This window comes from Pteropus vampyrus, unplaced genomic scaffold, assembly GCF_000151845.1.
Source record: "Pteropus vampyrus isolate Shadow unplaced genomic scaffold, Pvam_2.0 Scaffold101, whole genome shotgun sequence".
In the NCBI taxonomy this organism is placed as follows: domain Eukaryota; kingdom Metazoa; phylum Chordata; class Mammalia; order Chiroptera; family Pteropodidae; genus Pteropus; species Pteropus vampyrus.
In genome coordinates, this window is record NW_011888882.1 from 4,664,226 (window position 1) to 4,952,583 (window position 288,358).

Consider the following 288,358-nt stretch of genomic DNA (forward strand, 5'->3'; position numbering starts at 1 on the left):
AGCTTTGGCTCTGTCCTCATCTACCTTGGCTTCTGTATAGCATCTGACACTATGAAGATCATCTGACACTGTGTAGATCATCTGACACCTCTGTCAAAATTCTCCCTCCTTGGTGTCATTCTGCCCAACTTCAAATTATACTACAAAGTGACAGTAATCAAAACGGCATGATATTGGCAGAAAAACAGACACACAGACCAGTGGAACAGAATCGAAAGTCCAGAAGTAAACCCAAAAAATTTCAACAAAAAAGCCAAAAACATACAGTAGAGAAAGGAAAGCCTCTTCAATAAATTGTGCTGGGAAAACTGGAAAGCCACCTACAAAAGAATGAAACTAGACTGTTGTCTATCACCACACACCAAAATTAACTCAAAATGGGTTAAGGACCTGAATGTAAGACCTGAAACAATAAAATGTATAGAAGAAAACATAGGAACTAAATTTAAGGATCTTGGACTTAAAGAGGATTTTATGAATTTGACCTCAAAGGCGAGGGAAGTAAAAGCTAAAATAAATGAATGGGACCACATGAAACTAAAAAGCTTCTGCTCAGCAAAAGAAACCATCAACAAGGTAAAGAGACAACTATCCGAATGGGAAAATATATTTGCAAGCAACACCTCTGATAAGAGCCTAATATCCAAAATATACAAAGAACTCATATGACTCAACAAAACAAAAAAACAAACGATCAATCAAAAAATGGGCAGAAGACCTGAACTGACACTTCTCCCTAAAAGACATACAAATGGCCAACAAATATTTGAAAAGATGCTCAACATCGCTAGCTATTAGGGAAATGCAAATCAAAACAGCAATGAGATACCATCTCATACCTGTTAGAATAGCTATAATCAACAGGACAAGTAATAACAAATGCTGGAGAGGATGCAGAGAAAAAGGAACCCTCATACACTGCTGGTGGGACTGCAAATTGGTACAGCCACTATGGAAAACAGTATGGAGGGTCCTCAAAAAAACTAAGAATTGACCTACCATATGATCCAGCAGTTCCTCTACTGGGTATTTACTCCAAAGACCTGAAAACCCATATCCAAAGATATATGCACACAGATGTTCATAGCAGCATTATTCACAATGGCCAGGACATGGAAGCAACCTAATGTCCTACGATAGATTAGATAAAGAAGCTGTGGTAAATATATACAATGGAATATTATTCAGCCATAAGAAGAGATAAAATACTGCCATTTGCGACAATAAGGATGGACCTTGAGATAATCATGCTAAGCGAAATAAGCTAGACAGAAAAAGTTGAAAATCACATATCACTTATATGCCAGACAGAAAAAGTTGAAAATCACATATCACTTATATGCAACAAATGAACAGGACAAACAAACAGATTCATGGACATGGACTATAGACTAGTGGTTACCAGAGGGTAAGAGGTGGGAGGAGCAGGCAGGTAGATGGGGTAAAGGGGGTTAAATATGTGGTGATAGAAAAATCTAACTATGGGAGGTAAACACACAGTGTAAACACATATGCCTCATTGTTAAAATATATAGCTGAAACTTATTGGATTTCGTTAACCAATGCCACCATAAAAAAAAAAAAAAAAATTTTCCCTCCATAACTGTACTGCACTCATTTCAATTTGTTCATCTACTTCAGGGGCTCACCTTATTCCACCCTCCTGGGAGTTTATTCATTCCTCCAATAGCAATTATACATTTGATACACATCTTTATCTCCACCCCCAACCTCCCTTCTAAGCTTCTAATTCAGTTGGTTCTCAAACTATAGTGTGCATTAGAATCACCCAGAGAACTTACTAATATTCAGCTTACTAAGGCCCCACTCCTCAAGTTTCATATTCAGTAAATTTGGGGTGGGGCCCAAGAATTTACAATTCTAACGAGTTCTCAGGTGATGCTGATGCTGATTGTAGTTCTTACACCACTATCTTAGTTTCATATTTCCAACTATCTGTCTCTTCCTACTTATGTACAGGTGCCTCAAACATCACATACAGTATTTTTGTTTTGTTTTTATTGTAAGCCTTAGGAACTAATTTGGGCTAACTAAGGCAAAAACAAGAATTTATGAAGGAGGATCAACATGCGGGCTGGCGAACTAGGCTCCAAGTAAGAAAGGAACCAAAAAGAGACTACTTGAGAGTAGAAGCATTACTTCTAAGTCTGAAGATATAAACAGCGTTTCTTGTGTTCTTGAGTCCCTCTGTTCAAGATTCAATTCCAAATGAGAGTCCCCTACCCATACCTTAGTTGCGCCAGATAGAAGTGATAGAAGGGATTATGGTGGATGTAGCCACCAAGGACTCTTCCTTCATGCTCTTCTAGTTCAGGCCCTCATAATCAAGTGGGTAGATTACAACAATAACCTCTTAGCTGGTTTTCTTGCCCCTAATCAAACTTCCAATTCATTCTCCACATCATCTTCAGTTATCTCTTTAAAACACATGTCATTTTCTTCTTTGCCTTGTCTGGTGTAGTGTTCCTGTCTTATCTTGTTTTAAGGAATAAATTGCTTTTCTTTATGTACAAGTGGTTGAGATATTTTTGCCTTAGCAGACTCATAAAATGGAAAAGTAGTTTTAGAAGGTAGGGAACACATCCCAATGTTAAACGAAGACCTAGTTCCTGAGTAACCAGGCAAGGGTTAGAAGTGGTCCCAAAATTTTACATGGAGACTCCTCTAGGAGCCTTAAATAGATCAATGTCTCACTAGACTGAAAATTCCCTCTAGACAAGGACCTAGTCTTCATTTTATCACCAGCACTCAGCTCACAAAAGACACTTAATAAAATGAATAGTTTCACCTCCAGGCCTTCCCTACTTTAGATTACAGGCATACCTCAGAGATACTGCAGGTTCGGTTCCCTACCACTACGATAGAGTATCACAATAAAGCAAGTTTTAATCTTTTTGCTAGTTGAGGGTCCTGCCTTCAATTTGTGAAAAAACACAACATCAATGAAGCATAATAAAGTGAATCACAATAAAACAAGGTATGCCTGTACTCTATTAGTCTCTGGATTTCCTGGTCTGCAGTCTCTGCCTAACTCCTACTATCAAATCCTTCCTGTATACCACTGCTAAATCATTTCCTGCTCAAAACCTTCTGAGTCCCCCATACATGCTTGCCAACTCTAAACTCCTCAGGCTTCAAAGCCTTCCATAGCCTGATTCCAACCAATTTTCCTAGACTTTCTTCTACTCCCTACTTATACTGTCAGACTTATTTTTTCTGCTCTTGTTGGTTTGGTTCCACATTTTGGAATTTCTTTCTACTATGGTGTCTATTCTAGCCTAAATTCAAAGTCTTGTTAACACCTATCAATGTTCTCAATCTTAAATCTATGACCCACCATCCCAGGTTCTTATTGGTGATTTTCCCTTGTACCCTATAATCCTTAACTCCCTGGTTAAGAATCTTTCTATTTGAAGCTTTTGTTAATTAATGTCTTTATAAGAGTTAAATATATACCATCTTAAATTATCATTATATACTTGTATTATTTGTTCTACTAGATTTTAAGAGCTTTTAGGAAATTTCTATCATGAATTAATCTTCTCTATTCCCCAGAAGATTAGTGCCTTACCCAGAGTAATGAGTAAAATCTGATGAACAGATGAATAAATGGACATTTATCATGTGGGGTGTGTTTAGGGCTAGTCTCCCTGAGGTAGCAGCCAGTGACTGTGCCAGGAATTCCTGAACTGCTACGATCAAGGGGTATAAGTCTTGGCAGCTTGGAAGGTGGGTCTAACCAAAGATGATTGGGTTGAGCAGAAAGCCAAGTGCTAGGGAGCTAAACACAAGCACTGAGTAAAAAGACCCCAAAGTTGAACCTGAGATGAAGTGTAGAGCAAAGGGTATGGAATCAGGCAGACACAAGAGAAACGACAGTAGTTTAATAATAGGTTGATAGGGACCTGGGATGGTAGACTTCTTTAGGGCTTCTGTATAGCATTTACCAAATCAAAAGAAATGGTTTGTTGGTAAAATGCAGTTGCCGAAGAATCAGAAGTTGGGTTGGCAGCCATTTATCATTTCTAGCAAAGAAACACATACATGGAAATAATTTTGTAATAGCAAATATAGTGAAATATAAATAGACCTGCTTTGAGAGATAGATTTAATCTGAGCTCCATTTTCTTTTTTCTGCCCTGTCACCTTAATTTGTTTCATACATTTGCATAAGTTCACATTCAAGTTCTAATATATTTTTGTATTCCTCTATGGATAAAGAAAAAATATTTTAAGAGCTATGATATCATATTACCTAATACCAAATACAAAACTCAGAAATTTTTTTTGCTCTATTTTTTAGACTTTTAATCTACCCATCAGTAAAGCTATAAGAATACTAACGCTGTACCTAATAACCTCTGATTATTCTACATTAATTGTCCTTAGACTGGAAAAATTCCAAGAATATTTTACAAAGGTTTAAAAAAAAAAAACTTAAAAAAGTAAAACAAAAATCTTAATTATAAGAAATGCATATTTTATTATTGAGGGTTCTAAGTTTAATTTCTAAAGCTGCCTTGCCCTAAAAATCATTTGTTTGCCTGTCAATCTGTGAGGTTGGGTTGAGTAAGCTCTCTGCCATACAGTGTTTCCTTGTACTAATTAGCAGCAAGCATTGTGGCAAAGACTAATGTCTACATGAAAAGCACAGCAAAATTCACTTTAAATCCTAATGTAAATGTGCAATAGTCTTCTGAATGAATTATAAAATAAACTTTGTTATTCTGGATTAAATGTTGAATCATGTACACTTTTAAAGCCTGTATTATTCTTCCTGATATTACCAAGAGAAGGATAAACTATCACTAAAATTTAAAAATTAATATATTTGGCAAGCAACATAGAAAAACAGGAAGATCACTTAGCAAAGAGCTAAGCGACCAGGATCCCACTTACTCTGTGGGGTCTTAGGCAAGTCATTTATTCTAAGTCTCAATTTCCTCAGGAAGATTGTAAAATCTAAAGACATAAAATTTCAGAGACTCTTGCAAGGAAGACTGCATTGGAATTGCCTGTGGACACTGTGACTTGGTAGATGTGAGAAGGGAGGGCCTGGGTGACTATAGCTTTATTACACTTCATAAGTGATTCTGATGCATATATTGGTTAAGAACCAATGGTCTAAATAATTTCTTGGGTGTTTTGCAATTCTAAAAGTCTATTTTTTATATCCAATCAATGGAATTTTAATAGCTCCTAGCTTTCATTATTACTCTCTTCTTGTTCATAAATAAATATATTTTAGGAAATAGAGAAGCTGCCTCTAAATTATGAATAATAGCTTACAGTGACTGAGTGCTTACCAGTTCTAAGGTATTAACTCATTAAATATATGTAATTCAATCCTCACAATACTGTGAGATAGGTACCAATATTATCATCTGTATATTACAGATGAGGCACAGAAAATAATTTGCCCAAAGACACAGGGAGATAAGTAGGGAAACTGGACAGTAGAGCCTAAACTCTTAACCAGTATGTTATATTGCCATTCAATAAATGACCTATATATACAAACGGTACCCACCACTGTTCCCTACCCAAGCAGTACTGCTTTCCTTGCTACTTTAGGGGGGAAAAGGATGTGTTTTTAGAAAATTTGCGGGATCGGAAATGATGAAAGGTGGAAGCCCTGGGAAAAGCAAGAATGAAATGACTCAAGGATGCTGAGCCTGAGGCCCTGACACTGTTTTACAACAACTAGAGACTACTTAGATTCACAAAAGCCTGTCTGAAAAGAGTAAATATCCCTAGGAGTGATTTTCCTTCAGTTATCATTTCATTCCATGACGTTTGAGATGTGTTCTTTTTGACCGATAAATATTAATTTAAAAAACATTGGAAATTTATCTTATTGGATAAACTGGACCCAAAACTATAAAGTACATAATAAGATAAATAAGCACCAAAGCTAAGTTAGAGAGTCAGAGAGAAGTAGTGATAATTGAAATGATTCAGCCTATTATTAATTTAGGGTATACAAAGCAGAATTTGTAATACTCTACCTGGCATTTGGAGTATGAGGTTCAAATGGTAGAGACTAATTAATACATTATAAGGATAATCTTCTTTTCTTGGCAGTATGAACAGTGATCTAGATGAAGTTTGTGGTCCTGAATGTACAGTGTTAAATGCCAATCTACATAGCAGTGGTACTTTTTTCTATATGGGTGCACGCAGCAACCTGGGCAAAGGCACTTAGTTAAAGCTTGTGTTTTACCAGGTGAGTGATAGGAAGTCAACAAAGGCAAAGCAGATGCCGGTAATTTAAAATAGAATGCAACGGGAGATCAAAGGAAGTGAAGGCAAGAGAAGACTGATAAGGAGAAAAAAGCGAAGTCTGTGGATTGGAGGTCCCAACACAGAGAAATCCGAGAACAGTAAGAGGCCAAAGTAGAGTGGGGAAGAGCACTAGGAATGAGATGTCAGTAAACTGCGGACAGTTGTACTGGGAGTAAGAGTGAGAGAACTAGGATGAAAGTTCTGGTCAGAGAACATGAAGTCTGCATTTACGAGGTTAGAGGTGAAACAGATTGAGTGTATGACAAGTTCGGAGTGTGGCATTAGAAGCAAGTGGCTGAAGATCACCAGAGATGAGCATGTCAAGGAACTTTGAGGCTGGTGCTAAGTAGGCTGTCTACTTGGGTGATGAATTCACTCAGGATGAGGGCCTGAGTTAATAGGTAAAGAGGAAGACTGTAAGCCATATGTCACAGTCTTTAATACATTTAGTTTTGAAAGACTTTGAATATGCTTAGTAAAGGGAACTGAATATTTCAGAAATGGGATGCTTCCCCCTTACCTATGAGCTTTTCGTGTAAAAACAGTTCATACTAATGCAAAAATAAGCAGCTGTTTAAGAAAAATAGTAACGTTGCCCTTAATTCTTAAGACTAATCTTTGCTCCACTTTTCGGACTTGTCAAGAACCTCAGTTTCACATTTTCATCCTAAGGCTAGGTCTTCTCTGCTAAAGTTGAGTGGAGAATGAAACTACCTGCTAATTCAGGCAAGGAAAACCTCAGTTCCCCACTCTCATAAATTTGTGGAAATAAATGTTTTCAAAATACATTACAACTCAATTGCCCCAGTTCTGATTTAAAAACATCTAGTGAGACCACTGGGTACAGTTCCCCAATACTCTTAAACATACACACACACACACACACACACACACACGAAGGTTTTTTATAATCTTGAAAGAATGGGGTAGCAGGCTACTTACTGACAGGCTGACCTTCACACAAAGAACTTCTACCTTCAACAAGCTGAAATTGCTATTACTGATACCTTTGAAATGTTATTGTCTGCCTCAGAAAGCAGCATATTTTGTCCAAGTCATATAGAAGTGGCTTGGACATCATTTGGTCATGAAATGGTGCAATGCAGAGGGCAGCAGGAACTATTTCTGCAGTACCAATCATATATCTGATACTGTGCAAGAAGAAAAGGAAATGTCAAATATGATTCCCAATTTCAAGAAGCTTACAACTTGTTGGTCAATTACATAACACTAGAGTCCAGAGCTATATCTTACTTTTTTTTTTTGAATTCCCCACAATCTCTAACATAGGGGTTTATAGGTATCAACAAGAAGTTTAAAAAAGTTTAAACAATACAAAAAGTTTAGAATTAAGTAATAAAATACACAATATAGGTGACTGAGAGAAGAGATAACAGTTGACCTGGTATCACTGTAATCTATGAAAAATCTCACTCCTATTATAACTTTACATTTTTATTTTGAGAATATACTGACATAGGAAGGTCCCTATTCCTACTCATTATCATTAGGGAAGAAAAGAACCAGGTCAGCTTTCCTAGACGTAAGAGTTAGAGGTCAGGCATATCCTGTGCTAGGGCATCAATAGTGGCTGAATCCTTACTTGCATCCTTTCCCATATAGCCAAGGAAACTAGCCTTAATCAATAGCTCTTTTAAGCATACAAAACTATTGACCAACTTGTTATTGAAACCCTTTGCCTCTTAGATGCTTTGATCTTATATTGTGTTATCCTTCTATTTATTTATCAAAAAATTATTGAGCACCTACTGTATACCATGTATACTATTTAGTAGCAAAGTATTCCTATTATTTCCTTTACTACGTCTTCATTCTCTACCCTACCACTCCCCTTCACCCTGTGCTTAGCCCTCAGCTCTATTCATTCTCTACCCTACCACTCCCCTTCACCCTGTGCTTAGCCCTCAGCTCTATGTATACATATATACATATCTTATCGTTCAGAAAGTCTATCAGTTCTCTGAAGTTCCTAAAGCCTTTACGATAATACCTCCCAACCTATATATCCTACACATCCAGGTGGAAGAGTCATCTAGAGTGTTTGTAAAGTCTTAAACTTCCTGCTAGTGCTACACTTCACTAAGTTTCTTTCTCAGTCTTTTGCTGTTGGCATCTCTTCCTCTAGGGAAGTATTTATTAGATTCTGAAAATGTTTCAGTACTGAGTCTGTCTTTTCACTATATATCCTCACACAATTTCATCTCATACTCCATATCAGTCGCCAGCTTAAGAATGAATTTCTATTCTTGCTCTTTAAATGCTTTAGGTCTTCAATGAGCCTGTTGCCCCTACTTTTATAACTCCCTTCTTTCTTAAATTTTAAAGTCATGTTCTTTAAGGAAGCCTTCATTCCTCTCCCTAGACTAGGTTACACAGCTCTGCCTCAATGCACTCTGTCCTTTACTTTTGAAGTACGCATCAAAAGAATACTGTTTAATGGCTATCTTGTTCCCCAGACTTGGGGACAGTAAATAATAGTCCATGGGTCAAATCCAACCCCTGTGCCTGCTTTTTAAATAAAGTTTTATTAGAACTCGGACACACTCTTTCATATGGATTGTTGATGATTGCTTTTGTGTATCATCAGAAAAGATGTGTGGTTGTGAGAGACCATATGGCCTGAAAAGCCAAAAATATTTATCTGTTCCTTTACAGAAAAAGTGTGCCAAAAGACTATGGGTACCATAAAGGTTAAATCATGCCTGTTGTTTTCATTTCTACATTCCCAGCACTTAGCCTAATGCCTGGCACATAAATATTTTTGGACTCACTGTAGTTCAATCTCAAGCTTTAACCCATCTTATCAATGATATGAATGAGATCATATTAATTGGCCTTAAAATACATTATAAGCAGTCTTACAATTACTGCTTATCCAGATAATGATTGTAGTATTCTAGTCCAAGGGGGGACACAGAAATTAATCAAATAATACACAAACGAATGGAATACTATAGCCAGACACAAGTGCTATGGAAAAAAAGAAACACAGTATAATTAAAGTATGTAACAGAGAATCATAATCAAATATAGTTTAGGAAAGCTTCCCTGAGGAAAGTGTCCTTTGACCTGAAATTTAAAGAGTGAATTAACTGTGCTTAAAGAAGTAGATCAAGGATGTGCAAACCAGGCAGAAAGAATATCACATGTAATTCTTCTTTGGAGAGAAGAAACATGGGATATACCTGTAACTGATATTGTCAAGTAATGACCTACAAAGTAAGTTCCTTGAAAGGTAAAGGTAGGATCCAAAATGGAGCAAATGCTCAATGGGATATTTATAATAATGTAAAATATGAAACATTCTGTTGTTAACTAACAGGAGAGAAACAGTAAACTATCACATGTCCACAGCACAGCATATTCTGCATCCATTAAAATAATGTATATGAAGAATTTTAATTTTCATAAGAAATATTTCTGCTATAATGTAAAGTTTTTTAAAAAGGCATTCTTTCCACCTTGTAATATATTTCTAGAAAAATTTTCTAGAAGAAAATGGACTAAAATGTTAATCATGACTTCCTCTGGGTGGGATTGAGTATCCCATATTTTCTTTAAAGTTTTCCATATTTTATATGCTATGCATTTAAAACCTTTAAGATTGAAAAAATACATTTTATTGAGAAAGTAAGGAAATGTAAGTGTTGCTCTGTATCTACACATCTGAGACTAGTCTTTCTTGGCCCCTGGAATGAGGATGTAAAATGAGGATATAAACCCAGGAGAGCTCACTGTCAAAAACAAAGATTAGTGGAAGTTTTCCTGGGATGTGATTTATGCTGTGAATATAAGAGTACAGTGGGGACTTTGGAGCCAGAGAAAACTATCCTGAGATATGATCCTCTACATATACACCTTGTTTCTGAGATTTTATATGTCGATTAAATTGGGAACTTAATCTAACCTTACTCTATGTGTGTTTGGTCTCTTCCTTCCTAGCCGTAACCCACTGGAAATGCTCCAATATCAATTCTGGATATGTAATTTAAATGAGGGTCCTGGAGAGCTCAAGCATCAGTTCTAATATTGCTCCACTCTGAAAGCTTCTTTCATTTTTTGTTCCTCAAATGTCATCTTTAATTTATAGGCTCATTGGTCTCTCCCTTAAAATTATTACTGCTAATTTATGTAAGTGGGAGAGCTGAGTTGTTTTTAAAAAGTTTTGCTTCTCCCTGTAACTGAAAAGATTAATTGGTTAAAAAGATAAGAACAGAGAGAAATTCAGCTCTCATGATGATTAATTTGACTTCCCTTTAGTTTAAAAGAGAGAAATAAAACCTCATTCTTGTAGCCAGAAAATATCTTATTAATCATTCAGGCAATACATATTTATTGCCTATCTTATACCCAAGCAGGTGCTATGCATAAGTTGGGGAAACCTGCATGAAGTCTTTTCAGAGTGGCTAGAGTTGATGATAGCAATTACCTCTAGACTTTGCCATACCTACTTAGGGCTTCCAGTCACTTATAGGAGGGAATGAGTTCCTTTTCCATCATGGATTCATAGAGGTAAGACAATGGATGAAGGGCTGGGTAAAAACTTCCTTTACACTAGGTCAGGGTTTTTTAACCTCAGTGCTATTGACACTTTGGACCAGATAATGCTTTCTGTTGAGGGGGCTATCCAATGCATTATAAGATGTTTAGCTGCATCCCTGGACTCTTATCTACTAGATACCAGTAGCACTCCTTCAGATGTGATAATCACAAATCTCTCCAGATATTTTCCCTAATGTCCCCAGGGGCCATAACTGCCCTGGTTCAGACCAATGGAGTAAATGCGTCGGACATTCAACCCTACGGTAGTTAAGACAACTGAGTTCTACAAAGCTAAAGGAATGGGATAAGGAATAATTTACCTTGAATTTCACTAAATTTACTAGAAAACAAATAATTGAATATGGAAGAACATATGAATCTCGCCAAATCACTATGCCCTTCTGACCATTCCCTAGACTGGAGATGAATGAAAGACACTGACAAAACAGGCTGTTTCTACAACAAATATGACTAGTATATAGAAACTATTCATAAGATTCTTTACAACATAGAAGTAAAAGTGATAGGTCTAGAATTAGAAGGCATGGGCTCTCACTAAATCGCTTCATCTCTGTAGGTCCTCGGCTTCCTGATCCGTAAATTGGAGGAGTGGTGAGAAGGCAATAGAGTGGATTGTAAATAGATCTTCTAATTTTTTAATGCAATAAATGTTAAAGACATAACCCAGGCACTATACTTGGAGCAAGTATAAGATGAAGAGACATGGTCCCTTCCTTCAAGATTATAATCTATTAGAATGACAAACTAACAAACTACTACAATCTAAGAGTTACAACAGAAGCATGTACAAAAAGCAGTGAAAGCCTAGAAAGTCACCTAAATCTGCTTAGGGAAATCAGGGAAACTCTTACAAGGGAAGCGGCATTTTAGCCAACACCTGAAGATAACTAAGAATTTTGATACGAGACATGAAGGGGAAGATATTTCAGTTAGAAAGGCCAAGGCATAGAGATCTGATGCTTTTTCCAAAAGAATGATATATTTAAGGAAATATAAGTACTTCAGTGGTGCTAGAGGATAAATGGGAAGAAAGTGAAATGAGATATTACACTGTTGAGGATAATTTAAATTTTATGTGGTAGACAGATTACCCTTGTAGTGTGTGTTAAATAAGGCTGGAGGGGAATGAACCAAGAGACCAATCAAGTGACGATTGCAATGCCCACCTAAAGGTAGTTAAGCCTACAGAAGGACAGTAATTATGTGGACAGGAATGAGAATATTCAGGAGAGAGAATGAGCAAAACTTGAAGTCAGAATGTTGGGGGGATTATGGCTAAGATTTGTTGAGTATTTTGCCAAGCACTTTTTTTTTTTGCAATAAATCATTTAATATTTATAATATGCCAAATAGGGATGGAAAATAGTCAACTTTGCTAAAAGCTAATTTGCCAAAGAATCAGTTATATTTTATCAAATACTGTTTTAGGGAATATTCGTTTTGAATTTAACAAATGTATTCTTTGGTAAAAATTACTTTTAATGAATTGGCTTTTAGTGAAATGACTTAGAACTTAAGATAACATACTATTATCCCCATTTTATTGAGGAGAAATCTGAGGTTCACAGAAAGTGAGGTTCACAGTCAGCAAAAGCAAGGCCAGGTCTACAGAGCTAGAGCTTTTAATCTCTACATGGCTATTAGTATAGTGATAAAGGAAACAAAATCATCTGTGATATATTGTTTCAGCTCTAAAATCTATGATGTTAATATTCTTAAATCCAGAACTAAAACTTAAAAAAGAAAAAAAAGAAAAAGAAAAAGGAAAAAAAGAGAGACAAAATGAAAATAAGCTCAAAATCTAACATTAAGAGTACCATAGTTTTTTGTGACAACTTCTTTAATTTTTCTTTTGGGGCTTTTTGCCCCCTTCAGCCAACTGATATTGATAATGAAAGTAAGATGATTTCTCTGCTTTTCTGTGGTTCTTTGCTCTTTTACTTAACTATCAGAAATTCCTATCTATCTGGAGTAAACTACCACTTATATGCATGTGACATATAAAACCCACTGGTCACCTTTAAACTTTCATCCCAAATAGCTGTTTCATCACCAATGTAGGTGGTACCATTCTTCTGAGAATGGGGGAAAAGTCATCATAATTCTACTCTCCGGGGTATGAGAATTTTGAAATCTTTTAAAATCAACTATATTTTGTTCTGCCTGAGAATCACTAGCAAAAACTGTGCAGAGCCTTTCTTGGATCTGTAATGGTCATGGTTCCTAGCTGGAGACAGTGGAGTCCACTCTAGGAGTTCAGTGGAGAGCAGTAACCCCTCTTTGGGGGCACTTAGAAATGTTGGGGGACATTTCAGTCACATGAAGTGCCCAGGGGCCAGGGATGTTAAATATTCTGCACAATAAAGAACTGTTTCAACATGGATAGACCTCAAGATAATCATGCCAAGGGAAATAAACCAGACAGAAAAAGTTGAAAACCATATGATATCACTTATATGTGGGATATAAACCTTAAAGCAAAAACGAACAGGACATACAGAGACTCATGGGCATGGACCATAGACTAGTGGTTACCAGAGGGTAGGGGAGAAGAGGGAGAAGGAGGTAGATGGGGTAAAAGGAGTCAATTATGTGGTGACAGAAAGAAATCTAACTATGGGAGGTGGATACACAATGCAATATGTATATGCCTTACTGTTAAATTGTACACCTGAAACACTGGAATTCGTTAATCAGTGTCATCATAAAAAAAAATAATAATTAAAAAAATACAAAGAAAAGGAATGTTTCACCCAAAATACCAGGAGAAGCCCCCTTGAGAAACACAAAGCTCAGAGTCAACTGCATGGGCATGCAAACTGCATGGGTCACACAGGGCCCAGTACATGGCTTAATGCTCTCCAGTCACCATTTTCAAAATCTTAATACTTTTATGTTTGAACATCTGTTTTAGAAATGAAGTCCAGTGATTCAATGCATCATATACAAAAGCAAAGGAGGCATTGTGTGTGTCCTTTCTTCCCTGCCACTCCATTTGCATACAGTCGACATGATGCCTCATAAGCACAGGATTCTGGTGATCTATGATATATAGGAACTCAGGGAGTCACAAAGTGAGTACAAGGCAGGCATGTCACATCTGTGACTGATTTAGTAGAGGTGCTGACAGCTCCGAGAAGCTATGCTTTCCATCTCAACCAGAACTTGCTTCAAGCACAGAAAGAAGGCAATAGCATCCTAAGAAATACAAGTGACCAAAGAACCCTATTGCATCATTTCTTTCTTGTATGCGTTACTTCCCTGAACTACCATTTACCCTAAAAACGATATCATAAGAAAGAAGGGGAAAGGTAGGGCAATTCATAATCCCTTTTCTTTTCAGTCCTTCCTTACTCAGGTTGGTAGGCTGTGTGCATATCAAGAAGGGAAATAAAAACAGTTGAGCTGGTTTTGTGCAGCATTTACACTGTTCTGATAAGCATGAAATACATATGCATGCACACACTATGAAATATGAATTGTGTAATTTTGGTGATTCCACGTATGAGTTAAATGCTCATATTTGCATTTATAAATGGCATTGCATGATATAAAGATGAATGGTAAAATTCTAATAATTTAAAATTCTAACTTTACTTAGAATGACATTAAAAAGCAGACTAAAAAATCATGACAAGTCAAAGGAGAGATGACAGAAGACGGAAAAAGCTTTATATTTTAGTACATATAATGGCAATTTTTTTCTTGCTTTTTGAACAAAGAGCCTTCCCTTTTTTATTTTACTCTGAACCTTACAAATTATTATGTAGCTGGCTATAACTGAACTAGTTTAAGTAAAAAGGATTCAATGGTAGTATTTAGCTTACAGATATCTGAGAGGACAGAAAACAGGCTTAGATAGTACATAGCTAGAAGCAATATCTAGGAAAAACCAAACTAGGAAGAACACTCATCTCACACCACAGGGCTATTCTAGCAGAAACCCATCCCGGCACTGACCTTCCAGTCAGCACCTATGACTCTAAAAATGAATGCCAGAACTCCTCTCCAGCTACCCAGAACCAGACACCTCCACCATGTTCTCCAGGAAATCCCATCCCCCTGAGTGCAGCTGAGGTATCATGTTGCTCCCTTTCACACCCACGTCTTGAATAGATACATCCGACTGCTGGAAACTAAGTTATATGTAGTAATATGCTGAAAACGGCCTGTGATTGTTTGCAACTCCTCCAACTAACTTCACTTTCCATGAAATCACTTTGGTAGTTTAGGAGTATTCATACCATGAAAACTGGCCAGTGCTACAAATCAAGGTCTTTCCCTTATCTTCGCCATTGTTAAACATTCACCAGCACACCACTCATCTCATGCCAGCACTCTTGCTGCAAGGGAGTCTGTGAAACTGTAGTTTTTAATTTTCTAGCTTCTAAAGTACAGAAAAGCAAGCTAGAAAGGGGTTGGATGAGTTTTGAGTAAGCCATCTTATGAAAACTGCCAAAAAATTATGGTAGCCATTGCCTTCTGTTCTAGGTTATAAATCGCTAACCGGCAGAAGCTAACAGACACTTAACAGTACTGGTAGAGAAGGCTAGGCAAGCTTTTACTAAAGATATGACATGATGAGTATAGGTTAGTGAACTAGAAGATATGATAAAATGCCAATTGATATGTCTAAAATACATTTCTAAGATGCTAGACTATAAGTCCTATAAGGGCAGGGACCATGTCTGCTTTGCTTCTCACTATATCTCAAATCACCTGGCAAAGAGAAGCCCCTCAACAATAACAGAAAAAAGAGATGCTTTAAAGATATTAAGTATAGAGTTCAATTTTGGCATTTCTCATATTGTGTGTAGATAAGCCAATTCCAAGTGATATTACTGTTTTCAGATGAGTTAAACTTCTGGATGACAACAGTTATGATTCTTTCACATACATTACCTCATTTGAGCCTTATAAAATCCCTAAGTTGAAACAGGAATTACTATCTATTTCATAGATAAAGAAACAAATTCCAAAAAAGTAAAGTGACCTGTTCAAACTCAATTTGACCGTGATTAGGGGAGTATTGTCAGATTTTCAATTGAGCATCAACTTAAACTCAAATACATGCAATGGACATATTATCCTAATTTCATGATGCAAGTGTTTTTCTTCAAGAGTGAACATTCTTTTCTTGGTGTTCTAGAAGGACTTAAACTGTGGTTGCAACTGCCTTTTCTTAAAGTTAATGATATTGATTCAAGAAGTCGGAGGAAAGAAACTCTTTTCTAGAAATAGCTCATCTGTGAATTCAACGCTTTTACCTTTTTCTAGTTAGGAATAGTATAATTTAAACATTCTGGATGTACTTGATTATACTATAATACAGAGATTCTCAATTTCCTACTACTTAAGAACCATGAGAGTGGTGGGTGGGGTTGCTAACAATATAGATTTCTAGGCCCCATCCAAAAAAAATGTGATTCAGTAAGGGTCAAAACATTAAAGAATGTTCTAGTGCCAAAGAATGCTGCGAGAACCACTGGTATTGTGCCTCTAACATTCAGCTTGTGCATAATACTTATTTTGCTAGAAAACGCATTTTAGCATGGTAGTCCTATTTTTAATCATTTCCATAGCCTTCTTAAATCAATTTAAAACGTAAAACAATTTAAAAGATTTTGCCTCTTAGAAACATTAGGCAATTTCCTATATATTAGTAGAAATCTTGCCACCTATGTTTATAATTGTGCTCTGAGGTTGAAAACTGTAGGCTCACTTACTGTAGTAATCAGTCTCAAATCCCTTGGAGCATAAATTCTTATTAGCATTATATGTTATGGAATTTCTAGACAGCTTCTTTCTTACCAGTGATCTGTCCCTTTGAGCCTTTTTTCTATTTGAAGAACCACAATAATTCCAAATGAGGATCTCTCATACCACTTCAAATGGCAACCTACCAACCATTAAAATACACCTGTATAACACGTGTGAAAAAATAATTTCTAATTTGGGTAGATTGAAAATGACTGTCAAAAGTCCTAATACAGTGGCAGGTTTCGAATTTGAAACCATGGTTTTTGCCTCCTACCGCTTAATTCCTTTTGTTAAGGAAAAAACCCTTATACATTAAGTGAGACTCGTTTCACAGATGAGGAAACCAAATTATTTGTTCAAGGTCACGCCCAATATTAGTGACCACGTCAGACAAAAACCCATCGGTTCCAATATAATGGCCAACCCAGCTGCATCTATTACTACCCTTTTTTTATTTCACAACTGCATCCCTACTTCCGCCCCCCCACACACACACCCCGCTTTTAAATAAAGTCGTTTTGTCTAACGGTCCTTCCCCACCCCCTTTTGCTTTCATGCATGCAGAGTAAAACCTAGCACAACCTCTTAAAGAATAATAGTGGGAGTCCACGTTTGTCGCGGGGACTCCCGCCCGCCCTTTTCTTTGGCCGAAAATTCAAAGGCTCTTAATCCTACATTCCTCCGGGGGAGTAAAAGGAGGGAAGTCACCCGGAGCTGACAAGTCTCTACAAGTACACGCGCGCGCTCGGGACCCCGTCTACGGGCCCGAGGTGAGAATGAAGGCTCCACTAGGGCGAGAGGAAGAAAGGGCGGGAGGAAAACACCGTGGTGGGAAATCCTGCGCACTGGATCTGCCAACCCTGGACAAAGCTGAGCAGAAGCGAGCGTGAATAAATCTCACTAAATAGGTGGCTGCAGACACTGCAGCACCGCGTCGAACAAGAGAAAGCCACGAAGTACGCGGCACGTACCGGGAGCAGCGCTGGGGCAGCCCTTTTATAGGCCGAGGCCCGCGTTCGCGCGCCCCCGCCCCTCGCACCGCCCCTAGGCCACGCGCGGAGCCGCGGCGTTCCCTAAGAGGGGCCGGCAGCGTCCGCGTCCGGCCCCGCCCGTTCCGCCGCCTGCCCTCCCGCGAGGCCGCGGCGGCACGAGATCTGCGCCTCTGCTCCCTCCTCCCGCGGGCGGATTTCCTTACCTTGTAAAAAAGCCGTCTCCGCGGTACCCCCGCCTTCTCTGCGGGTTGTGAAATGGCGGTCGGGGCGGTGAGCGCGAGCACCGCAGCTCCGGCCAATCCCGCCTAGACGCCCAAACGACCCTGGCGTTTCCCCCTCCCGCAAGCCCCTCCGAGCCCATCCATGACATCGGCGCTCCGCCGCCCCCTCCGCGGCCCCTCGCCCAGGTGGCCGTGCCCACTGGCCGAGCCATCGTTTCCCCGCGCCGGGCGCGAACCCAGCTTTCCGCTTGCCTCCTCCCTCGCTGCGTGCCCGGGGGCGGGGGAGAAAACATCTCGGCCTGGGTGTCCCACTCGGACGCCCGCCCCGCTCCTTCCCTTTCCCGCCGCGTCCCCTCCCCCAGCTACTCACAGCCCTCCCTGCGCCACACACACAACCCCCTCCCCCAGTGGTTGCGTCCGTGACATCATCATCATGGCAACAAGAGCTGCAGCCTGGAACCGCGGAGCCCGTGTGATTCCCGGCGGCGGCGGCGGCAGTGGCGGCAGCACCAACACCACCGCCGACGAAAGCGCGAGGGCTTCTCTCCTGTTGCCCCTCGCCGGGTGCTCCTGAGAAGGCTGCGGCAGCAGTGCCAACACTGCCCCGCCCGCCGCCGGGGCTCACGGTGTCTGTGTTTAAGAGGAGGGGGACAAACTGAGGGGAGGGGGCGCCGCCGCCACCGTGGGGCCACCGCTGCGGTAGGAGCCGCCGCGGCTGCTGTTGCTACTGCCGCTGCCAGGTCGCTAGTGGAGAGGAGGCGGTGGCGGCCAACATGTTTTCAGTGAGGATAGTGACTGCCGACTACTACATGGCCAGCCCGCTGCAGGGGCTGGATATCTGCCAATCCCCCCTCACCCAGGCCCCTGTCAAGAAGGTGCCGGTGGTGCGAGTCTTCGGAGCGACACCGGCAGGTAAGCGGGCGCTGGGCGCGGGCGGGAGCCGGCGGGACGCCCGGGCTGCCTTCCCCGCCGCGCACACGCGCGCACGCCGCCGGCCCTCGGTGAATCGCTGCCGCGTCTCCCTCCCCTCTGCCTTCCTCGTCTTTCCTCCTGTGCGTGACAAGAGGCGCAAAAATGTGGGTCTGTGCTAGCGCTGCGCCCTCCAAGCGGGGAGGCGGCGGGCGCCGAGTGTTTACACTGCATGAGGCGGCCGAGCGCGGGATCCGCACTCTCGGGTGGCGGGCACGGGGAACGAGCGTCCGCGAGCACCGCTTTCTCCCCGGAGGCTGGGCCAGGTGGCCGCGCCATGTCCTGCGTGAACGGGTTCGCAGGGCCTCGCTCTGAGGTCGGTCGCTAGTGGGACCACGGACACCCCCTGCGTCTCACAAGTGCCCCTTTCTGAAAATGGCTTTACGAGGAGTGGGGAAGTGTCAGTTGTGTTGTCAGTCGCTCCTCCTCGCCTCTTACCAGCGCTCTCCTCTGCCCCTTCCGGGGATGCAGTAGGCTTAAGCGTGGCGCCTGGGGCCCGATAATCTTTCTCATTGAAGTGACCGTGTGGTTCTGCTTGCTGTGAGTGCAGGTCATGAATCCTTCGAGTTTACAGCCTCGGAGTCTGGGGCCGGGGCAGCATCCTCAGGTGCAATGTTTTCAGGGAAATGTGTGTCTGTGCAAGTCGGAAACGCGTGTTTATGGTTCCCACTTAATAGCGTAAATTTCTTAAGGACCACAGCTAAACTAAGCAATACAAACATTTTTACATCTCCCTATGCTGGGTTGTGTAGAGTTGCGTTTCAAATACACGTATATTTAAAACAAACCAAAAAAAAAAAAACTATTTTGAAGAACGAGGTGGGGGAGACAGCAGTGATAAGCTACGTTCTCAAAAGCTCTTGGGAATTTATAATATAAATAGGATAGTGGCCAAATTTTTCTAGTTTGCTTTTCTTCAAGCTTCGAACTGTCTACGTGAAATAATGGAGCTATCTCCAGAAACGGATGCTTTTACCTCTAGCAATGTATTGTCCTGTGGGATTTTAGATAGCATTTCCCACTTGATGCTCCTTACCCTAATCACCATTCATCTTACTACTACAGTCAGTTTCTGTGGACTACCACGGTAATAGTGCTACTTTCCCAAACACAAGCACTCATTCCAAGCAGTTATATTTTAATGTGAATTCTCTTTGTTAAAAATTTCAACGTTGTTAGATTTGGTAGCGTTTCTTTTTAAAATAGTGAAAAAGATTTTTTATATGGACCTTGGAAGATGGGGAATTTGAGTGCTATCAACAATTTATTTAGAGTGTAACATTTAAAAATTTGGAGGCTGGAAAATAGAGGCAATAAAGTATTCTGGAAGATAGATTTTCTGTCCTTTTAAATATAGTGCTGCTGTCTTTGTTTTTAATTGGAATTTCAGTGTAATATACTGTTTGTTCTCACTTCAGGTACAAAGAAAGAATAAGATAGTGATGTTGATGTAGCTCTGTTCCGCCAGATTTCCAAATTGTAAATCGACATGTACATAGGATATAACTGTCATTTCTATGTATTACAGTTTGTATGATTTGAGTTACTTTTCTACAAATAGTTTTTTTTCCTCTACAGAAGTCATTAAATATGTATCCTTGAATGATTTTCAAACTCTGTTTTATGTAAAGGAAAGTTTTGTTTGTGGAAATATGAATTTCACTGTGAGCTAGCAATAATTCTATTATGTGAGAAAGTAGTCTTTAAAAAAGATAAAGACTGTGGTGTACTTTTGTGTTTCTCAATATTAAAAAAAAAAGACAAGTGAAATATTCGTATGAAAGAAATGTTTCTTTTCTCCTGGACATCTTATAATAGATTACCAGCCCCTGCCACCCTTCCGCCCTCACCCCAAGCCACTGTTTTTCAGCATACCTGAAATGTATAATGTAAATGAATATAAAAGTAAGACTTTTTGTACCTACGTTGAGAATATGAAACTTGCTACAGAGAAACCCAAACTTCACGTTAAGGATTATCTTATTGAGTTTGCTATAAGTATAGTTCATAGTTTCAAACATAAAAAAATTTGTTTTCTCAACAGGTGAAAAAAGTCACTGGCATACATTTAGAATTTACAGCTTTCAGAAATCAAACCAACATTTTTAGCATGTCAGAAACTCCCAGTAAAATTAGCATTAATTAAACATAAACAAAACCTGTACAATTATGTGCTTCTGAATTCTCTCCCCAAAGAAAACTACTCCAGTTCATGCAATAAAATAAAACTTGAAAATAATGTAAATGAAAGGCCAGTCGGGCTTAGTAAAAATTTGAATGCTAGAATTTTTAATGAAGACAGACTTACTATTTGAAAGTACAAATTGTTTATAGATTTACTAGTTAGTAATATAATGAAAAATTATAACATGATAAACCTATGTTAATAAAGTACCATATCTTAAGTTTTACATATATAGTAATTAATTTTGGAAGTCCTTAATTCTTTGTCTTGGTTTGGAGAAAAGATGTTTTAAAATTCTTTGCTTTACAAATGAGATCTTGAAAAATAGCAGCAGAAGAAATTTTCTCCCCCAAAAATGGTAATTTCAGATTTACATTATAAATTCTGAACTGATTGGTTTATTACATTTTTACTAGTTCAGTTTCTTTGTTTTTCTTATCTTTCTGCTTTAGAAAACAGTCCAGTTGACTTCTGATTGTCATGTGCTTTCAGGGCATATCTTGAGTAATTTAAGAAATAAATCAAAAGTTTTAGTTTTAAAAGCTCTCATATCTTAAGTTGGTGAAATTTTAAAAAGTATTTTAAAAAGTGGCATATTCAAATTTGGTAAATCCTGACTGATTTAATCCCTTGTTAACTGAGGATATTGATTCCTGAGAGAATCAGTTAAATTTTCTTCATGTGAGTGATGGAATTATTAAAAAAAAAAAAAAAAAAACCCTCTTTTTCTTTCACTCGTTTTTAAAACGTCTTGTTTTGACAAAACAATGTATTGAGTGTTGTAACAGCATTTTTGTAACTTGTTTTAATGGAGGGAAGTAATGTAATAACTAGAAGACTGTTTTTCACTTAAATTTGAATATAGATATGAATGCTCTGATAAAATGTTAATGCTTTATTGTGAGAATCTGATTCAGGTGGACCTGTCCAGTTTCCATATCCCAACTCAAGCTTAGTTGCTGGTTGTAACGCACTTCATGTTGAGATTTGATGGTTTCTCAGCGCCAGGTTAAACAGAATTACTCTTTTAAAAAGCTTCCCTGCTGAGATGCAGAGTAGGAGTAAATAGAAGAGTGTGAATGAGATAGATGTTCACAAAGCAAGTAATAAAACAAAGTAGGCCAAACAGACTATAGAGGGAGCTGCTTGTCTTTAAGATTACTGTAAGAACTCTGCCAATCTAAGTCTTTCTCCAGCTAGTGAAAATTTTAGTAGACTGTTCTAGATGCTTACTGTAAAACATGAAATCAAGTGTTTCAACATAAGAAACAGATAATTCAGAAATACTAGATAAATTTATGTAATTGCTTAATAACCTTTTGTTGGTAAATTTGTAGATTATCAAATATATTTGAAATGAGTACAATTTTGAAAACTAGCATTTATCAACAACAGATTACAAATAATTTCTCTAATAAAAATCTTGTTCGTTCGTAGCCTTTTTTTGCTAAATCACTTTAAAATATTTTAAGATTACATAATACCTATTTGATAAAATTATTAAAGAGAAAGATTTTTTAGCACTACTGAGATTTAGCGATGTACCACAAACAAAATTCGTCACTTTCTTTAGTGGGTATTTGAAGTCTCAAGTAGCAAATTTTACTAGCTTTCTGTATTGTATTTGATTTAAAATAACAGTAAATCAGTCTTAAGCAGGAGCCCTCTTAAATCTGTAGACACAGTAGAATCTGGTAATATGTGATTCTGTTCACTCAGTGGACACTTGAAAACCTACTATGTAAAATTGAGCTGTTTTTCAGGTACCGTCGTTATGAACAACTTTTACTTGCCAGAAGCTCACAGAATGGTAGAAATGATAGACATGTAAACATAAGTTAAACAGTTTGTTTGGAGTATAATAGCAATGTTTGTATAAGAGCCATGCCTCAAAGAAGGACACGTTCAGTGACCCACATAGGTGGCAAAAAGGGGAGTCAGGGAAGGCTTCATGAAGGAAGTATGGATTGTCATTTTTAAAGGAACTTAAAATGAATTTTAAAATATAAATTTCTCGATAGAGGAACAGATACAAGGTAATTCACAAATGAAGAGAAAACTGCTCTCGGCAGGGCAGCTTGGCAATGCATATCAGAATCCTTGAAATGTTCTTTTTTGACCCAGTAATTCCAGTTTTAGGGATTTAATCTATGAATATAAATCTTTTGGCAAAATCTGATTTATCTTTTGAATCCATCTACTTCTTTTCATTATCCATCACCACCCTAGTGTAAACTACTAGCATTTTTGTATGCGTTTGCAACAATAGCCTCAAAATCTTGGCCTACCCCAGTCCACTCTGTTCCCTTCTACTCTGTTTCTACACCGTAATGAGAGGGATCTTTTCAAAATACAAACGTGATTTTATCACCCTACCACTTGATATGCTTCCGTAGCTTTCCATTGCATTTAGGATAAGGACAAAGCTACATGTCTTATGTGGTGGCATCTACATGTCTTACAAAGTCTTGTATAGTCTAGCCCCTACCTTTCTATTCAGTCATGGCTTGAGCCATGTTCTTCTTAACCTTGCTCTGTGTTCCAGCCATATTGGCCTTATTTCAGTCCCTTATTCTTGCCATGCTCCCTCCCACAGTGAGGCCTTTGTACCTGCTGTTCCTTCTGCCTAAAATGTTTTTCCATTTCTTTCACCTAAACTTTGATTTATCTTTCCTCAGGGAAGCCTTCCCTATCATAGACTCTCAAAACTCCATAAACTCTCCTTCATAGCACTTGCTGTAGTTCTAATTTTATATATGTTGGAGATTAACCTCTGTTTTTCCCAATAACCTCCATGAATGTTAGTTATGTGTTCTTTTTTGCTTACCATTATATAGTCAGTGCTTATTACAGTGCTTAATTCTCAAGCATTTGCTCAAAGAATTAATCAACAGATCACAATCATCACAGAGAACAACCCCAAATGTCCAACAGTTGGAAAATGGTTACATCATTTGGACATATTCATATAGTAGAATTTATGTCATTAAAATCATGTTTTAGAAGACTACAAAAATATGGGAAAATGCTGTCAATATATTATGTGAAAAAATCAGTTTACAAAATAGTCATTTATTAAGTAAACAGAAAAAATACACCAAAATATAAAGGTTGTTGTCTCTGAGAGGTGTGTTTTGTAGTTCAGATTTTCCACAGAGAACATGCATTGATTTTTATAACTTAAAACAAAAACAAAAACAAAAACCTCTATACAAAAATTAAAGAAAAACTGGCTTTTTAGATATGGTTCAGAAATATAGTAAAAAAAGATTTGAGGTTCATATTGAGCTCCAAAATAAGTATCAACCAAAATGTATAATTGCAGCTTAGGAACTACAAAATAATTCTTATATTAAAGCAAGCCCATAATTTCTAGTTTTATTATACCCATTTATGTGTGAACGGATTTTAATTTTTAAACGTTTTGAAAAGTGTGGTTTTGGCACATGACAGTAACGAAACAGAACAGAGACCAGAATTTGACTCAAATATACATTAGAACTTAGTATATGATAATGGATGCTACCATTACCAATCATTAGGGAAAAGAAAAATGATTTAATAAAGTGTTGAGATAGTCATCAGGAAATATAAAAAGTTGGCTTCCAGATGAATCAAAGATTTAAATATGAAAACAAGCAAAATATGTAAGAGAATTATTTTAAATAAAATCTAGAAACGGTGAAGGCCTTTCAAAGTATGAAACAGAACTGAAACCAGATTGCTGAATTTTACGACACAAAAATAAAATTCTGTATAGAGAAAAATAAAGTTAAATGAGAAACAGATTAGTAAATCTTATTTGTACACTTTTCACAAAGGACTAATTTCCTCTTAATATACAAAGAGCTCCTAGAAAATAAGCCAGTAGAAAAAGTGAGCAAAGAGAATTCATATGAAAAGATGTGCAATTTTATTTATAATGAAGATGTAAATTAAAGCGACAACATATCATTTATTACTATCAAATTAGGAAAGATTGGTTATGTAGTATAACTTGGGGAGGGTGAGAAGAAGGGGAAATGGGCATTCTCATACATTGCTGGTGGGAATATAAAGTATTCTGTGGAAAGCAATTTGGAAATCATTTTCAAAATTAAAAATGCACATACGTTTTGAACTAGCAATTTCATTCAAGAATTTTATCCTCTAAAAGATTTTATATATGTGTCAAATCAACATATAAGAATATTTATGGCAGCATTATTTGTCATTGCAAAAGACTGGACACAACCTAAACAAATCAGTAGTGGAGTGGGTAAGTAAATGATGATATATCTACTCATTGGAATTCTAGGCAGCATTCCTTAAAAATGAGGCAACACTATATGTACTGCTGTGATGCGATATCTAAGATATATTAAGAGAAAAAAAAGCAAGACGCAAGACTCCATGTATAGTATGCTGCCGTTTGTGTGGTTTTAAAATGTATGTATATAGTATATGTTTACATGTAAATATATATATACACATATATATGTGTGTATATATACACACATATATATGTGTACACACACACACACACACACACACACACACACACACACACACACACACATTTCCGGAAGGCTACATAAGAGTTTGGTAATAGGGGACAAAGATGGAAAACTAAATTTTTTTTAGTATACTGTTTGGTAATTTTTAAATATGTTTTACCACATGCATGTAATACCTATTCAAAGTAAATTTTTTAACTTATGTTGTGATTGTAAGAATTGGTAATGAAGAAGAAAATAAAAGGCATAGTAGTTGAAAACAGCTGTCAAATGATTACAGCAATACTGTTTAATTTTAGGTTTTGCTAGAGGTCTTCTAATTCATAGCTTCCAGTTGATGCCATGTGGTTTACTGGAGGGTGGCTCTGGTGGAGTGGGGTCTGAAGGAAGGCTTTGGGGTTCTTGTAAGCCGAGTTCACGATTACCAACAACAAGCAGTTATCTTACTGTTCCTTTTAATATTTTAAGTGCATTAAAGGAGGTGCTTTACTTCTTGGAATCTACTTCAGCCAGCCACAGAGTATATAGCTGCTTCTTGTGGAGAAGGGATCTTGGAGCTATTATTGGAGTTTGTATTCCGGGTGCCTGAGGAGCATGTCATCCAGCGCAAGGTGCAGCCCACTGATGATGAGAGGGCACAGTAGCAGGGATGTTGCCCAGGGAAGCCCAGCTCTTGGCCTGAATCTCTATATTTGCCTGGTTTGGATCCCCCTAGCAATGTGCAGCCCATGTGTCATTTAGCTTGCTGCAAAGTTACTGCCTAATAGTACATGTGTGTTCTGCAAAAATGAAACATCATTGTTATTTTGAAATATTGTTCCTGATGTAGAAAAGGTTGGATTTGAAGTTCATATTATTATAAACCTTATTAAGATTTTTTCTTTTATAATTATATAAAGAAAATGTAATAAACATTTTTCACCAAGCACTGTCGGTGCCACCAAATGCCCTCCTGTTGGCCACTGTGCTGAATAAATATTATTTACAATGTGAAAGAGGTTGGGAAACACTGTTCTGGTCAAATCCTCTCATTTTATGTAAAGAAAACTGAAATCTAGATAGGTAAGCTCAAGGATTTGTCCAGTGTCCTGTAGTTGGTTGGTGTGGGGCTGGGTCTGAAAACAGAATCTTAACTCAGCTTTCACTGCTTCACATTGGCCCCCAAACCTGAGGGAAAATTGTAGGAACACATTGATGATAGTTGAAAGATGAACATATAGAACTTCAGTAGAATTATTAAAAGAATTACATGTACACAGCTTAGAAATCTTTGAGGGCCTGCAGTGTCCAGTAGTGCTTAAAATCCTCCTATAGAACTGGTTATACTAGGATTCGTTTTATGATAATGGTATCTATCTCCTTTAAAAAATAATAATAAAGGTTAGATTATAGCAAGAGGAATTTAAGAGAGATATAAATAAAAGTTGATACTGGAATTATATGTATAAATTTTTTCAAAGAAAAGGACTGTATCGGGAGACCTTTCAAGTTCCTCTGGTGTTATAATTACATTTTCTCTTGTCTTTTGATTGGATTAGAATTTATTCAATTAAAAATATGAAGGAAAAATGATTCTTATTTATGTAGGTTGGGATTAAATAGGCTTCAAAAGATGTTTCCATTAGCCCTAGACATTTTAAATACTTAGAAACTTATTAAAATATAGGGGATATGGTATGGTGTATGTCACTTTGGTACCTGGCTGTCATTTTAACACTAGTAAATAAGAGAAGGAATAATGGAAGTTAAAGTACAGTAAAATTTGGGTAAAATTGTGTTAACCTATAGTTTTCAAATAAGATACAGATAAAGCAGGAGTGGATGTCTTAGGTGATTTTAAAAAACTCCACTGCCCAAACATAAAATAGATGCATTTTTGAGACAAAAACAAATGATAAGTAAAATCCTTTTAATAACAGTCTATTTAACCTTTTGGTGTGTGGGCAGTGTTTTGTTTCGGAGAGAGTCGTTTTAAATTTTCCAGATCTTCTGTGTTTCTTGTTCTCTAGAGTTTTAAATATTTCGTTTTTTTAATGGAAAATATTTTGTTGCTTAATTAGTACTGGCAAACTGGACTGTTTTCTGCAGCAGAAATTGAATCTATGCCTAGGAAAGTAAATTCTGAGAAAAAAGGGTCATAAATTGTCATTGGAAAACTTAGAGGGTTTTTTTTGTCCAATTCTATTTTCTTTTTCATGATAGTTGTAGGAAATACTAGGAATTCGAGGTCAATTTCCTCAGGGGAAGTTTTTATATTTTCTTTGGGTTGAGAGAGCATTTATTATATAAATGATTCAAAAAATAAAAGAAAGCGTGTTACCTCAAAAATGCTTGTGTAGTATATGACAGTATAACAAGAGTTTTCTATTTTTTTCCATTTATTACATTTACCAAGGAAATATAACAAGAATTAAAAGAAATATCTTATTTTGCATATATATTTACACTTTAAAGTAATTTCTATATTAAATTAGGTTTTATTTGAGATGATGAAATGAAAGACTTTGTAAATAAGAATACATGTTGATATGTGAAAAAATGTGAAGTTAAAACATGTTGGCATACTCCTAGTTTCTCAGAACAAGAAAATGACTAATCTAAATTTCATTTCAGAATAAAAACCAAGACAAGCCACATAAAAGCAACCTAAAAATTAAACTGTCATCATATTATTTGTTTTAAAACTATGGAATAATATATCTGAGGAAGATTTCTCTCAAAATTGTTTTTCTCAATTTCAAGTAAGTAATTTATTTTGGTTAATATATTGGGGATGAGGGGGGTGGGGGTGAGCCTTGGCATTGAAGTTAATAAATCCTACTCATCCTTAAAGTGACAATTCAAATATCAACCTCTTTAAGCCTTCTGTGACTCCTTTGCCCATTCCTAAAAGATTATCTCTTTGGTTTCCCATAGTCCTAGCCCTCTTTTGCATTGCTGATAAAGAACTTACTGCACTGAGTATTGTGTTTGTCTGTAGGAATAAATCATATGGCACTATCTTCATGTGCTTCCTTGCACCCCCGCCCCATACTCTTCACACCACTGTCTATTGCTGAGTGACACTGGGCAAATTATTTTACTTCTGTGGGCCTTAATTTCCTCCTCTGTAAAATGAGTTAATAATCTCTACCTCATTGGATTATTATGATTAACTACAATTACCAGCAAATGTCTGATATATATAGTAACATAAGTGTTACTTTACTCTTGTAACCTACCACAGAATGTGCCAGAATCTACCACATTACTTCTGTATATACTAAGCACTTTTTTAAATGTTTGACTCAAATGAAAGATTAAATTTTTGTAGCGTTTATTCATTCCTCACAGTAGGATGAACTAAAATACCTGCACATTGTGGTGTGAGACTTTTTACAGTTGGTCACTGACTCACATGCCTACCTACTTAAAACACGTTTTAAAAATTTGATAATTTTTTTTGTAAATACCCCCACCCCAGGCCTGATTTTTCTTTTTTAACTGTCAATGTGTGTTTATATAGACAGAAAAGTGTCCAGGCCAGATCTTGCCTTGAAAAAGGGCAGTTTGAAACCATTGGTCAAGGAGTAACTACAGTTTTCCAATGCTGCAGATTAGGTTAAGTGTAATCTCTTGTGAAAGAGCCTTATTTTCCAAAGCCATCAGTAGTGCCTTTATTATTATCTTTTTTACACGATGGTAAAACATGTTAAAAGTGTGTGCCAGAAGTCATAGTAAAGGTGACAATAGGATTTATTGCTCTCTTTTTGGTTTTGCCTTTTGTGAATTTCTAACACATACACACAAATTTAAGCCAGTGGCTTTTAAACCTATTTAGGATTGTGGAATGTGGACCATATTAATTCATTATTGCCTGGAGTTTCAGTTCTCTTCACCATATTTTTTTTTACAAATATTCCCAGGTTTTATTTTGTTTTGTTTTTTAGTAACATTTTTTTATTAAGTCATTAGATTAATTAATTTTGATGGATTATACCTTGGTTGATGATGCTTAGTGATTTTAAAATAGAAGCAAGGTTAGTCAAAAGCTTAATTTAACGCCATTTTACTAACAGAGCTGATAAACCATTTATTGAGCCCTTACTATGTGCCCCGTTCTAAATGATTTATCTTCAAAACAGCTCTATAAAATAGGTAATATTATCCCCATTTAATAAATTAATATTAATGCTGAATAACTTTAGGCAAAAGTTAATTAACCTCTAATTAACATGGAGAGGTTAATTAACTTATGCCTAAAGTTATTCAGCATATCTTTATTTCTTAGCATGTGAGAATTAAAATGAGGGAACATGTATTAGACCTAAGCACAAGAAGCAGAGAAGCAAAATATGAGCTATATGTCTTCTAACACTTCCAGAAGCTGATAATAGAATTATTGAGACATGACAATGATCATGAATATAGTCTTACTACTTTTTTTCATCATAATATACCATGGTATTCTGTACTGACCCATTTTCTCCTGAGCAGTATTAATGTCTCCTCTCAAATTCATGTTTCCATTTGGACTGCATTATTTTGTTTAATGTATATGTGTTTATAAGATGATAGTAGGACTTTAATATCAATCTAATATAAAATATTTTTATAAGATTAATTTATACAAGTAGTATATGAATATATTCTCATTGTGAAATTTAAAAAACAGAAACAGGTAAAGCAGAAATTTTCCTTGATTACCAGTCCTATCTCCCTCCCCACTTATTATCAGTTTTTGCATAACAAACCTTCCTAAAACTTAGTGGTGTAAAACAATAGACGTTTTGTTAGCCATGATTCTAGTCTTGGCTCAGTTTAGCTTTGCTCCTGGCTGAGTTGGCTTACCTGGCTGCAGTCGGCTGGAAGCTAATTGGTCTGTGATGGCTCTACTCTTGTGTCTGGATGTTGGTGCTAGCTATTGGCTGGGGTGGTGGAGGCCATGTGTCTCCAGCAAGCTCTCCTTCATCTGGAGTCAGTCAGTAGGGTTTACAGGAGCAGCAAGTGAAGGCAAGCCCCATGTGCTTTTTGTTGGACTACAAGCCAAAGTAAATCACATGGCCAAGCCCAGAGTCAATGTGGGAGGCATTTCCTAAGAGTGTGTGACTGACTCTTGAAGAGTTAGTACTGCAGTAATCTGCTATGCCACTTTTGCTGGCTGCCTCATTTTCAGGAAACATTTGCCAGTGTAACAGTGCCCTGATCGTGAAAAATTATAGTGTTTATGTAAGCAATTTATTCAACAATTCAGATAACCTTAGTTAATTCGTTGTTCTTGTTTTATTCCATTCTTATCATCCTTTGGCATCATTCCTGGTCCTATTCACTTATCAAATATCTACTAAACACCTACTGAGTGCACAATAAGGTACCACGAGGTGAGCAGCAGATGGCGCAAGACTGCTGTGTTCATTGTCCAAGTTTCTTAAACTTGTCTACCTATCTTGCTTTATTATATGAACAGAATTCTATAAAAGCAGACAATTATAAGTTTTTTTAAAAAATGATCAACAGCCCATACTAGGCTGAGTATCTTTTATGTACTACATTTTTAAAATGTCTTACAAGGATTTTGTCAAGTGAGAAAAGCTGTAATACTGAGTTATTTCAATCTGTACTCCCACCAGCAATGAGGCTTTTTTCATGTCTTTTAAGATTATGTTCTCTAAGATTATGTTCACTAAGATTATATTCTCAAATCTTTTAACCCTTGCCAATTTAATAGATAAAAACATGGATCTCATGGATTTTTTAAAATTTGTATTTCTTTTATTATAAGTGAGAGTGAGTGTCTTTTCATATGCTTGAAAGCCATTTGTATTTCCTTTTCAGTTTACTACTTATCTTTCACCCATTTTCCTGTTGCCAGTCTTGGTCTTCTGCTTTTTAATTCCAAGAAGCTCTTCGTATATTAGAAGAATTAGTCTCTCTGTGAATTTGGTTGCAAATATTTTTCCCGTTCTGTTTATTCTTATAATAAATACCTTTTATTTAAATAGCATATTTTTATAAAGAGGTTTTGTATCTTAAATGAGAATTTTAGATAACATTTAGTTGAAGTTAGATGTAAATATTAGGCAAGAGAATGGGAGAAAAAGACCCTGAGTTTATCACATCTTTAGAGAAGCTGCCTTTTAAAACTGCGACTTAAAATTAACAGTTTGGGAAAGATCCTATCTTTGGTTTACGTTTTTCTCTTCTAGGTTTGATTCTATCATGAGACCACTTTTTTTGACAAAAAGTCCAGAAGTAAGATCATCCTTTGGAGGGCTACATTTAGATGATTAGACTATGTGACAAAGGTGGAAAATACTTTGTCACTTAGAATAAGTTGTAATAATGTTGCTTTGAGTCTTACAACACATATAGTGGAAGTGGTATAAGCAGTGCTCTAACTCTATGTAACCCTTGACCTGTTCAGCCAGCAATTACCTAATCAACCATGTAGCTATATTAGGATGGCTACGGTAGGCTAGCCTTTTACCTAGTGGGCCCCATAGAAGAGAAAAACTGTAACTTTTTTTGAGAAAGAAATGATGCTACCCACCACTCAAATAACCTATGTTTTTAAAAAGATTGTAGAGAGCTACAAAGAGGGTTAGCAGAGGCATCTGTGACCAATGCAGTACTTGCCATAAAAGGAGATCGGAAAACGGTGAGGCTGGACAGCATGTTTTGAGTCACTTAATGTATTTTTCTAGACTTTAAAGTTGGCAGACTCCTTCTTCATATGTAATTTTACCCATCAGCATCAAAAGAAGCAAAACAAACGAATCCTTAAGTGATTTATAGTGGGGAATGATTGAAAACCAGTTTTTGCCATACTATACATAGTTTTTAATTTTTCAAAGTAAGGTGTTCTTTAGGGTCTGTTATATCATCAACATATTTATAAATGTTTCCTTGATAATTAAGAAATTTCCATTTATTTGATATCAGATTGTTGACATACCAATATTTCCTTGGTTAATCCTTTTTAAAAAACTTAACATTTCCAAGGTTGTAATACATCTCACAATGTGTACATTTAATACAGTAATTTTCCCTCCTGAAAAGCTGATATTAAACTGATGGGGCATTTTATAATAATAGATGACTTCCGAAAGAAAATACTGCAGTTGCTAATTTGTTTTCATCTTCTGTAGACTTTTTTGTTAATCTATCTGTCGTGGAATGAGATTGTCTCCTACTTCCATTTTGTGTTCATTTTTGTATTCCATGTCTTAATTGTTTTAAATTTGTATATTTTGATGTTGTGTTATTGGGCACATAAAGCTTCATAACTGATATGTCTTTTAAGCAGTGCTTTTCAAACTATTTGTGGTAAAGAATCAAATTTTTTTGATACTTTAAAATATATTAAAAGTAATTACTAGAAAAATGAAATGAGAAAAACCAATAAGGAAAATACAAGCTCCCTTTTTTTATTATATTAAAAAAGTATAGAATTCTATCAGATTACTATGAGTTTCTAAATACTTTCAAGTTTTATACTTGTCTTTGTTGCAGACCAATAACAGCTAGTTCATCTACTGAATTTGAATAGCACTGTAGATATCTTTTATCAATCTAGAGACCCTTTAATTCTTTTCTTCTTGAATCCCACTTGTCCCATGTCAAAATTATTATTCCTGTTTCTTTTTAGTTTAACTGTTTCCGTGACACATCATTGCCTGTCACTTTTTAATCCTTTTTATGTCACTTTTTAAACCTCATCTGAGCATCTTTCCAATAGGAAGGTTTTAAACAATAAAAATTTGTTATAATTGATGTGTTTGATTTTTACGTTTATAATTTTATAGTTTTTAATTATTTTACTCTTCCTTTCCGTTTTTGCAGTATAGACTATTTTGTTTTATTTTTTAAAACATAGAAACAAATCATTTTGGAAAGCATATACATCGAAATGTAATTGTAATTATAGAATTCAAGAACAAAGTATTATTTTCTTTTATGTGTAATATAAGGAATTTAGCTTATTTTGACTTTTTAACACTCCGCTTCCCAAGTTAATTTTTAAGACTAACTTATGAACGTCAAATGTTTTAAACTGTATTTTCTTTAAAAAACTTTTTAGTTTAGGTACTAAATTTCAATAACAATTTGGACTCAACTTTCATGTATTAATTTGATAGGGAGCATCGCCACTAATCTATTTGTACACCATTTATAATCATTCTTGAGTCCAATTTTATTTTTTCTGTTGCCTCAAATATATTTTCAGGTACTATTTTTCAGGAGATATACATGCAGGTTACTTTTCTGAATCCTTGAATATCTGAAAATGACTTTTTATTGCACGTATGTATTAATGACAGCTTGGCTCAATATGATATTCTTGTGTCCCAGGCTTTTTCCTTTAAAATTCTCTATACTTTATTCTGATATTTTTAAATTTTGACTGAGACAAGAAAATCCTTTCAATATAGAGATTCTGGTGCTTTTTATTTTGGAATTGTTCTGTTATGCCTTTGGTTATTCCTTCTATTCCATTTGTTATACTTTCTTTTTTTTAAAGAAATAACTGTATATTTCTGGAATGGATCACATTGCTTTTATATCTGTCTTCCCTCTTATTTTTAACTTTGTCCTTTCATATTCATGGTGAACATTTTTGTTTTTATCTTCTCCATTACTGATGTTTTTCTGCAGTATTGATTGTTCTTTCTCATCTTGAGAGTGGGTTTTGTTTTTGTTTATATATTTTTTTATCTATTAGAGTTCCATTTATATCTTAATCTGCATATGTCTGTTGCATTTTTATTCTTTCTTGATCGTTTTAACTGATCATCTTTCCTTATGAAAGATGTTTCACAGAACAGTTTTTTCTTGTATCTTTCTGAGAATACACAGCAGGTACTTTATACATTTTTTCCATTTCCCAATGTAAACTATCACAGATTGTTTTCTTTAACATTTTAAGATGTTTTATTTTTGCTGCTGAGCGTTTGTTTGTATAGGTCCCATGCTTATCTATCTATGAATAAGAGGCTGTTTACCCAGTTCTGGTGTTTTGCCAGTAGGCAAAGTATGGAAAGGCCATTTGTCGTCTTCATTTTCTACTCATAACTGATAGAATTGCCCTTCCAGATATATGAAGCTAATAATTGTGCACAACTCACTTAGATAAAAACATTCATCTATTGTGCCTCTACTGGACTCAGGTTTAAGAGTTTTCCCCCTGTTCTCACTGCACAGTCTACAGTCTCTGTCTTACAGGAGAGAACTTATTCCTGGATAACCTGAGACACTGTGCGGGTGGGTGGGTGTGTGTGTCCAAGAGCATTATGTGAAAATCTCCAGGTTGTAAAGGCCCTTAGGACTTCTGGTGATATCATTAGTGATGGAAGCTAATTTCACATCCAGGATGGAGAGAGCTAAGCTTCATCAGTTATGTTAAAACTGGGAGTTGTTTGTTTGTTTGTTTGTTTTTTAAGAATAGATGAAGAAAGACAGGTATTGAGAGAATACAACCTTAAACATCTTAGAAAGTTTTTAGTGGGCAGCTGATTTATATTGGAGCAGACTATTTCTCCAAAGTAGAGAATAGGGTTGTATATCTTAAATATTTTACTGAAAAATTAGGAGGATTATTCTGTATTTCATAGATGCTAAAAAGTATATTTCCCTCTCATTTTTGTATCTCAGTAATTAGGACATGTCTTACAATCTAGCAGCATTTTTTTCTCAGTATTGCAAAATTAATGATGTCCTATAATCATTGGCATCTTAGGTTCAATATAGTATATTAATAGATGCTTAGCTAAAGCCATTCTAAATTGAATCTCCCTGTTTGTTGTGAGTAGAGTTAATAATAGTTTTTCTTTTCTCTGACAATTTAGGCCTTGGGTTAACTTCCTAGTTTTATTTACCTGGAAACCTGATAAAGATAGAATGTCAGTTGTGTAACCTAACACCATTGTCTTTGGTAAAAATGACTTATAATTAGTAAATTACATAATGGACCAGGAGGACTGCAAATAAACCATGAATACTGATGGGATTCTACAGCTTTGGGCTTCCCTGGGTGTGATCACTCTTGTAATTGAGCAAGTCCTGTTGCGAGGCTTAGGAAGCTGTGTGTCTATGCGACTGGAAATATTGGTTGCTATTTGGTACTTCTAAGCTAGGGTAGCTACTATACCAGTCCTTGTGATCTCATTCACATACACTTGACCTGCCACCTTGGGGTGCCAAAGAGAATATCCTTTGAATTGCTGTGAAGACTCCTGGTGAAGAGTACCAGACACAACTTTCCTGGCATGTTGTTTCATATTTTATATCCTGCTAAATATAACCAATGTCTAGTGCAGCCTATTTAGGTTTGTGAGTCTCAGTGTCTTCTTGGACCTAACAGGAGGTATTGTACCTATATTTTGTGATATTATTTTTAACTTTTTGGTTTGTAATATTTGCTGAGTGAATCTATATTTATTGTTCTTCATAAGAATTTTAAACTAGAGATGTATAATATGAGAATATCTATATTATGTATAGATTAAGGAACAATATAACAAACATCTGTCTACTACCCAGGATAAGAAATGGAACATTACAAATATCTTTGAAGTGCCTGATTGCCTCCTCCTCTCCTAATTTTGGTTCCTAATTTCAGTTAATCATTTGCTTGCTTTTCTTTATAGTTTTATATGTATAGATTCCTAAACAATATATTGTTTAGTTTTATCGTTTTGAGGTTATTTATGTGTGTGTGTTCTTCTACGATTTTTTTCCCCTTTAACATGTTTTTGGGAGTCGTCCGTGTTGAATTACATAGCTACAATTCATTTTCACTAACACATAGTACGGCATCATATGACTATACCACAATTAATTTATTCATTCTCTTATTTATGAACATTTGAGTTGTTTCCTATTTTTTACCCCCAATTACAGACAGTGCTGTTGTGGAAACTTGTACATGCCTGCTGCTGCACTTGTGCACAATTGCATCATGGTTATGCTGGGGTGGAATCACTGATTAAGGTGTGTTCCAGAATAGTTCTACCAAGCTGTACTCTCCCCAGCAGTGTATGAGAGTTCTGATATTCCACATCGTCACTAACATTTAGAATTGTCAGTTCTTAAGTCTTAAATTAATTCTCGTAAATGCTATCTCATTGTGAGTTTGTAGATTTGCTCTTACTAGTATGGTTATGTTTTTCCATATGCTTATCATCTGCTCGTTCTATCAGATATTCAGAGGAGTGTTGAAGTCCCCAACTTGTGGATTTGTTTATTTATCTTTCAGTTCTGTCACTTTTTGCTTCATGTATTTTGAAATTTTGTTAGGTTCATACCTATTTAGGATTATTGTCTTCTTGGCGAAATGGCCTCTGTATTCCTGGTAATATTTCTTGTTTTGAAGTCTTCCTTGTATATTAATATAGCCTCTCCAGATTCCTTTTGATTAGTGTTTACACGGTATATCATGGAAAAAATTTGAGTATATTTTGCCTTAAATTACCAAAAGTGATAAATGAGATTTAGCTAGTTTGTTTTTTTAATTATATGTAGATGAATAAAAAGGAATGTTATCTCGAAAGGAAAGCAAGATATGCTTCCATTTTTTTTTTCGTTTACATTAATTGAGGTGTGTCAGATTTACTAAATAAAGAATATTTGGATATATCTGATTTAAGTGTCTAAAAGTTTAATCACAAAAAATTCTTAACATTTGAAAGCTGAAGCTTAGTACTGTGAAATGGCTATTAGTATCTTTTAAAAAGTTTTTTGGGGGTAACTAGTTTATTGTAAGCATTTTTATGTGATCTCAGCTTCACCTAGTAAGATTCTTTGTTATGATACATTATACTTTTTCACATAGAGAAAAAGTGTTTTGTGTGACCCATGTTTCAGGAGCTGGCAGATTTCGAAATGGGGACATCTCCAAGCTGATATTAGAGAATAGCCACATAAAAGGACAGGAGCATTTGTGGTTTTCTGTTTTTGTTTTCGTTTGTTTGTTTTTGTTTTTGCTTTTAGCAGAAAGCCTCAGTATATACAGATTCTTTTTAAAATTTGAAGTAAACCTGATCTATGGCAGTTTCTTGTTTATTATGTTAAATTCCTGCTACAGCCCCAGCATACACCCAAGAACAGAGGGTCAAACTTCTTTTGACAACTATGACTTTTTCTGGTTCTTCTTTTGCTTTTGTAGAACCAGAACAAGGAATTGTTTTCCCTCTGGTAAAAAGGAAGACTCTAAATTACTTAAATACAGTTGGAACCCTGATCCTACACATACATATACACGCACACACAGAAAAGTGAGAAGGCATAGTGTTCTTTTACCTTAATGTTTTTCTCTATAATTATACTCTGATACATCGAAGGGCTTTGGTAAGTATTGAAGAAAAGAATTATTTATTTGCATGTAATCTTAAACAGTTGAAAAATTCTTACATGTATATTGTGGACATTCAAATCCGTTCTCTATTTTCATTGTTAGTACTTTAATTAAGATCTCATTATTTTTGCTTGTACTGTCATAATAGCCTCTCAATTTATCTCTAACTTCATCTGTTTTCAAATTCAGCCCTGAGAATATCACTAGATCGATCTTTCTAAAACCCACATCTCATTCAATGTTGACATACTGGCAGTGGTACAGGAAAATAAGTGAAAAATTGCTTATAACCTAAAGGTTCAAAAATGAGAGGTAGTCACATCTATATGGTACATATGATCTGCAATGCAGTCATAAAATTCTTACTAAGAAAGAATAAAAGGGAGAAATGTTCACTTGCATGACTAAGTGAGGAAAATAGACTTCAAAATAATTTGTAGAGTATGATTCTTCTATTTAAAAATGTATATAATGTAAACAGATAAAAGTAAAATATGTCAGAATGAGAAGTGTTTAGGTGGTAGATTTGAGTAATGTTTTTTCTTCATTGTGCTCTTTTGTATCTTTGAAATAAAAGCATGTATTACTTTATTATTGGGGAAAAAAATTAATACACCAAAACATATAATCTGTTCACATTATTCTCTTATGCGAAGCCATCATTAGCTTTCCATATTCTACACAGGTTTTTCCTAAAAATAGTCCATTGATATAACTGCTTTAGAATCACCTGGTATATTAAATGGCAAATTTTATGTTATGTATATTTTACATAATTTAAAAAAAATTTAATGAAAGTAAAGACCTTGGCCTAGTCCATTTTTTTCTGTACAATTCCTGACATTGTTTCGATTTGTTGTTAAATTGTATTTTTGTTTTTTGTTGTTTTGCTTTAGTAGTACTTGATTTTGAGGTGTTTGAAATTAAGTTAAATGTACAGAGAAAGCCCATAGGAAATTCTATAACAAACCAACAGAATTTATAAAGGAGAAACAGCATATATCTTAAAAATTACATACTTAAATATTATTGTGATATTACAAATAGTAATTAAAATTGAAGTGGCTATCATATGCTACTAACTACTATATAGTGGTGAATAGAAGCAATATGGCATCATGGAACTTCAGATTTGTTAAGGTCAAAGAGTCTATTTTTCTCTGCTTAGATTTATCCTCCTACTCAAGTTCAGGACGACTGGCAAACAATACAACATTGAGTACCTCGGCACTATCCTGAGTAATTTTTGTAGATGATCTCATTTGAGCCCCATACATCTTCATGAAGTAGTAATGATTCTGTGGCCTGCAAGGAAGGCTTATGTGCTGTTGATTACTCTTGACCTGGAGCCATTGCAAACCCAGTTGATGTATGTGTGTGTTCACCCACATGTGTACATTCCTTTCAATGCAGTGTTCTCTCAGTTCGCAAGATAATTTCTTTGCGAGCAATATAAAAGGTAGATTTTGAGACTTTTCACCTAGAATGTCTGATGGAGAAGGTCTGGGGTGCCTCTGACTTAGATAGTCCTTAGAACATAATATAAGAAATACTGTTTTGATGAAACATTTTGGATTGGTCAAGGTCTCTTTTAGAAACAGATTATTCTCATTATTGGAATGGTTAAAATCTAATAAAACAGCATATTATTTCTCTCCCTATGACTGCATCATTCCTATCAGCTCCCTGTTCTTTTTTGACAGTGATCTCCACATCTGTACTTTCTACCTACTGCCATTTTTCTGTCAAGGGTTAATAAACCCTGGTGAGTGACAGGTAAGTGAAGGGAAAATATATTCATTTCTCTGTTCTTCAGTCAGTTTTATTAAGGTATAATTTCCATACAACAAAATTGACCAATTTTAAGTATACAATTACAGTTGACCCTTGAACAACAAAGGTGTTAAGGGCACCAGCCACTTCCCACGCAGTCAAAAATCTGCACATAACTTTTGACTCCCAAAAAACTTAAGTCATCCCTCCGTGTCAACGGAATTGGTTCCAGGACCCCCTGCAGATACCCAAATCCTCAGGTGTTCAAGTCCCTATAAAATGGCATAGAACTATCCATATGTACATGAGTTTGGACAAATGTCCATAGCCAATTAATCATCACCACAGCCGTGATACCTAGAAGATTTCTATCACTCTAAAAGCGTTTCTTTGTTCCCCTTTTGATCAAACCTCCCTCCCCACCAGCAGCGACCACTGATCTGCTTTGTCACTATAACTAGTATAGTCTTGACTTTCCTAGAATTTCACATAAATGGAATCATACAGTATGTAGTCACTTGTGTCTTCATTCACATCATGTATCAGTAGTGTGTTCCTTTATACTGTAGAGTCATGTTCCATTAGATGGATGTACCATTCACTAGGAGATACACATTTGGATTGTTTCCACTTTGGGCTATTATGAATAAAGTTGTCATGAGCACTCATATGTAAGTGTTTGTGTGAATATATATTTTTTATTTCTCTTATAAATACTTAGGAGTGAGGTTGCTGGGTCATATAGCAAATTTACTTCATAAGAAACTACCAAACTCTTTTCCAAAGTGGCTGTACCATTTTGCATTATCTATAGCAGTGTATGAGAGGTCCAGTTTCTCCATTCTCATCAACATTTGGTTCAGTGGGAGTATAATGATATTTTAATTTTCATTTCTAAGAACTAAGGATACTGAACATCTTTGCATGTGCTTAGTTGCCAGTTACATATCTTCTTTGGGGAAGTGTCTGTTCAAATCTTTTGCTCACTGAAAAAATTAAGTCACTTTCCTTCTTATTGAATTGAAAGAGTTCTTTATCTATTTGAACATAAGTCCTTTATCAGATATATGTTTTGCAGATATTTTCAAAAATCTGCACATAACTTTCGACTCCCAAAAAACTTAAGTCATCCCTCCGTGTCAACGGAATTGGTTCCAGGACCCCCTGCAGATACCAAAATCTACAGCTTGCTTTTTGTTGTCCTAATAGTATCTTTTGAAGAATAAGTGTTTCTAATTGTGATAAAGTTTGATTTATTATTTTTTATAATTCATGCTTTTTGTGACCTAAGAAATCTTTAACATAAAGTCTCGAATAGTTTGTTTTCTTGTAAAATTTTATGCCTTGGTTTTAGTAGGTTGTAGTATAAAATATTAAAAATTCTTAACGATTATTAGGTACCTCTTTTTAAAAGCAAGATTATTTTGGTAAGGATCTTTCTGGCTGTGAAGTCCTTATAAAACTTTCCTCTTGACATTTTTAAGCTTGAATTTCATCAGAATTTTGGCGTAAGTACAGGTAGAGTATTAGAGCCACTTTTTTGCCCTACAATTTTAATTTCTAGGTAATAGTTGGTATCTATCTGCTCAGGGATAACTGCTGTTATGGTAATACACTTCTCACATTTAAGCCAGTCTGTCACATGTGTATCTAAAAGTTCTTTCTCTGTCATTTTTTGAGTTACTAGTGTGAACACAGGTCTTGTGTAAATCAGACCTAAGGAGATTGTGAATGAGATAGAATGCCCTTTTGTTAGGAATTTACAATCTAGAAGTTGCAGAATGACAAATTTGCATAAATATAAGTGATAAAACCAGTTAAAATGTTCAACTTTGCAATATACTGGACTATATAAAAACTTGCAAGGTATTCAGAACTGGACACGACTCTACCCTGCCCACCCCTACCTGCCCTTCCTGGTTCTGTTTCTTGGCCTTCTCTCTTTTCTTCCTTTGGAGACACATGGCAGACTCCCAGCTGAGGCCCAGGGCATTTCCTTACTCTTCATGAAAAAATGTGAATCTATACTATTTTATATGGGAATTTTTTATGATTCCCTCTCCTTTCTAGAGTTCTTGTAACACATGTGGGATAAATTTAATAAACAAATAGCTTCTCTGGCTCTCTCTTTTGTGAGCCGATTAGGATAGTCTATAGATAATACTTCATTTCAGTCTTAAGATTTACAGTATGAATACTGTCCTATCCCCCTTTTTATACTTAGTCATTCCACTGAGGAAGTGCTGTCTCAGGTTTCTTGGGTGTATTAGCTTCTCCGTGACCCAGTTTGGTTGCTTGTCTTTCCCAGCCAAAACAATATAAGCAACAGATTGAGCAGAAGCAGACATGAGAACCCAGTTTTCCTTTATTAAGCCAGACATTAGAGAGAGATTTACAAAAATATAAAACAATTTCTGTCTTCACACTAATTTTTCTTTTGGAAAACAAAATATATTTGTTATCATATAATAGGTTTATTATTCTTAATGAATGAAAATCTCCAACATTTATTTTTTATCTCTTATGAGATGAAAATTTTGATTTGCATTCTTATATTGTCCATGTTCCTGCTTAAGCATCCCTCTACTTTCTTCAACATACAGATTATAGTTATAATTATCTGATATCTTTGCTAACTAATTCTAATATCTATCATTTCTTGGCCTGTTTCTATTGCTACTTTTCCCTCTCATTATGGGTCATATTTTCCTGTATCTTTTCATGCCTGATACTTTCTTATTGAATGCCAGACATTGAATTTTACCTTGTTCTGTTCTGCATATTTTTGTATTTCTGGAAATATTTCTAAGTTTTATTCTGAGACACTGTTATTTGGAAATTGTTTGACACTTTTAGTGCTTATTTTTATTCTTGGTAAGGTGGGAACAGACCAAATTTTATTTAGGGCTAATTTTGCTCCACTGCTGAGGCAATAACCTTATAATCTTTCTGATATCTTCTAAAGTATGAGGTTTTTTTCCTTTCTGAATGAAACATTATTCCTGCCACTCTCTGAACCCCTGGGATTGTTCTCTGTTCCATTCAGTTCATTCTTTTCCTACGTTGGGTAGATTCTTCGCAAGCACGTACTGATACTGCTCCCCCTTTGAGGAGGATCCTCTGCAGATCTACACGTGTTCGCTCTCTACAGTTCTCTTCTCTCTGCTGCTCTATCAAGCAAATTCTAGCAAGCCTGACCTCCCAGTTTCCTCAGTCCGGGACATTGCTGGTTTCCATCTGGGTTCCTTCTCCCGCTGTTCTCTGGAAACGCTAAGCTGGGAGCTGTTGGAGGGTGGCTCACTTTGTGTAGGAGAATAATTCCCTTCTCTTGGGGATTGATTATTCTCCTATACCAGCCATTGTCCAATGTCTGAAAACCATTGTTTCATATATTTCTGGGTTTTTTTTTTTCTTTTTAGTCATTTCACACGGAGGGTAAATGTGTTCTCTGTTACTCCATCTAGACTGGGAGCCCTGTCTATTCATTTTTTAAAGATTCAGCTCAAGTATTAACTCCTCTCCAAAATGTTTCATAATCCATTTTCTAGTCAGGAATCATTTAGTTGCAAAAAACAGAAGCTCTTTCAGAGAAGCTCTAATAAAAAGGAGATTTATTATTATAATGCAGAGAAATCTCTCAGATCTTCATTGCATGGTATAAACAAATCTGGCTTCTCTTCTCTCCTGCACACCTTGGCAGAGTTCTTTCCACTTGCCAAGGTATTAACTCTGACCTTAACATGACATTTCAGCTCCACTCCTTACTATGTTATCAGGTTACCTATTTACATGAATGGCTCCAAGGAGCCAGAAAAATTAATATTAATCTTGGGTAAGCAGAGTTCAATAGTGGCATGACCATGATTAATATAATTAATTTTTTTTAATTAACAAATTTTCTAAATAAGTGTTTTATGTGAGAAATACCATCCTGTAAATTCTAAGTAGGAAGTTAAAGTCTCAGATCATACTCAGAAAACACAATGTTTATGTCAGAGTAGCTCATACATTTTGCTTATTTTTTAATTATTAAATAATATTCATCTATAAACATTTACAGGTCATATATTAGGTACCAGACACTGTCCAACATACTAGTGGTACAAAGGAGCTTATACTCTAGAAAAGGGCTTGACAGACTATAGCCCTGAGAGCCAAATCCAGCTCTGCCACCTGTTTTTGTAACAAAGGTTTTATTGGATCACAGCCCCTCTCATTCATTTATGTATTATCTATAGCTGTTTTCATGCTTCAACAGGATATAAGTAGTTCCAACAAAGACTCTGGCCTACAAAGTCTAAAAATTTACTCTTTGTCCTATTACAGAAAAACTTTGCTAATCCTTGGCATAGGGTGATTTTATATATTTTTTAATATAAAAAGTTTGAGTTCTTTTTACAGTGTTAAGACTTTAATTAGGTCTTAGACTTTGACCAAAATTAATATTTAGAAAGAGATTAAATTACTCTTCTAAAGTTCTCATATTAAAAGTTCTTGGTTTCATTCATTAAGACCATAGGATTGTTTTGTTTCTTAATTCTGTTTGGGTTTGAAATATCTCACGAGGGTAACTGGGTTTACTAGTGATTCAGATATACGTGATGTGGTATTTCGCAAGAGGCTAAAGGCCAACTGTTGCAACTACCCACATAACAATGTTTCGTAAACCATTAAGTGTTTTCTGTAATTTTAGGAATAAAAACATTTTTTTTTCACTGTAGCATGTTAAAACAGAAAGTAATGTGCTTTGAGATGGTAGGAATAGTTGAAAATTCACTTGTTTTCAAATGTAAAAATTAAACACAAAAGCTTAGGAAATACCATCTGAGTCTAAAGGTGCTTCTGAGGTCAGTAATCAGTATATAGTTGCAGTGTTCATGACTGTCATTAGTTAAGGCAAAGAAGTCTTATACAGATTTGCATGAAGATATTCACCCTCCAGGTCTCTACTACTATGAAAAGAATAGATCTGTTATTTATTTTTAGTATGTACCTATCTCTTTTAAATGTCATTACCACTAATCTGAATATCGAATGCTAGATTCTCCTACAGTTCCACAGTAGGAGATTCCCACCAAAGAGAATCTAAGGAAGAAAAAGCAGAGCCCCTGTGACTAAGGGAGTTGTATTTTTTTTTTATAACTAAGATAACCATTCCAGTGCTAGCATAATTATTAATAGTGTCCTTCATTCTCAAAAATCCTAATTTGGATGACATATTATATGGTCACCCTATTTATCTGTAATCATGTTGACCATTGAGTAGCTGAATCTGCTTTAAAATTTAGCATTTAAGCAACTTCAGCATTTATTCTGATTTAAAATCTCATAGAGTGAGTGGTGGAATGATGGCTGCAAGAGAGCACATTTGTTAAAGTGAAATTTAACTCGTACACAGACTCATCTGATATTAAGAACCTAGATCATGTGTGTCTTTATGGCTCAAAATCCTTTGAATCCCCACTGCTAACAATTAACTTTTTGTCTGATGTTCAGGGACTTTCCTCAGCCTCTGTCCAATCTTCTAGGCTCTCCTTTTCCCATTTTTCTCTTTACATGAGCCCTATATTTCAACCCCACTTTTATACTTGGATTTTTCTGAATGTATTCTTATATTTTCTCTAATACCATACCTTTCTTATATTGTTACCTCCATTTTTTCCCTTCTCTATCATTTTTAGTCTGGTTTTCCTATCTTTGCTTCTAAAATTCCTACCCATTCTTTAAAGTCCAGTGCATATATCATTTCCATTAAGCTTTTTTTTTTTTTTTTTTGCCATATAAAAAATTTCTAATTTCTCTTCTGTCTGGGCTCCCTAAGCATTTTGTTTCCATCTCTGTTTTATCTAATAATGTAACTTAATGCCCCAACCTCATTCCCAGGCCTGTAAAGGCAGAAGAAGACTTTATGTAATTCATTTTAACGTCCACATTACCTTTACAAAGCCTTTTATTTACTAGGTGTTTAGTAAAAATGTATGGGCAATTTTTGGCATATTCCCTTAATTTAGAACTAGGCAAGAAAATATTTTAGAAAGAGATTTTCTTTGTATGCTTTGTAAGGGTAACTTTAATATGTCGATTTTCTAAATTTATTTAATCCCTTTAATGTTCTTTTCTTTGTTTTATCTGTGCTCTTGTTAACACTTTTTTCTTCAGATAGAAGAATATTCTCATTGGCATTTTAACTAGAACCAAAAGTTTCTATTTTTTCTTTTTTCCAAGGCAGTTTGCCATGTTCCAAAAGCTTCTTAACATTCTTTTGCCATTGCCATCTTATTCAGTTAATTCCTGAAGATGAGATGATCTGTTTCTTGACAATCTAAGTTAGTTCTCTGGGTTAGTCATTGCCTTCCATAAATCTCCCTCACTTTAGCCACACTATGTTTCTAAGGAAGAAGTAGGAAGAAAAGTATTAAGTTCTCTTTCCAAGTTGAGGAAAGTATACTTTAAACAAATTAACCTACTTCATAAAATTTTTCTAGAGACAAAAAGGAAAAGTAAGCAGATGACATTATAGCCCTGGCATTTTTTTTTTCTTTTAAGTAAGTCTAATTTCACTAGACTTGGATTAGGGGAAGCCTGCAGCTAGCTCCTTAGGCATGTTATCTTAGCTATGTCAAAATTCCTTGTTTGGGGTGAAAGCAGATGTTCACAGGAATTTTCAGAACCTAAGACCAAAATGTGAAGCCAATCTAAACAACTGTCTTTGCCATAGCTGTTAATCATCAAACTATCACTTGTCCTTGATTTGGTGACTGGCATTTGGGAAATTCTGTTATAGAATTCTATTCAGTGCTTTGATCACATCTTAAACTCTTATTATTCTTCACTCAAAATAATGATTGGCATTTTATTTCACATAAATTATGAGCTAAGGATGTGGCTTGTAAATGGAATAGGATAAATCAGTTGGTCTCATACACCTCATTTGTATTACAGACTTAAGTTTGTGGGTCATCATGCATGTGATTAAGTCTAAAGTTAATCTGTTCTCATTTTCGGAGATTTAAGATTATAACACCAAGTCTATACCACTCCCACCCCTGATTTATTATGGGAACATTTGAAATTGATATAGAATCCTCAGGTGCTCAGCAAGTACACGTTATGTTTCGCTATGTTCTTACAAGATAAATTTCATTTTGGAATATCCGAGAGCTCTGGAAATCTATTAGAGAGGAACCTTACAGTGGGACTTATATCAAATATAATAAACCCATAGATTGGTTCATAGCCTCTGAGAAAGAGATATCAAATTCTCCCAGTTACTTCAACTTCAGGTAATTCATCTAAATTTGGCCAAGAGGCTGGTTACATATGTTTGGGATGGTGGCAGGACAATCCAACCAAATGGCAATCTCACTCTTGGTGTTTCTCTACTTTTGGCCCTTCAGTCTATGGTAATGACTTAGAGTCACCTTGAATGGTGCCACCATAGACCTTCATCAAGGGAGGAAAGTAGTAATATTTGATAGTATAGAAAACTTCTCATCCTTAGATCAGGCTAAATTACAGTCTAACAGTGAACTTAAAGGTCATGGGTTGAAGAAGAACTGCCTTTCATGTTTTAAGGAGAGATAGGTTGCTAGACTTTCTAAATAGGAGATTAGAAATGGGTGATTTGGCAGACTTAAGAAGAGCCTCAGAAGCCTTAAAGTGGTCTCGAAATGCTGAAAATAGGAGAGTACTCCTTAGCGGTTTATAAGATTGAACAGGAGAAATTGGGGAACATATGAATTATTTTCATTTAAGACAGAATATAGGGTAAATGTTTAGGAGATATTTGAGAAACCCAAGCAAATTTGGAATCAGCATGGGCAGAAGCAAAGATTAGGAAGGAGTATGGATAATGAAAGAAATGTCAATGTTAACTGTACAGATGTTCTTAGTGATTTTTAAATGTTTGCATTTGATTTGACGACCTTTTAATTTTGGATTTTTTTCTATTAAGAAGTCATTGGAAAGTATCATAGTGATGAGTTTTTAAAATCTGTGATTATAAATAGGTACTTTCTTAAAAATCACTAACTTAATTTGATAAAAAAGATATCCCTGGAAGGTTTTGTTTGTGTGTGTGTTTGTTCATTTAGCTTTTTTGAAGTGGTACTTTGGTAGAATGAAAAGAACACCAGACTAAGAATTGAGAGCTTAGAGTGCTTCTGGTTCTGAGGTCCTTGGAATTCTTCTCATTCATTTGACTGTGATTTTAGGTACTCTGAATCTTTTCTCTTATATGTAAAATGGGTAAGCAAACTATAATATATCCATACAAGGAGTTACTATGGATCAATAAAAAGGAATGAACTACAGTGCATGTGATGTATGGGTAAACATTAATATATCACTGTGCTAGGGAAAAGAATTCAGGCGCAAGAGAATATGTACAGCGTGATTCCATTTTTATGAAGTGCTAGACAAAACTATCATGACAAATCAGGATGATGATTGCCCTGGAAGAGGTGGAGATTGACTGAAAAGCAGTACAAGGGATTTTTATGTTTCTCAGCTCTGTGTGCTTAGAAGTTCTAGAAGTAATGACACCTCTATAATGACACCCCACTTTGTGTCCAGATCTTGATTTCTAAATAACTTTCTCGACTAAAAGAACCAAGACTTCCTTCAGAGATAGCTGATACTATGGCAGGGGCAGAGAAAGTACAAGATGAGCCTGGAATATCTTATCGTTCTAAAAATAAGAAAATGTTCAAAGAATAATGGGAACATAACAAAAGGACACAGGAGTTCTTGTTTCTACTCAGACATGAAAAAAATTGGAAGTTCTCATTCATAATAAGAACAAAGTTGAATAAACTAAAAATCAATAACTCTTCTTGGATCCATCAGAGAATTGAGGTCACAGAGTAAACCATTGTCCCTAAACCTGAGGGATAGGTGTATACAGAGAATCACAGTTTACAGGAGCAGAAGCTGGTGGAGCTAGCAGTTGGTAGGAAAACTTAAACTGTAACTGAACTCCTCCTAGAAGCTGAGTGTGGATTAGCATGAGAGTTAAAACTTCCAGAATTCCAGTCTTCGGAGGGGCTCTCACACTTTCGTGAGTTTCTCCTCCATAACCTCTACCAAATTCTCACTGTGACGATTGCTGGGGAGCGGACGGGGATCTTCTCCTGCTTCCAGTAGAGAGAGAGGAATAGTAACCATTTTGAAATGTGCTTAGAACATTCTATTCTCTGCCTGCCCACAGGAGAAACTACCAGAGCCTAACTAACTTAGGGAAAGGGAATATCCAGCTCTAGCGCCCTCTAGCCTAGCTGTCTCATCTAAGGGGCAGGGATGAGAGGATACTGAGAGGCACTTGTGAAGACCAGAACCCAGGGATACAGGCCCATTGAGAGCTCCAGACCTAATCATAAGATTATAGAACTTTCTACCGCGCCCCACCCCCAACAATTTACCACCACATTAGTAAGGCTCCTGTATAATAATAGGATTACAGACCAAAGAACTTCAGGGCTTGACCTCTAAATTTAAGAAGTCTCTAGAGAAACCCAAAGATATCAGGAAAGACAAAAATAAGAATATTAGAGGAAATTTTAGCCCCTGACACCTATAGCTTCAGTAAATACAGCCTAACTCCTGGTCAGATATGGCAGAGATTTTGGAATTGTCAGACCCATGAATTTAAAATAACTGATTAATATGCCGAGGGCTCTAATAGAAAAAGCAGATAACATGCAAGAACAGATGTAAGCAGAAAGATTGAAATTCTAAGAAAATATTAAAAGGAAATATTAGAAATCAGAAGTACTATAACATGAAGAATGCCTTGGGCTTATCAGAAGAAGAAAAGGAACAAAAGAAATATTTAAATAATAATATCTAAAAATTTTCCCGAATCAGTGGCAGATACCAAACTACTGATCCAGGAAGCTCAGAGGACACTAAATAAAATAAATACCAAACCTACATCTCTGGGCATATCATATTCAATACAGAAAACTAAAGACAAAGAGAAATTCTTGAAAGAAGCCAGAGGGTTAAAAAAATAATCCTTACCTATACAGGAAGAAGGTTAAGGATTACATTGGACTTCTTTTTATAAACCATGCAAACAAGAAGAAAGTGGAGTAAAATGTTTTACATTGCTAGAAAAAGAATCACCAACCTCAAATTCTGTATACTTTGAATTTATCCTTCAAAAGAGAAAGAAAAATAAAAACTTTCTCAGATAAATAAAAATTGAAATCTGTTGCTAGTAAGAAATGTTATGTCACCAGAAGTTCTTCAGAGAAAAGGAAAATGGATATTAGTCAGAAACTGAGATCTGCATAAAGAGAGGAAGAAAGGATCTACATTAGAGAAAGAATGGCTTAAAGGTAAAATAAAACCTTTTGTTTTCTTGTAGTTAATTGCTGTAATAATTTAAGTAATAATGGAAACTGGATGGTTATAATTTATGGATAAGTGAAATGAATAATAGTGATATTATAAAGGACAAGAGGGAAGAATTTGGAATTATAAGGTACCTGTACTGCCCGTAAAGTGCAGCATAGTGTTATTTGACAGTGGACATAGATTAGACATAAATGTAGACTGCAGACTCTAGAGCAACCACTGAAAGATTTCGATCCACTGACTTGTGGTTTGCGTTGTTTTTGATGGGTTTGGCAATATGTTTCTGCCCAAAACTTTGTACATAATTTTAATTTTCATGATTTATCACTGCCCTATTCAGGCCCCCATGTAACCAGTTGTATGCTTAGTGGAACTACTGGCCATATCAGTCTGGTACTCTAAGTGATTAAACATAGTCCTAAAAAAACTTTAATTCATATATAAAAATTGTAGGCTTTTTGTAAGGGAAGGGGTGGAGAGCCAGGAGTCTGTGCTGCTTCTACCTTTTGGCAGGGCAGATATTAAATACAGTTTAGTAATTTAGGTTTATTGTCATTAGCTTTTATTGTCTGAAGAAACCTTTTTACATTAACAGTTTCTTAATCTTTAATATCTTTATCTCTTTCGATAATGATTACTGTAAAGCATCTTGTAATTTGACAAAGTATCTTAATGTGACTCAGAGTTTAAAATACTATACTTAGTGCATCATTAAATGGAAATAAAAATATATAAGTGGTTTTAGTGGCTACTGTTTATGTTTCTCTATTAATACATAATTTATTTCTATTATACAAATCCAGTAATTTATTTTAATGAATACATTGACTCTACTGGTATATTCAAAATTAGATGTTCTCATTAGAGACCTCCAAAGGAAACAGTATAGATAGGTTAACAAATTATATAACAGCTTTATTGAGACATAGTTCACATACCATACAGTTTGTGTATTTATATATGTAAAGTGTGCAATTCCGTGATTTTTAGTATATTTATAGAGTTGTGCAACCACCACCACAGTCAATCTTAGAACATTTTTAGCACTCTAAAAAGAAATGCCATATCCAGTAGCAGTTACTGCCCATTCCACCCAACACCATTAGCTCTTAAAACCACTAATAACCTTTGTGTCCCTATAAACTTACTTATTTTGGACATTTCACATAAACAGAATCATTTAATGTGTGATCTTTTGTGACAGGTTTCTTTAACTTAGTATTATGTTTCCAAGGTTCATGCATGTTGTAGCATGTATCAGCACTTCATTCCTTTTTATGGCAGAATAAATATTCCTTTGTATGGATGTTCCATGTTATATTTATCCATTCATCAGTTGATGGACATTTGGGTAAATACCATCTTTTGTTTGTTATGAATGATGCTGCTTTGAACATTCATGTATAGGTTTTTGTGGGAAAATATATTTTCATTTGTTTTGGGCATGTATCTAGGAATAGAATTGTTGCTCATACGATACTCTTTTTAGCCCTTTGAGAAACTGCCAGACTGTTTTACAAAGCACGTATACCATTTAACATTCTCACCAGCAATGTACGAGGTTTCTAGTTTCTCTACAATACTTGTCATTGTCTGATTTTTTTCATCATAGCCATTCTTGTGGGTGTGAAGTGGTATTTCATTATGGTTTTTAATTGTATTTCACTGATAGCTACTGATATTAAGCATTTTTCATATACTTACTGGCCATTTGTATATATTCTTGGAGAAATGTCTATTTAAATTCCTTCCTGTTTTAAAATTGGGTATTTGTCTTTTTATTATTGTGAAAATAATAAAAAGTTGTAAGAGTTGCTTATTCTAGATACAAGTCCCTTATCAAATATGATTTCTAAATAGTTTCTCTTATTCTGTGGGTTGTCTTTTTACCTTCTTGTGGATAGGTAAAATTTTAGTGTTCAACTACCAGAAAGTATGGTTGAACAATTTACTAGATTTGCATAATCTAATTACCTATATAACATTTTATATGTGTGTTTTTGAAAAAAAATTCAAGCATTTATGTACAAATTTGGACAGAAAATTTATCTTGATTAGCTATTACTTGTATTGCTTTAAATCATCTGAGGTGAATTTTCACATTGTAATCAGGTTATTAATTTTACTTCGAGACCTTGGATTACTTGAAATACCACAAAGATTAATATGTTAGACCATTTCTGGCTAAAACATCTGAAACTAAATAATATTTGTTTTAAAAAATGGAAGAAATTTTTTTTTAGCTAAGGTTAATAAACACTACTATTTTTATGACATTTAGTCTGAAAGGTGTATTTTTTTTTTTAATATTCTGGCTTGAAACCACTGTTAGCAGTTTAATTTTTTAAGGCTAGGCTTTTTAGAAAAATATGTATACCATGGTGTGTGGGCCTTTAAGCGGTACCCAACTGAGGTTCAGAGTCACTGGGAAAGTCAAGGTAATTACTGATTTCCTTTCTATAATAATAATTGCAAACTAAATTACATAGGAACTTTGGATACATCATTTCATCAGATTCTTGACATATTCATCATAAAAGAATTTTCATGTTATATTTTGCTGTTTATTTTACTGTTGTTTAATATGGAAAGTTGGTGCTTAATTCAGTCCTGTTAGTCTCCTTGCAAATAGGAGAAGATATGAAGGTATTAATTATAAATATCTCATTAGCATTTGTAAAAATATTGTTAGGAGAAAGTAAAATAAAAGCAGTCAGATTTTTTACTAGACTCAGTTGAAAGCCCTCTTAGTTACTCAGTATGAAAAAGGCATCTCGTATCAGTTTTCCAACAATAAATTCTTAATTCCTTGATAATCAACAATGAGCATTTTACAATTTAATTCAGTTATGACAGTAACTACTCAAAGTTAGTGCAGACCCCACAGGGTAAGGGATCAGTCCCACAAGACTACCTTCGCTTCAGATGCCAGCTGCATGGGGTCCCCAGGGTACCTGCACTTCTGTCCCACCAAATATAAATGTAGGAATTCCTACAACCCTTCTCCCTCACCAGGTTTTATAAATTGCTAAAACATAGAACTCAAGAAAGTGCTATAGGTTTATTAAAAAGGATACAAATGAACAGTCAGATAAAGAGACATGTAGGTTCAGAAGGGTCCTGAGCCCAGATGTCTCTTCCTGTGGAGTCATGATGCACCATCTTCTTGATACATCATTATGTGCACCAACCAGGAATTTTCCCAAATCCTCACTGTTAAAGAGTTTTTATTGAAGTTTCATTACAGTGGCATTATTATTATTAAATAATTGGCCGTTAGTGATTGAACTAAATCATAAGACCCTCTTCCTTCCCTGGAGGTGAGGTTGGAGGCAATGGAATTGAAAGTTCCACCCCCTAATCATATGGTTGATTCCTCTGGCAACCAGCCCCCATTCCAAAGCTGCCTAAAGGTCCCACCAAGAGTCACTGTAAATTCAGGTATGGTCGAAAGGGGTTTGTTATAAATAATGAAAAATACTCCTCTGAGAATATTCCAAGGGTTTTAGGAGCTCTGTGCCAGGAACTGGGAACAAAGACCAAATAAATATTTTTATTATATATTTGTGTGTGTTGGAAAATATATGTATATATTTCTTTTTTATTATATTACATGTGTTTATCCAACATGTATCAAACACCCACTCTATTCCAGGCTCTCTGCTAGGCATTGAGAATAGGAAGAATAAGAAGACATGATATATGTGTTCAAGCTCACATTGCGGGTGTGAAGTCTAAGACAGTAAGTTGCAACTTACATGGGGGTTAGGTTCTGAAGTGAAGGTATGAAGTTAAAACCTCATTGGCAGAATTTCCCTTGATAGTATCTTAAATTGCACAGTGTCTTTCAATAAGTCTAACAGGTTAGTTTTCCTCAGGTGCAGACATAACCACTGTTTCCTCAGTGGAGCTCTAGTTGAAATAGTTGGCGCACAGTCAGGGCCATATTTTATGAAAACTATGAACTGTATCTTTTAAAGTGTAGGATCACACTTAGTTCCCTCCCTCAGTAGGAGACACTTTCACTGTTAGAGGCACAAAGAAGCTGGGACTAACTAAAGAACAACAGATTTATAAACCCTACCTCATAACACTAGAGCATAAATTTATTAACTGGACACACTGGCACCATTTAATTGTGTTCTCATTCATTCATTCTTTCTTTGTCTCTCTTCCTGTGTCTCTTCCCATTCCCATCAGTCCCTTCCTACCCAGTAAATAAAATGCACATATGATGTGATTCTACTGTGTATAAACATATATATAGTATAACATAATGTGATAAGTACCATAATAGATTTATACAGGTGCTGTGAAGACATAAATGAGGAAACGAGTTTTAAACTTACTTCTGTAGATTAAAGAAGATGTATATAGTTGAATTAACAAGTGAGCTGGTCCTTTAAGAATGAGATGCAGTTACAGTGTTTTCCATTTAAATACGAATTATGTCTTTTCTTCAAAAAATTCTCTTACATCAATCTTTTTTCTATTTCCTCATTGATGATTCTTCTGGTTATAGAGTATATTAATTAATTCAGCGAAGTCTGTTGAACACATCTGAGGCAATGCGCTGAGGCAAAGGAGTCTAATCCCCAGAATTTTTTTTGGCTTGTGATGTTTCTGTAAATTCTCATTTGTATAGTACCCGCAATTGTACTGGTGAATGTGAAAATGGGAAAATTGATTTTCCTCATTCAATATAGAGCTTTAGGCTAAGACATAAAGTGTCCGTCAGCCCCCTATACAGTTCTATATAGTTTTACATCCGCCATTTTGCTATTTGTTATCTGTATGTCTTATACTTTTTTGTTGCTCTAGTCTTTCACTACAACTTTCTTTTATACTAAATAGATTTTTAGTATATCATTTTAATTCTATTGTCTCATATAATTTTTTAGTTATTTGCAGTTGCTCTGTAGATTACACTTAACATTTTAATTTAAAACAGTATAGTTTGTATTAATAACAATTTAATTTTAATAGCATATAAAAACTTTGCTCCAATATAAACCCATCTTTATTTTAAGCCTATGAACACACTTAAAACTTTTATGCACTTGTCCTATAAATGACATAGGAGAAGAAAGAGTTAAAAACAAAAATACATTTCTTTTATCTTTTGTATTTACTTATGTATTTTCCTTTATTGGTGCTTTTTTATTGCTTAGTGTAGATTTGAGTTACTGTCTATTGTCTTTTCATTTGAGCCTGGAATTAAATACCCTTTAGTATTTCTTGTAGAACAGGTCTGCTAGTGACAAATTTTCTCAATTTTATTTATCTGGGAATGTCTTCCTTCTTCCCACCTCATCCAGCTCTCTTTTGTTTTTGAAGGACAGGTTTGCTAGGTATGAAATTCTTGCTTGACAGTCTTTTTCTCTCATCGCTTTAAGTATATATTCCCACTGTCTTCTGGCCTAATGAGAAGTCAGCTATTTAATTTATTGAGAAAACTTTGCTCACCATGAATTACTTTTGCAATTCAAGATTTTCTCTTTGTCTTTTGATAGTTTAGCTGTGGTTTGTATAGGTGTGATACTCTTCAAGTTTTATCTACTTGGAAATTGTTAAACTGCTTACATATGCAGATTAATGTTTTTCGTCAAATTTGGGAAGTTTTTGGCCATTTTAAAAAGTATTCTTTCTACTCCTTTTGCTCTGCTTCCGTCTGAGACTCACATTATGTATATGTTGTTATGCTTGATGGACTCCCACAGATCTCTGAGGCTCTGTTAATTTTTCTTTATTCTTATGGTTCCTCAGATTGGAGAATCTCAACTTATCTGTCATCATATTCAGATTCTGTCTTCTGCCAGTTCAAATTGGGTGTTGACTCTCTCTAATAAAATTTTCGTTTTAGTTATTGAGCTTTTTAATTCCAGAATTTCTATTTGATTCTTTTTATTAAAAATCTCTTCATTTATATTTTTTATTAGGTAAGGCATGATTCTCAGACTTTCCTTTAATTCTTTAGACATGATTTCCTTTAGTTCCTTAAAATATTTATAATACATGTTTAAGATCTTTGTCTAGTAAGACAAATGTCTGGACTTCTTCTTGGACAGTTTCTGTTGACTTTTTTTCTATGTATGGACCATGCTTCCCTGTATGTCTTAGAATTTTTTTGTTGGACACTAGATATTTTATTTTATTTTTTTAAATTTTTAATTAAGTTTATTGGGGTAACATTGGTTAATACGATTATATAATTTTCAGGTGTACATTATCATTTGACATCTGTATATTCTATTGTGTGTTTACCACCCAAAGTCCAATTTCCTTCAGCTACTATATATTTGATCCTCTTTACCCACTTCGCCCTCCCCCTAAACCCTATATTTGACCCCCTTTACTCCATCTTCCTCCCTCCTCCTCCCCCACCCTAGCAGTAACCACTAGTCTGTAGTCCTCTGGTAACCACTAGCCTATAGTCCATGTCCATTAGTCTCTGTTGGACATTAGATATTTTAAATAATGTGACAGGAAAACCATATTCCTCCCTACCCCCAGGATTTGTTTTTGCTCTGTCGATATTGCTGTTTGTTGCTTTAGTGTCTTATCTAGGCTAATTCTGTACAGTCTGTATTCTTTGAAGTCTCTGCTTAGTTGTCAGTTAATGATTGGCCAGAGATTTCTTTAAATGCCTTAACCAATAGATCTCCTTCCAGCTCTTGCTGAAAGACTCTGTGTTTGTGTTAGAGTTGAGCCTCAAGGTCAGCTAGAAGTGAAAGATTAGGACCTTCTCAGGTCTTCCTGAGCATGCATACAGCTCCAAACATGTATATAGCCTTCTAAATTCTCAGGACTATGTCAGAACTTTGCAAAGCCCCTTATGGACATTTCATTCTTCAGTTTTTCCTTTTAAGTTTTTTGGTCAGCCCTTTGTTAGCCACTACTGGTAAAACTCCTCAGGCAACTGTGATGTTAAACAATGGCTGCTATCTGTTTTCACAAATGCTGTGGATAGGACTGTACACATAGAATGAGCTCTGAGTCTGATCTAATAAAGACAAGCCCTGAGAAGAGTTTTTCGGCGAGCTGCCAGGCAGGTTAAAGTGACAGTTTTCTGAGGATGGGGATTTTGGAGAATGCCAAATCTATTTTGGCCTCTCCAACGCCTGCTTGGCTATTGGTTTTTACTGCTACTTGTTACAAGGCTTTGGTTTTCAAGGCTTCCCTGGAGCTGAGGAGTGGGGAAGGTTGGACTGTGGAAAGTTAAAACACCACAAAGCTTGCTCTTCTTGCTAAGAGTCAACTAGTTTTTTCGAATAAACACTAAGATTGTCACAAGCCTTTAGTTAATTCCTAGAGTGCTGAAAAAGTTGATTTTCACAGTATTTGCCAGTGTTCTTGTTGCTTTTATGGAGGAGCGGATTTATACTTTTATCTGTGTCCTGCTTCCAGTCTCTGATCCAGCCCCTTATTACTTGCTTTTTTTCTCTTACTCATTTCTACTGAACCCTTGAAATTCTGGTTCCATGACTGACATACTTATATGCTCAATTATTCACTTGACTATTACTTCCCTTTCCTGTCTGGCAGCCCTCTCAGGGGCTCATTCTCTCACATCCCATATAAATAACAATCCTCTATTCCTCCCCTAGATATTAGTATTTCTCGTTTCTAGCCTAGGCCCCTTCTCTTGTCTACCTTTTCTCCCTGAGCAGTCTTACTCAGTCGTTGCTCATACCTTCAGTCTTTCTAGCCTAGATCTCACTCATTAGCTCCACCTCTGTGTACCTAATTGTGCTTCATAAATATCCATTTGGAAATTCTATAGATGTAAAATTGAAAACAGTTCAAAACAAATCAACCAACTCTTCTTTCTCTGTTTTCTTTGAATGTCGTTCCCACTCATCCAGTTACCTAACCGAAAATTTGGGCCATCTTTAATTTTTTTCTCCTTTATCCCCACATTCCAATTAGTTGCCTCTCTATTCTGTGCCCTAAATACTCAATATTTTCTCTATCTACTGACATCTCACCTGAATTACTCCAGCAGCCTCCTAAACAGGTCTTCCTGTTGTAGTTCTGTCCCCAGCTTCTCCACAGTGTGTCCACAAGGGAACTTTATAAAATGCAAATCCAGATAGGTCACAGACTTTACCCCCCCCCCCCACACACACACACAGAGCCTTTTTCTCCATTGCACATCTTGCTCTATGCTAACTACATTTTTCCTGTTCAGAAACATGTTCTCTTTCGCTTTCAGGTTTCTGTGTATACTGCAGCATTCTTTCTCACTTTGCCCTTTTGTTGCTACTTCTGGGAAGCCTTCCTGTATTCTCACAAATCTTAATAGGATACTTCCAGATACAGAATTCCCTATTTGTTCATCTTTATCTGAGTAGAAAGTAAAGTCCATGAGAACAGGGACTATGCTTATGAGCAGCCTGTGGTCTAGCACCTAATAATGAGCTCCTACAAATTATTCAAGGAATTGAGAATTTGCCTACATTTATAAATGAAGGAACCAACCATCTTCAGCCCTGGAAATACAAAAATATATTAGACAAATGTATGAATAAAATAGATTGTTGAAACCTCTGGTGTTTGAAGAATATATTTCTGGTAGTGTGGAATTAGTTAAAGCCAATGATTCTAAATAAAATCCTGTTTACTTTAGTTGAAGGAATAAAATGGCATGAATAAATGACATTCCGAAGAATTATTTACAAATTAGAAAAATGAAGATATAGCCATATGCCCTTTGTATAGTTAGTGATTGTTCTTAGTTCTTGTCTTCAAATCTCTAGGTCATTTAGAAGTAGGTAATTTCTTCCTTCCTGCCTTTCTCTTATACAAATTGTGTAATATTTAGGAAATTTTATATGCAGAAAAGAAAGAAATCACCCGTTATCTGGTTTAATGTATTATAGTTTTATAACTGAAATAAACATGAATGTCACCTGAAATAAATATATCATAAACACCCCTTCATGCTAGGAAAATACCTCAATACCACCTATTGCTTAGATTGGCAAACTTTTTCTGTAAAGAGCCACATACTATACATTTTAGGCTTTCAAGGCTATAAGGTCTCAGTTTCATCTATTCAACTCTGCCTGTAGCAGAAGCATCCACAAGACCATTCCAAATGGGCATGGTGCATTCTAATAAAACTTTATTTACAAAAACAGGCAGCAAGTAGGATTTGGTGTGAGAGCCATAAATCTATTCTATGGTACTGATACTGTAGCTAATCCTCTATTTTTGGAAATTTATATTGTCTTCAATTTTTTCACCACTTAGTAATACTATCTTGGTATCTTAATATCTCAGTCTTCATGTATATTCTTAATTTTTTGTTTAGAATAAATTCTGAAAGTGTAATTTCTAGGGCTAAGAGTACATCTTTAAGGCTTTCTTTTTTTTAAAATAGGTGATATAATATTTGCTTTCTATTTGTGGCTATGAGGAGTTTTGTTTGGTTCAAAGTAATATAAAACTTAAGATATTCTAGAAAGAAGAAAATATGAAAAATTCCATAAATACAAAATTTCCTGATTGTATTCCAAGTTTTTTGTTTAATAACTCTGTAGAGTTTTATTTAAAATCTTGTATAGATTGAGTTTGAGATTTGGGGGAGGGGTTCGCAAATTATAAAATAAGCATGTCTTATTCAGTCTCCTAACATACTCTTAGGCCATATGATTTTGATTGCAGGTACCAATCAGCTTGTTTTAAAAAAGAAAAAAGAAGAAGACATTAAATTCTTAAAGTCTGGAAGATAAATCTAATCAATTAGAGCTAGAATTGGCAAACTGCTGTGGACCAAATCCCTCCCATTGTCTGTTTTTGTAAATGAAATTTTTTTTAGAACACAGTCATGCCCATTTCACTTAAGTACTGCTTTGGTTGCTTTCAGGCTACAACAGCAGTTTAGTTGTATCAGAGACAGTGTGGCCCATAAAGACTAAAATATTTGCTACCTGCCACTTTACAGAAAAATATTTGCAGACCCCAGAATTAAAGTAATGGTATGTGTTAGTTAGTCTATCTGTTTATTGAAAATGGATCTGCAAAAATACAGGTTAATTTTGCTACAAAGAAACTAATAATATTTTAAGTGCATATTTTAATTAAGAGACCAAATCCAGGCACTTAAAATATAGAGAAAATGTAGGAAAATGACATAAGAAATGTTGGAATACAGAGGACTTAATGTTTAATGTAATTCTAAGTTCTATGAAAGATTAGATTGGTAGTACCCAAATACTGGCTGTTACAGAGGCACCTGCCCTAGTTATAGAAGCCCTACTTAAACACAGTTGGAAAGTAGCCAACTCCACAAAGTTTTGTCATGGTATCTTTAAAAACCAGCAGTTAGGCTGTGACAAGTTTCCATGGAGCTTTCCTGAAACAATTTTTGTTGCAGTTTCTGAATTAGGCAACATCAGTTAAATTGGAAAATTCAAACTCTAAAAACTTTTTGGAACCTATATATATACGTTTAGTCTCCCAAAGACAATTTTATTCCTACTGGACTTGTTGCCTTAATTCAGTTTGACATGACAATAAGGGGGGATATTCAGAAAGTAATGATGTTTTCTTTCTTTGGATCTACATGTCACCTAGAAATAGTTAATATTCTAAATCCTTTAACAATCATAAGTCATCTAGAAATGTTTCAAAATGGCATAGCTTTCGCTAATTTTATAAAAACATTCTTTAAAAACCCTGAATGTTGAACTCCTTGGAGTATTGAGGAAAAGCCTCTGGACTCAAGTCACAAGTTCGTCTTAAATAGGCCACTAAACCTGAGTCCCTAATACTAATTACCCACCTCTGGACTTATTTTATGCAAGAGAAGCCACTAATTTAATACTAAGCCACTGATTTTAAGGCATTTTCTCAGAGCTGAACCGAATTCTAACTGATGGATAGTTGAGGTAGACTGTTTTATCTCCATGGGATTACACAGCTGCATCCCTCTGTTTTCAGATTTTTTTTGTAGCTGTTCAAAGGCTTTCACGCCATTCTTTGCCCTTAAGTAATTACTCTGTTTTGCTGAGGGTTCGTTCATTCATTTAATAAATATTTATTTAACACATACTATGTGTGCTGGGTCCTTGGAATTATTATGATGATTTCAACACAGCACCAGCTCCCAAAGAATTTGCAATCAAATAGGAAAGTCAGATAAACAGGTATTTACAGTACAAAATAAGAATTAAAGATTAAGGAATCCATTATTAACTTTTAAAAATTGAACCAGTATGGTTAAATAGAAAGCATTAGTTTTAGATTTTGTTAACAGTTTTCAAATCCTGATTCATTACTTAATAGTTAGCTTTGGGAAAGTTAAACTCTGTAATACTTGCGAGGTTATTCTAAGTTTTAGAAATATATGTATGTAAGGCACTTAGTTTAAATCATTTCCGATTTTTTCCTAAGTCATATACCATAAATTATTGCAGTTCCAAAGCTTATAAGTGGATAATTTTTCTGGCCCCTACTTCAGAGGAGATGTGAAAAATGGATATTTAAAAACTTTTATGAACTTTGTAAACATCCTCTCTATAAACTATTAGTAAAACTCAAATTTTATGATTGAGTCTTATGAAAATTTACCCAAATTTCCATTATTAATATATATGGACTGTAAAATTAATATTTTAGGAACTTATAATACTTCTTATAAATGTTGCTATACTAATAATTCTGTAATTACTGATATTAGATTTATCAACCTAAAAGGAAATACTTCTCTGTCTCCCCAACTCCCTTACCCCATGGTTTAGCATGCCAGTTGCTTTTAACCAAATTGTGGTTTATGTACAGAAGGGAAATGGTTATAACCTTTTTTCCTGAGATGTTTAAAAGTATTCAAGTAGATCATTAGTAAACTAATTATATTTTCTTAAGACTCGCTCACCACTATGATTTGAATTTTTTCTATTTGAAGAATTAAACTGTGTTTAGGAAATAGTACCATGTATTTAGAAATGAAACTAAATAGCCAAGAATTTTCTTTTAACCGAAAGTGTTTTTTCATTCCTTTGATATTAAGTAGCATAACTGCTGCTAAAAATAGAAACTGAAATTGGTCTGATAGCAACACAATTGCTAATTCTTCAAGTGTGAAAGTTGATAGTTCACATCAGAATATTGCACTTATGAGGGTGCAAATTTTATTCTATTGTGTTACAGGTCTTTCCAATTTTGCTTATTTATGAAAAACTCTTGGCAAATTTGTTAACTCTGTTATAACGGTACCTTCAGAGTAAGACAGGGTGATTTTAGTCATTATAAAAAGTGTAAACACAAGTTACCACAGGAGCATAGAACTATTTTCAATACATTTTATATAAATCATTCTAAATTATAAATGGGAAATAGTAACCAAGCAAATAGTTCCTTTCCTACCAAAAGAAAAAGCCAAGTGAAATAGAGTAGGATAAGGGGTGGAGAAGAAGCCTGAGGATTGTGTTGGCAGGAGAGTACAGTAATAGTGAGTGACAGGATGAGAAAAATAGATGTGTTCTTCCATCACTGCTGCTCTCCTCTGTGTTTGAAATAGACAAATGGCATAGACCCAAGGGGAACTAGGGACAATGCTCAGAGGACAGGACTGTCCTGCCAGATTCATGAGAGTAATGGTGTTGTTACTTAACCTTGTCATGGATACATTACTGTTTCTGTGGCACTTCTTTTGTGGGTTCTTGCTCATAGAAGTTTCTTTATCATGGCTGTGCTGGATTGTGTGTTGGCAAGTCAGCACCATTTACCCCATCTGCACCTTGCCTGATATAATGGTTTCCTGGGAAGTGTGCATGCTGGTTTTTTCCCCTCTTGTGCCTCCGTGTCCCACTCCACCAAATGTGCAATTTAGATATCCAGAAGTCCATTACAGACAATTGATCTGTAGAGATTTTCTTTTGATTTGTGTTGGTGTTTTTTTTTCTAATAACAAAATTTCATTTTTACCCTTCCCACCCCAATAGCAAAATTGCACACACTGAAACTGCTTTTACTTTCTCCTTTCACCCAGAGCTGTCTCTGTTTTAGGGAACTCTCTTGTTTGAAAACTTTTATGCCAGGACAGACATTCACTGATTTATTTAGTAAACTTTCAGTGAATTTTTGTAAGCTTCCTAACACTGTGCTAAGTGAAATTATAGGGCAGTTCAGTGAAGTTCATAAAAGTTATAGATTGTAAGGGTGAAATATTCAAACAGATTTTCTCCAAAAGTTTTTAAACCATACTATAATGCATATGTTTATAAAATGCTCCTAAATGTTATGAAATTTAGTTAATACAAGTGGCTTTAATAACTATGGGTTAATTTTCTTCAACCCTTACCTTAGATAAGCTGTTTAGCCGTTAGAACATTTAAATGACTTGCATTCTGAGCTTTGTAATGTTAAAATTTTTAAATGCATCTCAAGACTAAACTTTGTAATGTATTACATTTTAGGTCAGAAGACATGTCTTCATCTACATGGCATCTTTCCTTACCTCTATGTGCCATATGATGGTTATGGACAGCATCCAGAAAGCTATCTTTCTCAGATGGCATTCAGTATCGACAGAGCACTGAATGTGGCTTTAGGCAGTCCATCTTCCACTGCTCAGCACGTGTTCAAAGTGTCATTAGTATCAGGAATGTAAGTATATATCATCTTTTTAAATTTCTATTTGTATTTCCATTGCCGTTCTAATTAAAAGAAAACATTAGGGTCAAATATACTCTTCATTTTTCTTTTGCGTCTTGTCTGATAGAACTTTTTAAAGTTAATTTTTATTGCAGTGAAAGATAGATGGTTAATGGTGCTTTTTGTTTTAACCTTTCCCATTTCTTTGCTTTCATGACTGTAGAAATTCATGTAATTCATTCAACAAATATTTATTGAGCACCTTTTGTGTGCCAGGCAGTGTTCTAGGCATTTGGGATATATTGGTGAAAAAAACAAAGATCCTTGCCCTCATGGAAGTTATATTCTAATAACGGGAAATGGAAAATAACAAGTAGATACAACATGAAATAAATTTATGACGAGATCGGGCGCATTCAGGGTGTTATGGCTGTAGAATGAAATTTATTTATTCATTGCATGATAATTAGTGCTATAGAACAAAAGATGTACAGCAGTATGAGAAGGATCAGTAAGTAGTGTGATGTGGAGAAATAGATTGGTAGCACTATTTTATAGGATAATCAGGGAAGGTCTCATTGACAAGCAATTTGACATTTGAGCAGACTTAAAGGTGAGGGAGTAGAAACAGTATAGTGACAAGTGGCTGGAATGGAGGGAGTAAAGGCAAGTAAGATAAAATGAGGTTAGAGAGATATGAGAGGATGGAGATCATTTTGGCCAGTGGTTCTCAAAGTATGATTTCTGTACTTTGGTTTCCAGGATCACCAACATCAGCTTTACCTGCTTTAATAGCCATGAGAATGTACTTCTCAGATCTCCAAAAACAGGAGCATGATTGAACAACAGCCCTAGCTACTACGCTAAAATTCGTCTATCCCATAGCAGCTAAAGCTGCTTTCCGTAGACTACTCCCAGCCTATGACTAAGCATGGCACGGATACTAAGGCAGGCCTATTCCTGGAACATACTTGAGGACTCATAAATTTCTTGCATATTTTGGCATCTCCTTCTTAGAGGACTTGGACTTATACACCTAGGAACTTAGAGTAAATTCTTGGGTCCCAGAACTTTGGTGGAAGGGCTCAGCAGTATGTGTTATTAAAACCTTTCTGATGATTCTGTTGCATGCTAAAGTTTGAGAACCACTGCTGTAGGCTGTTCTTATGGACTTTGGCTTTCACTGTAAGCTATTGCACGATTTTAAACAGCCATGATCTAGTTTAAAAGAATTACTTTAGCAACAGTGTTAAGAATAGGTCATAGGGAAAGCATTAGAACTGTTTCATTTTTCTGGGTGAGAAAATACAGTGGCTTGCACTAGGGTAACATAGTGAGAAGTGGTCAGCTTCTGGGTGTATTTTGAGGGTTGAGTCAACAAGATTTGCTGTCTCATTGGATGAGGGTTATGAGAGAAGTTAAGGATGACTACAAAAGTTTGAGTCTGTGCTGCTAAAAGAATGGAAAGTGCAGGTAGAACAGGCTGGCAGGAAAGATTTGGAGCTCATACTTGAGCATATTGAATCGATATGTCTGTATGAAATCCAGCGGAAATCTTAAATCTATATACGTTTTTCCACCTTAATCTAGGTTTTCCTCTGGACTACATGGTATCCTTTTAATTCAGTTCCCTTCTTCTATCCTTGTCTCACTCCAGAGTTGCAAAAGTACTCTTATAATGTAAAATGGATCCTTTTAAAATCTTTTAATAGCCTTGAGTGACTTCATATTGTTCCTAGAAAAAAATTCTAACCACAGCCTATGTGATCTGACCCCTGCTACTTCTGTAACTTTGTCACTATGTTCCATGCAGAAATACTGGTCTTTCAGTTTCTCTGATGTGCTAAGCTCTTTCCCAACTTTGTAATAGAATGTCTTTTCCTTGAGTGCTCTATCCTTCTCCAGTCCTTCAAATCTTTCACATCACCAGAGGTGTTTTCTCTGACTTTCATACTTAAAATAGGTTGTTGTTATTATTCTGTATTTCAGCCCATTCTTTGTTTCCTTTAAGAGTACTTAATATAGTTTAATAATTATTTTAATATTTTGTTTATTTACTTAGTTGTTATGTGTTTCTTCCACCAGCAGGTAAGCGTCATTAGAAAAAGGACCATGCTTGTCTAGTTCGTCATTATATGTCTAGCATCTTATACAGTGTTGGGAACTTAGTAGATAGGGCTCAATAACTATTTGGTTAAATCAATGAATGAAGTAAAGTTCATACCCTTCCTATAACAGCAACCATTATGTTAAAAGAATCATCAGCTTTATATTCTAACTTTTTTATGTTTAATGTTTTTAAAAACTTTCCTATACATATTCTCATTTCAAAGTTGAATCTCTAGACAGCCTAGTGAAATGATTAGTCACTAGTCTTTCTATATTTTTGATGGGTAATTGTTAAAGACATTGCCATGTTTTTGAGTTATGAATCTGGATACCTGGGGCAAAGATGAGCTGTTCAATCTAATTTATGGCTGTTATTCTCCTTTTTCTCTTATTCCAGTATTTTTGGGGGTTTTTTCTTACCTAGATCCCCTTTCCCCTTACCATACATTCTAGCTTCTGTGATTTCTTTATTCCTTCAATATTCCCTACGTCTTTAAGATAGACAAGGTTGTATCTAGCTATCAAATTATACTTTGTACACAGTTTGATTCCAGTCTTCCTAGACTATGCATTATCCTGAGGCTGGCTTAAGAGATAAGACCATGTCATGACCTTAGGCTAATTTCTGGGATTCCTTGCCACTTGTGTGTTAGGAGCTATTGAGTTGGCTTGGACTCCTGGAGACCCTGTGAATGAGTGATGTCCACAATGTCCTGTCCTCAATACCCCTGCTCAGCTCCTATAGACTCAAGCCTATGGTTTCTTTTATGGAGTCAGTCCATCTCATATTTGGTCTTCCTCTTTTCCTGTTAACTTATATTTTTCCCAGTATTATTGTCTTTTCCAAAGAACTCTGCCTTCTTATGATGTCCATGAAGTAGGATAGGCTTCAGTTTTGATACTTAGCTGCCATTATAGGATTCTAGAAAATATCCTATGAAGAGATTTTAAGTTAATCTAAGTTAATTAACTGAGATTTTTTCCTGTTTGTGCTCATTTTCCTTCTCATTGTTATGTTAACTTACTCTAATTATCTGAGTAAGTTCTAATCATTTTTTAAGCATAAAAACATCTGCCCTCAAACTCTGCTCTATTCTACTTTCTTTTGCTCCAAAGTGTCTTTGAGATTTTTGGCAAAATCAACTACAGACACTTTCTTGGCCACAAGAAGCAGAAAGCTGAATTTATAGAGTTCAAGCTATATTTTGTGGCAGTAGCTAAGAAAACAGAATCCTAGGTTTACAAAGAATTTTTAGAGTTTTGATAGTCAACATATTCAGTTTTTGAATTTATGTAAAAACCTAAAGATTATTAACAAAACCAAACAAAGCAAAGATAACATGGACCACAGCAATGAAGATTTAATTCTTTTTCCCCCATTTATCTGGCTAAAGATAACTCATGTCTCCAGATAGAGAGCTACATTTATTTATAGGAAAAATACCATAGCAGGAGGAATTAAGAGTTGAATTTGCCAGTGAGATAATTCATGTAATGTGTCTTTCTTTCACGGCAACAAAAATGGTGTGAATAGGAAGTGGTAAATGTTATTTTAAAAAAAAATGTAAATAAGAGTGATGAGTAAGGAATAGGGAGTGATGGTCTGAGAAGGCTTTTCTTAGGAGGTCTGTTTAAGCAGAGACCCGAAGAGACCTGAAACTTACTGAATTTTGTTAATGTCATCATAATAAATATATGTTTTTATACACGCGCACGCACACACACACAAAAGAGATTGCAAGCAGGTCATGCAAAGGTTCAGGACAGAGCTTTCCAGGCAGAGGAAATAGCAAGTTACTTCAGAGTAGATCAAGTTAGAGGGGCTGAAATGTTAGAATGGCTGGAGGGAAAAAGGAAGAGTGGTATGAGATTGGAGTGAGTGACAAGGATGACATAAAGAGCCTTTTAGACCTTGGTAAATAGTTGGATTTTTTTGAAAGAGAAATTGCTTTTTAGTAGTCATACAGATGGTTCTAATCTAACAGCTCAAAACAGCTAAAAAAATTGTTTAAATATACCCAAAATAATGATGCCACTCTCAAATTACTCTGTATTTGATGTCTGCTACACTGTCAGACATGACAGAGAGAGATGGTGCCCTAGTAAGTTCAATCTAGTGTCAGTCATGGGAGGACAATATTTTAAAAATGAAAGGTTTTATCCACCTAAAGATTTAATCATCCCCTTATTTATAGAGAAATTCTAAGCAAATATAAAACTTTTTATTTCATCTCCAAATTCATACCTGTTCACATATTCTTTCTAATTACATCATCTTTGAAAATGGTGGTCTAAATATCAGATGTACTGGTATAGTTTCGGATCCTCCTGAAATGATATGACATGATAGCCCAACTTATTTCATCTCGAATTGAGAACTTGTTTCTCTCTCTATCATGTAGATTTTTGTTTCTCCCTTTCCCCACTCCAGCTGATGCCCCAAGAAAAACCCAGCCTCAACATAATTAGGGTTCTTAAGTAAGTCCATGTTTTTTTCAGTCTCTTAAGTTCATGTCTACATAGTTTTCATAGGATTCATTTGATTTGGATGTGCAATATACACACACATAAACATACATGTATGTATACGTATATATAATAAATTGTCTCTGCCTAATGAACTGGCAAAATTAATAATAAACAGATGATTAAGGAAAGTGATATAAATGCTATTAACTAAAGGACTTTTTTGATGAAGAACTTTAGTTTTTGACCGAAAAAATGGGAAATGGGAGAAGGTATTTGAAAGGTCTTTGTTTTTTTCATACATGGTCAGAGTTAAAGAAAAAAGCCACTTTTTAATACTCATGATGATTGAAATTAATGTGTGAATAGTATGCTGCTTCTTTTTGTCTCTTGTGTTTTTTAAGTGATATTTTTAAACTTTTTAAAAGAAATTACCAGATTTCAATATTTTATATGTTAACTTGTGGTAGGTTCAATTAGAAAGGAGTTATTGTTTGATTTTTGGAGTGTAAGATTGAATTAGCCCAGCTGAATCAAATTAAGACAATAAATTATATTGTTACATATTTGAATGATGAAAATAATTCAATATATTTTTTCTTTTATTTCAGGCCTTTTTATGGTTATCATGAGAAGGAAAGACACTTTATGAAGATCTATCTTTACAATCCTGCAATGGTGAAAAGGTACAAGGATAAATGAAATAAAAATATGAATAACTATCACTTAAGTATTTTAATAATAAAAAGAGAAATCTAGAAGAAAGCCTTGTTTATAGCATTATTAAAGAAAGACACCATAATATGTACATATATGCATAAAGAAAGAGACCCATGGCTTAGAAGGATATTTTAAGTGTGAAGGTACCTTGGTTTATAGCCCCAAATTGCTTCCTTTCTATCTTAGATTTAGAGTTTGTGGAAGTAGATAAGGAGACATGATCATGGCTGTCATGTATGATCTTAGTGCCCCATTGGCTAGATCAGATGTTCAATACCTAGAAAAATTATTTATTTTTCTTTTTTCCCCTTCTCTCATTAAGTCTCTCTTCCTATAGCTTCTTCCCTCAATCATCCTGGAGCCCAAGTTATTGCAGGCAGGAAGGGGACATATGGAGAAGACTTCACTCATCCTCTAGGGTTCAAAACAAGTGTGTTCACTCTGTGTGTCATGACAACTGAGGGTAAAAGTAGCCTTGAAGAAGTGCTGAGTGTTGTTTTTTTCAAAAGATCCTCTCTGCCAATAGGCACTAGGTTCCAAATGGTAATCTTTTAGTAAGATATAAATTAGATACTTCCCCAGAGTGAATTTAGGCACCAAGAGAGGCACAGCCACTAAGGAGATGAGGTTTACTGTAAATTAGGCCATTGAGAACTTCACGGAATCTCAGTGGATATTCATTTCTCTAAGTAACCACTGAAAACTAATTTTCCCTATAACCTGCCCCCAACCTTACCCCAAACAGTTTGTTTTTACATAGGGTACCAAAACAATTTTCTAGAATAGATACTTAAAGACAGTGATGTTTCTTATACCAACTCCTGTGGATTCTTACCTTCTTTTGTGTGCAAGTGGTAAGAGTAAACCTCAGTCGTTTTTTTCTTTCTTTTTCATCTCTAAATGTGCTAAGTGCAAACCATGAAATTGCATAAGTCTTTTACAAGTAACCTGTAAACTGTAGTTCTATTTGAAGTGTAAATATAATGTTTTTCTTGTGACTATAGCAATCAAATATTTATTAAAAACTATTTCTAATAAATTTGCTTTAAATTATATAACTTTTATCACAGTGTCTATCTGAAATTGTCTGATTTATTGAGAGATTCATTAATTTATCCATTTTTAATAAATACTTATAAAACGCTTACATTATTTGATGCACTATGGAATTTGCTGGGTAAACATTGGTGAACAAAGTTTACATGGTTTCTGCCCTAGACAAACAGTAAACTAGTAACCTGAATGTCTAGCCAAAAATTGTAATACATACTATGAAGGAAAAGAACAGGGTCCTGTGAAAAAAAAAATATTTTGTTGTTATTATTTTTTATAATACTTTTATACATGAATCATTTGTTATAGTATCTGCCTAATACATAATGTAGTAGTTAAGAGCCCAGACTCTCAAACCAGATTGCCTGCATTCACATTATGGTTCTGCTACTTACTAGCTGGATGACTTTAGGCAAGTTATTGAATCTTTCTGTGCCTTAGCTTTCTCATCTGTAAATAGTGTTGATGTTGGTACACATTGTTCTGATGATCAGATATGTTAGTTAATATCTATACATCACTCAGAACAGTGCCTGGCACATTATAAGTACTATGTAAATATGGGCTGTAATATAGATGTAAAATGTTAAAGTGCATATTTTGGACTTTACACTCACTCTTAACTCTCTTCCCTAGAGGCAATCACTTTTAAGAGTTTGGTGTAGGCCTTTTTATTTTTCATATGTATATATGTACATATATGCACATATTCTCTTTTAAATGTCCATATAAAATTGGTATCCTACTAGAATGTAAGTCACGAGGGGCAAAGATTTTTTCTGCTATTTGCTGCTGAATCCCCAGTTTTTAGAATAGTATAGTATCTGGCACTTAATAGTAACTATTGGCGGAATGAATGATTGAACACTATACATATCATTTGGGAACTGGCCTCTTAATTCTCCTACTCGTTCATCTCCTGTGATCTTTATTTCCATTCTTCTTAAGCTACCTGCTCTCTTAACCACACCCTAGAGCTTGTGTTACTGCTGAAATTTTATTTTTTTGTTATTATTTTTTAATCTTGGAATTTTATTTTTATTTTTTTTAAATTAAGTTTATTGAGGTAACATTGGTTAATACAATTATATAATTTTCAGGTGTACATTATAATTTGACATCTGTATATTCTATTGTGTGTTTACCACCCCAAGTCCAGTTCTACCTCTGAAATTTTAAATGTAAACATCTTGGTTTCTAAACACATTTTTGAGATAAAATTTACATGCCACAAAATTCACACATTTTTATGTATACACAATTTAATGATTTTTAGGAAATTTACTAAGTTGTGCACCTACCACTGTAATTCAGTATTAGAACCTTTTCATGGTCCCAGTAAGATTTTTTGTTTTTTCTATTCTTTTAACTCTGTCTCTGAGTTACTAAAACTCTATTTTCAGGCTTCAGGTTCCTTGGCACCACTACTACTACCCCGTTCTGTAGCCTCCTCCTGCAACTAATTTCTGTCCTTTCCATCTTAGCATCTATTCTTTACCTTCTCAACTCCTTTTCCTGCAGGATAAAACCATCAATTTTGGATTAATCCATTTATTTACTTTCTTTGTGCTAAATTCTGGTTTCTCATTACTGCAGGATACCAAAAAATCACAACGGATTGGTGCCTTTGTTAAATTCATGCTCTTCAGCTTTGCCTAGGCCCTTCCTTGACCTGTCTTACTTGTATTTTTCTCTAATTCTCTCCTTATATTCTCTACCCTCTTTACTCAAATGTTAAATCCCTCCTGAAGCTTTGCCTCCCACTTCATTATAGAAAATAGAACTCATCAGTCTAGAATAGTGATTGTCAAAGTGCAGACTGGGGATTTCTGAGACCCTTTCATGGGATCTGCATTGTCGAAATTATTTTCATGATAATTCTAAGATGTGATTTGTCTTTTTCACTGTGTTCACTGGTGGTGGGTAAAACACTGGCACTGGGGCCCAAATCAGGGTAATGGCATCAAACTACAGTAGTCACACCTTATCCATGGGGGCACATTCCTAGACCCCAGTGGATGCCTGAAACTGCAGATAGTCCCGAACTATATATATATATTACATTTTTTTTGTGCTATACATACATACATATACATATACACTTTATAGCTTCTCTTTGGCATAGCCAAATTGCCAGCATCACGACTCTTGCACTTTGGGGCCATTATTAAGTAAAATAAGGATTACTTGAACACAAGCACTGCGATACCGTGGTAGTTGATCTGATAACTGAGACAGCTACTAAGTGACTAACAGGCAGGTAGCATGTACAAGCATGGATACACTGGACAAAGAAGTGATATATATATACTGGTTGGGACGGAGCAGGACGATGAGAGATTGCATCATGCTACTAAGAGTGGCATGCAATTTAAAACTTAAGAAATTTTTATTTCTAGAATTTTCCACTTAATATTTTTAGACCAAGATTAACCTCAGGTAACTGAAACTTCAGAAAGTGAAACTGGTTAAGGGAGGATGGTCGTTGTAGTTTCTACTACTAAACACTCACAGATGAAAAATAAAAGCCAGCTTTTTTTTTTACGTATGAGGATATGGTAAAAATTGTTAATTTTATTAAATCTTGACCTTTGGGTATGCATCTCAATATTTTATCTAACAAAATGAAAGCAAGCATGTGCTGCAGTGCTATGACTGTCTCAAAGAAACAAACATTTTTATGATTTTTAGGTGCAAGCTGAACCACCTAGTGTTTTTGTTAATGGAACACCATTTTTACTTTAAAGAACAACTGATAGACAAAACAAGTTATGGTGATTTGCCTGTGTGACAGACATATTCTCAAAAATGAACAAAGTAAACCTGTCTTTGAAGAAGAAAACTCATATAGTATTTGTTGCCGACAATAAAATTTGAGCTTTCAAGCAAACATTAGAATTGGGAAGATTTTATTGGTACTGTGAACTTTAACAGCTTTCCCATACTTAAAAGATTTTTCTGATGAGTTAGATGATGATATTAACAAATGATTTTTTTAATATATTGTTTAATGAAATATATCAACATTTACAAGTTCTATCTTCGTGGATCTGTATTTTTCATATGATTAGTGAGTGATGTTAGAAAATCATGTATGGGTAAAAATACTTAAAATATTAGATAATAGTTTTTAATGTAACAGTACAAAAACATTATTAATATGTTTTCAAATTTCACATTATTGCTAACCTTTAAGAAACTACTACACTCAATTTTTATGTAGTGTCAGAGAAAATCAACATTTATATGAGAAGTTATTCAGTTACTATTCTTTTTTCCAACTACATATCTTTGTGAAGCTGGATTTTCTTCATATGCTTCAACCAAAACAAAATATCACAATATATTGAGCAGAAACATATGTGAAAATCCAGCTGTCTTCTATTAAAACAGACAAATTTGCAAATATGTAAAACAATTTCTTTTCTCATTAAATTATTTTTGTTTTGGAAAATACAGTTTTTTTTTAAATAAAGTAATGTGATTTATGTTAACATAATAGGTTTATTATTATTTTTAAATTAGCAAATAAGTTTCTTTAAAATTTCTGTTTTAACTTTCAATAAGGTAAATATTAATGGATAAAAACCATATGAACAAAAGCTCTTTGGTGTTCTCAATGATTTTTGAGAGTAGAAAGGGGTTCTGGAACCAAGAAGTTTGAGAATCACCAGGCTAGAGCTCTCTTAATTTCCTATCAAATATCCTTAAACTCTATTCACATCCATTTTCTCCTTTTTGCTACCTGTTACAGTGAGAGATTCCCTCCTTCACCTCCAAATTCAATATCCACCATCTTTGACCTTTTCTTCCATCTACTAGTTATCCCTATTTCCCTTTCCTACACCTTTTAAATATTGGTAAGACTTAATTTTATACATATTCATACTTATGACACATACATTCATATTCATAGCTATTCTCTCTGAAGGGTTTAACTCTACTTTGTGAATCCAATTTCTTACCTCCAATTTACTCTTTAATGTACTCCAATATGGCTTATACTCCGAACCATTCCACCAAAATTGCATTCACTAAAATTGCTAAATCAATTGAACACCATTTTGTCCTTTTGACCTCAGGTCATTGCTTACAGTGCCATAAATAATCTCAAATGTTGGGTTTTTAAATATGTAAACTTGTGGTTTTCCTCATACCTATCTGATCCTTTATATTTTGCTATTTTTTTGGTTCCTCTTTGGACATCTGTGGTTGTTCCTTGTGGTTCCGTCTAAGGCTTTTATATTTTCTCTCTCTACTTTCTCATCACTCTGCAGCCTTATCTACTCCCCTGGTTTGGTTTTGTTTTTGTTAATCTTTATGTATTTGACTTCCAAATGTATACCATTAGCCTAAGTTTCCTCCAGAGCTCCTGATCAATATATCAAACCATCTCCTAGATAAATAGAATAGCACTATAGTTAAGGACTCACAAGTCAGACAAAATTTGATTTGAACTTTAGCTCTTCTGCTTGTATGATTTTAGGCATCTTTTTAATCTAAGACTCAGTTTCTCTATTTATAAATTGAGAGTGAGTGATAGTACCTTAGGTTTGTAGTGAGGATTACTTGAGATTAAACATTTAAAGCTCGTAACACAGTATGCAGTACATAGTGCTTAAAAACATGTTACCTGCCTTTGCTGTGTTAATAAAGTTATTCTTATCTTCATCTTCATTTTCATTCATTTTTAATATTTTCCTAGACATCTACCTGAATATCTCATTATACCTAAACCTAGTATGTCTAAAACTCAGTTTATCTTTATTCCTCCTCCAAAAAAAATCCCAAACAAACCTGTTTTTTTTTTTTTTTTTGCAATCCTTGCTATTTCAATAAATGCAGCACCACCAGCTAGCTGCTTAAGCAAAAAATCTAGGGGTTATCCTCAACTCCTCTTCTCCCTTTTCCTCCACATCTAGTTAGCCGTCAAGGCCTGACCATTTTTGTATGTCTTCTGAATCAACATATTTCCATGATCCTTGTTAAAGCTGCCATCTTAATTTTTCCATAGTAATGTTCTCATTCCCAATCTCTCTCTAGTCTTGTGCATTCTCTAGCTAATCTAGTTTCCTTGTGGTCATTTCTCACGGAAATTCCACTACCTCCTCAGATGTCTTAATAGGCTCAGCATGATCTGACTTCTCATCACCTCTCTAGCCCTCCCTCTTACCAGTTCTGTCAGTAGGCCTCACTCAGTGATTTCAGTTCCCGAATAAGCCACATTTTCTTGTGACTCTTTGCATGTGTAATTTTATTTGCATAAAATACTCTTCCCTCTCTTCAAAGAAAAAGTATCTCCAGTTCATTGTTTAGTCCCCTGCTTTGAGACTTCTCAAGAAAGCTTTGCAGAAACTACCTCTGCACCTCTGATTAGTGTCCCCTAGATATTTCATACACTTCCCCTGCATAGTACTTATACAGTTTATAATTGCCAGTTGTTTGTTTTCCCCATCATGAAGGAAAAACAACTCAGAGATGAAAAATATTAAAATGGTTACATCTCTGTGGGTGGATCATATTTCCTTTTTTAGAATGTTTATATAATCCAAAAAATTTTCCGAATTTTTAAAAGAAAAACCTCGTATTTTAAAAACCTTTTTTAACATTTCGGCTTTTTCAACATAGTTTGTATTTAATTGCTTTTAGAAGTCAAAATACTCTTCATCTAAGAAGTTTTTTGACATTTTTTTTTCAGAGCATGTGGCTTACTTTAAAACTTGATTTAAACTTTTAATTTTTAACAAAATACAAATTTCCAGTAAATTCAAAGTAAAATATTGGTATGCAAATATAATGTGTTGTCTATATTTGTATAATCATTGTTTCACTTAACATTCTAGGAACATGATTTTATAATATAACTTTTTTTCTCCCTACTTTAGGATATGTGAACTTTTGCAAAGTGGAGCCATAATGAATAAATTTTACCAGCCTCATGAAGCGCATATTCCCTACCTCCTACAGCTCTTCATTGACTATAATCTGTATGGAATGAATTTAATAAATCTGGCTGCTGTCAAGTTCCGAAAAGCAAAAAGGAAAAGTAAGGTTAATTTCTCAAATTCAAATTAAAGCTTTGAAACAAGGGTTAGGTAATTAATGGTATATAAAATAATATGTATTTAGAAAATAAGTGCCAAATGGATAAAGAATAAAATATACAAAATGGTATTAGAGTTTATTAGGAAAAGCATTTCAAAAGAAATTTTTTTGTGTAACAGCTTTATTGAGATATAATTCACATACCACATAATTCACTCATTTAAAATGGAAAATTCAGTGATTTTTAGTATATTGCCAGAGTTGTGCAGCCATCATCACAATCAAATCAACACTTCTAAGAAACCCAGCAAAAGTTTGTTTCTAATAGGTGAAAAGCATGAGAAAAGTTTAAATTAGCAAGTATATATAAGCTATTTATTTTAGTTATAAATGTAGGTAAGTATTTGAATGATAATTAGAAGGGATTTTTTTCAAAATACAGAAAATTTTTACAATTTGAAGACAAATACATGAAATGAGTTGAGAAATAAAAAGCAGGGAAATTGCAAGTATGATGAAATAATTTATATTTTAATTCATTATACTAAATAGCCCTCGAGTTTCTGCTTTGTTTTTGTTTTGTATAAGATGAAAGGTTACGCTAAAATCATGGAAAAGATAGATGAATAATTTTTTGTATTTTATTTTGTCATGTTATCTAAGACACATTATAGTTAAACTGACAGTAAACTTTATGGTAAATTATATAACGTACATAAAGTAACATTTTATAAGACAAGTTAATGTAGTATGTAATGTAGTTTTACTTTTGAAAGTGGCATAAATTCAAAAGTGAAAAAGATTTAGGAATTTTAATATATATGCATATATAATTTGTCTCGGTTTCAGTTATATAACTGATTTTCAAATGAAATGGAAATTACTATAGTCATTAAGGTGAAGAATATAGAAATAATTATATAGAGTAAACATTTTGAGTATCATAGAGGCATATTATATTACACTTTTTTGACATCCACAGTTGAATAGAAATTTTATTTACATATTTCAATTAGAGTTTCCATGTTCTTTAGAGAAATATTCTAAAACAATACATAATGTATAGGTAAGTATCAGTTACACGTTTTGGCATGTGTTTTGTTGAAATAGCAAAGATGGTAATGCCTGATCGCAGTCTGATTATACCCATTTTGTGATTAAGCTAACCAAATAAAATTAAAGCATTAAATTTAGCTGAAGAGGATTGCAAATTTAATATCTTAATGTTAGGATTCTTTCTGTGCCACTTAATTAAGCTTTCTCTTATCTGAAAATTGAAATTCTCATAAGAGGTCACAGAAAAGTTGCTAAAATGTAGAGACTACTTCCAAAGCATTACCCTAGGACTCAGTTTCTGAAACTCGGACAACTAAGCAAACATGTATAGTCCCCTCTTCAAGTGCTGGTAAATTCGTATTTGCATTTGCCCCAAGTTTCCACTCAATGTTTCTGCCATTTCTCCTGGAATGCATTGTGTATTTTCTTTTTGTTCAGAGATTAGTATTAAAGTATGGCATCTGATTTCCACTAGAATTTTAATTGAAGCTCATACAGGAATTTGGATTAAAGTCTAACAAAAATTCTTAATTCATCCAAATAAAATGAGATTTTAAGCATACCTATCACAGTAGCACATTTAAAATGTCATGCTATTGATCTTGTCTGATCTCGGAAGCTAAGCAGGGTCGGGCCTGGTTAGTACTTAGATGGGAGACCACCTAGGAATACCAAGTGTTCTCAGCCTTAAAAAAAAAAATGTCATACTGTTATTCCAGTATCAAAGTTTTGTAGCCGTTTCTCTCATAAGTATGTATTGCAAATATTTTTTTTCCCTCTTAGATTTGGAACCAATACTCTCAGCAGAACATATACATTCCTATGTGTGTATGAATTTTTAGGACACAATTTTAGGAACTAGTCATATAGGTTGTATATTGTTTTACTTAAAAGGTAATTATAGGCAAGTTAAAATTAGAACTTATTCCCTTTTATCTTTCTATTTCTAGGTGATCCATTGCGTGCAACTGGCTCTTGTAAGGATCAGCTACCAGGAAATTCTCTTACCGGTACCTTATTTCGGTGGGAAGAAAATGAAATACCAAGGTTAGTTAATGTAAAACAGAAGAAAACTGACTTACATATATCCTACTGTATTTAGAAATTAATGGTTACCATAATTGTGTGAACAGGAATGTTAAGAAAGGCACAATTGTCTACCTTTGTATCTTTTATCTACCTTTCATGACAAAATGAATGGCCTGCATGTATTTACTGACTCAAATTTTTTATTCATGCTTTTTCTATCTACTAGAAACAGATTTTTAGTTCTGAAAACTATTTCCTTTTCCTAAGAACGCCTGTTCTGAATGTTTGAAGTAGTTTTATAATAAGGGCAAGAAGTAGTCGTGAATTTTTACTATGAGACCATATTTTTCGATGTTATTGTTTCCCTCCTTTGTTACAAATTCGCTACTCCTGGAAAATTCAGCCTTGAAATTTACAATATAATTCTTCCAAAAATTGTGAAACTTTATGAGAAAACTGTTGATTATAAACTATTTTATCTGATTCATTTCATGGCAAAACTGATTTTTGTTAAATTGTATGAATAAAGGAGACAAACTCTGTTAAGAATCATTTTTTCTAAAGTAGAAAAGGTATATTGTGATAGGTTGCTAATATGTTTGTTCTCTATCAATCAGTGGTCAAAAGATATATGTGTGTGTTTGTGTGTACATGTATGCCTATATATATACATGTGTATTTATTTAAATTGTAAAAATTCTGTGGTTTAACAAATTAATTTCTAATGTTCCATCAAAATTTCCTTAGAGATAGACAATGGAAAATGAAGTTTTGCTAATATGTTTCTCTTAAAACATTTAAAACTGTTTCACATAAAAATGTTAAGGAAATCTGCCATCACCTACTTTCCAGTAAAATCATGGTTCTCTCCTTTTCATCTGATGTCCATATTTGTAGGATATCTAAATTTTGGAATGAGTAAACTGAGATTCACCCTAGATGATGTATGTTCATTCTGTCAAGCAGAGACAGTTATATGATGTCCTAATCTTTCTATTTTTGTGGCTCTGATGAAAAACAAAAACACTTTTGAGTCAAAGAGGACTAACGGGAATAAGAATTATTCCCTTTGCGGTTCTCATAAGAATTAATGCTCTTGTGGTGTCACCACTTTTCCTAGCTATGATCCCACTGTTGAACACACATAGTTTCTCAATTTTGTAGTTACGGAGAATTTTAAAGCATTCTCCATTTCATCAGTAGTTGGGGGCAGGGAAAATAGTATCATTTGTTCACCTTTCAGTATGCTCACTTCCCTTCATCTCTTTTTGTTTATTCTCTCCTTATTTAATCAATGATTGCTGAGAAAGATACCTCTGGTCAAATGTTTTCATATATGCATGGTTTTTGATGCATCTGTCAGTTGTCTGTCTCTCTGTTATCCCATTCTGTCCTGGATATGATGCACATGCTAAAACATTGTACATTCCTTATATATAAAATATAATGAACTAAAATATGTAGAATGTACCGCAAAAAGATCTCAATAGAGTTGTCAATGTAATAGGTATTTTGTATTTTTCTCTTCCCATTTTTCATTTCTTTATATGCATATACACAGAATCAATTATGTCATGAATAATTGTGAATTAATATATCAGTGGCTTTTCTGCTTACCACCTAAACATGAAAAATTGTATAAGTAAGAAAAATCTTCAGAAAATTTGCTCTTAAATAATTAAGGGGTTTTTTTATATGTTTTTAATACAGCTCTTTAATACTGGAAGGTGTTGAACCACAGAGTATTTGTGAATTAGAAGTAGATGCTGTAGCTGCTGATATCTTAAATCGGTTGGACATTGAAGGTACATACACAATTATTCTTAATATATATTTTTATTTTTAAAAATTAATGACTTAAATAGGGTGGAACAAGTAGGTAAGAAAACATTATTCGAGAAGTAAGATGTTATAGAAGGAAGATGCAAAATGTTATCAAGGTTGCTTCTGTACCTCTGATCAGATAGTCACAATTTTTTTCATTTATATTTTCATTCATATGTTTGCATAGTCATGAACCTAAAGTATGTGTAACACTAAATAAATTAGCCAGTATAAAAAAATTTAATATACTCTGACTTTTAATTTTTTAATTTTCAGGTTGTATACCAGGGAGCGGACTCTTAGGTCTATTGGCTATCATCAAATGTTTGAATCTTTTTCACTTGGTGGGTTTTTGGGAACCACTGGGAAGAAAACTAAAAAAGGAGTAACATAAGAAATGTAGGTTGGGATAGTTTGTCCGCTTTATTACACAAAGTAGGTAATTGTTTTTCTTAAGAGACAGTATTTATTTTTTAAAAGTTTGGATTTCTTTTTTTAAGCAAGCACTTTTCACTGTGAGCTTGTAGTGAAGTATTGTTGTAATTACAGTTCAAATTGGTGGAAACCCTGGTCTACAGGCTATATGGGAAGATGAAAAGCAACGGCGAAGAAATAGAAATGAAACTTCTCAAATTAGCCAACCTGAATCACAAGGTATAAACCAAATAGTATTCTAATTACTTTTTAAACAAGATATTTTATTGGAAAAGTTTAAGCCCCAAGTTTTTTGTTCCTTTTTCATCCTCTAGTATGTTCTGACCTTATGTATTTCCAAATAAGGTATAAAATGCACAGAACATCATGAATCCCAACTTAGAAACACAGTATTTAACTCATTAAGCTTTGAAAATGTAACAACCCATTATTTTTCCAAATTATTTTCTGGGTATGTCATATAAACTCTCACTTCGATCATCTTATACATCTCTTAAGAAAACATTCATTTTATTTATTTTTAAACCCTGCTACATTCAAAAAGAATTTGAGGGAGCTTAAATAAATACCACAGACACAATGAATATATTAAAGGTAAAAGACATAATTCAAAAGGCAAATGTATTTGAAATACAGTAGTAAGCCTATGTTGAAGTCCAGTATAAGTTTAAAATTTTGTTATAGTGCCTTGAACACTAACAAGGCTTTGATATATTTCGAATGCTTTTTAAAGTAGAAATATTATATTTTATTAGGGAAAATTTTATAGGTTCAGAATGTATGATACATGTATAAGTAGAGAACAATTTTTCCTGTGTTATATTTAAATTATAGAATTTAATCTTGAACTGACTTTAAGTGCTTAATTTTATAGCTTTAGTAACAACCGTTTCTCTTTTATTTGATTTTATAATAGAATTACTTTTAGGTGGTGTTATATGTGTCAAGAGAAGGTTAGGAAATTGCTACTATTTTTAAAGCTACTCTAGGAGAAAAGAAAATATTTCATTCATTTGCTATCTAAATCTTTTTTATGCACTTTTAAAATTCAAAGATCGCAAGTTTGTGCCAGCAACAGAGAGTGAAAAAAAATTTCAGAAGAAACTTCAGGAAATTCTCAAACAGAATGACTTCTCTGTGTAAGTGGTTATTTATTATAGATCTCATAACTATTTTATTACTTTGTCATCTAGTTTGTTATAAAGGATGTGTTTTAATTAAGCAGAACATTATCAGGATCTGTGGACTACAGCGATGGATCACAGGAGTTCTCTGCTGAGTTAACATTGCACTCTGAGGTTCTGTCTCCTGAAATTCTTCAGTGTACACCGGCTAATATGGTAGAAGTCCACAAAGACACAGAGTTGAGCAAAGGTGAGGTTTTCTTTTTTAGGTATACAGATAATACCCTAACATCCCTAACAGATATCTGTATATCTAGCATTGAGATAATTAGATTTGGTTGAATTTGCTAAGTTTTTTTTTTCCTAAGAAATAAACATCATTGATATAGCAAAAACCTCTCTCCCAGTCCTTTACCTTTTCTTTATCTCTAAAGATAAGCACTACTCTGAAGTTGGTACAAACTGCTACCATAAGTGATTTTAATTTTTTTATGTATGTATATCTGTAACATACTATGATTTTAGGTTTTAAATTTTCTGTGAATGGTGTCCTACTTGGCATAGATTAAATAACTTGCTTTTTTCATTCAGTATTATATTCTTTAACAACTTAATTATCATTTATATAAGATGAAATTCACTCATTTTAAGTGTATCATTTAGTGATTTATACTAAATTTACAGAGTTTTGCAAATATCTCCATAATACAATTTTAAAACATTTCTCTCACCTCAAAAGATTCCTTATGTCCATTTGCAGTCAAACCTGTTGCCACCTCCAGCCCCAGTTAACCACTAATCTACTTCAAGATTTGCCTTTTTTTGGATATATAATATAAATGAAATCATACAATATGTGATCTTTTGTGTCTTTCACTTAGTATAGTGTTTTCATGTTCATACATATTGTAGTATCAGTATTTTATTCCTTTTCATTGCTGAATAATATTGCATTGTATGAATATACCATATTTTGTTAATTCAGTCATCAGTTGGTAGGTATTTGAGATTTCATTTTTTAGCTCTTAAGAACAATGCTGCTGTGAACATTTGTATGTGACTCTTTGTATGGATATATATTTTCATTTCCCTTGAGTCAGTTCCAAGGAGTGAAATTGCTGGGTCATTTTGTAAATTTGTCTTTAATTTTTTAGTAAGCTGCCAAACTGTTTTCCAAGGTGACTATATGGTTTTATATTCCCATTAGTGATATGTGAGGGTTCCAATACCTCACATCTTCACTAATACTTGATTATTATGTCTTTTGTATAGCTATCCTAGTGTGTGTGAAATGGCATCTTGTTATGGTTTTAATTATTATTTCCCTCATTACTAATGATGTTGAGTATTTTTATATCAACATTATAACTTTGAAATCTGTTTTTGTTCATTCATGTTTCTGGGTCATTTTAGCTGCTGATTAGTGCTCCATTGTAAGACTTAACAAGTGTTTCAATTTCTCTACAACTGTTAGTTGGTTTTCACTTTTGCACTGTTAATGACAGTGTTATATCTGTCACCTTGTGGCTATGTGCCAGAGCTTCTCCACAGAAGATATATAGCAGTGTAATTTGCCAAGTCTTAAGGTGGATGTATTGTACTCTACCTAGATAGCACCTGCTCTAACAGATGTAATGCAATTAGCTTATACATAATTGGGAAATAGAAAGTAATGAAAGTTTTACTCAGAAGTCACATTGTTTTATATGCAATTTTTCTAGGCCAGAAGAGACAGAATAGTAGGAATAGAATTGCAGCCTTCAGCATAAAAGGAAAAGCTCTTTTTTCACTGCTGCATTGGCAGCAGGGGCTCTTTCAACTGCATCAAACAACAGCAACAACTAAAAGTGAGCACCTTTACCCAGGGCTTCCTCCCTCCCTAAGAGTTGCATTCTAGCATTGTGCCATCTCTGACTCATGACCGGTTGCACCATCTCCTAAGCTCACCTTAATGCCAGCCTGCTGGATCAGAGCTCTACTTTCATTTGCTTTGTCCCTAGCTTCTTCCAGCCTCACTTTAATGAAAATGTACACAGCATTTTTATACTGTTATTTTCTGTGCATTTTTAATATTCACTGTGACAGCCTCCAGCCACACTGAGTGGCCTTCCTTACTGATTAGAATGATCTCCCCAGGTACCAATCACTGATTTGGTAGTGCTCTGGTTACAAAGTTGCATAAATTTTGCCTTAAATTTTAATTTCTATCAGCCTTGTTATTTATAATGCTCAGTTTTTCAGATTTTGAGGTATGTTAATAATAAAAATATCACATTATAGTAGTAAAGCCAGTATTACAGAATTACTCTATAAAATGATTGTACCTAAATTTATATTTCCACAATATTTTAGAGCTTATATTTCCTTATATCCTCAACAACATTTGATAGTGTCAGATGTAAAAAATTTTTATCATTCTGATCCTTTGATATCTTCTTAGTTTAATCTGTATTTCCTTATTACTAATAAGTTTGAGCATTTGGGTTTCTATATCTGAAAATTGCTTATGTATATTCTTTGCTCATTTTCTATTGGGTTACTAGTCTTTTTCTTCTCATTTATAGGAGTTCCTCATATTTTCTAGATATTAAGCCTTTGTTAGTTTATATGTATTATAGTGATATTTTTTCCCCATCTAGACCTATACTTTAGAAGTCTTCAAAAAATTTTTTTAGCTCTCTTGCCCATCTCTTTCCCTTTTTTTTTTTTTTTTGGTGTTTTGCATGTCTTCATTTTTAATATCAACTTTAACAATTTTTTCTTTATGATTCGATTTTCATACCCAGTTTATGAGCCCTTCCCTACCCCTGATGTAATGAAAGTTTTCATCCTTAAGACTCATGTGTGCTTACACTTTGGTTTTTCACATTTAGATCTTTAATTCACCCGAAATTTGCATATATATAAAAAATAAGGATCTAATTGTATCCGTTTTTCTAAATATAAATACCTAGTTGTTCCAACATACTTATTGAAAAGATATTTTTCCTCTACCGAATTCCCCCACCTCACTCACATTCCCTCGTGTTAATATACTATTGTAGTTACGGTAGCTTTATAAGTATTGACATACAGCAAAGGCAGATCTTTCCTTTTTCAGCTTCAAAATTGTCTGGTTTTGATCTTTTAAGAAAGCTCTCCCATGTTATTTTAGGATCAGACTGTTTCACTTCTGGAACATCTGTAAACATGATATATTTCTCATTTTATTTGGTCTTCTTTTATGTCTTTCAATAAAGTTTTGCAATTTTCTTTGTAAAATTATTTTATAGCTTATGCTAGATATATTCCAGATGTCTTATGATTGTTTCAGTTATAAGTTTTATCTTTCAAAAATTATATCTTATAATTGGTGACCTTTAGGAACTTCACTGACCTTTGTACATCAGTCTTATATCCAGCAACTTTGATCAGTTTATCTGTGTTTTCCCTTGAATTTTCTGGGTATGGAATCATCATCTGCAAATAACAATTTGATTCTTTTCCCATCCTCACACTTTTTAAAAAATGTTTTAATGCACTACTTAAGAACTCTAGGATAATGTTAAGTAGAAATGGTAATAGTCTTTCTTGGCTTAAAAGGGAATGTTTCTAATATTTCATCATTAAGTATGAAATTTACTATAAGATATTGGTAGATAAACTTTAATTAGGTTAATATCTCTTCTATTGTTTGCTAAAAGTTTAGGTTTTTTTAAAATCACAAATGGATATTAAATTTTACCCAATGTTCTTTTCTGGATTTATTGAAATAATCAGTTTTTTTCTTTTACTCTGTTAATATGGTATTTAAAATAATTTTTATTTGCTAATGTTAAACTGTTCATTCGCACTCCTGAAATAAACCTTTCTTTGTCACAATGTGGTATATTTTTTTAAGCATTACTATATCTACTTTGCTAATATTTTGTTTAGAATTTTAACGTTTTTAAAATAATCAAGAAAGAGCTACACTTTGCTCCATTAAGTGAATTGTAGAGTTTTCCCTCTTTTTCAGCAATTTTTCAAGAATTTTAATTAAATCGGTATAATCTACTTCTTGGAGATTGATAAATCTCATCTGTAACACCATCCAGACTTAGTATATTTTTTTTGTGGGTGAACTTTATGTTGGGAAGTGGTAGGTAAAGGGAATGTATTTTAAACTACTAATTCAATTTCCATAATTATTACAGGTGTACTCAAGCTTTATATTTCTGTTTGAATCAGGTTTTATATCATGTTTTTCCTAAGAAATTATTTGTTTTTTCTGATTTTTCCATATTTTTGTTATAAAGTTGTTCATAGTATTTAACTTCTCTTTTACCTTTTGGCACTTCCCCTTTTATTTCTAACATAATTTATTTATGCCTTCTATTTTATTTTTCTCATTCTTGCCAGCCTTGTGTGTTATATTATTAGATTCACAGGACCAGCTTTTATTTTTATGGGTCCTCTCAATCGTCTTGTTTTGGGATGAGCTGTTTCACAGTTGTTTGTTCATGTTGATTAAACACTCTTTATTAGCCCAGCTATGTCCTAGGATGTGTTGAAAATATTTCTTCCTGTAGCTTTTTAACTGTCTTTTAAAAACTGTTGAAAACACTTGAAGTCTGAATACTGGAAGCAGAAAAAATAACTGTTTTCCAGTTAGCTCTTATAACTGCCTGCCATTTTTTGCTATATAATCTTCTTTCTTCTACTACTATGTGCTTTTCTTAAACTCTCTCTCTCCCTTTGACTAGATTATAAGATTCATTTTATCTTTTTTCTTAAAATTACTTAATCCCTCTGTACATTAGACTTTCTATCAAAATCACATGTTGAAAGACTTGTAATTTTAGATCATGAAGTAAAAACTTCCTGAGAAATATAAAGTTAATGTACAGTGAATTTATTTGTAATTTTTAAGCCATAGAGAATAAAGAGTTTTAATCAAATAAGTTTGTCTTTTCTTTTTCCTTAGTATATTTTAATGTGCAATGATTTTTATCAGAGTAATATAACTATCTAATACAAACTAGATAGGAATAAAAAAGCTAAAGATTATAAATATTTAGTGATTCATAGATTCAAGGGTTTTGTTTGTTTTTTTTTTTAATTACTCCATGGGACTGCTTAGATATTCCTGTGGCTTTTAAGTTTTATTATGTTTTTATTTAACATATTTCATTAACACTTCAAAATCTGAAATAAGTTTATATTTTAATGCTTCCTAATTTACACAAATTCTAAACACTAAATTTAGGCCATTGCTGTAATGTTTTCTATTCTTTGTCATATTAAGGTCACACTAGACACAAAGTGGAGGAAGCTCTTATTAATGAAGAAGCAATTTTGAACCTCATGGAAACTAGTCAGACTTTTCAGCCTTTGACCCAAAGACTGAGTGAGTCACCAGTTTTCTGTAAGTAACAATTCTACCATAACTTTTCAGTGAAAGTTAGTATGTGAAGGGGTGTTTTTTTTTTCTTTGAAGAGGTTAATGTTGCATGTTCAATAAATCTTTATTCTACTTAGTACAAAAATGATTCTTACATTAAATGAAGTAGCTTTGTTTCTCATTTTCACCTTGCCTAAGTTTGTAAAAATGCAGTATCAATGTTAGTCAAAGATCTAAGAGTCAAATATCTATAATTTGCTAATATTAATTTTTTTAAGGATGAGGCAGGAAAACGAAAACATTGCAACTCTAGGTTTAAGAAATGGATTTTTGCCCAAACAGTGCTTATAAGCAAATATCTACATATTTGTCATATCTGATAGCATAATCAAACCAATTTCTTTAATATCAACGAAGAAAACCTGAAACTTTATATTTTCGTAAATGGGGAATACATTATCTCATTTGACAGAGAAAAAGATTGTGACTAGGTTAGAACAAATTTTCATGATTTTTTTAAATCATAGCTTTTGAGAGATAATTCACATATCATAAAATTCACCTAACATATACAGTTCAGTGATTTTTAGCATATTCATAGAGTTATGCAACCATTACCACTATCTAATTCCAGGACATTTTTATCACCCCAGAAAGAAATCCCATACTCATTAGCACTCACTCCTCATTCTTCCCTCTTCTCAGCCACTGGTAACCACTAGTCTAGTTTCTCTTGATTAACGTATTTTGGGTATTTCATAAAAATGGGAACATATAACCTTTTGTTTCTGGCTTTCACTTAGCATAATGTTTTCCGGGTGCATCCATGTTGTAGCATGTATCATATACATCATTCCTTTTTACTGCTAAATAATTCATGATATGAGTATGTCATATTTCATTTATCCATTCTTCACTTGATGGATATTTGGATTTTTACTTTTTTGCCTATTACAAATAATGCCATGATTATTCATGTATAGGTTTTTGTGAAAACATATGTTTTCATTTCTCTTGGGTATATACCTAGGAGTGGAATTTCTGGGTCGTATTGTAACTCTATATTTAATATTTTGAGCAACTGCCAAAGCAGCTGCACCTTTTTTTACATTCTGATCAGCAATATATGAAGATTCCAGTTTCTTCACATCTTTGCCAACACTTTTTATTATCTATCTTTGATTTTAGCAACCATAGTACATATGAAGTGGTATCTCAAAGCTCTCTGGTATTATTCAGCTACAGATTTTGTTTGACTATCCCATGAGCTAAATAAAGCTTATGTAAGGGCTAAGTTAATTACATATATTCTTTTTAAGGCACTTCCTTAGCATTACTTGATATATTTATTATATATTTTATATTTATGTTGAACACTTGTGGCCATAATGGTTTAGTGCTCCTCAAGCTTCATTGTGCAGTAAGAGCTTGGGAAGCTTGTTAAAATGCCAATTCCTGAGCCCTACCTCAGAAATTCTGATTCAGTAGCTATGGGTCGGGGTCTGAGAATCTTCTTTTTAATAAGGACACAAAATCATTCTAATGCAGATAGTCCACGGATCACACTTTGATGGAAGAACTACATCAACACATATAAGTCTTTGTACCAGCTGTGTTTTTTTCAGCATATGCCAGCATTTATGATTTTGTCGTTGTTTTATAATTGATGTGAATTGTTGAATTATTTAGAAAACTGAAGTTATTCAGTTGGTTATACTTTACTTGTTTTATAGTGGACAGTAGTCCTGATGAGGCTCTAGTACATCTTCTTGCTGGTTTGGAAAATGATGGATATCGGGGCGAAAGAAATCGGATGTCATCGCCATGTTGTTCCTTTGGAAACACTAGAAATCCCCAAAATAGCGATGATGAAGAAAATGAACCACAAATTGAAAAAGAAGAAATGGAGCTTAGTTTGGTCATGTCTCAGAGATGGGACAGCAATATTGAAGAACGTTGTGCCAAAAAGAGGTAAGTTTTGTCATTTCAGTTATTTTAATATGTCATGCAGCAGTGGTAACTGTCTGTAGTCATCATGTTGTATATTACATCCCTAGTGCTTATTTATCTTATAAATGGAAGTTTGTGCCTTTTAACCACCTTCTTCCAGTTCCCTCTTCCCCCTTGATCTTTTAGAAGTCATCTGTTTATATAGGTAGTATTAATATGCATGGGTAATGAATGGGGCAAAATAGACATACCTCCATATCCCAGAATTTGGAAAAAAAGAATGCCCTCTGAGAGTTAAACTGTTTCTGGGCTGGAGCAACAGTTACAGAGTCAACTTGAAGACAAAAAATGACTTCTAGTTCGGATTATACTGAAGGATTTAAATGTTATAAATCAGTAACTAAGTTAAGTAGGCAAACAAGTCGGTCTCAGAAGCAGACACTGGTATTCTGGTTCATTTCTCAAGGTAAATGAATATGATGGCACTAAATCAGTCTCTTGTGAGTTTGTTTGGTTTGAATCTGCCCCTGAGCTATATGCTCTGTATGTAGAAAAAATTAGGCTTCTGAGCCTGAAACAATGAATATTCCTCTTCTTTAAACTTTTGTAGGCAATACTAAAACGTCTAACGTCTACATTTGAAATTTTCACCCTTTCAAAGTCATTATTGAAAGGTGAAAGGTTAATCCATATATTATATTGACACATCTATATTACATATGTACATGTATATTACATATATATGAAATATTTCTCTAATTTCTCAGTGCTACCTAATGTAAAAAATAAAATTTCTGACGCCTTCTCCTATTATCTGGGTATAAATCAGAACTCTTTTAAATATGCTCCAACAAAGATTCCCATTTTCATTCTATGAATAAGAAATTCCAAATCTGTAAAGTATTTCATACCTTCTTTCTACTTTCACATACTCAGTTCCCTTTGATGCCACTGTGATAAATCTTTCAAAGACTTAGCCCCTTGACCTTTGAAGACCGAATTTTACCTAGTCCAAACAGAATCAGTGTTTGATTTCTTAATCAATTTGCACTCAACAGTGTCATAAAATGCTTTTTGCTAATATTTTCTAATCTTTGTAGCGATTCTGTCCATTGTTTTGTCTATTTTTTTTTTTTCCTATAAACTGTATAACTCTTTTCATGAAATATCCTGTAGGGCAGTGGTGCCTCAACACATCAACCTCCTTTGGAGCATAGTCAAGCCTAAATGATAATAGACAATGCTATAACATGGTTTCGTTCTTGTTTCTTTGTTCCTTATTTCTGTAATGATACCACTTGACCCAACAACTTCTGGAAATTTGGAATTTCACTATCACATTTGATTTGCCCTCCTTTACACCCCTGTTTTGCGTTAAGCCCTATGAGTCAACTCTGTTTCCATAGCCTCTGTTCTATTCTTCATCCTCCTCCTTCCCAACATATCCTAGTTTAGTCCTTCATTACCATTCATCTAGAATACTATGATTCACTTTTTAACTGGTCTCCTTGCTTCCAGTCCTGTTCTCCTAGGGATGGTGACTATGATAATTAAACAAACACTTTGTGGGCACTCAGAATGGGAAGCAGAGATTATCAGGACCCTTCATGAATTCAAGTTATGCTCTACTGTCTTTATATCCTTTTTAAATATGGTTACTTAGGGAAATGTAATAATCGTATTGAGTCTTGATTTCAGGTAGGCATTTAACAAATTCTTACATAACATCCTTATGGAGGAGAGTACATGGCCGTTGTGAGATTAGATGGGTTCACAGAATTTACATGATTTTGCATTCAAAAACCACTTAAATGCTTGCTGTATGCCAAGTATTTTTCTAGATTGGATTGAGATGGTCACAAATATTGGACATTGGTAATTCATTAGATGACAGAATATAGATTCAAAAATATCTTGAAAGTAAATAAGCGAAACCTAATAGAGAGTGATATGTTTAGGTTCAACCAGTTAACTTTACAAGTATAGACTAAATAGACCTTCAATTTATTATGGGCTTAACAATTTCTGTGGGGGATCCATGGATATTACTTTATTAAGAGCACAATAAGTAGTGTATGTTTGTTTAAATGGTGAATTTTATTATGGCTACCAGCTGTAACCAAGATAATGTTATTCTAACAGAGTTTGGATTTTATTAATAGAATAGTTATAGTATTTATTTGATGTATTTGTCTTGCTGTAATAAATTTGATTACTTCTTTCATATTTTAGCCAAGTTTGTTGACTATTTGATGTTCCTACTGGTTTTGTATCATTTTACTTGTTCCACTTGTTTTTTTCTTCTCTCCTTTTTTTATTTTGGTATTGTCTCTTTGATTTTTTTCAGTGTATCATTAGCACTTCTCCAGTTTTTTAGATTATATCTTGTTTAGTTTATATTTTTATACCTATATTAAATAGATACACATTCAAAGTTATTATTTACTTGTTACCAGCCTGTTTAAAATAATAGGCAGGGTTTATTCCATGAATAATTAATGTTTGTGTGTTCTTTGGACCAATTCTCTGAAAACCATGCACAGATAAACCTTGGGAAAACAAATCTAAACATTTTATAAATGTATATTAGAGAGATTGAATAATAGAAGTATAGTATCTAGAAAAAGAGTCTTTAATTCTTCTTGTATATTGGATGTTATATTCTGCCTTGAGAATGTACTATATTTTAAGAATATTGAAAAAGTAAAGAAAGAAGAAGAAAACTAGAAGGATCTGTGAATTCTGTACCTTTTGAAGATCAGTAGAAAAAATAGGTAGTTAGGTCTAGCTAGAGAGGAATTATGGGACAAATGATAAATACCTTCAAATATTTTAAAGGTTATAATGTGGAAAATGGCATAGACCTGCTATATATGGCTACAGAGGACAAAAGCAGGAAGAATGTTCGGAAATTGGAAAGAGATTTTTGTATAACATAGGAAGAAAATTACTAACAATTGGAGCCACTAACTATGGAAAAGATTACCCTGTGTGACAGCAGGCCCCTTATACTGAGAATGTAAAAGCAGAGGCTGTGTTGGATGTATTAAAAATGAGGTTTTGCATGGGATAGAAAGTTGGACCAGATGACCTCTAATAACTCTTTGAGCTCTTAAAAGAATAATTTTAGGACAAATTGTGATTTGGCAAAGGCTTAATGGAGAAACTATTCCATGTATAATAAAGGGGTATTTTCAAATTCTTGAAACAAGAGAAAGAACAAATTGGGTATGGTTAGAAAGTTCGCCCAGCCAGATAGAAGGGAAAGTATCAAGCCAGGATCTAGTGAAAATTTTTCATCTATATGAGATAAACTTTAAAGAGAGTCTCCATCTGGACTTAACAGTCCATCTGAATTTCTTAGTAATCCTACTGTATAGCCACTACTGGATTGACTTAATACCTTTACTACTTCCTAGCCCCTCTTTGATTGCTGCTATTCTTCTTTTAGCCCTAACCTAAATACCCCTTAGCTCACCTTATCATTTGTTTTTTCCAATTCATAATGTAGTGATTATATATTTATGGAGACTTTTTAAAATATGCCAGATGCCACTTTTTTTTAAATTACCATGTTCTCTTAAGCTGTGTGTGTGTGTGTGTGTGTGTGTGTGTGTGTGTATAAAATGATAGGATAAAGGGGAGAATATACGAACATGATTAGATTTTGTAATTCAGGATATTGTAGAGCTTTGAGTACAGGAATGATGGTGTCTTCTAGCTCATATGAAAGGGATTATAAAATCTATTTACAATAACTTTTTGTAAGACATGATACTGGAGCAAAGTAAAGCTGCTTTTTTTAAAATTGTAATTTTCAGATCTTTTTTACTCAGTTTTACTACTATAGTCTCAAATTGGGCAAATTATTTTAGTCTGACATGTATTTTCTTAATGATCATACTCACTAATGAATCTTAATATTCTCTAGATCACTGTGTCGAAATACCTATAGGAGCTCAACCGAAGAAGATGATTCATCTTCAGAAGAAGAAATGGAATGGAGTAATAACAGTTTGCTTCTAGCCAATCTTTCTATACCTCAGTTAGATGGAACTGCAGATGAAAATAGTGGTAAGTATACAAGTGTACTCTGAGCATTTCATAATTTAGAGGCTGAAATATAGTTGATTTTGGAGCTGTAATTATACTTCCTATATACTTGGCTGATTGAGGCTATAACAATATTGTTAGGTTTTGTCCTTCTACAGAATTTTTTCTTTTGAAAAAATGTAGATATAGAATTCTTTGTCATTTTCAAGATTATAACACTTGTTAATCATTAATTTAAACTTTAACTTGCATAAGAAACTATAATATGCTCAGCTTATTACAGTGATGGTGGAAAGAAGCATATTTTATGAAAAGTTTTAAAGGTCACAGTATTTTCCCTATTCTAAAAGCCACTGAATATTAATATAACCTATTTATGATCAAAGGAATATTTGTTTAAGATAATGACTATTTTAAATGTAACTAACTCTTGTTTATCCTTGAGTTCTTATCCTAATGTTAGGAGTAATCTTTTTGTTAAGATAACCATAATAAACATACAGACTTAATTTCATATAATTTCTTTCATGGTGATAATATCGTGAGAAAATATTTTTTAAATTAAGAGTGGAAGTGAAATTAATTCTTTTCCCCCCTTTCAGACAATCCGTTGAACAATGAAAATTCTAGAACCCACTCTTCTGTGATTGCGACAAGCAAGCTATCAGTAAAACCTTCCATTTTTCACAAAGATGCTGCTACATTAGAACCCTCATCTTCTGCTAAGATTACCTTTCAGTGTAAACACACAAGTGCCCTTTCTTCCCACGTTTTGAACAAGGAAGATTTAATTGAAGACCTTTCACAGCCAAACAACATAGAAAAAGATCGAGATCATTCAGTTGCTTCTTTTACAAATGAAAGCACTTACTCTATGAAATACCCTAGATCTTTAAGCAGTACTGTTCATTCAGAAAACTCTCATAAAGAAAGTAATAAGAAAGATATCCCCCCAGTATCTTCCTGTGAAAGTAGTATTTTTGATTATGAAGAAGATATTCCATCTGTTACAAGACAAGTACCAAGTAGAAAGTATACAAACATCAGAAAAACTGATAAGGAAGCCCCCTATATACATATGAACCGTCACACTAGCGAAAGTACATTGAGCAAAAATTCTTTCAACTTTACTGACTTAAGTCATTCAAAAAATAAATCATCTTGTGAAGGAAATGAAAAAGGAAACAGCACAGCTCTAAATAGTTTATTCCCTTCATCATTAACTGAAAATTGTGAATTGTTATCATGCTCAGGGGAGAATAGAACTATGGTACATTCTCTCGATAGCATTGCTGATGAAAGTGGACTAAATAAACTTAAAATTAGATATGAAGAATTTCAAGAGCATAAAACAGAAAAGCCAAACCTCAGCCAGCAAGCAGCACATTATATGTTTTTTCCCAGTGTTGTTCTTTCTAATTGTCTCAGTAGACCACAGAAACTCTCTCCTGTCACATATAAACTACAACCCAGTAATAAACAGCCCCGGTTAAAAATGAATAAAAAGAAACTTATAGGTCATCAAGAGACTTCTGCCAAAACTAGTGAGAGTGGATCTACAAAAGATAATTGTATACAAAATAATGCTTGTAATAGCAATTCTGAGAAGAATAATGTATTGGCCAGTGATTTAATTAAAGTCACCCGTGGAGCTTTTGAAACTAAAACACCTACAGACAGTTTTATAGACTGTCACTTTGGAGATGGAACCTTAGAAACTGAGCAGTCCTTTGGATTATATGGAAATAAATATACACTTAGAGCCAAACGCAAGGTAAATTATGAGACTGAAGATAGTGAGTCAAGTTTTGTAACACACAACTCAAAAATTAGCCTACCTCATCCTGTGGAAATTGGTGAAAGTTTAGATGGAACTCTTAAATCTCGAAAACGAAGAAAAATGTCTAAAAAGTTGCCCCCTGTCATTATAAAGTATATTATTATTAATAGATTTAGAGGGAGAAAAAATATGCTTGTGAAGTTAGGAAAAATAGACTCTAAAGAAAAACAAGTAATATTAACAGAGGAAAAACTGGAACTATATAAAAAGCTCGCACCTTTGAAGGATTTTTGGCCAAAAGTTCCTGACTCCCCTGCAACCAAATATCCTATTTATCCACTAACACCAAAGAAAAGTCACAGAAGAAAAACAAAACATAAGTCTGCTAAGAAAAAAACTGGTAAGCAACAAAGGACAAATAGTGAAAATATTAAAAGAACTTTGTCTTTCAGGAAAAAACGGTCGCATGCTATTCTCTCTCCTCCCTCACCATCTTATAATGCTGAAACCGAAGACTGTGACTTGAATTATAGTGATGTTATGTCTAAACTAGGTTTTCTTTCTGAGAGAAGCACAAGTCCCATAAATTCGTCTCCACCTCGCTGCTGGTCTCCCACAGATCCAAGAGCTGAAGAAATTATAGCTGCTGCAAATAAAGAAGCAATGATTTTTAAGGGTCCTAATGCATATAATAGTAGGACTGTTAATCCTCGTATAGAAAAAAACAGTCGAGCAAGAGCACAGGTGAAGAAGTCAAAAACAAAGCTTGTTAACCCCTCTGTAGTTACTAAGAAAAGGAACAAACGAAATCAGACAAATAAACTAGTAGATGATGGAAAAAAGAAACCGAGAGCAAAACAGAAACAAAAAAATAAGAAAGCATCGAGAAAGCACATAACACTTAAAGAGGAAAAAATAAAATCTCAGCCTGGTGCTGAAGTTAAGTTTGTGCTGAAACATCAGAATGTGTCTGAGACCTCAAATAGTTCTGAAGGCTCTCAACTGCTTTTTAAACAGAAAGATATGTCACTAATGGGCTCTGCTATAGATCATCCCCTTTCAGCTCCCCAAACCGCTGGAATTCATGCACAACAGAATTTATCTGGCTGCTTTTCTTCTTTCTTAGAAAGCAAGAAGCCGGTAGATTTGCAGACATTCCCCAGTTCACGAGACGATTTGCATTCATCACTCGTTTGTAATTCTTTGGGACCTGGAATCTCAAAAGTTAATGTTCAGAGGTCTCATAATCAGAGTGCTTTGTTTACTCTAAAGGAATCAACCTTGATTCAAAAAAATATATTTGACCTTTCCAACCATTTGTCTCAGGTAGCACAGAATAAACAGATATCTTCGGGTATAATGTCTCCAAAGACAGAAGAGAATGCAAATATTCAAAAGAACTATTTGTCATCTATCGGAAAGTTAAATGAATGTTGTAATTCCCTAGAATCAAAGCCAGACCCGGCGTATGCCCCTAATGTTTTGCATTGCAAAGACAGTCAGCAGCAGATTGTGTGCATGGCAGAACAGTCAAAGCACAGTGAAACTTGTTCTCCAGGAAATGCAGCTTCAGAGGAAAGCCAAATGCCTAATAATTGCTTTGTAACTTCCTTGAGAAGTCCAATCAAACAAATAGCATGGGAGCAAAAACAAAGGGGCTTTATTTTAGGTATGTCAAATTTTAAACCTGAAAGGGTAAAACAAAGGTCACCGTCAGAAGCAGTTTCACAAACCAAAGCACTTTCTCAGTGTAAAAATCAAAATGTGTCAACACCTTCAGCCTTTGGCGAAGGACAGTCTGGACTGGCAGTTCTAAAAGAATTGTTACAGAAAAGACAGCAGAAAGCACAAAATGCAGATATTATGCAAGACTCATTATCTAATAAACATCAACCAAACAAAAATATTTCTATTTCCCATGAGCATAACAAAACAATTAAACGAACACGATCAGTAACATCTCCAAGAAAACCTCGAACTCCCAGAAGTACGAAACCTAAAGAAAAAATCCCCAAACTTCTTAAAGTAGACTCCCTAAATTTACAAAACTCTGGCCAGTTGGAGAACTCCCTATCAGATGACAGTCCCATCTTTTTTTCAGATCCAGGTTTTGAAAGTTGTTATTCACTTGAAGATAGCTTGTCTCCTGAACATAATTATAATTTTGATATTAATACAATTGGTCAAACTGGATTTTGTAGCTTTTACTCTGGAAGTCAGTTTGTCCCCGCTGATCAGAATTTGCCTCAGAAGTTCCTAAGTGATGCAGTTCAGGATCTTTTCCCAGGACAAACTATAGAAAAAACTGAGTTTTTAAGTCATGATAACCAGAAGTGTGATGAAGACAAACATCATGCCTCAGATTCAACCTCTTGGATTAGATCCGGCACTCTAAGTCCTGAACTGTTCGAGAAATCATCTATAGAGAGCAATGAGAATCATCGCCACAACCAGTGGAAAAACAGCTTTCATCCTCTAACAACTCGGTCTAATTCAATAAGGGATTCTTTCTGTGTCCAGCAGGCAGAGGACTGTCTAAATGAAAAATCCAGATTGAGTAGGAGTTCAGTAAGTAAAGAAGTGTTTTTTAGCCTCTCACAGCCTAGCAATTCAGATTGGATTCAAGATCATACCAGAGAAGAAATGGGACAGTCTCTTGACTCAGTCAATACCTCTTTTACTACAATACTCTCCTCCCCTGATGGTGAACTTGTGGATGCAGCCTCTGAAGATTTAGAATTGTATGTTTCAAGAAATAATGATATATTGACACCAACTCCTGATAGTTCACCAAGGTCTACCAGCTCTCCCTCACAATCGAAAAATGGCAGTTTCACCCCTCGAACTGCTCACATTCTGAAACCACTTATGTCTCCACCTAGTAGGGAAGAAATTATGGCAACTTTGTTGGATCATGACCTTTCAGAAACTATTTACCAGGAACCATTTTGCAGTAATCCTTCTGATGTACCAGAAAAGCCCAGGTAATCAGAATTATATTTTCTCCTTGGGTCACTCTGAATAATTATAATGTATATAATAGGTAATGTATATAAAAGGTAACAACATTTGGTACCTGACTGCTACTTTTCTGATTGTGATACTGCATTTGTTAGTATATCATTGTGAAAGCTATTGATAATTATGGACTTATTAAGAAAATTCAAAAATAAATAAATAAAAATAAAAAATAATTTAAAAAGAAAATTCAGACTAGGTGAATTTCTAGTGGTTACACCTAGAGAAATTTATTTAAGTTGATGAGTGTTGGTCTTAGATCTATTATTTAACACTATCTCCCTTAAGGATTAGAGATGCAGAGGCTTAACTGTGACATGATGACAAATTAGACAGATGTGATAATACTTTAGAAGTATTATAATTATCATTTTAAGATGGTATTTATTTCTAAAATGGAAAATTTACAATTTTTAAAAAACTTTTTTAAAAGTGTTTGAAAATGAGCATACATATAATTTAGGTACTCTTATGATATATGTAATGAAGATTTGTTTCTATTATATACCACTTTCTTTTCATGTTGCCAGCATTTTTAGTCATACTGTTACTATTGTTAGTTTATATAGTTATTTAAGGGTACAAGATGGACTTAACCTCCCATTATCTCTTCTTTCTTTTAAGAATCTTTTCAGAGAAGTGACAGACACATACACATAGCCAATAGCAAAATGGGCAGGAATCAGAGTGCTCATTTATTTATAAACTAGTAGTTAAGTAGGTGTCTTGTACTACCTGCATCACCAAGGTAGAGCATATCTTAAGACCTAAATTAGGGAACATGACTTAATCCAGGAGGTTTAAGAGTGGTTCTTTGTCCTGTCCCCTGTGTCTTTGATCCCATTTGCCTAACCTGTTGCAGAGAGAGGCAGTTCATTTCAGTCACCCAGTCAGAAGCAGAGGAGGTTAGCTAGAACTACTGAGGCAGGCCCTACTTAGTCTAAATGGTGGAAAGAGATATGAAGATCCAACTAAGGCAAGAGGCCGCATGCATGTATGCACTGACCTTTAGCAGCATTGTGTTCCTGACCCTAGTAAAAAAGACACAATGAATGCTAGGCTTTTACCAAGCATATTAGCAATAATTCCTACAGAAGTCCAGTTAAGAAAGAGGTAAGAAAAAATGATCATAAATATAGGGTACGTCTTCCCTCCTCTAAGGATTTGAAGTAAAGGACAAACATTCCCCTCCCCACCCCCTCACTTTCTAACCCAGTTTTATAGTTTGTTTTTTTGTTTTGTTTTGCTTAGTCCCTCATGTGACCTTTTAACATGAATAAGACTCTCCTGCCAATATATATGAATGTCTGTTTCTTAGACATTAGTTTCCATTATTTGGGAGCGTTTGACTATCAGTAATCAAAGTATTATTTTCTGCCTTACCTTTCACATCTTTTTAATTCTTAGTTAACTTATTAGGTGCTAGTCATTAACTCTGTATTGCAGTTAATTGTCTAACTTTGACACTCGTTCTGCAGCTGAAATAGGATGATAGTCATTTTTGAAAAACAGTTTGGTGTTTTAATATAAATCTGTATTCATTAAGAAAACTTAGGAAATATAAAAGACATAAAAATCACACCATTTCTCTACCTAGTGACAATCACTAATAATATTTTAACATGTTTTCTTCGTTTTTAAAAATATATATAGTTTTTATTTTGTTTTATGAAATGTAGTCATAGTCACAGTATTATATTCAAATTCATTATTCACTTTACGTTTATAAGATTTTATAAATTTATGAGTTTCATGAAACATCATTTTAATAGCTGCGTAACATTCTATTATGTATATTATTGGACAGAAAGATCATTCTCTGTTTCTCTAATTAAAGTGGTTAGTATCTTCTTCATAAACTATTTCTTATATTTTGGAGTTTTTTCTTGTGGCCCTAAAAGTAAGATTACTACAAAATTTAAGGCTCTTGATATATCTTATGAGATGAGTTGTAGCAATTAGCATGCTGCTGACAATGTTCAAGAAAGCTGAATCTACTATGCCTCACCAGTTTTTTATCTTGAGGTTTATTATGATTTCTGTATCAAAGTATTAAGTTGGGTATTGTCACATAGCATATGTACTCAGTTCCGTCGGTAGCAATCATTCCACTTTTAATTTTCCATGTGGTTGAGAGGTGGACGCAGGGAACGTGCTAGATCCTGGTTATGGTTAACTGGAAGGGACCAGAATCTTTATGAAAAGGGGAAAAGGTAACCCTCATGCTCTTCCTTTAGCTCCAAATCGGAAAACATGAATCTAGTTCTTTAAGTTTTATTTAGAGAACGACCAGGACATCTGGGAAACCCTACCCTAAGAAAAGTAATTGAAAAAACTAAGAACTATCTTCATATCCATGAAAGACATATCGTAAGGAAGGAAAACTAGACATGTTGCTGCAGAAGGCAGAAATAGCACCAATGGATTATGTTAAAGAAAGATTTAGTTTAATATTTATAACTATTTGAAACTAAACCAGGCTACCTTTTAATTGGTGATTCCCCACATACATATCTATTAGTAGCATGAAAGGTATGCATCCTGTGGACTCTGCCGACTCCTATGTTCTTATGATAGTGTTCAACCTTGCCATGTAAAGGTGAGAAAGAATTATGGTAATTTACCTCAATTGTGTGTGTGTTTTCAGAGTTTGAGGGAATCAGATGGGGGACACAAAGATTTGTATGAATTGACTGGCTTTGCTAAACTACTATAGATTCTAGAGAATGTATAAAATCCGGGGATGTGGTCTCCAATGATAAATTCTTCCATTGTTTTTGTTGATATGTGGTGGTAATGAGAAATTATTTGAAATGAATAGAGGAAGGGAATCTGATAAGTTTGCGCCATCTCCTTGAAGAAAAGAAGGTTTCATTGGTATTAATGATGATCTTCCAAAAGAAATTAATTTATAGTCATGTACCTGTGAGGGAAAGCATATTGAGATTGAAGATAGAGTGTACCTGTATAAAATAATTGTATGTAGGGGGTATGGAAAAGGAAGAAAGAGATGGGCATTTTTAAGACTCCAATAGGAACTTAAAAAATCTCTAGGATAGGAAGCTAAATATTTTGGTAATTGCTCTTTGACACAAAACAGTTGTTCTAAAATATGTTGTTTACAGGGAGATCGGTGGACGGCTTCTCATGGTAGAAACTCGACTTCCAAATGATCTAGCTGAGTTTGAGGGAGACTTTTCCTTGGAAGGACTTCGTCTGTGGAAAACAGCATTCTCTGCAATGACTCAAAATCCAAGACCAGGGTCACCTCTTCGTAATGGCCAAGGATTTGTCAATAAAGAGTCAAGTGATAGCCATAAAATGGTTGAAGATAAGAAAATTGTGATTATGCCTTGCAAATGTGCCCCAAGTCGACAACTGGTTCAAGCGTGGCTTCAAGCCAAAGAAGAATATGTACGTTCCAAGAAACTGTCTAAAACTGAGCCAACTGGTGTAAAATCCGCTGAGAAATTCAGCTCTTCGGTTAACCCAGATGACAAACCTGTAGTGCCTCCAAAAATGGATACAACTCCACATATTCTCCCCACTACAGCACATACCAAGGAAGATGTTGATAACGCTCAGATTGCTTTACAAGTGCCAACCACAGAATGCAGTCAAACTGCAAGTGAAAGTCAGATGCTGCCACTGGTTGCTTCTACAAATGATCCTGAGAAAGATGAAGGTGATGATGATGACTGTTATGTTAGTTATAGCTCCTCTGATTCTCCAGTAATTCCACCCTGGCAACAGGCAGCATCCCCAGATTCCAAAACATTGAATGGAGATGACATACCCTCATCAGTAGAGGAACTATGTTCCCTGACTATTGAAAACTTCTTAAAGCCAGTAAAAGACAGTATACAGAAAAGCCCTTGCAGTGAGCCTCAGGAGCCTTTAGTAGTATCTCCCATTAACGTTAGGGCAAGAACTGGGATGTGTGAATCGCTTTGCCTTCATAGTACACCAATTATACAGAAAAAACTTCGGGAAAGGCTTCCTGAAGGAACTGGCTTTAGCCCTTTATCAACAGGTAAGTTATAAATCACAGAGAGACTCCATAATTGTTCTTCAAAGATTAGAAATGAAAACAACAGACTATGTTAATAAAAATAAAGCCTTTTTAAATGAAATTTTAGCTCAGCTAATGAGAGTATTGTTATTTTATCTCATCTTGGAAAGACATCATCACATGGAAACTTTTATCTTTCTGCTGTGAAATTTATTTACATCTGCTTTCATCCTATCTTCTGGCTTCTGGATGAACTTAGAAGAGCCCTCTCAGAAACCTTACCTTCTTCTCAACTTGATTTTTCCCATTCTCACTTTCCCATTAATATATACCTATGTCTCTCCCATGCTTTAAGATAGAAGCAAAGCCAACAACTGCTTTACCTTACATCTGCCAGCTTATACTTTTTCCTCTCCTTCAAAGCAGGATTTCTCAAAAGATTTCTCTAATTTGACAACTCCATTTCTTTACCTTCTGCTCTTTCTCAGCCCACTCTTAACCTAGATTCTGCCCCCACCATTTCATCAGAATATCTCTTGCATGTAGCTAAAGCCTATGGATGTTTTTCAGTCTTCCTATCACATGCCCTTTAAGCAACCATTGTCCTTTGTCTGTACCTTCCTTCTTAGAGCTCCTTCTACCCCTGGCTTTTCTCCTACTCCTCTGTTTCTTCCTACTTGCTTTTTTTTTTTTTTAATCTCATTCTCATCTAAATGTTGGAATTTATTAAGGCTTAGCCTTAAGCCTTCTATACCCTTAATTCTATATTCTGTCCCTAAATGATCTAATTCCTGCCCACAGGATTACTACAGATAACTCACAAATTTAAATTTTCATTCAGAACTCTCTTTAAGCTTCAGAACACTATATCCAGCTGCCTATTTGGCATTTCTACTTGAATGCTCAAAGGTACCACAAGGTCAGTATTTTTTTTTTTTAACTTAGTTCATGATCTCACTGCATACATTCACCACCAATCACGCAGCACACGTGCCCACAAATAGAAACCCATCAGGATCCTCTTTCAGTTTTCATTTCAATGAATAGTACCACCATCTCTCCGTCACTGAGTTACACAAGTCAGAAACATGGGATTTATTTGTAACAGCCACCTAATTCCGTCACTGCCCATCATGTGGTTTCTAGGCCATTACCAAGTCCTATCACCTTTTTTTTCGTAAATCACCCAAATCTCTCTACCTCTATCACCATAACCTAGGTCAGGCTGTCATCTCTCTCCTGGTCTTCTACCCTAGCCTTCTTATCCACCCTTAGCAATTTCCAAGCCTTTTGCTCTGAATAAGTTAATTACTCATTCTTATTTATTACTACCCTCTTTCTACTTCAGCTCAAAAAAGCCTTCCTAACTTCTCAACTGTATCAAAATTCCCAATTATATTCCCTTTTCTTATATTTACTCCAGTTGTAATTTTATTTTTTTATATGTATTTGATGACTGTCTCATTGTCTCTAAACCTCATTGGGGTGTAGGTGTTGTCTTTTCCTCATCATCATAAATACTTGATAAAGAAGTGAATAAATGAAATAAATGATTAAGATAATGACAGAATAATTAAAATCTAAATGTTTTCATTAAAAAATTTTTAAATTTAAAGTTATATTGGTGGGGATCAGAAGTTTGAATTGACCTATTTTCACTTATGGAGTCTTTGGGGAGAATTTATAGGATAAATTCAAATGGTGCTTAAGAGTTTACAACAACAAAAAATTTTAAAACAGAAGCAGGTCATTTTGATGTCCATGTTAATTATGAAATTTCTTTCCACAGAACCAAAAACCCAGAAATTGAGTCATAGGAAAGGAAGTAATACTGACACTCATAGAAGAGTGTTATTAACACAAGCAAAGGTAACTATGCTAATCATATTTAAAGATCAGTGGAAGATCCATTCTTATTCTTAGATTTCAGTTAGATAATTGATAACTTTGTGTCTCAATTTTTTTTTAATTTATTATACTTTTGCATCATTTTATTTACATATCTTTGAGACAACAAGAAATTGCCTATTTTTTTTTTAGTTTTTTTGTTGTTGTTGGGATCTAAAAGATTCTTATATGTAAATACAAATATTACAGAGAAAGTGAATATGATAGCCAAAATGTGGATTATGAGGATACAAATACATTAACTGATTACTGGCAAAATCAGAACAATCCAATGACAGCAGAGCTCAAGTAAGTGATTTTTGATCCCACCAAAAATATATCCTTTTTCTTGGTTTATTTTTTTCTCAAATATAACATTATTGATTTTTTTTTTTAGTTTATCTTACTAAATAACAAAGGAAGACAACATTATTTACTATTGAAACACTGAGAATTCATAAATATCTTTATTCAAATACTAAAAATATGGTAAAACTTAACTTTAAAATAGCTGGTTATATGAAAAAAGTATATATTGGACATGTATCCTTAAAAATATATGATAAAAGTCACTTCCATACTGTCCGCTTCTCATAAGTGTCATGAACTACATAAAATATATTTTAGTATTTCTATTTTGAGATTATAAATACATTTTTTAAATTTTCATTTTTAAAGCACTGTTGTTGGATTACAAACTATATTAGAAACAAATACCAGTGTGATGTTGACATAAATCAACATTTTGAGGAAAGTAGTTGATGGATTTGGAAATCAGAAAAAATATTTTTTAAAAAATAGATTCTTTCTAAACCCTTAAAGGTTATTTATGTTTTAATTCATCCTTCAGACTCATTGTGTTAGGGTAAAATACAAATCCAGAATTTCAAATCTTTTACAAACTTTAGCCAAACTCATTGCAAATACATTGCTTGCTTGCTTATCATACTTCCAAGAGAGGTCAAGATAAATGTCCATGTAGTATAAATGTCAAATCTCTGCAAGACTGTTATTTTTAGTATTTGGGGCTCGTAAACTCAAAGGTTAACATATGGTTTGCTTACAGATTATATCAGATACTTTTATGTATATCTAATTCTGGTATCTTGAATTACTAGCATGAAAAAAATGTTAATAAAATACTTATGGTTCCTTTTTGGACTTAAAGAGATATTAGTGTATGCTTTATGTATTAAACACATAAAGCATATTTCATAAATAGGAATAATCAAAAGAAAAAACGATTGCTCATTTATCTTTTTCTGGCTGTTTTTTTTTTTTTTTTAATAGAATCAATTTGCAGCAGTAAATACCCCAAAGAAAGAAACTTCTCAGATTGATGGACCGTCTTTAAACAATACTTACGGTTTCAAAGTCAGCATACAAAATTTACAGGAGGCAAAAGCTTTACATGAGGTAAAACTGCAACAGTAAAGACATGCACTGTTTAACTTTTGTGTTTTATTCTATGAAACAGTATGGAATTTTTTTAGTGAGAGTAATACATTGAATTCTGTATCTGTTAATCTTCATTCTGTTCTGATTATTCTTACTATTTTATTTATTCATATATGTATATAAAATAAGAGAAACTTAAAGCAACCATCAGTTATTGAGACTGCCTTATGGTTTCATAATTTTCACAAATCTTATAACTGAAACTCAGTTTATAAAAGCTAAAATTAGAAAATATTTTTAACTATTAGAAAATCTCTTGTGCTATTCTGAGATTATTATATGAGAACATTATATCATATCCCAACTGTGGTACTTACTTGTATTTTCTGTTTGGTTGGCTCAGTAGATTAGTGCTTGCTACAATTCATTTATTCACATAATCTCTATAACCCAATTAGCTTCCCTGCACAGACCATAATCCAAACACTAGGAAGCTGTCTTTAAAAATGTACATTAGTCACAGGATAGACTGGAGAATATGTGTAAATGGGTCACTATAAATTTATCTTTATTAAAGAAAACAACTCACAGCACATACTTGACTGGCAATAAGGTGGAAATTCAAGTATATTTATATTGTTTATACTTAATGCTGTCACTATGGTAGCCACTAGTAATGTGGCTATTGAGAATTTAATGTTTGGTTTATATATCCAGGAACTGAATTTTAAATTTTATTTAATTTTAACTAATTTGTATTAAAAACTGATACTTCACTCATTAGAAAACTTTTAAGTATGTTTGGAACAACTTAGGTATGTAAAACTGCTTTTTCAACTATAAACTTTAAATATGGATCAAGTATTTCCATAGAAAATTTAGCTTATTAGTAACCATTTATTAGTAACTGTATATTGCTTACATATTGAAAGGGTAATAGTGTAGCTATATTGGACCAAATGAAAATATTTTTAAATTAACCTATTTTTACTTTTTTTAAAGCGGCGACTGAAAAACTTTACATATGTGACGTCCATTATATCTATTGAAAAATGCTAGTATATATACTGTTGTTTTATGTCTTTGCCCTTAGAGCAGAGAATTCAATTTTTGTTTGTTTTTGTTGTTCTCAAGTCAATTTTTAAACTGTTCTAAGGATTGGACAAGGATAGACTAAGAGAAAATTTTAAATATTGTCCACGTTTTTACTCTAAATTTGAACTAAGAATTGTACTTTTTAGAATTAGATTGGAACATAGCCTAACTCCCTAATTATTTATTTGTACATTTTTTCATTAAACAGCATTCATTAGTTCCTGTTTTATACCTAGCCACATGTTATCCCCTGAATCCAAGATAAATTAAGTAACAAACTCAGGCATACTTTTCTTTATCAACTACATACTTGAAATTAGAAAATTAAAGAAAATAATTTGTTAAAAATGTGTTAAAGCAAATTTGATAGACTTTAGCAAAAAGACTTGTTATATTTTATTATTCTTTTATTATTTAAAAAAACAAAATTTTTTATACTGTTACTTTATTCTGTGTAACTTCATTACAGAATCATTGGTCCTCTTGATGTTAAAGTCACTTCAGAGATCTGGCAAGTTGCTTATACCTCCTTCTCAACACAGGCTTTCTTAATCTCAAGTCACACTCCAAACAGCCACCTGGTGGTCAAATAGGAAGTGAACTAAAAAAATCTCTGCACTATCTCTGTTTTTCTAGCAATTTTCTTCTGTTTCCCAGAAGAAAATTGCATATAAATACTCTTCTGCATATAAATACTCAATGCAGAAGGAAAAAGTAGTAATCTTTTTCCACCTTTCTCACCTACCTCTTTTCTAGTCACACTCTGTAAATCTGTCTCCTCATTCCATCTTTACTTTAAAAAATGTCAATAATGCATTTTATATCAAGGAATAGAAAGGGCAAAATTTGAGTGTGAAATTTGACCTAGTAAATAAATCAATCAACCGCCAAAACTCTTTAGACCCTAAATTGTCCTCAGTCTTCTCCACAGTCTTTTCACATGTTCATCATTTTCTAATTAAACTGGATTTTTGGTTTTGTTTTGCTTGGGTTTAGAAAGATTTTTTTCATTTTACATATTTTTTTATTAACTAATACATGCTTATTGTTTTAAAAAAAATCAAACAGTACTGAAGAATATACATTTAAAAGTAAAAATTCAAAGATGACAGAGTAGGTAAACACTGTGCTTGCTGCCTCCCAGACCACATCAGAATTACAACTAAACTTCAGAATAACCATCATTGAAAAGTACCTGAAGACTAGCTGAACAGAAGTCCTATAACTAAGAATGTACAGAAGAAGCCACATCGAGAATGGTTGGAGGGGTGGAGACACAGAATGGGCTGGGCTCACACCCACATGTGGTTAAAAATTGGGAAAGATATCTCAGCTGCAGAGGTTCCCCCTGAGGAACGAGGGGTCCCAGCCCCACACCAGGCTTCTCAGCCTGGGGTACCAGTGCCAAGAAGAGAAGTCCCCACAACTTCTGGCTTTGAGAACCAGCAGAGATCATGGCTAAGTGAGATAGTGGGTGGCTGGAGTCCCAGGAATTGCTCTTAAAGGACCCACACACAGATTTAGTCACTGATGGTCTCACTCACTCTGAGATCCAGTGCTGGGGCAGCAGCTCAAAAATCACCAGGAACATATAGGGAGAAACTTGAATTGTCTGGCTTCAAGGCAAGGGCTGGAGAGGCAGCTTTCTCCCAGGCAGAAGTGCTGACAGAAGCCATTGTTCCTTTGTTGAGCCATCTCCTGTACTTAGCATGTAGATGCAGGCATGCACCTATCTGAGTCTCCATCAGTTGGGCTAAGACTGTTTGCCCTGACCTGGTAATTCACTGAGACCTACCCCTTCCAAATTGCGGGCCCATCCAAGCTACTTATAGTGGCTTTTCCATACAGTCTGTCTTGGCTCATGCTGCAGACTTTCCTAAAATCTCTCAAAGGTTCAGAAACCCAATGAGCAGCCTTAGCCTGACCCATACATCTTGCTAAGCAGCCCCCAGACCAGCACTAGCAGCAGATGGCTTCAGTTCACAGCTTAGCCTTTCCCAGGCACCTCCAAGCTTAGCACAAGCAGCAGCCATCCACCAATCACTTTGTAACTCATATCAAGTTGCCCTGGGCAGGGCAGAGGCAGTGGCTGACCCTGGCTTGCACCAGAGCCCCTCCCAAAAGGCCCTAGAACCAACACAGCTGGTGGCCAGCTTCTGACTACACCAGAGTACCACCCAGCCACCTCCACAAATGACACAACCAAAGGGCAGATACGGCAGCCACCAGAGCCCCACTAAAGCAAATCCTGCTCCCTAGGGTGAGCCCCTGCACCACAGCTCCTCCACTGTAGTCATGGCCAGTGCTCACAACCAATTAGCCTGAGGGTCAGTTCTTCTCCTTAAAGTGCAGATGACAACCAAGGCTCAAATACAACAGGAGAGAGCACTCACAACCTACACGAGGGACGCACCTGGAGCACCAGGCTCAGAAGACCAGAAAGACTTCTCTACTGGGCCCCACAGGACACCTACTACATAAGGCTAATAAGACCAGAAGACATAACGGCTCTACCTAATATAAAGAAACAAACACAGGGACGCAGGCAAAACAGCAAAGAAACATACTCCTAATGAAAGAACAGAACAGAGCTCTAGAAAAAGAACTAAACAAAATGGACACAAAGAATCTACCAGATGCAGAGTTCAAAACACTGTTTATAAGGATGCTCAGTGATCTCATTGAGAACTTAAACAAAGAGATAGTAAACATAAAAATGGAGATAGAAAACATAAAAAAGAACCAGTCAGAAGTGAAGAATATAGTAACTGAAATAAAAAATAAATTAGAGGGAATCGACAGTAGATGTTATGAGCTTCAAATCAGCAATTTAGAAGATAAGGTAGCCGGAAACACCTAATCAGAACAGCAAAAAGAAAAAAGAATCTGTAAAATCGAGGATAGTTTAAGGGGCCTGAGGGACAACATTAAGCATACCAACATTCACAACATAGGATTATCAGAAGGAGAAGAGAGAGAGCAAGGAATCAAAAACATATTTGAAGAAATAATGATGGAAAACTTTTCTGACTTGGCAGAGGAAATAGACATACAAGCCCAGGAAGCACAGAGTCCCAAACAAGATGAACCCAAAGAGGCCCACACCAAGACACATCATCATTAAAATGCCAGTGGTTAAAAACAAAGAATCTTAAAAGCAGTAAGAGAATAGCAGTTACCTACAAGGGAGCTCCCATAAGACCATCAGCTGATTACAGAAACTTTGCAGACCAGAAGGGATTGGCATGAAATATTCAAAGTGATGAAAAGTAAGAACCTAAAACCAAGATTACTTTATCCAGCAAAGTTATTTAGAATTGAAGGACAGATAAAGAGCTTCCCAGATCAGAATAAGCTAAATGAGTTCATCTCCACCAAATCAGTATTATAAGAAATGTTAAAGGGACTTCTGAAAGAAGTAAAAAAAGATCAAAGATAAGGATGGTAAAAAGACAATGTCTGCATATCTATCAGCAATTACTTTAAATGGATTAAATGCTCCAATCAAAAGACATGGGGTAGCAGAAAGGATAAAACAAGACCCTTATGTAGCCTATCTACAAGAGACTCCAGATTGAATGACACACATAGATTAAAAGTAAAGAGATGGAAAAAGATATTTCATGGAAAAGGAAATGAAAAAAAAAAAAGAAAAGCTGGGATAGTAATACTTATACCAGAAAAAAAATAGATTTTAAAAGAAAGGCTATAACAAGAGACAAAGAAGGACCCAGCAATTCCTCTTCTGGGTATTTAGCCAAAGAAACCCAAAGCAATAACTCAAAAAGACATATACACCCCTATGTTCATTGCAGCATTTTTTACAATAGCCAAGACATGGAAGCAGCCTACATGTTCATCAGTAGATAAATGGATAAAGAAGAAATGATATATATATATATGTGTATACACACATATGATGGAATATTACTCGGCCTTAAAAAAAAGAGCAAAGTCTTGCCATCTGCAACAACATGGATAGACCTAGAGAGTAGTATGCTGAGTGAAATAAGTCAGAGGAAGACAGATACCATATGATTTCACTTATATGTGGAATCTAAAAAATAAAACAAACTCATAGATACAGAGAACATTTTGATAGTTGCCAGATGAGAGGGTGTTTGGGAGAATGGGTAGAAAAAGGGAAAGGATTAAGAAGTACAAATTGATAGTTACAAAATATCATGGGGATGTAAAGTATAGCATAAGGAGTATAGGCAATATCATTGTAATAACTACATATGGTATCAGATGGGTACTAGATTTATTGGGGTGATCACTTCATAAGTTATATAAATGTCTAATCACTATGTTGTACATCTGAAACTAATATTGTATGTCAACTGTAATTGAAAAAACAAAATTATTTTAAAAAATAAAGTTCTTTCCCTCAGCTCCCCCTAGTGGTTTCATTTTTTTAAATCTTATTTGTTTTAATAGAAACAGCAACATATATTTCCTAAGAAAAGTGTAGATTTGTGGATAATGGTTTTAATATTCTTTATGCCTTATAGATACATAATTTATATTTTTTATATTTTAAAAAATACTTAACATATTTACTAATAAATGCATTCAGTATTACTTGTACATGGTAAAACATTCAATCAGGACAAAAAGGTTTACAAAGAAAAGTAAGTTTCCCTTTCACCCCAGACTAATCAGTCACCTTCCCCTCCGGCAATCAGCAGTTCTATGGTTTTTATGTCTCTGCAGGAATTTTTTATGCATGTGTTTAACTTTTTGCATACATAGATGCATTCACTGGTTCCATTTATCAACGTTTTATGGTGACCTTTCCATATTAGGACATATAGATCTGGTTCTTTCTTTTGAAGATTTTAAAGGTTACAGAGTATTTTATATCATCTGTATAGTTACTACATAATTTATGAAATTAATTCCCAACTGATAGACATGTAGATTTTTAGTCTTTCATAGTTTATAAAAGACTGGAAATATTATAGTGTTTAGTGAACACTTTTGTGCATATAATTTAGCTATATATATGAGTATATCTGCAGGATAGATCTCAGGAGTAGAATTGCTAGATCAAAGGATATGTCTTTTTAATTTTGATAGATATTTCTAAATTGTCCTCCAAAGAGATTTACCAAATTCTATTCCCATCACTAGTGAGAGCCTTGCATTTATATTTCAACAGTTGTCAGGCAAAATGAATACAAAATACAAGTCCTTATTAACTTTATACGATCTGAATGATTACCAGTATTATAACAGTAGTCTATTAAATATTTTCCATTGCCAAATATATGTACATTGCCTGCTATAATTTCAGCTATAATCATCAATCCAACCTATATTTTGTTTTTCTTACCCAGAGTTTTTACTTGTGTCTTGATTTTAGAAAGAGAATTAAGGATTACAGTTAAGAGCTTTTATTAGCATAGGAAAATAAGTTTAAAAAGAAAAATACTACATTTTTTTTGTATTACATGTCAGAGAAAATGTGCATGGGCAAAAATCTGGCAATCGCGTAGTTGATATACAATCTTTATGATTTTTGTTCAAGAAAAACTATAATTAAAAATCTGCCTAGTACATACAAAAGTCTAAATTTAAGTAGCCCTCAAGTAGTAAAGAATTAACAAGTAGGTACCTCAAAATGAAAAATATTTCTTTTTAAACTGTAGGTAAAACTATAGGTTAGTTAACTGGGTAAAAACTGCAGTTTGAATTTATAACTACTTGGACTAATCATTCTCTTTCTCAAGCAGAAATTGAGAGGCATGGCATGTATTTTAGATAAATAGTTTTAAATATGTATGGACATTGAGAAATTATAAGCAGATTTTCTAAAATAAAAACACGAATTGATTTAATCTAACCTTAGAAGTAAAAATCTTTAGTTTTAATCTCCAGTGTTAAACTGTGATTATGTCCTTTGCGGCCATGTTTTCTGTAATTTCTCATACTTACTTCCTTAGACTCTTAGTGAAACATACTTTTTTCAGTATGTCTTGAAAGTTTTAAAAACATAATTTTTATTTCCTTTTATAGATACAAAATCTTACTCTAATAAGTGTGGAATTACATGCTCGAACTAGAAGAGACTTAGAACCAGATCCTGAATTTGACCCAATTTGTGCTCTGTTCTACTGCATCTCATCTGATACTCCACTACCAGATACAGACAAAACAGAACTCACGGGTGTAATAGTGATTGATAAAGACAAGACAGTCTCCAATCAAGGTAGTGTTCATTTATCTTAATTTTATACCTTCGCACCCTAGGATGAACGTTTGAATGGGGGAGTTTCTGTGCTGGCATTCTAAATCAAGCAAGCGTAAGGAATTTCTTTCTAAACTGTTTGCTGAGATATAGGGGATAGAAAGTGTTCTGTATAGATTTGTCCTAGATTCATTATTCTTACTTTAATAATCGTCAGATGTCAAAAGCAGTGCAATATAAAAATCTTAATAAAATTTCCAATTAGCATATTGGACTTCTAAATATTATTTTGTAAGATACTTATTGTTAATACAGAAATCAAATGATTATGTATCTCTAGATTGGGTGGACAGTCTTCCTTACGTATGCAGTGCCGGTATTTTGCTGCTAATATTTGGATTTAAGAAGTTACTACTATAAGTAAATGGTTTATAAGAGACTTTTAAGACATACTCTGATTTTTTTATATCTCTTCCTAAATACATACACTTTTGGGTTAGAGGTTCTTTATATAATGTACCATATAAGGCATTTTATAAAATACCAAATGTCTCTCTGCAGTTCTAAATGGTAGTATGTGAATTCAGTAAACTGAGAAGGAAGTCTTAGCACAGAGCAAAACCATATAGAAACTTGTGGTTTAATTAGTGGTGTGCTTGAGCTAGCTTGTACCAGCTTATAAGCCAGTGACTATTTCATACCTTTTTTCATGAATTTTTTCAAACTAGTTTATATTGTATTGGTAGTTTGAAATCAGCCATGGTGGAAAGTCTTTCTAGCATGGAAATAGAAAAGTACTACAAACCAAGGCTTTTTTTAAACATTTTTCAGCATACCACTGATTAAAATAGTCTCTACTAAGCAAAGCTCTTCTGCAGGAAGAGTAAAAACAAAAACAAAGTAATAAAATTGCTTTTCGTGTGACATATTATTATCTGGAGAATTTGTGAATGTAGACTTTTCAGAAAAATAACTGAAAATATGAAATTTGAATTTTTAGTTACATATTAAACTAGAAAACCTTTAAGAGATTGGGTTACTTTTGTATTTACTTTGGGGAACACTCTCTTCACTTGAAGTATTTCAGTACCAAAATTGCACTCAAAAGTAAGGAATAGTGTATTACTTACACAATTATATAATAAACATTTTGTTTATTTTTTAGATATCAGATATCAGACCCCATTACTTATTAGATCTGGAATTACAAGACTAGAAGTTACCTATGCTGCTGATGAGAAGGCACTTTTTCAAGAAATTACAGCTATAATAAAGAGGTATTCTTTTCTAATTTGTTTTTTTCAGTTTTTGTTCAGATAATCCTTTCAGGCTGTTGCTGATTAATAGAGGCGAAGATGGGAAAGAGGAAGACATCTCCTTCCGATGGCCCTTGGAAATAGTTATCCCTGGAAAAAGTTTGCCCTAACCCTCTACCACCATCAAGTTATGGATAGGAAAAAGAATGTTCTATTTTCAAGATGGAGGGGTCAGTGAAAGAAAAATATTAGCTTAGCCTCTAGCTTTCTCAGTTGGATTTTAGCATGATTTTTCTATGGTGGTGAAATAATGAGGAACTGTACTAAGTAGGCTTCTGTATTAAATAGAAGCTGTATTAAATAAGCTTCTACCTGGGAGGGCAGCCACCATTTCAGTTTGTTTGTTTGTTTGTTTGAAGAAAATGTTTTCTGAGTTCTAAACAAACCAATATTTTCAAAAAGCTTTGGAATGCAATCTGTTAAAAATAAAATAGTTAAGTGGATCTTTTGCATTTTCTCCAGAGTATAACTCTTGGTAGCCATGGACACTCTTATTAAATGCTTCACTTTTTTAAGAATTTAAGATTTCTGCCTATTGTTAGGTTTAGGTTTTTAGATGCTTAAAGCAGCCTAGAAAATACTCTTTGGATCCTGATACATAGATAAAAGCTGTCCTTGAGCATGTTTTATACTCACCCTTTTCTGTTCTGCTTTCTGTAGCTGAACTCTTGTAAACTGAGTTGTACTTTCTTTAGTTGGACTCTTATAAAGCCTGTAAAACTGAGAGGTTATTCTACGTTAAAGGTCAAGATGATATTCTACACACTCAACATTTGATTGAATCTCAAATGGGTTAACATAAACCATTTTGAAAATTAGAAAACTAGAAAATGTTTTCAACAAAACAAAATTAAAGTAAATGTCAGAGCATCAAAAATGATATGCCCACCACTTAGGGAGGAAAAAGGAAGAATGTGTTTTTATTATTTATAGCACTGCTGACTGAATAGATTCCCATCCATTCGAGTGTTGCCATCATCTGTCCTGTCTTTTATCTTTGTAAACCTGTCAGATGCTTTCGTGCCCACACGTACATTTCTTCAAGCAGCTTAGCAAAAGGAAATCTACCTTTTTAGCCTTTGATTTCTGAGACTAAGAAATTTGTCTCACTGTTTCATATTGCCTTACTTTCTTTTGTTTCTCCACATTCATGCCATAATCCTGCTCTTTGTTCCAAAGTTACCAGACCCCTGGCACTTTCTACCAAGAAAACACTTTTTTTATAGGTAGGTGAGAAGTATAATAAAATATTAGCTAATTGGTTCTAAAAGTATATCTGGTGATCCATTGTTATACCACAGACTTGTAGAGTAGCCATATATACCTTCAGTAAATTAGTGTAATTCTATACTGCAGACACTGAATGATATACTTCAGGTGTTAAATGACATACTCTGGACAGGCTCCCATCCCACAATCTAGAGTGACTTTACAAGCAGTTATGTAAAACCCAACTTTATAAACTTGTGATCTTTCACTCGGTTCTTTGGCTTTTAAAAACAATGCAATAATCAGAGTAATTTTGAACTTCTAATTTGATAGTGTTACTTTACTTTTTGCTCTATTCATGACTGTAATCAGTTTCTCTCTTCCCCACACATTTTTCCATGTTGGTTAGTTCCTCATAAGAGGAGCTACTAAGAGGCTCCCTCTGAGTTGGATGCAGATTGTCAGTTCAGTTTACCAGGGCAATTCTATGACCACAGTGAGCACATTTTCCCCTTAATGTCTGATGCTTAGCTTTTCCACATTAATCTCACCCCTATTAATATTTCAGTCTTCTTTTAAATTAAGTCACCTTCCTCTTAAATTTAAAGGACAGACTTGTCATTACTGAGGCCTTACTTCAGGTGAGGACAAAGTCATTAATAAAATTGAGTGGGAAATGGAAAACATTTTCATTTTCTTTCTCAGCATTAAAACTATTTAAAGACAGTATAGATTATAGAGGTTAAGAAGTGGCAAGAAAATGACCTTTTCAAAATATAATATCCACAGGTGCCCTCACATTTCACCCTGTCCCTACCTGCATTATATTCTCAATCATACTCTCACTCATATAATTCAGTGGTAATGCCTCCTTCCTACCCTAATTTCTGTCAGCCTCTTTCCCAAGTCATAACAAGTAAACACACAGTTTAAGTAAAAACTATGTTGGCTTTACAAAAGTACCTTCATATCAAGAGCCCTAATTGCCCCGATTCCTTTTTGTGTAGAAATTTTGTAGGCACCACTGCAATATCCCTTCCCTGTCTGAGAAACATAGATTATAGATTTTCATTTTTGTACTTTATATCATGAAGAAACAGTTCTTCTGGTAAAAGGTATAAACATATGGGCCTTGTTTAATTTTTTCATTCCTTCTTTAGGTATGATCCTGATATCCTGCTGGGGTATGAGATTCAGATGCATTCTTGGGGTTACCTCTTACAAAGGGCTGCTGCTTTAAGTGTCGACTTATGTCACATGATCTCACGGGTGCCAGGTATGTAGAGTTGTGAATGTTTTCTAGTTCAACTGAAGAGCAAATTACAAAGTAAATAAAGGCAATGCTTAAAAAGTACCAGTCTAGCCTAATTTTTAATACTGAATTGTGTAAGTCCTAGACATATCATAACTCCATTATAGAAAATTTCAAAAATCAAGAAAAGTAAAAGAAAAAATACCCCAATCTCACTACTACATACACTGTTAGTATATTGATTTTTTTCTTTTAGTCGGTTTTATATACATATATTGGTCTTTATTTTTTATGTAACTTTAATCACACATATATCTCATTATTATTAAGCTTCTTTCATCCAGTATCTTATCATAAGTATTTTTCTGTATAATCATTATGAAGACATTTCTTTTACTTGATGTACCATAACTTTATTTTCTTTGTCTGGTTCTATGTTCCATGTTTTATTTACTTTCTCTGGTTCTATATCTGGTTCTGTGATTGAAGAAGGGAGAAATAATATATCAAAATTACAGTTTATAAAGCAGTTTTTTAAATTGTGTTTTTGTATAACTACAGAATTTTTGATAACTTTGTTTAAAGGCTCCCCACAAATCTGACTAGGACAAAATAGTATACTTTGGGAGTCTAAAAGACCAAATACTGAATTGGTAAAAACTAATAAAGAGACCTCCTGGGAAAGGCTATGATTTCAATAAAATGTCTTGAGTGTTGGTAAATTTAAAGAGAAAAGTTGAAGCTAAGTTTCAAAATAATAAATGTGAGCTTTGCAAAAGCTTAGACTAAAAGGTCAGAGGTACTTTACGTTTAGTTTTTCAATGCATGAATTTTTTGTAGCTTCTCTGTCCCTTGAGTGATAGGAATAGTGATATATCTCAATTTTTTAAACATTTCATTTGGCATAGGTTTCTGAGTATTCAGGAGAGGCAGCACGAGTATTCAGGTGCACATATTAATTAGTTTAATTAGTTGTAACAGGTAAGGTATATGATGGTATATATCATATTAGAAGAGTGAATGAAAGCTTGTGTCCTTTTAAAGTCACCGCTGAAACCATTTTTGTGAGGCAGCATGGTACAATAGAAAGGGCCTGGTGATGGAGACAGTATAGTAAAGGGCATAGATTCTGGAGAAAGACTGCCTGAGGTTAAATCTTGGCTATACTGCTAACAAGCTATGTGATGTCAAGCAAATTACTTAACCTAGCCATACCTTGATTTGTTCATCTGCAAAATAGGGATGATGATAGAACTTACCTCAGGGCAATTGTGAAGTACTTAAAACATGGGAAGATAGCAAACATTATATAAGTGTTTGTTAAATGAAAAAAATCTTTCAAACATTATCTCTTTAAAATAAAGAAGAGTGCGGTGGTGTGTGTATATTGTCTTTGGAATCAGATAACACTGGTTTATGATACTGATTCTATTACTATATGACCTGGGGCAAGATATAACATTTCTGAGTAGAATTTACTACAATGTAAAATAAAAAGTATACTAAGATATTAAAGTGGATGTATTAAAATAAAATAATGTTATTAAAGTTATTAGAATATAATAGACGTTCAGTATATGGTAAATATACTTACTATTCCAGAGCCTCTGATCAACAACATTTGTATATATCCAGTATTATATGAGAAACATTTTAGTTTCTATTCTAGGTAAAATCATCACTTAAGAAACTAAACTCAGAACTCTAATTGCTATAAGAGGAACTCTTCATCTCCATATACAGTTAAGAGACTTTCATACTGAATATGAACATCATTAATTGATGTTAACACATTTTCAGAGAATTAAGTTAAAAACTCTACCGTTTTTTTCCAAGAAATGACCAGTTTAACAATAGACATTTTTATTCTAGCACCAAATGCAGTAGCATTAGATTAATAAAAATAGCACCAGAAATTGCCAAATTTAAAGAGAAAAGAATTTATTTTAACAATGCACATATACATTTTTATTATTAAAACATGTAGTTTTCAGATACATTTATTTCACAAAATTATTTCATAACTAAAGAGAAAAAATATTAGTCAAAATAATGATTATTCTCTAACTGTAAACAAAATAGACTGTGAATTACATTTCATCTTTACTTTTTATTTTTCTCATTTTCTTTGACATAACTTGCTTGGAAATTTCGTTTCGGTGAGTCCTGATGCAATCTTTATTCACTTCTATAGATGACAAAACTGAGAACAGATTTGCAGCTGAAAGAGATGACTATGGATCAGATACAATGAGTGAGATAAATATAGTTGGCCGAATTACACTAAATCTTTGGAGAATCATGAGAAATGAGGTAAAGTGCTTTAGCTAAAATTTTGTTTGGAAATCAGATTAGCTCAGTATAATGATTTTAATCATTATAGAGTATTTAGTATAGCTTATCATGTAACTTATGCTTCTTTGTGAATTGTTTTTGTTATACTTAAGTACAGTTACAAAAATAAATACCACTTTCAGAAATACAAAGCTGTAGAAGTATTTAACATTAATGTTATTGATGAGTGTTAATTTTTTTTCTATTTGTATCTAAGGTAGCAGTAGTTAGAAAAGTTAATAGCTATCATAAAACAATGTTGTATGTGTTGAATGTTGTATAATTTTAACATTGTTTTTTGCACTTAAATCATTTTTGCACGTAAGGCCAGATGAATTCAGTTGGCCTTTTTTATTTATTACTGTAAGAAAAATTTAGTCTAGATATAGGAAGGAACTTTTCAAACTAAGGATATTTAAAAACTAGGTCAAACAAATAAGTTATATTGGAATGAGATTACTTGGAAACAGTTAATAGCAGCATCCAGTTGAAGCTTTAGAAGCCCAAGTAAGGATTTTTGGTAGTATAGTTTTCACGAATATCTCATTAATTTGTACTCACTCAGAGAAATAATTTGTTCACCAAAAATGTAAGATTATAGGATTCTGGATCATATTACATCCTTGAAGTTGCCTGATTTCTCTTATTGAAATGTAAAAATGATACTTACTATAAATTGGTCTAGTGTCAGATTTTGAACTTCGGATAATATCAAATAAAATGTTTATATTTAAGAGAAAGCTGTATTCAGTCGCTTTTTCTCTTTGACATTTTCCATTATGTACTTTCTATTACACTCATTCACTATGATGATTCTGGCTCTTTTGATTTATATAAAACATATGACTTTACAAGCATGCCCTCTGTAATTCTTTTGAGCATTATCACACAGTAATTCTTTCCAATAAGGAAATATGTTTTTTATATTAAATTCGGGTGTTCTCATTTTTTCTTCTTTTCACTTTTATTTCTTCTGGCATCATAAGCCTAAAGTTATGCTCACATTTTATCTAATTTGAAAATATATAATATATGTACTTTCTTGGAGATAATTTTATTCTGTTTTTTTATTCTTAAAATAATATCAGAGCAAAAAGAATCCCCAATGACTTAAAAATAATCTCTAGTGACACAGCACAGGGTATGAAAGGTATAGGGACTATGGCGTATTTGGTTTGTATAGTCCATAATATATTTCAAACTTCAGTCTCTGATACTGCCTGGGATGAACACATAAATTAAGTGTATAAACACAAAATTAAATTTTTGAATCTTTGTTTCAAGGGGTTTTTTCATCCATGAAGGATCCAAAAAGCAGCTGTAGCAATTATCCATTATTATTTAAAATCACAGAAAGTAACTTTTTCAAAGTTTAGGGTTTTCATTTAGTCCATACTGAAAATTGAAGGTGAAAGCCTTTCTCTAATTCTAGTCTGAATATATAGCATCTCTGATCTTTATTTTTAAATGTGGGAAACAACTGTGAGAAAGTTATGAGTTAGATAATTTAACGCCCCACACACCCCGCTTCCTAGATGGGCCAAATTTGATTGTCACTTTTTTTTCTAACCCAAATTACTCCTAGCAATTTGGAAATTTCCATAAAATCTTGAATGAACTTGTAGGAAGGATTTTCTTGTATCTCAAGCTGTTCTGGAACTTTAAGGATTGACTGGACAGAAGCTGGCCCTGAGAATTTTTTATTTTTTATATTAGAGGCCCTCATACTATTTTTTTCTGGATTAAATAGTTTCAGAGGCTCCTTTTTATCTTTATTTCTTTTATCTGTATCTCCCTCATGACCCTTAGCAGTTACTAACCTCTATTATTATTTTTTTCACCCTCTTTAATTCTCCCCACATACTTCCATCCCTGACCTATGGATGTTGCTGTCTCCCTTTTATTAAGAACTGGATCTCTGAAGGCGGGACGTCTCCCCCCACGCCCTTGCAGCGTGCACTCCCCTCCCCGCTCGCCCCCAATACAGTTTAGAGTTGAATGGATATCTTTTTTCCTACACCTAGTTTGGGTTTTTAAAAATTTACCTGTTTTTACTATGCTAGTTTTCATTGCTCTGCTCAACTTTAACACGGAATTACAGCTGTGTCCTCTGGAGTTTGAATCCTCAGTAACAAACACAGTGCCTACTACATAGTGCTCATGACACATTTGTTGACTACTCGAATGAAATAATAAATTGCTCTTCCCTGGAAAATTATATTTAGAGGCCTACTGGATATCAACTTAATCCAAGCCTTTCAAAAATTTGCCAAGTAGGTTAGAAACAGTCCTGATTCAGTTCAACAAATATTTATTAAGCGCCATCTCTAGTGTACAAATCTGGACCTGGGTTTAGAGCAAGTAAGACTACAGCTGATTTCTCTCTTATTTTAACAGGCAAGGAGGCAGATTATATGGCTGCAGATGTTGATAGGTGGGTAGATGTGGCAGTTATTGCTTCAGTTTTCTCAGTGAAATAGGAATCACTTTTCTCAGCATAGTGGAGGGGCTTCTGGGGTTTGAGGAAAGAAGAGTATGAAACAGTTATGTAGGGGAATTTAAGAGTGGATAATTAAGAAAATATAGTAGAAAAGCTAGGCAGCATTAGAGCCCATTTCAGATTTGCATCAAGAAATTAAAGTGATACCTGCCAGCTATGTTCAGATTCACAGATATATGTGCAGAGTAACAGAGTTAGATTTGACTATACTTCACAAGCAAAGGATTTTGGCTTTGCTAAAATTTAATTGATTAGTCAATTAATTACAAATGAAGCAGTAGAGGAACAAAGAACTAAATGGTATATACCAGGTTGTGATTATAATGATTGGAACAGAGGTCAGGACACTAGAGGGAGTAAACTGGGAGGATAGGAGGTGATAGTTAGAGAATGAAATGCATGAGATTCTGGAGGGGATACGATTACTGGTAATGAGAGATCTTGGAGTATGATTATGGGAGTGGGTGGCTAAGGTGGGTTGGAGACAGTGACATGGGAATTTACCTCTGAGAGCTATCTGTCTGGTAGCAGTGTAGACAAGAACAAGGCCAGAAGTAAGGGAAACCAGAGAGATTATTGGGGTAGCTCGAATGAAAGTTGGCAGCAGTATAGGGATTCGATTTAGAGGTTAAATCCATAAGAACTGGATGTACAAAAAACTGAAGAGGAAGGAGTATCAAGAATGATTATCATGGTTCTGGCATCGATGGTTTAAAATCATGTTTAGGTGGGAAAATGATGATTTAAGACTGTAGAGCATGAGTGAGTTATCAGTCAAGGTATCCATGTGCAGGTACCCCACAAGCATTTAAATAGGGAGGTCCCAGATATGTGATACCTGCCAGCTATGTTCAGATTCACAGATATATGTGCAGAGTAACAGAGTTAGGTCTGAATTAGAGATGCAGCCTTGGAAGTCACATGAAAGTAGCATATGGAGAGAGTGATCAGGATTGAGCCAGAGACACATTTTTGTGAATGAAGACATTTTGAGGAGTAGACAGTAATCAGACCCCAAGAAGGAATAGTTAGATAATGAAGAACCAGCAGAGTACACTCCCAGCAGTCACTAGGAAAGTCGGATGCTTCCACACAAGCACGTAAGCCTCCCGTTATCTCATTTTGGCAATTAGAATCTGTTTCTAATATTACCTATTATTATAATTTCAGTCTCTCAGTAAGCGTGTGCTTTTAAATACTAAGGCAATGCAACGGGCAATGAAGATTATGTAAAGAAGTAAAATAATAATACTCCCTTGCATTCTTATGTTGTTTTATCATTTATATGGCACTTTTACAGACTTGTCATTTAAAAATTTGGTGCTCACAAACTTTGTAGCATAAGTAAGGGAACAAAGTAGTAAGGTATTGTTCCAAATAAGGAAACTGAATTTCCCATAGGTTAAGTGACTTGCCTATAAAGGCTCATAGCTAGTAAGGTGTCAAGACTTAGGCTCATTGTGGGTATGCTCCCTGTCCCCAGAGAGCTTATTATATATTTTGAGTATATGTAAAATATGTATTAAATATATAATAAGTTTCTTGACAGAGCACATTCACAATGAGAGTGCACACACTTACTTATGTGTGTGGGCATCTCCCATATATATTACATGACTTTGATAGTGCATCTATCACTGACCCTACAGGCACCATATAACAGCCAAATGAGACATAAATTGTACCTGTTTTCAGAGGAAAGAGAGATCACTGTTGAATCTTGGTGGGAAGTGAGGAAAGAATGGGAAGGGGGTACAAAGGTGCTCTTACTATCAAAGTTCTAACACTCTAGAAAACACTCTAGAATAGGAGATAGACTTCTCAACAAATAGTTGGTGTGCATTAGGGTACAGAGAAAGCACCTCTAACAAAGGAATACCACACAGCAATGAAAAAGAATGAAATATTGCTACATTGAACAACAATGCTGTACTCTGTTTTAGGCAATTGTATAAGTACCTGAGATCAAATGTTTGGCTCCAGTTTCTATAAAACTAAGTGGAATTGTAAAAAACTAAATGAAGATATTTATTAGTAAGTAGAAGAATCATTCAACTATGGGAATTTGATAATAAAATGAGTAATTCATTTATTTTTGAGAGAAGTACTCAGGCCAGTACTGATTTTTGGAAAGTAAATGATATTTTACTTCTAAGATAATGGGTTAGTACATACTTTAAACTGGTAACTGTAAGATAAACTCATTCCAGAGTTTAAAATTCTGTGTATGTGTAAGTACATACACACACTCTGAAGTATGCTACATTCCAATGCTGTCATTCTGGAGATTGAAATTGTAGATTAAGTAAAACCAATCTGAGTCACTGCACTGACATGAGCTTAACATTCAGTCCCTGTTTTATACTTGCTGGGTTGTCAAAGTGGAAAAGAAAACATTTTAAAATTCTAATTTAATATACAAATATGAAGTGCTATTTGAACTATTCTTCAGAATCCCAAGCTGACCTAAGAATGGGGAATCCTTGTTCCTTAATTTCCATTTTTTGTTGAAATGCCTGCCATTATCTAAACTGCTTGTGTCATGTGGGTATTTCTGAGAGACCATCTAGCCAGATGTATGTTTTATAAATTTGAACTCTTTTTTAGTATTCTTTTCCCATTAACACAGCTTTTACCTACATATTTTGAAGATGGGGAAACATTTCTACCATATCCTTTTAATCTTTTGCCTTTGGAATGAAATTAAGTGACTCCATAATATCCATGTATTGGGTTTAGTAGTGATGTAATTCTTGGGAGCAGGATGAATGCCTGCCTTTGACTAGATAACTCATCCTCGAATCTGTGGGATCCTATTAATCAGCATGTCACCAGGACCAAAAAGTAAGTATGGAAAGAAAAGATTTACCTGATTGACAGTGCTGTGGTCTGTTTTTTTGTATTAGCATAGAGTATAAAAAGAAGTGATAAGAACTGAGCGCTCTCAAATAGTATATGACCAAGTTGAATCTCATCAGGTCTGATTTTTTTCCAATTAAATATTAATTTATTATGAACATTTCTGTCCAGTAGACTATATATATACATAGTTTTAAATTAATTATGATTCAGTTGTAACACAAATCATTATTGCAGGTAGCTTTCATATCTACTATGAACAGTTAGAAGTAACATTTGGAATCTTTTAGAACCAAATTTGCATATAAAACCACATCATCATAATGGAGTCTTGGTTTTTTTTTTAGGTGGCTCTAACTAACTATACCTTTGAAAATGTGAGCTTTCATGTTCTTCATCAGCGTTTTCCCCTCTTTACCTTTCGAGTCTTATCAGATTGGTTTGATAACAAGACAGATCTATACAGGTAATGTTTTATAACTCTGAAGATAATATCTTTTTTTAATCAATATTATCGGTATATAATTTATATAGAATAAAGTATCTCATGTGGTGACTTTGACCCTATGACCACTACCCCAATCAAAATAAACATTTCTAACGCCCAGAAAATTCCCTTATACAACTTTGCAATCAACTTACCTATTTAATTATCCAGGTAAGTACTAGTTAAATTTTTATTACTGTAGATCAGTCTTGACAGTTCTAGAACTTCGTATAAATAAAATTATTTACAGTCCACCCGTTTGTATCTAGCTGCTTTCAAGAAATTCAGCATAATGTTTTTGAGATTCAACCATGTTGTTTCATAAACCAGTAGTTTGTTCATGTTTATTAGTAAGTAATATTCAATTATATGAATATACCACAATTTATTCAGTCTCCTGTTGATGGACAATTGGATTGTTTCTAGTTTGCGGCTATTTTGAATAAAACTATATGCAAGTCTTTGTTTGAATATATATTTTCATTTCTCTAGGAGTGGAATTGCCAGGTCACATGGTTACTTGTTTAACATTTTAAGAAATCTCTAAATGGTTTTCTTTGGCAATTTTTCTAGTACAAGTCTGCTGGCAACAAATTCTCTTAGGCTTTGTTTATCTGAAAATATCTTTATTGCACCCTTGTTTTTGAATATTTTCACTGTCTAACTCTCAGGCTGAGATTTTTTTTTTTTTTTTACCACTTTAAAGATTTCATTCCCATTTCTCCCAGCCTCCATTGTTTCTGATGAAAAATCAACAGTCATTCTCATTTTTCCAGTGTATGAAATGCATTTTTTCCCAAAGGGTTAACAGTTGACTACTGTTTTGTTACCCTGTGTAAGGCTTATGCTGAGGCAGGGAGAGTTATTCAGTTTTGGTTCAGAGTCAGTCTTTGGAAGTTCCTGCCCTCCTGGGGCTCATGGAGGAGACTGCTTAGGAGATGTTATATACCAATAAATAAAATGAAATTTGATGTTAAATTTAACATTGAAAACTACAATCAGTGGTTTGTGTATAAGCCCTAGAATGCTCTAAATGCATATTTTGCTACTTCTAATTAGGTATTATTTAAGTTGATAAGTAATTGTTTTTGCCAAGAAAAATAAAGAACTGGACCTAACATACTACATAAGGGACTTTGGACTATACTTTAGACTATTTATGCTAAATGGATTCTATTACATAGAGAGACCATGTACTCTTTCTTTGGAGATACTTTGGAAGATCAATTTTATTTCTAAATTTAAGTGAATTCTTATCAAGAAAGTAAGTCATACTTTTTAATTTACATTTCCTTCCTACAATGTTTTAAGGATTTATCTATTTGTAAATTGACTCAGAAATTAGAGGAACTTGCTAGTCAAGGATTTCTTGTATTAAATCTGTAAAGTACAAAGGTGCCCTGGTTATTATTTTGTTTTTGTAAACTCAGATTTGGGTCTCCTGGAAACCTATGATTTACATGAATGAGTTATGTTCCCAAAATTTTGTTGCTTGTGACTGAGAACACATTCTTCCATAAAAATGTTAATGTCTCGAGATTATATCCCTAAATCCGCCTATAAAACCTTTCCTAATCCCTAATATTACTAATCTAGAGAATTCACAGTACCATCTTGATGTCAGCTGCTATTCAAGGAATAGTTATTGAATATTATGTTCTGGTAGCAAAGAGTTCTGTAGCTCAAGAAGATAACATTAGAAAATTTCTTCTTCAGTTCTTCATTTCTATAGAACCAGCCCTTAGAAAAAGTTCAGAATAAGTGAGTTTGGACTTGGAATTCTTATATCTCCTTTTTGATCAGCCTCTTCCCAGATGCCCTATCCCACAAAATACCTTCAAGATGCTCTCAGTTCAACCATTTCAGCACCTACCCAGGCCTTTCCTGAGTGGCTTTTGCTTCATAATTATATTTCCCTTCCTCTACCCCAAGTCAAAATTTATATTTGCTCACTACAACAACAAATTACCTAACAAAATTCAATTTTGTCATGTTTTGTTTATTTTTTTAAAAGGCCACAGTTACCCATTCTTTTTTTATATCACATGGCTAGCCAGATAGGACTAGATAATAGGAATTAACATAATCTTATTTCAAAAATATGTTTGTTTATTTTTTAAATTTAAACAGTCCACTTTTTTAAATACTTTTGAAAAATATATTAGGAAAAATATGGAGTGCTGTCGGCAAGATGGTGGAGTAGGAAGCCCTGGAACCTCTGTCCCCCCACAGACACTGATTCAGCAATAATTCACAGACAAATTTCCTTTGTAAAAAATTCAGAAAGTAATTGAAAGGCTCCTGCACCCCAGGCGAACAAAGAACCAGACTCACCAAAGCTGGTAGGGAGATTCAGACACCCACTTGCCAGAGTCCTGCCTCTGACCCAGAGCCATATGATCAGGAAAAGGCCCCTAGCTTCTCTCAGGGGAGGGAAGAGTTGGTTCGTGTGTCTAGAACCCCAACTTTTCCTACGGAGCACTGATAGTTCTGACACAGTTTAGCTGGCGGAGCCAAATGGAGGAAATAGCGGCATGGGCTGGTAGACACCATAGAGCCTCCCTTGCTGCTCAGCAGAAGCAAGTAGTTGAAAAATCCCAGCTCTTAGTTTATCCCCGGTGAGAGAAAGAGTTGATCCATGCATCCAATGTCCCACCTCCTCCTAGGCTACCCAAAGAGCTGTTATCTGTCTGTCCAGTCTCGGACCTCCAACAGGTCCTGCACAATCTAGCTCTTTGATGGGGAATGGACACAGTGATTTGGACTAGCAGACCATAACTCCCCATCCTGCTTACCACAGAGTGAGTGGACAAAAACCCTAGTTGCCTGCTTCTCCTTGGGAAGGGAAAGAGTTGATAGAGGCCTCCAGATTCTCTGGAGTGATTGGTGGAGGCCTCCTGGACAGGGCTGGTCCACGAAGACTGGGAGAAGTGTCAGCTTTGTCTGATGCAGGACACTAATACAGAGAGTTAAGGAAAATGAAGAATCAGGCAAAGACATCCCAGACAAAGGAACAAGATAAATCTCTAGGAATTGACCATAATAAAATAGTTAATATGATTTACCTGATAGAAGATTCAAAATAACTGTCATAAAGATGCTCACCAAGGTCAAGAGAATAGTGCATGAACAGAATGAGAATTTCAACAGAGGTAGAAAATATTAAAAAGTACTAAACATAAATGGAGCTGAAAAAAGTAGCTGAACTGAACACTTCACTAGAGGAGTTCAACAGTACACTAGATCAAGCAGAAGAAAAGATCATCAACCTCCAAGGCAGGTCATTGATTACCCATGTGGTCTACAGAAAGGATGAGCTGTTAAATCCGTTTTATTTTAAAGGAACTGATTGAGTCCACACATAATGCACTGTCTCATTTACATTTGGCAAATCTGCATAACTGAAGGATTACATTAATTAAAACAAAATATATTAAAATGCAATGCAATTTTTTGCCTATGAAACTAGTAACACTTAAAAAATTAAAAATTATAATCCCCAGAGTTGACAAAGATGCAAGTAAACTAGCATTTTATCATCATTAGTATGAATGTAAATTATTAAAACCTGGAAAGCAGTGCGTCAATATGTATTAAAACTAAATCATAGCAGACCCTTTGACCAAATCTAGGAACTCCTTAACGTACATCATTACTTCCTCCTAAGTAACCTCACTTTTAATATGTATGTTTTGGCAGAATGAAAACAATACCAATTTCAAGTGTCCAGATTTTTACCTAATGTTCATAGCATGGATTCTCTTTTAACAGATGGAAAATGGTTGATCATTACATCAGCCGTGTCCGTGGAAATCTCCAAATGTTAGAACAGCTGGACCTGATTGGGAAAACCAGTGAAATGGCTAGACTTTTTGGCATTCAGTTTTTACATGTACTGACAAGGGGTTCACAGGTAGGAATTTTTCTTTTTTCTTTTCTTTTTTTTTTCTTTTCTTCCCCCTCCTCCCTCCCCCCCCCCCCACAAACACATTTGAAAGTTCTGTGTGAGTGAGTGCTTTACTTTCAAGATGTTTGAGGTGATTTGTTTTTTTGAACTTCCTATCTGGTACCAGCTAATATATATAGCCGGTTGATCAAATCTTATCATTTTATTTTTCTGGAAAAGCTTTAATTTCACTAACAGCTCCACTTCTTATTTTTTTTCCTCCATCCTACCTTTCTGGCAATTGCCGTTTTTCATGGCATTAAAAAAATAAATGATTGTGTCCTTGAGGGAAATACTGTTCATGAATATTGTCACTGTGATTAAGGATATCTTCAAAGGCCCTTATAACTGGGGAAGCAGCAAAGAAAGTCTATGTCTCTTTTGTTTTACATTCCTAAATGTGGCTTGTTTCAGCTCCCAACAGCTAATTTAAAAAAAAAAAAAAAAGGATTTGGAAATCATTTTAAGTGGACATTATCATTTTTTTAATGTTAAAAATGAGACCTTGGAAGCCATTTAATTCATTATATCTTCCTAACTAATATCCCAAGGACATAATGAGAGATTTTATCAAATGCCTTGCTGAAAATTGTTCACGGCATTCATTCAATAAATATGTATTTGAATACTTTTAGTGTGTTAAATAAACATTGTGCTAAGATCAAGGATACTATATTAAATCACTCAGGATCCTTAACCTCATAAAATCTTTTATTTTATTTTAATTACTTCATGTCTACAACATTCCCCCAGTTTACGAATTCAGTAATTATAGCAAAAATAGAGCTCTAACGACTTTGGCATTACCTGTTCGTTTATTTAATTTCATTACTTATAAGCTATTTATTTTATTTATTTGTACCCCCACAGGTTTTAAAAGCTATCTGAGGTGGCTTATAATAATTTTTAAAAGTTGGATACCTTAAAATCACATGAGAACATTTCAGTGAACTCATGCTGATTCTTGCGAGTGCTTTTTTTTTATAATACCCCAAACCATCTGCTTCATGGCGGTTATTACAATCAGTAATTGATTGATTCAATTTTGCGAGTACTAAGCTGACTGCCTTTCAATTCTAGAATCCTTGTGATTCCTTCTTGAAAATTTAGGATAACATTTATTCATCTCAAGTCTCCTGACTTCTATTTTCTAATTTTCCCAAATCAATTTCTTAAATATTGACCAACTTTTTCAATTAAGTTGACAGACTATACAGCTGGCTCTCCTACATGTTCGTTATGATATAGCTGTATTTAAATATAAAAAGAAATCTAATTATATCTGTCTTATATTTAATATCGACTTATAGTGTAAGTATTTTGTTATTTTTGCAGTTTTTATCAAAGTTATAATAATAGGAAAAGGATTTACGAATTCCCCTTTCAGGCATCTAAAAGCTGAGTAAATAACCAATACTGTATAACTGAATTGTAAGAAAGTCATGCTGCTTTATTCTGAAGAGCAAAACATCCCTCAGATTATTATCACATATTCAAGACCAGTATATTTGTATTTAAACTGTTTCTTCTTCTCTTCCCCACCTTCACCTCTCTTCCCGCAGTACCGTGTGGAATCAATGATGTTGCGTATTGCTAAACCAATGAACTATATTCCTGTGACACCTAGTGTACAGCAGAGGTCCCAAATGAGAGCCCCACAGTGTGTTCCGCTGATTATGGAGCCTGAATCTCGCTTTTATAGCAACTCTGTTCTCGTCTTGGATTTTCAGTCACTATATCCTTCAATTGTGATTGCATACAACTACTGTTTTTCCACCTGCCTTGGCCATGTTGAGAACTTGGGAAAGTAAGTTTTTTTCATATTGCAATTATGTTGTGTTTTGTACTTCTTACTGAAATTAGACTTTGAGTGTCTCTTTGCTCTTGAGACTGTTCTAATAAGCAAGATGAATGGGCTGTAGCACAGCTAATTCATTATTGTTAGTTACTTTACTAATTGACACCGATGACCATATGACTAATTCAGTATTGTGAATGGATGATACATATGAAGAAGATCATGAATAGATCAGCCTTGCAACTGTCTGTTTCACTCTCTATGTATATCTAGAGTCTCTTTTTAAATGAAAGTTATATTTAATTTGCTGATATAAATCACCATTCAGTGGAACAGATTGAGAATTATGATCTTAAGACTCCAGCTATCACCTCCTCTTGACTTTTCTTAGAAATAGTTTTGATTTTTTTTTAAAAAAGTTACATTGTTAAATATTAGGTTTTAGTTATTCATGTCAATGAATTTTATAAGCTAAATGTCATAACATTTCAAATACTCAAAGGAGTAGATATTTTTCTCATATTGTAAGAAATACAGTCTTCCTTAATAATGACTTTTGTGTATTTAAAATCAAGTGTTATAGTATTATCTAGAGTATATTCACTCCTTCATAGAAAGTATTTGTGGAAATTGTATTGGTAATCGTGTCTTTTTATTAAGAACGGAAACTTGCAAAGTTATTTACAATTTTTTTTATTTAAGACTTAAATTTTTCTTTAAAGAACTTAATGTAAGGAACTACAATCAGACAACGAGTTGAAATTTGGTATTTCAGAATAGATTTTACCCATAAATTTTAGGATAGGACCGTTTAAGAAATATTTCTTTTAACAAATTGTAAATATTTGAAGAACTGCTTTATGGTAATTAGATGAATAAACATATTACTAAATAAATGAATTCATGTTTAGATGTTTGAAAATAAATTTCTAAAGGAATTAGAAAGATTCCTGAAATTGCTTAGACTCTGTATTCGATGGTTTGAGAAAGTATTTGCTTAATGTTTTCTTTCTTAACAGGTGTGATGAGTTCAAATTTGGCTGTACCTCTCTAAGAGTACCTCCAGATTTGCTTTACCAAATTAGGCATGATATCACAGTTTCCCCCAATGGAATAGCTTTTGTCAAGGTAATACTCTCTTGTAAATGAAAGGTATAACTATGGCTTAACCTTTGGAGAGCTAATGGTTTAGATGTTGTTGGCCTATAAAATAGGGGGAAAAAATTGTTTAGTTGAATATCTCATCTCAAAAGGCAAAGATATAGGAATCGTCTAAGAAGCATTAAAAAAAGTCATCTTGTTTTGCATGAATTTTGATTTAAAATCTTTTAATTGTTAGATCTTAGTTTTTAGTGAAATATTGAAAGAAATAGCTTACACAATACCTTCTACCCTCTATTAGAATCTGGCAGACTTAAATAACTATATTTGATGGTCACAATGATGACAACTTATAAAGATTTAAATTGCTTTAATGTGTAAACTCTAATTGTTCATCCACATTATTTTAAATTAAGACTTTCAGAAATAATGATACACTTATTTGATTGCATTTTTAAGAAGATATCCAAACTAATAATAGAGTCTTTTTTTCTCTCCCTATCTCCCCTCAAAAGAGGAAAGCCTCATAAATGAGTAAATTAAAGACAAATGGGAGAGATCTAGGAGAAGACTACATTGCCTCTCATGTGCCAACTTCATTTCTTTCTATTCTAGTTCCTTAGCAGTGAGTCTATACTAGAATCGTGGGACAGTAGGGTGGTAGCATGGCCCTCACTAGCCCTCAAATTCATTCTGGTGTACTTAGCAAAAGTAGCATCATTCTTCACCATAAGAAGATGCTATGTTTGAAGAGTACCCTAAAATTAGCTATTTAGATATGAAGAAAAGTTTTACCAGAGAATTAATGATACATTCCTTTCGGGGGAATATTATATCTTCATATTATGACATATATTTTAACATAAACATGGTTTCTTCAGAAGGTATACAGAATGAATTAGAGGTTAGAGTATGTTTTCATTGTCACGTATCTATCAGCTTATTATATTATCTCCCTTTAACAGCATTTTTAAAACTTGCATCAACATTTTGACCCAATGTGTAAAGCTTAATGAAAATAAAATTTTTTTAATATTAAGGAATGTGATTATCCTATACCTTAGGTTATAATTGTTCAGTCCGACATGCATTATTACCTTGCACGTGTCTGTGAATCATCTTCAAAGTTTAATACTGTTTTGTGGTTTTCATTCCTATTGGAGTTCTCATAAATTCTCCCTAGTCTTGATTAATACAAATGATTTTTTTTTTGGCATCAACAAATTTTATCACCTCACTATTCATCCCCTCTTCCAGATTGCTAATAAATATAGGCCGGAGGGGATGGCTTAGTGGTCTAAGCATCAGATTTGAAATACCTAGAGTCCTTGGAACTACAGGTTTGAATGTCAGCAGAGTCAACCCAGCTCATCATTCTTCCAAGGTAGATAAATGGAGTTCCATGCAGATTACTGGGGTCATTAGGATGAGATCTTTAAAAACTGAGGTTTGTTATAAGTGATACAAATCCCATGTGTCTTTCTGAAAGAGTGGGGGTTTGGATCATAGTTTTGAACAAAATTTCCCTCTGAACTTGTTGTATGCTCTCTTATGCACTAGTTGACATCCTCCTCCCTGGAGGTCTTTGAACTCACATAATAGTGCTTCATTAGATTTATAAACATTACAGGAACTTTTTAGGAGAAAAGTCCTCTTCAAAAGAAAGAAAATGTGATGATTTTGTATTGACGGCCACTGGTCCTGTGGCCACTCTATTATTAGTATGTTTCAATTCCTGACAGTTGACTATTGTTATACTTTGTGCTTCCTTCTTAATTATCTAAATCTATAATGTTTAAGGGATTTTAAACATTCTTTTTTCCTTTATGATAGCCTTCAGTGAGAAAGGGTGTGCTACCAAGAATGCTCGAAGAAATTTTGAAGACTAGACTCATGGTGAAGCAGTCAATGAAGGCTTACAAGCAAGACAGAGCCCTTTCACGAATGCTCGATGCACGTCAGTTAGGACTTAAGCTTATAGCAAATGTCACATTTGGCTATACAGCTGCCAATTTTTCTGGGAGAATGCCGTGCATTGAGGTAAGTGATACAATTCTGTAGTTTTTTTGAAAGAAACTAAAGCCAGCATTAAATGAATACCTGTTTACCTGTTCATGAAAACACTTCGTTTTGTTGTAAAACTTTAAAGAGTTTTATGTCAATGACATAGGATCAGTTTTTCTCAAACCAGGGCTTATATATATACATACTCTTAGGAATTTGTTGGTTTTCTCTGTCTTCATTTCAATTATAATTTTAGAAATTAGCATACACTTTTTTCTACATAATCTGGATAACCATATTGTAACCAACTATTAGCATTAGATTTTGGTGCCAAATTTATAGAAATGTTTACAACAATCTCAGTACTACATAATTGCTTTTAACATATTGATAGAGATCTGATGATAGGTTGCTTCTCCAAATGTCAGAATGAACAACAATGATTTCATATTTACAAGTGTACCAGTAAAGATTTAAGCAAAGCCTTTGTTTTGTAGTGGTAGTTGCAACTGAAAGATACTCTTTGTAGAATAAGACTAATCTCTTGTTATTTACTAAATTAGAACGTTAATTTGACATGAATACAGTGTAGTGTAACAGAGTAATAATTTTCTAGTGATGGAGAAAAGAACAGAGTAAACTTGTTTTATTAATCTTTTCATGTCAAATGAAGGCCAGAACATTGTGGTATACCATATTGTAATAGTTCAATAAGAGAAAAGCAGTGGAAGAATAAAGTTCCCACACAGCTCTCAGTAGGCAAAGCGAACTCCAAAAACCTGTGCAAGAGACTTCCACTTTCAGGTCTAGCATATGAGAAGCTTGAAGTCACCACTCTGTTCTCACAATAAATAAAAATCTGAACAAACTGAAAAGTCAACAGCTCTTCTTAGATCCCTCAGAGAAGTGAAGTCACAGGGCAAACAACTGCCCTCCAAATTTAAGAGATCAACAAGTGAATGATACAGAGAATCACAACTTACCAGTGCACAAACCTCTATAAGTACCAGTGCCAAGGCAGGGAAACCTGAAGTACAACTGATGAATGGCTGGAGGCTCAGTGTAGACAAGTCTGAGAGAGAAAAACTCCAGTGGCCCAGTCATCGGGGCCCCCACATTTTTGTGAATTTTGCCTCTAGGAGCTCACTCAGTCTTTCACAGTGAGAACTAAAATTGAAGAAAAACTCCCTTGTGCTTCTAGCACTGGGAGAGGAAAGAACCATTTTAAAATATTCCACAGCATTCTGTTCTTAACAAGGTCTGCCTTCAGGAGAAACTAACCATAGCTTAACCTGCTGGAGTTTAATGAGAGCTTAATTGATCTGTGGAAAGGAAATATCCAACTACAACCGCTCTAGCCTTCCATGTGAAGGAAGGGAAATACTCCAGCCCACTCTAGCCATCTCGTCCTACCAAAGAAGGGAAAAAACTGATAAGCACATGTGAAGTCCACAGTCCAGAGGTACAGGCTCACTGAAAGACTGAGACCTATTCATGGAGACTGTAGAACACTTCCCCTCTCCACACCTCACCACCACAGTACTAAAGACCTGTTTATAGCAATTCCTTAAAAAAATTAATGACATACTAAAAGCCAAGAGGCACAGTTTGAAGAGACAGAGCAGGCATCAGAACTAGACTCAGATATGGCAGGGATGTTGGAATTATCAGACTACAAATTTAAAATAACTTTGATTAGGGTTCTAAGTATTCTAATGGATAAATAGTATGTGAGAACAGATGGGCAATGTAAGCAGAGAGATGGAAACTCTAGGAATCAAAAGGAAGTGCTGGAGATCAAAAAAAAACTGTAACAGAAATGAAGAATGCCTTTGATGAGCTTATTTAGAATGGACATAGCTGAGAAAAGGATCTCTGACCTTGAGGAAATCTCAATAGAAACTGCCAAAGCTGAATTATAAAGAGAAAAAAAAAAAAAAATGAGGGGGCAGAGACAGAATATCCTGAAGCTGTCGGACAACTACAGAATGTGTAAATATACATGTGCTAGGAATCCCAGAAGGAAAAGAAATAAATTTGAAGCAATACTGACAGAATTTCCCCAAATTAATGTTAGACACCAAACCACATCCAGGAACTTCAGAGAATACCAAGCAGGATCAATTCCCCTAAAAAACTAAACATAGAGCTATCATTATTATATTATAGAAAATCAACAATAAACATATTAATTTAAAATCCTGAAAGTAGCCAGAGAATAAAAACACCTTACCTGTAGAAAGCAAAGATAAGAATTACATTAAACTTTTCCTCAGAAACCATGCCAGCAGAAAGAAAATGGAGTAAAATATTTGCAGTTGAGAGAAAAAGAAAATTTCCAACCTAGAATTCTGTACCTTGCAAAATTATCATTCACAAGTGAAGGAGAAGTGAAGACTTTCTTAGACAAACAAAAGTTGAGGGAATTTGTTGGCAAGTAGACTTGACTTGCAAGAAATACTAAGTTCTTTAGAGAGATGGAAACTCAGATCTACATAAAGAGTAGAAGAGCATCAGAGAAGGATAATCGAAGGTAAAATAAACATTTTTACTTTTCTTATTCTTAATTTCTCTAACAGATAACAGTTTGTTCAAAATAATAATGGCAACAATGTGTTTGGTTATGTATGTTTATGAATATATGTATGCCTACGTGTAAGTAAATTGAATGACAAATGATACAAGGGATAGGAGGGAGGAACTAGGATTATTTCATTATTATAAAGTACTCACATCACCTGTGAAGTGGTATAGTGGTATTTGAAAGTGACGTTGCAAGTAAATATATGTCGTAAAATTTGGGGCAACTATTATAAAAAGTTAAAAAAAATAGAACTGATAATGTAAGAAAGGAGAGAATGGATTTATATAAAATTTTCAAAACCACACACAAGACAGAAAAAGTAGAAAAGAAAAAAAGGGGAAGCAACAAATAAAAAATAATAAAGAAAATCAGGGTGTAGTTGAACTCAACAACACATTTGTAGTAGACTACTTAATTCAGCAATTGCAAAATACCTAGTCTTCTCAAGCTCACATAGAACGTGTACCAAGATAGACCACATTCTGGCATATCAAATCCAACAATGTATAAAAACAGTTACACACCACAGTCAAGTGGGATTTATCCCAGGTATGCAAGGCTGGATCAACATTCAAAAATCAGTTAATGATATCCATCACATCACATACAGGCTAAATAAGAAAAACCACATGATCATATCAATAGATGCAGAAAAAGCATTTGACAAAATCCAATAACCATTTATGATAAAAATTCTCAGTAAATTAGGAATGGAGGGGAGCTTCCTCAGCTTGATAAAGATCATTTACAAAAAAAAAAAAAACTACAGCTAACATCACACTTCTTGAGAAACTTGAAGTTTTCCCACTAAGATCAGGAACAAGGCAAAGATGTCCCCTCTCGCCACTGCTTTTCAACATCATACTGGAAGTCCTCTAGCTAATACAATAAGACAAGTAAAGGAAATAAAAGGTATACAGATTAGGAGGGAAGAGATAAAACTGTCTTCGTTCACAGATGACATAATCCTCTGTGTAACAATTCCAAAAGAATTGACCAAAAAAAACTCCTGGAACTAGTAAGCAATTATAGCAGAGTTGCAGGATACAAGGTTAATACAGTAACTCCACCACCATCCATCCATGCTTTCACTTTCCATGATTTCAGTTACCATCAACCACAGTCCAGAAACATTAAATGGAAAATTCCAGAAATAAACAGTTGATAAGTTTTCAGTTGCACACCATTTTGAGTAGCGTAATGAAATCTTGTGCTGTCCCACTCCGCCACCTGGAAAGTGAATCATCCCTTTGTCCAGTGTATCCACGCTATATATTCCACTCTCTGGTTAATTACTTAGTAGGCATCTCAATTATCAGATGACCTGTTGTGGTATCATATTACATGTGATATAAGTAACATATTATATAATATTATATTAACTCAGAAGGATTATTAACACTACATCAGTGTCTGTCATTCACCTCATTTCATCTCATCACATAGGCATTGTATCATCTCACATCATAAGAAAGGTGAGTACAGTACAATATATTTTGAGAGACAACATTTACTTAACTTTTCTTACAATATATTATAATTGTTCTGTTTTCTTAGTTATTGTTCTTAGTCTCTTACTGTGCCTAATTTATAAATTAAACTTTATCATAGTTATGTATAGGAAAAAACATAGTACATACAGGGTTTAGTACTATCCATGGTTTCAGGCATTCACTGGGTGTCTTGGAACATAGATCCCTACAGATAAGGATCTGTATGCAAAGGTCAGTCACTTTCCTATATACCAGCAAGGAAGACGTGGAATGTTCAGTTAAAAACACAATATCATTTTTATTAGCATCCCTCCCGCCCCAAACGAAATACTTTGGTATAAATTTAACAAAATATGTACAAGATCTTTATGAGGAAAACTACAAAACTCTGGTGTAAGACTCAAAGTACTAAATAAATGAAAAGATATTCCACGTTCATGGATAAGAAGACTCAGTATTGTCAAGATGTCAGTTCATCTCAAAATGATCAATAGATTCAATGCAAACCAGTCAAAAATCCCAGCAAGTTGTTTTGTAGGTGTTAACAAACTGATTCTAAAGTTTACATGAAGTAAAAGACCCAGAATAGCCACAAGGGTTCCCTTTTCATCACATCCTTGCCAATACTCTGTTTCTATTGTGAGAATTTTTATTTTAAATATTTTTCTTATTATGATTTTTCAGGATCTCAGCCATTGCCTAAATTGTGAAACTAATTACTTTCCTCTTTTTATCTCCAGTCTCTTATCCCTGTAATGAAGCAATGTTTTTCAAATTAGAAACTATGAACGAAGAATCAGAATCAGTTTTAAATGCCACTCTTAACCTCTTCCCTCTCACGTTCATGCCACTGAATCCTTCACACTGCATGGTCTTCAGGGGTAGCTGCAAGAGTTCTGACTCTTCCAGAGTAGGCAGGAGGCAGACGTTTAGGGTCAGTATGTGCGTGTATCTCAAAAGCATATTTCAACTCTGACACTAGATGGCTCACCCATCCGGCTGTTTGCCATCACGTATTTTAAAGTTTACCTTGTTTGAAAGTGGCAACAGATGACAGATTAAACATTTTATTAAAACTTGAATTTTAATTAGATAACATGATTTTTTAAATGTGTTAAATTATAGTTCAAATTCTCAAGTTTTTACAACACACCAACGGTCTTAACAGAAATCATGATCTTAATTTAAAACCCAAATTAAGTTTCTGCTAAAAGTGTCCTTTGTTCATACACTTAATATTTCTTTTGTAAAGCAACTTTGGACAGCCTTTTAAGTAGTATTTAGTCCTACATTTAGTTCAGGTAATTCAAATTTTATAGTAAAAAGGGGAGGATCATTATAACTATTGTTTGTATCTTAACATGAAAGGAAAAGTTAGATAATTCGTATTTTAAAATTTTAAAGAATGCTCTATTTGTGCTGAAGGGAAATTTTCCCCAACTCTTAGTTTTAATGAGTTTAACAAATGAAGCAGCAATGCTATACTAGTTCCTTAGTTTACTTAACTATGGAATATAATTAGCTTGTTTCTCATTATTTTCAAGACATACCATTTTTTCGTCTTGTCATCTTATGCCATGGTCATTGTTGAAACTCACCACTCAAATGGAAGAACTTGTTAGACATATATCTGTCTGCCTCCTTGATTTAAACTGAACACTTATATTTTCCATCCTATAACTATACATTTTTTCTTATTTTAATATTATCTAAAAAGGATGTATAAACAATCACTGAGACTTCAGCCTTAATTTTAATGATACTGAAAGAAATTATAACATTCCAACAAAATTTTGAAAGATGCACATACACACACACACACATAGATATACACAGGGTAATTTCTTGCTAAATTTACAGACATATAAGAAAATGCTCCCATAAACAAGGTTTATTTTTCCAGGAATCAAATGTAGTTGTCTACCTCGTATAAAGTGGTCCATTATACTACTCACAGGCAAGTCTATATATTGGTTGGTTCCTTCTTTAAATTCTTCATCCGTCTCATTTTCTTCTTGAGTATTTGTAGAAAGAATGACAACATGATGACTGTTTTTGTTTTTTTATGTTTTCTCTTCATTTTATTTTTAGAAATATTTAGTAATTAAAATTATTATATGTTGTCTATTGACTTTACTAAGCTATGTTAAAAAATTATTTCCAATGTGTTTGTACCAACAGGTTGGTGATAGTATTGTTCACAAAGCAAGAGAGACCTTGGAACGAGCTATTAAACTGGTGAACGATACCAAGAAATGGGGTGCAAGGGTTGTATATGGTGATACTGACAGGTAACAAACTTTCTGATTTGTAGTTGTCTTTTTGCATCTCTTTAGATGTTTGAATGGCTTAAGGGTAATCCTTAAACTAAAAATGGAGTTCTACCTAAGTCCTTTCCGGTGCTTATGATCTCATGATCAGAGCTAGCGCAGGTCCTGATTTATCAGATATGATCTTAAGAGAGAAAGCCAAGGACTGTGAAGATTCCTGTGGCATCCCTCCAGGTAGCCAAGTAGATGGTAGACTATAAAAAACTGTATACACAAGAGCCTAGTCTGTTTAAAGAAACAGTTTTTAATTTGAATAATTCCTCTTATAGCTGCAGCTCTCTGAATTTAAATATATATCTTAAAATAATCAAACTGTTTTTGAAGGACAGTTGCCAAAGCTGTGAGTAGTTTACTTTTCACTAGGTCCCAAAATCTGTTGTTAAAAATAATCTTTCAAAAGGAAATTTTATAATAATCTTATTTAAAAAATATATTAGTATAATATATATTAGATAGGCCTAAAAAGAAAATATTATAAAAAGCTTAAGTAGTTGAAAGTATAGCCTAAGCCTAAAGGTACAAATAACCAAGGCCTGTTTGTTCTGCCTTAATGAATGTTAAAATTAATTCAGATTGAGACTATTTTTATTTTAAAGACCTTAAGTAATATTGAATAAAATATCCTTTTCTTAAGCTTTTCATATCGGATGCTAAGTGCTGTCTCTAGTACTGGCAGAGAAAGAGCTTTTCCAAAGAAACTGTCCAAATGAGATTTAAAGTCCAATATAAAAACAAGATTGGGTTATGTAGCTCCAAGACTAGAAACAAAATATAAGATTGGGTTATGTGGCTCCAAGACTAGAAACAAAATATAAGATTGGGTTATGTGGCTCCGAGACTAGAAACAAAAATCTTAAAGTCGTGTTTCAAGATATTGTCCATATCACTATTTAATGTCTTTCTACTAAAATTATAAGTGAAGATCAACTTATAATCTCTATTAGTCATTATTCCTCTTGGTCTCAGATGATGGTATTTATATGCTGAAGTGTAAAGTGCTATTATAAAGTTAACTGGATTATATTAGGAAAAAATGCCTAATACTTTTGTTTTATAAGTTAACTTTTAAGTTATTTTTTGTATTGGAATTTTATATCCATATTAGAAATTCTTCTCTCTTGACCTACATATATTACTAGTGGGATTGTACATCAGAAATATCCCTGGAATGCAATTTTACAGTATCTTTCAAAAATTATTTTTAGTGTACACCATTTATGAAGACATTTCACTTCTAGGAATATTCTGAGGTCAGAATCAGGTGTGCCAAATTATATATGAAATAGTAGCAAAAAATTTTTAATAATTAAATTTTCAGTGTTGGGTTAAATTATAATATATCCACACATTGAAATAGAATACAACTGTAAAAATAGTGTAAAAGGACTAAGTGACATGGAAAATGTTCACAATATACTATTAAATGAAAGGAGAAAGTTACAAAATAGTATGATCTGTGCTCCCAAATGAGAAAAAATTTATAGATATACACAGAAGGTTTGGTGTGTCTTTTTCCTGAATGGTGAGATTTTATAGATGGCCATTTTCTTCTTTGTGCCTTCTTTTATTTTCTTCAATAAACATATATTACAAAATATATGTGTGTCTTTTTTAAGTTAGGCAGTTCTGGAAGGAAATTTCCTCCTACATCCCAAGTAAATATTCCATTTCTTTATACTCACATTTTCTCTTATTTTATGATTGACCTAATTGTGTGTCATACAAATCTATAAATGTCTAGGAGTGACCAAGGACCTTCTTGGCAGCTGTGATAATTGAACTGGTCTATGTGTAACTAAACTAGAAATATTAGATGTCTTACAGAGCTGTAACAAGATATACCATGAGTACACAAGGAAAGTGTGATAAAATAAGAAAGCTTAGATAAGAAGTAACTTAATAAGGAATAGGAAGGGGGTGGGGAGGTTTCTTTGGTATTAGAGTATTTACCAGGAAAGTTACTCTTGATGAAGTTTTTTTTTCTTACAAAGACCTCATTACCCTACTCTCTTTTTAATCCTCTAGTATGTTTGTGCTACTGAAAGGAGCTACTAAGGAACAGTCTTTTAAGATTGGTCAGGAAATTGCTGAAGCTGTAACTGCTACCAATCCAAAACCAGTAAAATTGAAGTTTGAAAAGGTAAGAGAAATGTAATAATAATGATCCTATATAAAATTTACATACCTTCTAGACATTTCAATGTATTTTCAGAATTATTAACAGTATACGGGTCTATTAAAGTATTAATATTTAAAATATTTTCCCTTAGTTTTATATAATTTTCTCAAATTTTTTTAGTAATGTCTTTATGTAGAGAAATGAACAGATTGTTCCAGTTAACAGACTACCTCAGAGGTAGTGGTGTAAAACAACCACCGTTTTATTATGCTTACAGATTTTATGGGTCAGGAATTCAGAAAGGTTGCTGCAGGGATGGCACGTCTCTGCCCTACAATGTCTAGGTCCTCAACTGAGGAAACTTAAAGGGTGGAGGTAACCCAACAAATAGCTAAAGGCTGAAATCACCTGAAGTTTGCTCACTCTCGTGTCTGAGGGTTGATGCTGGCTGCTGTTTAGGAGATTAGCTGGAACTGTTAGCTGGAACACCTACACATGGCCTTTCCCGGGGACTCCTTGTTCTTCCTCACCGCATGATGGCTGAGTTCTAAGAATAAACATCCCAGAGAGAAACAGATGAAAGCTGTTTTGCTTTTTATGACCTAGTCTCAAAGTCACACAGCATCATAGCCTAGATTTAAAAGGGAACATAGACCCCTATCTCTCAATGGGAAGAGTGTCAGAGTCACATTGTAAGAAGACCATGTGGAATGAGAGATGTTATTTCTTTGAAAAATAGGCTGCCACAAGGACCTTCAACTATTTTCACTTTACTTTAGATATCAAATAATGTAATATATTTAGTTCTTTCTCTATATAAGATACTGAGCTACGAGAGTTGTGGAATGCAAAGAAGCATAAGACTCTTCTAAGAGCTCATTTCTAAAAGGAATGATTAGAAATGATCTATTTATTTTATTGTAAACTTACAGAAGTCTCATGAGAGCAATCTCCTTAAGCATTGTAAGAGCACAAAGAAAAGGAGCTATTTTGTTCTCTTGGCAGGATGAGGAGACTCTATGTAGGAGGTAATATTGCACTCTGTCTTGGAAAATGGTTACAATTTCAATAGACAGCCATCGGCAATCATTCTGCATAGAAGAAAATGGCATAGAGAAGAATATGGAGTTGGAAAAGCATGATGTGGGACTACGGAGTATCAGGAGAGATGTCTGGAAAAATAAAGTTAAGACCAGATTGTAGAGTGTTTCAAATTCCAAGCCGAAGTGTTTAAACCTTATTCAGGAAAGTTAAGAGTATGACTTAAGCAGAGCTGTCTGGGAAGATTGGCTTCATTGTGATAAAGAGATGGATTGGGAAGAGGTGAATCTCAAGACAGATGCCTCTTGCAACCTGTATAGCTGAAACCAGTGAGATGAACTAATGAAAATAAAGAAAGGGCAATCAAGAGATACTGAGAAGGATGGGCAGGAGTTAAAAATGGTTGATTTAGGAAAGCTGGTATGAAAAGGATAAAAGAGAGAAAAGAATCAGATGACTCCCAAATGATTATTGTGTATCTATTCTGAAGCAAGAATTACTCTAGAAGAGATTCAAAGAGAATTTGGATATGATATCTGTCCTGAAGAGTGAGCATTCTAATGATGTGGGGGAGAAAAATGAGAAAACAGTGATAATGAGTGCTATTCTTAAAGTATGTATATGGTGCTGTGGACACTCAACCCATCCGGCAAAATGAAGAACATGATGTGTTTAGAAAATAACACCAGACAAGAAAATTTACCTGAAATAGCTCACAGACCTAAAACAGAAAAACAAAAACTGCAAAACTTCTCAAAGAAAACATTTGTTAAGAATTGTGATGTTTATATTCATGATGAATATTGGTCTGTAGTTCCCCTCCCCGCACCGCCCCCCACCACATTTGTCTCCCTTGGGGACAAAAAAAAAAAAAGGCTGTCCTCATAAAATGAGTTGGAAGTGTTCCCTCTCTTATTTTCTGAAAGAAAAAGTATAAGATCAGTACAATTATTCCTTTCTTAAATGATTTGTAGAATTTACCAGCAAAGCCATCTAGTCCTGAAATTTTATTGGGGGAGGTACAGTAATTACAAATTAAACATCTTTATATATTGAATTATTCAGATTTTCTTATGTTAGTTTTGATAACTAGTGGTTGTCAAGGAATTTGGCCATTTCTCCTAAGTTGTCAAATGTATTGGCATGAATTATTTATGCTTTATTGTGATTTTGATATCTGTAAGTTTTTAGTAACATCCTTCTACTTTGATATTAATAATTTTTTTACTCGATCATTCTAGCTAGAGGTTTACCCATTTATTGAATGTTTTGAAGAACCATTTCATTAATTTCCGCTATTATTTCCTTCCTTATACTTTTTTTTAATACCAGTTTATTTTTCTTTCATACCATATATACAGAATATTTTTTTAACATTTTATTTTTTTATTTCTCTCCCCTCCCTTCCTCCCCCCTCCCTCCCGGGAACCACTAGTCCATTGCCCATGTCCATGAGTCTCTGTTTGTTTGTCTTGTTCATTTGTTGCTTTTAGGTTTATATCTCACATATGTGATATCATGTGATTTTCAACCTTTTCTGTCTGGCTTATTTCGCTTATATGATTATTTCAAGGTCTATCCATGTTGTTGCAAATGACAGTATTTCATCTCTTCTTATGGCTGAATAATATTCCATCGTATATATGTACCACAGCTTCTTTAGCCAATCATCTGTCATAGGACACTTTGGTTGCTTCCATGTCCTGGCCACTGTGAATAATGCTGCTATGAACATTAGTGTGCAAATATCTTTTCAAGTAGGAGTTTTCAAGTCTTTGGGGGTAAATACCCAGTAGAGGGACTGCTGGATCATATGGTAGATCAATTCTTAGCTTTTTGGGGAAACTCCATACCACTTTCCATAGTGGCCGTACCAATTTGCAGTCCCACAAGCAGTGTATGAGGGTTCCTATTTCTCCACATCCTCTCCAACATTTGTTATTACTTGTCCTGTTGATTATAGTCATTCTAACAGGTGTGAGATGGTATCTAATTGTGGTTTTGATTTGCATTTCCCTAATAGCTAGCGGTGTTGAGCATCTTTTCATATATTTGTTGGCCATTTGTATGTCCTCTAGGGAAAAGTGTCTGTTCAGGTCCTCTCCCCATTTTTTGATTGGATTATTTGGTTTTTTGTGGTTATTGAGTTGTATGAGTTTTTTGTATATTTTAGATATTAGGCCCTTATTGGAGGTGTTGCTTGCAAATACATTTTCCCATTCAGATGGTTGTCTCTCCTTCCTTATACTTAATTTGGGTTTAGTTTGCTTTTCTTTTCCTGACTTGTTAATTTAGAAGCTTGAATCATTGATTTCAAATATATTTTTAATATAAGGATTTAAAAATATAACTCTCCCTCTACTCCTTTAGCTTCAAATTTTGATATCTTGTGTTTTCATTATTATTCATTTGCTTCAATGATAATGACCTGTAGATTATTTAAAAGTGTGTTGTTTACGTTCCAAACATTTAAGGATATTCCAGAAATCTTTTTGTTATTACTCCTAATTTCATTGGGGTCAAAGAACATATTCTGTATAATTTCAGTGCTTTTAAGTTTATTGAAATTTGTTAGTTGGTCCAGCATATGGTCTTAGTTAATGTTCCCATGTGACCTTGAAAAGCCATATATATTCTGGTTATTGGGTGGAATGCTCTAAAATGTCAATTGTTGAAGTCTTTTCTATTTTTACTGATTTCTTGTCAATTTCTAAGAGAGGTGCTAAAATCCAAGTATAATCATGGGTTTGCCTTTTTCTTCCTTTTAGTTCTGTCAGTTTCTATTTCATATATTTTGAGGTTTTTTTATTAGGTATATACACATTTAGGATTATGTGTCTTCTTTATGAATTCGTACTTATATCTTTGATAATATTTCTTGTCTTGAAATCTTCTTTTCTGATGTTAATATAGCCACTCCAGCTTTGTTCTGATTAGTGTTAGTGTGTGTATCTTTTCCTATGTCCTTATATTTAAAGTGGGTTTCTAGTAGGTAGCTTATAGTTGAGCCTCGCTTTTTGATCAAATCCAATCTCTTTTGCCTTTTAATTGGGATGTTTAGATCATTTACATTTAGTGTGATTATTAGGGGCAGAGGAAAAGATCGATCTGGTGAAAAAAAAAAAAAAAAAGGTTGAGGGCACACATGCATTGATCTACAAATCCCACTTCAATGAATTTTCCTATGGATTAATCCATGCAAGGTTGTTCAATTCCAGAAGATTGTAAACATCCTAAATGACCCATAGTAAGTAACTGGTTACATAAATTGTGATACCCTCACATAATAGACAACTCTTTCCAAGATAAATTATAAAACGAAATAAGCAAAGTACAGAATGATGTATATAGTAAGTTACCATTATGTGTATAAGTACATGTATTTGGATAGAATATCTCTGGAAGGATACACAGGAAATCAATAACAGAGGATGCCTTCAAAGGGGAAAGGAGAGGTCAGGGGACCTGGATTTTTCATTGTATATTCTCTTACTAATTTTTAATTTTGTACATTGTGTAGGTGTTAATTTTGTAATTGTTTAAAAAGATATGATGGATGACTTTTGAGAGAGAAGTGTCAGCTGAGGTAGGAGCAAAATTGATAGTACAAGCAAAAGAGTGAGTGATAAAGAAGTAAAGACAACTCGTTTTGTGTACTTTCACCTTTAAGTGTCATATCATGAATTTGGGGGACCTTAAGCCATATTTAGAATTTTTCTATACTTGACATTTGGTTAAAGAGAAAAAGACCTAAGAATAAGATATATTCATGGTAAGAAAAAATGGTTATTGAGAGGCATTTTGTTAATTTCGTTGCAGGTATATTTGCCCTGTGTTTTACAAACAAAAAAGAGGTATGTGGGTTACATGTATGAAACACTGGATCAAAAGGACCCAGTATTTGATGCAAAAGGAATTGAAACAGTCAGAAGAGATTCCTGCCCTGCTGTTTCTAAGGTAAGTTTTATCTATCTTGTTTTCATCTTCAAGAAATAAGCGGCTAGTGTTACCAGAGGGTAGGGGGGAGGGGGTGGAGGGAGGTAGATGGGGTAAAAAGAGTCAAATATGTGGTGACAGAAAGAAATCTAACTATGGGAGGTGAAATTAAAAAAAAAAGTGGCTAAAGAATGTGATAAAAATCCTTAAGCACACATCTGGGTGAGGAACTATAGCCTATATGACTATATATAACTATAATAAGAACTAAATGATTTTTGAGAATTTCATTTCTAATGAAACAACTTATTTTATTTTAATCCTTAGTTTCTAACATCGTCCCACATCTTACCTTTTATCACAATTGCTAAAAACAACACTTGAACTTGATAAGAATTTCCTGCCTATCACTTGAAGATGATAATATGTTACTGTCTGACAACACCCAAAAGCTAGGGAACAGGATATCAAGAAGAGAAACTAGCAACAGAGATATTTCATAAGCAATATAATTCATTTTGGGTTATCAAATACAAGTTAGATTTCTGAACAATGGTACTTAAATTACCTAAATTTCTCAACCATAGTCATCTTAATTGTAGTGTTTTATATTTAATTTGTCTTCACTCAGGCCCAGACTCGTACAGCCCAAAAATAAATGGTATAAATGGAAGAACACTCTACATACTGAGTTTTATAGAGCTTTAAAAGCATAATAGATAATATATTGACATTGACACAATAGTTAATGTCATATATGTAATGTTATTTGAATTAAAGATATTATTTAATACTAGTTTCTGGAAGAGATATCCAGTACATTCCTTCTCTAAGGGCAGAGTTGTACCTAGGCTAAATTAGCAAACTTCTTGAGTAAATATGTATGGGTTCTAGAACCCAGAATAAGATACAGAACTTTTACTTGCAACTAATTTAAATTCAGTCCATTCCATAAATCCACTGTATATTGGTCACCTCCTAGCAGAAATATTTCTAGCACAGAAAAATTCTTAGTATATATTGACACTATAAGAAGACTGATTTTTATTTCACTGCTTGTTGATATTTAAACTTCTCTCTGTCCATCTGAATCAGGCTCTTTCTATAACAGGGTAAATAAAAAACAATTCATGAAATCATGTCTGGCTTCTTGTGCCTAGAGTGCTTTTGCCTCTTTAAGAAAACTTAAATGTTTCATGTTGCTCATTACATAGCAAGTGTATCATATGAATGTCATTCCAATAATTTCCTCAAACTACGTGATATTCTGTTTTTAGAAATAGCAAGCTATTTAAAGTCTCAAATATTTCCCAGTTTCTACTCATTTTTATTTTCCAATCATTTTAAATAGCAGTTTTTTTTAAGTAGATCAGCAAGTTACCCAGTAGTTACATAATTGAAACTAAAGCAGCAATGATGATAATGCTAGGGGTTGTTTTATCTTTATGAGCATATCCTTTTTTTTTTTTTTTAAGATACTTGAGCGTTCTCTAAAGCTGCTATTTGAAACAAGAGATATAAGTTTAATTAAACAGTATGTTCAGCTACAATGTATGAAGCTTCTGGAAGGAAAGGCCAGCATACAAGATTTTATCTTCGCCAAGGAATACAGAGGAAGTTTCTCTTATAAACCTGGAGCTTGTGTGCCAGCCCTTGAACTTACAAGGTAATGATGTGTACAGTAGCACAACTCTCAATACCTAGCAGTTGTGGTCCTGGGATTCTGAACAGTTTGAAGTAGCTGAAAAAACACTCAGTCCATAGGCATAGACACACAGTTGTTTCTTCACCCACCCACACGAGGCCTCACCGAAGGGAAAGGGTGCTCCCCTCTCTGTGAGCTCTGACAAGGAAGAAGGAACTCTTCTCCTGGGCTTACTCTGGGTCACTAACTTCAGTGAAATTGTAATCTGATAGAGAGCTTAAATCATTTTGTTTTTCTCACATCGGAATCACTAAATAGTTCTTAATATTGATCCAGAGCACTTAGATGGTATCATTCTGAAGTCAGATAATCTAATCAGGTGAATTTTCTTAAATTTCATTGTTAGATTTGTGACTTTTAGTTCTCACTCTTGGGGGATAGAAAACATTTTTAACTAGCTGATATCTGCCAGCTCATACCGTTTTGATATACAGAGTAAGTTTTAAACACTTACTAGTGTATCCACTTGGTGTCAACTAAGTGAAGTGTATATAGTTCCCAAAAAAGTTGCAACTCTAACTTGAAGGTACATACCCCTTGTAGTCTCCCCATGGTTTCATTATTATTTCTCATTTAGTTTTCTGGAAGGATGCCTCTCATGACAGTCTTTGAGTGTGTATTTTATTTGGATTTAAATAGGAAAATGCTTACTTATGACCGGCGCTCTGAGCCTCGAGTTGGGGAGCGAGTGCCATACGTCATCATTTATGGGCCCCCTGGAATACCACTTATCCAGCTGGTAAGACGCCCAGTAGAAGTCCTGCAGGACCCGACGCTGAGACTGAATGCCACTTACTACATCACCAAACAAATCCTCCCACCCCTGGCAAGAATCTTCTCACTTATTGGCATTGATGTCTTCAACTGGTATCATGAATTACCAAGGGTAAGCCTACTAAATAGTACTTGTGCAGTGACTGTAAAGAGAATTTACTTACAACTTCCAGTAGAACTAAACATTTTCTTTATGTGCTATAAGAGGCAAAGCATATACTCTATTATCTTAAACTGGCAACGGTGTTACTCTCTTCTGGTTTCGTAAAAGAAATTTAAGTTTTCTACAAACACCTTCCCAGCTTCAGAAGTCAGATCAGCCAAATTATAGAATATTAAAATAAATCCCACAACTACAAAATAACACTAATAGAAAATAGCAAGAATTCCTTCAAAATGGGTGCTTAAGAAATGCGTAAGACACAATGCAATATATATATATGCCTTACTGTTAAACTGTATACCTGAAGCTTTCTGGATTTTGTTAACCAATGTCACCACAACAAAAAATAAATAAATAAAAAGGAAATAAAAGAAATGTATAGGATATAGTATCTAGACATAGTTCTAAAGAAACCAGACTAAAGAAATAATGTTAAAATAGCATTATATTAAAGTAAAACATTTAGTGTGGCCTCTTAGCCATCTCAGTTTACTCATTAGCAGCCTGAAGGAGTGATCTGTGATTCTATAATAATAAACTACTACTAGGATAGTAGTAGTTTTTATCTACTGTTTAGAATAGATTAGCTCAGTCATTTGCTGTGATCTCGAACTGAGACTGATGGTATTCAAGCAAACTGACAAAAGTTTTTGATACTTAAATTATTTTTACTTTCTCAGTAAGCACTATGGCATCAAAGAAAAGAATAAGCTACTAAGCTGAGGTTGAAGTCGTGCCAACATCTATAATGCTATATCCTGGCTCTGTGCCATTTTTCATTTCATCACCAGCAGGAAGGTTAAACCGCTGGCATTTGTAAGAAGCTAACCTAATAACTTTTTTGCAAAATGATTTATAAGACACCAGGTGAATACACCAAGAGTATAATAATAATATGATAATGTTATTTCAATATAAAAAGAGTACCAGAAGACAGATCTCTGAAACCAATATTAACTTCAAGTGAAGAATGCTTAGGTGACAGGTATCCAATTACATTTGAAATGTTCCAGGTTTACTTTTGCTTGAATTTTGTACCCTACTGCCTAACGAGTTATTTTTAACCTTCCATTTGCCTTGTTTCTTCCATGACTCAAGTTGTGCAGCCATAAACAGTATCCACTCTCAACCTGGATTTCTTCCATTTCTTGCCCTGTATGATGTCATACCTCTGTGTGTATCAACCAAAAAACTTAATGGCAGGAGACGATTTTTTCAGAAAACCAATATATCTGATAATATTAAGATATAAGCTCTGTGGAAGGAAGGGCTTTTCATTTCTATAGCTCCATTCTCTAGTGCCTGACACATTTTAACTACTCAATATTTGTTGAATGAATAATGCCTTAGTAAACCTGTAATTAGCATGAGTATAGCAGCTCTGTTATGAAGCTGGCTCAGACTTATTTCTGAATTGATATTTTTATAGATGCAGAAAGCCACCAGCTCCTCTCGAAATGAACCTGAAGGGCGGAAAGGCACTATTTCACAATATTTCACTACTTTACACTGTCCTGTGTGTGATGACCTGACTCAGCACGGCATCTGTAGTAAATGTCGAAGCCAACCTCAGCATGTTGCAGTCATCCTCAACCAAGAAATTCGAGAGTTGGAACGTAAACAAGAGCAACTTATAAAGGTACGGTCTTGTTCAATAGACCCAGCATCTCAAGCTATCTGATTCTTCAGGGAGAAATAGGTATGAGATAAGAAACTGGTATAAAAAGTGTAGTAAGGATTCTAATAAAGTTCTTAAAATCTTGAAAGTATCATAATTGAACTAAACTATTAAAATGGCTTACTTTGTTTTGTAATTGACTGTTTTTATGGAATAGTATATTGTGTTTATTAAAACCTAGAACTACAATATCCTTCCACCCAATTTCTTTTATAATAGTATTAAAAAAAAAAAAAAAAGCACAGGTTGCTCTATAGTTACCATCCTCATAAAAATGTGGATGTCCTAGAGAATTGCTAGTAAACTTGGAAGGTTTACAATTCTAAGAGTCCAGGTAGAAAAGTAATAGTTATCATGACTAAGTCTTACTACATGCCAGAGGCTGTTCTAGACCCTCAAATGACATTTTCATCTTTCAGGCTATAGAGAACAATTTTGGGGTAGAGTTTTTCTTGTTGTAGAAGAGTAATATATAAAGTTATTAAGATGATTTAGAGCCAACCAAATAATTGACAGGCAGTGTGATCTAATGGAGAATGAATCATGCTGGCAGTAAGGACATCAAGATTCCCGTCTGGACTTCATAGTATTAGCCATGCTCTTTGACCTTGGTTTTATTAAAATGCAGTGGTTGACGCGTTGCTCTTTCCTAGGTCCCATCTTGCTCTAATGTCGTAAGATCTCATACATACTGTTCCTAGCCACTCATCTGCTCACAGGCCTGATGTAACTCAACCACCAGATATTGAGGCCAGGCTCTGCCACTTGTCTTCAAACTAAAGGAGCTTTTGAACCAAGACAGAGTATCAATCCACAGCCCCTTAGAAGAAAACTTAGCTGCCACGTGGGAGATCAGGGAGAGAAGTCATCTCTTAGGAGATGAGGCTTTTAAGAATTCAGATTATTATAGAATGATTAAGGATTGGTATAGACTGTTTCATCTGCATCATTCTAGCGGCTACAGTTTGTACTGGCAGAAAATTCTCACATTTTAGAGAAATCTCAAGCCAGTTGTCCAGAATGCATTAAACGTTAAGGATGATAGAATCTAAAAGGTACGATTATTTTGATGCAACCACAGAAGCCTAGCTTGTTGAAATAAGTTGACTTTTGCCTCTCCCCTTTCATCTCCTAAATAGTTATTAAACATCCTCACTTTGCTCCTACCCTTCTGTTACTATCTTAGTCCATCTCCTCTCCTCCCTCTGATAAAATTCAAACCCCTTAACATACTTTATAAGTTTTTCTCCATTCTGGCCCCTACCTGGTACCTCACCATTTCTTCCCTTCTCCCTGTCACCCCTGTGCTCCACCCATACAGTACTGAACTTCTTTTAGGTCCAGGAATGCACCTTAATCTCTCTCTCATATCCTGGCCTTTAAACACCCTATTCTCTCTGCCTGGAATGCCTTCCTCTGTCCCCGTTATTCATTATATGAGAGGAATCATGTTAAACCCCAGACCAGGTGAAGCCTTCCCTGCAGTGGGCTCCTCCATAATCTCTCCTCCTTTACTGTGATTATATGTGTGTATTTCTGCCCTATTAGACAGCCAGTGAGCCCAGTGAGGGCAGAAGCCCTGCCCTTTTCTCACTGCTGTGTCAGCTTTGCCTAGCATAGAGTCCAGCCTGTGCTGGTGGTCTGTAAATATGTATTGAATGAATGAAAAACTTTCTGCTTGACTGTACAGTTAAAGCAGCATTGGAGTGACTACCAACCAATTTTCAGCCACTTTATACTAGTTTTGTAGTTCTAATCAGTACAACCACTGAAGTCACTGCATGTTCCAGCTCCTGTTTTATAGGTTGCTGTTCCAATGGCAGAAATCAACCCTTATAGAAAATTCCCTTGCTGGCTTGTAGCACAAGGCATAGATGTGAGCTGGACCTCTACCGAAGTCAGAGGCTGAGAGTGGTCTCTTCCCTGGATCTCTCTGTCTTCCTCCCTCAGTGACTTACACTGCGCTGGTTGGTGCCATCAATTTAACTAGCACCCTCCTTCAATATTAGGTCTCGTTTCTTATAAAAATGCAGTTTAAAAGAAGTAATGCTGTTTATAAATAAGAATGGTTCATCATCTTTCAAGAGATTTTTAACTTCAGGGTTTTTCTTTAAAGATCTAAAATGTGTGTCTTCTGTACACTAAATAATCTGTAGGAATTTTTATAAAGCAGATATTACAGGAAATGTAATGAAAAACGGTCAGAAACAGTAGTAGGAGATTTTGATATATTTATACCTCTCAACCCAAGACCAGTCAAGTGATCAGAAATAATAAGTTATGGAAGACCTAAACAACATTATAAGGTAGATCTTATATATCAAACTCTATAACCCAGTATTAGAGAATACACCTTCTTTTTAAGTGTTTATGGAATGTTGAAAAATTGACTATATCTTAGTCTGTAAAGAAAACCTTAATAAATTTCAAAAAGTAGAAATATTATAAACATTGTATTAATATAGTGCTGTAAAGCTAGTAATTATAAACTAAAAAAAAATCCTTGTATACTTCCTATTAAACAAACATTACATATAAAATTATAGACAGCTATAGCAGATCTCAGAAAAATTCATCACCTCAAACACTTTTAATAGCAAACATGAAAGAATGAAAATAAATGAATTAAGCATCTGAATGAAAACTTGTAAAAAAATAAGAAAGTAAGCCAAAACATAGCAAAAAGAATCAATAAAGATTAAAGCAGATTTTTTTTACTGTCTGCTTCCTTATGAGCTAAAAAGTAAGTGTCCAAGCTGTGGTGTTTAAAGTTTTAAATGTAAGCCGAATTGAGCTATAATGCTCACGGTTTAAATCACCAGTAAAGGATCTTGAAACTAAACATTGAGTTAAATTTACTGAGCTAAGTAATTCCATCCTGGCTGATCTGTCAGACAAGCAGAGAGAGTACATAAATATTTATCAGTTTGTCCCGGCACCTGTAGTACATAGAGCTGTAATACAGAAATTTTATATTGGAGAATATATTTGTGTTTCTTGGCAGAAGTCTAATTGGTAAAAGCCTTCACTGTAGAACAGCTTAGTCTTCAGGGCACTCTGTGGTTTGCTTGTGGCAATAACATAATATTAGATACAATAACGAGTGTGCTCAGAAAAACACACCCTTCAGTTGACTGGAAGATATTGGGGCAAACAACAAAAATGTATGGCCCTGTGAGACATCTCTAAAACAGACGCCTTTTTTTTTTAACTAAAGCAGATTTGATTTCTCTCTTAAAAGACAGTCTAGAGCAGTAGCTGCTATTTGGTATTTCTTTTTAAATCACTTGGATACACCATTCAAGTAAAAAAAAAAAAAAATCATCCTGTATTTTCTTGACCCTTGGGATCCTCACTGTTATCCTTTATAATTTTTTGATGTTTCTCATGGTTTATAATCTTTTTTAACTACGTGTGACTTGAGACTACATATTGTATAAAAGCCAATCATTGTATAAGAAGTGATGCTTCTCTTCTTTAAAAATTGCCTTATGGTTTATTAGTTTCCTTCAGATCAGATCTTATATATCAGAATCACCTGGGAGCCCTGAGAAGTACAAATTCTTAGGCTCTTGTGCCCAGATTCTGAGTCACTGGTCTGGGATGAGGCTCAGGCATTAGTATATTTTTTTTTTTTCTTTTTTTTGACATTAGTATACTTTTAAGCTCATGTATAGCCAGGGTTGAGAACCACTGGTCTAAACTACTGCTTTCAAATTCACATCATTTGATTTTTTTTTTTTTGGACTGACATTTTCTCTTCTAAGAAAATGCATAAATTTTTTATGATTGTCATATAAAAGGATAAATCTGAGTAACTTGGGAAAAATGTTAATAGCTCATTTAAGAGACAGTTTTTGTTGAATAGTAATTGGGTAGCTTATTACATGGATCTTAATATGATAGGATTCTACTGTAGATGAACATTGATCTTGGGAATGAAATTAATCTTTATGGAATTTTGTTCTCTGTGTTTTGTAAAATAATATCCTTTAGAAATGTCTCAACATAGGGTAGCGTAGGCCTCAAAGAGGTAAAAATTAATGAAACTTCTGTAATGTATTATATGTCATATGTCTGCCAGTAATCTGTGCTGGGTCAGAAAGGAGAGATTATAAAAGTTTGTTATTTACACCTACACATAGGAATTTTTCTGTTTTATGTATTCTTCTACTTTCAGATATGCAAGAACTGTACAGGTTGCTTTGATCGACATATCCCATGTGTTTCTCTGAACTGCCCAGTACTTTTCAAACTCTTCCGAGTAAATAGAGAATTATCCAAGGCACCATATCTCCGGCAATTACTAGACCAGTTTTAAATTCTCAATATCACAGAATTCTAGGTGCTATTTTTTTTAGTGTTTACCACTAAACTGTTGTGCATGGTGCTTTTTCAACTTTCATCAAGTCAAGTATGTTCATTGTCTGTCTATTATCTGAAGACTATGAAGACTTTTATGCTAACTAAATTAAAAATTGTACTTGTTGATCTCTGAATAGCTCACTTCTTACAATGTACAAATTCCTCATCCTTTCACCATTTTAACATTGTTTTATAATGCTGGTGTTGAATTTGCTCCAGTATGTGTAACATCTTGTAAATCCATTTGAGTAGATCATATTTACTTCCCTGTGGAAGGAGCACTGAAAACCTCTTTTAAAGAAACCATTCGTGTGTTTTCCTCGAATTGTCTGTATCAAGACGTGTTACTTAGAGATATCCATTCACTTTACAATTTTGACTGCGAAATATTTTGTAAATACACTTTTTTACTTTTCAAACAACTGAGTAAAATGTGCAATGAATTTTATACAAATGATTTTCAAGTTATTTGGTATATTACTCTAGGTTTTGCTTGACTCAGAGTAGAGTTATTATTCTGATCAAACTGTGCAAACAGTAGTACCATGTGTAGCATTTTGAAACATTATTTTCTAAAACCGCTGTCTTGCTTTAGCTATTAATGGGGCATTGTGAGGAACTGTGCAAAGACATTTTTGTTACAAACCTGTGGGCCTGTTGCAATACTTTAAAAATAAAAAATTTTATTCCATTTTTGCTCGTTTTGTATAGACATTTCTATTACTTCTAAATATGCTTATTTTCTTTCCTTATGTACTGTACAGTTAATCTTATTTGCCATCATCTTGACACAAAATGTGTATTTAGAATATTTGTATAATTGTATAAAATTAAAAAGGAATTATGTGGTCAGTGCATTGTTTTTTAAACTGGAAATCATTTTGTTTTAAAAGTTAATGGAAACCATATTAAAATTGAATAAAATATGAAATATGGCAGTGTTATTTTATTTTGCTATACATATTATCTTCATCTGTTTTAAAGCCTACATTGGTTATATCTTACCCTACCTTTTTTTCTTAATTTTAATGAGGTAAAAATTTAAGTCGTTATCTCCCTACCGATGCTATAAAAAAAAATAGCAAAAGCAGTCTAGGAAAAATTAGTTCTTATTTTTTTCAGAGTTCTAAGAATTTACTTCTTAATAGGTCTGTGTTCATTTTTATTCAGATATAATTAACCTTGAAGCCAGGACGTTCCAGAGGGAAAGCAAAAATTACCTTATTACTTTTTTAAAAACTTAAATGCCTATTTTTTCAATAGAAAAAAATCCTTTTAACATAGAAAGTTCATCTGATTATACACCAGAAATAGGTCTTCTATTGCCAAATTCAGAAGTTCCAAATACTGGGGGATTCGTTTTATGAAAATTACATGGTAAATAAAGAATCACAGAAATACAAATCATGTCTCTGCACATATTTTCCTAAGCCCCTCAGAGATATCACAAATCCCCACTTCTGGGGATCTTCTTTTTGTTTGGGAGGCTGAGGCTAGTCCTCAAAATTCAAGTTTTCTTACCTGTATGTGGTGGCCACTGACAGAGTTTCCTCTATTGCTCTCCCTTTTCTGAGTTCTGTGCAATAGGACCTCCACTTACATCATCTTTCTCTCAACAAAATAACCATTCTTCTTTATAATTGGGCACAACTAAACTAACAAATGGTTATTCAACACAAGTGCCCAAAACTAGCTCAGCTTTAGGCACTTCTCTCTGGTTCCTTTCTCCACAGGGAAGTGCCCCCTTGTAACTGGCCTTGGAGTCTGTAGCCTAACTGCCTTTTAATGAGATTCATTTGCTTTTTCAGTAATTGTCACTTGTGAGAGTGTTGGACCTGTTTTACCAAAATGATATTTTTTAAGAAGCTTTCAGTGTATTTCATGATTGTTTTTTCTCCCTTGTAAACCAGCTATTAATAAAAGTTTTGTTTTTTCACCCAGACCACAAAAAATAACACTCCATTATCTGAGTAATGCTGAACAATAATTTCATTAAATATTCCCTCAAGTTTGTTAAAACATCATTTTCTCTCATTCTGCCTTCTTCCCACCAGTGTCTTCCCCTAGATGTGAAGTATTAACTACTTCAGCTACTTATAATTCTACCTCTCTTCCCCATTCCACAGAAGTCCCAACAGACAGTGGGAAACAGGCAAATGCTAATAATCAATCTATATGAACTTCAACTTTCTAATAGTGTCTGTGAAAAAAGCCAATACTTTGGGAAAAGCATATAAAAATGAAGAGAGAGCAGTTACAAAGAATTCTTACAGGAGGTAGTCCTGTGAGGGCCAGAGCAGGCCATCCAGAGTTTGTGTACCCTATTCGACCTTGCCAATTGTTATAGGTCATATCCTCGTTAGTCCTGGAGGATCCATTTACTGCCATCAAGCACATTGCCCTGATACTAGTGAAGTCTTATAGCTGTGTAATCTTGATCTTTCTACTCTTTTCACTTTCATAATAACTGAAGCACAGATATAATCCTAGGGCCTATCAAATAAGGTTTTAAACTGATACCTCAATTTCAGAATAGTATTTCTTAAAATATTCACATATTTGATTTTATAAAGTAAAAATAACCCTGGCTATACAAGACATTGTTAGGGCCCTGCCATGAACAGAGGGAGGAGGACAGCAGCAGTGCACAAGTAGCTACTTTTAGGCTGGGTATGTGTTTATCTCAGCAAGACCAGCTCTTGCAGGGCAGTCTGCCAAGCGCACTCCGTCATTACCCCTGTAATATTTTCCATTTTTCCCCTGATGTGATGAGACTTGTTACTTTTCATTTCTGGTTTTATAAAAGTCAATGAGAAGATTAGATCAAACATGGTGGAGTGAGAGACATTCCCAGATCTCTCCCCTTCAAACAACAATAAGCTGAAGACCTAAAACTCAACAAAAAACACCCAAACCACACCAGCATGTCTTGAGCGTGGGATCTGTGCATAAGAGCTACCACAGGTCATAAGAGCTACCACAGGTCAGAACGTGTGGTAGAACCTGTGGTGTCGGGCAGTGGACTGGGAGAAACAAAGAAGCTGCCTCTCACAGCCACCCTGTAGGAGGAGGGGGAGGGGAGAAGGAGCAGCATGTTCCCTGAACAGCCCTGCCTGAGAGTGCTGTGAGCTCCACGCGTCCGGCAGCAGTGCCCAATCATCAGGGCAGAAGGCAGAGAAATGGAGATGGCAGAAAAGCGGGGACGGCAGAGAAACAATAGTTGATTTTTACTAGCCATGGTTGCAAAACTGAGGCTGAGCCTCAGCCTCCAACCCTCATCCCAGAGGGCCCTTCCTCCCATACCCTCCAAGACCGATCACTGCAGAGCCCTAGGGGAATCTGAGCAAACACTACCAAAACTGTCACTAACACTGACAAGAAATGAGACTGAGGGTAGCGAGCATGATTAACCATCTATAAGGGAAAAAAAAAGACATTATTAACACTTTATATAAAGCAGAGATCCAAGAGGCTTAGACGCCACCTACTGGAAACCTAAAGAAAAATACCTTATCTGCAACAGGCTAGGGACCATTATATAATAAATCTTTCTGGGGGTGGGGGGGAAGCAGACACATTTCCATTAATGCCCAGGTAGAGAAATAGTTAGACACCATTAAACACCACGAACAACCAAGGTGACAAGGCATCTCAGAAAGAAAGAGAAAAATCTCCAGAAAATAAGCTTACAGACAGAAATATGCGACTTAAATGACAGAAAATTCAGGATGGTACTTCTGAAAAAACTCAGATCCAAAATGAATCATATCAACAATTTCAGGAATTGAAAAAACTAGATGAGCAGAATGAGTTCTTTAGCAAGGAGATTGAAATCCTCAAAAAGAATCGAATAGACCTTCTGGAGATAACACACTGCAAGAGTTGAAAAATGAAATAACAAGCTTAGGAAATAGAGTCAACCGAATGGAGGAAAGGATCAGTGCTAGCGAAGACAGAAATCTAGAAATAAATTGGAAGAAGAGAGAAACCAAAGAATGAAAAATAATGAAAGAGAAATACAAGAACTAGCTGATACCATCAGGAGAGGAAACAAGAATGGGAATTCTCGAAGGGGAGGAAAAGGAGCAGGGATTAGAAAGCATTTTCAGACAAATAGTTGACGAGCATTTCCCAAATCTAAGAAATGAGCTGGAGCTTGGAATTCAAGAAGTCAATAGAACACCCAATTATTTTAACCCAAAAAGGCCTTCACCAACACACATCGTATTAAAATTATCAAAAATCAACGACAAAGAATTCTCAGGACAGCCAGGGAAAAGAATATGGTAACCTATAAAGGAAAACTCATTATTATCGTCGGACTTCTCAGCACAAACCTTACAAGCCAGAAAGGAGTGGAATCAAATATTTAAGCTATTAAGTGAAAGGAACTACCAGCCAAGAATAATGTATCCAGCTAAGCTCTCCTTTAGATACGAAGGAGAAATTAAGACCTTTCCAGACATACAAAAATTGAAAGAATTCTCCACTACGAGGCCTGCACTACAGAAAATACTGAAAGAGGTCAGCTCACCTAAAACAAAATGACAAAAAAAAAAAAAAAAAATGCATAATTAGCAGTAAGGTGACTAGCAGGCTGATAAAAGCAGAGGAGTACAAACAGGGTATTATAAGCTTAAAATAAGAGATTTGCTATAGCAAGATAGTAATGAATGTTCAACATACATAGGGATAAAATGAGACAACAGTGACTGAAAAGGAAAGGATTCAAAGATCCAAATTTGCAAAGAGGAATGGAGATAAGGCACACGCAGAAGAAAAGGGACGACTGTGTATATACAACTATCCTTTTCATATTCGTAATGGTAACCACAGGCCAAAGATTTAGAACTGAAGTATATAACATAAAACAAGAAGGACCAGAGGGAAAATGCACAAAAGCCAACCAAAATAAAGAAAACTCAACAAGGAAGCAATGGAAACACCAAGCTACCAGAAAGCAAAAGATAAAATGGCTATAAGAAGACCTTGTATTTCAATAATCACCCTAAATGTAAATGGACTGAACTCACCAATAAAAAGGTACAGAGTTGTAGGTCGGATCAAAAAACGAAACAAAAACCTACCATATGCGGCCTCCAGGAGTCACATCTCAGTTCCAAAGACAGATATAGACTCAAAGTGAAAGGGTAGAAAATGATGTTTCAAGCAAATGGCATTCAGAGAAAAGTGGGAGTAGTGGTACTAATATCGGACGAAATAGACTTCAAAAAGGTAAAGAAAGATACTGAGGGACACTTCATAATGATAAAGGGAATCAGGCACCAAGAAGACATAACAATTATTAATATCTATGCTCCCAATTAGGGATCCCCGAAATATGTAAAGCAATTAGTAACAGAACTAAAGGGAGAAACAGACCAAAACACTATCATAGTAGGAGACCTAAATAGCCACACTGTCAGATATGGACAGATCATCCAAACAGAAAATCAATAAGGAAATAACATCCTTAAATGATACATTAGACCAACTGGACATAATTGACATTTACAGAGCCTTCCATCCCAAAACAGCTGCTTATCGATTCTTCTCTATTGCATATGAAACATTCTCAAGGACTGACCACATACTAGGACACAGAGATAGCCACAACAAATAAAAGAGGGTTGAAATCATACCAATCATATTCTGATCATAATGCTTTGAAACTAGAAATCAACTATTAAAAAAAAAGCAGAAAGAACCACAAATAAATGGAGATTAAACAACATACTCCTGAAGAATAACTGGGACAGAGAAGAAATAAAAAGGGAGATCAAGAGATACATAGAAAGGAATAATAATGATAGTACAACATATCAAAACTTTTGGGACACGACAAAAGTGGTCATAAGAGGAAAGTTCATATCATTACAGGCCTATCTCCAAAAATAAGAACAAGCCCAAATAAACAATCTAACATTTCATCTTAAAAAACTAGAAAAGGAAGAACAAATGAAGCCCAAAGTCAGCAGAAGGAAAGAAAGAATCAAAATTAGAGCAGAAATAAATGAAATTGAAAAAAAAAAATAGAAAAAAATAAATGCAACAAAGAGCTGGTTCTTTGAGAAGGTTAATAAAACCGACAAACCCTTGGCTAGATTCACTAAAGAAAAAAGAGGACACTAATAAAATCAGGGATGAAAGACAGGAAATTATGACAGACACTGCAGAAATACAAAGGATCATACAAGAATACTACAAAAAAAAGTATATAACACCAAATTTAATAACCTAGAAGAAATGGACCAGTACTTAGAAAAATACAACCTTCCTAGACTGAATCAAGAACTGGAAAATCTAAATAGACCGATCAGCAGTATGGAAATTGAAACAATCATCAAAAACCTACCAAAAAGTAAAAATCCAGGACCAGATGGCTTCACCAGTGAATTACCAAACATTCAAAGAAGATTTAATACCTATTCTCCTCAAACTCTTCCAAAAAATCAAAGAGGAGGCAATACTTCCCAACTCATTTTATGAGGTCAATATTACCTTGATAGCAAAACCTGGTAAAGATAACACAAAAAAAGAAAACTACAGACCAGTATCTATCATGAACACAGATGCAAAAATCCTAAATAAGATACTAGCAAACTGAATATAGCAACATATTAAAAAGATTATACACCATGATCAAGTAGGCTTCATCCCAGGAGCACAAGGATGGTTCAACATACGCAAATCAATTAATGTGATACACCACATAAACAAGTTAAAAAATAAGAATCATGATCATATCAATAGATGAAGAAAAAGCCTTCGACAAGATACAGCACCCATTAATGATCAAAACACTTAACAAAATTGGTATAGAAGGAAAATACCTTAATATAATAAAGGCCATATATGACAAGCCCTCAGCCAACATTATACTTAATGGTGAAAAACTAAAAACCTTCCCTCTAAGATCCAAAACAAGGCAAGGCTGCCCATTATCACCACTATTATTCGATATAACGTTAAAGGTCCTAGCAAGTGCAATCAGGCAAGAGAAAGATATAAAAGGCATCCAAATAGGAAATGAAGAAGTCAAACTCACTATTTGCGGATGACATGATTCTCTATATAGAAAACCTTAAAGACTCCACAAGAACACTACTAGAAACAATAAGCAAATACAGTAAAGTCTCTGGATACAAAATTAATGTTCAAAAATCCATAGCGTTCCTGTACTCTAATAACGTGTCAGAAAAAGAAGTGGAAAAAATAATTCCTTTTGCAATTGCAACAAAAAGAATAAAATACCTAGGAATAAATTTAACAAAACATGTGAAGGACCTATATAATGAAAACTACAAGACCCTATTAAAAGAAATTGAAGAAGATACAAAGAAATGGAAAGATATTCTGTGTTCTTGGATTGGAAGAATCAACATAGTTAAAATGACCATAATACCTAAAGCATTATACAGATTTAATGCAATCCCCATCAAAATCCTATCGGCATTTTTTAAAGAAATAGAACAAAAAATCATCAGATTTGTATGGAAGCACAAAAGACCCAGAATTGCCAAAGCCATCCTGAGAGAAAAGAACGAGGCTGGAGGCATCAGTCTGCCCGACTTCAAATTATACTACGAAGCCACAGTAATCAAAATGGCACATGGTATTGGCAGAAAAATAGACACATGGACAAATGGAACAGAATCGAGAGTCCAGAAATAAACCCATATTTATATGGGCAAATAATTTTCGACAAAAAAGCCAAAAACATACAGTGGAGAAAGGAAAGCCTCTTCAATAAGTAGTGCTGAGAAAACTGGAAAGCCACTGGCAAAAGAATGAAACTAGACTATTGTCTATCACCACACACCAAAATTAACTCAAAATGGATTAAGGACCTGAATATAAGACCTGAAACAATAAAATGCATAGAAGAAAACATAGGAACTAAACTCAAGGACCTTGGGCTTAAAGAGGATTTTATGAATTTGACCTTAAAGGCAAAGGAAATAAGAGCAAAAATAAATAAATGGGACTACATCAAACTAAAAAGCTTCTGCTCAGCAAAAGAAACCATCAACAAGGTAAACAGACAGCCATCTGAATGGGAAAATGTATTTGCAAGCAACACCTCCAATAAGGGCCTAATATCTAAAATATACAAAAAACTCACATGACTCAATAACAACAAAAAAAACAACGATCCAATCAAAAAATGGGCAGAGGACCTGAACAGAGACTTCTCCCTAGAAGACATACAAATGGCCAACAAATATATGAAAAGATGCTCAACACCGCTAGCTATTAGGGAAATGCAAATCAAAACCACAATTAGATACCATCTCACACCTGTTAGAATGACTATAATCAACAGGACAAATAATAACAAATGTTAGAGAGGATGCAGAGAAATAGGAAGCCTTATACACTGCTGGTGGGACTGCAAATTAGTACAGTCACTATGGAAAGCGGTATGGAGGTTCCTCGAAAAGCTAAGAATTGACCTACCATATGATCCAGCAGTCCCTCTACTGGGTATTTACCCCAAAGACTTGAAAACCCATATCCGAAAAGACATTCGCACACCGATGTTCATAGCAGCATTATTCACAGTGGCCAGGACATGGAAGCAACCAAAATGTCCTACGATAGATGATTGGCTAAAGAAGTTGTGGTACGTATGTACAATGGGAATATTACTCAGCCATAAGAAGAGATGAAATACTGCCATTTGCGACAACATGGATGGACCTTAAAATAATCATACTAAGTGAAATAAGCCAGACAGAAAAGGTTGAAAATCACATGATATTACATATGTGGGATATAAACCTAAAAGCGACAAATAAACAAGACAAACAAACAGAGACTCATGGACATGGACAATGGACTAGTGGTTACCAGAGGGAGGGTGGAAGGAAGAGGGGGAAAATAAAAAAATAAAATGTTAAAAAAAATTATGTATAGTATGAAAAAAAAAACTGGCATTTAAAAATAAAATAAAAGTGAATGAAAGCTGATACCACTAATGCCCCAGAGTTATGCTTAATGAAAAGCTGTATATAGGAAAATAGTCATGGATTGTTTCTAGCACTTGGATCCAAGGAAGAAGTCATAAGACATCATTGAATCCACTTTGTCTGTCTCATTTCCACACCCTCACCCAAAGCTGTTTTGCCCCTTTAGCCAATCCCCAAGAGTGGCATGCAAAGCAAAATATTTTGTAGTAGAATCTCAGATTTATAAAATCAGATTCTGTATATATTTGGGGAGAAGAGAATGTGACAAGGAAGACAGATAAAGGCATTTTTAAGTCAAAGGATCATCTTATGGCCTGTGAGTCTTTACCCGACTTACTACTGATGCTGCCACAGGTGCCTTTTGTTGGAAGGAAGGGCAGAGAGGTTTCCAGAAATAATAGGCTAGGAATAAGACATCCCTGTGGCCTGGGGTTTCTCATGATCAGTCATGGGAATACAACCCTTTGGAAAAGCAACTACTTTGTCATAGATACTAAGTTTAAAATTAGTCATATTCTTTGAAAACTGAGAATAATACCACTTGCCCTGATAGAAGCTTTATAAATAGGAATGTCAGTGAATGCAAAATAGTTACACAAATGTAAAATAGTCGTTGAATAAATATTTACCTAGCATCTAAGATGTGCTTTGCATTGTGCACATCTAGAAATACCAAGATAATCCCCATCCACAAGTATTTCAGTCTACAGGAGAGACAGATAAGTAAATTGACATTGGTTTCAAAATGATGAAGTAAAGTTTTTTGCCACCTTCTCCTCTACTAGATGAATACAAAAATAAAAGAAAGCCCAAATCGATCATTGTTAGAGAACTTTAGAAAGGCTTAGGAACAAAAGACTTCAGGTGGGAGCTGATTACTTAAAAGGAGTTAGTCTCAGAAGCCAGCTTCACTCCACATATTTAGATGACTATACCCTGTCCCCTCCTCACACACACAGTCGATTTAGGCTTATTCTATAAAGTGGTGGTTCTCCACCTTTTTGGCACCAGGGACCGGTGCTCCTATGAGAATCTAATGCATGATGATCTGAGGTGGAGCTGAGGTGGTGATGCTAGCGCTAGGGAGTGACTGCAAATACAGACAAAGCTTCGCTCGCTGGCCCACCGCTCACCTCCTGCTTTGCAGCACGGTTCCTAATAAGCCATGGACCAGTACTGGTCTGCGGTCGGGGGGTGGCGACCCCTCTATAGAAAATGAGAATCGCAGAAGCACTGAACTTGGAGACACTGGGCACTGAAGAGGGCGGGATGAGGTGTGCCACTAAGAACAGGGAGGTTAAGCGGACGTCTGCATCCCCAGTAGTAAAGTGAGACCCTCTGCTCTACACCTTGCCAAGGCACAAAACACCAAAAGCCAGGTCTATGCTCCCATATCATTGTGTGCTTCTTTTGGCTCAACAGTTATAGTTGATTCTTTGTGCCAACATTAGCTATCAATCTTTTTGTTAAATTCTACGTATCATGAAGTCAAAGATAATGTCTGATGTGTTCCCCAGCATATCCTAGCACCAGCATAAGGCCTGACACATGGTTGTCACTCAGATTACTGATAAATAATTGAATGAATTAAAGGGTCTAGCACCAGCACTGTCCCTGGAGCTAGAGCAGTTCTTTGGACAGGTGGAGATTGAAGCCAGATTACAATGGACCAAAAGAAATGAAGGGGTTGAATGACCCGCCTTAGTCAAGAGGCCAGTTTACATGTGGCCTTCAATAAAGAGGTAAAACAGCTTAGTGAAAAAGAACTCAGGTTTTGGAGTCCTCAGTTTGAACTAACCTCAATTTGAACTCTAACCCTTTATTTCTTTGGCCTGTAGGCCAGCCTTAAGGGAGAAAAAAAGCATCTAAGCCCATAACCTCATCTATAAAAACAAGACAAATCCCATCTACCTCCTAAGTTGTTGAGGTTCAGGGAGACAATGAAAGACACTAGAATGTTGTTATAAGCGTGAAACAGAAAGAGCTAGTATTATAATTAAGCTGGTTGCTGGCTGATGTATCTTTATAGCCTCTTCTGAAAACAGCACAATTCCTGATTTCAGGTCCCTCTGACAGCTGGAAGTTTTATAAAGTGAGAACTGGTCACCTTGGTATGTCAAAATATTTGGTTAAAAGGAGGCTTGGAGAATATTAGGGTTTCCCCCTCCCCGCCAAATACGCTCTTCTTTTATAGATACTGATAACAGTTCTATATGTAAAAATAGTTTCCTATTCAAGATGGCAACATAAAAGCCTCCTGAACTCACCTACTCCCATGGGCATACCAAATCTACAGCTATATACAGAATAATTCTAAACGAAACACAGAAACCGGCTAAGTGACTCCTATACATCAGGCAAAGAAAAAATAACCCACATCAAAAAGGGTAGGAGAGGCTGAGACAATCTCGCCATAAACCCCAGTTCCAGCAACGTACATCTGGGAGGGATTCATAATTCCTGTTTCCCTCTGAGGAACAAAGAATTTGGATTCCACCTCTGGCATCCCATCTTTTAAGACCTGCACCTGAGAAATGAGCCCCCCAAACATTTAGCTTTTAAACCCAATAGAGTTTATATCTACAAGACACACAAAACTATAGTGAATGAACTACCAGTTTTTAAAGAGCTCCCATTCTCTCGCCATGGCTAAGCCTCTGGGACTTATGAGAGGCAGCAGAATAAAACCAGTCCTTTTGTGAAAGAAGCCTATTAGTTTACCTTAATAGACACAGCCTGAGGGGCTGACACACACCAAGGGGCTGACTGCAATAATCCCCAGAGACTGGGAAGGCCAGTGGGCGCCATCTTCCCACTCCCCCTCTGCCTCACCCCAAGTCACTGGTATCTCCCAGAAAGGAGCCTGTACACACATCTGGCACCTTTTTTTTTCCAACTGCCACCCAAGGGACACACCTTGATCACCTTGTTCTGGTGGTCAGTGGAGCTTCTGTTCATAGGTTCAATGGGATTTTAGCAAACAAATAAACAGTTTTAACTGGCTATCAGCCAAGGCTCAGTGCAGAGGAATCAGAAAAATCCATCTCCCAATCTGCCTCTGAAAGAGGTATATTGGCATACTTTAAAAGCTGCTTTGTGAGAGTCTGGCTGTCAGTAGGCCTGCATCTAGGTGCTGACTGAGATTCTCTCCTTTGAGACAGGAATTGGCATATCGTCAACTACTAGGAGCCACTAACAACAAAGAATACTCTTTATCTCTCTTTCAATTCTTTGGAACAACTATGCTGAACAATAAAGAAGGCCACTTGGACAATCAGAAAGGTGTGAGAGACAACCAAGAACTAGAAAGGTTGAATGATAAGGTTCATCTCCTACAGAAGGTTGCTCTTTCAAGACTGGAAGAAGTGGCTGTTTTATCTAATGAATAGAAACCAACAGAGAGAGTCAAGGAAAATGAAGAAAGGAATATGCTTCAAACAAAAGAACAAGATAAAACCTCAGAAAAAAGAAAAGACCTTAATGAAACAGAAAAAAGTGATTTACCTGATAAATTGTTCAAAATAACAATCATAAAGGTGCTCACTGAGGCCAGAGCAATGCATGAAAAAAAGTGAGATTTTCAGCAGAGTTAGAAAATATGAGAAAGTACCAAACAGAAATCAGAGCTGAAAAATACAATAACTGAACTGAAAATTACAATAGAGGTTCAACAGCAGACTAAGTTAAGAAGAAAGAATAAGCAAAATCAAAGACAGGGGAAGGGAATTCATCTAATCAGAGCAGAAAAAAGAAAAATGAATGAAAAAGAGTGAAGATAGCTTAAGGAACTTATGGGACAACATCAAGCAGACCAGTATTCACATTACTGTACAGGGGGCCCAGAAGGAGAAGAGAGAAAGGAGCAGAAAGCTTATTTAAAGAAATAATGGCTACAAACTTCTGTAATCTAGGGAAGGAAAGAGATATCCAGATCAAGGAAACCCAAAGAGTTTCAAAAAAGATGAACTCGATGAGACCCATACCAAGACGCATAATTAAACTGTCAAATATTAAAGACAAGGAGAGGATATTAAAAGCAACAGGAGAAAAACTTATTATGTACAAGAGAACCTCTATTAGACTATAAGTAGATTTTTCAGCAGAAACTTCACAGGCCAGAGGGAATGTCACAATATATTCAAAGTGCTGAAAGAAAAAAACTGCCAAACAAGAATACTCAGCATAGTTGTTCCAAAGAATTGAAAGAGAGATAAAGAGTATTGCAGACAAGCAAAAGCTAAAGTTCAGTACCACTAGACTAACCTTACAAGGATCGTTAAAGGAATTTTAAACTGAAATGAGGGGCACTAATTAGAAACCAGAAAAAATATTAAAGTATAAATCTCACTGGTAAACATATAGTTAAATTCAGAATAATCTAATATTGTAATGGTGGTTAGTTAATCACTTATAAATCTAATATGAAAGTTAAAAAACAAAAGTAGTAAAAATAATAGCTATAATAATTTGTTACTAGATATACAAGATAAAAATATTTAAATTGTGACATCAAAAACATAAAACATGCTAGGGAATATAAATGTAGAGCTTTAAAACGCATTTGAAATTTAAACTGTTGTCAACTTAAACCATTACAAATATGTTTTTTGTAAGTCTCATGGTAACCACAAAACAAAAACCTATAGTAGATATGCAAAAGATAAAGAATCTAAGCATACCACTACAGAAAAATCATCAAATCACAAAGGGAGTGAGCAAGAGAAGAAAGGAACAAAGGAATTACATAACCAGAAACTATTAACAAAATAGCAATAAGTACATACCTACCTATCAGTAACTACTTTAAAGGTAAATGAACTAAATTTTCCACTCTAAATACATAGAGTGGCTGAATAAGTTTAAGAAAAAAAAAAAAAAGACCCAACTATATGCTGTCAACAAAGCTCACCTCAGTTTTAAGGACAGACTGAAATTGAAAGGATAGAAAAAGATATTCTATGCAAATGGAAACCCAAATAAAGCTGGGATAGCCATACTTATATCAGACAAAATTGACTTTAAGACAAAGGCTGTAATAAGAGACAAAGAAGGTAATTATATAATGATAAAGGGGTCAATCTAATTAGAGGATATAACATATCCTCTAATATATAATGTATATATAATGTAATATAATGTAATATAATGTATATATAATATATAATGTAAATATTTATGCACTCAACATAGAAGCACCTAAATACATAAAGTAAATATTAACAGACCCAAACAGAGAACTAGGTAGCAATACAATTATAGCAGAAACTTCAGTACCCCACTTTCATCAATGGATACATCATCCAGACAGAAAATCAATACAGAAACATTGGACTTAAATGACACATTAGACCAGATGGACTTAACAGACATTAACAGAACATTCCATTGAAAAGCATCAAACTACATGCTCTTCTCAAATGCGCATGGAACATTTCCAGGATAGATAATATACTGGACCACAAAACAAGTCTTAATAAGTTTAAGACTAAAATCATAGTGTCTTTTTTGACCACAATGGTATTAAACTAAAAATCAATTACAGGAAGAAAACTGGAAAATTCACGAATATGGAGAAATTAAACAACATGCTATTGAACAGCTAATGTGTCAAAGAAGAAATCAAAAGAGAAAGCAAAAAAAATCTTGAGACAAATAAATATGGAAGTCAACATACCAAAACTTATGCAATGCAGCAAAAGCAGTTCTAACAGGTAAGTTCATAGCAATAAACGCCTACATTAAAAAAAACAAGAAAGATCTCAACTAACCTAACTTTACTCTTCAAAGAACTAGAAAAAGAGCTAGTTTTTTTTTAAAGATAAACAAAATTGATAAACCTTTAGCTAGATTAACCAAGAAAAATAGAGGACTGAAATAAATAAATCAGAAATTAAAAGAGACATTATAACTGATACCACAGAAATAAAAAGGATCATAAGAGACTACTATGTATAATTATATGCCAAAACTTGGATAATCTAGAAGAAATGGATAAATTCCTAGGAACATACAACCTACCAAGACTGAATCATGAAGGCATAGAAAGTCTGAACAGACCAAGACTAGCAAAGAGAGAGAATCAGTAATCAAAAACCTCCCAACAAAAAAAGTCCAGGACCAAATGGCTCCACTGGTGAATTCTACCAGACATTTATAGAAGAACTTATACTAATCCTCAAACTTTTCCAAAAAATAGTAAAGGAGGGAAAACTTTCAAACTCATTTTACAAGGCCAGCATTCCCCTGACCAAAACCAGACAGGATATTACAAGAAAAGAAAATTATAGGCCAATACTTCTGATGAATGTAGATACAAAAATCCCTAAAGTCTTAGCAAACCAAATTCAACAATACATTAAAATGATCATACATGGGGATTTATCCATGGGATTTAAGGATGGTTCAATACCTGCAAATCAATGATATACCATTTAAGAAAATAAAGAATAAAAATCGTATGATCATCTCAATAGATACAGAAAGCATTTGACAAAATTCAACATCGATTGACAAAAATTCTTAATAAAGTAGATATGGAAGAATGTACTTCAATCTAATATAATCACAAGCCCACCGATAACATCATATTCAATGGTGAAAAACCAAAAGCTCTTTCTCCAAGATCAGGAAAAAAACTAGGATGCCCACTCTGGCCACTTTTATTCAACATACTATTGAAAGTTCTAACCAGAGCATTTAGGCAAGAAAAAGAAATAAAAGGCATCCAAATCAGAAAGGAAGAAGTAAAACTGTATATATTTGCATGCGACATATTACATATAAAAAAACAATAAAGAGTCTGCCAAAGTTCTAATTCATTTACTAGAACTAATAAATAAATTCGGTAAAATACTTAGGAATAAGTTTATCTAAGGAAGTGAAAGACCTATATTCTGAAAACTGAGACACCGATGAAGAAATTGAAGAATACATAAATAAATGGAAAGATATTCTATGCTTGTGGATTGGAAAAATTAATATTATTAAAATGTCCATACTACTCAAAGCAATCTACAGATTCAATGCAAACCCTATAAAAATTCTGATGGCATTTTTTACAAAATTAAAACAAACAATTCTAAAATTTTTATGGAACCACAAAGATCCCATATAGCCAAAGCAATCTTGAGAAAGAACATGCTGGAGGCATCATGCTCCCTGATTTCAAACTATATTACCAAGCTACAGTAATCAAAACAGTATGGTATTGGCATAAAAACAGACACATAGATCAATGGAACAGAATAGAGAGCCCAGAAATAAACCCATATGTAGTCAATTAATTTACGACAAAGGGACAGTGTCTTCAATAAATGGTGTTGAGAAAACTGTACAGTAACATGCGAAAGAATGAAACTGGACCCCTATTTTACACCATACAAAAATTTGCTCGGATTAAAGACTTGCATGTAAGACCTTAAACCAAAAAACTCCTAGAAGAAAACAATAAGTCAGCTACTTGACATCAGTCTTGGCAATGATTTTTTTGGATTTGACACCAAAAGCAAAATAAACAAGTGGGACTATATATCAAAAAGCTTCTGCACAGGAAATGTATCAATCAACAAAAATGAAAAGGTAACCCACTGAATGGGAGAAAATACCTGCAAATCATATCTGATAAGGGGTTAATGTCTAAAATATATAAAGTACTCATAAAACTCAATAGTGAAAAAAAAATTTGATTAAAAAATGGGCAAAGGATCTGAATAGACATTCTCCCAAAGAAGACCTATAGGTGGCCAACATGTGCATGAAAAGATACTCAACATCACTAATCATCAGGGGAAAGTAAATCAATACCACAATGAGATATTACCTCATACCTGTAAGAATGAAAATTATCAAAACGCAAGAATAACAAATATTGGTGAAGATGTGGAGAAAATGGAATCCATGTGCACAAACAGTAGGATTATAAATTGGCACAGTCTCTATGGAAAACAGTATGAAAATTCCTCAAAAAATTAAAAATAGGATTACCATATGATCCAGCAATTTCACTTCTGGGTATTTATCTGAAGAAAACAAAATCACTTCTTCAAAAAGATATCTGAATCCTCATGTTCATTGCAGTATTACTTACAATAGCTAAGACATGGAAATAACCTAAGTGCCCATTGACAGATGAATGGATAAAGAAAATGTGAGAGATGTGTGTGTATGCATACATGTACATATACATATATACATACACATACATACACAAACACACACAGTGGGATATTAGCCATTAAAAAGATGTAAATCCTGTCATTCGTGACTATGTGAATGAACTTTGAGACCATCATGCCAAGCGAAATAAGTCAGACAGAGAAAGACAGTATGATATTACTTATACGTGGAATCTAAAAACAAAACTGAACTCAGAGAAGAGACTGGTGTTTGCCAGAGGTGGGAGATGACTGACATGGGTGAAGGAGGTCAAAAGATAAAAACTTCCAGTTATAAAATAAATAAGTCTTGGGGATATAAAGTACAGCATGGTGATGACTATAAGTTAATAATACTGTATTGTATACTTGAATGTTACGTCAGTAAATCTTAAAAGTTCTCATAAAAAGAAAAAATATTTTTAACTGTGTGGTTATGGATATTCACTAAATCTATTGTGATCATTTCGCAGTACATACATATATCATTATGTTGTACACCTAAAACTAATACGATGTTATGTCAATTCTATCTCAATAAAAAGAAAGAGGATATTTATGTTCATAAATATATACACACACATAAAGTTTTGTACACACATGAATATCTCTAGAAGATGCACAAAAATAAGAGTGGTTGCCTTAATGGGTGTTGGGGTTAAGAGTCAAGGGTGAATATGATTTTTTAATTTACCTTCATACTGTTTATTATGTACTACATGTATTACCCATTAAAAGTAACTGTATACTCTTGCTGATTCTCTCTTGTTGCTAGTGGGCTCTAGTTATTTTAGCTACTTTGCCAGGTCCAAAGGAGTCCATCCTTAGCATGGTGTCTGAGACACCATGGTGTGTGAGTTCCCTGCCACACATCTTCTTATTGACTTGCCAGGACAAATAAGTGTCCTTGTGACCCAAAACCTCTTTAGCTTAGTTAGGGCATCCCATCTAGCATTCTCAGAGACAAGTTATAAAAATACTCTTATTACTTCTCTTTTGTAGATGTCTCTTTTACTAAACTTTTTTCTGATTAAAATTCCCCATTTTTGGCTGAATTTTTCTTTGGCTGAGTGGTTTGGTAATAAGAATAAGAGCAATAGTAGCTAACATTTATTGCATACTTAGTATGTGTATTAGTTTGCTAGGGCTGCCATAAAAAAGTACCACACACTGGATGACTTAACAGAAATCTTTCCCACAATTCTGAAGGCTAGAAGTTTGAAATCAAGGCATTGGAGGACTGGTTTCCACTGTGGCCTCTTTCTTTGGCTTGTACCTGACTGTCTTCTTCCTGTGTCTTCACATGGTCTCCCCTCTGCACCTGTGTCCAAATTTCCTCTTCTTATACAGGCCAGTCATATTGGATTAGGGCCTATCCTAATGACCTCATTTTAGCTTAAATGCTTCTTTAAAGGCCCCATCTTCAGTCATAGTCTAGTATAGTCGGGGTTAAGACTTCAACATATGAACTGGATGTGGGGGAGAGGGGAGAGAGAAAATGGGGGACACGATTCAGCCCATAGCAGTGTGTATGAGGCAATATGCTATGTGCTTTGCAAACAGTATCTAAGTCTCACTGTCTACCCCCGTGAAAGGTAACCGAGGCACAGAAAAATTAAGGAATGTAGTCAAAGTTGTTATGTGACAGAGTCAGAATTCAAGTCCAGGCTGACAAACTGCAGATCCACGCTCTGAAACATCACACTGCATAGGAGCTTTTTTTTCATATCCTATTGGATCCATTAAAGTTTCCCAATGGAGAGAGAATTAAACAGCAGCTGTAGTGAGCAAAGAGAAAAATTCCACTCCCCAAACCATTATCTTTTCTAGTAGGAGGTAGCAGAGGGGCCCCAGTCTTCCAGCCTGTCCTCATGAACCACAGCCTTTAACTCTGTCCTTCTGACCCAGGGAACCCTTAGGATTGGGTGATATGGTCATTCAACCCACTCTCCTGCCTAACTAAATCCATGGAAGATGAAGTAGGAGTGGAATGACACACCGAATCCCCGCTTTCTCACGAAAAGTACTGGGGCCCTTAGGATATCACAGTCAGTTATACTTGAAAGTTTATTATATCTGGCCCAATGCCAAGGCTTCTAGAGTTTTGTACATAGAAGTCAGAAAAGGTCAAACTTTGCACAGAGTCCTTGGCATATGGCAAAGATAGAAGAGGATCCCTGGCCAGAGTAGAGTGCATAGCTGTAAACTCAGGTTAATGAACACACAGATGGTAGCAGTCAAATAAGGGCACCTGGAAGGTCACTTATAACTGCTCAGATAAGATAAGCTAAGCTTAAACTTTCCCACTTTTAAAACATCCTCCCAAGACTCCAGGTAAAGTGTGAAGAGGGTGGGGAGGTTGCTGTGCACTGGAATCTTGCTCCCGGTTAGAAGCATTTAACCAGATTATCACAATAGTTGTTTCAAACAAGTTAAAAAGTAGAACTGTGGTCACTAACCATAGGCTTTCCGTTGCTGGGCCCTGTAGAGTGGGAAGCAAGAAGCATCCTGGTTTCTGCAATTCTGAAACTCTCCTTTCTATTCTGAAACAGACGTATCTGTAATCTTAATTAATGAATTATTATTCAAGTAAAACATTAAGATATCCAGCTAGTAACAGCTTCTTTGGTGGACTTGTACGTTTAGAAATTAGATCATAAGCTTGAGAAGCTGAAGGGCTTAAAATGTTAGATGTCATTAAAGATGTTAGATGTCATTTCTAAAATATTTGTGAAGTGAAAATAAAATACTAATCACATTTTAGGAACCCAGTACAACTATCACATACATTTTGGAGCACTCACAATCCAAAATCCGGAAATATTCTTGACTAATTTCTAAAGAGATGCCAAACATTTTTAAACATCCATGAAATGAGACACAAATCTTAAGTCAACATCAGTGTTTACATCAATATTTTATTCAAACAAGCTTTTACACTGTACAAAGCCATGTAAACAGTGAGCATTCTTAAATTCAGATTTAACAAATTTACAAGATCACCCATACCTCTTTAAGGCGCTGAAATCAAAATCGATTAGTGAAAACCTGTCTAGAAGAGCAACTTCCAAAAGGTCCAGATTTGGTTTCTGTTAGGGCAGGATGTCAAACAACAGTATTGATTATTCCCTTTAATTGATCAAGCAGCAGGAGGTAACAGGAAATGGGAGAGGAAGAGAAAGCGCACAGAATTTCAAGCATCTACAAAAGTAGCATGACTTAACCAAGCCTCAAATTAGCCTTTAAAAATCACTATAACTAACAGAGGTTCTAGTTCTCTGCATTGATAAAAACAGTGCTTCTCAACCTCAACTGCATATTACAATTACTGGGGGGTACTTTTAAAAATATCAATACTAAGGCTCCACTCCAGACCAATTAAATTCTTATTTAATTAAAAATACTGGGCATCAGTTTTTGACCTCTCCTAAATGATTCTAACAGCAGCCAGGGTTAAAAAACGACCAGAGCAAAGGCTTATCACTTGACCAGGGGACAAGAATACATGCTGCTATCATGTTTTTCCCTTGGGCCCTTTTTCCTCTTGGAGCGTATGAATTCTGGAAGGTATAGTATCAAAATGTCACTTCGCATTGCTTCATTATGACTAAGCACATCCCATATCACAGTCAGGAGACATTTTGCACTGAGATAAACCAAAAGGAACAGTCACCTAACTGATTCTGATCTCAAAGCAATAAAACCTTGAACTTTTCTCCTGGACTCCTCAGCAATTTTTCCGTTTTCTGCTGTGCTAAAATCTGAAGACTTGTCATGACCTTTGTGAATGATAATCATGTGGGAGAATTACCGGTTTTCCACCATGAACAGACTAATGTACACTTGAAATCTTGGTAGTTCTTTTTTTTCTTTAAATACTCGTGTTTTCATTTAGCAAGCCAGTCCTTCTCTTGCTCTTTGTAGGTAAACTTTTCCTTTTCTAAATGCTTTCATCTGAGTCTGTCTTCATCAAGGGTAAAGGCCCAAAGAGTGCTTGGACTCGGAAATGGGTGATCTCCTTAGGACAGAAAGTTCTCTGAAAGTGGTAAGTCAAAGGACGGAGAAATGAGAACCTGCTCAGTTGGCTCACAGGCGTAACCCAAGGTGCATTTTCAACCATAACCATGCCTGTTGGCTGTACGGCACAAATCCCCAGGCTGGTGTCAGACCCTCATACTGTAGCCTTCTTAAGTGGTTTTTCACTATTCATCTCGACTGCACCGAGCTAAGTAATTTGTTTATAAAACTCAAAGAATGACCCCAAGACTACATGTAAAATACTGGAAATGAACAGACACAAGCACATGTCACGGAAACAAGAGCTCAGCTACTTTACTGACTTTTCTGGAACTGGGAAAAACCTATTACAATAAGCTTTGCTGGCTCTTCAGCTAAGAGAAAGGTTGTCATAGCAAATCTCACTTGAATGGTAAAACATAAGCTTGGTGAAGGCAAGGATCTCATCTGTCTTGTCCTTGGTTGTATTCCCAGGGTGCTTACTAAATGCAGTAACTGCTCAGTAGATACCTGTTAAATGACTGAAATGCAAGGACTTGGAAATCTTCTGGTCTACAAAGATTAGAGCTATAAAATACCTCTAACAAAATGGGAATCCTCTTGTATCTCACTCAAGTATAAATGCTACCCTGTTAGGACGGAGCCTTTTTCTCTGACAGAAACCAAACAGTTCACTATTAACCTTGTCTAGTAAGTGTTTCAAAACCTGTCTGCAATTTAGTGTGATTTTGTTTTTCCAATTCTGATTCAAAACATGAACCAGACCATCACTATCAGGGCTTAAGAATCTGCATGCATCCCATTCAGGCACCCACAAGCAAATATTCATTGAGCCCATCACCAACCATGGTACAGAGCAGACAGGGGAACATCCCTTTTGGTTATAACAGCTCTTGACTCACAGCAGTGAAGGAAGGAGTGTAGGGGTGGCCACTCTCCGGATGGAGGGTAGTAGGCACCAATCCAAAAGAGGTCCATTCATAGACTGACCAGCAAATCTTGAGGCTGGGCTCTGCCCAGTAAGAACAATGGCAACAATTCAAGTTGTCAGACAGGTTCCTTCTAGAATTTGGACTAGAGATACACAGAGGATGGGCAAGAAGTATGAGAAGCACTAATCTAGTTCCTACCCTACTAAGCAAGTATCCCTCACTCAGCAAGTTTGAATAAAACACTATGTACAACTGCATGTAAATCTACAATAAAACCTCAATAAAGGAATACTTCTCACAAACTTTGAATAATACCTCGGGCTTTTTTTTTTTTCTTATGCTTTTTTTAATCTCTTCCCTACCACCTCTAACCCCACTGCACCCCACAGTATCAGAAAATATAAAACAGAGGTTAATATTGGTGGGTTCACACATGCAAACACACATGCTCACAACACTATAAACAAAACAAGTGGCACTTAAACACACAGGGCATCCCAGAAGAATGTATCTATTTCCATTAAGACTTTTAAGCTCTAGTTTACTGATTAAGTGTTAAGTGGCAGGACTGAGTGATACATTGCTATGGTAAACCCAAATCTCTGGTTATGAGAAAGCAATCCTGAGTATACAATGAATTTACCTGAAACAAAATCATTTTACATGTAACCTGGGTCTCACACATTTTTTGGGACTATGCTGCTACACTGGCATCTCTCAATTACATTTTTTAAAAAAATAATCTATAATACTTCAAACTAATAACCAGTCCACCAACTATACTGTCAATATATCCTGGACACAGAATTAAAATTGTTTCTGATGCTTTATCTGGTAGAGGAAATTTTCTTTTTTTACCCTTTATTTAGGAAATTAAATTGATGAAAAATATAAGAACTTTCCTAAGTGTTTAGGATTATGAATTACTTATACTTGCCCCTTACATTTTTATGTACCTCCTTATCTTCTACCATGACTTTATACCTTCATAATAAAAACAAAATTTTTAAAAGATTTTTAAAAAACAAGAGAATTGCAAAATGCTCTCGAAGTGTTTTTGCACTTTACTATGAAAATGCAATTAAACTGAAACTTACCTATTTCTTTCATATTAAGCTGCATTTGAATAGGTTAAAAACACAGTGGTAAAATACCAAGGGAAAAAAAGCCTGAGTTAAACTACAAACAACAAACAAACAAAAAATTCTCTTCTATCATGCTTGTTGGCCTGGCCTATGGAGAGCCATCCATTCCCACTCAAGTATACTCAATGGGTTATACCTAAAATCACTTTCAGTGACCATTGAAGGGTTTTTTCTCCCTAGATCAAACTTTTTAGCCCTCCTGAAGTTTAATTTTACAAGTATCTGAGTGTGGCAGATACCTTAAGTTAACCCCCAATGAGTCACATCTCTATAGTAGCCTCTCTTCTTGAATATAGGCAGAACCTGTGACTTGCTTCTAGCCAACAGGATAGAGCAAAGGTGATGGGATGTCACTCCTGTATTCATTCACATTATGTTGTATAAGACTCCAGCTTAGCATACTCAGGCAAGAGATTCTCCTTTGAAGAGATAAGCTGCCAGGTCAAGAGAGGATCTATGTGAGGGCCACAGGGCAAGGAACTGTGGGAGGTCCTAGGAACTGAGAGTGGTACAAGCTGACAGCTAGCAAAACATGGGGACCTCAGTCCACCACAGCAAAGAACTGAATACTGTCACGTGGGCCGGGAAGAGAACCCCAAGCTCCACAAAGGAGCACATATCTACCCAACAGCTTGACTGCAGCCCTGTGAGACCCTGGGCAGAAAACTCAGTGAAGTCATGCCCAAATTCCTGAGCTGAGGAAACTGTGAAAAAAATGTGTTATTTTAAGCTGCTAAATTTGTGGTAATTTGTTACACAATAATAAGAAAACTTCAGTATTGGTTACTTGTATATAAGCAGGCACTTACTTAAGAACCGATTCTTAGGATGAATAATAATTCTTGGAATTGTACTAAGTCTTATCCTTCCAATATGAAAATACATCAACAAACTTTAACAATGCCTATAATCTCATATGGCCATTCACATTTTGGTTTGTGGAAATCAAGTGGATTTTCCAGTGTGAATTTCCAAATTTTCTGCTATGTTCTTATTGCCTTCCTTCTCTCCCTGAGTCACAACTTCTACCCCTTAAATGTAGATGCTATAGGTAGAATCTCTGTTCCAGCAAGCCTACCGACTGCCAAATAGCTGCTACTGCTTAAATTCCAACAACTGGAGGAAAGGTAAAAAATGGAGCAGAGATAATATCCAAGTTCTGGCTAAGAGAAAAACACAGTGTAAACAGGCAAGGAGAAGAGGCTTTTTACTGTTAATTTTTCCACTGGCCCTCTCCAAAATTGTTAGATTATTGACATGAACCAATATTGTGGCAGGTAAATAAGGTGAATGGGCAGTGGTCAAGAAAGGTACTGTATGTCACTTACATAGAAAAAAACAAAGGCAAATTTATAGACATTAGCTAAGAGAAAGAAGACATACTGCAATCAGGTAGAAATTACATGTCATTCAGCATAAAACTTGTTAAAGTGAACAAAATCTGTCACCAGTGCTAGTCATTTATCACAGAATAGCACACATCAGCTTTGCCATACTCGTACGAAGTACGCTTCGTGATCCCTGACCCCTAGGCCACTAAGCCACTTTCTAATCATTACTTTGATTTCCCAGGTATTTCGAACTCAGACAGGAGCCCTGGATGGATGATACAAGTATTCCAATCACTGGAAAAAAGATTATGCATCATTGTAACTAGCAGCCTGATTTACAGTGCTGAAGTGATTACCAAGCAGACTAATGAGGAGCAAATCCTGAAACAGTAAGGTTCAGACCCAGACTCTTACTGAGGTAAGCAAAGGACCTCAAGAACTTCGTCCACAGCCCTACTAATGGAGCTGACTCTAAGACAGCTTTTAAAGTCGGAAGCGGAACATAGCATCTCCAAATCCCATGTGAACATAATTAGAGAAAATTAGCACATAAAAATAACTTTTCTTTTTAAAATGTCTGTTACAATAATCTCCATAATTGAATGAATTACTGTATTTCACTGAATCTAAGACACTGATTCTAAAATGCAATATTACTTTAAATACATATATGGAAAAACTCAGTTAAATTTTGTCACAATGTTAGATATTCTCATTTCAGAGAAATTAAAAATGTGAAAAAAAGTGCATCGCCAAATCAATGAAATACAGTACTAAAAATGTATTCTTGGTGTAATTATTCAAATAAAGTATTAAACAGTCTCTAAAACTGACGTGTTCATAATCAGTAGCACATTCCTAAAGCTATCAATTTTCACTTCTCATTTGAAATGAGGAATGGGGTGGTACTCATTAATTTCTAGCAAACATCTTACACAAACTTTAAAACTTGTGGATCCCTAGTTTGAAATCACCTCATTTTCATTTATAGAGTTACAGATCAAGAGATAAGGCCTACATAAGTTAACTGTGACTGAGTGTAGGGCCAGAAGACTGGTAAGCATCAGTCAAGGCTTGAGCCAGGTCTCTAAGGCCCTGTTCTGTGTTCTCTTCCTAGAAATGAGAAAACAGGTGAGGCATTAGCATTCTTTGGTCCAATGCTACAGACAGGGTAAAGCAATTAATAAAAATCTCTACTTTCAAAGATGTTCTTTTATGAAACGATTCTCCTCAACTTCCCTGGCAGAATACAGATGACTGATCACTTGTTGAGCTAATAGATTCAAATAGATGATTTCATTCTATTAAAATTAAAATGGTACTCAGCTTCTCAAAAACAAATGGCTCTTTGCATGCTGAAAGGTAAAGACCATAAAATGTTACCTAATCAGCCACATGCCAAACACAAGCCTCAACAAGATCCTGCTCTACAAGACTAGTGGTTCTTTAAGAAAGACTCTGAGAATTACAGAACGTTTCAGAACATTTCAAAACATTTTAGCATTTGCCATATTCTGACCTAGAAATTCTGATCCCCAAAGCATGTTGAAAATCTGCTAATGCTCTTCTCTGACTGGCCTCTTTAGAACTGGAGACTGAATATGCAAAGTCAGTAAAGAATCCATCTTCTCTAAGTGTTAGTCCCTTTTATTCTGGTTTCTAGCAAGGTGATTCACAGAGGACTTGCCAGTATTAACCGGAGAGAACTCAAACATTAATGCATTTGAGTGGAAGTGGTTGGAGACTTCTGCTCTGGGTTCCATCAAAATATTTCTAGATGTCTCTATTACAGAATTCCTCGTTGTATCATTCATTTCAATCACTTCAAAATCCATTTCATTCCATTTTTCTGCATCTTCTTCATTCTCTTCCTCACAGTCATTTAGCCCAGAGCTAGAGAGCAAAGCTTTCTGGTCCTCGCTTTTTCTGTGTTCTTTTTGTTGATGATCGAGAGGTGAGGTGGCTAATTTATACATCACAGGAAATAAAACAGAAGTGGCTATTGCTGCTCCCAAAGAGGTGTACAAAACTATAGGTAAATCCGGATGTTTTCCTTGAAGAATTCCAATTACTGCAGGAATAGCCATTTCTCCCAAGGCAGCACCAACTACAAAAAATGCTGCAGCTTTCCCATGGATGGTCGTATACTGCTCAATCCAAGAAACACCACTGGGAAATGTCGTTGCCATTGAGGCCCCATACACTGAAGTTGCTATCCACAGACAAGCTGGGCTCTTGTCAAAAAGCACCAGAAATAAAGATGACACCAGGCTGCCAATGTTGCTCAACACAATCATGGTTCCAGGTTGTAAACATGTAGCAAAAAAGATTGCTAGGCCCCTGCAGGCTGCAAAGGTTCCCCAGAAGATGGAGTTCAACCCAGCTGCTTTACTTTCGCTCATGCCAGCATGGGTGGTTGCAAATGAGAAAACATAAGAGCCATATGTTACCTCGGCTCCAACATAAAAAAAGAAGAACAGAAACAGAAGACAAAGAAGGATGTTGTGATATTTAGCTCTTCGAGACCTCTGAGCAGACATTTTTGCTTTTTCCCACTTTGAGCTTTTCTTAAAAAGCAGAGCAAAAAACAAGACAGAAACTACAAAAACATAAGTACCAATGATAGCATAAGCCCACAGTAAATTCATATCATCAGGTACTCCAAATAGAGATTCTGAGTCAGCTTCAGATGACTGGTTGAGGGCAGAATGGTTAAAGTCAGCCTCTGTGTGGTTTTCAGCAGACGCTGTCGTTCCCAATGCCAATTTAGACAGCAGTGGAGCCGAAAAGGCACCCAAAGCAAAAGAGAAATGTAAGGCCTGCATATGTGGGGCTCCTTTGTCACCCCAAATAGCCAAAATTAAGACGTTACCACCTATCAATGAAAGATGGGGAAAATTATTTAATCATAGTAACTTAGTAAAAAATAGTTCATTACTATCAGAAAGATGAGTCTATTTCACATGGCACAAGGACTAAGTTATCAAATATTGCAACTAAGTCAATTCTATGGTTAAGGAACCCACCACCACCACCAGAGAATTCTAAGCACTGGAACACCAAATACGAATGGAATTCTACAAACTAGTAAACCACTACCTCCTAGAGCCAGGTACAATCACCCAAGGCTTTTTATAATATGGTTCTAATACCAGGCTGGAGGCAAGGGAGATATTTACATATTTAGTTATTTATAAATATTTTAAATATATATTATCATCAGATAGTGGCCAAATTGCCAAATCTTTCTGTACTTGTAACTGGTAGCCATTAGAGGAAAATTATATATAGCAGATGAAAAAACACATGTTCAGGAATCTGAACACTACAGGATTCTGCTGTGTCCATTACAGGAAACAAGGATATGTGCAGCATCTACACTTACACTATCTGTACACCTGCAAGGTGAAAGGCAAGAAGCCACTCCCTGTCTCTCCCCCTCCCCCTCTCTAATATATCTGCAAATAAACATAAAATTCCACCCTGTAATTTCGAAACCATACTAAGCCTAAAGTATAAAATATTTCCCCAACCTATCAAGTAACAGTGGAACAGGGGGAGAAAGCTACTTTCAGGGGTAAACAAACGTCATGTATGTTATTTAGTAGGTTTTAGAAGATATCAAGATTCATAGATAGGCTCTCCTATAGGAGGGCAGAAACTTTTGAGAGAAAAGGAAGAGAAAGAACATAATACACAAAACAGGTTTCTCTTAGTTATAAAGGCACAGAGTGCATTTTAAATTGAATAGTTGCTTCTTTGATTCCTCAGCCAAATACTGGTTCCAAACTTGGTTTAACCTATTAAATCACCAATTCTTCCCATATTACAATGATAAAGTTCTATCCCGAAATGAAAGCCCACTCACCTGCACTGTAATTACCCACATGATTGGCGGATGGGGGAGCACTTCCCTGTTTGGATACTGTAAATCAACAATCTCTCATAGAACAAAATTCTTTAAATTCATTCCATGGTTGGCTACTCAAAAACAGGTACCCTACTTGACAAGAAGAGCAGTTGCCAGAAGGGTGGTTCTGAATGGGTGACCCCATAACCAACTCAGTAGGTTAGTAGGTCAGTAGGCTCACTAACCTGTATCCAGAATGCCCATTGAAACACCGAAGATGGACATCATGACAGTCAGTAATACTGCTGTCTTACAAAATGGAACAAGATAAAGACCAACTGCGGTAGCCAACATTGACACCCCTGAGAAGAAAGGTAAAAGTCAGCTATAAGAAACAATATTCGTGTAGAGTCATAGATCAAGTCAACATCATAAAAACTCCTCCAGATGCAAAACAGGTCAAATTAAAATTGAGTAATAATGAGTAGATGAGAGGTTCAACTTCTACAAATGGTTATTTCATTTAAAAGCTTTTATAATCTTTATAGACTGTAAAAGTTATTCTAATATAAATACATTTCTAGCACTACTAATAATCAAACTATAAATTATACAAGGCAAAGTTTTAAAGAAAAACAGACAGCTCAAAAATTATTTAAATGTTTCATATTTAAGATTTTAAATATGAGGTGAAAAATAAAAACAAAACATAAAATGCAATTACTAGAGTAGTTTGTAGAAATGTATTAAATAAGTTAGTTTGGGAAATAGGGAAGAAAATGAAAGAAATATATTTTTTCAATCCACTTTGGAACTCAAAGGATTATTTATTCATCAACAATAGTACATTATTCTCCTTACTTCCAAAGCAGTTTTATCACATAATCCAAACTTTCTTTAAACATGTCAATTTATTTTTAAAAGAGTTAAGTTAAAATCTCTGCCATCTAGTCTACGGGTGAGATAGAAAAGTGGTGTCGTCACTGACATGCGGCAGCAGGAACAAAAATTTAGCCTACATCATTTCAACACCACTCCCTTCCCCTTCCCTTCACTCTCAATCCAGGGTTCAGGTTGGGCATGTTCAAGGAGTTCCTTTTGACCTATGGGGACCCCAGATTTGCCCTAATGTATGACCAGCAGAGCTCTTTGAACAACCAGTATGTGATTTAGGAGTGGTGCCTAAATTACAGCGACATTCGGAAAGACTAAGGATTGCTAACACTATCTAGGGCTAATCTAAATTTCCAGAGCTGCCCAGTACAGATTCCTTGTAACTGTCATGATGAACACAGGCACTAGGGAAACCTGACTACCATTTAGGATACCTAACACTACCCACTTAAGTTGCCAACCATTCTGCAAGCCGGTATGTTTTATATTTAAAAACAAATTGTAAATTTACTTACCCAAAAGTAGAAAATGGTTCACACTGTCAAAAAGAACTCCAGCAATCACAGAGCCACTCAAATATCCAGAGGCACGTCCCACAAAAATCAGAGAAAGACTGCTGACATTGCGGTTCACATTAGCTGCCAAATCTTGCAATGTGGGTCCCACTATAGCGATACTCAATCCCTAAATTTTTTAAAGACAAAAAATTTTATTTACAATCATTAAAATAATGTCTATCTATGCAGTTTTTTTTCCCCACTATTAAAAAGGGGAAAAGAGGTTTCGATGTAACATGGGGGATCACTTTAAGTCCTACAGCAGGAAAAATTCAAGATGACAATGCTAGACTAACAGAGTTATAGACTCCTATTTCTGGTGTACCAACTTCTATTGTTTTTCTAGTTTGATAACTCTTGATTTTAAAAAAAATTCTTTAATTCTTTTGGCTTTTTTCTGCAATTCTTTCCTTTTTGAACAAAATTGTAGAAGACTATTTTGTATTAATAGTAAAATGTAACATTAAATTTTTTAAGTTTTGTATGTTTTGAAATATACTACATTTAACTAACACAAATAACTAACACAAGAATTTAGATGTTAAATGTTGTAATTCTCAAACCATCAAAATATTATTCCCATTTTCTGACGTTATTAAAACACAGACAGCAGTATTTCTGGATGCAGATGGGGTCCTTCCTCTGAATACATATATAAAATACTCAGAAGATAAACAATGTAAATGTTTCTAAATCTACGTTTTTCTTCAAAGAAAACCCCAAGCCCTCAAAAACAGTCTGCAAGCTTTTTCTAAAAAATATATTATATACACATATACGATAAATTTAAAAATAAAATTTTACTGGAAGACAATGTAGTGTTTGCAAAAATTAAGTTGGATTTCAGAGGAATTTCCTAAGACACTTGAAAAAATGTTTCTAATTTCTCTACATTTCAATTAATTCTAATTGCACTGCTCTGCTCTAAACGCCCCCTGCCCAAGCTAGAGCAGCCCCTAAAGGCAGGACTGGGCACAGATGCAAAATATGCACTTTGGAGAGAAAGCTGAGCTCCAGCTATAATCAAATTAGTTCCTGCCTTCAAAGCACTTACAACGGAAACTGGCAAACAGTCAGGGCGCACCAAGAGTCTACAATAATTTTTCTTTTTTCAAATTATAATATTCTAAGACTCAGTTGTGGCTCAGAGAAAGACGGTAAGCGACCAAATGTGACTCTCCTCAGAGGACTCACCCTCCCAACTACCCGGGATCCCAATATTCAATACAAGTAATGACAGGGAGGTTTCCAGAAATAAGGGAATCGCAGAGAGGCTAAAAGGTTTGGCAAAAGGAGCTTCTAGTTTCCCAGTGTGCCCTAAGAAGAACATTGAAGGATCTGAAGGTTTGTTTTACATAGAATTGTGGGCAGAATAAGAGATTATTCTTGGCTCTACCACTTAACCAGCTATGTCGTCCCGAAAAGTCACTTTCCCTCCCTGGCTCTAGTTCCTGCATATGCAAAAATAACGGACTGCTTGAATTTGGTGAAAGGGGAAACTCCAGAAAAGCAACTTTGTGTAATAATTTCGGGTGGCTATAGACCTGGTAACCTCTTTTGCATCTCCCCACTCCACGGAGGAGAGGTAGGAAGGTTTGCTGGAGCTGGGAAATATATTAGGAAAATCAATTTCGCAACTGACAACAACCCTCCAAGATTAGAGTTGTGTTCATTTCCCAGATTACGAAACTGAGATTTGGACAGCAACGCGCCCAAGGTCACACAGTTTTCAAGTGACGGAGGCGAGACGCGAACTCGGAAAGCCACGTTCTCTAGAGGACGCCTGCTCATGCCCCGGCTCTCACCAGCCCCAGAAAGGAGGCACACAGGATCACGGTGACGAACCACCGCAGCCCGCTCCCGGTCCCGCGGCTCCGCCGGGAGCCCGCCACCACCTCCGGCTCATTCTCCGCCGGGGCCTCAGCCTGGAGTAGCCGCTCCCCGGCAGCCGGAGCTCCGGCCCCATGGAGGTCCAATTCCATCTCCGGCTCGGCGGCTCGAGAGAAGCGGTGTTGCTGCTGCCCAGCTTCTCTGCGAAGCCTCGGGAAAGCCGAGCAGAGGCCAGGCTGGCGCCGCCTCCCCGAGGGCGGCCCTTAGTAAGGGCCGGGAGCTCGAACTTTGGAACACCCCGGGTACTGCAGGTTGCGGCCCTGCGCCCTCCTGCACGCACGGCGCGTGCGCAGGTCACGTGGCGGAAATGTGGCCTTTCGCCAGCCAGGGCGAGCCAGAAACCGGAAGTTGATATGGTTGCCTGGGAGACTTGACGTCGGGCTTCGACTTCGGTCAGCATCACGCATAGGTGACCCCACAGAGGCTTGCGGGCTGGCGCCCCGTGGTGGAGCCAGCTGAAGCTACAGCCTGGGACCGGACGAATCACGAGGTAATATGTGGCCGACCAGTTATCAGAAATACGGGCCATATCAAGGTATGGCTTCGCGTCCGCCCCCCGGGGGATAAAGGGAGCCCGAAGGCCAGTCTCTTATACAATTTTCTAAAATTCTTGCCCTCTTTTGAGATCTGTCGTATATGGATCTGTAGCTCATCTGTCACTTAACATTTGTTGAATCTCACAGGTAAGCTTCCATGTGTATTTCATTTATTCCTCAGAACGACACAGTAAATTCCATATTATCCTCGTTTTACAAGTAGGAGGATTAAGTTATAGAGAATAAGTAGCAATTTGCCCAGTGTCAGAGAGCAAATCAGTGGCTGTACATGAACAGTAGTGTAACAATAGCTAATGGAAGAAATCTGGAACCAAAGCTGTGGTTTCAAGCTCACTGTCTCCCCTGCAAATAATTCTGTTGTTGTAAGGAAGTGGAGCAGGGTATCGATTTGCAGAATCTCTGAGTAAAGTTATGCCAGCCGAGAAGGAAATGCCTTCTTCATCCGATTCCAGCTTTATGCTTCCTTTGGCTCTTTGACCAAACAGACCACAGCCTCAAGATGTGTAAATATTTTTCTTTATCGTCTGAAATATTCTTTTCCACCTGATTCTCTCTCATCCACTTAGGCTCCCAGACTACAAACCTGAGTCTCATTATCATTTCCCTTGAAACCCATCTCTCCACCCCCATCCACTTGGTCATTAATCCCTTCCCAATTTACTCCAGAAAGTACAGATGCTATGATTTAAGAGAACCTATTTTAGAATTCAAAATCAGGAAAGGTCTCTTTGAGAAAAGTTTGGTGTAGTTAAAACAAAAGGTGTATATATTAAAGAGAATAGAAAATGATACAGGAGAGGTAGGTTAGGTGCTAATTATAAAGGGTGTTTTATGCCATACAATGGAGTTTGGACTTAAGCAACGTACTTCTCCTGGCACACTGAGATTTGATGAAATCAAAAATATTTTGTGGGAATTCAAGCTTCAGAGTATTTCATCTTTATCATCTAAAACTGAACCCATCTTTTTCGTCAATATATATGCTCCTACTCTCTGATTTTCCATGCTGGTACCACCAGCCACCCAGTCATCTCTATGAGGAATCTGAGGTCCTCCCTTAATGCTTCCTTCTTTTTCTCTCCTTAGTTTATCACGAAGTCCTGCCAGTTTGACTTCTATAGATATTTCTAATGTCAGGCCTCTAATCTATACTATTATCACAGACGACTTTTAAAATTTTCATCCCTAAGTATCTAACCAAAATGAAAATCTCTTACATAAAACCTTTCAACTCCTCGAGAGTAAAATCCAGCTTCATCTGCTGCTTCCCACCTCTCCAGCTTAATCTCTTGCTGTCCCTATCTCATTTACATTCCAGCCTCAGAATTGTTCTTCACACACCTCATGTTATTTCTTACTTCTTTACCTTTGATCATATTATTCCCTCTGTCTAAAATGCCTCCTTTCTCTTTTACCTGCTGTGGCAGAAGCAGCTAGCTATTCATCAAAATCTATTTACCTTTTCTTCCTAAGCGATAGTTATAACCCAGTGCATGACTGTCTCACACCATTACATTTTCAGGCTGAATTTGCAATTAGGAATGCCAATAGAATGTGAGGGACCTTAAAACACTGGAGGTTCTGCCATCTTAAAACTTCCTTACCTGGAACCTGGACATAGATGGCTATGATGGAATTTCAACCATGTACTTAATGACAAAGCCCTAGAACACTGCAGACCCATAAAATGGAAGGAGCCTGGGTCCCTGAATGATGTGTGGAGCAGAGCTACCCTGTCGACCTGGAATGCTTCCCTCTGAAAAATCTGTTTTTTAAAAGACAGAATTTTCATTACAGTAGCTTAGTCTTACCTAATAGCACCTGTCTTATTCCAGCCTGTCTTTCAATAATCATACCTATTTTAAAGACTTTAAGAGAAAAAAATAGTCTTTTATAATGTACCTAAATCATTACATTTTCAGTTGCTCTTCCTTCATTCCTGAACATCCAGGTTTCCCTTTGGTATCCTTTCCCTTCATTGTAAAGAACTTCCTACAGTATTTCTTTTTGGGCAGGTCAGCTCACAAATAGCTAAGTTTTCTTTCATCTAAGAATATGTTCATTTTACCTTAAGTCCTGAAAATATTTTCACTGGATAAAGGCTTCTGAGTTCACAATTCTTTTATTTCAACACTTAAAGCTGTTATTGCATTGTCTTCTGGCCACCCTAGACTCTGCAGTCATTCAAGTTGTTGCTCTTCTCTGTGTGATATTTCATTTTTCTCCAGCTGCTTTCAAGATCTTTTTCCTTATCTTTGGCTTATAGCAGTTTGATTTTAAAGTTTCTGTTTCTAGGCACGGTGTTCTTTGAATTTAACTGTTTCATTTCATCAAGCTTCTGGAATCTATAAGTATAGGTCTTTCACCAAATTTTGGAAGTTTTCAGCCATTACTTTTTCAAAGAATTTTTCTGCCTCAATCTCTTTCTTCTCTCTTTCTGGGACTCTAATGACTTGTATGTTAGACCTTTTGATTTTGTCACACAGGTCTGTGATGCTCATATGTTCTATTTTTCCCCCCTCTGCTCTTTGTTTTGGGTAATTTCTTGATTCATCTATCTTCAAGTTCACTGCTTCTTTCTTTCATCATCTCCATTTTGCTATTGCACCTATCCAGTGAATTTTTATATTTCAGATATTTCAGATAGTGTACTTTTCAGTTTGAAATTTCCAATTGTTTTTTTTTCTTCATAGTTTATTTCTCTGCTGAAAATGTCTATTTTTACATTTATCTCAAAGGTGTTTATCTTCTGGAACATATAATAGCTGCTCTAAAGTCTTTGCCTGAAAATTGCAACATCCGCATTGTCTCAGGGTTGGTATTTGTTAATTGTCTTTTCCATTGGGATTTGGTCACATTTTCCTGGTTCTTTGTATGACAGATAATTTTCTCTTATATCCTGGACATTGTGATTGTTACATTGTGCAGACTCTGGATCCTGTTAAAATCCTCCTCTGGAGAATGTATGTTTGTTTAAGCAGTCAATCAGCCTGGTTAGGTTCACATTGCAAGTTTTGTATTGCCTTCTGTTGGTGATGGTTTCAATCTCAGTTCAGTTTTCAAAGCCTCTGTATGCTGCTATGGCTCTGTCCTGAACATGTACCACTCAGAGGTTAATCTGAGTCTTAGGCCATGGTTTGACTCATAGCTCAGTTGCCAAAGCCTTGTTAGGCTGCTTTGGGTCTCTTGCATACAAGTGCAACCCAGAAGTGAACCCAAGACTTGTGTGGTTCATAAATCAGGGACCACCTTCTCTAGCTCTCACCTCTCTTCCCCACCCTGTCCCACTCATTTTCCAACTCACAAAGGCTCCTTTTCTCAGTTCTCTGGACCAGAAAGATGGGGTTTCTGTCAGTTTTTAGCTAAATTTGCTGCCAAACAGTCCCCAAATGGGGTCTCTTCTTCAGACAAAGCCATAAGAAAAAAAAAAGTCAGGAAACTTATTCCCTTGCAGGTTTCTCTTCTAAGTTTTGACCTCTCTTCACAACCTTTATTTACTTTTCAGAGCCCTCAGGTAGTTGCTATTTGTGTTTTGTCATGAGTTTTTAGTTGTAATCAGAAGGAAATATGGGTTAGTGTAGGCTTATGGTGCCAAAGCTGAACTAGAAATAGTCCTACCTATATTTTGAGCATGAGCATAGATGTTACTTCCTCAAGGAAGCCTTTTCCAACCCTCTTCTTGGTCTTGACGCTGTTTTACTTTCTCTCCTTAGTACTAATAGTCCACTTACTTTCATATAGAATTTTTCTATTTATATGCCCTCTTTCCTACAATACTGAGAGTGCCAGAAAGGAAGGTGCAGTGTCTCATTTATCCTTTATCATAGTGCCTAGCACATAGTGGGTCTTTCGTGTTTGTTGAATGTAGTAGACTTTCTCTGAACACCTTAATGAAAAAAATCTGAATTCCTGTGTAGTTGTGCTACTCCTAAGTTATCTCACATTGTAGCTTGAATTATAGTTATTTTAGCAATTAAGTTTACTTCCCAGGTAGATTGTAAGCTCAATGAGATAGAGATGATAGGTCTTATGTTTCTATCTCCCCTGTAGCATTGTAACATATACCTAATAAATATTACTTAACTGAATTTTGAGGTTCTGTAAACTAATTTTAAAATTAAATGTTTTAATTCACACTGATTAAACTTCAAAAACATCTTCTCTAAATGGAAAGATCTACTTTATAATTCTCCCCACTTCACTCCGGAAAGCGGCAGGACACTTTTTTCAGTTGCCTCCAGAGGTCACTCACTCACCACTCTTTAAAAAAACTGGGGGTGATTAAAATAGGATATTACTTCATGCAGGCTTCTCTTTAGGCCAGTAGTGAGGGTAATTATTTTTCGTGAGACAATTCAAGAGAAATAAAAATGTTTATAGGCCATTTTTTTTAATTGAAAATAAATATAGCTTTATTGATTACTGTTACTGGTCCAAGGTCCATGGGCCCGATGCTTCAAAAGGCCAAAATTCAAAATGTCTGACTTTGGAGTAAGGAAATGTTTATTAATTAAGAAGGCGCCAATGGAGAAGATGGAAACCCAAATAGTACCTCAACTCCATTTTAAGAAAGTACAGACTTTTTTTTATGTTAAGGGAAGGGGAAATGGGAGGGGCAAGAAGTGATTGACCACAGCAGATATCTGGGTGCCAGCAAAGATCCAAGGAAGTTTGTGCTCGTTGATATGAGTCCAGTCACCAGGCTCTTCAGATCTTTGATAAACAATATATACTTCTCTTTTATCCTCAAGGGAGGCACTTTCTGGTAAGAGATTGTTTTTATAAAACTCAAGCAAGCAGAATTCCTCTAATGGTTTGCATGTCTATATGCAAGACAAAGCACAAGATATTAGCAAGAAGGCCCTTGGAACAAAGCAGGCTTGAACAAGATGGAGTCTGAGAGGCCAAGCATTCACTGTTACGTTACCTTGAAAAAATGGATATTTTACAACCTATATGGCAATTTATCTAAAAGGAAAATATCTGAATCTTAGTCTCTAACATGGTATTATCTTGGCATATTTGTGAAATGGCAACAAGAAGGTGGATTTTTTATCTTTCACCTTGAAATTTTACTTTGGGTGGGAGCAAGAAGTTGGAGAGATCATGCTTGAGGACTGCACATTACTGTTAGGGCCTATTTAATCTCTGTTCACTGGAGGGACCATCCTTTTATCAAATAATGTCTAATTAGTGCTTAAAGCACACCATGGAAAAACTAGGTATGGTAACTTTTTATCAGTATACTGTATGATCATTCCTTAACCTCATTGTTAAAAACCAAATCTATTAAAACCAACTCTCACAAAGATTTAATTTGAGTAAGATAACTTTTATGTTTGTGCTATGTACTTTGAAAAGTTAGAAATAATATTGAAAGGATCTCACACCAGTGACGGCTTGATGGTTTAATTTTTTATCCTATCGATGCAGGACAGGGTAAATTTCTCTGAGTGGGAGGAGACCAAGCCCTGAACTGAGAGAAGAAGAGAGTCCTTTGACAGAGGAGATAGAAAGAATTCAACATATACGAGAAAGTTAGAGTCAAAAGGAAAGTTTATTAGAAAAGAGTAACACTCCACAGAGTGTGATCTCCTCTCAGAGGCAGAGAGTGAGAGAACCTGTTTATATATCAGTTTATATATCATTCTTTAGTTCCCATTTCCTTTGATATAGGCATACAGTAAGGAAGGGGAAAGGGTAGTATACTGCCCAAAAGGCATGCTGGCAGTTCCCAGCCTTTAATCCTCCATTGGTCCCAAGGTTTTAGCCATAGAGAATGAACGATTTTATTTATGTAAGGCAGCCACTGAAAGACTCTTTTGTTCCTGTTTCTTCTTCCACAGGTGTAGGGAAATGGGTTGTTAGCAATCCCAGTAGAAATCTTCCTTTGTTCTGAAAGAGTCCTTCTGGCCTGGTAGCAGGGCTGATCAGCATATTGTAGTCTCTGAATGTAGCTTGATTACCATTTTAATTCTCTTGCCTCCTCCCTACATTACTATTAAAAATAAAAACTTACTGATTTTAAAGTAATTTTTTTTTTTTAAAAAACATAAATTTAGAATTTTCATTAACTGGATTCATTGTAACATTTAAGACTATAGGACTCTGACTCTACCATCATACTGGTCTCCTGTGCTGTACTGATCAATAAAATCTTTGCTGTGCTGTACTATTATTAGCCAAAATCAGCTTATCAAGAGAATAAAAACAAAGCAACCAAAAGTGAGAGCATGGCTACTGTAGGCTCTGCAGAAAACAAAAATAGACTAACATTACTTAAAGCAGTAAGTGCTTCAGAAGCTGTTAGACTCATCTGCATAAAAAAGGACCACTTTAGGTACTCTGTAAGCAATATGATCTTCCTCCAGTTGTACACAGAGGAGGCCACTTATCCAGAGCTAGATACTGCTTTGCCCTGGAACAAAGGAAAAGCTGGAAAGTAAAGATGGCTTTTAGCCATTCTTGTTTGATCACAGCCATCTATTACCACACTTGATACTACCTGCTTGGAAAATGTCCAAAACTTTTGTAGAAATCCCTACAATAACAATGACTGTTGTGTTGCTAAACTAGGAACAAACACAAATAACAGTATTTCTTTTTAATTTAAGCCCACCTTTAGTCATTAGTTATTAAATACCTATGTGCCAGGCATTGTTCTAACAGTGCCTAACAGTAAAAAAAAAAAAAAAGAAAGAAAGAAAGAAAAATTCCGTTGTTCATGGACTAAACAAAGAACAAATGCATTTGTGATATGATGTCAGATAGTGATAAGTACTCTAAAGAAAACTAAAGCAGAATAAAATAGAGTGATGGAAGGGGGTTAACTTAAGGTAGTGTTAAGGAAGGCTCCTGTGAGTGACATTTGAACAGGACCCTAATTGAAGTGAGGAAGAGCATTCCAGAGAGAACAGCTGGTGCAAGGATCCACCAGCAGGAGTCAGCTCGGTGTGTTGGAGAAATGAAAACAGCCAGAGTAGCTGGAGCATTATGAATGAAGGGAACGTTGGTAGAAAATGAGGACAGAGCAAGCAGCATTCCTGATTATAAAGGCCTAATGTTAAGAATTTTCTGGATATGTTGGAATAATACAACAGAGAGGGACAGATTAGAAAGAGAGAACAGAGATCTAATTAGGAGGTTGTTTGATTAGATCAGATTTGTATATGTATGATACTGAACAGATCTGGGAAATATATTGAAGATAAAAATGATATTTGTTAATGGACTGAGTGTATAAGAGAAAGAATATTTTTAAAAAATGACTTTAAGGATTTTGATGTATGTCAAAGAAAACCCAGAGCTAGGTAGTAGTTAACAGTAGTTAAAGCCATAAAAATAGATTTTACTCAGGAACTATGTAGTAGGGGAAAGGAGACCTCAGCATAGAACTGGGCTCAGTTTTGAAGAGAGAAAATGTGGGAATTTAGAGCCAAGGAGCAGGATTGAGAGGGGGCAGTCAGCGGATAGAAAATTATTAAGAAGAGATATCAAGGAGAGATTCTGGCTTAACCAACCTAGCTGCACTGGCTGAGTTCTCTAGAGGAATGTTCCCTGGATAGAAGAAATCCATATGCTAATGTTGACAAGTTTGGAAACCATTAATTTAGTCGATAAATAATTATTGAGCACCTTTCTATGTCAGGCACTTTTCTAAATGTTAGAGATAAAATGATAGGCTAAAAACTTACAGTCTAGTGAAGAAGCCAGACAATAAACAAGATAAATAAAATATGTAGTATGCTGGTGGTAACTGATAGCTAAGAAGAAAAAACTAATTTGGGAAGGGGAATATGAAGTGTCATGGGGATCAAGTTAGGGAAGGCCTCACAGAGACTTTTGAGTAAAGCCCTGAAAGATGTGACAGAGCGATCCAGGTGGAAAGCTGCAGGAAAAGCAGCCCAGGCAAGGAAGGGTAGCAGTGCCAGGATGGAAGTGGAACAAGGTAGATTGGATCAGGAAGAGCGAGTAGGAGACACAGTCAGAGATGTAACAGGTGCCAGAACGTGTTAAGTTTGATGGTCACGATAAGGACAGTTTTTGAGAGAGAGAGGTAGAGAGGGAGGGAGAGAGGGAGAGAGGGAGAGAGGGAGAGGGAAGGAGAGAAAGAAGGAGGGAAGAAGAGAGAGGGAGGGAAGAAGAGAGGGAGAGAGAGAGAAAGGGAAGGAGCAAGAGAGCGTGAGTGCTACAGGGATTCTGAGCAGGGAACTGATTTCATCTGACACGTTTTGAGAGGCTCTCTGTAGAGAATAGTCAGAGGGGAAACAAGGACAGAGAACAAAGAACAAGAGATCTGGATGGCTTGGATCAGAGTGGTAGCAGGTAGGGTAATGAGAAATGAGGAGAGATTCTGATATAATTTGGAAGTAGAGCCAGTAGGATTTGCTGGCAGACTAGAAGTGGATGTGAGAGGAGTTAAGAATAACTCCAGGTCCCTCTCAGTGCTTTTACTCTGTCTCTCTGTCTCTTGCACTGTCCCTCACCCTGAGAGGAGACCACACTCTGTGGAGTGTTACCAATTTTCTAATAAACTTTCCTTTTGTGACTCAAAAAAAAAAAAAAAAAGAATAATTCCAAAGTTTTTGGTCTATACATCCAGAAAAATGAAGTTGTCTTTAATTGACATGAGGAGAACTGCAAAAGAGGCAAATTTAGGAGGGAATATCAGCAGCTCAGCTTTACGTATGTTAAGCTGAGAGATTCTTTTTTAGTTATCCAATCAGAAGTGTTAGGTTGGCAGTTAGATATAGCAGTCTGGAGTTTAAGGGAGAAGTATGTGTTCCATCAGCATCTAGGTAGTCATTCAGGTCATGAGATGGGATGAGATCACCTATGGAGTGAGTATAGATAGACGAGAGAAGGGGTTCAAAAACTAAGCCATTATGCACTCCCAATGTTTAGAGGTTAGGAGATCAGCAAGACACAGCAAAGCAGCTGAGAGGGAGTGGCTAGAAAGATTAGAAGAAAAACAGGTGGGTGTGTTGTACTGGAAGCCTGACTCAAGAGATCAGGAATTGATTCACTGTACTACATGCTGCTGCATGAACATTCACATAAAATGAGGCCTAAAAATGACTATTGGAATTACTGATGTGGAGGTCAGTGGTCATCTTGAGAAGGGCAGTTTCAGTGGAGTAGATTGAAAAGAGAATGGGAAGAATTAAATTGGAGAGTAAACAGATATTTATTCGAGTTTTTTTTTTTTTTCTTTTATAAGTGGATATAGGGAAATGAGGCAGTAGCTGCAAAAGGGCATATGGGTTTGGAAAACATCTTCTTTCCCCCTGCCCCAAAATGAGAGAAATAGCATTTTATACATGCTGATGAAAATGATCCAATAGAGAGGAAAGAATTGATGATTCAAGAGAGAGAAGAGAGGGTTGAGGAAGCTAGAAGTGTCTATTGGTAGGGGGAGGGGCAACTAGTGAGCTGAATATTCAGAGAGCTGATTAAAGTTTTGCAGATCCCATGGTTAAGGGTTAGGAAACAAAGACTGAAGAGATCTGATAGAGACAGACTGGGAATTAGGAGGGAATGGAGGAGTCAGTAGGAGCATGATCTCAAAGTTGAAGAAGAGCAGGCCCAATGGAAGTGAGGAAGAGGGAATAAAGTGATAGGAAGCTGTGGTAAGAGAGAGGGATGTTAGTATCCAAAATTTCAAAGATGAAGCCGTTTCTAGACATGACAAGGTTCCAAATGTCACCATTAAATAAGTGTGAGTGGAAATAAAGTTGCTCCACATCAATGTTGAATGTTGGCCCAAAAGCCATTTGCTGGAGTAACTGATGGATATATGGGAATGACCAGGGAGGTCCACAGATAGCTGGGACAAGGACAGGTAAAAGGTGGTAGAGCTGGATGGAGTGAGCATGGGAGGCAGAGGGCGTAGCTATGAGACCACCATCATCTGAGGTAATGAGCTTCCTATCCCTGGAAGGGGTCAAGAGGACACTGGTGACTCTTGGGTTGAGGATTTAAGAAAGAACTCTTGAACTTAAAGTTCTAGGTTCACCCGTAGGAGACTATGAGAAAAAGATTTAAGAAAGAATTTTTGAACTTTAAAGTTCTAGGTTCACCTGTAGGAGACTATGAGAAGAGAACTTTAAATCCTAAAAGTCTGATACTGTGATGATTATTTGAGTTATGCCTCTAGAAAAATTGGTTTTCTGCATACATTAGAATTCTTTTTTTCCATAAAAATTATTTTTTCAGGAGAATTTTATCTTTCTCATGATCACTACCAATTTGTCATATCCATTCTCTCCCCGTTTTCTAAAAAAGCCCTCCAGTGGCCTGTATATTTTGGCATTTATGTGCAGGCATGTAAATAATTATCAGATTAAATGATATATTACAAATTCCACATTCTTAAGTTTAATGTAAAAAATCTCTTCAGTGCCATTAAACAAAAATAGTGATTTGCTCTGTAGTTAGGGATCATCAAATAATAAACATCCTCTGACTGTAGGTAATCCATAATAATGGGCTTGATTTTTAAAATTCCAGCCTGCTCGATCATCATCTAAAATTATCAGTGAGTAGGACGTCACCTAGTACCAGGTGAATTTAATAAGTATAATCAGTGTAACTGAAAGAAACAGTTATGTAAGTCAATTACAAAAAAAAAAGAAAAAGAATATCAAATAGAAATAGAAATAGTTCTTGAAATGTCCGTGATCTTGGATCGTTTCTATCCCTGTTCTTTGTTTCAGAGAAATAGCAATGCTCAAACATACTTGGAATACATATATGCAGCCTAAAAAGCACACAGCTTTTTTATTTTATTCAACACAGACTTTCCTTCACTTTAGTAATTTTTTCTTCCTCCCTCTCCTCAGGAATTCTATAAATGTAATCACAAAGCCTTAGAGAAATTTGCTAAAATTTTTTTATTGCATTTACTGAGAATATATTATTGTTCCACAATAAAATGATCTTACTTTCCAAATTAGTACAAAGCTCTTAATTAAAAAGGTTTGGGTTATCTATATTAAATTGCACATTATAAAAATCAATTATAAATTCTATGCTTTAAAAAGAAACAAAATATTTTTAAAGGCACATACTAAAATACTGTATACTGATCAAGCTCAACATAATCATTTCACATGTGATCTATTTAAACAACTATTGTACCAAAACTGGCATCCTGTGTTTGTAGAGAAGCAGAGCTACACTGCGGTGTGCAGGGTGCTCTTGGAATAATGTGGTTTTGGTGTCTTAAATAAAGCATGTTTTTCCAACTTTGAAAATATGCGAAATAATTTAAAAATTACTTTTCAGATAAACATTTTCAGATAAACATTAATTTGGCATGAAAAAGGTCATATGATATATACTAGGAGATACTTAAAATATCCAAGCTTTCTCTTAATAATACTGCAGAGTTCAGTCTGTTGTAGCTATAACTTTCAGGGTAAAATAAACTGGTATTAGAACATACTGACAAAATGCAAATTTATTAAGCATTGTGCAATGTCTGTCCAATCTTACATTTCTCAAACCACAGTATAGTACAGTTATACCAGAAGCTATTATTAAAGGTATATTTAATCTCACCCTACTCTAACTTCTTATTAACAAGCTCCCATTCTCCCTTCCACATATAACTTATGTTAACAATAGGAGTTATCAAATAGTAACAGAGAATCCAGTAGTAAATTCTAAATGTATAGTCTAATTAGGAAAATTACAGTGTGTATCATTTTCCTAATTTATATTTATAAAATCCTTACAAATTAGAGCTAAGGCAAAGTCTATAAAGACAGCATGATTAAATAAAAGCCCGTGGTCCCCACTTATACTGAATCCTACTTATAGGTACATTAGAACTCAGAAACTCATATGGAATTTTGGGTGGAATTTTAGGTGAGTGTCACACAGCCACAACCATGATGCTGAGAGAGCCCTTGATAAACTATAGGTCTATGATTTGCCGACACTGACCAAGACATAGTCCTTACTAATTCAAATCTTTATGCTAAATCTGAAAGATGAATACTTTCAGTATGAACTTTTAAAAAAAATGTAACTCATTATCCAAGTTTTAAGATTGATGACTCCCACAACTCCAATTTTAGCCTGAAATATAGCTTAAAATATCTATTTAAACAAGCACAATAGAAAGTTGTGTGTATGTGTGTATACATACATACATACATACATACATACATATATTTTTTTTTTTTTTTCCTCCAATCTTTCTAGCCACTCCCTCTCAGCTGCTTTGCTGTGTCTTGCTGATCTCCTAACCTCTACACATTGAGAGTATATCGTGGCTTAGTTTTTGAACCCCTTCTCTAGTCTATCTATACTCACTCCCTAGGTGATGTCATCCTATCTCATGACTTGAATGGCTACCTAGATGCTGACAGAGCACATTCTTCTCTATGTGTATACACACATACACACAAATATATGACTATATTATAAAATACACAAATTTTTTTTCACATACCTTCGGAGTTCTAGAATACTTTGAACACCTAACTTTGTGTTGGAAACACAGGGTAATAACATTAAGTTTTCATTTGGTGATCATTTTCTTCTGAGTTTCATACTTTAAAGCCTATCTTTTAACAAAAAGTACATACCTCTAAGTAGATATTTGAACTCAATCATTGCTTTATAAGTGTTTTTTTTCTCAGATGTATATACAAAATGCAACATATATAATACTGCTGAATCTAACACTTCCTATTATATTACGTATATTTTAAAAGAAAAAAATTTTGAAAGGAACACAAAATTTTGCACCAATCGTGATCAAATACTGTCTGTTCATAGCCTGGAATCTAAATACAACACTCTTGATAACAAGCCCTCAGTCCCTGAAATAGTATTCCAATGTAGGCTGAATTATGAAAGATACATTTACCCATTACTTTCTAGCATATTAGAACATACTACAGAGCTGGGGTCCCCTGTGAGGAACTGGGCCACACAGCAGGAGGTGAGCAAGCGATGCTTCATCTGTATTTACAGCTGCTCCCCAGCGCTAGCATCACTGCTTCAGCACCACCTCGGATCATCAGGCATTAGATTCTCAAAGGAGCACTGGTCCCTGGTGCCAAAAAGGTTGGGGACCACTGCTAGCAAACTACACTTAGGGAAGATCACAGTAGAAAATGTGTTTACACACATTTAAAATATTTTTAAAATCCACTCTTTTACTGATAGATGCTGAAAAGTATCTGGTAAAGAATAAAAGTCATATATCAGAGGCTCCAAAATAGTATCACATACTGAATTTGATTTCTAAATGTTATTTTACATAGATAGTTCCTATCACTTACGTGCTTAGTGACCTTCAACTCCAAATTACTCTTCTTGCAGCACTCTTTGAAAGACTAGAAATATCTTTAATTAGATTGGGAACTTGTGGGTTAAATCTTACACTATTGCCACACTCAACAAAAGCATTTTCAAAAACTCCACTGAGACAAAAAAATCAGTAGGAAAGGGGAGCCTTTTACAGGAGTTTAACATGTAAGCTGTAATATTAAGGCACGAGCAAACAAGCTCTTGTCAGTGATCATCCATCTTTCTGCTAAAGAAAACACAAATGAAAACAAGATCTCATCATTAAGCTGCCAGTATAATTTGAAAAGCCACTGGTAAAGCATTTTAATAAGTGTTCATTATTATACATAGATTATAAATTTCTTCAGTTTTTTTCTTTTTAGATTATCCACAGGCCACATGAGTTAATATTCTTTTTTTGTTCCTTTTATATCCATTTATCAGAACAAAGCGTTTAAGCAATTTTACTAATATTTTGACCCACTTAACAATTTGCATTCTCTTGCCTTTTAATCCGAGAATCACCATTAGCTTCCTTCTGATTAAACAAGGATTAAGTAAGGCTTTTAGTACTGAAAGCTGAGGTAGGTGGACTGTCATGATCAAGTATTTAGAAAGATTTCATTTCATTCCCAGTGTCTTTCTAACATATCAATAAAAAATTGAAATCTTATGTGTCATAAATGAGGTAGCCTCCTATATTATATCTGTCAAGAAAATAGTGCCATGGATTTCTGTGAAGGTACAGAGATCAAGATTATTAATGGTCATTATTTAAAAATTGATAATTTTAAAAAGGATAAGCTAAGTAAACCATGTCCCAAATTTCAAGGTTTCTTTGAGTGATTCAAAGATGTGGCATTGAATTATTTCATAGGTCTTTATTGTCCCGAGTCATCTGATGAGGTCTACATTTGTAATAGTTCAGTAATTGTGGTTATAAATTGTATGTAGGTTTCACATTTAGCTATGGGCATTTGACCCTTTATTCTTGAGAACTGTATCACTCTATAGTGTATTTATAAAACAAAGCATTATTCTTTGCCAACAAATAAAATGATAAACATGGCTGTGGCTATGAAATGATAGTGAGCCCAGAGCTGCCTGATATTGCTCTTCGCCTCATGATTCTTTGCCCCTGAACCATTCTCAAACTCTGCTCTAGATGGTTCAAATTCCACTCTTTTTGTTTCCTTTATGCCAAATCATCAACACAAATCAGTGAGTATAATATGATCAGAATTCATGATTATCAGTAAAGTAGTAAATCTTCCTTCTATGGTGTGTTCTTATCCCACATTACCACATCACCATTATGAATGGCAAATTGTTCTTTTGTGTTAATTAAATGACAAGGCAAAAGGTTTGTGTTTTTAAAAATTAATTATTGATGATGCATTTTTCTACTAGCCAAGATACCACCTGTCTTTCAAATTAAAAAATAATATACATGTATAAAGAAAGTAATAAAATTTCACTTCCTTCTACTTTTGACACACTGGAAAAAAGCAACAATCTTTAAGACAGAAATTGTTCCTTAATGTTTATGACAGCAACAATGAACTTTTCAGTGTTAGAAATTTCCTAAAGAGTTTAAGTTTTAAATATGTACTTAAAATTTGTAGCTAATTAGTTTATATTTTCCATTGTGCCTCTAGACTCACTTTAAAGTGTGACTCAGCCTAAGGCAGGTTTAATAGGAACCACATTCGAGAGGCCCACTACATCCCAAGGCATCCTCCATGATGTACTCTCTGGACTAAGATTTGACAAAACTTTAAAGGAATGGGAAAATCAAAGTAAAAAATTATGCTCTCTGAAAATATATGCTAAGAACTTGACAATCTTTTCTCTCAAAGCATTTACCTTAAACATTTATAGAAAGTTTTATGTTAGCACAAAAGATGCCAATTACATGAAACTTATTACTTCCTCCCCAAATTTTAATCACATATTTAATTTTTTTCCATTGCAGATCATTAGAACTCTACAGTGAAGGCTAAGAGCAAGCTACTCTCCAGGTTACACAAAATTGAGTGGAGTTGCATCCTCTGAAAGTAGCCATTAGAACTAAGCAAGGATGTTGATGGACTCTTCAGCAGATATTTGAAGGAAAGAGGGAAGGAAAGGGGAAAAGAATGATAAGGATAAAGATAATATGAAAAGAGGAAATATATGTTTACAACTAAGTATACATTTACTCTAAAAGTGTCAGAAGTTGAAGCTAATAGCAAAGGTTTCTCCATACTTGGGCAGAGTCCATGTGATCATCTGCAAATATATATAAATAGATAATATGTGGTTCATGAAATGTTTCTATTTATGAATAGAATTGGAAGCTTAATGCAACCACTGGAATTTTCAGTGGAAATTACAAGTTTTGTAGTAGGGCTATAGACTAAGCATTGCAACTGTGATCAAAGAGATTTATAAATTTTGAATAAAGTATCAATAACCTGGGTGGTTTATTACTGAAATGGATGGATCTCAGTAATGTCCACTGCAATAAATTTAACCAAATGTTTCTGGAAGATTCTTAGGCATCGTTTACAGGCATATCTGATCCAGAGTTTTGTAAAGAGGAATACTAATTGCTCCCTTTCTTATGTTATTGTTGGCCTCAGATGCCAGAACCTTTTGAATGTGAGAATTTGCTGAGTCCTATTAGAATTAGGATGGCGAGATAGAGAGCAGAGTACTGACTATTCTTTTCCTCTCAAAAAATGGATTGAACAACGACGACAAAAAATTGTAGGCCCATCAGATCACTTCATTGCAATAGGAACGCTGATCAGATATTATAAAAGATGTACTTTGACAGAAAGATTCAAGTAATACTTCTTAGTCTAAAAGATATCTTTGTAGATATTAGTATTTTTCATTTTCTTTGTAGAACTTTTAGAACTTTAGACTTTTAGAACTCTTTGTACTAAACAACATATTACTAAATATGCATATTATGGAATTTAGCTTCTTTTTATACTTTTTAACTTTATATATAATAGCACAGTACTCTCCAGAAGAATCTATTATGGTGGAGCTTTTTTGGTGTTATAGATACGGTTTGCTTCATTCTATTAGACTGAAACAACATAGGCAAAATATATGTGTGCTATTCTGAGATCTAAGTTTTATTATAAATACTTAAGGAAAAACACTTTGGAGATCTTTACAGAGTAAATATTATTTTATAATTATTTCTGTAAAATTGGGAGTGGGGGGAAGGAAGTCTTAGGAGCCTACGTTAAAACCATAAAAAAAAAATTTTATAATGGCAGGTTTAACAATTGGTCTTAATTGTATGATTTTGCTGATCTCAAAAGCACTGATAATAATGAGGAAATGTTTTTATAACTGGACATGAATAAATGAAGAACCTGAAAATGTATTACACTGTCATTACTAAGTCATTTTATAAAATTTAAAATAACATGAAAGGGCAGTATGGTCAAATGTAAGGTTTTTATTTTTGTTTTTTTATGCAACAGACCTTTCCAGAAAACAAATAACCTAAGTCCCCTGAATATGAAATATGGAAATATTGGAAGTAGTAAGTTGCAACTCTGTGTATGCCACAGTAAGTTGATTAATGTCTTCACAATCAAAATTATTGAAAATCCTATTAAAAATAGATTCAACATTTAGTGTTTATACTTTGAACTTTCAAGGATGCAGATAAGAAAGCTGATACTGAAAGGAAAAGTTAGTGGGTTTTCTAGCTGTTTAACAGCCTCCTTTCCTTCCAGCCCACTGCATGCCCATCCCCACCTCCCATCAACAATAAATCTATATGCTTTCCAGGGATCTCCATCCTTAGGTAGAGACAAGGAATGAAAGGACTTTGCTTTTCAGAAACAATAGAAGCTGAGAAGTAAGTAGGGATATAATAGACTTTCTATCCTTACAGAGAATTTAGAAACAGATCCTGGAGGTGCTTTAGAAAAGGACATTTTCCCCAGGTGAACAAGCTATATCTGAGGAAGATCTAGTATGTATCTATATTTAGTATTTAAATATATTTTGCATATTATTAACTTTTAAAGACCTAAATGAGAAACAAAAATGTACTAACATATAACTTCAGGGATGAGGAAAGAGTTTGTTTTCTGCAGATGAGTCTGACTCGTGACATGATTTTGGTTTTAATTTTAGGTCCTTAAAACTCTTAACAGCTTTCTTACAATTGTCTGTGTATAAATAGGAAAAAAACACTGGGAATGTTAATGGGGAGTGCACTAGGATAAATACATACGAATGCAAGTTCCTGCCAGAAAGTTCTGGAAATGTAGGAGTTGTTTCTCTTTATAAGTGCTTTTAACCATTCAAGACCCATAAATTTCATAAACCAATTTGAGCACTTGTTTCTATCAGAAATAGATATTTCCTTCACAAAGACTTTTTTTTCCATTTGTGCCCTGAAACTGCAACTTGATAACATGCTCAATAAGACTGTTTAAATATCAAGTCCTAGTGCTAACAATTCAGAAGTCAGAAAAATTCTACGTTAAAATTGCTAGAGTATCTTTCATTCATTCTACTTTACTTTATTGTTACAATTTAAACAAATTCAGAAATTTGGGGTGTTTCTGGCTACTTTAAAACATACTGCAAACCCAAAGGGAACAAATGTAAATGAAAGAAATGCCTGATTTTTGAACTTCTCTGCCTTTATGAACAGGATCTTTTTCATCTCACATATGATATTGAATATATTGTTAGCATCTGCTCCAGGAAGGTCCCTGACACTAGAGCAAGTCAGAACTTAATTTCATAGCTTATTTAACAGCAGGCAAGCAACTTTAACATAACTTGAAGTTTAGGTAAATCTCACTTAAATTCTATAAAAAGTTTGCATATAACAGAAGAAATTAAAAGAGCTACCAGAACTAAAAACAGCATGTGAGACAACAAACAATATTTCCAGTCCTAAACAAACTGCAACCCTTTCAGTATAGCTTGAGGTATTTTTATATATTTGTAGAAGCTAAACAGCATTCACAGTTTCCAAAGTTGCTTTTACTGAGATAGCTTCAAATTCTCACAATATTTGACTTTCAGACATATTTTCATGTACCAGGGTCTTATGGAAATATCAGACAGCTTATTCAGTGGCAGAAAATGGTTCTTGTAGTAATAAGGGTTCTATTTCCCAATTATTGTGCTATTATTCTTAGGATGTGATTAAAAAAAATAAGAAATTTGCAATTCATATAAAAGGAAAACTTGCTTAAACTTCTGAAAGCAAGCCCAGTCTAGCGGAGGTATATAAGACATTAAATAACAGAGTCAAATTCTTTCTTATAGATTCCAGATGAGTTTTACAGTGGAGTGTTCTGGTTCTCCAGCATTTTCTCTGTCTTTTCTTCTCCAGTGGTTTTATGGACCTCTCTGTGCTTCTTACTATGGATCCATGGGATGAAACAAAGGACAGCACCTCCGACAAGGGGAGGAATTCCAGAGAGGTAGAATGCCACATTGTAGGAGTCCAGCTTGTCACGAAGTAACCCTGGGAAGGGAAAAAACTATCACCAGGAGAGTGTCATACTGATGGCCTAGCCCTAACCTAATTATTTCATTTCAGCAGGACTAGTTCAAACATCATCTCAGACTATTGGACATTTTTTAGGAAATGTGTGAAATATAAACCTTTTCTGATATGAGGAAGGAAAAGACCTCGTACCTTTAATCTTGTCACAGACTACAGGCCTCTGAGTTTTTATACCAAGATATCACATGGAAAAATATTTGCAACCAAGGTTTGGCTTTCTGAAAACCCCTCAGAGGCCATCTGGGGCGTTCTCACACTTGATGTGAAGGTGGACAGACCACCAAGCTGAAACTTCACATACACACCCCAAAATGTCTACATTTCAAACTTTTCCTGGCCTAGTTTTTATGCAATAACATGAAACTACTTAAAATTCAAAATCATGACAAATTATAAATTTTATATAAATATAAGTTAGGAAGAAAAAGGTTGTTAAATACATTTTGAAAAGATACTAAGGTTTGTCAGCACATGAGAGGAAAATATATGACTCTGTGTGGCACCCTAATAGATCCTTGGGCTCTGCATCTGAAAACTGTTATTTAGAGTACTCCTTATATTTAATTTCTCTAACAAAATCCAAATTTTAATGGTTATCTTAGTGTTTTTAAACTTTTGTAACTTTTACTATATAATCTCAGTTATGTGAAATGTCCAGGGAGTACACTATACTGAATATCTGACTCTGTTGAGGGTTTGTCCAATTAAGTACCAACACATTTAAAAAAAAGTACATTCATTCTGGATAGAGACCTAAAATGTACTATGTATCTAAATATGTGATTTTCCTATCTTCTGAATCAGAATATTCCATATATAAATCTTTCATTGTTATGAACACTAATTAATATGTTTGGCTGTAATACCCGCAGAACTTACTGGTAAGCCGGGGGCTTACCTGCAGCCAGTTGCTGTGTTGTTCTGCCTGCTTTGGAAGTTTCCTGTTACCTCCTTTATTCTTGGTCTGTTATCAGTTACTTCTAGTAGCAAATATCATTCCTACTAAAGTGCTGCTTGTAATCTGTTGTGGACTTGGAGACCCTAAAATCTAAGTTTGTAAGGTGTAAAAATAATGTGACTAGCTGGAGAAAGGGGAAGGACTGAAGGGTTCTCCTACGAGAAGACTATGACCTTGAGAACTTAAATTTTATTTGGTCTGTGCAGTAGTGACTCTGCTTGCTTGATTCATGACTAGTTTCCCAATTGGCAAAGTTGCTAGATATGTGTGGTTCTGGATATGAGAATGAATTGAGCTAACTTTAACTGAGCCTCTCACGTGCCATACACAGATGATAGTACATACATTTAAATTTTATAACTTTATCAAATTTTCTTATAATAATTCACACTGGCACCCAAGTAATACTGGACATGAGATATCTTTATACTATCAGAAAATTTCTAAAGGTGAAACTCACATAACATAAAATTAACCATTTTAGTGGCATTTAGTACATTCACTGTGTTGTGCAACTACCACCTATATCTAGTTCCAAAATATTTTCATCACACCAGAAGGAAACTCCATACCCATTAAGCAGTTACTCCTTAATCCTCCTTCCCTCCAACCCCTGGCAACCTATCACCACTCTGTTCTCTGTCCCTGCAGATTTACCTATTCTGGGTATTTCAAATAAATGGAATCATGCAACATGTGACATTTTATATTTGGCTTCTTCTCAAGATTCATCCACCTGGTAGCATGCCATAGTACTTCATTCCTTTTTATGGCTGAATAATATTCCATTGTACGGCTATACCACATTTTGTTTATTCATCTGCTAATAGACTTTTGGGTTGTTTCCACTAAATGCTATTTTTCATTAACTGTTTCTCAGGGGAATATGATCTCTTATACAAAGTATACATATTTTGACAGAATCTTCATCTCTTTCTAAAAAGAAATAATGTTCCCATTCCTCCAAAAACACTGAGTGAAATTTAAGAATTATGAAAGCTTAAAGCCCAGTACTGTTACACATTTTATTAAGTGTTTTAGATAATAGTAAGGATAAGAGGGACTCCTCAGCAAACCTGTTTCAACATACCATCTACAGCTGGCCTTATTAAAAATATTACAGGTAAGGTACACACAAAAATGAAACACAGGTAACCAATAAATTATATTTTACATATAAATGAGACTTAGGACCTGTAGTAGAAAATGCTATGAATTTATTACTGGGGAATCATTACATACCTGCAATGGGTGGGCCCACAGTCATGGGTATAGACATGAATCCGAGCAGAAATCCAATTGCTTGGGAGACATCCTGGGCACCAACTAACTCAAAGGCAGTGGGGGCCATAATGGAAATGAAGCATCCATCGAAGAGGCCCATGATGAGACAGACAGCTATGAGGGCCCCAAAGACACTACACAGGGGAATCATCATGGACATCAGACCAATGAAGAAAAAGGAGACTACCTAGGACAGACACCACAATGTCAACTCTGCTTTCAGAAAAAGTGAATGTTACAATTACTGAGAAACATATTTAGGACTTTTAAGTAGCTGTTGGTAAGTTGCCTCCCTGGCCAGTTCACCTTGATTTTCATAACTGACTTCCATAATCATCTTCTCTGAGTTCCCCCAGCACTTTCTCGTATTTCCATTAAGAGACAAAGAGAAAAGAACTATTTTATATACTTACTTACTTTCCCTTCAAGCTTGTAAGCTCTTTGAGGTCAGAATCTGTAAAAGTCAGCTTTGGACTAGATATTTATAAGGTTTAAGGATCATTCTTTAAGGTCAGTGCTCAATAAATATTTGTTCTTTGACTATCAGCCCAAATTCATTCATCAAACTTTTTTAATTTCACCTTTGAAATTATATATAATTTATTGATATTAGTCCTTTGCAAAATGAAACCTGCCAACAAGATGTGTTCTTCACATCATAGAGCTTTCAGTTTGGGGGTGATATAAGTTTTTAGATATTTAAATAATCAATTTAGAATATACTGCCTGCTAATATTCCAGACACAATGAGTACATTCAGACCAAGTTAGATTAAAATGAGTAACTATGGTATGATACATATTATATAAATATGCACTGAATTTTGATTATTCAGTACATGATTTGATATTATTACATAAATGATTTGATATATATTATGTAAATATGTACTGAATTTTGATTATTCAAATCCCAATTAAGTTTTGACTCTGTCATAGGAAATATGTGATACATAATATGTAATGAAAACAGTAAACACAGTCTACAATAACATCCTAAGAACTAATTTAGGTAATCCAATTTTATTATTTCATAGCATAGATCAGTATAATTATTATCTTCAAAGAGCATTTTCAAACATTATGTCTTTTGGTGATATATTGCAGAGGTACCCTACTTAAGTACCCCAGAGTTAAGATTGAGAAATATTTCGAGACATTAAACACTTTCATTTTAGAGTTAGAGAATAGTTAATAGAATCAAACACCTCATTTTGCCTGCCATTTGGAAGCTACTCTGCTATGTGAATAAAACCTGGTTCCTACCCTTGGGTTTGGGGAGATGAATACATAAATAAATGCACACGAAGTGTTCTAGATGTGATGTAACCAAAGTTATATATTTAAAGCATGGTGGGTATACAAAAAAAAAAAAAGAAGCAGACAATTCAATAACTTTTTTAGGCAAAGAAGTAATTAAAACTAGACAACTGACTAGTCTACAGAATGTTTTAAAAAGTATCAGGTGTTTTAAAAAGTATACAAATAATAGCAACTATTATTTATTTACTATGTATTAAATGTCAAGCATTGTTCTACGAATTTTGGATAGTGATCCTCATATTAACTTTATGAGGTGGATACTAATGTTATCCCCATTTTATGGATGAAGATAGTGATGCTCAGAGAGGTTTGGTAACATGCCCAGGTGGAGCACGGCCTGGAATCCAGGGTCTGTGTGGCCAGCAGCAGGGAGCTGATGGAACTGTTCCTAGAGGGTGCCCTGCAATGTCAGTGGGGATGGGGAGGGAGGGAGAGACCATATGAATCAGCTCTCTGGGTCACCATCTTCATCTGTTGTTTCTCCTAGGGCCCAGTAGGCACAGCTATGGCACACCAAGCTTGGTGGCCCATCTCAAGGCGGCCCTCACAACCTTAGTGTGCGTCAGGATCGCCACAGAGCTCCTGAAGATGCAGGGTGTGGGTGTGGGACCCAGGAACAGCAGTTTTCACCGTAACACAAGTGATCCACAGACCCCACAATAAGAAACCTGCTCTTGTAAAAGGTTTCAAACTCCAAGTTAGGTCTCTTTTTGATATCATCATACCACATAGCTGAGTAAATTTTTGTTCTTCATTACTAAAATGCGACTTTATGATAGAATTATAATTAGTTTAAGACTCTGAGTTGGCAATTTGTTTTTTGTTGGTTGGTTGTTTTTAACACCTACAGCACCTGGTCTTCCTAAGTATACTAACCAGGCCCGACCCTGCTTAGCTTCCAAGATCAGGCGAGATCAGGCACGTTCAGGGTGGCATGGCTGTAGCTGAGTTAGCTATTTGAAAAAAAATGTCTGGCACTTCATGTATCCTAAAGAATGCAGTCTCCCCATTCTCCTGGTTTTTAAATTTTCTACTTAAATATCTTTTTTTCTAACCCAACCCAACTTCTAAGAAAGCATAATTTTTTAGCAAGAGTAATTACTGGGTTTGCAGACTGGTAGGCAGGAAGGAACTAAGACTCAGAGGGGCCAGGTTCTAGCTCTCTGTGATCTTGAGCAGCTAAAAAGATTTTCTGATGCTTCCTATCTATACAAGGAGATATAACAAGTATGTAAAGGTTTAAGGAGGTTTTTTTTAACCACAAAAACCCTAATATTCTTAATTATAGATATATTTTTAACTCTACTTACAAACATAAAAGGAGATAAACATGGAAAGTCATTTGACTCTTAGAAACATACCTATCATCACAAACTCTAGAAAATCTAGAATAAATCTTTAGGACATCATGGGGCCAGATACGAGTTTAGTTAAGAAAGCCATAGACCAAATATTCCCAACCACACCACTGTAATTATACTACCAGTGTTTGGCTAAGGGAAGAAAGAAATATATTTTTTCTTTGAATGTGTTTCCAGTCTTTTACTATTTTGTTCTCTTCCAAGATAAGAGAACCAGAGCGAACTGTTGAAAACCTAGCATACTACTTCGCACTAAGTCAATTTTGCTCAATAAACAAATGTTTGTTGGACCAATTTATGTAGCATAAGACTCAGGCACACTTTACTTTTGGTAGTTATCCTCATTTTTTAATCCACTTTAGGTCCCTTCAAATTTTTGTTCTTTGGTCAGTTTTGTAAGAAATCATTCACTTAGAGTTTCAAATTTATTACTATATATTTTGAGCGTATTTCTTCTTAATACTTAATCTGACTACAAATTCTCCTTTTCTCAATTCAAACTACATCAATTTGTATTCTCTCTTTTTCCATTATTTGACAAGAATTATTTAAATTTATTAGGTTTTAATAAGTCGTCTATATTTTAAATTGTTATTTCAAAGTAAAATTTCTTGTTTTTTAAGAATTGAGTTCATAGAGATTGACACATTTACTCTTTAGCATTTCTCAGAAAATAACTAGCTGATTCTACCTTACTTGTAGCTACAGTAGTGAGAAACAATGCACTTTCCCAGCAGGTGTCACTACACAAAATGTAGCTCAGTTAGGAGGTAAAAAAAAAAAGGCCACGCTGGTGAGGAGATACCTGTTCCTCACACGCAGGGATACTCAAGCCATGAGGAGCTCGTGCCAAGGTTGAGCAAACTGCTCACATAGGAAGTTAGGTATGTCCTTATCACCTCCCAAAATAAATATTGTCCCATATATCAAATATTGAGATGTAGATATTGGGCTCCAAAGTTTGAAAGGTGAATAAATTTAGTATTGCATGCACTCTTTCTTTCCTCAAACACAGCAGCTCTGATTAGATTTAAAAAAGAGATTCAAAGGTCTCTAATTCTCTTCCAGGCCCTGGCACTGACATTTAATAAGGCATTGACAGTTGAGTTGTCTTTCTTGCTTCTGTTTCCTTAAAACCATCCAAAGAAATATCTTCTGTCATGACTCTAGGAGAATAACACCCTGCTTGAGTTAGTTATGTTACCTTTCCCATTTCTATCACAAAGAGAGCATTCTTGGAGAAATGTCAGTTTAACTTTTGCTCAGGAATCTAAGTACAGTTCAAGAGGAAAACTGAACTGTACCTGAATAAGCAGAAGGCCTTTTCAGAGGCAAATGCACAATTGGCCACAGTTAGATTCAAGTGTTCCTCTTATACATTCATTCGATATAAAGTTTCCAGACTTTTAGAGCCTCTGGCTAAGAACCCAGGGCAAAAATCAGTTGGCAGCAGAGGTCTGCTAGTCCATCACAAACTAACAGGAAGTGTTCAGGCCACAGCCGAGTGGCTAGCTTCTTCTAAAGACAGAAGCCACAGTACATGAGTACCATCATTTCTGCCTGATGGAGGAACTGTCCCCAGTGCCATAGCTTAGGGAAGAATAGAGGGCCTTATAGTCTTATTTCTTATGCCTGATATTGGGAATTGCTAAGTATTTGGATACTATTTTGGAAATAGCTTGTGTTGGTAAAGCATATACCCTTTATCCCAGGGTATCTTTAAGAAAATGGAACAAAAAACTGGGCAACACTGATCAATTCATTCTACCTCAACCAGAAGAGGAAGCTTACAGAAAAAGATGGATATGAAAGTGATTAATTTTTATAAATTACAACAAAATTTTCTAAATTACAAAAATAACTCTTAATGAAAACATTATTTACAAAATTCAAACCTTAGAAAAATGTATACAGTGGTATATGAAAGTCTGCCTTCAACCCCCTCCCACCTTCAACCCATGCCTACTTTCCTCGTCAAGAAAAACCACTCAACAATTTGGTTTGCATCCTCCTAGATCTTTCCTATGCACACACACGTTGTTTGGGTCTGTCTGCTTTACATACATGGGTATGATGTCCACACTTCAGTATGCCCATGTCACGAAGAAACAGACACAATGGGAAAGTGATCTAAATCCAAAGTTTTCAATTCTTTCATTACAGTTATAACTTCCAACCTTTGAAACATTCTCATACTTCTGAAACAGTTACATATTCAAGACACAAATCTATAGTAATTTAATGGTGACTAGAAAGATAAGCTTGTGAAGAAAGATGGTAAAAAGATACCAGAACACAGCCTTTGCTCTCCTACTAAAGTACACACACTGGGAACCTTTGCAAAGATTTTCTTGAACCATTCTTATTCTGTACAATGCGGTTCAGTCATCTCTTCACTCAGCATTTAAAATTATTATGCTGAAAATACCTGGAGCCTGAGACCTTAATGAAAGTTTAAATTCAGAACTCCTGAGCAAGAGTCATAAACTCTTTGTTACCTCTAGTTCAGGATAACCAGGTCTCCTTTCTTGAGACCCGTTCCAAATCAGGATCTGCCTCAGTATTTAATAGAATATTAAAACATAATAAAAGCAAGGGTTTATTAATCATCTACTGGGCTGGCACTTCATATATGCTGTCATTATGAATCCTCACCACAGCCGTCTGCCAGTTCTGGGGACAAATCAGTGGCAGCACTGGTATGCACTCATGTCTTACTTCAGAGCTTGTTTTTCTAGCCTGTAGCCTCCCAAACCCAAGATGCCTATGACCAGAAACCAGACCGTGTGCAAGGTTGTGAAGTGTGTTCTGTGCCCAGCTGCTACTCAGAACTGGCTGCAAGGGGACAAGGAAGGGAGAGAACTGTCACAGCCCCAAGAGGTTGGGATGTAACGAAAGCAGGGAGTGGATGTGTCTGAGAAAACACACCAAGAAAAGGGAGGTAAACAGCAAAAGCATTCCAACCGTTAAAGGCTGGGCCAAAAGGCAGACAGCCAGGAGGGAGAGAAGGAGGGGGAAAGAGGAATGAGCAAACAGAACTCGAGTTGGACGCAGCAGAGAAGAGCCAAGAACCAAAAACCACACCGAATGTTTGGGAGTCGGGGCGGGGAAGCCAGGAAAAGGGAGAGAGTGCAGAGGAGTGAGGTAAAGGAGCAAGTCCAATAGCCTGTGTGGGTGGGGCCCGTGCTGGCTCCTGCGCCACTGTGTTCACAAGATGGAGCCAATCGCTGGCTCCCAGAAACTACAGGACACACTGAAGGCCTTCTTCTTTCTCCTTCACAGGCCTCTCTGAAATGCAGTCATCTCACCTGTGACTCGGCATGTACTATCCAGTGCCACAAACACTGCACAACATTTGGATGAAAAAAAGACCTAAAAGAAGACCTAAAAGGTTGTGACGAACCTTTCATCTAAAATGAAATTACTTTGAACTCACTGCTGTGTGAGTGCAGACAAAACATGGGACGGGTTAGGAAAGTCTGTATTTTCTTTTGCAAATTACACGTATTATGTATTAAAATGTGCTCCCAAAATATTGTAAATAACCTGATTGACCTACCTATAGTGGGGAAATTTTTCAGAGGTTGCTATGGAGTAAAACATTGATGTATAAAATATACCGTGACTTCATCCAGTGTTGCACCTTATCTGGACCTCCATCATCTCTCACCTGGACCACTGTACTGGTCTCCTAACTGGTCTTCCTCCCCTCTTGCACTCCTGCTTCCCTACAGCAATCCATCCGCCACACACAGACCAACCATAGTGATTTTAAAATGTAAAATCAGACCATGTTATTCTCCAACAAAGACCCACTACACTTAAAATCTCATCACCTTGGCTTCAAGGCCCTGTATAATCTGACTCCACCTAGCTTTCCAACCGCTTACCATGCCACTCCCCTGTCTTCTCGAGTTCTCAAACATGCCCAGCTTTTTCTTGCCTTGAGTCTTGCTCCAGGAGCTCAGAAACCATGTCTGTCTTGTTTATATCACCCCCCGCCAGGGTCTGGGCCTGGGAGATCCTTGGGGTGCAGTAAGCCTCAATCTTTTGAATAAATTTTTGCAAAGGAAGCTGAAAAGTCTATAATGCAACAAATGCCCATTAGAGGGCTCCTTTGACACTTGGGAAAAGACAAAATGTTCTGCTAAATGTTTAACAAAAATATCCACAGTCAGGTATCAATAAAAGGGGGAAAGATCATAGTAAATATTTTAAAAAGTAGCACTCTTCCAGCTATCTATACACTTCCTTCTAGCTGTATGAGCAGACTCCCTGCGGAGTCATAGAGTGAGGTAGCCTCTCTGTCTCTCAGTGTTCTCATCTCTACGTGGAAATAACAACTGATGGTACCATCCTCAAAGGGCCCGGGTGAGCAGTAAAGGAGATAATGCACGCAGAGCACTTAGTTCCTTGTCTGGCGTGTGGAGGTGTTTAATATGTGGTGATGTTATTACTTCAAATCAATTAATGGAAGTTATTTTGTGTGTGTTGCATTCCATCGAGTTGGCTCTGACTCCTACTGACCCTATGAAGGAGTGATGTCCACAATGTGCTGCCCTCAACAGCCCTGTTCAGCTTCTACAGATTCATACCCATGGCTGCTTATATAGAATCAATCTATCTTATATTGGGTCTTCCCCTTGTCTTGTTGTCTTTTTTTCCCCAGCGTTATTACCTTTTCCAAAGAACCCTGCCTTCTCATGATGTGCCCAAAGTAGGAAAGCTTCAGTTTTGTCATTTTTGCCTCTACCTATGTTTCAGACTTAATTTGTTCTAGGACCCACTTGTCTGTCTGTCTGGCAGACTCTCAGTAGCTCCAAACCCAACTTGGCTTTCCCACAAGCACCACAAACTTAACATGGAAGACATGAAATCATCACCTTACTCTGATTTACTGAATTACTGATCTTGATAAAACTGCAAAACCATCCACTCTGTTATCCGAGCCATAAAACTCAGACCCAGCTTAGGTAGCTCCTTCAATCTCTTATTCCTTATATCCCTATTTTACTCCCTGTTTGATTCCAATATCTCTGCCTTGGTTCTTCCTGCCTAGAGTACTTCAAGAGTCGCCAACTGATCCCTCTGCCTCCACTCTTTTTAAACAGCTTTACTGAGATATAAATTCACATACCATAAAAGTCACACATTTAAAGGAGACAATGCAACGGGTTTTAGTTCATTAACAAGGTTGTACAACCATAACTACTGTCTAATTTTAGAATATATCATCCCTGAAAGAAACCCCATACCCAATAGCAGTTACTCCCCATTTCCTCCTCCCCCAACCACTGGAAATCACTAATCTACTTTCTGACTCTATGGAGCTGCCTACTGTGGACACCTCACAGAAATGGAACCATTCAACACGTGACCTTTTGAGACTATCTCAGTTCTTACCCCCCTCTCCTCTTCTTGCCACCCTTCAGTTACTGGGTTAAACTTTATAAAATACAACTCATATCAATCATATCACTCTCTTGCTTAAAATCCTTTAATGGCTCCTGGTATATTTCAGAATAGAGTTCATCCTCTTTTGTGCTCATAAAGTCCCTTGGCAACTTGGCTCCTGCCTATGCCCCCAGCCAATCAATCTACTGTTTTCTCTTTATTCTGTTCAAACACACAGTTTCCCAGACATAATATACTATGTCACACCTCCCCCTCTTTGCCCTCTGCTTGGGACACCCTTCTCTATCTTCCTTGTTTATCTAATTACTACTCAGCTCTTAGCACTCTGCCAGCCCAGGAGGCCTGCTCAGACCCTCACTGTGATTCAGATGCTTGGTGCCTATGTTGCTGTGGCACCCATATGGCATACCCATCATTCCACTGCTGGAACACCGTATTATCTATCTCCCCATGAGACCATTAGCTACTAACTGAGGGCAAGGACCATGTTTCATGTGCAGCATTCAACACAGTGTCTGGCATGGAGTAGTCAAATTAAATACTTGTCAAATGAGGTCCATGTGATCTTAGAATTAGCATTTGTTTAGTGTGTACTACACAACACCCAGAAGGCAATTTTCAAAAAAAGAAACTCAAAAAGATACACACATACAACACTGAATTCCATAAGATATTGCAAAAGGCACATGATTATAAAAACTATGCCAAAAATAAAACCTTCTTAGAAAAAGCAATGAGCAAAAAATATTTTAGTCTGGTGGAGTTCCATGACAAAACAAAGAAGGATGTTGTTTGATCGCCAATTTTTTATTTTGAAAACCCAAAACTCATAGGTGATTTTGCCCTTGAAAAACTGCTTGTGGAAGTTAGGTTCTAGAAAATATTTCTCATCTTTACAGAAAAATTTAAGCAAATAAATGCATATAATGAGCCATAATAAGAATAATTTTGCAGGGGGGGAGGGGGAGAGGGGCTTAAGAAAGTACCTGTAGATAAACTTTCTTCACACCAGGCACATAGTCTGCAATCCGGCCAAAGAGCAGCCGCCCAACCCCTGACGTGATGCCAATGCACATGAGGACCACCTCTTTATTGTTTTCATCTTGAAACCTTTCATTCACATGTTTCATCTGTAGACCAAAGAGGAAGAAGACACATTAAATATGGTAGGAAACCTTGACAAGTTTTGAGGCTTTGTACAAATGCCTTTCATTCTCTATAACGTTATAGACTCTCATCCCCTTCCAAATTCAAATATTTATAAAAGGGGCTCTGTGATCATTTTTTCACGAGAACATATGAAGGAACGCTAACGTGATCTAGCTTACGTGAAAGAAATAAGTATTTTTATAAGAGGCCTTTTTAAAAAATATTAATAAAGCATTACCAACACACTTGATAGGTTAACATCGAGCCATTCGCTAAAGAGAACAGACCTTTGAACACACCGCACAAGCTTGCTCTCTCAGGGTCCAGCGCACTATCTCCTCCCCTGGAAGGCAGTCTAAGGACCAATTCTGGAGTTTCATTTCTTCTAGGTGGGCCCGAACCAAACTAACACTGAATTAAGGTGTACTGGAACCTCCAGGATTAAAGCATAAGGTTCTCTACCTGTGAATTTGCCTATTTGTGTGATGTTAGAACAGATAAAGATTCAGTTTAACACAGTGATTAAAAGAAAAGCCTCTAGACAGACGGCTTGGGTTCAAGTCCTGGTTCCATCCTTTATCAAGCTTGTGACCCTGGGTGAGCTCTTAGCCTCTAGGGCCTGTTTCCTTATTGGCAATAGTACTTCAAGAGGCTGGTTGTGAGGATTAAATATCTGTATAAAGAACTTAAAAGAGTGCCCGACACGATAATGATCAGATATTAATTTTAGCCCATTTTTGTTAAAGGGACCTTCTCCTTTAATTTACAGTCTACTTAGAACAATGACTGCAAACCAACAACCCGCCAAAGTTTAAGAAGGCAGTGTGACCAGGCAGGTGTTATACTGGGTGACACAACATGCAGCTCAGCACCCAGTCTAATAGTAGCTTTGCTCCCATAACCCAAGTTTCAGTCTGTCATCCCTTTCTTAATACTTCCATTTTCTCGATCACCTATCCGTGCTCATGGCACGGAGAAAAAGCATGTCTGTACTCCTACTACTTCCTCTGAAATTACTGAGCTATTATAACAAACACAGTTGTTCCAAACAATCAGACTCACTGTCCCCTACACCAAACACTGGCTTGAATTCTGGAAGCCTGCAAAGCAGATTTCCCAGCAAGCTCAAAGACCCAGATGGTTCCCATGTGGCAATAGCAGCCTTTCCGGATGACATCGCCTTCAGAGACTTCCATTTCGCATTTTAAAGCCCACTTGGTTATACCAATACCATCAAATCTGTCTTTTCCCTTTCGAAACTGGTAACTATTCTCCTTAACTTCTGTAGTTTCACACTGATCTAGAATAATCCTAACTATGGCTAACTAATCCGAACTAATCTCATCAGTGCTTATTCATCAGTTGCCCACGGCCTACATCTATACTCCTTAGTTTGGTATTAAAAAACTCTCCTTATCTGTCACCAATTTATCTTTGTACCTTTATTACCTACTGATCCTTGACTCAGAAGTAGAAAACTCAAAATGTCTACAAGACTCAGGCAAATAGCATAAAGGAGTAAAACAGACTGTTGGAAAGAGGGAGCATACAGTTCAATTGATTATTACCATATTGGACCACCAGTGTTGCCAAATCTACCTCCTGGCCCCCTCTTACTTTAAAGAGAAGTCAGAAATCTGGATTATGTGGAAATGTTGGCACCTAACTTAAATTTAGAACACTGCATGATCCAACCCCATCCATGCAAGCCAAACAAAACATGTCTGCAAACTGCATTAGGCCAGCTTTGATCTCAGCCCTAATCCCATCTGGCCCAGCAGGACGGATTTATTCAGTGTCTGAAACATTCTCACCTCTCTACATTTCTATTGTCTCTTCTACCTTCTTTAACTTTCTAAATATTACTCATTCTTTAAGACTCTGCTTCAATCCCACCTTTTCTGTAAAGCTGCCCCTGATTACCTGAGCCTTACACCTCCTTCTTTTTTACCACCCAAAGTTTTAACTGGCACCTTAAGTACTGAGTGTTCCTACCCAGCCTTTATAGCTTCTAACTCTACACATACTCAGAGTGAACTCTTTCATGTCAAAATGGACATATCTACCTGCCTGTTCCAAAGGTACTTCAAAGTCAACATGCCCCATGCTGAACTCATCCCCCCTCACAGCCTGCCCTCTCCACTCCACATCAGTTAACACCGCTCCACATCAGTTAACACCACTCGGCACAACGACCAAGGGAGACACCGGATATCTATCCTAGACTACTCTCTCCCTCTCTTCAAATCCAACAGTCAGCACCAAGTTCTGAAGATTTTACCTCCTACATCTCTCACTTCCTTTGGTCCACGTGCCCCACGGGGTTTTAGTTCAGGTTCTCATCACTCCTCCCCTGGACCTCCACGGTAGCCTTCTAACACGCTTCTTGCTTGAGCCCCACTCCTAAATCTCTAACCTATATTCTCTGAGACCCCCAGATTAAGTTCAAAACTAAAAATAGCACTTCTCTGCCTAAGATCCTTTTATGGCGCCCCTAGCCTTCAGGGTAAAGCTCAAACCCCGGGTTTCACAGATAATGCCTTCCTGCTTTGTTACTGCAGCAGCACCTCCAGCTGCTTCCTTACAGTCACCACGTCAACACTGTTGTCCAGTATGGTAGCTCCTAGCCACGCATGGGCTACTGAGTGCTTAAAACGTGGCTAGTTCAAATCGAGATGTGCTATAAGTGCAAAACACACAGCAAACAGAAAACAGTGGGAAAAAAAAGCATGTAAAAGATCTCATTAATAATTCTAAAATACTGATTCCATGTTGAATACTATTTTGGCTATATAGGTTAAATAAAATATATTATGAAACTCATTTTGTTTGCTTTTTTACTTTTTAAAATAATACTAAAAATTTTTTTAATTCCATATGTGGCTTGCATTATTTCTATGAAACAGTGCAGGTCTAAGAAATCCACTTGTGGCTGCAAAGATAAGCCAGCTGTCCATAAAGGTGAAACTGGCTTATTCCTCCAGGCCATTATCACCCCCCATCAGGTGAGATTAGACAAAGCAGAGATAGATTCCTGCTCAATTGTGAAGAAAATGAATAACCTTATCTAAGACAGGTGGGATATAATTATGTGTATTCAACAGCTTTATTTGGAATTTGAATCCAGACTCTAATGTATTAATCCACTTCAGGAAGCACCCAAAGGATCTATTATAACTTTTTAACAGACATTCTTTATTATTCAAAAAAGGCTGAATTTACTAGTCATTCTTTTGATGAAACTAAGAACACCTGCCTGCCAAAGTGCTATTATCCTTTATTAGTGGTTTTTTCCTCACCTGCTCTACTTTATGATCCTTAAAAAGAATAATATGGCGAAATGTTTTGGGTCTTTTGAAAGAAGGTAAATTTGGCAAATTCAAATATAAAGGACATTATTTCATTGAATTTTGTTATTGTTGTCATTGTTGTTTAAATAAAGCAAGAACTTCAGCTTCTAATACTCCATTCCCCACTCTCAGCCAAAATCTACAAACTAAAAGTATCTTTGGTCATTAAGTAAGGGAATGGGGGGGCGGCGGGGCAGGGCGCGGTAAAGAACAATATCTGGGGATGCTGGATCTCTAGAGGTCCTTCCTCATTGAGGTAGCAGTACTTAGGAAAACGGGTGTGTTCTATTTACAGCCTGGGCCTCCAATGATTGCCACCAACGATTTTACAAATCCCTGACCATCTCTCATCCTCTGGGCATGTGCTTTAGCAGAAAGCACGAATATTGGGGCAAAATTGATATCTGGTATAAGTTCTGCTCTCCTCACAAGAGCTCAGAGGCAGATCTGCCTTTTTGAGAGGTTGGGGGCAGCAGCCTAGGGAAGTGAAAGCAATCATCACACTAAATTGGCCTCAGTCCTGGCTTCTCCCCTCTCCAACTCTCTCATGTAGGGGAACCATAGTGCCATCCATTTGGAGACATTAGATAGTGTTCTTCCACTGAGAATCCAGGCCAAGTCTTCTGGCTCTCAGAGAGTCAACCATGAAAGAAGTTAATGAATGGCCATAGTATAAAACCAGCTCCAATTAAGCTGACCTGAGTACATTAGAAACGCAAGCTTCTCAACAAATGGTTTCTCAAAAGAAGAATGCCTAATAGAATAGAACCCCAGATTGCTTTATTTATAGAAGCCTTTGAAACCCAGTGGTGGTACACACCTACAAAGCAAAGCCAACGGTCACAAAGGTCCAATAATTCCCTACAGTACTGTTTTCTAAGATTGTGTTATTTGGTCATGCCATGACAGTCGTTAGCCTCAACTGTCCTTCCCGCCGCCCCCCCCCGCCCACCTTTTTAAGAGTATGGGTGGTATTTGCTTAATGTCGTTTATATAACGTTTATATAATTTATTACATTAAAAATAATAAAAACTTTGGTGCATACAAATTAAATTACAGGCATACCTTGCAGATATTGTAGGTTTGGTCCCAGATCACTGCGATAAAGCGAGCATCACAATAAAGCAAGTAGAAATCTTCTCTGGTGGAGGGTCTTGCCTCCAATTTGTAAAAATTCAACAACTGAATTGCAATAAAGCGTAGTGCCATAAAGTGAGGTATGCCTGCATATATTTTTGGGTAATAGTAAAGAAGATAGTAAAGAAGAAGGAGAACTAAAGGAGACTTTAAATAAAGATAACTACTTCTGACGGTGAACTTGAAGTAACAGCTTATTGACTCACGTACCAAGTGCTAACATGGGCAGTATTTTAGGGACGCTAGGAAAAGAGGACAAAAACAGGCCCAATAGAGCACTGCAGGCTATGGAACTAATAGAACCACAACTGCCTTTACAGAACTGGGGAGAAAAAAGTCAACAATATTTATCAACCACTGTTGTTGCAGTTACTATGCCCTTTGGGAGAGAAACATATTCCAGGCACGTAGTCATCATCTACCCTTGTCTGTGATGACTCTGATTCCCTGGTCCCCTGCCCTTGCTCTCCAGACAACATCAACCAAACTGAAAAGAGGGGTGGACAACAGGTAGGCATGTGCACTCATTTTGTCTCTAGGAGAATAAATTCTTTTGGCCAGAGAAGGGGACCTGTATCTTTTACGATTGCATGGTACATCCAACAACAAGGTAATAAATGCTACACAACATTTTCAGTGGTTCTGGAGCTAGAATAATTTCTGCAGCTTCCTACTTTCCAAAAGGGATAGTGAGTTCAGAGCATTTTTACTCACTTGCTATTCACTCCAGAGGTCAGCGGCTTCAGCTCGTTGCCTCTCTTTTGCTTGCAGTTTCACTTCCAAGACTATATCAGTTCAACATTTAAAATGCTATTCCGTAAGTCTAAAAGAGCATTCTGCTTAGTTTTTCAAAGATAAACTCAAAACGAGCCCGGCCCCTTTAAAAATTAGACGTACGTTTGAAGAGAGTAGAAAGCCTGCTAGATTAGTTAATGGATAATCTCAGAAATTGTTACAAATCAAAACTTTACACTACCCTTTGACTTTAAAGTAAGATGAACAAATCTTCTGAATGTAATGAGGGTTTGGTTTGGTTTGGTTTTCTTTTTTAAACTGTGTTTTCTCTACCTCTGCGTTTGCTAAGAAAAGGAAGTAAATCAACACAAATGGGAAATTTCCTTAAAAAGTTTTATATGAGCACTGTACACCAGCAAGCCCAGCGAGGTGATTAAAGATAGAAGAAAACTACATAGATTTAGGTACATAAAATTAAGCCCTTTACATCATATAATATTGAAATAGAACTTTATGGCCATTAAGATAGGTATGGTCAGCCTTAAAATGTCATTTTATCTTGTTATAATAACTATTTTATTCTCAACTGTGCTTTGAGAATAAAATAGTTCTAAGATATGCTTGAAGTGCAAACAGAGAATTTCTTTGCCAGCCAACATTTTTAAGGACTAACATCTTCAGGCAGCCTAATGTCTATTTGCTAATACGATATTTCTGTCATGACTAGACTTCATGGTCTGGGTACCAACTGCCTCCTCAGTGGCTGACCAAATGGAGAGCAGACCTTTGGCCTAATAAGTCTCCAGGAGGCATGGGCATTGGTTCTGTTTGTTTTTTTAAATGGGCAGTCTTTCCATTTCATTAAGATGAGTTTCCATGGTGTTGGTAATCACACGTGGCACTGTTAACACACATAAAAGTCAGGATTGAGAAAAAAGAAGGAAGAGTTTCCAGAGTGAAGATTATTTAACAGCCATCAAGGGGTAGAAAAAGAAGGATGGTGTTCAGAAGGAAGAAAGATGGCTGATGGTTCAAAGAATGTCCTAATTTTTAAAACATTTTCTAACTCTAAAAATTCTTTAGAGCTTTTGTTATTTTCCTCTTTTTTAAAAAAGCAATTTTCCTTAGAGTAAAATAAAAGTCTATCCTTGACACAGCATTATTTAAATCAGATCAAGATTTGGCAAAACTATTCGAGAGTAATTATCACTCAAAACCCATTTGAATTTAGATGACAGTTCAAATAATCCCTAATTTTAGAAGTTAAGATGGACTTCATCTTAAAAGAGAAAATAAATCACTAAGATTTTTAGGTAACTTGAAATTATTTAGTGACCCTGACAATAATTTTTGTGCCATCTATTTCTCAAATTACCAAAAACTATACCAGTCTGTCCTAAACAATGAAAGGTGTTTAATCTGTTGCTTTATTTAAATTTTTATTTATCACATCTAAATCCAAATTGGATTCTGAACAGTTTCTTTCTTGGAGTCTCATTCCTGGCACACAAGATGCAACACTCACACCCTTGATTCCTGACTCGTTGGGATGAACAACACACTGTTCAGATGAACACACAGTGTCCGTCTATGAAGGAGTCAGACTGCCTCTACTCTGGTCATCAAGATGGCTCCAGAGGACTCGGCAATAGTCTACAGCCTGCCTGCGTGACTGACTATACACTACTTTGGTAGAGAACTCTGAAGATAAAAAGTGGTCACAAAGGCTCTTGCAGATGTGATTAATGCTCTGATGAGGCATCGTGTGTTTACATGTTTGCATTTTTTTAAAGGATATTCTCTTTTAAACTTACTCCTGGATTTATCTGGTAATAAAGTCTCCTATGTGCATATGCAAATAAATAGGTGTAGGTTATGGAGACTCTAATCAATAGATAGAATTGCATGAATTTGGAGAAGTAATAAAAAATGAACAAATGCACCCAACAAAAAGCTAGTTCAATTAAGCTTAAATTTTAGAAGTTTAAAATAAACTTCTTCTTAAAATAGAAAGGGATAATTTCAGAAAGCATTATTTAAACCACTAGGATTTGGGGTAACTTTATTTATTTTTTAACTGCCCTGGCAAAATGTCAATAAGCCGGATATTTTGTAAATTATCAAAACTGGTACTATTTCTTCTTGAACAATGTGTACACTGGGAGTTTATTGAAATTTTAATTTACTTACTTTAAGGTTGATCTGATTTCTGAGAGAAACAAGAAGTTGGGGCATTAGTTTTTATTCAGCTTTTTAATTTTGCCCATAATTATAAAGTGAAGAAAGACTGATCCTTCCATAAAAATTCTGTCTTCTAACCTCTCCTCACTAAAATTTCATCAGACCAGTGATGTTGGCTAGAGAACTTCTTTACCAAAGCCTCCTATCCCCCTATCTCCTCCCTCCAGTCTTTGTAAGGCATACAATGCTGTCTTTTCTATTAATTGTGACTTATCTAATTGCTGACTCTCTCCCTTGCATCACATCAAGTTCAATTTTTTTTTGGTCTGATAGATTAAAAGTTGCTAAGGTTGGGCTTAGATTCATTTTCCTTCCACTGTTGCCATTTCCACATTTGAAATTGTCTACCCCAACTTTTAACCCTTTCTTAAGAATAAGACTATTTTGGATTTGGGGGTACGTGATTAACATAGTTTAAACATGGTCAGTTCTGTCTTATGATTTTAAAGTGTTCAGGAAGAAAAAAACCACACCCTGGGAGAAGGATGGAAATAGATAAGTGGAAGCTCTAAGGGGTCTGGATGAAGGTGACTGGCACAGCAGAGAACACTTTGCGGACTGAGAGTTGGAAGGCCTAGGCATGCATAGTAGAAAAAAAAAAAATGTCTTTGAAGTCAAATTATGAGCTCTACTCCCTACTGATTCTAAGATCTTGAGCATCAGTGTCCTGATCTCAAGTACTGCATATTAGTTCATAATATGGGCAGTACCATCACCCCCGGGGGTGTTTTTAGAATTTCGTGGAGGCTATTTTTATCTTTCCCATATAGTTGTGCCCAAGAATTACCTTTTTAAAATTTTTATTTTAATAAAATTTATATCACATAACGTTTGCCATCATAACCATTTTTAAGTGGACAGTTTAACGGCATTAAGTACATTCACCTTCTTGTGCAACCATCACCACCATCCATCTCCAGAACTTTTTCATTTTCCCAAACTGAAACTCTGGACCCATTAAACAATAACTCCCCATTTCCCCCTTCCCCAAGCCCCTGGCAACCCCTATTCTATTTTCTGGCTCAATGAGTCTGACTACTTTTGGTACCTCATCTAAGTGGCATCATACAGTCTTTGACCTTTTGTGTCTGGCTTAGTTCACTCAGCATGTCTTCAAGCTTGGGACACCGTAGCATGTGTCCAAGCATTAACTTTTAAAATACATATTATTTTATTCAAAACTTACTTCTTTTATTTCTCCTTTATGTTACAGGTGGAGCATTACTGATTTTTTCTTTTTTAATATGTGTATATGTAGATTTTAAGATCTAGGAATTTTATTTCAGGAGAGAAAAAGAGGTAGTGGATCTGACACACTGCTCTAGATTCGTGACAGGGTAGCAGAGCTTGGAAATCACCTCACGAGAAAGAGGTGCCGGAACTGGGCAATCCCAACCCCCGATTCAGAGCATGAGGAGCAAAGAGATACTTGGCAGAGAATTATGAAAAATCTCTGAGGTAGCTTCGGAGGAGTCAGAAACATGTAAAAGAAAACCACATGTTCACATAAGCAGAGACAATAAAATAGGGACAGGCACACTTGATTTATGTTATGTCTAGTATAATGCTTTATAAATTCAATCATCAGTATATGGCAGCATTTTAAATTCCACAGGTGTGTGCATGAGTCAAGAGGAGCGTGGACACGTGTCAGCCTACTTGCTAGGCTGGGGTTACCCTCACGCATCCCATTCTTTTGGAAGCAGCTGAGAGATGGTACAAGGCACAGGAGGTGTTATTTCACATCAGCAGGGCTGACTATGTACGTCTTACCACCCATTTCCATATCTTTAAATTATTCTACGTTGAAATCAATGTAGATAAACAAATTTTCATTTCTATTATTTAAGCTTTAAACCACACACTGTCACTATATGTGTAACCAGAGAAAGTCTCTAAACCAACGAACTCCTTTCCCTATAAGATGGAGATAAAACTGTTCTCAGTCAACAGTTATATATTGAAGATCAATGAAAGAAAGAACTTGAAGAACATAAAGTACCATTAAAATGGAAAGTAGTCATCAGCAGGGAAATTAGTAGACCTCATACTTCAGCAATTCAACCAACCTATAAACTCAGCCTGAAAATGGTTCAAAAAATACTTGAGTGCCAGGTACATGCTAGGTTCTGGGGATGGAGCAATGAAGGAAGTCTTTGTCTCTACTCCTATGAAATGTCCAGTCTACCTTACCTGTTTCCTCTTTATCATTTCCTGCCGTGTCAAGACACTTCCAACATAAAACTCTCTAATGTGTTTTGTAGTAAAATCCACAGTTTTCACCAGCCTTTCTCATACTTATACTGAATACAGTTTAAGGGCCTAAGAAAAATACACTGCTACTACTTTTTTCTTTTTCTTGTTATTACTTTTTAAGTTAAAATTAGATATTTTTAAATGTCTGTAGATTTCTTTCTCCCCTGCGAATTTTAAATCTTTTAATGGTTTAGGACCTATATTCTAGAAATAATTTTCATGTCTGAATAAACCATGCATTATTCCTTTAAAAACAAAAAAAAACAAAAAAAACCCGTTGAATTACCTATACTTAATTTTGGCTAACTAAATATAATTTGGAACATGTGACAAACTTACTCAGCCTTACTATAAGCAACAGCTCTGTTTCTGTTTAGTTATTTGTAAATGGTTAGTTTTCTAAATTTCTTATGCATTAATTATGTCCCGTCCTCCTATCAAGTTCCTACGATAGTATCTTACAATTTGAAAAAAAAAATACTCAAAAAAGAAAACTAGCTTGTTTGATGAGAGTGGTCTATAGATATTTAACTCCACCATTACTGAGCCACTAGTGGCCAGAGAAGATAGGATCCTTATTCATCTAAAGTAGGAGAATGCTGGTGAATACTGCCTACAGCACAAAACTGATAAATGGGCAAATTTTCACTAACCTGAGTAGTCAATTTGCAGCAGATGTTGAGATCTGCAGGGAAATAAATGCAAGGTTAGAAAAGCAAGAAAAGCACAGGCACCATCGAAAAAAAATCTGAAAAAAGGGATAAAGTGAAGGATAGAAGACGTCTAATCGTTCATGTAATAACTGCACGAGAACTGAGAGGACATAGCAGTGTATTATTAGAAGACATAAGTAGTGAATAAAGTATCTGAAGAAAAAGCGATGCTTGGATCCTATACAAGAATTTTAAATTTTTAACAGATTTTAATTTTCATGTAGATTTTAATAAAATATAAAGATAAAAAATAAGCTGAATAAAAATTCATCAACTGGTGGCTGGCCTTAATGATAGAAGCTAGAGACAGTCTATGTCATATGCTTCCCACAGGTATTAGGAAACTGTCTTATTTTTCTATCTTCCAAATAGCTGATATTGCTCTTCACCCACAGAATGCCCTACTGTCACCTCCTCGGAGACGTTGTCCCTGACTTCCCAAACTGAAGTTACCTCCCACCATCACCTTCCACCTCATTTATTTCCTTCAAAGAAAACACCACTATTTGAAAACTGCCTTCTTTATTCATATTTTTATTTATTTATTGAGTTCTGTGAGAGCAGTGACTACATCTGTTCTCACCACTGCGTCCCCACACCTAGAATGCCAGTGAATACTTACTGAATGAATGCTTAAATCTGTTCAACTTAGTTGTAATTATAGGAAGTCTCACACATGCAAGAAAAAAATAGGAACAGAATGAAATAAGCCGTTCTAATTCTAATCTAATAACACTCCTGCCACTTACTGTGCAACCCTGAGCAAAATAAAACCTCTCTGGTCCTCAACATTCTTATCTATTAGAGGGAGAGCCAGTATCAATGCTGCTTTCCTCATAAAAGGTTGCTGTGAGAGTTGAATTAGAAAATGTATATGCGAAGTCGATACCTTCATACCCTTTTTGGAAGTTTGTTGAGAAGGAAATGAATGAACGAAATGAATAAATGAACAAAACATTTCTAGACCACATAACAAACAAACAAACAAAAAACAAGAAATGTACATAGGGGTTATATGAGTGCATATCATCAGCACATTGTCAATCTCAAATGATAAATTCTGATATTTAAATGAATATGCTATGCAAAGAAATATCCTGTGTCAAAGAAATTTCATAAGCCTACTTTTAAGTGAAAAATAGAAAAACAAAAATTAATAAGAAAATCCTGGTGAAAAAGCAATACGATTACATTTTACTGTGCAAAGTACAGCAGTCCCCTACTGTCTGCAGTTTCAACTGCTGTCTCCCGCTGTCATTTAATCTTCCTTACAGTTCCATCTTTAATTTTCAAATGTATAAGAAAAACCACAAAAACGGTCATTCTCAAACCATATGAGATTTTGCTTCCAGGCACTTTTTGTCAGTTTTGATTCAGATAAACTCTTGTAAAAATTCTCTATAGGTTTGGACATTTCTTATGAAGATGGTATGTTGAGGTTGCTAACATACACAATAAAAACCCAATCTGTAGAAATGATGAAGAAAAAAGAAATTCGTGCTAGTTTGCTGAGAAAGACTACATTCACATATTTTTATTACAGTGTATTATTCTAATAGTTCTATTTTATTATTAGTTACTATTTACCTCTTACTGTGCCTAATTTGCACATTAAATTTTATATCTATACATTATGTATGTATAGATAAAAACATAGCGTATACAGGGCTTGGTACTATTCCTGGTTTCAGGCATCCAGTGGGGGTCTTGGAATGTATCCACCTAAGAATAATGGGGGGACTACTGTACCAAAACATTATGCATAGCTAATAAATGTTAAAGTAACAATCAATATAAAGATAATTAGAATAAAAGGCCAAATCCAAGAATAAAAAGAAAAAAGAAAAGATGGGAAGGAGGGAGAAAATGAAACCTTTAGCCTCTAGTATTTAGCCTTCAGTGGTTAGCCTCCAGGCTATAAACAAAATTAAAATGTTAACTCTACCTCTTTAATCTACCTCTTTAATGCTAAGAGGACAGAGTTGATAGGGCAGCTCTTCAGATTACACAACTCCATTGTCAATCAATTTAAAAATGTTTCTAAAACTCTGAAACCATGCTGGGAACATGTAATAGGCCCCAGGGTTTTTCTTCTGTCAGAACTTGAAAGTGAACCGGAGGTCAGAAGCAACAGGAGAAGCCAACTCAGCAGCCTAGTCCTGGTCCAATATACAGTAACTGTTCTTTACCAGATGTGGTGGCAGCTTCAGAACCAGAATGATTTTCTGACGGCATTCCGGGACGATGAGAAACACTGGCGCAGTCCCCGCAAACCCATTTTGAGTTCGCTGTCTTTCTTGCTATTTCCACTCAGGCCATTGGTAAGTCCCTCTTGGGTTTTCACCCTGCTCTCTTCTGAGTTCGGCTCCTGATCTAAATGGTTTTCCTTTACAGGGCAAGTCAGTTTGAGATGGGGAAACCATTCTACCAGGATCCAGCTGAGCTGGTTAGAAGATTCTTCCTGAGGCCAACTGAGTTGTGGAAGGTTCTACCCAGAGCCAAGCCCCTAGCCTTTCAGACCCCAAGGAAATTAGGATGTGTTTTTAGCTATGAAAAGGTATGAGAAATGAAGATGCATTTTTGTTAAGGGAAATGAGAATAATTTTGTCTAAACTAAATAATTTTGTACAAAGGAAAAACTAAATATACACAAAAAGTTGGAGAAAGAAAGAGAATTTTACCTTGTGTAATTAAGCTGGCTAAAAATTGAATTGTTATTATAAGGATTTTTTTAAATTAAGATTTAATGTCAAGGGCATACTTATGTAAAACCAAAACTTAATTTTCCTTCAACTGCTAAAGGTTTTTCTTTTTGATTAATCTGCCAAGAAAGCAAAATTCTGTTTTATCGAAATAATTTTCTGCGTTTGTCTTAATCATGTTCGATTATTTAAGAAAATCTCAATAGTAAGAGATAACCTTCTGTATTTGTCTTTGAAATCAGTTATTGTCACTTTGGTCAAATATATAATTAAGTATTGTTTCATAATAATCTGTGATCCTTACTTAGTCAAATGTCCAAATCTGTTGGTATTTTTGACAAACCTCCTTAAGTCAAATTCTAAATAAAGTCTTTTCGGAACCCAAACTAACTGAGATTTCCGAGAGGGACCCCGAGAGAACAGAAGGGAAACTTGCAAGGCAAAAAAAACTTTAGTCTAAGGACAGTGTGGCTGATAACAGGCAGCATCTTATCTCTGAAGTGGAAGAGCAGACTCTTTCATAAAAAGAACATGAGACTTAGAGTCCAGGACCTGCGTTCAGATCCCAGCTCTGAGTATAAGTCAGTGAGTGACCTTGAATGAGCATAGCTTAGCAGAGTAGTTTCCTTAGCTCTAAATATGTAGTTATTTATTATACTTATCACGCTCATCTTTGTGATGGTTATTATAGGATTTTTGTGAAAATTTTCACACACCATTGAGTCTCCCTCTGAGGAAACCACAAAGACATGAAAGCATATATGCTATTCCCATTTACATGTCTCAGTGCCCTAAGCTCTAGGCTTGGAGCACTATTCCTGCTTTGACCACAACATGAACAGAGGTGCCCTGGCTAGTGAGATCTAACAATACATTCCATTATTGACCTATGAGAGCATTTGACATTAATTAAAGCTATAAAATATCTTTAGGCACTACATGCCACGCTTACTGACTTGTTTGCCTCAAAATTTCATTCTTAGTTTAAAAATACAAGTTGTTTGTTCCTAACTACAACTGGACTTGGCGTCTACTTAATTGCCCTGTCAGCAGGCAGATGACTGTGTCTTTAATCACAGCGTCAGGCAAATGAGATCCTGCTACCAAGTCGAAGTTGCTTTTGAGAACAGTCCATTAGTATCTGCCATAAAACTGACACACTAAATCTTATCACAAAGGTTTTTGAAAACAAGCTAATAAACATCTCTTCTGCAGATTTCAACACATGAGTAAGTCATCTTCCCTTTGATAGAGAACTATGTGGGTTTAAAGCTTAGCAACTAAAACTGCCCAACTATTATATGTTATGGAGTCAAAGAATACAGGTACTAAAGAGTTGTTTTCAAAGGTAGGTAGTGGTGGAGAGATGTAAAGCAATTAAATCTAAATTATCATCCTCAGATTGAGGATGGAGTATTTCATGCCCCTGAGAAAAGTTACATACTGCCCTGTGGTCAGTGCTCTTACTAAAGCTATGTAGACTTCTGGTCTGGCTATGGTTCCTGCATCCTCATCCTATTACACTACCCTATGCTCTTTGAGATTTTCAGTTGCTACACAGTAGGGCAGATGCCAGTTTTCTAACTTTCCTTGTTAATAATGGGGATGGCCACTAAAAGTTCTTTTTCCCTCCTTCTATATATTTACAATAATGAGAGACACACAGATATTTCTGTTTATCAGGTTATAACTTACACATATGCATATAAAGCTGTGGTCTAAAGCAAACACATCAACTTCCTCCATCAAAAGACAGCATTAGTGTTATTCAATTATTCTGAAGTTCACTGAGTTTATTTGTTAAGTGTTTAATAACTATGAATAAACCATCATGTCTTATAAGTACAAAATGTGAAACATCACCATGTCATCAAAGCAGAGAATTTTAAAGGTTAAAATGGTGAGAAAATAAATTACTTATATGAAACTACCAGTGGAATGAATAGATAAACGATCGAGGGGCAAGCCCCGAGACACACTGATATTCAGTGTGAAAAAGGAGCAAAGAAACTAAGGAGTGATGGAGGAGAAGGAAAACTGAGAGAATGTTATGATTCTGGAAGCGAATGAAGAAAAATTGGGTAAGGAAGAGCCATAAAAACTTAATTCAGAAAACAAAACAAAACTCTCAGGTAAAGGGGGCAAATCACAAAAACTAAAGTATCTGCTATTAGATAGAAATGGTTATTAGAAATTTACTTCTCACCTAAATTGATCTGTAAGAATTGTACCCTTACAATAGAGATTAGAAGTGGGTAGGCCCAAAAGAGATCATTTGACAGCTTCCAAGAGGCAATATGATTCTTCATTTTTAAAAGTCAACTACTGAAAGATAAAACCTCCAATCCTGCTTTGACAGCAAGAATTGCCATAAAGGATACATATTCTCTCTCAATTCATCAAGTATAGTTTAATAAACAAGATCTTAGAATTTTTAACATAACCATGACAGCACTTAATTGTAGCTTTGAATCTTTAAAGAAGACCTACATAAATAATTTATTTCCCTAGTTGATTAAGGATCTGGTTTTAACACCCAATCTCATGCTCAAGGCCCAATTCCAGTTTTTACTAATCACTTTTCCAAATGGATATCGTCTCCTTCCTTTGACTCTATATAGTCCTCCCATAAAGCACTCAATCAGCAATCGCATTGTCTTAAAATAACTCATTTTCATACCAGAACTGTATAGATGTTTTACAAATGTTTTCTCTAATCCTTACAACAATTTTGCAAAATTGAGTTTATCCATATTTTATTGATGAGGAAAGTAATGCTTAGAGAGGTTACCCAAGGTTGTACAACTAGTAAGGGACAAAACCAGGATTTGAACCGGGTCTGTCTTACTTCAGAGCCTTTACCTCTACCCACTATACCATACTGCCTCTTGCATGAAAGTGCTACCCTAATTATCAGTCACTATCTCTGTAGATCTTGGACAAGTTTTAAAATCTCTCAGTGTCTCAGTCTTCTCATCCATGAAATGAAGATGATATGTCACAGGCACTGTATTGTTTTGAATATTAAATAAGATAATGTATGTACAAGTTCTTTATTACAATACTGGATTCGATACTCCTTCAGGACAAGTTCTTATGTCTTAAATGTGCATGCCCTTCAACACCCAGTAAGGAGTTTAATCAAACACAAGGTTTAAACAGCCTGCATGGCATTTAACTGTCTGGTGTTTCCCCCCCAATGTGGCTTCCGGTGCCATAAAAATTTGAGACAAAGAGAAAATCCCAAATGAAAAATATCGACACCTTTTGTAAAGAAAACATGCCTGGAAGGAGGGAGAGCGTGAAAAAGGCCTGGTTTGTTGTCGGAGTTAACAGAGGCCTCACAGTTCTGTCACTTCCTGATTTACGGCCTCCTGATGACAACAGCATCTATAGCACTGCTGTCACTCACTGTGAATTTGATTAACTTTCAAGAAAAAAAATCAATAACATTAAATTTCCTTAGGCATACTCATTACCCCCACCCCAAATAAGATGGACATATCTGGTGGTGTATCCAAGCAACTGGCCCACTCCAAAGTAAGAGGACTAGATCTGCTACCAGGTAAGCACAGTGGAAGGGAACCAACCCCTGCTCTGCTGCTACATGATTCTTGGTTTTTGTTAATGATGGATCTGTTTTCCAGTCTGTAAAACATATGCTAATATTACTTATTTCACCTACTCCACAGATTTATTGCGACAGTCAAATAAAAAAATGTTAAATTAATTTCCAAATTATAAATATATTACCAGCAATAACTAGACGATCACCTACTACTTGTCCTCTGTAAATGTCTGGTATTAGCAAAGCTAAGATACTAATTTCTCTGGGTGTGTTCACCTTGTAGTACCAAAGAGAATTAAGAAAAATCTACTCAGCCTTGAGAAGAACACAACAAATGTTATCTTAACTACGGAAGCTATGGAAGAGATAGTTGGTAAAATTGATCCTTCCACAATGGATCTATAGTCCAAAAAAAAATGGCTTTTCACAGTTCAGATATGCCCTCTTAAATGTGTGAAAATGGACTATTAGATCAAGAGGTAGCCACATACTGCATATGTGACAAGGGTCACATAGTAGGTCATTTTCCTAGTACCTCATTCTCTGCAGAACACTAAGTGGCTCAGAGTACTAAAAACTAGTCCTTCTCCTTGTCTCCCCATTAATCATGACAGATGCTTCCTCAACACACCTGGCGAAAAGAGAATAAGGAGAATCGAGAAATCAAAATTATTCTTAGATCCAGGACACATCTACCATCTCTCTTCATGTTTCTTTGACCTAATTCCTTTCTAAACTGAGCATAGGAACTCACAGTGTTACAGTTTACTAGCTGACTCCTTGAGCTCAGTAATTCTTTGAACTCAGTTAAAAACTTTCACCAAAACTTTAAGTAAAGAAAAACTGTACAAACGCCCATACATAGACCGAAAGTTAGAAAAGATCCAGGTTCATACACAGTATACATACAAAAAAAAAATTTGCCCTAGTATAATTTTTGTTTATAAACTATGTTGAAGTGTAAATACACTTTCAACCACAACAGTAAGAAAAAAAGAAACATAAACACTTCTGAGCAAATCTGGTTCAGTATAAAGAGGCTGAAATCTGCCTTGAAATAATGATAAATATAAATTGCTTGAGCACTTGAAACCCTAATTTCCTATAAAACCCTTACACTTTCCCCTCATTTGGAACTTGCTAAGTTTTCTCAAATAATCTTCTGAATAGAATTCCCATTTCCCAGAAGTACCCCACAAGTGGATGTAATGCTTATTTGTGTCAAGGCCATTGGCTTACTATTTACCTAATTTCTTCACCCTTTTGTTGAAAAAATTTATTGATGCTGACAAAATCATTGCGCCATCTTTGTCCCTGATTATGATTTGTACGTCACTTGAAGCAACAATGACCTATCAAGTCTTCTGTATTGGTGTCATTTGTTCCTTTTTTTAAAAAGTTGTTTTTGTTTGTTTAGATTTGGTGAGTTTTAAAATACCAGAGCACACCATGACACGTGTCCTCTGTTTAATGGATGTGTTGACCTTGTCTTAAGAGGCCTTGAACTTCAAGAGTTCCTGAATTGCAGCGAGCATAATGTTCAAGACCAACTTTAACCTGATCCATCTTGCTCTTCTAAGAAGTTTTCCTGTATAAAACAATATCTGTTGCCAGCAAAGAAAAGGAAGCATACTCACCAAGTGAACATAAGGCACAAAGTATCCGAAAAGCGCAAGGGGAATTCCAACTGCCCACACGGCGTACGCTGTCACCTTGAAGACAGCAAAATTGAAAATTTTTCCTGGAGGACTGAACTCTCTAGAAAAGAGGGGGAATCTCTTGCCTCCTTTGGTTCCACTGTCTTTTTCTTTGACACTGGTAGCAAGAGGTCGGTAAGTAAAGCCAGCCAGAAAAAGAACAAACATGAAGATGCAGAGCACTCGCAGTGTGTGAAAGAGGCCCACGTTGTTGATCAGAACCCTCAAAAAGAAAGGCAGCAAAACTGTGAAGATACTGCTGCCAGCGGTGACAATGCCATTCACTAGTCCAAGGCGCTTCTTGAAATAGTATCCCAGAATGACCAATGAAGGCTGGTACGCAAAGGAGCAGCCACAGGCAAATATGACTCCATAGGTAAAGTATAGAGGTTCGATGGAACTGTGTAAAGATAAAAAAGATGGAAAGCAACTTTCACTACTTATATCATGTGCTTGGTAGAATAAAACCTTAGCATAAAAGTGGGTCTTAGTTAGTCAGTGTATTTTCTACAAATAAAATTTAACCAAAAACAGATGAAAATAAACCAAGAATATAGTGCTAAAAATATTTTAATGTGAGCCGAATAGATAATAAAAATGCCTCAAGTATGTGAAAAACTACTATTAAGGTCGTCAGTGATTTTTGTTCCTCCTCCTCCTTCGGTGGATTTCAGGTGAACCACGCAGCCCTGGGTGAGAGCTGGTGTGCCTGCCACGACTCGTAAAAGACAGTGCCAGGAAGGGCCTCGGTAAAACCGGCAGTAATTAAACTGACAAACAAAAAAATTTAGTCTCTATAAAAGTTTTTTTGGTCATTTAACTATGAAAGCTCATTATTTTATGTGGTTTTCCCAGGCACTTACTAAGCAATCTAGTCAAAGGAAAGGCTGCATTTTACGTTTCTCCCACAAGGTTATGTCAGGAGCATCTGCATGGAAAAGCAGTTGTGTCTCAATGCTGCTGGCTTAAGGGCTGCAGACCAACCTTCGCCCTATATTGCGCTCTTCTCAGTTTGTGCAAGATAACAAATCATATTTCTGAATGCAGAAAGACTACATGAAGTGTGTTCATTGGCGATTCTAGTTTGTAAGCTTTAAGGCTATGTCTCAAAAGAATAATAAAGGATTAAGAATTTGACAGTTTAACCAAATAACTTAATTACATATTTCTTAGGAAAGTAAAGGATCATATCATTACATTCTTTGAAACAATTAAGGTAAGGAGTAAAAGAAAACTAAAGTTTTTTCTTTTGAAATGTCTAATTCAAAAGGCTATTTATCAACATAGTAAAGTCAAACTATTAATTAATGAAACTAATATAAAATTGGTTAATAATTAAATTTTGGACAATAATACTAGTCTAGCAAAATGCTGAGGCAATCATAAGGAAGTCTAGAATCTGATAAAATCAGTGCATGTTTGCCATCCTCTCTCTCAAATGCCTTTCCTCCTCTATTAACCCACAGCTAGCACCATCTTTCAGTCAAGCTAAGCTTTCCCAGATTAGCTTTACCTCACTCTGATCACCCTTTCCTGAATCTCCATTCTTTATTCAATAAACATCTTTAGCAGCTACTGTGTTCCAAGTACTTGGTGAAAAAAATATTACTACTGTTAACCCTATGGGTAGGGCTATGCCGTATTCATATCTACTTAATGAAACAAGACATCTACCCCATATTATACAGAATAAAATATAATACTTCATTTATTCTACATCAATTTTTCCACATAAGTAGTTTTCTAGATAATTGCAACTTACCTAAGGTGCTAATTTATTCTTATTTAACAATTTTAAAGGAAAAAAATCTAAATCTATTATACATTTCTCTGCCTTCTTCAAAGTATATATTTTAAAAATAGTATTGACAACACAGTATCATCATGAACATCAGTTTCTATACAGTTACACCACAGTACTGTAAAGCTGTCAGGTGGAAAACCAGGGAGCCACCGATATAAACTGGAAACATTCTTTTGCACACCATTTTAAATACCATGGTGGGCGAGATCAGCTTTGTATCTCTCCCACAGAGTAAAGTACATAAGCTTTGTGACGGCATTTTCACTGCTGCTGAGCCTTCTTCACTTACTTCTAAATTTCCACCTCAATAATAGATGGTTCAAATTGTTGAAGTTTGACTAGTGAATAGGTGCAGTGTAACTCAGCAAGTAAATCAATAAGATACCAGTCACGGATACAAAAAGGATACTGAAGTGACCTGGGGTTGCTAGAGAAAGCTTTCCTAAGAAGGCAGAACTTGAGCTATAGAAAAAGTGAGTCCATCGTTAAACACTTGGAATTTATATCACATTTCCCCTTGTTCTATATATTGCTCTGGAAGTTTGGTAGCTTTTGATCAGTAGGTTATACAGTGAAACCGAATAGAAAATGTGAGACCGTTACATAGCAGTAAGGTAAATATGGTTTCAAGACATTTTGTTTCAGTCAGCGGAAAGCAGAGAAAGAATTGGGTCACAATGTAAAATGTATTTCATAATTTTTATTTCTCAATGGTCAAGGTTTGAAAAACATTACTTGTTATAAGTAAGTTTTTATATATGTTTTGTCTACCAAACTAGGTAATAAGTTACATGGGTTTTCTACCTCTTGGTCCTCTCCACCAAAGCCTGAATGTTAATACATTCAGCAACTACTAGGGCCACAGGTACTGACAATGGGTACCTGGAGGCTTCCAGAGCAAAGCAGGTATGTGACCAGGCAGTAACAGCCCAATGTTGTATTACCGCTAAAAAAGAACTAAAAATAAATGATCTCACAGAACCACCTAAGCAGAATCTCCTTTCAAACAAAATTGTTTTTACTTTCTTTAAAAAACAACTTTAAAAGAAAAATATCATAAAGGTACATTAAAGATGGACTATATATTTTCTATCAAGGAAAAAAAAATAATTGTTTAGAATCCAAATAAAATGTCTAAGTTAGGTGAAAGAAAGAAGCTCACTTTAGAGTTGAGGAAGGGGTGTTGGTGGGCTTGGGGTAAAATTAATAAACCAAGGATTCTGTTGGTTAAATCACAAATATTTAAAAATAATCAGGGCAATAAATGTAAGGTGTTTTTTTTTTCCTAATGACCTCAATAATGCTTTTCAACTAGCGCATGAAGACAGCTAGGGAAGGGAAAGGGGAAAGAAATTAAGATAAATCACTAAAATAGAGACACAGGATGAAAATCGCCTTAGGAGGTTTTCTTGTTAATCACCTCCAGGTAACCAGAACTGCATATTAAACTAGTGTTATTCTAACTAGGGTTATTCTAACAATGCAAGGGGATTTACTAATAGAACTGGAACTGGAGGGAGAGGTGCTTCATACAGTAATGTGCCCGTCAGCTCTTTGTAGTTAGTTCTTCAGTGCACTACATCTTTTCATAGACACAGGAAAGTGTATTGATATTAAGTTTTACTTTAAGCTGTATTTGAACACTTTATTTTGCCATCTTTTTTAATTTTAACATGTTCTTTTTTTAAAATGCACAAAGGAATTCTCTACCTGAGTTGAAATAAATAACAAAGTTTTGATCTCATTCATAAAAATACTTCACATCAAGCCGAGGAACAACTGCTTCCACATACCACTTACTGTACCCTTTGGGCCTCAGACTGAGCTAACCTTAAACTAATGCCATTGTTTTAGACAACTCACTGTTTTAACTCAAGTTCTTTGGGGATTTTTAGGGGAAGAGAAACAAACAAAAGGAGAAATACTTTTCTTGGCTCCAAAGAATATATATATATCCTGATTGACATCTAACTCTTAGGCACTGTAAGAAAAAGCATTCGATTTCTTAAGCTCTGATTTGCTGCTATGGATAGCAATGGATAGTCATATTGCTTACGGTTTAAGCAATGATAAAGGTTTTGTTTATAAATAGCAAAATTTCTGAAAGAAAAACTTTAAGGCATCTAACAATTCTTGAAAAGCAATATATAGAAACCAAGTCCTTACCTTACAAAAGAACTAGACATGAGTCCAACGAATCCAATAGCAGCACCCACAGTAGCTGTTTTCCGACAACCAAATATGTCTGTGAAGACACTGACTATTGGGCAGCAAAAGAAAATCATCCCCATGGAGAGAGAACTTACCCATGCTGTAAAGAGATAAAATGGGGACATATTATGAATGACATGGCAAATTATATTTGTACTTATTCCATAATCTATACTATATATTTAGGAAAATATTAATGCAGAAAAGTATTACTCAGACTGGCGAATGGGGGAAAGTTGGAATAAGTAACAAATCTGCATCATAGCTCAAAGGATTGACCAATACTAATTGTAGTTAGCATAGCAATTATTTATGTTGAATTCTTGAAAAGTTTGTGTTCTTAAATAAATCAAACATTCTTCTATGACCCCAAAATTATTAATCTCTATCCTGATTTTTATGGTTTTAGGCAACTTCTAATCTATGGAAAGAAATTCATTTTTAAAAAAAATAATGATATGTCTAGGAATGCATGCCTAGGGAGTCAAAGTGCAAGGAAATTCTGACTGAAGTCAGGATAGTGGTTAATTACTGGGGGAAGGAAAGAGAATTATAACCATTTGGGTCCAGTAGTTCAGAACCAAACATTTGCCTAGAGTCTGGGCTTAGTTCTTTAGCTAAGGAAATCAAGCATGGACAGGTGCACTACTTGTTGACCAGGATAATAGTTATTGGGGATTCACTTTATTTATAAAAGTATGCATACATATACATTACCTTCTTTTCTGAAAGTATGTTATCTTTCACAATAAGAAATTAAGAATCAGAAGTCATAATTTCCTGTCCTGATTCTGTAAAAACCAAAAACAAAAGAAAACCAAAATAGAAACAAATACTGAGTACCAATAGTCATAATTTTGTGCCAAAGAAATGAGTGACCTCATAGGATATCAAGTCTGCAAATTCTTCTTAAAAAGTATAATAAACTAATAGGACCTAAGAGAACATGGGTCTGGGTCCAAATCCCCCAAACAGATCTGGATCCAAATATCCCAACTCTGTAATTACAATATGTCCTTGGAGAAGTCACTTTCCCTGAGTCTGTTTTCTTATCTTGCAAGAGAATCAAATACATACCTTTCCAGAATTACTGAGGATTAGAGAAAATATATTTATACCTCAGTATCTAATATAGAAGCACTTAATAATTTCGAATTTTAACAACAACAACAACAGAGCTACATCAAGCTCTGAAAATCTACTAGTATATTACTCTATATCCTCAACAAAGGAAGTAAATCCAGACACTATGCAAATAATCAATTCTTAGTAATGGGGTCCAAATGAAACTTTACCAGACTAAGAATCTCATTTACTTCTCTATTTTCTTACATTTTGAGTTATTTTTTAATCATGTTTTAATCAGCCATGTTTCTATTTTCTTTCTTCCCTTACCAAAAAGAAGGGAGACTGTGATCTTAAAACACAATAAAGAGACTGTACAAACAATGCAATCTTGACCTAGGTGTTGGTCGGCGGGGATTCAGAAGTGGACAGTAGAGAGGCAATTGACCAGATGAGTTAGCACAGCCAAAGCCTCAGATGTGCAGAGCTGTTTGTTCAGTGAAGGTCTGCTTAAGGAGAAGTAAGAATTTTTAAGCCTTTTATTAAAATGTTGCCAATTCATAATAATTTAATCTCATTCAAAAAACTTTAGTCATCTATCATGTTTATGAAACAATCTAAACCATCTGGGCAGACTAGAAGAATAACATCCTAACATTTATTTTTGGATAAATGCTCTTTTACAATTAAGTAACATGCCAGCACTAAATAGGAGACATTAAAAAAATCCAAGAGCATATACTTATATTGCATGTAATGCTCATATAAGTCAAGGCACTTTCAAGAATAAAAGCAATTCTTTATGCGTTACTATAGATTCTGATCCACTACTATACCAAGTATGAAAATTTTTACAGATTTTTATGTCCACTGAACAAGCACTAACTGCAGGATATAATCAAATACAACTTTATTTTTGTCTCGACTATCCTCTTAAAATTTACAAAGGGGTGGGGGGATGTCCCCCTGCCACTGGGTGACCACTTCAGCAGGCCCACATGATTCTTCTAACCAATGTTAAATAACATCTATGGTCATGTTAGGTAACAAATCAATCTTCACTTGGTAATCAAATCTTTTTTCCCAGCCCCAGCTGAAAAGAGAGTAGAATCAGCTTTGTCTCTTTTCCATGACCTCCTCTCCCCATCCCTAGCTGTCATTCTCTTTAAAGTAGGCAAAGGAGAGAGGTACACTGGGAGAAGGAAGGCAAGGAGATTCCAACTTAAGTGGTCCTGCCAAAAGGCCTGCCTGAAAACGTTTGAAGATGACTCTGTTTTCTCAGATGCACTTTCATGGGTTCTTCAGACTCTCTCCTCAGAGTTCCTTCTAGCTGTAGCTCCACTGACGTGGATAAGTCATTCTCCTCCTGGCTTTCTAGCTGTCACTTAAAAAACTCACTGTTAGAGAGCCTCACTGCCCTTCTACACAGTTTATTGGGGCAAGAATCAAACAGCTCCAGGCCATCCCTCTCTTCCACTAGGCCTGCCTCTGATCTGCAGGAAGCATTCATATTTCCTTTGCCCTGACAAACACTGGAGTACAGGCAAATTCCAACACAGTCATCTCTTGGATAGCTCTTGCTGTAGGAGCAGTTACCCAGCTACAGTTCTCTCCTTGTTGGATTTCTCAGAGGATTCAGACCCCCTAAATGAAGAGAATTCTGAGAATTCTCTAAGTGGCCCCTTTAGAGCTCCTCTCAAAGACATTAAGTGAAAAATCATGCACTCCTCACTTCTCCCATGAGGTGGGAGGAAGCCATGGCATAATTTTCTGAAGGAATCCTCACAAAATGTTCTTCCTTGACCTGTAAGTATCCTTATGGGTTTTAGAGCTTCTAACTGGTTCTCAAAAATGAAATATCTCTCTTTTGAATTTCACACTATTGTACCTTAGTGCCTTAGTTAAAATCCCAGTGGCCTATTCTGTTACAATGATAATTAGCAATAGATGAAGTTAAATCTATCTTCTGATAAAATTCAAGAAGAAATTAATTCCTGAATGAATAATTATTTCCCATTGTAAACTCGAAAAAATTCTAGTTTTTATAAAATTTTAATCTGGCATTCCAAAGAGATGCACCATAAAAATAAAATAGACTGTTATTCTCATTCACCTCTTCCAAGTCTAACTGTGATTTTATTAATAATAAAAACTCAAGTGTGTTAGCTGTTGAAATATTTTTGTACATCAATGATCTCATTTAATTCTTAAAACTCTATAAGGTAGTACTTATTATTAGGTTCATTTAACAATTGAGAAACTGAAGTATATAGTCAGTATATCTAACGGTAAAATTTTATTTAAAAAATGCATACTAGCTCTAATCCCTCTATGTAAGTCAACCAAACACTCACAGAGGGTTTCCTAAAATCTCTAAAGTAACAAATCTTTTTCAATGGAATAAGGGTCTCTACCATTTATGTTCTAAGCACTATCCTCAGCTACTGAGATTTCTCTATTTTCCGATTATTTTCAGTCTAGTAACTTATTTGCGAATAGAGGCCAAACAGAACACCACATAGACTGCTAAATGCCTTAAGAGATATAGATGTCAAAAAATATATAGTAAAAAAAGGCTTTAGAATGTGCTTGTATACCCTTATTTGAATATGTGTGTGTTTCATGTTTTAGAGAGAGACATCCAATAAAGCCAGGTTGTGAAATCTTTTTTTAGAAAATATCAGGAAGCTTTCCAATTTCCCCATCCAGATCCTCTTTGTTTCTTACTCTGTATTGAAAACAAATGCTCAGCTCTCAGTGTATATTGCCAAAGGAAAATGCAGATTACTCAAAAGAAGTAGTCACATTTAACATTTAAGAAGATTTTCCTACATATTAAGTAAAATTAAAATGTTGCAATTATATAGATGTACATGACTGGAAGGACAAAGCTTTTACAATTGAAAACACTCAAAGAGAAAATATATTGTAGTCAGTTTAAGGTTGATAAGTGTTCTTTTGCCCGTTTTTTGGTAGCTCCAACCCCCATTTCCACTCAATCTTGGCCTCTTTTGAGACAGTGTTGATCAGTAATATCTTAATGTTGGTCTAATAGCCTCAAATGAAATGCAACACTACTATACCAAATTGAGATTAAAATGCAAAATATTATTTGACTCAGGGCATGGAACTGTCTTGGCAACTAAACAAAAATTCAGGAATGAGTAGCTTGTACTTGACCATCTTACTGCCACCCTAAATGTGATCTGATAATATCTCACTTAGAAGAGGTTTTAAAATTATTTTCTATCAACTTCTGTTAATAGTATCGAAGTGAAGTGGTCAAGCAAACTCTTCTGCAGATGACAACTATAGTATAGCAGGGAAAAAAGTATTTAAACACACTGGAAAATGTATAAAAACAAACAGAAGTTGGAGGAGAGTTTATTTTTGAAAAACTGAAACTAAAAGAAATAAGAATTTCAAGTTTGTGGGCTTTCTTGAGAATCAACAAACTATGCAGGTGCTACATAGACTAGTAAGGTGCCAGACAAAAGAAAAGCAGCCACTGAAGAAAAGAAAAACAGCTAAAAGCTGTAAGAACTGAACAGAGATATTGGCTTCTACACACCACAGAGAGTGTTTACAGTTTTAATCCAGATAAGCTAACTATCTATTATGAACGAAATCTTAATCCTTGGAGAAGCAAAACTGAATCAGAGTTACTTCAAAATATAATTTATAATGTCCAAGTTTCAACCTAAAATTACTAGACATGCAAAGAAATAGGTAATCATATTAATGGACTGAGTGGGCTCAGATGTTGAATTTAGCAGAGACTTCAAAATGGCTTTTAAAAATATGAAAGAAGTATTAAAGGATAACGTTTTCAAAGAATTAAATGTAAAATATGATCTTATTGAATGAACAGACAGAGAATCTCAACAGTGAAATAGAAACTACCAAAAAAAATGGAACTGGGGTGCTGAGTATAATAACTGAAAAATGTATTTAATAGGCTCACTAGCAGATTGGAGATAAATGATAAGAATGGAACTGGGAATTTAAAGACAGAAATTACCCAATCAAAAAACAGAGAAACATAATATTAAACAAAAATGAACAGTCTTAGAGATCTATGGGATAAAAATCAAAAGGCTCAATGTAAGTATAGCTGAAGTCCTAGAAGAAGGGAGAAAGAGAAAGGAGTAGAAAAATATATATGGAGAAATAACCACCCCTCTCCCCAAATCACAAATTTTGTGTAGAACATTAACTTACAGATCTAAGAAGCGCAAAGAATCTCAAGCGTTATAAACCCTAAGCAACCCAGTCCTAAGCACATCATATTAAACTTCTGAATGCCAAAGAGAAAGAGGAAATTTCAAAAGCATCCAGAAAAAACTTATCTATTTTATCCAGGGAAAACAATGACACCATTATCAATTGGCCTCTCATAAGAAATAATGGGGAATGTTGGAACTGTCAGAGTGCTAAAAGAGAAAAACTGTCAACCATGAATTCTACATCCAGCTAAACTAGCTTTAAAAAAAAATGAAAGCAAAATAAAGGTGTTTTCAGATAATAAAAATAGAGAGACTTTGTCACTAGGAGATTTTCACTACAGGAAATATTAAAGAAAGTTCTTCAGACTGAAGGGAAATGATATAAGCTGATAATTTGGGTCCAAACAAGGACTGAAACACACACACACACTTTTTCCTTATAGTTTCTTTGTAAGATATATGACTGTTTAAACAAAATTATAACACTGTATATAGATGTAATATATATACATATATGGTAAAAACAGCACTGATGATGGAAGTAAATGAAAATATATTGTTCCAATGTTCCTATATTTTACCTGAAGCAATTCCATATTAACTTAAAAGACACTGGGTAGCTTAAAAATGTTATTGTATTCCCAGGAGAAAGACTAAAAACTAATGCAAAGAGATATAGCTAAAAAGCCAATAGAGAAATACTAAAATTGATTACAAAATATTATTTGATTATTGCAAAGGAAGACAGAAGAGAAAGAATAAAAAACAAAAGACAGATGAGACAAACAGCAAACAGCAAAATGTCAGACCTAAACGAGACTATATCAGTAATTACTTTAAATAAAAATAGACTAAACACTCCAATCAAATGACGAGAGATTGTCTACTGGATAAAAACTCAAATATCAATTATATCCTGTTTAAAGAGAAGCACTTTAAGTACAAATATACAAATAAGTTGAAAACTAAAAAGTGGAAAACATATGCCATGTAAATAATAAGCCTTAGAAGACTGGAGTGGCTATACTAATATTTGAAAAACAGACTTCAAGACAAGAAATATTACTGGAAACAAAGAGGGATGCTTCATGATGATGAAAGTGTTAGTGCATCAGGAAGATATAACAATGATAACTTTATATACATTTAATAATAGGGCTTCAGAAATACAGGAAGGAATCCAATTTGATCCCTATCTTACCATATTTTAAAAAATTATCTCAAAAGGGATTATAAAACTTAAATGTGAAACAGAAAACTAGAAAACTTCTAGAGAAAAACAGAGAAAATCTTTGTAACCTTGAGTTTGACAAAGATGTCTTAGATACATTAAAAACATAATCCATATAAGAAAAAATTGATAAACTAAACTTTATCAAAACTAACAACTTCTCTTTTAAAGACACTGTTAAGAAAATGAAAAGACAATCCACAAATTGAGAGGAAAGATTTGCAAATTATGTTCTAATACAGAACTTGTATCAAGATCATGTAAAGAATTTTCTAAACTCAATAAAAACCAAGCAACCCAATTAAAAATTAGGCAAAAGTCACTTCACAAAAAATGACATACAAATAAAAAATATGTTCAACATGATTAGTCATCAAGGAAATGTAAATGAAAATAACAGTGAAAAACCACACACACCTGTTAAACTGCTAAAATGAAAAAGGTTAATTATTCTAAATGTTGGTGAGGATGTAGTGTGGAACTGTCATACACTACTACTGGGAATATAAAATTGTACAACCACTTTGGAAAACAGTTGAGGAATGTTTTAAAAAATTAAAATACCCTTACCATATGTCACAGCCATTCTACTCCTAGGTATTTACCTAAGAGAAACAAGAGCATATGTCCACATGAAATCTTGTATACATACGTTTATAAGCTGCTTTATTTCTAATAGTCAAAAAAATTGAAAAGAATCCAAATGTTCAGAAATAAGTGACTGGATAAACAAATTAGGGTGTATTCATATAATGGAATACTACCTAGCAATAAACAGGAGTAAATTACTGATAAATACAACAACATGTATGAAAACCAAAATAATCATGTTCAGTGAAAGAAGTCAGATGGCAAAGGAGTATATAAAGCATGATTCCATTTATACAAAATTATAAAAATACAATTTAATCTATAGTGACAGAAAGCATATCACTGTTTACCTGGTTGGGGGTGGGGGAGCTAGAGCAAGGGATTACAAAGAGGCACTAAGAAACCTTGAAGGTTGATGGATATGTTCATTATCTTAACTATAGTTGTGGTTTCACTGGTATATATACATATAACAAAACTCATCAAATTACATACCTTAAACATGCATTTTGTTACATGTCAATTATACTTCAATAATGCTGATAAAAAAAAGAAATGAATCCATATGAAAGATTTCAACGACAAAAAATAGATGTCATAAAAAAAACAAACACACACACACAAAAAACACCTGACAGAACTAAAGGGAGAACTAGACTAATCTACAATCACAGCTGTATGTTTTAGCACATCTCTCTCAGTAATAGAACCAGAAAACCAAAAAATCAGTAAAATATACAAGTCTGCATAACAGTATCAACCACCTTAACCTAACTGACATATATAGAACTCCATATCCAATGACAGTTGTAGAAAATTGTTTGCTTTGCCAGGGAAATTGCTAATCACTGATGAGGGTGGGGTATGAACAGATGGAGGATTAGACAAGTTAAGCAACTTGCCAAGGTTATGCAACTTTAGTGGGATTCAAACAAAACATTCCAGGTATAAACAGGAATAAGAAGACATGCCCAAAAGTCCTTCATTAAAAAACATCTACCAGGCACCCACAGCCAGGCACCACATCTGATGTTGATAAAAAGCCATTCCACCCTGGAGAAGCTCACAAGCTAAATTCAGACAAAATCCAGACTTCAATCAAGATGACACAGTGAACTGACACTTTCCATGCATTATCCGTGTTCCAAACACAAAGTAACAATACAGGTAGAGTATTTAAGAGAGAGAGAGAGAGAGAGAGAGACAGAGAGAGAGACAGAGAGAGAGAGTGTGAGAGTGTGAGTGTGTGTGTGTGTGTGTGTGTGTGTGTGTGTGTGTGTGTGTGTGTGTGAGTGAGTGATAAAGACCTGGTCACAAGCTACAGACGAGCTGCAAAAAGGGATGGGCTAGGTTGGGCCTGCCTTCTGGGGTCCAGGCTGGAAGCAAGTACTGGCGATTGTCAAGAGAACTAAAAGTGTTCCCTGTGAACCAGAAAAGGAGAGTCAAGATCATTCACTGAGGCCAGAGCTGGAACTCCCCAACACCTTGTGAAAGGAAACTGGAGGAGAGAGTGAGTTGGGTGGGAATTCAATAATTTCTATAAAGATTCAAGATTTAGAACATGCCTCTAGGGGAGGGAGGAGGATACAGACACGGCTTCTTGATCAAGTCCTGAAACAAGATCTCCACCGGCTCTCTAACTGGGTCTGGAATTTTCAGTGCTACTGGAGCAAGAAACTTAAAAGTCTTGGTTTTAAACTGGGAAATCAAGGAGTCAAGTGGAAGTAGGTGCAAACTTTTAGGCAGGAAGGGTGAGGAAGGAGAGAATGAAACAAAACACTATACCTCCCACTCAGAATGATCCTGTGAACTCAAGTTCCAAAAAGCTGAAGCCAATCCAATGCTAAGAAAGACAACCAACAAAATCACCAATTAGCAAAAAGTCACTCCGTACGAAATTAATTCTGTAGACCAGTCTACCATTCCAAATGAGTGTTTAAAACTTTCAAATTCATAAATGAAAGAATAATTTTCATTTTAAAAAGCAAAAAATTATGAAACAAATAACCAAAAATAAAACAAGGGCAAGTGCATTAAAAAAAAGAGTATTCATTAGAAATCCTGGATATGAAAAAATAATCACTGAAATAAAAAATTCCATAGATGAAGGAAACTTTTAATTCCAGATTGCAGATTACAAAATTAAATTAAAAAAAAAAAAAAAGAGTAAAGATCTTAAAATAAAGGAGACTATCTTGACCTCACGATAGGAAAGTTTTTCAAGACATAAGCACAAACCATGAAGGAAGCTATAGGTGAGATCTGACCTCATTAAAATGTTTAATGCTTCTTCTTAGCGACAGAAGACCCTAGAATCAAAGCAAAAAAAGATAAGCCACAGAATGGGAGATCACTGCAGTGCATATAACTAGTAAATTATTATCATCTTGCATTTCTAAAGATAGCCTATGAATCGATAAGAAAAAGACAACCCAACAGAAAAATGGGCAAAAGAGTTGGGAGAAAATATACAGAAGAGAAAGCCCAATGGCCAGTTGATATAAAGATACTCATTAGTAATAAGAAAAACACAAATTAAAAGAATAATAAATCATCATAATTTGGCAAAAATTAAGTCTGACCATACCAAATTTTAGTGATGCTATGAAGAAATGGGAACTCTTATGCATACCCACATAACCTGAAATGACCACTGTAAACAGCAATTTGGTAACATTCTAGAAAAGCCAAAGATGTGTATACCCCACATTCTAGAACTTACACTTTCAGGTATGTACTCCAGAGAAACTTTACATATGTGCACAAGAAGATACAAATAAGAATGTCCACTGAAGCACTGTTTGTAATAGTAAAAAACTGGAAACAACCTAAATGCCCATCCGCACTTGAACGAATAAATGTTTGTATTACGCATACTGGAATGCAGATTCACACATATATTGTATTAGTATAAAACACAATGAGAATAAGGAAAGCAAATTCACAACAGTGATTACTTCTGGGAAGGCAGTGTTGAAGATTAGAAATGGAGAAAGGTACACAGGGACTACAATTGAGTTTATAATGTTTTACATCTTTTTAAAAGGAGAAAATATTAGAATCTGAGTAGTTCTGAGAGTACTGAGTAATGGGTATGTAGACATGCATTTATTATATTATTGATAGTATTTCATGACGCTTACAGATGAGAAAGGCAGCTTTTTTGGCTATAAGTTCACAGGTGCTGACAATTTGGATCATAGTTCTGAAACTTGCTGCTGCAAAGGTCTGACTTAACACTACGGGTAGTTTGAGGTTCTACCTGTTTGCAGCTAAATATGGTTGCACAGATACTGACTGCCTTGCTAACCTGTATCTACAATTCTCGTAAACCTCATCTCAGATAAAAACACCCAAATCTTATCTCGACCATAAGATCAAAACTTGAGACTTCTCTATAAATGTTTAATCACAAATACAAAATAATACTGAGTGTCCTCTGTAATTGAAAATTTCAAAAGCGGCGGGGGGTGGGAAGTGAAGGGGAATAAAAGGTTCAAACTTTCAGGTATAAAACAGATAGTCACGAGGATGTAATGTACAGCACAGGGAATATAGTCAATAATATTATGATAGGGTTGTACAGTGTCAGATGGTTGCTGGGCTTATCATAGTGATCATTTAGGTATATAAATGCTGAATAACTATGGTGTACACATGAAACTAATACAATATTGTCTGTTAGCTATATTTTAATACAAACATTTTTTAAAAGACTTGAGACTTCTCAATTTTAGAATAGTGTTAGATTTACAGAAAAATTGTGAAGACAGAACAGAATACCCACATGCTCGACATCCAGTTTCCCATATTATCGTCTTACATTAATATGGTACATTTATCACAATTAATGAACTGATACTCATACATTATTCAATCTCTACTATAAAGTCCATATTTTATTCATGTCTCATTAGTTTTTACCTAATGTCTTTTTCTGTTCTAGAATCTCATCCTGGACACAGTATTACATTTAGTCATCATGTCTCCTCTTGACTGACAGTTTGTCCCTCTTCGCTGACAGAGTTAGAAAATAGATGCATGCACACTAATTCCTGTATATACACATATCCATAAATACTTTCTATATGTAACCATCCATGTTTATATTACACTGAACATGAATTCATACTGATGTCTTCAACCCTAACCCGTTATCACGAGTCACTCCAGCCTTTCCCCTTGCTTATCTGTAACCCTCCATTCCTACAGTGAAAAATCTGAGAGTCCTACTTTCACCTCAGAAAGTTACACAAATAAAAGGTGAAATGAACTTATGGCTTTGAGAGGAAACCACTTTTCCAAATAACCATATTTTTCTATTTTGCTCATAATATCAAACTCCATACAGAACTTTAAAGCAATGCTAAGATTACCCAGATACAAAGTGAATTAAAGCTTCATTTCCCAATATTTTCTAGGTCATAGCATACCTAGAAAATAATAACAGTTGAAAAGCCCACTGAGATAAAACGGACAAGTCTGCTCATGGCTGGAAGTGCTGGCTCCAACCTGGGACTCGGCACTGCGGGAGTGAACGTCCACTCTCACCGATAACTGCTCACCCCACTGAGGAAGTGTGAGCTGAAGCAATGTGGCTCTAACAACTACAGAGATTTGCTGTAATTGTGCATCATACACCACTCCTAAAATACGAAGAGCAACATCAAGTGTAAGGTTAAAAAAAAAAATCACAACACATCATACCCATACTAACTGCTGAGTCTCTGAGGTTCACCTTTCATTGACAGTTCTCAGAAATTCAAAGTAGTATACATTTATTTAGTCTTAAGTTTGGGGATTTTTTTTTTTTTTTTTACTCCTAACTTAGATTCACAGTTCCAGCTTCTAATGCAAAGCTCCTCATTCATTTATTAAAACTCACACTAAGGGTGATAATGAATATTTTCTAACCTTACCACTGTTCAAGGTAGAAGATAAAATCCTCCAGCCCATGTCCCTAAGACAGTGTGTCATCTGGCTAAATGTGTGTTTTGATTAGGCTTCTCAGTTTCCATGAGAGGATGACAACCTGAGAGTCTGTTAGTTTGATCCTGAAAGGGGATAAATACAGTATAATTCAACAACCAAATACCTGCAGTACAGGTCCTAATCTCCTGGACAGCCCTTACCAAAGGAATGATATTACAAGAAGATGGAGAAACTGTGTAGTGTGTTCCCCACATTACCCTTAGATTAGGCCTGGAAACTGTGATCACGCTGGCCCCTAGTAAAACTGCTCTGAGTTGTCTCTTGGTGTCATAGCCTCGGCTTTTATCAAGAGATACTCAGAGAAACTGCCTGATTGGATCCATTATTACACCTACCATAAAGGTAATGCCAACATTCATTTATTCCTCAGTGCTTCCTCGAGTAATAGGTAAATTTTCTCCTCTTTAACCACCACCTGCACCATGCTTCTTTTTTCATTTTGGTTGCCAAGAAGCTTAGAGTCAAATTTGTGATTGCATTATAACAATACAGGCCCTTATAGTTTATGTATTAGGTGCTATTTTCTCTCTGGTCTTAACCATATACCATATAATTTCAATGGTTCTTGATTTCTTATTTTCTGTTCCCATCATACCATTTAATTGGTGTCGTGTTTCATGCTCCTGAAAACCTCGAATCCTTTGCAGAATGAAGCAGTATAAATACATAATCCTATTATTACTATAGTTTTTTAAACTTTGCATTAATAACAACATTAATGGCCTACAATGAGAAACTTAGTTAAGAGGAAAATTTTTTACCAAATGCTTATATAAGATATTGAAAAATATTCTCCAAAATAGAAAAGATATAAACAACTGTTCTTCTCTTGAACATCATTTTTTCATAAGACTCAGTGATATCATTTTAAGTTCTGGCCATCAAGAAAAATACTTTCCTACTTAGATCCCCTTCGCATGTCCATTTTCTCTACATCCATTTCTGTGCACCCCTTCTCCCCCATGGTGAACCTTTGTCGCTTTTCTTAACTTCAGGAACCATATGGGTGATGGCTACATGAAAAATTAAAACCCTAACTAATAATGGTCAGTAGGAACACTAAAAAAACATACTCGAAGCATCTTATCTTTGTAAGGAGAAAGGAAAACAATTACTGAGCACCAACCATGTGGCAGACGACATGTGGGGCACTTTATATACACTACTTCATTCAATCTTCAGAGCAACCCTAGGAGATAGATAATATCCCTACATTACAGTATCTGAGGTAGCCAAAGCTCCGAGATTTAAGTGATTTGCCTAAGGGAGCCCGGCTGTTAAAGTGGAAGCCTCTAGATTTATACCCCATATTGTCTGGTCCAAAGCTCTGCTCTGTCCATTCCTTCACCCCTTATAAACAACAACACTGCCTTTATTTCCTCGTCAGTGCACTTAAGCTGCGGAACCTTTTAAAGCTAGGAGGACAAGTTAGTAACCTTTTCATAAGGATAATAAAGACCCAACAAAGCTCTTAAAATGCCTTTCTATGAAGGGACATGTCAGAATCAAGCGCTTTCAAAAATGTCCTACCATATTGGCCCTCAGTGTTCTCTCCTTCCTCTGCACTTCTCCAGCACTTACCGTTGGTGCCACTCACTGTCACTGGCCCAAGGTTCTTTACCCTGTGTATTGTCTTTGTGTGCACACGTCTCCCCAAGTCTAAATTTCTAAAATGCCACCACGGTGCTTTACACATGCTTTCTCCCCTCCTATCTTTAGATCATATTAAATACCCAGAAAGTATCAAATACATGAATGGAAACATTCAACCCTTAAAAGGGAAATTACTGCTAGATATATAATATCAGATTGTTCTACCTTTCTCAAAGAGGGTTGTATCCAAATCTACCTCCTTTGGCACAGTAAAATGTTCCTCCACCACTCTTTCTGAGGCAACGTGCTTTCTGAGAAACCAGAAAGGAGTTCCTGCACATACAACTAAAACAACGTACAGCCTGGTGTTAGCCATTTCTGTGTTACTTCACTTCCCCCACAATGAAATAGCTCTTATTCATTAAGATTTTCCTTGAATTTCTCAGTATAGCCTTGTTCTGCCATAAGATTCACAGAACTAAGCCCTATATAACGGTGAAGGAATTTTTTAAGTTATCTCTAATAAAAATGTTGAACAGAATGTAGCTAAGAACAAAGACCTGAAAGAAAACATAAGTCCAGTTTATCGAATGTGTATGTGACACATTTATTCATTCAACAAATATTTACTGAATGCCTATAATGTGCATGCCGTTACTGTTCCAGGTGCTGAGAGAACAGCAGTGAACAAAACAGATACAAATCCCTGCCCTCATAGAACTGCCATCCTACTGGATAACCAAAAAAAAAAAAAAAACAACAACACAGAAAAACAAAAACAAAAAAGACTAGAAAGAATGGTTGATATGCCAGTTGGCAAAATCAGGACTCAAAATCCATGTAATGAGAAGACTGAAAGCTACAAAATCGAATTTAATGGAGAAAAAATATGGCATTTTACAGTGGAGTCTGAGAAATTAAATAGACAAATATAAATGGGAAGGAGATATACAGCTTTATTCATGCAACGAATATGTACTGAGTCACAGACTCTGGGCACTGGGGAACTCAAGTCACTAATCTCAAGAAGCTTACAATCAAGAGAGGCAGACAGACAACAACAAGAGCAGCATATAGTGTGGTAACTGAACAAGGTGTGAACCATGTTATGGGAAGACCACTCAGGAGGGGTACCCACCCCAGATGTGGGACGGAAGGGGCTGTCAGACCGTTATTTCCTCACAGTAACACCCAAACTGTCTTGAAGGACAAACAGGCCTTAATCAGGTAAGGACAGGGGGAAAGGGAGGCAGGAACATTCCATACAGAGGGTGCCACATGTATGAAATTAACATCTGTAAGTGGTTGTCTCAGGATGCAGCCAGAATCACAGCAGAGCCTTGTCTGACATTCTGAGAAATACAGACTTTAATCTTTAGATGTTAAAAAGTCATCATTAGGTTTTAATCTGGGACTTACATGATCATGGTATTTTAGAAACTTCAATCTGCTAACAGTTTGGAGAGCTGACTAGTCATGGGGGAGATTGTTAGGGAGGCAGTTGGTAGGCTGGTACAAGTGACAAATGACAATGATCTAAACTCAGAAGTAGCAGAGTAGCCAAAGTAACAGATTAGAGAGATATGAGTGATGAAATCAACAGAACTTGTGATTCACTAGACATGAAAAGATGAAGGGAGAGACAATAAGGTTGACTTTTACAGAGCTGGCTAGGTGACAAAGTAGGGGAGGGGCAGAGGCAGAGTCTAAGAATAAAGAAAATGATCAGGTTTGGGGAGTGGGGGAAAAGGGAAGATGTTGAGTTTGTTTGAAAATGCCAGCAACTTACTCAGTATGCCTTAATGTAAGGCAAGTTTCTTTTTCCAAAATTATTCCTCAGGGAAGAAGAAGCTGCTTTATATTAAGTTCTCTTTCAAAAGTTTCTATATCATGGGCAGCTTCTCATTTTCTATATTTTGAACAAATTATTGTTGGGGAAGACAAATAAGCTAGAAACGACCCTGGACTGTTGCTAGTTTGGGATGCTACCAGAGGTGACCAGACAGACAAAACTGGTTAAAAAATAGCAGAGAAATTTGACACAGATTTAAAAGTTTCCTAGGAGCATGCCTCATACGTGTATATTTGGATGTTACAGATTTCAAAAAGCAACATAGTGAGTAAGCAGTTATTTTGTGGAGATCACAAATATGCACCCACAGGACAAAAACATCTGTGCTAATACTTTGCAAGTAGAGACTTGTCACAGGAACCTTCCTCATTCCCTAGCTTCTTGTTTCCATTCAGGGACTTCCCAGTGGAGATAGCTCAAGGCCTGTTTCCATCCCCTCAGCAACTGCTCCTAGGGAAGATGACTATCTGCTTGGTGACTTTGGCAGAAGGAAATGAGAATGCTCAGTCAGCCCCTTCTGGGCTTCTCTACTCCTTAGTAGTGGCCTATCTGCAGGACGTCCAAATTCTCTAATCGTCCATGATATAAGTGTACAGGGCAAAGCCTGCAGGAGAGATTTACAGCTGACCAGCTCACATGTAACCGTCACACCAGCCCCATCCTTTAAATGGCCATAGATCATAATGATATTAATGATGATAGCTGGAATTTATCTAAAACTCACTATGTGCCAGAAACTCTAGATGCTTCACGCGCGCGCGCGCACACACACACACACACACACACACACACACACACACTCCACAGCAATCCTATAAGGTGGGTTATTCTTGAAAAACTGAGGCACCAAGATGAAAAAACTTGTTCAAAATCACACAAATCTAGTGGGTGGTAAGGCTGGAATTCAAGACCCAGAGCCCTCACTGTTAGCTACTATGCTATGTTGCCTTTGAAGTGATTTCACCAAAAATTATAAACATAGCCTATATGAAGAGAATGAGAAAAAGAGTAGTGTAACGGAGTTAAATCTTCATCTTCTGTTGAAGGAAGTCTAAAAACTCAAAATACAGCCGTATAAGCATTGTATTTAGAAATATGAAGATAACCATAAGAAACAGCTAAAAAAAAAGAGTTAAAAGCAGTTGCCTTTGGAGAGCAGAGGGCCCAGGGTGAGGGGGCAGTGGGGCAGGGAAATGCTCCTTTTTTTATAAGCCTTACAGAAATCTGATCTTTCATACTATTACGTACATAACTTGCATAATCATAAAAAAACTAATTTTAGAAAGAAAACACTGACATCAACTTTGTTAGAATTAATCAGGGCGTATGCCAGGTTCCTGCTTTTAAAAATCATATAATCCCCATTATAATGAAATAACTTAATAAAACTACCCAGCAAACAGCCTAAGCTGAGCACGACACCACTGGGCACAGGAGAGTCATGATCGTGGTGTGGCCTGGCTCAAGATTTAAGAAGTCTGATCCAAATTCCCAGGAATAGACTGAATCTGTGGGTGCTTTATCAAAGACAGAAGAGGTAGGTTTCCTAAGCCCAGTCAGAACACAGCCTCTCCTGATTTGGGGACAGGGGTCATAAAAACAGTCTTATGCTTGTAAGTGATTTTGTCTGAGTAGAAACCTAGGTCAATTTCTAACTCGCCAGAACTCTAACCCTTGAAAGCAGGAAGACAACTACCCTTTCGTTCACAATGAGAATACCTGCAATGCAAAGGAGAAATGGCAGCTTACATGCTACAGAGCAAGCTAGAGAAGAAGGGTCCCCACTGCTTCGCCAAGTAGTACCGGTTCTGCCAGAGGAGGTAAATATAGAGGAAGACAAGTGTTTCAAAAAAGTCCTTTGCGAGATTTTGGAGAATTTAAAAGTAATTTAAATCATAAAGCTTTATCTTGCTATTTAATACTTTATGGCAGCATGTGTCATTTTAAAAAGTAAAAAGGAATATTATACCTCACACAGCTCAATGTACTAAAGATCAGGCCAGACAGTTACAATATCCCCACTCCCTTCAAGAGGGAAGGAAGAACTGTCTACTACATTCGAAGGGGTTATCTGAGTACAAGTAGTTCGGGCAGATCTAAGACAAACTGCAAGGTAAAATTTCCAGTTACTCTTAAACTGTCACTCTTTCTTTAGCCCAACACAGAACTTTGTACAGAGTTTTGTGCTTAGTAACATTAAGTGCTTACTTACCATGTGCCAGGCACTGTTGAAGTGCTTTAGATGCATTACTGATTTAAACAATCCTGACTGAAGTACTCTTAGTATCCTTATACAGAGGAGGAAACTGAGGCTGAATGGTTAAGCAGCTTTCTCAAGGTCATAAGACACAGAGTGAAAGAAAGGAACCTAGTCTGGAGGCCGTGTTCTTGACCACTACACACTATCCACCAGGAGCAGCCCAACGTCTGCCTGTAAATAGCTACAGCAAACCTTTGGAGACACATCGGAGCTCCTCCTCCTGAAACTGTCCCGTACAAACAAGTCTTGATGTTCTAAGAAAGCATCAACCTACGTAGATAAGTTTCAACCTAACAGGCAGATTTCTCTCTCTATGAATCAAATGCCTCTTGCCCTGTCCTAAGCACCAACTAAACAAAGATACTCTCATTACAGCATTCCTAGCTGTTATTTTGAAAGGGAGTCACTTACTACTGAATAGCAGAAAATTAAGAGATAACATTTAAACTGCCAAGATAAACCATCCACCGGCATATACAGGTTGGGTTGCAAGCCAAGCCTCTCACATTCATCCCCAACAGTGGATAATGGACCTAGATCAGCTTTTATATAAAAGAATTTATTAAAACAAGTTGAACTGATAAATGACTGAGAAAAAAAAAAACAGCCTAAAAGAAAGGATAACAAGACCAGTCATCTTTTGCCTTGTTCTGGAAATCTTGATCTTGTTGTCATAGCCTGAAAGGAAAGATATGTCTTAGCCAAATCAAAATTATCTCTGCCATTCTGTTTAATCCCCAAATCAAATTCAAACAACAGACATCTATTGAAAGTATAACAGTGAAAAGATAGGCTGATGATCAAAGAAGGCCTAAAGATGCATGTGACGATGTGACATGATCGGCAGCACTACGTTAGAGCCCCACGGAGGGACCCGTGCAGATCACAGATGCACACTCTCATACAAATCTTATTCAAGAACACGTGGGTGCTCAGCATTGGCGCAATGAGACTTGTAACTCTAAATACACTTGTTCAGACCTAAGAGAGGCCCATCTCCACATCTGCTGTTCTATGTCCTAAAAACAAGAGGATCTCTTCTAAAGGCCATGGAGTTGTGGCCGTGCCACTGCCAAACTCAAAGATTGTCACTACGGAGGAGTTGAGTGTGTACAAAGACTTGAGCAGCAGAAGCACTTAGGTAAGAGAAAACCAAATTAATTTAGTAAGGCCTTCTTCTTTGCGAGCATGACTGCAATGGATTCTTGCATGACGAAGTTTCACTGCCAAGTAGTGCTGAGCATGCATTTTCTTGCTTTTCTTCTTGTTCCAATCGATGGTTCCAATTAGCATTGTATTCACAGCCATTGCACATGGAGAGAAACGTTTGGCAGTATTAAACAATTCACACTACTTTTAAGTACATACATATGTTGGTAGATCTAACATGAGTGATTGTATTGGAAATTAATAAACACTGAATGCTAGAATTTCTTTTTCTTTTTTTTTTCTTTTTTGCACTTAAAATATCCTATTAAGAGTTTAAAATTTGTTTCACAGGCCACAAGGGACTACATACAGCCTTTTGGCAAACAGGCAGGGAGCTGAGGACGGCCAAGAGGAGTCTAGGGCCTTGGTGGGCACATTCCCGGGGGAGAGGGCCCTGTAAGGGAAACCAGACAATCCAGCGAGACTCCACGAATGACAGCATAACAAACAGGTCCGTGGTAACGTGGCCCTGGGGGACCCGGCCCATGCCTCTGTGGAGCTACTTCTATAACTCTGTGGCCAAGGGTCAAAGAAGGCCTCGCATCCCATGGTAGGGGCGCATCTCTGGAGGGGGCTGGCCCATTGGAGTTCCTCATCCAGGGGGATCTCCACTGAGGGACCTATGGAAGGCCTCATACCAGGAGGTGGGCCCATCATGCCTGGAGGGGTTGCCCCTTGACCCATTGGTGGAAGAGGACCCGGTTGAGTACTGGGTTGGGGCTCCTGCAAATACTCACTGTGGCAGCAGCTGCCAGAGCTCTAGCGGTGCCTCTTCCTTGGGGGGTCATCACCTGCTGGGATGGCTCACCAACCCCACAGACTAGCTCAGCAAGTCCCACAGGAGCCTGGGGCATGGGAACACCAGCTGGGATTCCTCTGCCAGCAGCCCTACCTACCCCTGGGCTTCCAGCAGCTCCAGCAAGTGGCACTCAGGCAATGCCAATATCTTTGGGAGGAGGTCCCTCTACCGTCATTGAGACCAGGTTCTCTCCTTGAAGCAGCACCAGACCAAGGACTTGCTTCCCTTCTCTTTTTGCTTGTTTTGAATTCTTTGGCTTGATCTTTCTGAATTCATCACAGTCACAGAGGATCAAATATGCTTGTCGAAAGCCTTAAAGATGCCAATGAACTTACGACCATCCTGCAGGACGCACCTCATCCTGTAGTGCTGCAGCATCTTGCTGCTCTTGTCCAGTCATGGTAGCAGTTCTGATGGCTCTGATTCCCGCCAGATTTGTCTGCACTGAAGCCTAGATGACCCGCCAGCAACCCGCTTCCAGCTGCCACTATCGGAAATGCGGTGAGAACGGTTTTATTTTATAAAACTATTTAATAAGACTATTAAATTTCACAAATAAATTCAGCTGGAAATAATTTGCACTTAAAAACAAATTCTTGATTTATATTCTGTATTTTGCCTTTTGATTTTTTTGCTTGTGTAACTATTTTAATGAGATCTAATCTACATACCATAAAATTTCATCTTTTAAAATAAACAAATCAGTGTTTTCAGTATATTCACAAAGTTGTACAACCATCATCATTATCTAATTACAGAACATTTTCTTCTCCCCAAAAAGAAACTCTGTACCCATTAACAGTACTCCCATTCTTTCCGCCCCCCAGCCCCTGGCAACCACTAATCTACTTTCTGTCTTTTGAACATTTTATATAATGTTTCCACTGTGTGTCCAGCTTCTTTCATTCAGTATGTCTTCAAAGTTCATCCAAGTTGTAGCTTGGATGTATGAGTATTTCATTCTTTTTGTGGCTGAGTAATATTCCCTGTATGGATATACCACATTTTGTTTATCCATTCATTCATTTAGGTTGTTTTCACTTTTCAATTATTATGTATAATGCTACTATAAATGTTTGTGTATTAAGGTTCTCGTGCACATGTCTTTTCAATTATCTTGGGTGGAATTGCTGTAGCATATGGTAACTTTTGAGGAACTGACAGATTGTTTTCCAAAGTGGCTACACCATTTTAAATTTCTACCATTAATGTACGACGGTTCCAATTTTTCCACGTCTTTGCCAACATCTGTTATTGTTCATCCTTTATTAGTTATCCTTGTGGCAGTGAAATTCATTGTGATATTTTTCCATGTTCCTAATGACTAATGATTATTGAGCATCTTTTCAGATGCTCATGAAATGTCTATTCAAATCTTTTGCTCATTTTTAAATTGTGTTGTCTTTTTTACTGAGTTATAAGAAGTCGGTACATATTTTGAATCCTGGTTCTTTAAGATATATGATTTGCATAAAATTTTCTCCCATTCTGTAAGTTCTCTTTTCACTTTCTTGATAGTGTCCTTTCAGGCATAAAAGTTTTTAATTTTGATGCTCTATTTATCTATTTTTTCTTTTGTTGCCTGTGTATCATATCTAAGAAACACTGCCTACTCCCAGGTCATGAAAATTTATGCCTATGTTTTCTTTTGAAAGTTTAATGGTTTCAGCTCTTATAGTTAGGTCTTTGATCCATTTGAATTAATTTTTGTATATGATATGAAACAGGCACGCAATTTCATTCTTCTTCATGTGGCTATCCCAATACCATTAGTTAAGAAGATTATTCTTTCCCTCACTGAATTGTCTTGGCTTGTTTTTTTTCTCTAAATAACTTTTAATATTTGAGGAAAAAATAACACTTAAAAAGCAAATAAAATTTATTTTTTATTTTACAGACACAATTATTATGCACAAACTGCACATAAAGTACTCAGTGAGAAGCTCTGACATGTGTATACACTTGAGCAACCATTGCCACAATCAAGATAATGAATATTTCTATCACTCCAAAAGTTTTCTCATGCCTCATCATAATTCCTTCCTCCTGCCCCTCTCCACACAACTGCTGATCCATTTTGTCACTATAGATTAGTTTGCATTTTCTAGACTTTTATATAAATGGAACCATACAATATGTATTTTTTTACCTTTACAGTTATTTTAATTTACATCATTGTTGAAAAGTATTCAAATATTATAGTTTGAATACAATTACATTATTTAATCCTTAAATCATTATTGTAACTAGATCGTGTTGCTACTTCAATATCTAGATTAAAACATAGTGATTTTACTGAAATAAAGGTAAATAATTAATTTTGTAGAATAATTACACAGTAATTTATGAATGTCTTTATTTTACTTTATCACTCAAACACCACAGGCCTACTAAGATTTGTGAAATAATAATTGAATTTAGTCATCTTTGATATTTTGCTCATTTTTATTACTCAAAACCATAACTTCACATATTTCCTAATTTTGTTGCTATGAAGGTTTATTTGTCAAGGTAGAGAGCACAATTTAACAGCTGTTAGACAAAAGGAATGTAGGACTCCATTTGTACTTTAGAAGCAGGCTGGGTTGGCAATGTTTCGGGGTGTTCATAATTATCCTTCGAGCCATACAGGTTTTTTTTTTCCCTGTACTTTTCTGTACATAGGTTACATTTCGCACTAAAAGAAAGAGAAAAGCCATCTCAGAAGGTCACCAAATGTGACCCTGATAGACACTATAAATCTTCCAAATAAACCTGATATAAAGTATGAATGAGATGGAGTCAGCGTGCTCGCTCTGTTTATATATGAATTTAGCTTTTGCAGGATTTGAGTTAAGCCATACAAATTTCCAAGATTCTCCTTCCTGAGGCAAGCAGGGACCTTGTATACACATCAACTCCAGTACTGTCAGAGAGCTGGGAAGGAACCAAGGGAAAAGAACGACCAAACAGCACTCTGGCAGCCAGGCACTGGGCAAGGGTTTTACATACACAAATGTCATTTAATCCTTGCAACTCTGCCAAAGAGGGAATACTAACTCCATTTCACTGGTAGGAAACCTGAGGCTCACAAAGGTTAAGTAATTCTCCAAAACTCCACTGAGCTAGTTAGCAGAGTGCTGCCTCAAGGCCAGCTCGACGAAGATTCATTCATCAAATATACCAAATTCATAGATCTGTCAACAACGGAAGAAAGATCTAGGAATTGGAAAGACAAGAAAACCACTATGACAAACAAGATAACCAGGCTACAGGTTCAAAGACCAGAAACTAGTCTCAGCTCCTGGATATCACATACCTCCTGCCTGTAATACGCTCCTGCATCCTGACTACCCCACTTATTTATTCCTTCCAACTCTTACTCGTAATACAACTTTTCTGATTTCTCCAAGTTTTCTACACTGTTAGTGTATTATTTTCATAATTAGAAAACAAAGGTATTTGTTTTACTTTATTCTTATATGTTTACCATATGCCGGACATAGTTCTAAATGTTTTATAAATATTAACTCATTTAATCCTCATAACAATACCCTATGAAGAAGGCATTGTTAGTATCCTCTTTTTACCTAAAGAAACCAAAGCACAGAGAGATTAAAGTAATTTGCCCAAGATTACACAGCTAGTACGTAACCCAGCCAGGATTCAAACACAGGCAGTTTAAATAGTTCTCTTATCTATTATACATTGCTGCCTGCCTATTAAAAAGCAGATTATCCTTATGGGAAAAGGATACTCTAGTATCCTAGTACATTCCATCAGAGCAGAGATAGGCAGGTGGGAGCATGGACAATGGCTAAATGGAACCCAAATCTGGGGCCCAGGGAGGGAAAGAGGAAAGATATGCATTCTCAGAAACAGGTACCTGGCAAACAACAACAGCAAACCTGAGCGGCCTTTCTGCCTGGTAAGGCTGCAGCCTCCCTGAGGACAGATGTAATGTTTATCAGGCCACAAGGGAGCTCTACCCACACAACAGGATGTCCTGAACTGAGAATACCACAGGTGTCATTTAGCTGGAGAAACCCCACAAAGGTAGAGGCCACCAAAAAAAGAACAGGTTGGGGGAAAGACGCTTTTTTCCCAGGTACCATTTATATGTAAACACAAAGGAAATGGCCACATATCAATGAAGGGGTTCACTGAAGACTGTCACAAAAACAAGTTTCCTAGTAGAGAAAAAAGCCTTCCTGTGAATTTAACAGGAAGACCTGCTCCCCCGGAAATCTCATTGTGCTGACTCCACTGTGGTGGCATTTCATTTAGAACACATTCCCCCCTAACATATATATGTTCCAGTACCAACATCTGCCTCACATTTTTGATATGATGAAAGTAAGGGGGAAAAGTCATAGAGCACAAAGAAGTATTTTAAAGCAAACTACATATTCAGATATAATGATGTGTCTTATAATTAAATATTCCAGTTCATAACTCAAATGTAGGCTTCCTTAATTTAAAGTGAACTAAACATATTCGGAATTCTAGTTAGTGTAAATTATTTTCCCAGAGATTTGCCGTGTAAGATGACCTCAATCAGATCAGATCCAATGTGCCAAAGCCAGAAAAATAATAATGACACACTGAATTCTGCTTATTTCATAAAAGAGAAAAGAGGAAACAAGTGTCTCTATCAATCATCTCAGGCCTTCTCCAAAAAGGTTTAACAGGATTTCTACTTTGTCCTATTGCCTTTCACTCGACTTACCTCTTGTCACATCCAGAGGCACAAGAGAAAAAGGGCAATTTGAATGGGGGTGCTATCAGTAAAGATCCCAAAAGGGAGATTCCACCCTTAGGGTGTTTAGAGTTAGATCATGGAGGCCCTTAAATGCCAAGTGGCTAGTCAGTCTACAGTTAACAAACTTGAAGCTTAAAAACCACTTTGAATTAAACTCAAATATGAATAACAGCTTTATCACTAAAACAGTATTTATCAAGTACTTTGTTCTTCCACTCTGATAAAATCAATTTTATTACTGATAAGTAACTATTAAAGCCACTGAAAAGAGGAAAGTATTGATAAGTCTGACAAACAATGAGGCATTGCCTATTTGCTAAGCCTTTATCCTCAAATAAAGTACCTTATCAGGTAGGGAATGCTTTTCCTCTCTTGCAACACTGAACTCAAGTGGCTTGTGAGTTTCACATCGGTTCCAAATCACTGTATTTTTCCATTTCCCCCTGACTTTCTTGGAAGCCTGACAGACTGCATGGAAAGATGAAGACCTTCCAAAATCCAAACACGCAGCTGCTCTTTCCAAGGCCAGATCCCAAACTGACGTGGCTGCCTGGTCGACAGCACCCCAGCCAATTATTAATGCTTTGTAACCTTTTCATTGTCCCAATTTCCCCCCCCCCCCACTGGAGGGACCTACCGCTCAAATTTAAAACCTGTTATCACATAATGTTAAAGGAAAAATAGACACTCTGTAAGTCTGTACAAATTATACACAAACACAAGACCTGAAAGTGAATGTGAAAAAAATAAGAGTTAATTTGGGGAGTAAAGTTTTTCTTGACTTATAAACTTTTATTATTATTAATAATATTGTCTGTATAATAAAAATCTGCTAAAGAGGCAATAATCACTGGTAAACCCCCTCTGTAAAGGACAACACATCTTTGTTCTCTCAATAAACAGCCTCCCTTAATGCATTTCACTTAATGCTATACAGGTGGAACTCTTCAGAACAGAAAGGTTTATAGCATGGTGCTATGGAATAAACTTCTATATTTCTTCTTAAAACCAACTGGTATGTCTCGATCAGCTAGCCTACTTTGCCTAGTAAAAACTATAAATAACTGATAAGTAACTGTTAAATATATTAAACTGGGAAGAAGCAATTAAGAGCATAGTCTCCAGTCTAGAGTTAAGCACAGATTTGAGCCCTGGCTTCAATGAACTGCTCTGGGACCACAAGCAGGTTAATTAATGTCTCTGTGCCTCATTTTCCTCATCAGTAAAATGGGAAAGATAGTAGCACCTACCTCAGAGGGTTGAAGGATTAGTAGAATAATGCAGGTAAAAGAGCTTGTAACTAGCTCTCAGTAAACATTCAATAAATGTTAGCTACTTTAATAATTATATACAATTATCATAATATTAATTAACATTAAACTGACAGGATGATTCAAAGAAACGGACTTCCAAGGGACTAGAACCCTGTTTGGATAAGAAAAACAAGGGTATCACTGTCCCTTTTGTCCTCGGTAAAGATGAGAAAAGCTGCTAATAAACAGTTTCAGGCTATGGAACCACAGTGGCAGCCTCCGGGGTTGCCCTGCCTGGATTGACTATGAACCTGGGAGAGACGCGGCCCATGCAAGCTCACCCACATCCCCTTAAGGAGCCATCATTCAAACAGCATCCCTTATGTCTGTGCTCAACAGGATCTTGCATTTTCCCTTTACTTCTCTACTTCCTAATCTGTTTGTTTCAGTGTTCAGAAATAGCCTCTTCATCCTTTCCCCCCACTCTGCCTCCACCTTTAGACTTTCAGAGAAGCAGATTCTTCAAGAGGTAACAAGAGTCATAATGCTGCCTTGAGGGAGGACTGCTGTGAGAATACGTGATAAACAGCATCCATTAACAGGAGTACACCAGCAGGAACATTGTGCAGTGACTGCTGATCTGCCATACACTAGTTTTATGACAATGAAGGCTAAACCAGCAGTCCCTAACCTTTTTGGCACCAGGGACCTGTGCTCCTATGAGAATCTAATGCCAGATGATCTGAGGTGGAGCAGAGACGGTGATACTGCTGGGGAGCTGCTGCAAATAAAGATGATGCTTCACTTGCTCGCCAGCCTCTCACCTCCTGCTGTGCAGCCCTGTTCCTAACAGGCCACAGATTGGTACCCGGTCTGAGGCCTGGGGTTGGGGATCCCTGCTCTAAACTACAGAAAGAAAGAAATGTTTTGTCTAACCTTTGTTTCCTTCATAGCACCTGGCCTAGTGATTGTCCAAAGTTGGACCTATCCCTCCCCTGCTCAAAACATCACACTTGGGAGAAACCCAAGCTCTTTACCCTAGCCTACAAACCCTACACGATCCAGCCCCTCCACCTCTCCACACTGGGCAACGTCTTCCTGTTCTACGCCACCCTTATCCTGCCTCTCTGCCTTTGCACTTCCATTTTCCTCCTCCTGGTAGATTATTCCCCCAGATCTTCACATGGCTATGGCCACTGGAGTCTCAGATCAAATGCTACTTTCTCCAACAGAACTTCCCAAATGAAGAATGTCCTTTTCAAGCATTGTCCCATTTTACTTTCTTCAAAGCTCTTGTCACTCCACTAAAACATAAATTCTATTAGAGTAAGGACCCTATCTGTCTAGTTCACTATCACGTGTCTGATGCCCAGCCCAGTGACTAGCACACGAAAGGGGCTCTCAATTTTTGTTGAGTTAAATAAATGAATAATAATATCTGGAGATTATAATGCTACCCAATATTTATTTATGCCCCCACTGTTCTAAACACTTCCTACTTATTATCTCACCTAAACTGTTCAACAATCCCGAATTTTACAGATTAGAATATCAAGGTTTAGAGAGATTAACTTGCTATAAAGTCACTCTGGTAGTAACCAGCAAAGCCAGGATTTTGGTCTGATTCATAAAAGAATAAGAATATAAAAACTCATATATTCTTAACCAACAGTGCTATACTATCTCCATAGCAGATTTCTTCATTTGTAATATGATAATAACCATTTCATCTCACTTAACAGGTTTACTGTGAGGAGTAAATATATAAAAACAGATTGAAAAGTATAAAGTGCTATGCAAATGTATTACAATATCTTAAAATTGTCACAGATTGCCTAAATGAATCGAATAGGTATAAAAGAAATGCAGTAAGCAATAAAATTCTTTAATTTCACACTTTATCCCTGGCACAGCTGTCAGGAGTAGCGTGAATATGACACTCCTACACATATTTCAACATAAGTCAATGCATGTTTTTTACCCAGCTATCTTTCGATGGTAAATACATAAATATGAAGAATGGGAAGAAGCTAACCAAAGGACTAGTGTCAAAAAGAGGACCTATAAATGCCAAGAAAATGCTCCTGGTGAAGCAGCTTCACCTTTCTAACTAAACACCACCACACTGGCTCCTCACTAATCCCATGAGATAATACCCAATCTGCAAATTGATTTTGAATAGTCTTCAAAATCTTAATATCTCTATTCTAGTACTTTAAGATAATCCCCACTAAACGGTAAGGGGTTCTGAACTATAAATCTGAAAATAAGGCACTATTGATTGTAATTCTGACATTTGTGACAAATATTACATATATATAAACATGTATGATAAAATATGCATGTACCTGTGTCTGAACACAGCCACTACTGATTCAAGTTACTAATCGCCATGTCTGTCTTTGCTAAGAATTTAAAATGTAAATCAGTATACAGTGGTATTCAGTATAGAGCAGTAGAAGGAATACGGAGTTTGGAGTCCAAAGATCTAGGTTTGCATCCAAGGTTCTCCAGGTACCTTCTGTTTGATCCAGCCGATCTGAGCTTCAGTTTCCTCATCAGTACAGTGAGGAGGAGGAGGAGCAGGAGGAGGAGGAGGATAATAAAATAATAATAATAATAATAATAATAATAATAATAATAATAATACCACCACCATCCTATAAGCTGATCAAGTTCAGATTAAGGATGTTAAAAATACACCAGAAAGTGTAAAGCAATAAATAGACTTTATATTTTTTACATAAAGATTCACAGTAATTCTAAGAACAAATATACTGTATTAATATAAACTTCTGTTGATATTCAGGATTAAAGAGTTGTGAGAAATACTATTTAACCACAGAACTTCCCAAGAAATTACACTCCCTTATCAGACCATCTAGAAAAATTTAACAGAGGCAAAGGGATTTTGATATAATATGGAGACAGTAGGTTTTTGGTGAACTCATCAAGTCAGAGAGTTTTTGAATGAGTCTTAATTTTAACATCTTATTGTAAATGTGTCCCGGTTTTCCAAAACATGACTTTCCAGAAATTTCATGGGAGGTAAGTGATAACACTCTATGCCCATGCACATCATTTCAAAATACACTACCATTTCTACAAAGGTTGACCCCAAAGTCCTCCCATTAGCTCTGGAGATGAATGAATAAATTATCTGTAATTTAATAACTGCTTATAAGGCTGATCACATGAGCTTTAGTGTGATTAGTTATAGAAGCAGAAAGATCTTTGGATTAAAATAAGTCTCCACAGATTTCATGATCTATTTAGATCCAGCTAAGGAATTCAGAAACAAAACTAATTCAAAGTTAAATTTAATTTTATTAATAAAATTTAAAATATTTTAATAAAATATTTTTCTAATTGTATTCCATCTTACCAGTATCCAGCATAGCTAAGGTTACAGTATGGTTAAAGTATGAACTAAGGTTAAAGTATGACTATCTTTAATGAATTGTGCCAGTTAGCCATCAGCCCTTACGATTCAAAGTCCTACTAATAATGAGAAAAAGTTCTAGATGCTGTGCAATGAACCGAACTCGAACTCTGACAGTTAATGAATGAAACTGCAGAGGTAGGAAAAACAGACAGTTGATAAACAGGTTATAAACATTTGTTTTTCCTATAAAGTCTATAAAGAACATTTTCTGCTTTGTGTTTTCAGAGATTTTTACATCATACTAATCATCGCACTAAAGTTATTACTCTCTACCATTCATTCCTACTCAATAATCTAAGCCAGAATAAAGACTTAGGGATTCAATGAATGAGAAGCAGTCTATTGGAGAAAATAAAAAATTTTTAAAGTTTTTTTCAAACTATAAGTACAAAAGTCCATTTCTCAGCCATCAACCAACTCTGAATAATTAGATTAGAAATAAGCAGATAAAAGTCCCTAATTTAAGAAATGAAGGTATAGGATCTTTTGAATTTCTACGGCCAATCCCGTCACCCAAAGTTTACTTATTTTGTGGCAACTAAAAAGCCCACTGCTAATCAAGAATCCCCTTCTATCTTATCTTTTAGGATGCAATTATCCTGGACTTGGAGCAATTTTCTCTTAGGACCTCAGAGTATTTGCTGGGCTCTAAATGTGGCCTCTCAACACGCCCCAGAGTAGAGCACTGGACTCCACAGCCCTTTCCCATCTCTGAATAGTTAATATTCTTGCTTCTTGATCCAGTACTGATTCCCAACTCCAGGACTTCTTAGAGATTTAAAAAGGAAAAAAAGGTGGGTGGGGGATTTAAGCCAGCATCTTCCTGATGACATAATGCACACTCTACTGCTCTTTTTTGATAAATACTGGTACATCCTTCAGGAGGGTATTTAGGTAAGAAAGGACCCCCTGAGCTGAGTGTCACAGAAGTTAATATGGAGGACAAAGACTCAAACCCGGCACCCCACGGAAACCATCTCTAATGAGGGGCTCCAACTCAGACTCCTCTTTGCCCCTTAGGCCTACATCGGAATATTTAGAAACTTTTACCGGTTATTCGTCTATTGGAACACAACGAGATCAGAAAACATTACTGTCACCTCTTGGCTTCTGAGATCAAACAGTGAACCAAATAACTGAGGGAGCAGCAGGTCTCCCCTGGATTTAGTCTTCACTAAATTAGACACTGAAGAAGGAGGCTGATATCAGACACAGATCCTTTTCCAGAGGGAACCACAGTCTCAGAGCTACACTAACAAGTACCTGAGCATGGACACAAATTACACAAGTAAATAAATAATTGATCTAATAAGCAATGAGAGGCTGAAAGGGAAAAGATTCTATTATGCTGTTGTAATCTGAAGAAAATTCCTTGCAATCATTAAAACATCCTGGGATTTTACACTGGGATTATCAGATTTCATGAGCACCTGTGTGCTCATGAAAGACTTATATTTGACAAGGAATTCAAGAGTAGGTAAGGAGAAATAAAAATCCAAAAGCAAAGTTACTGTGGCACCAGGCAAAGATTGGCTTGATACAATGATGACAGGTGGGAGGAATGGACTAGAGTTCGAATAAGTGCCTGATGATAAAAACATACGTGAGAAGTAATAAGATTCAGATCACACCAGGCTCCCAGAGCACACTGACCTTTCATTTACAGAAGGAAAGTTAATATGAGACATGTGAGCGAAAGATAAGCATAAAAATATTATGCCACGAATAGGGGAGGTGATGTTTACTTTCCAAATGAAATGGTTATCAGTAATGATGAACTGGTAGTAAATAAAGTACCGTCAACAGCAGTACCTAGTGATTACGCTCAGCACTCCTCTGCCAGGAGATGAGTAAGGATGGACTCCAATATGCATAACAGCCTAAAACAAAACCCACCAGTTCTCTCTGGGGAAGCAGGAAGCAGGTGCTGTGCTATCATAAGAACTTGATAAGAACCAGGTGCTGCTAAGTCCGCATTGAAGAGCTGCAACAGAAAGATCTCAGTTGTGCCCTGGAAACTAAAGAGCACAATGAGATAAAAGGCCATGATTCCTCCCCAGCCAGTTCACTGTGGAGAACGGAGTTCTCGCTGGTGTGCAGTCCAACAAGCATTAAAGTTTCTCTTGCCTGGAAAATCAGTGACCTACTCCAGCCAGAATCTGCACTCCTTTCTGACAGCATGTTGGGTTCCATCTTTACAATCCCAAAGCATTGCCTCCTTTGCATGCAGCTGAGGTAAGCTACTAAGGAATGCTGAGACGCAAACTAGACTAAAGCCAAAGAACAAAGTCAGGTCCAGGTTCAGGACACACCAGAGTACAACACAGAAGCTGTCAATGAGTGGAATGAATGAAAGAATGACCACATTTATCAAAGCTGGGGGACTCGCAACCAACACTAAGGGCAAGTCATGGTCAAAAAGTCAGATACCAGGAAGCTGGCAGACACAGGGAGAGAAAAGAAACTCAGTCTGAAGCAGAAATCGTTCCTGGCATTACATGCTCACATAAAAATCACACGCTCAGTGTGGTAAAAACGTGTCCTGGCAGCATGTACCATATGTAGTGGGACTATAGTATATTCCATGGGGTTACTCTTCTGACCAAAAAGTTTCACAGATCCACTTTAACACGTGTCAGATTTCATGCATGTTTGTTTGTTACAATTATGAAGAGAGCTTATCTTTCTATTTGAAATAAATCAACACCAGAGGCCACTGACTCAGTGAAGCCATAGTAAAAAAAAAAAAAAAAGTTTAATTATTAGCATGTGCAATGCCAATTTTAAGTGCAAATGTAAGAGGATTTAACTCCTATGCAGAATCACCTAAATTACACAATGTAGTTCATAGTTCATCCCCAGAGATACCTCATGCCAGCCAGAAAAGACAAATTCAGGCTAGACTCAAGAAGGTGGGAAGGAGGAACAGAGGTGTCCCTCCCCTGGTGTGTGTCCGACCCATCGCAGCATTTCTTTGGATACAAGGATACTCACAGGAAAAGTGCAGATGTTCGCAGGGGCAGGGGCTGGGCTGGGGGATTCTGCTGCAAGTATATGCTTAAGCATGATGGCTGCCTGGTTTTCCCTTCTGACCACCCACTAGACTAAAGCTATGGGGAAGCAAAGCCAGGCATCTCCCCTGCCTACTGGCTGGTCATCACAATCCACGGCAAACGAGGGATACCCATAGGTCTTTGAAATTCACACCTGGACATACTAGGTATCTGGACTAAGGGTGAGCTAGGGGCTGATCTACCAAACATACCAGCGTGCTGTCAGACTGGAAGGGGGAGGGCCACTACCACTTCCCACAACACTGCAAGACACAGGCACCTGACCCCAACCCTCTCTAAGCCTGCACCTAGGCCCCAACAAAAGGTGAAGGGGGACAGCAATGTGGGCCTCCTCCTCCCCAACATGACCCAGTGGCCAGTCCAGGTGAAAGGCAGCAGTGGATATGGAGCAGGGCGTGGAAAGGTGGAAAGGCAGAAATTATGAAGAGAGCTTATCTTTCTAGCCCAAGCACAGGCTCCACTGTCCCACCAGACTTCATTTGCAAAACAAGATCAAATATAAATTAAGAATTTCAAGATTCTCACAGCAAAGAATTAAACTACCCACGAGACCTTTCTGAGCACAGAGCCCTGCATGACTGCCTAGGAAGCTGGCCCTACCTGGTTTTCTGCCACAACATGAAAGCCAAAGGAAAAGGGGGTTAGGCTGTAGCTTTCCACAAGGTTTCTTTAAACTATACTTTAAATGGAAACAGAAGAACAGAGTTTCTCTAAAATTATGTTCTTCCAAATATAGTAAAATCTTGATAATGCTGGTGCCATAAAACTAAACTAATCCAGGCCTACGGGGTAACCAACAGGCAGTGGGGAAGCATGTGTGTCAGTATATTTTACAGGTAACATTATTTGACCCCGTGGCTCACTTAAACTGAAGTTTTAAGAAGCTGGTTGTATTGTATACTCTAAGATCACTTGGCAATAAACATTCCAAATATACTTTGAATGAATGAATGAATAAACAAATATTTGACAAAACACATATTTTTTTCCATCAGGGAAATAAAATTCCTACTTGCCTCATTTCCACATATACACATTTTAAAAATTATTCCAAACAAAATAAGCTTTATCTCAGAGTAATTCAGTTTATACCAGAATCTGAGTTCTGAATAAAAATAACCCTAACACCCTAAAATAGATACTATCAAGTCAATTCTTTTTTTTAATCTCACATTGACGACTCTATAGTGACTGAGACTACCCTAACACTGTGTTCAAACACTAATAATTAGCATTATGACATGACAGTCATCATATTTTTAAAAAGGCTGTCAAATAATCTATAGCACCTAAATTAAAGTCGTTGAGACCAGCACTTACTTATAGTGGTCCACAGATGGAGGCCAGTCTGTGAACTATTTATTGCCAGTTCATGACAAGATAACTAAAGAAACTGAGAGTGTTTCAAAATGTTTATAACAATTTGAAAGGGTAATTTTACGTCTGATAAATCTAATAATATATAATACAAATCTGAAATCATTATGTCTGCTTTCTTTTTCCTTTTTAGTAATTCTGGACTGGATATGAACACAATAATAGATTCCAACTGGCATTTTACTTTACTTCCATTTAAGGTATAAAATGTATATTGTGTAGAAACTTAACTATAGGAAAGCATATTTTAACAAAGCAAAGGCTGCCAAAGTTATCTAGCCCTAAATTAGTCCATAAACTAAGTTAAATCTCTGAAACAGTATCATGTAGGAAAAGTGCCATTCATCAACTCTAACCTCTAATTTAGAGGCCCATTTTTGTGTGCTTATGCATATTTTAAAACATTTTGATAAGCACTTTTCACACTGGGTATACAGCTATGATTATAAGTACACCCAGAGGAAATTACTTGATATTTTTCCAAGAATCTGAGAAAGTTTACACACAGAAAAAGGAGAAACAGGAAAAAATAAAAAAATGCTTCATGAAACCCAAACTAGGGATGTTGGAAGAACAATGTCAGCATGTTTATCTGAATACCAGTGTGATTCAACAATGTGAAAATATGCAAATCAGCTTTTATTGAAATTATACAGACATTAGTTATGAGCACATTTTTTATATTTCTGAATATTTTAAGTTAATTTTTGTGATGAATGTCACATTAATATTACTTAATGGTTTAAACCGACTTCATATTTAAAATCTATACCTCATCAGCTTTAAAAGAAATTCCTTTATCATCGAAATTATGAGTTTGGATACATAAAATACTGAAGGAAGACATCCTACACAATAAAGACCAAAAATCCTACAATACCATGGTTTCCAAACTAATAAGGGTACAGTGTTCTCCTGCCATGTTTAGTTTCCAAAATTCCAAGTCCTAGGTAAGGCCTGGATATGAATAGGTTTCAGACATTAACTATATATTCACCATAACTGTTGTTTTTTTCTTTGAGAGCTAGAGATAACAGCACTGGCACAGTGGGGACAGTAGCGATTATTTAGGTCCAAAAAAAATGTGTCCTGTTTTATTTGGTTTACTCATCCCTTTATACCGAGAGGCGAAAACCTTCCTGTTCCTTTCTTATATTGCTCTACTGGTATCGTAAGCACATTTGTAGATTTCACTATGAAATCTAAATATCATACATAATATTCTAATTCATCTTGTCAGTACATCATGGTTTCAAAATGCCCCAAATATAAACAAACAACAACAACCATCCTAAACAAGCACAAAAAGCAAATGACAAACTGGGAAAAATATGTGCAACTCATATCGGTGACAAATGGCTGAGTTTTTACAATAAATTAGTAATTCCTACAAGTCAATTTTTTAAAAAGCTAACATTCTAGTAGAAAAAATAGACAAAAGATGTAACAGATGGTTCGAGAAAAGGAAATACAAATAAGTAACTCTTTATACAAGAGAAGAGCTTCGACCTTACCCATAAGAGAAATGCAAGTTATAATGAAACACCATTCCTTCTCTAAAAGATTGTCAGAAAGTGTTAACAAACTGTGCTGGTGAAGTAGAGGGTACATTATGAATTCTCATGTACTACTCTTGGGGATGTAAAGTGGTACTGCCTCCATGAAGAAAATACGGTAATTTTTTAATTAAAATTAGAAATATAGATCAAAAAGGACATTAGCTGGTCAAATTAGAAAACTGGAATATGGATAGTATATATTAGAGGAATGTATCCATGTACAATTTGTTGAAGCTGATAACTTACGGCAGTTATATAAGAGAATATCTTTATTTTCAGGAAATACACACTTAACACATTTAGGGGGAAAGGGCCATAACATATTCAACTTATTTATTCTTAAATGGTTCAGAAAATTTTTTTCTCAGATATATGTGTGTATGTATACACACAAACACACAAGAGAGAGCAAGCTCAAAGAAAAAGCAAATGGAATAAAATGTTTCCAAGAGGTGATAAAGAATTTAAAAGTATTCTTTTACCATTCTTATTCTTGCAACTTAATTTCTCAATAAAAAGTTGTTTAAAGTGTGAAAAAAATATACATACCCTTTGACTCAGAATTTTCACTTTTAGGGACTGTACCTACAAATTTACCAACATATGTTAATAATTTATATGCATAAAAGTTCATTATAACATTGTTTGTAAAAGCAGATTTTTGCCAAGGACAGATAACCCACTCAAGTTCCTTAGTCTTGGCTTCACTGAACCACATTCAGCTGCAGAACAGGGCAAAGTCCACCCTTGTCTTTTTCAGCAGGATGTCCTTCAGGAACTGCGCTTGCTTTTGCTCCCAACCTGTTGGGATTGTTCTCATTCCCTGGCTTTCTCTTCCTGGGACTCTGCAGTACCTTCCCAACAGGGATGAGGAAACTTTCCCTTAGATCTAAACCAGCTTCTCTGGTTGTGTAGGTGAGGAGAGAAAAGTAAATCAGATGCTGATACCTATTCTCAACTGCTTTGAGCCCTTCACAGCTTTTTTACGAGTGGTTTGTTGTCAGCAAACACCACCTGAGATCATCAGCGGGTGCCAGACAGGACTGAATGAATAAAAAGAGGTTTAAAGCTACCACAACTTTCATGAAATTTATTGACCAGGTCGTATATTTTCTTTAACCATTTGCATCAGTTTTTTTCTGTTATAAGTACATTTCCTAAAATTAAAGTAGATTGTCAATAAGAAGCCCTATAAGGTCAATGGTCTGAAAAACAAAGATCGTATGTAAATGTTTTACCTTGACGTAGCAATATGCATTTATTTTATTATTTACATTTCTTCAGTTACGTTGCATATATTTTCTGTTTATTAGATTTCTTCTTTGTTGAATTGTCTGTTCATGTCTTTTACCTATTTTTGTTGTGGGAAGGCAGCCTTGGTAAAAACTAAAACTTAGGATGGTATAACGAAATCAAGTCCAACATTCTGTCCTTCCTGAAAAAGTAGGCCCTAAAATGCCAATAATTTGGCTCAGCTTTCCCTCTCCCTCTCCCTCCTTCTCTTCTTCCAGTACATCAGAAAGGGCACTAGATTTGGAGTCCTAAGACAAAGGTTCATTACTGAGTCGCTAGGACTTATTTACTTACCGATAAACAGAAGGGGCTGGATTAATTGGTCAGCAAGGCCCTATAGGTCTAAAATTCTTTCGGTCTATTAGTCTTTTTCTATCCTCTCCTCAAACATCACCAGCCCCATTCTACCTATGATGGCAAAATGATTTAACTGTGTTAATGATGGGACTTTTTATTTGGTAGCCTTAAATCAGTGGTGATGTGAAAATAAGAAAGAAATACAGAGAAATGATCCTTCATGTCCCCAAACAATTGTTTCTATATATAGCAGTATCCCCTTATCCCCGGAGGATAAATTCCAAGACCCACAGTGGATGTCTGAAATATGTTTTTCCTATACATACATACCTATGGTAAAGTTTAATTTATAAATTTGGCAAAGTAAGAGATTAACAATAACTAATAATAAAATAGAATAATTATAACAATACGCCATAATAAAAGTTATGCGACAGTGGTCTCGCTCTCTCTCAAAATATCTTATTGTACTATACTTACCCTTCTTGTGATGAAATGAGATGATACAATGCCTACGTGATAAGATGAAGTGAGGTGAATGACGTAGGCATTGTGACATAGCATTAGGCTACTATGAGCACTGAACACAAGCACTGCGATATCATTATAGTCATCTGATAACCGAGATGTCTACTAAGTGACTAAGAGGCGGGCAGCACATCCAGCATGGATACGCAGGACAAGGGGATGATTCATGTCCCATGGGCCAGAGCAAGGCAGCACGAGATTTCATCTTGCTACTGAGAACGATGTGCAATTTAAAACTTATGTATTGTTTATTTCTGGGATTTTTCTTTAATATTTTTGCTCCATGGTTGACCGCAGGTAACTGAAACCGTGGAAAGCACAACCAAGGATACGGGGGTCTTCTGCCAATAATAAAATTAGTTAAGATTCTATCATCTCAGGGTCAGACTTTGGCTCTGTTGAGGATGTTAATGACATTCTTGCAAATAAATAGCTTCAAAGCAAATAACTAAATATTGACTAAAAGCAGACCACTCCAAAAACTTGGTTTATTTGGTATTGCAAAAGAATAAGCCAATCACATTGGCTTTGAACCTCCCACTTCTTATTTTTTACCAATCCTCTTCAATATTCTGATATCCACACAACTATGTGAGGCCAACTTTCTTCGAAAAGATGAAATTACATAATTGATTTGTGCATTGATAAAGCAATCCTGTTTTAAAATGTTTTAATCTTCAAAAGGGCCATTACTTTCAGTTTTCTAATATCCCCCCATCCCACCATCTGCCATTTTCTTAAGCAGAAATTCAAATTTTTCTTTCAAGAATTTGGCTCCCCCTAAAAAATAAATACAAATTTTTTTACAAATGGTGGGGAGGAGAAATTCACTCAAAATTCTACCATTCTAATGCAAATTTTTTTGTTTTTCTGTATTCATCTTTTTTCACACACATCTTTAGTCATAGTCATGTGGTACATTCTGCTATTTTTACCATCAAACATTTTCCATGTTGCTACATAGCAATAGCTATCATTTACAGTTACAACATAATCCATAAAGCGAGTATTCATTATTTATTTGACCATTCTGTACTGGAGGGCATTTAAATTGCCTCCAAAGTTTTACTTTCTTACAGTAATGGTATAGTGAGGATCTTTACGAATATAGCTTTTTTTTCTTATGAGTCATTAGGCAAGAGCCTAGGGAGTGAGATTCTAGGTCAAGTTATATGACTATATTTGGCATTTTTAATAGATTTTGACAACTTATTTTTTAATCTAACATTAAGTACTATAAAACATCTAAGTGTGATACTAAAATATTATGGGATATGAAAAATATTCCTTTTTCATGGATGTAGAAGGTGAAGGGTCTCTAAAGATGATAAAACGAATACCTTTTTCAGTCCCTTGATTCCTCACTGCTTGAGGCATAATAAGCAAACATTCTACAAAGGTCCCTTCATCTGGTGAAACTAAAACCCTATTTTGAAGTTTCAGTAAAAGGGCAAAAAAAGACCCTACTGAGAAAGTGTCTGTCAGATTTCTAGGCATGATAGTACTTATTTTTATTCAACTTGTAATTCTTTTTCTCAAGACCTGACTCCTCTCCAGACACCACTTGACTCTTAGTCATGAATAAATGAACGGATGACATCAAGAATGAATAAGGGAGAGAAACCAGAAAAATGGCTTCAAAGAAACATAACAGAAACATTCTCTTACTTCCTTACTTCTTACTATTAACATCAAGAAAACATGCCAGCCAATCTTATTCATTCTGTGATATCTTGATTATTAAATACTTTCCCCTTTTTATCATTATTCATACATGAAATATCTTTTAATTCATACACAAAAATGGAGACATAGAAAGCCCCCCACCTTCCAACAACAAAAACCCACTGCTACAGTATGATGGACATAAGAAAAAACCTGAAAGAGGACGTGGTAGCGGTTAGCACGTCTGCTTTACACGCAGAAGGTCCTGGGTTTGCACCCCAGTGGAGCCACAGTCCATGGTCTACGGCCATGCCACCCTGAACAAGCCCGATGTCTGATCTCGGAAGCTAAGCAGCGTCGGGCCTGGTTAGCACTTGCATGGGAGACCGCCTAGGAAGACCAGGTGCTGTAGGCATAAATAATAATATAATAATTTTTAAAAATCTGAAAGAACACAAAATCAAATATACTAGAAAATATAATAGGATCCACTATATATAGACTTTTGCAATTTGCTTTTTATGTAGCTTTTAAATATCACTTTTCATTATGAAATATTTACAGCATGCAGAAAATTATAGGAACTCACCAACCAGCTTTGTCTGATCTTAACCTTTTGCAATATTTGCTTTAAACTTTTAAAAATAAATTATAGAGTTGAAGCCCCTTCTGTGGCCCTGTCCTCTATTCCCCTCCCTCCTTCATAGAGACAAACCACATCCTGATTGGCTTATATATCATTTCTATGCATGTTTTTACATTTGTATTACATAAGCATGTTTCAGTAAAATATATTTACCTTACATCATCAATTCTAAGATTATGTTTGTCCACACTATAACGTTTTTAAAATTGGGATGCATCTTATAATCCATAATAAAGCCTTACATCATAATTTAAAAGGTTTTCTCCTTTTTTCAGTGTACATTAAAATAATGGTGCATGTCAGCATAACTGTTTTAGATTCTATAAAATGTGGTAATACTGTTTTACAGTTTTTAATGAAATGTAAATGCTATCATAGTAGACATTCTACAACTTCATGTTTTCACTCAATACTATGTTCTTGAGATTTACTCCTGTCATTACTTACATGCAACATCTTTAAATGTCTTAATTCACCATTACATGCCGCAGGACTAGGAGTCATTGCGGTAAGGAGGAAGTCCTATGCTTACTGGTGGAAATGGTAACCGTTACATTCAAATGCGTGTGCTTGACCAAAATAAAGAGAAGATGTAAAAAACAAGATGGATATAAGAAAAAAGGGAAGGAAAGAAGAGAAACAGAAGACACTGCCTGCTTAATCTGTAAGTAGCTAGGGACAGCAGACATCTGAATAACTAAACATGATAACTCAGGAATAAAAATGATAAGGAGGAACTGTCTCCTGGAAATCTGTGCTGCTGCTACTCCAGAGCCCAGCCAGAGATGCAACTTGCTCATGTCAGCCACGCAGGCACCAAGACCCCAGGTTCTTCCTTTACACAGCCAACTCCTCTCACTCACTCAAAGTGGACCGAACACCAGCATCATGATAAGGCAGATCACAGTGACAGAGAGGGGGAAAAAAAAGTAGCATTTACACAATCAGTCTTTGTTTCCTCTGACTTCTCTGTCCCTTCACCTCAACCTCATCTCTCCACTCCCCTCTCTCTGCTCATTTATATTCCTCTTTCTATTATTTTAGTTGAGGAAATCCAGTTCAAAGACCTACATCCACTGTCTGACTGCTCTCCTACACACACACACACACACACACACACACACGCCATAGTAATCCCTAAAGTACTAGATTTTGCTGATGGTATAAAAGAAAAATTCCATTACTGGTTCCTAAGACCAAACTCTAATTTTGGCTTATGGAGAGTTAAAAAAGGGCAAAAAAAATGATAAAATTATATAGCTCCTGATAGCATTTTCTTTTCTCGTTCTATATGATCCAAAAATACTTTGCTGGAGGCAGATTTTTTTAAAAAGGGCCTCAATAAGTATTTCTACTAATACACAGAGCCCTTACCTTTCAGAATCAGAGAACATATTGTGATTATTCTTATAGGGATGTATTATTTGCTAATTAATTCATCTATGTGTATTTGCCCCTTCACCTTATTTAACCCTAAGCCAGTTGGAAAAAAAAAATGATACTGCTTTATTTATCTAATACCAATTGACAGAGAAATGCCCACATATAAGCATATTTTTAAAGAAATAAAAGTATTACTGAATTCATTCATGTTACTATAAAAGAAAAATAGAATTCTTAAATTTATTAATGAACTCTATCTTTTTATCTTTAATGAAGGTAATATTTTAAACTCTAGTGTATTTTATTTAATATAGGATAACAGAACCAAACACCCCAAACCGTATTACTGGTTTTCTTTCCCTGAAACATTACTGTAACCCATAAAATCCTCTAGTGTGCTAGTGTTTGGGAGCATTGTGCAACTAAAGTTCCTGTTACCTGCTGATGTATTTGGAGTGTGTTTGAACATAAATTATTGGAACATTCTTTCAACTCTCAAATTTGATTAACATTTTCTGTCAAGTTATCCTAATTAACCTAAAGCCTTCAAGCTTCAGGATTACTGCTGCCAGTTCTGTATAATCGTTTGTTTAATGCACAGTCAGTTCTAATACTCTCCAAGATGAAATTGCAAATATAAACCCTTTTTTATTTCTACTAATTAACTAGACATCGGAATGTGCCATGCCCTATAATCTGTATTAATGTGTAAACACAAGTTTTGCCTACTTCATATGAAACATTCAGAAAGAACTTATGAAACAATTTCTTCAGAGAAGGACTGTCATTTGTTCAAAAATTTCACTGAATGCCTACTATGTGCCAAGCTCTGTGCTGGAGAGAACAGATATAATTGTAAACAAGACAGATATAGACAGACTCTGCAATCACAGACCTTCCTTATGACTAGTAAGGAAAAGAGACATTAACAAATAATTACAACTAAATAGTGAGAAAGCTAATGCCACAACTTGTGCCTTGCACAGCACCTGCCAAAGTTAAGCTCAGTACATACTGTTATCAATACCTCAATTTCAAAAATACAAGTACCGTATCCAGTAAAGGACTATGCTGAATTTATAAATCAGGAGTGACACAAGGGGAGGTTAAGAGATAACAAAGTCATGCTTCAAATTAAAACTGTAGCATAGTGGTGATGGGTGCACAGCACTGTAAAAGTCCTCAATGCCACTGAAATGTACACTTAAATTGGTTAGAACTGTAGATTTCGTTATATATATTTACCAGAATTTTTTAAATAGCATAAAAAATTGCATTCGATTCTTAAATGTTTAATGAACTTCATCAACGACTTTAGAACACATGAGCACTTCCAAGTCTCAGAATGGTGTACAAAAGGTGGAGAGAAGAAGCCATAAAGCATGCAACTGAAAACAGATAGAAAACATGAAATTACTTTGCTTTGATTCTCTTCCAGCCTTATAACAGTCATTCAGTTCACCTTTCCTGCTCACATATCAGGCTGTAGGACACAGTTGCGGGGGCGGGGGAGCCAACCCTCGAAACTGGTTTCACGACAAATTCATAGTTTCCAATCTTGACTGAGTTCTCAGAACTGTTATCAATTCTTTTCCTTATCACTAATCAGCTCCCAAACCTTTGCCACTCTTCTAAACTGCGACTCAACCCCACATACCACATTTAACAAAGAACTTCTCAGGGTAAACAAAGGCCCCCTCAGCCTCCTGACCCTCACCAACCCTACCTCCTTCTGCTCCAGTTCTTACTCTCTTCTCTCCAGGCCCTGAAGAGGTGGTACCTCAGGCAAAGCCCCCACCACCAGCTGTGTTCTAGATTCCATCATGTCCGACCTGCTCTCGAACCTCATTCCATCTCGTAACCACTTGGTAACTTCACCTTCTCCCTCTCTACAGGCTCCTTTTCCTCAAACTATCCCCATCTTTAACAAGTCATAACCCTCCCTTGACCCTAATCCTCCTCTAGCTACCCCTCAATTTCTCCCCTGGATATCACTTCCTCACTTCTTAGCCTGCACCTCCATCTCTACCTCTCATTTACTGCTCCGTGGACTACAATCAGGCCCCACTCCCTGCACACCTAGGCCAATGAGTGTATGCTGGCCAGAGTCACCAGTGATTTCCCACTGACTCAATTCAATGGGCCCCTTTCAGTCCTTTTTAAAAATAGGAAATCTCGGCCACATCTGACTGATGATGGGCAGGGCCACAGTTTACCCCATCGCCCAACTGAAAAATCTCTTTTCTGAGTCCTCCTACCCCTACTATTTCACCTCCTCAGTCAAAATTTCTTTTAACTAAAAATACATATAGAGTATTATTCTCTTGTGAAATATAAAAATACAGATAAGCTTATGGAATAAAATTAAAAATAATAATAAAGTACACAAGAGAAATAAAAACATATGTCCACACAAAGCCTTGCACAAAAATGTTCATAGCAGCACTATTTATAAAAGGCAAAAACTGGAAACAAGCCAGATGTCCACCAATATGTGATAAAAATTGTGGTACAGGCATACAATGGAATACTATTTAGCAATAAAAAGGAATGAACTACCATACGTGCAAAAACATGGGTGAATCTCAAAAGTATCAGACTGAGTGAAAGCTAGACACAGAAGAAAACATACTGTATGATTCCATTTACAGAAAATTTCAGGGAAAGCAAAACTAGAGTCACAGATCAATGGTTGCAGGGACTGAGTGTAGGAGAAGACTGACTGCAAAGGGCCGTAAGGGAGCATCTTGGGGTGATGGAAAGGCTCTGTATCATGACAGTGATGGTAGTTACATAACTACACATATCCTCAAATTGTAGGCTTAAAATTGGTGAATTTTATCATATGTAATTATCTCTCAATAAAGCTTTTAAAAACTAAAGTGAGTCTTTTAGGATGTGTCCTAGTTAAGATTTCTAAATATGCATTTGTTTTCTAAAGTCTTAATTTTTATTTTAGTTCTACTGTAGTTCAATCTCACATGTATTGTTATGTTTCACATAACAACACAAACTCTTCTCTACTGATTAGAAACAATACATAGCAGAATTCTGTTTTATTTCCAGAAACCTTATCAAGGGCAACAATTTAAAATGTAAATATGTGAATTGTTATTATCAAAGTGGCAGTATTTTGATTGTGATAAATTAGTATGTCTCTGATTCCACCTGCACAGCATTCTCATTTACTCTAAAACATAAAGATCCCTCTGCAGGGTATTTGCCCCAAAGACTTGAAAACTCAATCTGAAAAGATATTTGCACACTTATGTTCATAGCAGCATTATTCACAATGGCCAGGACATGGAAGTGACTGAAGTGTCCTACAATAGATGATTGGCTAAAGAAGCTGTGGTACATATATACAATGGAATATTACTCAGCCATAAGAAGAGGTGAAACACTGCCATTTGTGATAACATGGATGGACCTTGAGATAATCATGTTAAGCGAAATAAGCCAGACAGAAAAAGTTGAAAATCACATGATATCACTTATATGTGGAATATAAACCTAAAAGCAACAAACGAACAGGGCAAACAGAGACTCATGGACATGGACAATAGACTAGTGGTTATCAGAGGCGGGGGGGGGGAAGGGAAGTAGATGGGTTAAAAGGGGTCAAATATGTGGTAACATTAAAGAATTTTTAAAAATAAATAAATTTTTTTAAAAAAGATTATTTGGGAACCTCATGAATGAAGACCCCAAACTCCAAAAAATGAACATTGGTCTGCACTTGATACACTGTACACATGAGGAAAATACAAGGCAAGAACTTCCTTCTTTTTCTTATATCTTTGAAATCGAAATGTATATTTTTCTTTAGCCCCACTCTCACCTCTAGCATCTAATAATTAATTATAGCACTTAAATAATGTTGACTCCTCAAAAATATTTATTTAATGCATAAATAAATGGACTTGCTGTCACCAAGAAACTCACATCCCAAACAATCTATATTCAAACCAATTTTGTAATGTTATTAACTTGCCTAATTTTAGTAACCAAAAACACATACACAGGTCACAAGTCTTTAACTATTAAGGCAGCTTTGTTAACCCTCAACTGGGGTAAGGCTATGAAAGTCTACCTAAAAAACACAAGATAGTGTATTAATGTATTTTCCTTTTTGTTTTACACACAGTTTCCAGAGTTATGGAATGATCATGCTATAATACAGGAAAGAAAAGGCTGAAGGCAACTAGTTTCCATTCACTTATTATTAGACTTAGAAAAGCTGATCAGTTTTGACAGTTCTACTAACTCACTGACTTGCTTTCCAAAAAACTCAGGATATTTCCAGCTAAATAGAGTAATTATCCAAAGATTAGTGACCAAATGATTAATTTATCCTCTTAAGTGACTATAAAGAATAGGGATTACACTGCCTTAACATTTTTCCAGAACCCATTCTCAGTTGTCACCAGACACCCAAAGTCATCATAATGAATTAAAAGAAGACCGATTAATTGGATTAAGCATTACTTTTACCCAATTCCCGCCCCCCAAGAGAATAAGAGTCTGCCTTTTAATTTAAATGGCTCAATATTTGCTTCCTAATTGGAATTACAAAAAAAACAAGTACCATGTTTACAGAACTAATTATCATAGCATATACAAAACAAATGAACACTAACTTACAGAAAATACTGTGTTTTGAAGTGAATACCAAAAAACATACATTGCTCTTTTATGATTCCTGACCTTTGGTATTAGCGAGTCTCTTTCTGTCTGGTGTGTTGTCATGGGATTTAAAAAGACTACGTGGTTTCTATTTCTCAAACTCTGAGGAAAAAACACTTTAGTTAAACTTCCCTTTTCCTCCTCACTACACTACTCCCTCCGAAATAACTAGAAATCAAATTGTTAGCAAGCCAGTACTTCCCAGTTCATCCCAGCCGGCACAACAGCAGACAAGCATGGTCAAAATACTGCCTTCAACCTTGACCTTTGCCTTAATACAGACCTTGTAAATGAATCCAAATGATATTAAAAGACGAAACAGTCGCTGGAAGAGTAAGGGTGTCTTGGCTTACAAAATAAGCCCTCTTCTTGCACAACTATCAATTCCCTTTCATCCACCCCCTGCTTTCACTAGTTTTTCCTCCTGGGTCACTGCACTTCCAGCACTTTCAGCCAGGCTTCAATCACAAGAGAGCAATTCAGGACCTGAGTTCTGGGAGATTACAGCACAGCACGTGACTCGACATACACGCCTACAGAGACGCTGTGCCAACCTGCTCAGTAACAATAGTGTTTGACATATCTGTTGTGCTTTACACATCCAAAGCTCTTTAACATTCTATTATCTTACTCAAGTATCACAGTTACACTGTGTAACAGGAAACGAAGGCAAAAGACACCTGTGTGTAGCCAGGCGGCCAGTTATTATCTGAATTAAAACTGACTCCATTCCTGCCCAGTGAGCACCACCTGACCTCCTCCTCCTCTTCCTGTCAAACCTCGATGTCCAGTGAGTATACACACGTGAGTCATGTTTCTTAATAAAGTGTACGATATGCCACCCTGGCCCTAGTCAATTTCATTTATTTTAGTTTTCTAGTAGTTTTCCTAGACAATTCTTTACGAGTGAGCCTACACTTAAAAGTTAGCTGTTTTCATTATGAATTGCGAATGAAGCAGCTGACTCGGTTACTAAACTCTGCAAAGGCTGATCTACATCTACAAAATAACATCACCTGCCTGTTAAACGAGTTTTCTAACACTGTCTCTATTTTACATTTAAATTAGAAATGCACAAATTAATTGAAATGATTCTAAGCTGTTCTCACAGTCTCCTGGCCTAGGACATCTTGAAAATAAGACTTACAGATTGGCTCAATGACATCATAAATTAAACGAAACAGTAAATGCCGATAGTCTCAGAGGTCATATTAAATTAAAGGGAAAAATGACTAAGTCTTAGGACTAAGTTTTGGAAATACTTAAGACAACGGTAGTAAAAGCACAATCCCACCTTTGGAAAGTGGCAAATGTGAATCAGAGAAATCTAAATGCTGGAAAGACTTCTTAAGGAATGAAGTTTTGTTACTTTTGAATAAGATGATTGCAGTGGAAACTAAGCTACCTAGCAGCAGACCCCAGGTCTGCTTAAGACAGAATTTCTGGGTTTCTATGATATTATTACATCATGTTCTTCTTAGAGACATATGCTCTTTACAGGGATCTACCTCTGGTCTCAACCTCACTCTGAGGCTCCAAGGTTACACATAACTTCCAGTTATCTGGCTGACATCATCCCCTGATGTTCTGCTGGCATTCACGTGCCTAACATCTGAGTCAGCCTTTTCCTGTCAACTCCTCTTCCTCATGGCCCTGGCTCCTATCAATGGCATCATCCTTGACTGTCTACATAACCTGTAGGGCCCAATACAAAATGAAAATGTGGGGCCTCCCAGTTCAAAAATTATTTAAATGCAGTCTCCATACGTAGGCACCATTTCTGTTTCTGTGTCACTGTCCACAACCATCATTCCCACAGTCTATCCTTTGAAATGTCTCACATCTGTCTCTTCATTTCCATTTCTACTGCTGTGCCTCAAATCTCACCTGGCTCTCATTCAGCCAAGGGCTTCATAGTTGGTGTTCCTATTTCTTTTCTTTTGCAACCCACTTACATCTTTTTAAGGCACACATCACAAACCTTCATTTTCTCCCCATTGCCTGTCTATTAAATAATGTCCAAATAACTTAACTCAGCATTCAAACCTTCCATTCCCCAGCTCCACCATCCTCTTCCAGACTTATCTTCTGTGACATTCCTCTACATATTCTAGGCTCTAGCCAAACCAAACTCTTTGTCATTGACTTAATAAGCCCAGCGTGTAGTCAAGTATAAAGAACCTGGGTCCTCATACCAGAGACTTAAGTTCAAAGCCAGCCCCATTACTTACCAACCTCAGATGCCCATCTAAAATGTAATGATCATAATCGCAGTTACAGGATCACTGAATAGATAAAACAAGATAATATAAAATACATATAAAAGGACAAATAAACAGAGATTTATGGGCATGGAC

At 35.6% G+C, this 288,358-nt stretch overlaps 3 protein-coding genes, 1 long non-coding RNA gene and 2 pseudogenes across 7 annotated transcripts in view; 3 read left to right on the forward strand and 3 right to left on the reverse strand.

Moving 5' to 3' along the window:
- Positions 1-18,276: 18,276 nt before the first annotated feature.
- REV3L (REV3 like, DNA directed polymerase zeta catalytic subunit) lies at positions 18,277-156,114 on the forward strand. 4 transcript variants are annotated; one of them, XM_011364808.1, is made up of 33 exons: positions 18,277-18,775; positions 28,127-28,254; positions 63,401-63,590; positions 68,765-68,839; positions 75,812-75,972; positions 77,978-78,074; positions 79,767-79,861; positions 80,430-80,534; positions 81,370-81,454; positions 81,541-81,689; positions 86,706-86,825; positions 88,535-88,772; positions 92,683-92,825; positions 93,407-97,568; positions 100,728-101,635; positions 103,404-103,483; positions 104,792-104,917; positions 112,016-112,208; positions 113,353-113,464; positions 115,873-115,988; positions 118,159-118,277; positions 124,005-124,123; positions 127,916-128,057; positions 129,653-129,897; positions 130,908-131,016; positions 132,823-133,029; positions 139,252-139,361; positions 141,426-141,540; positions 146,380-146,517; positions 147,972-148,162; positions 148,841-149,087; positions 150,568-150,777; positions 154,997-156,114. In XM_011364808.1, the coding sequence occupies exons 3-33, from the start codon at positions 63,496-63,498 to the stop codon at positions 155,135-155,137; spliced, it is 9,153 nt and encodes a 3,050-aa protein (XP_011363110.1). In that variant the 5' UTR covers positions 18,277-18,775; positions 28,127-28,254; positions 63,401-63,495; the 3' UTR covers positions 155,138-156,114. The 4 variants fall into 4 exon arrangements, with proteins under 4 accessions (XP_011363110.1, XP_011363108.1, XP_011363109.1 ...); XM_011364807.2 differs by having other exon boundaries at positions 18,580-18,775; positions 81,538-81,689; positions 154,997-155,872; XM_011364806.1 differs by lacking the exon at positions 28,127-28,254.
- A 19,090-nt stretch (positions 156,115-175,204) lies between these two features.
- MFSD4B (major facilitator superfamily domain containing 4B) lies at positions 175,205-187,175 on the reverse strand. Its single transcript, XM_011364804.2, is given in 5 exon segments — positions 175,205-181,391; positions 181,393-182,606; positions 183,827-183,943; positions 184,991-185,159; positions 186,838-187,175. Coding segments are annotated over 5 exon segments (1,707 nt in total). The 5' UTR covers positions 187,015-187,175; the 3' UTR covers positions 175,205-181,361.
- Positions 187,176-204,683: 17,508 nt separating this feature from the next.
- LOC111742787 lies at positions 204,684-207,983 on the forward strand. The gene is made up of 2 exons (XR_002781469.1): positions 204,684-204,772; positions 206,156-207,983. It is a non-coding gene; the product is annotated as an uncharacterized LOC111742787 (long non-coding RNA).
- Positions 207,984-208,057: 74 nt separating this feature from the next.
- The window catches only part of SLC16A10 (solute carrier family 16 member 10), a 92,441-nt gene continuing 12,140 nt past the window's right edge, over positions 208,058-288,358 (reverse strand). The window contains exons 2-5 of the mRNA XM_023533382.1: positions 240,192-240,336; positions 236,162-236,621; positions 217,659-217,802; positions 208,058-208,761 (exon numbers count right to left, since the gene is read on the reverse strand). Of these exons, the coding sequence (XP_023389150.1) occupies positions 208,525-208,761; positions 217,659-217,802; positions 236,162-236,621; positions 240,192-240,336 (986 nt within the window). The 3' untranslated portion in view covers positions 208,058-208,524. The remainder of the gene's footprint in view (positions 208,762-217,658; positions 217,803-236,161; positions 236,622-240,191; positions 240,337-288,358) is intronic.
- Positions 259,521-260,521, reverse strand: LOC111742777 (annotated as a pseudogene).
- On the forward strand, positions 279,586-279,701 carry LOC111742825 (annotated as a pseudogene).

Bases quoted from the DNA above. Each gene is read 5' to 3' on its own strand.
- REV3L (XM_011364805.2), top strand. From the start codon at position 18,637: ATGTTTTCAGTGAGGATAGTGACTGCCGACTACTACATGGCCAGCCCG. The intron at 80,535-81,369 runs GTATAAACCAAA...TAAAATTCAAAG, and splicing joins TAGCCAACCTGAATCACAAG to ATCGCAAGTTTGTGCCAGCA. The intron at 141,541-146,379 runs GTAAGAGAAATG...ATTTCGTTGCAG, and splicing joins TAAAATTGAAGTTTGAAAAG to GTATATTTGCCCTGTGTTTT.